Source organism: Mugil cephalus, chromosome 12 (genome assembly GCF_022458985.1).
Source record: "Mugil cephalus isolate CIBA_MC_2020 chromosome 12, CIBA_Mcephalus_1.1, whole genome shotgun sequence".
Lineage (NCBI taxonomy): Eukaryota > Metazoa > Chordata > Actinopteri > Mugiliformes > Mugilidae > Mugil > Mugil cephalus.
In genome coordinates, this window is record NC_061781.1 from 12,118,181 (window position 1) to 12,353,826 (window position 235,646).

Below are 235,646 nucleotides of genomic sequence, written 5' to 3' on the forward strand. Positions count from 1 at the left end.
TTTGCTGAGGCCCATACCTTTAGGGTAAAGGTTACAGTAAGGTTATGGTTAGGGTAAGGGTTAAAGTTTGGCATTAGTTAAAACGGTTAGCATAAGGGTATGGAGCCAAGGATTGCATTGTGTGAACTGAAAGCGTGCGCGTGTTAGCCTGTGCATACTCATTTCTGTGCGATAAAGCAGCCTAATCCTAAAGGAATGGAACATTTGCTCTCTTTCATCCTCCCCTCCCGCTTTTATTTTGCTCAACATTAAAGGACAATGTAACGCTCCTCGAGTCTAGTAAGAGGGAGGGGAGGAGACACGTAAAAAATGCCAGAGATAAAGGGTAACTGAGATGAAGAGATTATGAATGGAAGCAGAGGAGATTTAGCAGGGAGACTCTTACAGATTGTCTCTCCTTTTTTCTGTCTTCTTTCTGGATATTATAAAATGGATTCCCTCTTTTTCTTCCTCCCTCGTGCTCATATTTAAATGTGATTTGCCGATATGACCCTGATTAAGTAACATGTTACAGAAGAATGCTGTGCAAGTGGAATAATTCAGGAAGAAAATAGAAAGAAGAAGAGCAAATTGCAAACATTACACTATATTGTCATGTGTCAATAGAAGAAAGCTGATACAAGTAGATCTACTAAAAAAGGAAATATTAAAGAAGTGTGTTTGCATTGGCTGCTAGGCTTTAATTCAAGCTTTGGGGTTATGAAGTCATTCACAACAGCTATGGTTAGTAAAATCCAATTATATGAATGCAGGTATTCTCTAAAGTGATGTTATAAGCTGACATGATTATTACATTGGTGCCATCCTCTTTTCCTCCTCAGCTGCTCCCTCTGACACTCAAACCGCCTCTTTGTGTAATTATTATTTTTATTATTTCCGTGAATGCAATAAGGTTTAAAGAGAATCCTTATTTATGCTCCTCAAAATCGAATTTTTACGTAGATGATCAACTCCTTGATGCGTTTCTGACTGACATATATTACGTGATATGATGGGACAGTAGTTTAACAGCTGGACGAAATGGGAGGATTCGTGGAAGGAACAAGAGGCAGATTTCATAACAACTCAGCACAGTTTTGTCTCCCCGCGGGCTACTTCTGCAGCAGTGTCATCCTTTGACCTAAATTAAAGTTGAATTTTGTTTTGTCCCAACAGTATGTGAAACCTTTTGGTGTTTGGGTTTTATTTTGCTATGGATGCTGGTTCTTGGTTCATCATATATGCTGCTAAGTACTTTTCTGTGTGAATGCAGTTGTCAAAGCTGACACAGTCGATATCTATATTCTTTTTGAATTTCTGTGTCTGCAAATCATTTCTCAAGTTTACAGCTCGCAATGCTACTTTCTCCTGCTTTTTTTTCTCGTTTCCTATAGAAATCTGCCATAACATGTGTATCCAGTTACTGCATATACATTTTACAATGCGAGAGAAACAGCCAAAGACTAAATGAAAGGCAGAGCAAAACCAGAAACTTCCATAAAATACACACACACACACACACACACACACACACACACACACACACACACACACACACACACAGGCCCTCATATCCACAGGATGCAAACACAGTCACACACATGCACAAACATACAGATAATGAGACGGTGCACATGTAAGACACGGAAACACACACACGCGCGCACATACTATATTATGCACACAGTGGATGTATACAGAGGCTGCTGCTGATGTGTTGGTAGAGCAAAGGAACACCACAAACAGGAAATTCTGCAGGATTTCCCACAGATTTTTCTCTTCATGTGGTGGATCTCTGGTAGCTCAGACTTGACCGCAAACATGGAAATAGAAAGAGAGAAGCTGTTTTGCTCGAGGAACCCAGGATGATGTGTAGATGAGGCTAAAAAAGACAGTTTTACTGACAGGTCCATCGACAAATTAGTTTATTTTGATCCTGCAGTATATGAAGTGAAATTCCTTCATGTTAAAGTTGAATCACTCACTGGATTCAGCTCGACACTTTCTGACCATACACACAGTTTCAGCTCATTCCTTTCCAATTTTCAGCATTTTTATTCTTTCTGTCCCGCACCCTGTCATGTGCTTTTCAAGAGACTCCCAGTTCAGCCTTTTTCAAAATCATATCTACTCAATCACTTTCAGAAATTCAATTATTCCAAGAGGACACAGAAGCACAGTGTAATCTGTATACCTTAATTGTGACCGAGCGAAATTGGCTAATGCTAGAGGGAAAGACCAAAGACAGTTGATGTCATTCAAAACCCTTCGAGGAGGGAAAAAAGAAATACGTTTGTGGGTGTGGAGTCCGATTTGGAACTATATCTTTAGTCATCTGCCCATGCCAAATCTGAGATGTGACCCAAAGAGATGAGTTAAACCTAATACAGCTGAGTAATCTCTGTCCGATTTTGCTCTTGGTTTTATGAGATCATCAAAGCTCTGCGTCCACTGACTCACTGACTCCTGCCCCTCTGATAAAGAGCACACTTTCCTCCAATCTGTTCTCAAAGAGTGACCTTTGAGAAAGCAGCGGAAAACTCCCTGTGGCGAGAGCATGTTTAGATCTCACTAATGCCTCCGATAGGAGCGTCCACTCTGACAAACAAGCAGCAGATTCCCGACTAGACCATCAAAAGCCCTGCGATTACTTTAGGGGGAGGCTTAACAAGCAGATTGTCTTATTTTTCATCTTTAAAACTAAAGTCCATTTAGTATTCATCAAATTCTGCCTTAGATTACAAAAGTGTTGGTTTAACAATCATTAACAAAATATAGAAACAGTGAACACTATCTTATTAATGTGGCTTCTTGAAGACTAAACAGAGAGGAGCAGTGAAGTTGGAAAAGAAAAGAAAATGTGGGCATGCATGAACATTAACGGCCTCTCCTCGATTAAAAAAAAACATTACATACATATGAAACATTCATTAACAAATGAACAGTAGAGATTTCCAGCTGTAAGGTTAAGCTGCTTTCCGCCTGTTGTCTGCAAGAAAACCAGGGGATCGTCAATCCTCCTGACACACACAGACACTTAAATCACAGTCCCATGGTAAAATCACTGAAAATATAAGGGCCCCCTCTATTTCAATCCATGTTTCTATGACGACCGCCGAGGAGAGGATGTGTAAAAACCTTGGACTTTGGGTTGCGTTGCATAACCAACATCAGTCGCTGAACCAGTTATAATTGTGACCCAGCTTTATTTTGCACCATGAAAGAATCCTCTGATATATTTTAGCCTGAATTAACACAAAGAGAAACCGTGACACAGATAAGATTATCTTTTGGCTGTTTAAACCAGAGGAAACCATGTTGTGACTGTTGAAATATCTGGGCTACTAAAGGCCAAAAAACAGTCAAGGGGTTTGTTGTTGTGCCTGAAGCCCTGTTCAGATCTGACATTAAAATACATCCTGAGTGATCGGATCACAAATGGCAAGTACAGGTGTGAATCCACCTGGTGGTTTGGGCCACATCTGGCCACATCCTTTCACCACTGTGAATATGCATGAGTCCTGCCACATTGATGGACCATCTACTCAACTGATGTCTTCTGTGGAAGCAGAGTTTTGTTTCATTCCGTAAGGAAAGAGTCAAATGTGCTATTAGGAATGATCACCAGGAACACACTGGGAGGTTTGTTGATTAGTGGGATGAGTCTTTTAGTATCTTTTACCCCTCTAACCATTAAGTTACTACACTCAATCAATGAATATAAACAAGAAAATATTGAATATGAGTTGGCTATGTGTAATGATGAAAATCTACTGGCATGTGGTTTATTAGCTAATATGATTATGTTGATGCAAACAAATTAGTCATGTGGAGTCAATTTATGGCATTTATTTTGTAATGAGTGGGCTCTTTTTTTTACTCTTTTATTACCTGAAAAATTTCTGTGACTGCTGATTACAATATGTTTGTATGCCTCTATGGTCCAAGTTATAATATGAACTCTGTGCAGGTCTTAGCGAAGATGAATGAATAAATATGTATATGTTCCACATTGTATATCATGTTAGCATGCACACACTGCAAACAGTGCAAACACTATTTGCAGTTCAGTAATGGTGTGTGTCCCAACTGATGTTAGATATGTAAAATCTGCATATATAGCAGGAAACTATGGGGTACCATTTGTAAAGCTGTATATATTTCCTACATTTAGCTCCAAAACACTGAATTACATTTACTAAATGTTAAATCTAAATGTTAAATGTTAAATCTAAATCCTAAATATTAAATCTAAATCATCAATGCTAAATCTAAATGTAAATATTCAATGTAAATTTAAAATCTATATACATCTACATTTAACATTTAAATTTAGATTTAACATTTAGTTAACGTGCTAAAAATGTGACTTCAAAAAATTTAGTGTTTTGGAGTTAAATGTAAGAAAATTGTGTGTTAATTTTAACATGCGCAACTTTACAAACGGTGCCCCATAGGGGAGTGTGATCAGATTTTACAAGTGGCCACTCCAGATATAAGCATTTAAAAGCTACGTGTAAACACATACTATAATCAGAGCAGCCGAGTTGTAAACAGATCACCCAGGACACGAAATGGTTCAGAGATTAAAAGAGCATTTATGTGAAGTATAATTTAAACAGTGCAACAAACAATATTAGAGAGAATAAAATGGGAAAAGTGCCACAGTGCAGAGATAAGCGCATATAACTGATTTGAGGAAAAAGTTTAATTAAAACTACAGCACGTTTTCCAAATCTAAAAGCTTTCAGACAAATATTCTTCACTAATATGGGCTTGCGAGATTTGATTCGACAGATCAGAGGATACTTCTCTCTCAAACTGTTAGATGTCTCCAATGGCCATTAACATATTGGTATTTGCAAGAACACTGCATGTGTTAATATGTGAAGTCACACCTTACCTACGCACACACCTCTTGTTCACTATGAATGAGTCCAGTGTTTAGCTGTTTGTCTGTGGCTGCTGGTAGCAATAACACTGATCATTGATCCCCAGACACCAATAAGACCACTGCCTGGCCAGGAAACACATGCACACGTACACACTGCAACACATGCTAAAGCACACGATATATACTGTAAACTGAAAACACCTGTAATTAATATCCACGTACACACTCAGAAAAGCACATAATTGCAATCAACAAAAGCATGACAAACTAAAGCATGGTAAATGATACAGATGCTATCAAAACCACACACACATGCTTCATCAATGGACCGCACCCCACCTCCTCATCAACACACACTCACACATGAGTGTACAGGTATTGCATATCCCCCCGGCCTCTGTGTGACCACCTACACAAGAATAATTACTGACACAGGGAAACACTTTCAGAATTACTGCCTTATCCTCACACACACACATATGCATGTATACCAACAAGGTAAACACGTAAATGCACACCTGCAAACAATTTTGTGCACAAAGACACTCTCACGCTTGGATCTTGGGGGATTTTGTGCACACAAAATATGCACGTAACATACACACACACGCCAAACCTTGCTGCTTAATCCTGTTTTGTCTCCCCCTGATGTGGGCTGGCTTGGTTTGATTTGATTTGGTTGCATCATTTGTCTTCAAATAATGAGCACACGAAGTCCGCAGAAACATTGTATCTTTGTTTTCTCTTCAAGCTGATATCTTGAATAACCATAAACAATGACTCAATGCCAAGAAACTGTAGCCGTGTAATCTGGACAGATAAGATGACGGAAGGACTGACAAACTGATTTCGACACATAGTCTTAAATTGAGTTTTCATTCAAATATTTATTTTAGAACAAAATGAACAAAGAAAGATAAAATTTCAGCTTTTGCATCATGCATCGAAGAAGGAGGGAAACGCCCTATGATACGGACACTTTTGTTTAAATTGGATTTTGTTAAGCTGGAGTGACACCCAAGACACAGGACAGATGCAGATAAAAGCTCCCATCTTGATTGCACTCTCTGATGACTTTTGCCTTGGATATAATAAATGAAAAGTATCTCATGAGGGATTACTGCCTGAATTCAGGGCCAGCAGAAACTGGACACTTTATTTTTTGATTATCAGAAATATAGAGTTATGGTACCACCCTGGTGATGGAAAATTATATCGCTGGATCTTCCAGTTGCTCCAGCCCACAAAAACAAACATGAACTGCGGTGCAAGTCAAGATACACATCCACGTATTCACATGCCCAGTAGAGATACGCAGATAGACGCTAACAGATTTATTGACAGAAGGTCAGAGATTGAGACAAGATAATCAGGCAGACAGTCTTCCCTTTTGCATCACCTTTCACTCATAGAACCCGACCTTTCACCTTGAGGCAACCCATACGGAGGCACTGACAGGGAGGAAATGTATCACACACTGTGAGAAGCCCGCTTAAAACATAGCACACTAGCAACAATAGTTACCGCACTTTTTGGAAGCTCTTATAGTGTTAGTTTGACTTTGGGTAGCTAATTAATAAAAGAATACGGTGTCTCCTATAACTTATATCAATATCATGTAACTAGTGTTAATGGTCACATCACTAGGCTTCTTTACTTACCACATGCACTTATTTTGCAGGGAAAAATATGGGATTAAATGGGTTAAGTTGTACAATTTTAAATTACTTTGGGATATATATATATAAGTTTGGGATCTACATGCCTTTTGTGAAATATATATGGTGTTTATGTCTGGATTTTTTCCTTTTCATTTTTTAGTCTGATGTTTTAAAAACAACAACAAAAAACAGAATATATCATATTAAACTCGAATGAAACCTATAGATGGAGGGCACCACGACCTTTATAAAGCCTTACACTTACCAGGTGATGTGAAAATCTAACAGTACAGGACACTAAGTAAACTAAGTTCATGCAGCCAAACTGTAAGAATGTTGTTGCCCTTTCATTGTGTGTGATGTTCGGCTTGAGGGAACAAAGAGGGCAGAGATGAAGTGTGTTTCTGACAGCTACTGACATACAGTAAAACAAGGGTCTCTGGTTGATTCATAGTGGCCCTAAATAAACTACATTATCCAGGGGGCACTATCTAATGCTCACCTGTCCCTGTTGGGCCTGCTTGCCTTTTTCTCTCGGTGGCTGGTATAAATAACATTCAGTGTTCATAGTCTTCCAGTAAAGTTGGCCTGAATCTAAAAGGGCACAACAGGAACAGGAACCGAGTCACGTGATGCTTCAGCAATCAAATTCTTCAGCGAGGAGCCGCAAGCTAATCACTGCTAGCAGAAAAGAGCCTGTTGATGGAGCTTTTATGTAAGTAAAAAAAAGTCGCAGGTACCTCCACCCACTACTGCAGCTCAGCTAGACATTAACAGGAATGTCGGCCAAGTTAACTGGTCCCTTGCTGCTCAAAAAGGGCAGGAACTGTAACTTTCAGTTTGGAGTGACAGTTTCATTTCTGCCTTTGGCACAGGCAAGTTGTGAACATCTATAATGTCTCCTCTCATCTTCCATAGTAGAAAGTCAGGATGTCCTACTTTGTCATTTGCTTATATTGACCCATAAACCTATGACGTCAATTAACTAGTTTTACACACATTTGAGGGTTCCTTCAAGTCTCCTTTACGTCAGACCTGTCTTCACATCGGCAGCATTTGTCCCGGGATGCTTCTACTCGTTCCTCTGTACATAACATACATACCAGTTTACATACTTTTCAATCTTGACATCTCAGTGTTTAAAAAGAATATCAGCAACAGAACTTGATGAAAGGAGATGAGATTGGTGATTATACATGCATAATCATTATTATTTAAACTGTGGAAACTGGGACTCAGGGGAAGGAAAACAGCTATGTGAACAGTAAGTTACAGTCATCATTTCCATAAAGAGAATGAGACTAAAAATGATCCCGTTTCTGCGGTGCTATAATTAGTGAAGGTGGTGAAAGATTCTGGGGTATAATGTAAATGTGTAGATGCATTCGATTGTGATTGTAATTAGTTAGAACTGGTGTCAGTAATGTTTACAAGCACAGTTCTACAGTTTGATCGTTGACATCACTGTGGGTTATTGATCCTTTCCGTGATTTATCTCCCTGGCACTGGGAGCACTTTATGGGGGAGGATGAGATGCCTGTCTGCAGAAATGCATGCAATGATATAATTCTGATCTATATCATTGTGTGTGATGCGTGTATGTGTGCGTATCTTCACGAGCAATTTTTATCTCTTTGAGCTAAAATATTGCAGTTTCATTTTTCCTGACAAAGCAAATCGCAGCTCAGGTTTCAATTCTGCAATGCCGAAGGTGAAACTCAGATGAAAGATGGTTATGGTAAGCAGGCTACTGATTTCTGTGAGAGGCAGTGTTACAGCATGGAGTCAAACCACCCGTGAGTCTGAATACAGACTTACATAAAACAACTCTCTGTGTCTCAAAGTAAAATACCAGAGTTGCACGACGCTCTTTGGCTAAAGGAAGAGCTACATTCCCAGACATCTGGCTGCTCCATTTCTTCAGCCACTGTACGGTTGCGCAGACTCAAGCACTGGCATGAAAAGCCACATGCAGAGACACACAAGCTGCATGCACAGGAGCCTAGTTAAGATTTTATGGGGAACATAGGTAGTAGTTTGTACTCTGAGTTGCACTGAGAGACTCGCTAATGCCAGCGCTAAAACTAAATCATAGCCTCTAGACGTACACGCCCCCCTCCCAGAGTGACACACGAGGGCACACATGAAGCGACGTACGCCGCACGCATTCTTGCACTCACACACACACACCTGTTTGATGTCCATGGCCTTGTCTCTGCTGGCCTTGACACACCTGCACTGTACCTGCCCGCGCAGACGGAAGTTTAAGTGAGAAGAGTCTCGGCGTGTGCGCAAGTGAGGAGCAAAAACACACAGGAGCGAAAAGAAAGATGAAAGGAGATAACAGAATAGAGAAGTCGTTTGAAGTCAATCTGAGTTGGTGAATGCGTAACTCAGTTGGCCATGGGGAAGTTAACTCTGCTGTGCAACGGTGAAGCAATCTGCTTCCCAGACAAGTGGATTTGTTTTGGGCAGACGGCAGATATTGAACTCCAGCAGAGTGTTTATACTACGGAGTTCTGATTTCTCGACAAGTTCTACAAAAAGAGCTATTAGGCCCGTTCGATACTCAGATACTCAGAGGGGAGGCAAGAAACAGAGGAGCAGACAGACAGTCTCATCCAGGAAAGTCGGACTATGACAGATGCGGAGACAAAACCGAAAATATTGGTTTCGTGAAACCTTCTGCTTAAAGAGTTAGCAGGGGTAGAATGAAGGGGGAGAGGGAGAAAGCAGGCAATAAAGCAGGCAGGGTCAGGCAGAAAGAGTGGAGAAGAAAGAAGAAGCCACAGGGCCTGGGGAAGGAAGCAAGATGGGCGATGAAAAATTGCTATTCTCCTCATGTGCTGTGGCAGAGGTATTAAGGGGAGGTGGCGGAGGGGCAGGAGAGGAGGAGACTGAGGCTACCTTAACATCAAAGAAGGAGAAGGAAATATGAGTTTGACCTCTGCTGGAGAGGCCCAGAAAGGTTTAACCTCTGACACCTGTAAAGATACAGTTACTCCGAAACGTTTTTAATAAGCGCGCACACACTGCACACAACGCTGAGAAAGTTATCTGCCATCTTTAGTTTTCATGCCTCTAACTTTCCGTTCTGCACAGCCTGCTCCGTATCATTATCTCCCCTCCATCCCATTCAAACACAAATATCCACTCAGACTGCACTTCAAATTAAATAAAGGCCGGCTGAATCCTTCACCCTGAAACACACATTATACAAATTCCCAGATAAGCATGCGCGGGTGTGTTATGAATAAGATGCAAAGACTGCAGAGGTTTATAATGACTCCAAAACACAATAATGCACTTGCCTCATCTGACAAAATCAGAAAGTGGAGAGCTACACTGGAGCCAAGTGTCACCTTCTCTCTAATTGAGAAACTGCGGTTTCACCCTGTTTGTTCAGATTATTAGCATTCTGGTGTGGAGTGTGTTCGCTCGTAGGAAGTCATATCAGCATCAACCATCACAAACTGAGGAGCAGAATACAAAATTGCTCCTGAGTGTCAACAAAGCTGCCTTCGCCAACAACAGCAGAAGCCTCTACGAAAAAGGGCATTTTTTCTCATTTCCTGCAGACATGAAGAGGAAGATATTAAAGTCTCGGAAGCAAACAGCTTAAGGATGTGTCTCTTTACAATTGCTGGATCGCTGTGTCCACCTAATTTCCACTTTTCTGCCTTTTAGAGCGGTCAGACACGCATGATAAAATCAGATAATGCTGACGATATGAGAAACGATGTATATGATATATATATCATATATATCATATAGACACGTAAGTAAAAAATTAAATATGTTCCTATTCAATTTCTAACCACCTTGAGCTTCCTTGAAAACATCAAAACATAAAGGAATTTGTAGGGATGCAGTGAAAAAACACCTCAGCTAAACAAGGTATGAAAGGAATTAAACTTAATATCTTAGGTCCTTCAATTGTCATTGTCATTTTCTGTTCATTATAAATTATTTCAATTAATAATTTTGCCTGTCTGATGACATTAAAGTTAAATACGTCTTGTGTGTTTGCCTGGCTTTATATGGGGTGGACCAGCAGGAGACGGACTAAACAGGTTAATTAGCATTTGGAAAGTTCAATTCTTATCGTGGCTCCAACAGCGTTTTCTAAGGTGAATTCATTCAGTTAATAATCTTTCATGACAAAATCATTTCGACCACAACCTCTGTCTCTACATATATACACCAGAAACATTTTAAGTCTTTAAGTTGTTTCTTTTCATAGTTACTATTGACTCTTCACTCTTGTGCTATATAAAATCGACATGTTCACCTATTGCAGGGCCTGCAGAGCCTGGTCTGACTTTTGCTTTGGCTTTTGGGATCTTTTGGTGAGGCACAAAAAAAGTGTGAACACCGTGTGTTACACTGGAGTCCTCTAGAACAAGCTGCTGAGGTCAGTTTTTCTGAGAAAACGTCGCACTGTCACAAGGTCAAATGAGAACCTTGCTCAGATGTAATCAGCTTAACTAAATACTGTAAGGGCACATTCACAGTGCACAGAGGACAGAGAAAAAAAAAAAAAAAACTACGCACATACACACATATACACGCATTCATGTAGTTATCTGTGTCTCCCAGCTGTCAGCCTACTAACCTAAGTTACATCACGGCTAAGAGATACACCTGGGAGTGCTTTACATAACACGCACACGGAGACGCACAAATGCAGGAGGACACACACGTGTGTACAGGAGGTGAAGATTTACACGCACACGCTGACATACACATACTGCACATGGCACTGCAGATGCCTTTGTGCAGGTCTGGAGCAGGCCAGATAAAATTAGGAATACATCAGTCTCAGCGGGCTGTGGCTGTGCATCTGTCGAGTGAATCAGCACACGGTCGGTACAGTACCTGGCTCTGGCTAAGCGATTCTGTTTGTCTCATCTGTCTCTGCATGACCAGACTGGATAAGCAGGACCATTTGTCTCAGCAAATCCTGTCACTTAAACAGAGGCCAGAGCAGTTCCACATGCATAATGAGTGAGGGTTGCAGGTGAAAAAAAAAAAAAAAAAAGGCGGGAGCGGGAAAGTGTAAAGCAACGGCACAAGATTACATTAAGGGAGTCCAGCTTTTTTTAGCTGGATGTGTGATGGCAATCACAAACCTAATGCAATACTAACTCAACAACAGAGCAACACGAGACCGGCTGAATGAGAGCCATTTGACCTTGTTAATGTTGAGAGGTAATTCATTTACGTGAAAGCAGATCGGATTATGCAGAGCAGAAGAGATTCCGTGGAGGATATAGAATCTGAAGAGCCTCAAATAAAGAATCCAAAGGAATGTGTTGAGTCAGTGTAGGCCATCATGCTTTTTCAATATCTGATTTATGTTTTGCAGGGGCTGATGTGGATTTGTTCAGGACGGGACAGGAACTGGCACAAATTGGCGTCATATAAGCACATGGCTACTGTTTCTAGCTGTAGCTATACCTGATTATAGGTGTAAAAATAATTATCACTATAAGCCTGTAGGTAATTATTTGACTGACACTGTTGCGGTGAAATTTTGACAGCTGCTATATATATATATATATAGAAAACAGGTGGACGCAAAGTTGTGAAAGTTCCGAGTCAGCTTTATATATGTAAATATGATTCACTAAAGGCCACCTAAACCAAATGTCAGACTGTTTCACTGTTTTCTCACTATGCAGGATTTTTCCACTTTATGCTACTGGGATGTCTGTGCAACTCAGAAACGCCTTGAGGGAATTTCTTCAAATTTGGCACAAATGTCCACTTGAACTTAACGATGAAGATTTCGGAATTTGTCAAAAGTCAAAGGCCAAGGTCACTGGAACCTCACAAAAAAAAAAGTACGCATGTATGGCCTGTTCTTAGAACAAGATATCTCAGTAAAACACTGACGGACCTTGTTACGACCCAGCTCCCTGGGGGTAAAAAAAGAGTAGCATAAAAAGAACCAGATGGCAACAGGTTCTAAAAATGGATGATGATTGTTTAATAGGAGTGAATTTAGAACAAATACACAAATCAGGAGGAGCAGAAGCAGCAGCTACTCAAAATAAATACGTTAGAAACAAAAATGAACTTGCAGTTGCAAACTGGGTGTATGAAAAACAGACCTAATACAAAGCAGAAGTTTCACAAATGTGCAGAAAGGCTTTAATCAAAAACAGGCAACTAACGATGAGATTGGAGGACAACCTGATACCGAGGAAATCTGTTCACCACAATACACGGCCCACTCCAACAGCAGTTGTATGAAGCTTTTAAGTTTTATTGCTCATGATGAGGACGGAGGTCTGATTGGTGGACGCTGACACTTGGTCACCGGATGAATGGCTGACAGGGGAATGCGGATGAAGTGAGGTACCAGGAAGTCAGGTCTGATGACTTTAACTGGAAGATTGGACATGCACTGGTAAAAAAAGACCTTCTTCATCTGACTCGTGTTTACTTAAACTCAGCGATGAGCAGAGTTAATCTTAGGGGTCAAAAGTGATGGTCACTGTCACATACAGTGTAATTTTATACGCTTCTATGAGGACAAAAAGCGTGATAACAAAAAAGTGCATAACTTTTGTTAGTCTACGATCATGCTGGATGATGTGAGGTTTTCAAAGCACAGCTGTCGACTTAACAAGTACAGTTTGAAATGCTCTCTAATTTTACTATAATAGTACAAAATATTTATCTGAGTGTAAAAGTCCAGAAGACTAAAAGAAAAAGTGCTCAAATCAGCTGGTACCACCATCCTATGATACCACCCTACCCTACCTGATAAATATATAGGTCTAATGTGGATTGAGAGGTCCTAAATGGGTCATCTGATCATATTTTTATGTGGTATATAAAGGCAAAATTAACAGTATTCACCAACGGGAAAAATAGTCTAAGATCCATTGATAATGTGCTGCTTCACTATTGTCAATAACTAGGCTATGGCCTAGTAGTTAGAGAAGCAGGTCTGGGGTGGTGGAGTCACTGGTCCATGGCTGAGATGCCTTGGTCTCAACAGTAATATATTGATCACGACAAATTTGTTTTACCAATGATAAATGATGACATTTTAGGTCAAACGTCAGAGTAATAATGTACAAAAACACTCCAAACACACTCCACTTCGCTACAGACACCGTGTATGAGTCTGGATGTATGCTGTTTGCTTTTTTCTTGTGTTGATGTCTCTTTACTTGTTAATTCTTAAGTTGGAGTCCGGAGAGCTTTCAAGGACGAGGCAGAAAAGGGCAGGGACCTTGGATGGAGCTAGTCTGAGACCGTATCGCTGAGGCAGCAAAGTGCAGGCAGGAGAAGACAAAACGAGCAATAACATGAGCAATAACAAGGAGATATTTTCTGCATTAATTTGCTACACGCAGTTAGTCAGCTCATTTTAATGTAGCAAACATACTGAAAAATTAATAAATGAGACCCAGTGGGAATACAGAGATGCACTGCATTCTTATTAAGCAAACACAAGCAGCCAGACAAACTTAGGGCACAGCGGGTTGGTGTGTGACACAAAAGGTCACACTGCAATTCCAATTAGGCTGGTTTCTTGGCCATTTCGGGGCACGCTGTGGCATAAACTATGCAAACTTGTAAACAATTTGAAAATAAATAGAAATGACTTAAGTTTTCTGCCTGCAGCCTTGGAGGTTGCAGAGCGTGCAATGACCAGATTTTGTCTTCCCAGAAACACAGTTCACACCCTTTTTATTTGTGTGTGTGTGTGTGTGTTTTCATGTTTTCTCATGTTGTGGGGACATAAATCTGTTCACACTTTGTGCAGACTCAACTTCTCTTTGGGTCCAAAAAGCAAGTTCACATAATGATTATATATAATCGTCTCACCATATATGGTTAAATGTTTATGAATGTGAAACGTGCACAAGATGTGGCGCATCTGCAAGAAAAGAATGTCAGTCAACGTAACGTCCACTGACGTCCAAAGGAATCCTGACCGTGTGTTCATGTGCATGTGTGTTTGGTATGAGAGCTTTTTGCAGAGAGGAAAGTCAACGCTGAAAAGCCAAACTTCCTTCCTGTCTGAGAGACATCACGGGCCAATAATAACACACACACACACACACACACACACACACACACACACACACACACACACACACACACACACACACACACACACACACACACATTCTCTGTATTTTCATCTATCTATCTCTGTACTTGAGGATAGTGCCCACAGATGAGACAGGGTTGGTTCAAGTGAATGGTACACACCCACACAAACATGCATCCTCAGGAAAGAAAAGAATGCCGATGGACAATAAAAAAAAAATATATATTTTCTTGTTCGTATTAAGTCTATATACCCTGGTTAAAACGTACACTTTTCCACAAACAAACTGTTTGTGATTTAGAAATGCGTTAGTGGCATTCATGCGATGTGAAACTGCTGTTCTGCAGAAATAGATGTTTTATATATGACTGCGAGCTGATGACACGCAAAGCAAAAGGGGTCATGTCTCACTAATATGCAAACAGGCCCAACATGCGTTGGATAATATTCCTGCCCTCACGGGTGAACAAGCTGCTTTGTTAAAACAAAGCTCATATACACCAATTAGTCTCCCTTCCCTCATGGGCGCCCGTAATCCCCATAATTATTTTTGCTCCAAAGTAAACAGCACATAAAGGTTTTTTTAAATAGTGAAACTTTGCTCTGGACTCACTGTCCAAGGCATGTCCTCTCTTTAATAGTCAGGAACAATGCTGACCTCAGCTGGATCGAGGGAGCTACTGCTGTTGTTTACGCTCCTTTATGAAAAGCAGCGGGCATCAGAGAACTGAATTATGTAGCAATTCTCCCACAGAGAGAAAATCTAATGGAGCGTACAGGCAGACAGCGAGAGGCAAACAGAAAGGAAAAGGGGAAGGTGAGACGGGAAGAGACTGAGTCATAAAAGCTGATAGACGGATGTCCAAGCAGGTATGAAAGCTGTGCCGTAATGGCTCTGGTGAGGTGAGAGGAAGACAAAAAAACAAGGAAAAAAAAAACAAATCAAGTGAGAGACGGGAGCAAGAAACAGGCGAAAGCATCCCAGGCTTAATTAATTAGAGAGGGGCTTGAAAGACGTTTCACCAACGGGTGACTATTTTCCCCATCGGTGCAACATCCACACTCAAAAACACAGACACGTGCAAAAACAAGCAAGTGCACACACGGCAAAGGAACCTCGAATCACCTTTTTTTTCACCGCATTTCAGATGAGAAGAGAGTGAAGAAAGGAAGAAGGGAAGTTAATGAGTTCGGCAAGGAGAGGAGAGGAGAGGAGGAAAGGAGATGCTGCGAAGATCAGATGAGAGCTGATGAGACCAGATGAGGTAGAGATAGATTGTGGCAGAGGGGGAGAGAAATCGAGTGTGAGAAGAAAAAAAAAAGCAGCAGAATGATGCACGGAGAGAGAGTGGAGGAAGACGACAGATTAGATGGAAGAAGGCAAGGCAAAAAAAAATAAATAAATAAGTGTAGTGAAGTGCAGTGGAGAGGAGAGAGGAGTGGAACAAGAGAGGAGCGGGCAGATGAGAAACGATACTGGAGACGCTGCGACCTCACATGCTCTGCTGCAATGACGCTTTGAAGATCATTTCAAGGTTGTTAGATAAGACGGAACCCATCCAGACGGGGGGGGGGGGGACAAAGGAATGGGTGGGGGTGGATGGCGATGGGGGAGAAGACCAACAAGGGGCAGGAAGGGAGAGACGGGAGAGAGAAAGACAAGGCATGTTAAAACAAAAAAAAGGGAAAGAATGATGAAAGGAAGGCACGAGGGACTGTTAAGAGATAAAAGGAGGATAGTGTTACAGTGAGCGAGAGAGAGATTGATGGAAACGATGGAGAAAATGATTCAGTGTGTCAAGCTGCCACGAGCCGGGCAGCAGTGTGAGAGTGTGTTTGCGTGCAGATAGGCGCATTAAGTGGGTGTGAGGCAGGCATGCGTGAACATGTGCACAGATGTATGCATCAGTATTGGGAGATGTGCAAAAATGTGCAAGGCTGCATGCGGGAGTGCGACCGCTTACGTGTGCGCGTCGGCAGTCGGAGTGATTAAGTGCTGTGTGACTGCCAGCCAATAAACAACCAGGCCGACTGTGTTCCATTCCTTAATGAGTTACCCTTATCTGTTACCCATGCATCCTTTATTTACTCTCCATTACATTATCTCCTTCACTCTTCTCTCCCATATGTCCCATTATCATTCATCTCGCGTCCTCCGCTTATACTCCTCTTTCAAGATTTCCTCGCTCAATTTCTTTTGTTTTGTTTTTGTCTTCCAGCTCCTCCCTCTTCTGCTTACTCCTTCAGTTTTCTGAGAAAGAAAGAAAGAAAAAAGAAAAGGAGACGGCACTGTCACGCTCTTTCAGGCCGCGGGATGTGACACGAGCAGGCACGATCCGCTCAAATCAGAAGCCTGATATGCAAGTGTCTTGAGAACGTGACCAGAGTCAGACGGCATTTCATCACTTTCTGGATTGCAATCAAATCATTTTGTTGGATCGCTGTACAAACAGCACTTGTGGCGTGGCTTCAGGGGGCACTGTCACTCTGTCAGTCCACCATGTTTGTCCATATTGAAATTACTTTTAGATGGACTATCACAGTATTTTGTGCAGACTTATTTCCCTGAGGAGGATTCATGTGTGTGTGTGTGTGTGATAATTTCTTCATGACCAAATAACAAAATCAGCATCATATCCTTCAGCCCTACTTGGCGTTTCAAGCCAATTAGCATGTTATTTTAAGTCATTATGAGAAAGCATTTAATTCAAAGCTGCCAGCGTGGCTGCAGACTCCGAGTTGCCTTTGCCCAGTCTTTGTTAAACAAGTGCTAACACCATTAAGAATGTGTTGCGCTGCTTCTTCCTCAAGCAGATTTCCCAAGCGATGTGTATTCTTCAAAATGAGACAGGTAAGTGGTCTGTAAGAAAAAAGTGATTGACTACGCTCGCAGCATACCACAAGCAGGACAGCGAACACTGAAGATTAGCATTTAGATTAAAAAACAGCATTAAAACACTTCAGCAATGAATTTATATCTCCAAGGTGCTTGTGATGTAGTGGCTTTCAAATGCAAAATAAACCTCCAAAAGTTGGTTACATTCGGCCATATATACCACCTTTAAGTGGTCACCAGATGCTTTGCTTTCAGCTGTTCAAAATCAGTCAGGTGTCTGTGAAAACAATTTAATCTCCACCATCTGCACACATTTACACGCAGAATCTTTGGGTACACTTGTTCAAAACATCCCAATGAATGTGCCAATGCCGAGGCGCTGGAACTGGTCAAGTACAAGCCAAGATATTAATTTCCAAACTGATGGTATAGAAGGATTTTTTTTAGTTCTGAGCAGTTTCCACGGCTGACTTCTCTAGAGCCCGTGTGCACATGTTGACGTCAAACAATAACACCAACAACAATGAAAAAAAAAAAAAAAAACACCTGGTCATGACTTGAACTCATGCTTCCCGATGTGTTGCCCTCTATAAATCAAATCAACTGCAGTTATATCTAGTTAATGGGATTAGAGCAGGGACACAACGTAGGAGACATCAATCTGGTCTGGAAGTCAGCCATGAATTTGGTTCTCTCACATCTCATAGGGTCTCTTTGGCCAGCTGGCAGGGGCTACTGGTCCATGATGATTTAAAGTGACGTCTCCCTGTTTTGCTGCAGTAGTGGCTTCAGTAATTGAACAACATATGCATTACAAAGCTAAAGATAACCCATATAAAATACGTTTGACTGGACTTAAAACCTTAATGGAACACTTTGGCGAAAATTCGTTATTGTTTTGTTTTTTTCTGTAAAGTTTTTGAATGATATATAGCGTAGTTAGCATAACGTAAAGACTAGGAAACACTTCTAAAAATCATGAATATATATTTTATCTTGTAATTTTACAGCATCCAAAAATATGCAAAAAACAAACATAGTTGGCAAATGTGGTTTTCCAGTTTTCTTGACTAGGTGCAATGATTTAATTGAGTTTAATTGAGTCACTGCTCCCAGATAACTTTATTGTCGAGATAATTTTCCAGCACTTTCCATAAAAATGACCCGTTTCTTTATTCATTCGAGAAGATGCAAGGCGGACATTTTAGTCTTTGGAGCTGTCCAGGCTAACTGTCCCAGCTGCTTCAAGTCTTTTTGCTGAGCTAAGCTAATCACGCGTTAGTTGCTCCTTTAAGAGCTAGCTAGCTTTAGCCTGGAAGTCAGACCGAACAATTCCGGCCAACAAAGTTTCTATAGGGTCAGTCTGGTCTGGAGTCACTCCGTTGGAAATTGATTATGCCGCAACAAAGATCAGATCATTTATGTGGTGATGGACAAAAGAACAGAGATGTGGTCATATGTGTAATCTGAGCTTGAGTTTGTTTACAACAGGGACAATCCAATTGCATGCAGAGGTCGTTTTTTTTGTTCTTTTTAAATCTGTATTGCTTGAAACTTGGATGCATTGGTTTTATATTGCACTCTTCCATTTTTAGATGCTCAATGCGCTTACAATTGTATGCATTATTCATTCGCTCACACAGTCACACCCCGGTGGTGGTAAACTACCTCAGTAGTCACAGCTGCCCTGGGGCTGCCAATGTGCGCCTACGGCCTCTCCAACCGCCAACAACATCACTCGCACTCCGGTTCTTACCAGACTCGTATTCCAGACCTTTTTTTGTCAGAATTTCAAACGACAAATTAAGACGATCTGTGAACACTTTGAAATGAATCAATACAAGACATTTAAAATGCTCATAAACTGTAAAATACTGATATTTTTATTTTTTTTTTTCAAAAATGCAGCAGAAATGTTTTATGCTTGACACAATCCAGCCACCCGCTGAGTCAGCAAACCCATATGAAAAAACAAACAAAAAAATTCAGTCAATCAAACTTCTTAAATGTTATTTTTGTATCACTTTGTAAAAGTTCTTTGCGTACCATCCACAAAATTTTCAGCTTTCATATTTCATGTATTCTGTTGACAATTAACTAAAATGTCTCATGAAGAAGCTACTTAGGATGAGCGGAGGTTAAATAGGCCTCACCGTGACAAAGCTGCATGTAGTCGCACAGATGAGGCTTGGAGAGGGGGAAGGGGCTGGGGTGGGGGGAGACACAGATTAGGGTAAAGAAAGGGAGGAACTAGAAATCTGGGTTAGCTGGAAAATATGAAATGGTTTTTCAGCATCATCAGAGAGAGACAGGGTTTGATTATTTTTGTGTTTTCCATAACAGCATCACACCTTAAATACATGACATCAATGTGAATAGTTTTTGAGCTGATTTTCAAAAGCCTGATATCTTAAAATACGGTGGCACAAAGCAGCAACCACTGTAGCCCTCAAGCCCTCGCTGTGAAGTCAGCATGAAAACCTCAGTAGAAGTCTGCCATTCTTTAAAACCAAGTTAAAACCGATTTATTATTTTTAGAAAATACTGCTCCCTTAGAAGAATATTAAGGCTCAAAAAGCAGCATCTTAAGAGGCGTGTGTGCCTTCAGTGTCGAGTCCCATCACACAAAACCACCGTGATCGTCCCTCCTCAGCTCCACCCCAACTCCGTCTCATTAATCAAATGACAACAAACAATTGACGCCACCGTGGCAGGTAGTAAACTCCAGCCTTTAAAAACATGGGAGACACAGCCACAATTTCTCTACTCTGTACGGGGGGGGGTTGAGACACATAATTGAGCTGTCTTAGAAGAGGTGGGATGATATTATAGGTTCAATTCTTTTCACTGGTCGTGTTTAAACTGACAGAGTCACAGTCAGCAATAGGTAGTTCAATCAGGGGTTCTCCTCAAAAGAGACCCCTGGTAAGGTGTGTAACATGAAGGTCAGACAAACAGGACAAGGCATCCTTGAATTTATTGGGATATTCTTTGATTTAGGATCCCCCGAATCATCACCACCTTTGTGCCTGTCTGACGTTAAATCTGCGCTGGACGTGGGGATTAAGAGTGAGGCCTTTACGAAGAAAACTTTTAGGAACGAAGGGGGAAAGGAAAGCAGGAAGAGGTTAGGGTCAAAGGGACAATGGTTTTTGGCTGGTGCTCAATCATCAAACCAATAATGCATTATCTACACAGTACTAGCTCGTCGTCCGATGGTCGAAAATTAGACAAGATGGTGTGGAAAATGTCTTATGCTTCAACTACTTAACATGTACCTAAATGCTCACATAGTTAAGAATTATTGAGATGACTGTGCATAGCAAATATAGCCTTTAAATGAAGGTACTGTGTACATACTACAGTGGGTGAGATAGAAAGACAACCAGCCTTGCTTCAGGACATCTATACAATAATATAGTAATATCTGAAATGAAAGCAATAATGTGGTTAAATAAGTCATGTTTTAATGCAAGAGCAGGTAAATGCTATAAATCATAATATATCATCTGTATCTTTCCATTCTATTTACAAGAGTTTAACACATAGCTGGTTAGAGTGATTCTTCAGTAAGTCTGAGAACTCTACAGAGGCCTTTTCTTCTTCCGAAACCTAATTTCGGACTCTTGGCACGCTTTCAGTTTCTGTGTTTCTCATATCACTCTACCTTCCTTCGTCTTCCCCTCTCTCGCTAAATCGCCTCTCGATGAAATCGTAATCTCTTTCCCACCATCTGACTAACTTTTCCTTCAGCTAATGTTGTCTTTTTAATCTCCCTCCTCCTCCTCCTCAACTGTTTTTACATCCATCTCTTGCTGAAATTTGTTATTTTCTCCTCAGATTAGTTTGATCCTTGGCAGATAGGGCCTTCGATCATTTAATGGAAAAAAAAAAATGCTACATTCACATTTCACAGGTTGTTCAAGTTGACATCAGCAGTCTGTGTGTGGTACTTCTTACTGTAGCTCAGTTTTGCATCTGCACCTGCACTTGTCAGTCCTGGGGCCGGCTGCGCTGTGCAGCTCAGGTACAGTGGGAGGTGTAAAGTAACTGACCCTGTTGCCCCAGCGCATCTTCGTCATCCTCAGGTGTAGAAAAAGCAGGTTTAATATCCAAAGCGGGTTGTGAGACGTTTGACGGACGCCTCGGCTCGTCAGGTTATGAGCGAATGATGCACAGAACTGCATCTCTCCGGGATCCAGTTTGTTTTCAGTTCCCCGACATGCAACACACAGCTGTCTTCATCCTGTTACTGAAAAATGTCTCTCTGCCATTCCATCTGTAACAATCCTGCAGGGTAATTAGTAGAGGTATTCAAGTCTTTTGTTTTGTGTGTGTGTGTGTGTGTGCGCGCGCGTATGTGTGTGTTAGAATGTGTAAAGTGTAACTTTGTCCCTGTACGTCCGAGCGTCTTGCTGCGGTTATACACGTGTGGTGGAGTGTGTGTGAGTGGAGATGTGTGTGTGCGGCAGGTGTGTATTACTATACGGGCTGTGGTGTGTGTATCCCTGGTGAGGGTGTCCCATCCTCATCCCGACCACCGATCCGGGTGTCATTGGGGTCATGGGGGTCGCCGGAGTAACAGGGTGAGACCCAGGGGTCACGGGCAGTGATCCCGGGGTCAGGGAGGTCATGAGGGGGACGTCGTCGGGTGAACGGCGCAAGGTGAGGGTGTAATCAGGTGGGCAGGTGAGGCGCACGGTGTCCAGCGTGCTGTAAATGTCCTGGGTGTCCAAGCCGTCCAGGGCGTCCAGCGTGTCCAGAGTGTGGTGGTGGTGAGTGTTGTTCCTCTCGTCCGCGGACGCGACATCGCACTCCAGCTGCTTCACCTAGAAATTTAAACGGTTTGATGAGATTACAAGAGGAAGTGATAACGCTGATGACTTAAGATTGGTAATCACATTCATCATCATCACATAACCAAATTCAGAGTGGCAGCCTAGTACTAATTCCATTATAAGTGAATCAATCAGTGATTTTATTGAGTAATCAATGATAATTAATGTTCTGTTTAATGTGGCATCGAGGGTTCACACTTAATGCTCTTTCAAGCCAACAGTTCAAAACCCAAATATATTAAATTTAAATAATGTGACGGAGAAAAGCACTTCATCCGGACTGTCTGTCAGTGTTAATCAGTTCCCACGCGGTTATGGAGCTGTTGTCCTTTTTAAAATCAATCAATAAACACAGTAAACAATCATTATAAACAATTCATTTTACCTGTGTTTCAAATACTACTTACCATCATTCATTTAAGGAAATAGTCTTTATTGCAGTGGTTCATGTAATAGAAAAACTGATGAATCTCACTGTAAGACTGTTTTTATCCTCGCTCATTCACAACTCTGTCATCCCTCTCCTCTAATCAGCTGACTATTTCACTACGGGATTCCAGCTTAACCATTCAGATTTTAATACTGCTCCAACCAGCCTGTCTTGTCATAGCCGTGAAACTTTTAATATGTTCCCCTCTGATGGTGTCAGTTGTGATTTCACTTCAAATTTCTGCAACCCTCCCGTACTCTGTTCTCCTCCAGTGTTCAAATACAGGACATCCGCCAAAGGCTTTCACATTTCTCTTATTGGGTAAAGTATTAAAAAGAATTCCTTACTTACTTCAATCGGAAAGCAGTCTCTCCTGACTGAACTCTAATTCATATTGCTCCTGAAAGTCATTTTAAGGACTAACAGGCAAAAAAATGGGAACCGCTCTACCCCAGCTTTAGTATCATTAGCTTAGACGCCTGTCAGTCAAGCAACGTGTCCTCAAATGTTTCATTGCCTTAAACCACCTGCACGACACATTAAAGGTGAATTCGTCTTTAAAGAGCATAGACTCGTGTTTCAGAGCCAGTTTTTAGCAGTCCCATTTGGTCCGACCTTTGACTAAAAACAAAATCCAATTTGAATGCTGCTCCATTTGTCATCTAAATCGGCCCTGACTTAGTTTGAGTGATTTTAAGGTGATGCTCTACAATGATAATACAATGCTAATATGATTATCCTTCCCAGAACCAAGCCTAACTCTAGCATAAATCACTATAATGCGTCCTCACAGAAAAAGGCCATGCTTGTTTTTTTGCGATCAAAATAGAAGAACGACAGCTGAAATGAATAAAACACAATTTACAGCAGCACAACAGCTGTTGTGCTGGGCTACATTACTATTGTTCAATTGCTAATTAACAAGATCTGTCAGCTATAAAAGACATCTAATATTTCGCACACAGTGTGCAGGATTCCAAAGCATCACAGAGAAGCTAAAAGAGCTCAAATGAGGCCAAATAGTCAGTGAATAAATTGGAGGCAATTTGAAGCAATTCAGGCGAATTTACCCCGCTCAGACATGCACATGCATCCCAAACGCTCACAGATCTACACAAATTCTCACACTGATAATGTCTGCTGATGACAGGCTGTGTTTTGCCAAGAGTGCAGCACTCACAGCTGCTCCACCGACAAGACAAAGTTCAGTGATGTCGTCACACTGAGCTTCGGCTGGGCTTACGTTACTACAAATGGCATGTACGGTTGAGAACAATAAGCATGATTTCTGTTCAGATAAACTGAAATTATCTTCCTCATCAGTATAGGCACACATTTCTATGTTTCCCCAGCGCCAACCTGTGCATGACCTTTTGACTCACTTGTAATGACATCAGTCCCTCTCCCTGCAGGTGGGCTGCAACATCTGCAGGTGTGATGTCTCGCCTCGGTGGAGGAAGCGGACGTGGCCTGCGATGCTCCAGGCGCCTTTTGTCCTTCTTATACAGCAGGGCTGCGAACGCAAGTATATTAAGAAACAGCAGCGACGCTCCCACTGCGATTGTCACGGAGAGCTCGGTGGAGTAGTCCTCGTTGGGGACACGGACCCCGTTTTCCCCTCCATCTTGACCCAACGCGGACTCGGGCGGCTGCGGAGTACCTCCAGGGGAACCAGGGTGACGCGTGCTGCTCGGAGGCCAACCTTTGGAGAGACGCTTAGTGTAGGAAAAAGGGGTGTCATCCTGCGAAGAGGGACTATGCGTGAAGGAAGACACCGACTGGAGGAGGTCGTTCACGTGGTGCAAGTGAGGGACTAGCTGGAGCCAGAAGGAGATTTTGGTAGCGCGGTAGTGGTCTCTGACGCGGGGCTTGAGGCCAATGTGGAGGTACAGCTGCTCCTTGGGGGTGTATTTAGACCAGGCCACCTCTTCAAAGCGGTTAGGTTTCGTGTGGATGAACTTGGTGTCTTGAGGAACTGGCTGGTTTGGATCACTGGAAAGAAGTTAGAGAAGCTATTTAGTCATATTCATGCACAAGCTGTTGTTTCAACCACGATGCAGTGAGAATCAATGCAAGGAATTATAGCAATTATAATTGACCCGGCAATTGCAATTTAACAGCATGTCATTCTGTTTCACATTTCATTTTGTCCTCTTCCATCTTTTATCGTAGGAATTTCCTGAAATTTGCCCGCAACCTGAGTCTCACTCCCTGGTTTCCTTAACCATCACCCATCTACGGATTCCAGCCCTCTCGTCCCTCCCCAGTTCCACCAGACCTCCTTCTAATCTTTCATCCAACCCTTAAACCCCTCGCATCCCTCATATCTACCAGTAAACTTCCTTCCATCAAGTGAGGTGTGGTCTTTGTTACTGAAGGGAAAATGGTGTAGCGTTGCTTCTAATATCTGTGGTCTCCTGGCAATCAAAGAGAATTAGCACATTAATCAAATTCCTGATGTTCTACCATGCATGGGTCATATATTCACTGGATGCATAAATACCAATAATTTATCTTTTTCAAATGTCAGGAAGCTCTATAAGAGTTGCTGAGGACTTCTTCTCGTCTGGCAGCCATCCTCCAAGGATGCTGAGTTTCTTTCAAGCTGGCCAACAGGTCCACCAGACACCCTTCTAATCAATACCAAAGTGACATAAGACAAACCAGTGGCAAAAAAAACTATCTGTAGAAAGGAAAACAAGATTTATTTCCCTGTAAACATAGCGCAAAGGAGGTTTATTTGTAGATCATTGATTTTTCCCTCTCACAAAACATTCCAGTTAACGCACAGTTCAAACTCCTGCAGTTTAAGCTCTGTGCAAACATAAAAACCGCCAGATATCTACATTAGAGGGGAATATGCGCGAGGTACAGCGGACGCATCCTGAAGGATCACTTCTTTGACGCGTACAGACAGGCATTTATTTGTCGACTTACCGACTTATTTGTGTCAAGAGCTAAAATGTTAAGAATGAAACAGCGGCACATCTTGCCTGTTCCGCGCCGTCTGCTCGCTCGTCAATCAACACTTTATGAACGGAACAAAAAGGCAGCCGGGGTAAAGACCCACCGACACAGAAAAGCGCACACACAAGCCGAGGATTTACACGCCCCCACACACTGGCTCACAAAATACATACATCAGGGAGCGTCGCATCTCCCCCGTTAAATTGAGCTGTCGCAGAGTTCCATCCCCGTCTCAGGCACTCACAGCCAAGTGAAACCTGTCCTTAGAGCAAGTTCCCCATTGATAATTGAAGTGTGTACTGAAATCTTCACATCCTTCCTTGGCGATTTTGCGCTGCAGCGTGCTGCAGTGGTAATGGCAGTGCAGAGTATGAGCTAAAATCTGCTAACCTAATGCGTTGTGACTGCCTCAATGCATCCACATTAGCGCCAGTTCTTTTTCATGCCACTGTCCAGTACGCGAGAGCACTGTCCTGGTTCTTTATGTTGTGAGATAGTAAGGCTCGGTGGTGATTTAAATCAAGGTCTAGACTGCAGATGTCTCAGTAAATCTGGAGAGGTCTCAGTGGAGTGAGCCTCAATTGGATTAATTACTGGTAATTACTCACTTCGAGCACCGCAGAATGAGAGTTCGTCCTCAACAATTACTTTTATCTTGTATATCATGCCATTTGAGAGATAAAAGGTGCTCTTATCGGGGTGAGTTGTCAGGTTTGTGAAATTTTAATGCAGATTCTTTCTGTAACAACAATATTTTTCTACGCTGCTGGCGGATGATTTCATTTCCAATTTAATAAATTGGGTCTGCCACTGGCAGTACATTTTAATTTGAATTAAACATATTGAAAAAACTATCACGATGCATCGAAGAGAAGAGAAGAGAAGAGAAGAGAAGAGAAGAGAAGAGAAGAGAAGAGAAGAGAAGAGAAGAGAAGAGAAGAGAAGATTTATCAAACAGTGGCCAATCCATCACTTCACCCTTCTTTTAGGACATTACCTTGGCTACCCTCAAGGATTTTTTCCAACAGCGGAGGTCTTTTAACTTTCTCAGCCAAGAGCCGAATGCCTTGTCGAGATTTTGACATGACAGAGAACCTGCGTGCTCCCTTTGCCAAAATTAGTCTGCAGTGCTGCTGTCATGACTGTATTTAAAGTACCATCTTCTCATCAGACATCAGAGACCTTTTGAAGGAAAAGTCATTATTATAACATATCCTTTGCCTGCGGGCTCATTATTTCTGTTGCTTGACTGTTTTTCCTCTAATGCTGCATTAAAACTGAGCCTTGCTCAGCCGAGACATAATATTTCTGAGTTAAGGGATTTTCCACGTTATTAAAATGTTACTTGTCTTAACAGGAAATACAGTTTTTAAAATGATTTGTTTTCTGCACACTTCCTCCAAACTGTATTTAGCTTATGCAAAATAATTGCAAAACAATATATTTTGTGGGAAGCACTTCAATATTCTCCTTATTGTTCTTTTTCTTTGTCTTCTCTCTGTGCAAACATTAACATATCCATGCCTGCGTCCATATCTATGGTTAAATATTTTAGCATATGGAAAACCGATCACGTCCTGCAAAGCGGAGAGACACTTTGCAGTTTATCTAGCACCGTAGTCTTGAATCTTGGCTGTCGTGTTTTCTAGCTGGGAGGAGATTTGTTCCTGTAAAATTAAGAGTGAGCTGTCCACAGTTACAGCAACAACAGTTCACGTTGCCAAAACCTTGTGTCTGCAGAGTGGAACAAAAATACAGAATGAGGAACAACTCATCTGCCATTGACAGTTGCGCATTTTCTTTTACATTAGGACATAAAATGCGATTAAATGCCTTTTCTTTCATTCATTATTTTCAAACATGTGGGTGGGTATTGGATATTAATAGAAAATTAGACATGGGTTTCATCCTCCTAAGAATAACAGAAATATGCCTTTTTCCCAGATTCTTCTTGTACATTATCAAAAATAATTAAATAAAAAAGCTCTTCTTGCTGGCATTTTCCACACCAACAACATCTCACATCAGTGTAAATTTTAATAGCTCACCCAGTCTTGGCGAAGTTGGTCCAATATGTCATAACTACTGCGCTCAGCATCACATCGTTCTTGGAGAAATTGCAGTTGAACAGATCAGTCGGTCCCACCATGGGCACGCCGAACACATAGGGCACCTACACGCACACATAATACTCATGTTGGAATAACCAGCACATTACACGAGTTCCCAGTAACTGTAACCATAACTTAATTACACCAAACCGTGGAAACTGCTTTATATGCACAGCACCTACTATGAACCTGAACTCAGATCACAAAGTCATTCCTGTTCTCCATGTTTCATTAAGCTTAGAACATATTAAGCATATAGTTGTACAGGTACCAAAAGTGCAGCACTTTCCTCTTTTACAAAATAGAAAAAAAAAGAGTGCTGTGATAAACCATAATCATGATTAAACTGTGGAAATAGGCAGCGTGAATGTAGGACCTGCAGGAAAATAGATTTCCAGGCTCTAAATGCTTGTTAATTCCACACATTAAGAACAGATCAATATGAAGCCCAAACTAAAAGCTCCTGGTTCATTTCAGTGTTCTTTGAGACATTACTCATTTGAATTGTCTCATTTTGCTTGAGTTAATTAGCCGAACTAATTACTCTCTTTAGTAAAAATCTTTTCTTCTCTCTTTGAAATCTAATCTCATCTGTTGCTTGGAAGCACCTCTTTCACCACAGACACGTTGTCTAAAAGTGGGGTAAAGGTCCTCTCACCTCATCGCCATGGGCAGAGTCAGCCCAGGGCGGCGTGGCGTCACTCTGGCAGTGGTGGTAAAAGGAGTAGAAGTAGGTGGGAGACCCGTACTGAGCGTGGAGGTCAGCTGTGGCGATGGCTGGCGCCACCCACTGGTGGTCTGTGAAGAGAGCTACCAGTGTCTTGCGGCGCGTTTCTGCGTTGTCTCGATCAGCCCAGTCAGTGTACATGAACCTAAACAAATCCAGTCAATAAATTTATCACATTATAGTCGGTATTATAGCTTGGACAAAATATTTCGCATAAAGCTACTAAACATTAATCCCTTAACTTTCTCGCAAAACATTTGGTAGCACTCACATAATTTATATGTTAAACAGGAAGCTACAGCCAGGGGACGTTATCTTGGTTTAGCAGCTTAGCTCATCTTAGCTTAACGCCGGACGTTAGCAGCTAGCTTTAGACACCTCTAAAATCACTTTATTTTTACTTAGGCGTTGTTCATCTCACACCTCAGTGCATTGCTGCGTGTTACAGATTAAAAACAAACAAACCATGAATGCACAACCATACGATTGCTCATAAGGTTGCACAACACATAACGGTATGTAAACAAATGGATGTGGCAGCCTCTGCGGCAGTCTTTATCCAGACGGCCTCCAGTGATGGGTCCCTCCATATGAGCTGGGTTCTGCTCAAGGTTTCTTCCTGATAAAAGGGAGTTTTTTCTGCCTTTGTGCTGGCTCTGGCGATTTCCGGTCAGATTTTTAAAGTGACAATTTGTATTGTTATTGTCACAACTGGACAGATTGACAAAGGGTAGGTAGATATGAATGGAACAAAAGGCAGCTGCTGCAGAACTAATTTTGTAGATTTTACAAAATGAGATGTCACAGATGCAATAACAGGGTGTATGAGGGGAGTGACACCTGGGCAGTTTAATTAAACCAACAACAACAACAAAAAAAAGTATTTAATGCACACTGGGTGATCAACACATCCACTGTTGTGTGACCAACAGGTGCATGCTGGGTGTGGCTAAATGCCAATTGCTAAACTGCCCAGGGTGGACATTCCAGATGTGACCTCTACCTTCACTTAACTTGCACTCTCGGAGAGGCGTGTGCGTCTGTTGCGACTGCAGCGGGTTCATTGAGCTCCGTATAAAACAAAGCAGACACCGAGGACTGCATGCACTTTGCACAGAGGAGCCGAACGTTGAGCAGAATGACGATCAGACAGGTGACTGATGGATGTTACTGTCCACAGGAGAACTCAGGCCACCTCGTTGCCTGGCAACGTAGAGTTTTTTTTTGTGTGCACTAATGTGTTTGTGGGCTGCAGCCGCTATGTTTATGCATGAGTTTACGTTGTTGGGAGTTCTCTGTGCTGTCTATATATACTGCCCATATTACCCATTTAAAAATGCAACACATTTGAGCTCACTTTATTTTTTCATATCTTTAAAGAAATAGTATTTTATTTGTTTTCCAATATTTCTTTAATCACTGATCAATAGTCAAGCCCACAAAATGGATTAAACAAACAAGATGCACTGTGTGAATTGATAAGCTTTAGAGGTGCTGGTAGGAGTGCTTTGTTATTATCTATAATAATAGTCTCCTGGCTGTAGCTTCATGTTTGAGGGATATCAATCTTCTCATCTAAACCCCTACAAGGAAGCTAATAAATGTATTTCCCAAAATGTCAAAATATCTCTTTAGTATTTTCACTCACCTTATGCTTTCCCTCAGTGTATCCCGGCCCTCTGGGTATCCATACAAACTATCCACAAAGTCCGAGACAGCAAAGTCAAAGTCCTCAGCCGTGACACCGTCCTCTGAGTCCACTATGCCCTCCACAAACTTCACGCCTTCACCCTGATTAACCCCCAGCATCACGTCGTAGTTCAGGAACTCTCCCTGCTCCATCAGAATCTGGGGGTCGTCGGGTATAACGTCGCCATCAATCACCGGGGCAAAGGCTGTATGGTATTTGGCCGGCGTGACGTTCTGCTCTACGAGTTCGCGGTAGCTGCGGCCCTGGAGGCAGGCGACCAGTTGCGTGCTGTCATCGGTGCCACAGCCGACCCTTTCGCCGAGCTGCCGGGCGTATCTGCTTGGCTGGTAGTTGACAGCCCAACTGGCTAAAGCGCTGCCGCTCTGGATGATGGCTCTGTGGAACAGGTCTGGTACAAACAAGCATGGGTGTATAAAGTGCATACAGTGAAGCGCATATATGTGCATATATTTATGAATTCACATGCACCCACACGCTCACGCATGAATGCACAAACATATGATTGCGCATTGTATGGTTGCACAACACATATGCGCACATAAACAGATGCAGAATCATCCACAGCAAGAAAACACTGAACCTGTCGACATGTATTATTCAAATGTATTTTGACATTGTTTTAGTTTTAGCTTCAGGTTGTGGTAGGTACGGGTTAAAAGTTAAAATTATATAGCTTGTAGCTATATGAGTAATACACAGGCTGTATTATTTATAGAAGTCAAAGGCCTTTTCAGGTATCAGGATCAGTAAATGTAAGCTGCATGGGTTCACTGGAGACCCAGAAATGTTCCATAACCCTAAATGTCAGAGCTTGAACAGCACCCAACTACTTAACAACCGCTGCTCATATTATTTATGCATCTCGAAAAGCCTCGCCTTTGACATGAAACATGAACCGAACAAAAACAGGGAAGATGAACCGTGTTTCAGAGCATGATTTTCCCTTACCTTCGGAGTAGTGAGACAAGGTGAGGAGGCTCACGCAGGATGCTCCAGCCCCAGATCCAAACACTGTCACCCTGCTTGGATCTCCCCCGAAGGCTGCAATGTTTTCCTTCACCCAGCGCAGCGCCTGGATTTGATCAAGCAAGCCGTAGTTCCCTTTTGCCGCCTGGTCACCAGTACTGAGAAATCCTATATATTTGAGCAGGCACAGAGAAAAGTCCCATCAGCAAAGATGAAATGGTTTGTATCAGACTGGGCAAAGAAAAAACAAGGATTTGATCAAAAATTAAATCAAATGTCTGACTGACTTTTTAAAGACAGAGAATCTTCATCTTGCAATAATGAAATGCACAAACACACAGAGTTCAGACATGAGATCATAGCATCCCCACTTTTAACATCTAATATTACACGTTTAAAGAGGAAATTCATTTAAAAAAGGACTCTATGTGTCTCTTCTACAGTCTCTTAAATGTGATTAAATCTACAAGGTACATCCAAATTCATGTGAGAGGATATCATCTTACACAGAAAGCCACACAATTACAACGCCAGCTATCCCTTATTCCCTTTACTACCTACGTTATTAAGTAAACACAGAGAATCCCGATGGCTCACTCTGCTACAGTATATCTCATTACAGCAGAAGCTCATTTCTATGAACCCTAAGCACATAAGACTATAATGAGGAAGAAAGGCTGCGTTAAAAAAATTAATTTAATCACTCATGTGCATTTTGTCAGAAATGTCCCTGAAGCAAAAGAGGACATTGCGAGGATTATATTCATTTGGAATAGATCAAGGATGACTTCATACATACTGTATGATGCAGTTGTGGTAAAATTAGAGGCAGTCATTGGATTTTCTGTTACGTTCTTTACATGTTCAAAGGAACAGCCTCCGATCGCAGCAGATTGCAGTAAGACTGTTTTGTATACATGGGCTCACCTCGTGCTTATGAAGACAATGATGGTGAGGAGGATGACGAGGAGGAAGGAGACACTGCTACTCGAGGTGATGGATGATGGATGACGATGAGGATTGCATTGGAAACACGGAGGATGGAACACAAAGAAGCATGTGGGTTTGGTTTACTTCAGAATGATGATTGCAGTTTGGGCAACTTCTTTCACCCAAGGTCAGAATTGAATGGAATTTCGTTTCAACCTCAAACATTCAGATTTATGCCATTTTAAAATAAAAATGGGCATATAATGAAAGCCTGGAAAGTAAAACATTTAAAAACCTTTAGCGTGGATAGCAAGGACATCCTCTGCCTAATAAAAGGACAACCAAGACGTGGCCTTCGTTTTGGAAGAGAAATGTCACTTCTGTCAGTGTTTCATAATGTTAAACAACAAAACATGTTTGTAGAGGTGCATTGTATAGATCTGTTCAGTTGTTGATAGAAAATCTTCTTTTTACAACACTAATTCACATAACCACAAAAGAGTCATCATTCTGAACACTGCTGTATAAGACACAACATACTGTATCCACACATTTTGTTATTCTGGGAGCACATTTTAATTAGTTCCACCATATGAATTAATAAGTAGTGGGTATGTCCTTATAAGAGAGGTGGAGCATGGTTTCCCCCAGCCAGTGGAGTTATGTATATCTTGTGCATGTGACTTAATCAACATGAAGACCATAGTGTGCTGCTCACACGAACCACTCAATGCTACTGAACAGTAAATAATGCTTTATGTTTTTAACCCTCCCATGACCCTGATCGGGGTCGGTCATTTTAATAATTACACCCAGAAAAAGTCTTAAACTGCCGGATTGTGGGATGTTCTGTCTATTCAGTCTGTGGGCTTAACAAAGCTATCTAAAATTAGACAAAAAAAAAATGCAGGGAATCGAATGTACGCTATTCAGGGAGCACTGAGTCAGAGAGTCAAGGAGGTAAAAGGGATCAGAGTTGAGCTGTTGCTAGTAGTGGGGGAAAAATGTCTTCGGGAGGGGTCATTTCCGCAAGGGACACCAGTACTGAACATGTTCCACTCACAACAGAAAACAAAAGGGCCCCTTGAGTAAAAACAACTTGCTCATTGAAGAATTATACAATTCAGATGGTGAATACTAGAAATCTGGTCAAATGAACTTCAGTGAAACATTTCATTTTATATGACGAATTATTATTATGATGATAATGAGTATGAAAATAATAAAATAATGAAAACCGATGAAAACACACACACAAACACATTGTCCAAGTAGAGAACAACCAATGAAGATGGAAAACACTAAACAGCACGTTTGCCCTCTCCATGGGAAATTTGAGTAAAAAAAAAAAACAAGACGTAACAGTCGACTGACATCAAATTTTACGCACCAAAGCACTTCCAGCTTAAAATACCACATTACCGTCAAGCATACGTTAGTGTGCTAGCACTTCAGCTAACACGTCGCCCATTTTGCGACAAACCAAGACAAAGACAAGCTGGTAATGCTGGCTTGCAAATATCTGGCCAGTCCTGCAGCCACACTGTTCCGTGTGAGAGATTGTTCTCGCAACGTTGTAGATAAGAAGCAGTCGGCTTTCCTCTCAGACAATGTCAACAAGTTAGTTTGTCTTAGTCACTGCTGAAGGAGAAGTAACAGGGCCACACTAATGTGGATAAGTTCTTTTTAAGGTTTAAAAAAGAGACATTGTTGAGTTGTTTCAAGTTGGTGAAACTGTTGAAGGTGTTTAATAAACACATTCAGTGTACATATATATATTCCATTCTTTCTTAAGTCTGCAAATGCAAAATGAAACACGGTGGCTCGTACACTATATATATATATATATATATACATACAGTGTGTGATGTTTATCTTCCTCCAGTCTGGTAATTGAAAACTTTCACCACCACTTACAGTATTCATTACCACTTTTTCTTAGCTTTCTCTGTTTCTACAAGGAGTGACAGATTCATCTGTTCTTACACAAAAAAAGCACCACCTACACAAATGCCAGCGAGATGTGAACAATAGCTTTCCAGTAAAACAACAGGCGCATTTAGTTTTCCATGAAAACATTACTACTTATCAATCAAGTGATTGACCATTACGGCAGATTATTTATCCATCCGCTGCCTATGCTTTGCCACCTACTCCGAGCTTCATCTGCCTGTAAAAGGATTAAATGATTCGCTTGCTCCAGCATGCATAAATGCCACTGAGATGAGCACAAAGCATTTCCAATTACTATCCATTCATCACCCTCTAGGCTAGCTGGCCCCCCGCCCTCCCCCTCCCCCCCACCCATTCACATACAGTAGGTGTATGACACTGCAGTGCACCTTGGCAGTAATTACATCGCTATTGTTTCTGCTGAAAGCGTGGAGCATGGATTTGGAGCACAAATTCAGCCATTTTAGATGTGGATTGTTTCACTATAAATTCCTTCCTAGTTATTTGCATGTGTCTCTCATAAAGACAACACAACAACAGCAAAAAAACAACAACACTCCAAACAAAGCCGGCATTTATTTCTAGGTAACAAAATATCCACAGCTACATGCTGACTGATGGTCTGAATGAATGAGCAGGATGTAAAATAAGTCTGTTATAAAATCTTAAAGATCAGAGGGTTTACTTGACAATGAACCCACGTCCACACTAAAAGCATTAACTGATCGTGCTATCAAGCGTAATCAAATTACATACATGCAGGAGGCTCACCGGATATAAAATATGTATGATTTTACCTAGTACTCCGAGGCGGTAGTTGAGGGTTATGACAATGACGTTGCCGTAGCTGGCTAACACGCTGCCATCCATCATGTTACCGGTGCCTTCAGTGTACGAGCCACCGTGGACGTAGACCATGACTGGCCGCTGACCCCCTTCTTCATGTATGTCTGGATGGAGAGAGAGAACAGAGTGGATTAGATAGATAGATAGATAGATAGATAGATAGATAGATAGATAGATAGATAGATAGATAGATAGATAGATAGATAGTGTTGCAGTTTTTTTTTTCTTTTTTTTCGTGCGTGACTGTATGCACAGATCCACCCACTTTCCTTCTGCTTCGGTTCAGCCTCCTGTTTGAATAAATGTCCATGTCAGCTGTATATCAGTGTGTGTGTGTGTGTGTGTGTGTGTGCGTGTGTGTGTCTGAATGTCCACGTCTTTCAGCCCCTGGTCGCTCGGTGGGCTCATACATACAAAAACAGAAACAATTTTGCTTCCCCATGCTTCATATCATTTTTCAGTGGGTGGATATAAATTGAAACTGTGGAAGTGTTTACTGCCAGCATAGTGCGTGTGTGTGTGTGTGTGCGTTTGTGTAGGGTCACATGCATGTGTATGAACCAATATGTATGCATGAGTGAGCCTGTGTCCTTCCCACTTTCCTCCACAAGTAAAGGCGTAAACCCCATGGCGACTGACGCAGGTGTCTGCATATTAAGTGTTGGTTCAACCAGCGGCGTGCCGAGGGGACGGAGGAAGGAAACTTTCCTTATTTATCTAACAAACGCATTCATGCATTAATGTTTGAATTTTTTACAGCGGCCAAAGTATCCCTGGACTTACCCTGAGGTATCAGACTTTTTGTTTGCACCTTAGATCCTAATTCAAGCCCTGCATGCATATCTTTTCTCCCCTGTCCCTGGAAGCTTGTGGACGCCACCAGGTTCACTCACCTTCCTCAGTGGGCACATAAATATTGAGGTAGAGACAATCCTCGCTCTGGTGAGTGAGGTAGGTCGCTGCTATATCCAAATTAGCGGTGAGCCAGGACGGCATCATATCTCCCAGCATGCTCCTCTCATCCAACGACTGCGGGCAGACGGGAGCAAACTGCGTCACGTTTCGTATTCCTGGCCACGGTAAGGGTGGCTCAGGTGCCTGGAAGCGTCGGTCTCCTGTGGGAGGCCTGGCGTATGGCACCCCCAGGTACTGGATGACGGGCCCGAGGAGGTCTGAGGGCAGTGGGGTCAGGATGCCGCGGATGCGGCCTTGCGCCGTAGAAATGACAGGCACGGTCTGCTGCGCCCACGAGGAGGTCGGACACAGGAAAACGGAGAGGCAGAGGGAGAGCAGGAGGGACAGAAACCCACGGAGGGAGGAGGAGGAGGAGGACGAAGGGGGTCGAACTCCGCTGGTCCTCGTCTCAGACATGATGGTGCATTTAGGGGTAGCTGGAAGATGAGGGGTAGGAGGGGGCGAGGGAGGTCGAGGGTTACAGCTGTGTTGTCCCTTCAGAGGTATCCAACAGTCGCACACAGCTGCTGCTCTGCCTGGCCCATAGCACATACGACGCACAGTCCAAGCTCTTTGAAACAACCTTTTCCCCTTGTGTCTGTCTGTGAGTGTGTGTGTGTGTGTGTGTGTTTCTGTGAGTGATTCTCTGCCTCTGAGTGTGTGGTGACTCAGTCAGTGAGTCCCTTGAATACGCGTCCGTGAGTGTGTTCGCGTGTGGAAGTGTTTAAGTGAGTGCGTGCGTCCTGGACTGCTGATTTGGGAATGTGTGCGCGCGTGTACTTAAGTGTATGTGTGCGTGCGTGCGTTATGTAAACAGTAGCATCACTGTTCCTCTGTCACTTTCTCCTTCCGGTCAGCCCCATAACAAGCCCAAACTGCCGCCTGGAAAAGAGAAAAAGGGGAGGCAGAGGAATGGGAGGAGAAAAAAAAAGAAGGGATGAATTTAATTAGTCACAACATTAAAAAAAAAGCGTCTCACACACACACACGCATGTGACACGTGTGACAACGGAGGGATAGGCTGCGCTACCTTGTTCTTCTGTTCGTGTTAAAAATAGATATGAGAGTGATAGATAGGGCAAATGAGATGTTGTCCGCTCAGCTTAACTCGGTGTCAGACTGTCAGGGCTGCTGTGTCACATCCTCACTACACACTGTTTCACAGATCACAGGACCCCTGTTGGGTAGGGGAGCGAGTGGGGGAGGGGGGGAGGGGTGGGGTGTCACGTCACACGCTTAATTAAACCCTGGATACACCGTGGGGCTCCTGACCTGCATGTAGCATAAGGTAGGGAGCCCGTGACACACACACGCACACACACTTTTTTGTCCACACACGCATGCACACACACCTTCACACACTTTCTTTACCACCTTACATGTTCACACACATCCCCCCCCCCCCCCCCCCCCCCCCCCTATCTCTAACACACAGCTGCTCAACAACTGATCCCCCCCCAACCCCCCTCTCTCTATCTCTCCGAGGGCCTGGGGCCAGAAAATTAACAAATACATTCAGAGTAAGAAATAGTCATTTCTGCATTATCACACACACACACACACCACTGAAGGCAGCAAAGATATCAGAGTGTAGAGATGACCCAATACTATCGCTCCTCACAGGTTTGATTGTATTGGTGTCGGCTGTCCAAGGTGCTAGTTAACATTCCAGTGGTGATCACACACACGCTGATGAATAACGCTCCATTTATCAAGGCAAACCCGCCTGCCACCCTCCCCCCCGTGTGTGTATATTTTTTTTCTTTTTTTGTACAGAGAGAACCGATTCTCGTTAAAATGGACAAGAAAGAGGATGAAAAGAAAAAAAACAAGTGTAGGGAGGAAAAATGCTTGCTTGCGAGCTTGAATTTCCTGTCTAAATCTCCATCGGCACTGAAGCTGACTACGGCAAAAACACACTCGCACACACACACACACACACACACACACTCAAATGCAAAGCGTCAACCTGCATCCCCGCTGCAGTAAAAAAGAAAAAAAAAATCCTCAAATGTCTAAATGTAGGATATGCCCTACCGAGCTTGGGTGAGAGGTGTGAATTCCCGCGGACCATGTTCCCCTTCCAGTCCACCGCAATATTCGCCTCGTGCTTTTTGCTGCTGCAGCTCATCCGACGTGCCCGGGATGGGATATCGGGAGATATTCCTGTGCTGCTGCTGCCGCTACTGATGATGATGATGCTGCTGCTGCTGGTGGTGGTGGTGGTGGCACGTCTCCTGGGTGGGAATAACCCAAAAAAGGAAACAATTAAAAAAAAAAAAAAAAGAAAAACAGTCAAGCTTCCAGTCCGAGAAAGGTGGAAATAAGGGAGGCAAAATGGATGTTTTGGATAGAGTAGAAGTGTTTCTCAGAGACGACTACGGGGCCCAGGACGTCCAAATGATCAATCTCCCTCTCTCCCTCTCTTCCTTTCTTTCTCCTCCCCCATCTCCCTCTCGCTGCCTCTCTCTCTCTCCTTCTCTCTATTTTTTCTTCCTAGATGCGATTGGACAGTGTGGCAGGCAGCAGCCACTGATCCAATGATACGCACCTAGCTCTGCGAGGAAGCGCAGGCTGGAGAGAAAGGGGGAAATGGAGGAGAGGAGAGGAGAGGAGAGGAGAGGAGAGGAGAGGAGAGGAGAGGAGAGGAGAGGACTGACCTGTTCATGGGCACACACTCGGAGGCGCGCAGCACCACACAAAGTAGCTACACTGGGGCATAAGCATCCGCGGCTCCACACACACACCTGTAGAAGGTCCTGTCACACCAAAGACAAAAACACTCAAGACGTACCCAGATACACGTGCATACTCTCACACACGTGCACTTTAACAAATTTACCAGCGTCGCAGGAGTACACAGTGACCTCTTCAGGACCAGAACAGGAGAGTCTGTCCCCATTCTATTCAGCTATGCCTGCAAGCAGCTTTCTCCCCCAGGCCCCGTGTGTGTGTGTGCGCGCGTGGTGTGTGTGTGTGTGTGTGTGTGTGTGTGTGTGTGTGTGTGTGTGTGTGTGTAGTATGGTAATGCAGTTGGTCTGCAGTCGCCACTAACTGTGTTTGGGAACACTCCTCACGTCAGCACAGGCTGCTGCAGCAGCATTCAGGACTTTCCATTCCTTCTCCTCAACAATCTTCCATCCAACCATCCATCGCTTTGTCTGCCTTCCTGCCTCTCTGTGTGCCCATGCACTTGTTTGCTCAATCTTCACTGTTGCCCTCTACCCATATCTCCCAACTCCATCCCCCTCTCTCCCTGTCTGTCTCCGTAGCCCCCCCTTTGAAACAGATTTACAAATCCAGAGGGGCCATAACATCAAAAACTCTGTCATTTATTCTTTGTAACTGACTGCCAAAAAAAAAGCATTAACATCTAAATCTGTGCTCAGGCTCAGTTCAGCTTAAAATGTTAGAGCTAGTGGTTAAACACGTACAACCCTAAGAAGTTATCAAGGCTGGAAAAACAATACAAGGAATAACTCTAAAACCTGCCAAGTTATTGAAGTAAGGACATGAAATAAAGCAACAGTAATTTACGGTTAGGCTCAGGAATATATGAACAGTGACACAATCTTCATGATTTGGGCTCTGCGTGCCATCACATTCGATTTGAAATGAAACAACTGAGATGTAATGGAAGAGCAGACTTTTGGGTTTAACTCATGGAGTTAAGCAAAAATATCCAATAAAACATTAAGGAATAGCATCCATTTTTTTCTCCGCATTTCAGGGGCTCAAAGGTAATTGGACAAGTTATCATGACCATGGATAAAATGTTCATTTTAGTATTGTTGAGAATCGTCCTGTTGTTGAGGTGATGACTGCCTGAAGTCTGGAACCCATGGACATCACCCAACACTGGGTTTCCTCATTTGTGATTCTTTTCCAGGTTTTTACTGCAGCTGTTACCAGTTGTTGCGTGGGTTTGTGGGTCTTCCTGTCTTAAATTTTGTCTTAGGCAAGTGAAATGTATGCTCGATTCTCTCGAGATGTGGTGATTGACTCGGACATTACAGAATATTTCAGTTTTTAGCTACTTTTTTACTGCTTTTGCAATATGTTTTGGGTCATTGTCCATCTCTGTTGTGAAGCACTTGGTTAAATGTGAGTAGAAAATATATCCCTACACTATAGTCTGTCACATCATCACTAAGCACTGGTCATCAATAGTGACCAGTACCAATGGAAGCCCTGCATGCCTATACATCGCACTGCCACCACGATGTAGACTTAGATACTGAAACACCTGCCTGGAAAGTGCTCTTCATCTGGTTGGATGTTGTGAAGGGTTTTTCTTCACCTTCAACCACCACTATTGTCTTTAGTAGACGTCCAGGCATTTTTGAGTGTCTTTCTCAGAATGTGTCAAACTGATGATTTGGCCACTCTGGCCTAAAAATAGTTTGTTCACTTTCATTGAGATCTCATTTGACTGCATGTTGTGGGTTCACATGAACAGCTTCTGAATGCAAATGCCACACCCGGAATCAACTCCAGACCTTTTACCTGCTCAAATGATGAAGGATTATCGAGGGAGTAGCCCATGCAGCCCACGAAAGTGACCAATTACTTTTGAAAGAGGCAGCTACATATTAATTAGCTTTAATTCCTAAACCCTTCCTCCAATTTGGATATAAATACCCTTAAAATTACAGCTGAGAGTCTGCACTTTGATTATATAACCGTATCTTTACAACACTTTAACTTAACATTTGATATGGAGGTCAGAAGTGTCTTTTAAAAAGAAGAAGAAGAAACAACTTAAAGTGATCATTTAAACAAACAGACACATAATGTTTCATTATTGAGAAGTCATTAGGATTTTTTGCAGCACCGCTTTAATTTAAATGTAGTATTTGTTTTTCAATTATTCCAGAAATGTCATTATTTGCTAATAGTATTTTCATCACAATGATTCTGTCTGCCAGTCCGTGTCGGTGGATTGGGCCTGTCAGCTGACTGACTCATGCTCTGATATTGATTCGTTTTCCTGAACTGCATGCTCATGGCCCTATCTGTTGACTAATAGCTGTACCTAACACATGCAAGGGTAAAATGTCCTCCTTGGTAATGGCAGATTGGAATAACCACTTAACGGACCATGGACTGCATAAGGGAGACAATTAGTCAGCACTTCCTGCCATGATATAAATGTAAAGTCATTTTTTATTTCCAAATATGGGAGCTGCACATGCTCCCTCAATTTGACTAAAAAGCCGAGTTGCTGCTGAGAGCCAAGCAGCAACCACTGACTCCTGAAAAGAGATAAACAGGAGTAGCTGAGGATAATTTTTCCCCTGTCCAAAGAGACTCTGTTGCTGCTTTTGTTGGGTTGTTCTCAAGATCTTCAGTTGTTTTAGGAAGAAGAAGCTCCCAGGGGTTAGGTTACAGTTGTAACATAGCATAATCCATGCAAACTCTTTATGTTAAATACATTTTTGTTCTATTAAAATCTGCTGTTGTGGTGTGATTGTTTTGTCTGTATTAGACACAAGAACCTAAAGAAAAAAAAAATATAGTTGTAAAGCTGCAGGATGGAGAATATTTGATAATAGACTTTTTTGATTTGGGTTAAACTACATTCATTCGTATTTACTCATTATTTATTTATTTTTAATTTGCCATTTAGTCTTTTCTTTTTGAACATTTCAGACCTCCACACTTGGAGACGTATTATGAGATCTCAGCCAAGAAGGAGACGTAAGTTGTTACTGGATTTGAGCCAAACGGCTCAGGAAGTGCACTTGATTCCATCTTATGAATTACTTACGTCAAGTTTGCCCAGCTGAAGTCAAATTGATGATTTGGGAGAGTTTCTCAGTGGTTGAGTAAAATATGAAAATAAAAAAAAATAAAAAACACTATGATGTGGATAGAGCATTAAAACAGACATTAGAGGTTCTTTTAAATAGATTTTGTGGCAATAACAAGGTGCAGATCATCTGCAGTTCATCTGTAAGACCACTGGAACACCCCCGTGTCTTCTGCAGGACATGGACCACCAACATCATATCATTTAATTTGGAGGACTTGTTGTGCGATGGAGGCTTTATGCACTGGAGCCCTTCCATAAAAGCCCCACATTAACATTCCGAGTTACATAAGAGGGAGTTTATCTCCCATTTTCCTTATTTGCCACACTACTGCACAAGCACTAGGGCGACTGACTATGTGCTTTCAACCACATTTTTAAATGATATCTTCTTTGATGTAGCATTGCTTCCTGTAATGAATCCAGTTTCAAAATGTTCCCTTTCTTTTCATCAATTGTTTACTTATCTGCTCATTAGCTGTTTCGCAATAATCAGGTCATTCCTAATTTGTTCCTAACATTTTTTAATTTCTTTTTACCATGTTACCAAGTGCTGCCAGCATTGTGTACATATCACAGAGCACGAGCACCAGTCGATTAACCAACTTATTAACTGTGTCATGCAGTCATGATTGTAACTTCTCTTCTTCCCCGTGTCTAGACTTTACCCGGTCTGTTGTCTTTGTAGCTAGAGGTCTCACAAGCATCTACTGTCAATTCATAAGAGTCTAGGCAAAGCTCCCTTGTTTATTCTTGCAGCAGAGTAATGCCGCGCTGTAAATCATGACTTACAAACCAGTGTCACCTCCAGTACATCAAAGAGAGCAGTGCACCCCCCACTTCATTCACTGTGCATTAACATGTCACTGTTTTCTCTGTCATCATCATCAACATCACCTCCAGGTGCAGACTACACCCCTTCTAATAGTAATTCTTTTTTTTTTTTTTTTTTTAATCACTGCCAAGGTTGTATGTGAAAAATGTACCAGCTGATTTTTGAGTGCATTCTCAAACGAATTCCAATAACACGTGACGCCTTTAGAATCTGAACGTGTCATTATTATGATTATTATTAAATGGGAGGGAGAGCAGTTAAAGGCTGAAATACACTATGATTGATGAATATGCTGCGGCAGTGAGAGCTGTATCCCTGTATCGGGGCCGGCAGTTTGCTGTTTGGATACATTTTATTAAAAATTTTAAAGTGTTAATGTCAAACATGAATCACTACTCTTTATTTTGAATGCCGCAAAGCCAGCTCCCCTCCCAAATAAAACGGCTGCATGCTTTCATCTAAACAAAACAGGCAAATGCGCAGGTTATATTTCAACACCTATTTAATTTTTTACTGTAGATTGATGTGAAGGCTTCATTCCTATAGAGGGTACCACTTGTATTTTATCTTTAAAAGAACTATTTCCTTTTTGAGTCATTGAGTCGCGACAGCTCTGAGCTGGAGCTGAACAGCGCTGGTCAAACTTATTCTCTTATTAAAAATCACAGCTGGTCTCTACAAGTCTTACATTATCCAGTTATCTAGGAGAAACAAAGCACAGTCGTCAGGATAGCAGAGAGGGTCATTTTCCCCTCTTGCAGGCTTTTTAAGGGATCATTATTTGTCTAGCCGCATTGTAAATGCAGATGTAAATATGTCTTTTGCGCATATTACCGTCTACCGTTGTACCTGAATTGAACTTATTATTCAATTGAGTTCAGCCCCGTTGGGTCAGTTTATGCACTCCTGAAGGCTCCTGAAGGCTCCTGAAGGCTCCTTTGGTCATCTTGCCCTACAAGTGCCCCTCTGGTCAGACCTAGGGTCTTTCTGTTCATCTTGAGTGCCACCTTGTGCCCCTCTGGTGGGTCAAAATACTAATCACTGTAGATAAAGTACTGCTTTAGTCTGACCATAGGGAAAAAAGTAAGACCAGAAATTGAGCTTGTGAGCACTTACTTACTTCACCTCTCCGGACTCGGTATGTCTAATACTTCTCTGAGTCTCCTGTTTTTCAATTCTCGATGTAGAAGTGCTTAAAAAACAAAAAAACAAAAAAAACAACAACATTTACTTTTTTAATTCACACGTATGTCACATTTGTCATGAGGCAGTCCAGGTTTTCCTTTTCATTTTTCATCTATTTTTCATCACATTTCCCTATTCACCCATCTTATTAATGTTGCTTCTTCACCCTTTTGTTCAGTCCATATTAGCCAGCCACCCATTCATCTCCCATCCCTTTTGCTTTTCTGTCTCTCCTCCAACACATTTGCTCCGCTCGACTATTAAATTATCCCCCCCCCCCCTCCCCGTCTCTCAGCAGCCCAGGTCTCTTTCGGTTTGTGCATCCCTCCCACAGCTCCCACTCTCTCTTAAAATATTCAACGATGTCTTAAATGCGTTTTCTGTCTCTGTGACACTCTACCTAGCCTTAAATCTTTCATTGCACTGTGCAATCCCCATAACGTCACATTCATATGAATTCACATACTGTACGTACACATAATTCTTTATTTTACTGGAGCCGCTGCATTGACTGTTATTTAGGAAATGCCTTGTAGTGGGGTGTTTCATTGTAATGTATATAATTATGTAAAATCCTCTGATGTTTATGACAATTTTAATTAGGATTTAATACACGTCCTACGACTGACCTTTCAAATCCACTAATTAAAGTCATGAACACAAGGGGATATTTTTTATACTATCATGCCGCTAGAACGTAACTCAGTTATTAAAATGCTTTTTCCTTGTCACCCAGTTACTTAAACTTGTTGCTTATCTCATAAAATTATTGCTTCTAACGTACATTTGAATTATGCTTTCAGTATAGGTGGCTTAATACTGTTAGTAATGCTCTTGGTCAATGAAGGAGACTTTTATTATTTCTGGCAGTGCACAAAAATGCAAATAGACACACAAATGCAATTGACACACGAAGGGAGATTAGAGTTACTTCCTTTTATTCAGACAGCTCGGCCTGAATAGAAACAAGCGCTCCAGCACTTTACGCTCTGTGCATTTTGCGTGAACCATCTTGACATAAGATCTCATTTAAATCATGAATGTTCCAATTAAGTAGTCAACCTGCATAATGCTGTCTGGGAGCCTCTCCCCTCGTGCCCATCTCCTTGACCATGGTTCCCTCGTGTTGCCGTGCTTTATGAAGTATTTTATCCCCTCCATCGTATTATATGGCCCTGCAGTCAAATCAAGTCAAATTTATTTATAAAGCACTTGTCACAAAGTGCTTTGTCAAAGAAAGTGCTTCAAAGAAAACGAAGGGCACACAAACAGATATCCAAACAGGGGCCAGTAAAAGACAAAACCAAGAGTGCACGCAAATTTCAGAGCTTGTTCGTGCATCATAAGTGGGCCTGCCTGCATTTAAGAACGTATAGAAGCATACTGATTTCTTACAGAGACTGGAAAAAAGCAACCGCAGTCAAAATAAAGGCTGATCGTCATGCAGTATGGTTTTATTACTTCATGTAGTCTGGAGAAAAGTCTGACGTATTGTCTGAAATGATGAAATAGGTGGACTCACATGGAGACCAGGATACCGTGACTAGAAACTAGTGCACGGCATTCGATTATGAAAACATTTCAAAGCTGAAGCAATGGAGATGGAAGAGAACAGGGGGAGAGCAGAGCAGCACAGTTTCAGGAAGACAAATCCATGGAGGTGCGGTGGCCGTTCGTTTCAGGAGATTTACTGTTTCCTGCTAAGGCGCGCTTACAGTATGCATTCACTCTCTGGAACCCTCAAAACAACAAACAGGAAACTGATACATAATCATTTAACAAAATTTAGCCGCAGGTAGCGCAGTAGCAACAAACGGCTGTGAATGATCGCGCATAAAACCAGCGATGCACTGAAAGAGCCACATTTGGCATTTAAAGTCTGTGAACTGGATTATTCTAAATTACCGGTGGCTGCGTTAATGGTAGATCGGTCCAACGTTATGATAACAATAAATCAGCTGTAACTGTGATAGAGAAGTAGTAATGAATGAAAGTTAAAACAAAGGGATCACTAATTTTCTCTTGGCTCTCCTGTTAGGGTCCCTAAAGCATTCATTTAGATTGGTTCAAGACTAATGAGCTCCAGTCTGATGGCTGTGTTGGACCGTCTTACTGAGGGTGGTCTAAACATAGCCTACTTTGGTTTAACATATTTTGCATACAACTGATATTTCATACATAACCCTTAGGGACGTTACTGCGGGAGTTTGGAAGTCCTATGCCTGAAAAACGTTGAAGGTCCCTGCCCTGTCTTACGCATCCAAGTGAAAACAGATATTCATTTCTAATTTGTAGGTATTTATATGATAAATTTTAATTTACCCTGGATCTGATTTAGCCGCACACATGTGTTTTCAGGATTCGCCTACGTGTAATCACAGTGCTCTGCGTCGCTGTGGGCATTTCTCCATTCTTGCAGGTAGAGGTGCATGTAGTGGTGGCTGAGCACACGCTCCTGCAGCCCTTTGTTTCTGGTGCTTCTTAGACAAGGAGAGGGCGAGAGATTGGGCATTAGAGGTTGCCGGATGCCAGATGGAGACATGGGGAAAAGGGGCAAGTAATGAAGAGGTGAATGGGATGAAAATGAGGGGAAAAGGGGGGTAGTCAACAGAACAAAGCCTGAGAAGGAATATTAGACAACAAGGGAGAGATAAGAGGCAGCCGTGGACCGGGAAAACTGCTGCATTTGAAATGAAGGAGGATGGTAGAGGCAAGGGAGAAGAGGGAGGGAAGGAGGGCGAGTCGAGGAGGCTGTGAAAACAAATGTGAGAAGCAATTAGAAGGGGTGACAGCGATACAGAGATAGATAATATGGTGTTACTGAAGGGGGGGGGGGGGGGGGTCAGTCTCTTAAATTAACACTTTTGTGTATCTACTGTGTTCACAATGTCAGCGATATAGATATTACCCAGGAGACGACCAAGTATTGATTGACTCACAGCGCCAAAGTGTACATGTATCCAGAGGATTTGGGGAAATCTGGACACGTGTAGAGCACATTACGCGTGCTGTGAAAATGAAAGCTTTGTAATTGTTTATTCTCTGTGGAATAAACAATAGCCAGAACCCAACGCTTAAATTGGTTGTTCAACATTGTTTGAGATTAATGAATTTCTTGGAGAAGCTGCAGTTTAGCAGTGATTCAGAATCTGAAACCAGATCATCATCAGAGTGTGTTTACAGAATTCTGACTCTGTAATCAGTTTATTGATTGAGTCATTGATAAATTGACTGGCTGACCAGGGTATTTGATTGATGTATTGCTTAGTGGTCTGACGTTGTGGGGCAGTTTGGACAAAAAATCCCCCACAAACAAATCAAATGCGTCACATGAATTTGTTTCCAACACATTAACCAAATTAAGCTTAAACCTAGAGGGTTGTATTGTGTAGAACATAGACGCATTTAGCCTGTAGAATACTTCTGCCCCACATGCAATCGATGTTTATACCAGATAACCCAATCATAATCGTTTGCATTTGTCTCAGCTTGTTACTGCTCATGTAAACTCGTAATGCCTGAAATTGATGTCCATGTATCGCAGCCTGAAGGGGGTTCCTGCTGTCATTTCACATCAAATGGGAGACTCTCTTCGCTCAGGGGCTGCAGCTTCTCTATTTCAAAATATTTGATGATGTGTGTGCGAGGTGAAGCTCTAGTTTATCCAACAAGAGCACTGGATTGAAGCGTTGCGTGCAATGCGAGAGGGTTGCATCCGCGACCGTGCTGCGTGTAGATGTGTCTCCTCTCTTTGTCCGGATCAAGAAGTGTATTGCTGAAGGTGCACCGAGCCACAAATAGCCACTGCACTGGCCTCCGCATTGATACAGCTGCTGTTCAATCAGAAAAACCTATAGGCACTGTGAGGCGACAAATCCTTTTTGGAGAGCTGGTGAAATCCTGTTGCTAAACTCCATTTTTTATCTGCGTGTCTCTGTCATCTCTCTGGCAGCTCGCGTTGGGATTGAGTTTCTGTTCAAAGTCCCTGAGAAGAAAACGGAGCATCAACTCCAATTTGTCAAATCAGTATGAATTTATGCAGCAGCTACACACCTCCCGCCATGTTTACTTTAGCAGTGATCCAACAAAATTACTGTCACGATTTTGATTCTTGTTGAATGAAAGGCTTTTCATAAGAAGCACTATTTTCAGCAGCTCTGTGTTTCTCAACCTGGGGTCTTGTTCATGCTTTTTGAATGCGTGGGATGTCACAAAGATCCAGGATCCACACACGGAGCATCACATCTATTCATAACAGACTAAGTCATAACTATTAACAGGAGAACTAACCGGTACTTGTACACTGGTAATTTGGAGGGAAATATGACAAAATGAAGTGACTAAGACTGTGAAAAGAAAGCAAAAGAAATGGGAAACATCGGATAAACGGTGATGCTGCTGAACATTATGTTTGTGTTCAGGGCTCTTGTAGAGAGAGGAGGCCAAGTGATTGATTCTACTGGCAGTTGACCTCGGTTTAATGTATTCAAGTGTGTGTGTGTGTGTGTGTGTGTGCTGTGACGTGACCAACCTTGGTGCTGTAAGAACTCCGAGCTCTTTCCCGTTCAATAGATGATCATCGGCAGTAGAGCCGACCTGCGCTCCTGTTAGAGGCCCAACACACGCACTCACACCAATACCAATGAGTACATGACTACAAAGGAAATAGATTTAGACACACGCATACAATATGTATTGTATACTTTGTGGCTCGTCACACTGTGCGTGCCTTGTGGAGGAAAAAGCTCATTCGTGTAGCGGCGCAGAAGTTACATATTTTTAGACACAGGAAACAGGTATAACCTATAAATACAAATGCACCACAGTGGTGTCATTTGTAATTTAATAATAGTCTTCTGCCACACAAACGGTAATGAATGAAAAGGACCAAATACACACAAACCTTTTATGCAGTTATTATTGTTTAAAAAAAATAAATATATAAACTTCTGGGATGAGATAAATTTTCCATCTCTCTCTAAATAAATAATGAGTGAAAGATTTATTGTAAAGCTTCCATGTTATGATTTTTTTGTCCATTAAATGCATCATTTGCAGAAAAGAAAAATGGATTCCCACCAGCATGGACCTTTAATTGAGCTTTTACTCTGTCCATTCCCATTTTGTTGGTAAATGAAAGTAGACAGGCAGATAGCTGGAAATATTATATCGGACATGATATTAAAAACAGGAAAAAGTGGATTGAATACTTGTAATTTTTGACGTGAAAACGTTACGGGGGTGGTGGTGTTATATAACTCCTTGAGGACTTAAAGTGAAAGGTGTAATCAAGCGAGTTTCAGGCAGAGTTGCACACTGGCACGACAGCAATGGCTGGATCCACCACAATGAATTCACTCCATCTTCATATACAGTCAGGGGTTATAAACCTCAATATCCAAGCCCTGGTGAAAAATACACTTTGTCACACGCAGCGTCGGGAAGATGAGAGTCATTCAGACTATATGCTTTAGCCCTAACTATGTGTGCTGAGGCAAAAAAAAAAAAAAGTTATGTATCTAGAAGGAATGTTGGGTCTGACCAAGAGCACACATGAGAGCACTCAGAGACAATCTGGCAGAGAATAAATTGGTGTGCGTACTGACCGAGGTAGTGAAAGTGAAGCAGACCGGAGCAGGTGAGCTTATGACGCTATAACAAGCAGGTGAGTGTTGTGGGTTGGAAACCTTGTGGTTTCAAAAACGACCGGAAACGAATGAATGAAACCGTGTCATTCAATAACATAACGTAACCTTGGCAATAATGTATCATCCACATTCATGCCAATAAAGCTTCTTTGAATTGAATTGAAGTAATGGGATTAGCTCAGGGGTTTAAGTGTTGGGCTCTTAGTGAGCCTTTAATCTCTGCAGTAGAACTGTGTTGGAGCTGCACTGTCCTTCTCTGAGCCTGTTGTCAGGCGTTAGTCAGTTTTGTACTGCCTTGTGCTGTTTGCACCGACACAAGCAAAGTGTGCTTATTTTACTCTAAATGAATAAAAAGTTTCAAATAAATGAGAAGTGAATGCTTCCTGCTGGTGCTGTATGTGTTGCAACGATCTGAGGCCCGCAAAGTCCATTTGCCATGGGTTGCTTGACAGCTGACTAATAAGCACAACACTTTAGGGGCGAGGAGAGTCGATAACAGCCTCTAAAGTAAAGTATTATTTCCACAGATACAGATAAGAGCCTTCAAATTTAAAGCCCTGGGACTAAACATCTCTTCTTGTGGAAAACTCCTGATGCAAAGAATCTAGTCCCATTTCAGAGGGACTGACATATTTATGTAAGCAAATCTCCACAATCTCAAATCTGTTCAGACTCCTCCCCCTCTGGGAGGCATTACGGAGCAATGTACGCCAAAACCACCCACCACAAAAACAGTTTCTTCCCCCGGGCTGTTGCTCTGACAAACTCAGAGCTTTTTTCTAATTTCCTTATTCTCAAAGTCTAATTTATGTTGTACAGTTTTCTCTTCTTTTTAAGCTTATTTAACTGCTTTGTTTTTGTACCAGTGAGCAATAGAGTGAAATTCCTTGTATGCGCACACTTAAATAAACGCCAATAAAGCTGATTCTGATTCTGTATTCATTTATTTACCTTTTAACTTAGAAAAGTATTTTTTTTTACTGCATTATGGTTTATTCCCCATGAACCACATGAGTTTGAATGCAAATAAAATGACTGATTAATAAAATACTTGCACACTGATACATAATTACATTGTTAAAAACAGGAAACTATTGTCTGTGAGTAAAACAAATGCAGGTCAGTGTTGTCACACAAGTATTCAAAAACAGCAAACCCTATGAGACAACAGCAGACAAGCTAACAGACAGACCCTTGTTCATTCTCAAAGTCAAACATATCCTGCAGAAATAATACGACATATCACCAAAACAATGACAAATCAGGCTTCCCGTTCCCTTCCCTGTCATACAACACAGTGTTCATGGAACAGTTAGAACAGTGGAGCCAAACTCAATCAGAGAGGGGGCCAAAATTAAGAACTGACTTACGTGCCAACCGGAATGTATATTTATTTAGAATGAGACAAAATTGGTCCTTTCAGGTGTATTATCAGAAATCCTTCATACACAAATATGAATTTCACCTTTTCCATGCCATAATAAAGAATTTAGAATGAAACCAACGTCAATTATTTAAACAAGTAGTAAGAACAAATTTCAAATAAAAGACACATATGTGCTCTTTTTTGTGTGTTACTCTCTATTGGAAGATTTCCACTGACTCATTTCAAATTAATTTCGAAAATTCAACAGATTAAAAGGAGACATACGTGGGATAGGAGATGAAATCACACTTTTTGAGTTTTTTTAAAATTTGGCAGGGCGCCTGGCAACTCAGAAAAAAAAAAAGCCATGCAGCTATGTGTCCTTCAGCGAGCCGTTTCAAATTAGACTCGTTTGTAACGTGACTAGCTCGCTGTGCCCTGTCAGTAAATGGGGCCTACACAGTTTCAAACAAAAAGTCTCCTCCTTCTGTGTTCACGGTGATGACGTTAGCGAAGCGAAGCCACAATTCGTTTCAGCAAGCGTCCACAATGAAGTGTAAACTGCTCTGCTATCTATCTATCTATCTATCTATCTATCTATCTATCTATCTATCTATCTATCTATCTATCTATCTATCTATCTATCTATCTATCTATCTATCTATCTATCTATCTATCTATCTATCTCCTGCACTAAAGTAACTAGAATAAGGGGTATGAAGTCCTAAATTCTAAATTAGCAGATGCTTATTTGCTGTCCATTTAGTTGGAAAAAATGGGAGGCCGAGCCACGTGAGCCATGAATTCCTTAGCCATTCAATGAGGTTGGAGATCTAATCTATTTTGCATGGAAGCCATAATTAATGCATGCTGCAGCGGGCGAAAATATACATTTCTTGGCTGTCTTGCTATGTCAGGGAACAGTGAGTTCACTCTAAAAGAGCTGTCATGTATAAAAATGTGTACAAGTACAAAGGTAAAAGTCCTGGGACAACAGCAGAGTGAAAATGTTTGTTGCTGTTGGTGAACGTGACTCAGCATTTAACACCTTGCATGAATAAAATGTTCCAAGTGCAGTCAATTGAGAAAAGCACAGGGATATTGAATTTGTTATTTCTGCTACACATAAAAAAAACAAGCAAATTTTACAAGAATACATTTGCCACCATCTGTATTCTTGTAACATTTACAAGACCCAAATGTATGCAGTTGGATGTGGAAGTAGAACAAAGCTTGTTGAGCAGGCAGCAGCAAACAAGACAACCACAACAATTACTCAGTGATGGGTGCTTTTTTACAATTACCTAAGAGTTTTCCTACCTACAATTTAAATTCATCCAGTTCGCGCTGAAATGACTGGAAAGGATAGATGAAAAGAAATGGAGACAGTACAATATTTACCGATAAAAATAAGTGAAAAGTAATCAGAAATGGGATTATTTGCAGCATCCTTGTTTTCTTTGCTACTGTGTCTGTTACACTCCAGGTTATCAACACTATTCTAATGAATTATTATTAAACTAGAAGAAGATCATTTGTGTGAGAAACCGGCCTTTTTATATATATATAAATCATAGGACTGTTAGATATTTACACAGAGGACAAAAAATAGACAAAAAGATTCAGCAAACTCAACAGTTCAGTTACGATACGATACGATACGATACGATACGATACGATACGATACGATACGATACGATACGATGTCACAGAAAAAGATATTACAAGGCACAAAATAATAAGATTGGGTTTAATAGAATAGGACAAAAAAGTATACTGTATGTATTTGTATGCTGCAAAGTTCAGATATTAGGCCCATTGAGGTAATCAGCATTTGAAGTCACTATCAACTTATTAGATGGCTCATTACCTCAGTCTTCTTCATCTCTTCTATCCTTTCTCATTTCTCCCAGATGTATAACACCTAATAGAGCCGAGCTACAAAGAAATAACCCTGTGATTTCATTAACGATATTTCAAGAAACCTTTACAAAATTAATGTCATCATTATAGTGGTATCTTTTTTTTTTTTTTTTTTTTTTTTGTTATGTAATAAAAAGTAAGTCGTTTCTCGCCAAATGGATTCAGTTCATCACTGAAGATTAAACTAGTGTACTCAGTAATAAACCTGTCATCGCTTGGTAAGCCGGGGAAACCACTCAAGTACTGTAAGTACTTTACAGTCGTATGGCGAGTATACATATTTGATTAGATGGTTACAGGTTTCAATATTTGATCAGCCTGCTGCAGGTGGACAGGATGTCAGGTCTGGATACTTAAATCATGGAAGGTTCATGTTTAGTTTATTGTAAAGCAGTGGTAGCGGTACTTCGACTTTCATTCACATACTATTTATTCTCTGTGGATCAGGTTTGTTCTAGTGCATCCCACAGATACTTGATCAGTTTGGGATCTAGTGAATGAATTTGGAGGCCAATGAATTTTTTGAGTTGTTACTTAACTGTTTTTGTGTGTGTCTGTGTCAGGCAGCATCCTGCTGGGGATAGCTGCTCCCATCAAGGAGTGTCATTGCTATGAAACATCCATTTGAATGGCAGGTCAAAAGGTTTCTCAGCAAAACACTGAACTGAAATCACAAGATGCTGTCAGTGGTTTTATTATTGTGGCTGATCGGCATATATTCCGTGAGAGAAACACACACACACACACACACACACAGGTAAAGCTCCAACAAACTATGACAGTTTCTTTGTTTGTTTTGCGCACTTGATGCTGTGCAGGTTGTTTCCCCTGAAGCGGATACATGCTGCAGGAACACCGACACCACTCCACCTCGATGCTTCTGCTGTACAGGTCAGCGAGAGCAATGAACTACATCTTGCTTGCTGTATAAACGTCAAACTAACACAAACACACACAACTTGCAGAATGCACCTTCTTGGCTCATGACCTTACACTGTGTTGAGTCTGTGACACACTCTTCCCGCTGCGAGCGCTAATGTGAGCGATGGACCGGAACATCCATGACTCCGTAATGTTCACATTTAAACAGTCGGGTTAGGGGTTTGGGCGTGAGCACTGGACTGAATCCTCCGACGCATACGGCGCGACATTCACATATGCAAACACGTGTAACTGGGGAATTCATTTCCACAAAACCTTTTTTTTCTCTACTCACTGTAAAATGTTGATTTTTTACACTCACCTTTGATTCTCTGACACATGCTATGTTTATCAGTGTAGACGCAGGACAAGGTTTCCTTCCCTGCAGCTAACACACACACACACTCACACACACACACACACACACACACACACACACACACGTACTTACACGCATATTAACCTTGATCTACCTTGATCTGTGTGGACGTCATCATGGGCTCTGCTTCCATTCCTGTGACAATCATCACAGAACACACACACACACACACACACACACACACACACACACACACACACACACACACACACATCTGGACGCAGCACCACATCTGCTCTCACTGTCAGCCAATTTGCTGGAACTACAAATTACATACACGCACACACACACACACACACATTCCTGCGTCCGTCACAAACAGAAAGACAACAAGAGACAAAGGGGAAACATGCACACACACATCAATTTCTGTTGTATGCTTGTTTTACACAGGAACATGTGTGCAGGTTTTGGATTTAAACCAACACACACTTTTGCTGAAATCAATTGCTGAGCCAATACTTAGAAGTCACATTTAAAACATTCAGTTTGTACATCAGTTATGAAATTACATAAACACAGCTAAGAGGACGCTCGAATCGATACATTTCTGTTTCTTTTTTCAAAGGCTTCTACTGAAATTTCAGATTAATAAACTAACATTTAGGTCTGCTGCTAATGGCTTGGAAAAAAAAAAAAAGAAAAGGGCAGATGGGAAAACGGAGAGTCACTGCCACCTGGCATCTTAAAACAGGATGACATCAGATGCCAAAAATGACTCAAGCAAAATCTAATCAAAGTCTGACGATAAATACAGGCTGGCATGTGTGGACAGATTATATCGAAACATGCAGCTAAAATGATCCACGTTATATTTGCAGCTTTTCAAATGTTGCGTCCGATTAATGTAACTGTTGCAGCGGCCCCCGTGAATGCAGGCCACAAACCGCGAGGTGCCTCGGAAGACATTTGGATATTCTTAGCAAGTTTAAACCTGTTTATATTTCCAATCAGGCCTGACAGTTGAACACAAAAAAAACAAAAACAGTGTTTTGGGATTGCATTTTTACTTTCCATCAATATTTTAATTGGCTTAAGTTCACCCATCTATAAATTAGATACTCGCTCCTTTTCAGTGCTCTCATGAAATGTTAATACATGCAACATGTAGCCGTGCAGTGTTAATGCTCGTAACGTTACTGTTGCGTTTGTTTTTGTACAGTGTTGCATGGATGCGGTTCTGCCCTGTTGAGAACACTTGCGTGCACACTTGAACTAAAATGTCTACGCACACACAGTTTTGACAGTTCAGTGAACCGACAAGCGTAGTCAAAGTCACAACCTTTAGTTTGTTCTCCTCTGACCAGTACACGGACCCTCACACTCACAGACGCAGCTCATTTTGCTCAGTAGACACTGCTCCAAAACCTTTCCCGGTAAAATTAGGCATCTTATTTTCTCTTTTGTTCTCCGCTTTTCTCTGCCTCCTCTACCCACTCTCGTCAGCTTTTATCTCGTCGAGCCTCTCATTTCTCCCCAATCCTCTTTTCTTTTTTCTTTTTTTCTGTCTTGGCTGTCTCTGTTGTCTTCGTTAGTCTGCCTCACACTGTGGCAGGACGACTTCCACTCTGATCCGCAACTCCAGCGCTGAATTCATCAGCTTACCCGGTGTGCATGCGGGCATGTCTGTATGGGTGGAGTGTGGAGCAAATCTGTACGTGTTTTGAAAAATGAAAAGCAAAGGGGGGAGTGTACGGAAATGTGGGCACGTGACCTCCTTTCCCGGCCTGCTTGACATAATGGGCAGAGTGCTTGGACTGGGTGGTCGTTGCAAAGCACTCAGCCGTCAATCGACCGGCAGCCATTGATCTGCAAAATCCAATGACTCACTAGCTTCTCAGAATGAGACCCACATGCATGCGTGCGTGTGCGTGCGTGTGTGTGTGTGTGTGTGTGGAAACAAGCACATATGCAGACACTGACTGATTAATGTAATTACAGTCCACAAATTTAATGAGTATAATTGGCCCGGAATATTTAAACAGCATTGGTGTTTTGGAGATTGCAGTTAACAGAGATTACTAACCCTGCCCCAAACATTGTAATTAAGAAAACGAGATTGGATACTAAAGGTGGAATTGAAATACTGGCTGTGCATTTAGCAGTGCAACTTTGATGTTTTCTTTTACTATTATTTTGCGTTTAGGGCCTGTACTGAAATGATCGGGAGGCGGCCTCGGGATCTACGTCATAGTTTTGTGCTATAGCTTGACATGCTGCTCCCCAGAAATGTAACCACACCTGTAAGCGCATTCTTCCGTCTTTTTTGTCTTCTCGTCGTTCATCGTTTATGAACTTCAGACGCCATTGTGTGGAGCGCACAAACAAACAGACGAGCCGCCGACTAGCCGCTCAACTACAGAACGATGTCGACACGAGCAGCGTAGGTCAGAGTAGGCTACGGTGTGGGCCTTGCATTGATCTGTCACGGTAGTATTTCAATTAGCAGAGACCTTGTTCTGAACAATAAAGATTTTATTTGAACGTGCGCAATTGAAGAACGTTGCCAATCTGGGTTTTACGATAGATTCAGCTTTAGTGCGGCATCTATTGGATTTAATGAAAAACATAGTATTGCCAGCCGTGCGATAGGCTGGCGACTCGTCCAGGGTGTGTACCCCGCCTCTCGCCCGATGCCAGCTGGGATATGCTCCAGCAACCCCGGCGACCCTAGTGCAGGATTAAGCAGTACGGAGGATGAGATGAGACATGGTATTGCCAGAAAAACGTAGAGACAGGCGGCTCCAGGGTCTGGGGTCTCTGATAGAGGTTAGGGACGGTGCCTTGGGGAATAAAATGGTTCATATGGACCACAGCACCTACAGTCTGTGTCCGGCTTCGGGACTCTCAGTACGGATGGAGACATGCTGCTCTTGGGGGTCTTACATCCCTCCCTCAGTGGACATGGAAACAGCACGCGACATTATCCATGCCACTGTTGCTATGCAACTGACCAAACAACTGGATCACCTTGGACACTGTGTTGCTACATGTGTTCACTACTTTTGTACATGTGCTCATAATGTTAATTCTGCACATTTTTTGATTACACTGTTTATTTTATTAGATAATATTTGTTTTTATTTTATTTTTTCTTTCTTGTGGTTTTTAAAATCTTCCGTTGATTAGACATTTTTATTTGTATAAATTTAAATCTCTTTAAATACACATTAACATGAATCCAACATATTTTAGTAAAGGGATAAGGGATAGCTTAACATTGAATGCAAACGATAATGATAGTATGTTTATAAATAGCACTAGGCCAAGTTTAATATAGAACACATATAGTAGGTAGGGGGTCCCTATTTAATCTCTCCATCTCAATCTGAGGGTCCTTGGCCTGAAAATCGTTGAAGACCCCTGGACTACAGGTTGGAGGACTAAACAGCAGTTTAGAAATGAAATTATATCCGACACTGGCCCGAGGAGAAACATATTTAAATGTGCAAGGACATGATTGGGATCGTGGCAAAAATCTTAAAGATTAAACCGAAAGCACCCAAAGTCAGAGGATTACAGCTGCAAAGAGCAGAGTTGTGAATCAGTGAGGATGGCCTTCCTGACTGAAGTCACACTAAAGAATAAACCAAGTTTTACACACAGAAATTGCCCTCTAAATAATAATAACAATACTGTAATCCTGCTAGACGACATGTACAGCACATGTCGTAAACGGTATGGAAGTATGCACTCACTATTGTTACATAACATTGTGCATGAGGAAATAAGCTGCATGCATGGACTGCCCTTCGCTGCTCAGAGGCCTGCACTGAAACACAGATTTTAAGGGGAAGTTGAAACTAGTCTACACGTCTTAGAGCTCAACTTCTGAAAGAGAGGGAAAAAAAACATCTGCAAATGGCTCCGTGTCGAATCTTATCCGAGTTTTAGCAGCAGAATAAGCTTAAATGTGTCCATCAGCGGCACAATAGAACAACAAAACAAGACGTCGCCTCGCTCGCGACAGACGGAAGTGATGAAAGGACTAAAGGGAAAGAAAATGAAAGCGATCCACTGTCAGTCCAAAGCCTTTAATCCATGTCTATGGTAATGATGGAAGTAGGAAGCGCTCACTGTGGAGTTTTTAACCTTTTTATCCAATTCACAAAGCAAATCCACAGATTAACGGCTTTCAAACTTTCTTCGTTGAGACCGCGTCGAGTCGCTCAACACCTGAAGGAAACAGAAGATTTTTTTATACGGACATAAAGCATTTAATGAGTTCTATCTGCTCACCTGCTTTACTATTAGTCCTATAAAACCTTTAGGGCCTTACATTTAATGCCCTTCTTGATGATAGAGGGCAGTGGTTTCACAGATTTCATGTTTCTGACCTACACAATAAACCTACAATGCTTATAAATAAATAAATAAATAAGTGCACCACTTGTAGGAGGGATTTGGAAGTACACATTCTCTATCCTAAACCACCGTCTAAAAGGTAATTTTAATTATCCAAAAGCCCAGGATGCGACATTTCAAACACTATCATTATCCCTATCTACCTTTATCTTTCTTCTACGCAGCATACAGAGCTGTGCTTCATCTGGGCTCCATCTCCACTCTGTCAGACGCATCATTGAAATACATTTAATATAAGATTCATGCTCCGTTATAAATGTTAAGCGAACATGCATTTACCTACCAATTCCACTAAGTAATATTTGTACTGGACTTTGTATGAGGTTAGAAATTAGCGAAAAGGTCAGACTTTCCAGAGATCACAGCAGCCACAGCATTTGCATCTCCTCCATGTGTCTTTTCACACATTGCAGTAATTACACTTTTTGAAGTAAGTGTTGTGGTGACCTTTCGGAGCAGGCATCCAGTGTTAGCTGTGTCATTAGTATTGTACAACCTGGTAGGTGTGCCTTCCATATATACAGAGAAAAAGGGTTTTTGCTCACAATTCTTTTACCCAGATGTGTCAACGTGTCACCTGGCTTCACTTCACCTTTGGGAAAAATGACGTGCTAGCTAAAAGAAAGGAGGGAAAAAGAAAAACTGTCCGCCGATTATTTTATTATTTAATTTAAATAGCGCTGCATGAATTTGATGGATGATTTGAGATCTTTTTTGTTTGTTTGTTTGTTTATTTAAACAAACTGCTCCCTTCCCATTTTTCTCCCCCACCGGCAGATTACTCTGAAGCTAATCTTGAGCTCCACTAGGCGGAACCAGAGGACAACTGAAAACTGAGCAGCGCATCATTCATTTTACGATCACGGTTCGGAAAATTGAATTCATTAAAAGATAATAACTCATCTCACAATATAAACAGTCAATTGATCACTCTAACAAAGCAACGTCTTGGACTGATGGCCTTTTGTCCTCCACATAAAAGCAGAGATCTGGTTTGCAAAGATTACTGGCCATCGTAGCTTTAATGTATGATGCGCTGCATATTTCAAATCCAGCGCATTAATTATGAACTGTATGTTCCATTGTGTCCACTGCAAAGTATTGCACACAGCTTTAAATCAAAAACCAAATTCTATTTGATTTATAAAACTGGAGGGAGATGCAGCACACTAAGTAACTTTGAAGCTCACTTACCAGCTTATATTTCTACTTATAATTGTGAAATAAATGTAAATACCTGTGAAATAATGTGGCCGTGTGTGTGTGTGATATGGATACAACTTCCTGAACAAATCTAAACAGATAATTGGTTTTTAATAATCGTCAACACATTTATGTACAAAGCAAGCATGTCAGAAAAACAATAACAACTGATCCTAAAATCCATTTTTCTTCTTCCTTTTCAGTCATTAAAACAGCTAGTTGTTACATCGGGGGAATCAATCCAACACTACAGAGGAAGTAAAGTTAAAGTCTGACAAAGCCTTCACAGGTTATCATCCACAGTTAAACAGCCCTGGGCATTGGGAGGATGATGAAGCAGGATGGATTATTCCTCCCTACATTGAACAGAAATGGGAATTATGAGTCCAAACACTTCCCTGTCAGTTTCCCCGAAAGCACCGAGTTCGTCTTTGTTCTTCAGTTCCAATGAGACAAACGGCATCAGTGAAATATGTTTACCCGGCACATTCTACACAGGCCAGGGCAACGCCATTTACAGGAAAAGCAGATATTGAACTTATTTGGGGGGATCAAATGAAATGGGTTTATGTTTGCTAAGTATTACGCGTTCTCTTCTCAATAGCCATTCTCTCCTGTCTGCCACACGAACCCAAAGTGGGATGAGTACACTTCACGTGGCTACTGTTCTTTCTCCAAAACGAGCATCTTGATACAAAGAACCTGATTGTCCATTTCACAAAAACATTAAACAGTGACACGGCTCAGGACAGACTCAACTTCTTACTTTCCACATTATACAGTACAAGTCAACCGTCACTCTCAGAGCTTATAAAATGAATTATGTTGTCCACATGTGTTAAAAAAACAAAACAAAAAAACAAAAAAAAAAAACACCACTGAAGTGTACATTTAAAAAAGTAAACAATTTGTCGCTCTAAAACTGCTTGTTATGCATTAGAAATGTTCTTCTAAATAAGTAATAATTACCTCCATGTTTTAGGAAATATGCATATCCACCTTATTTCTAATCAGGAAAACTACAATGAATCATATCTTATTTCCCCACTTGTCAAGTATCACCGGGGGTTTTGTGATAACATTGTTTTCAAATACTCCACAGGTCCAAATGATAGAACAGTCCCTTCAACACTTTGCACTCAGCTAAATTCTTCTTCTATTTTTTAAAGTGTTGTCGTCAGCGATTTCCAGAAAAAAGTATCAATATCCTCTACGTGCACCTTAAAATAAAAATAACTCAAAACTCTTTGAAAATGAATGGTCCAATCAAATCTAGAGCAAAACATGCTTCCAGAACGGAAAAATCCACAAGAAAGCTCAAACAAAATACCAAAATATAGTCAAAGATTAGTTTGATGCTTCAAAAACAGAGGGAAACAGCTCCCACCCAGGGCACATCCACCGAATTACTTTGTGTTTTGTGAATTGAGATGCTGTTTGTCATAGCCAGATTTCAAACAACCTTCTGTTACAGCCCGAACACTCAATTGTTCCCTTCCTCCAAAGTAATCGGATCTGGCATCTTGTTACAGTGACGACGCGTGGTCACGCTCTTACTCTGGAGATCCAAGCGTGTGAAATCAAACCACGCGTACGGATCGGCTATCTCTAACTTCATCTGCGTTATTCGCTTATAAAACCAGGGACTAGTGATAACTGAGGGGGAATACAGCAGAACAAGGAAGCGGTCTCCACCTATCACAATCCTTAAGAAAGCATAAAGGTAAAACAAATTTAGAGAAACTTAGAACTTTTACAAAAAAACACTTGCGCCACTATTTTTTTTTTTTTTTTTTCTTCCTCTTCAGTCTTTGCGACTGCTCGAATAAAGCAGCAGCACTGAGGGGTTCGGTGGTGAAAGTCACTATATACACACGCATACTCACACTCACTGTACAGTCACACAACTGTTGACACATCAGCATGTCCAGTCATCAGTGGTATCACAGGTGAGGTCTGCCAGTCACTCGCTCTCACACAAACAGACACAAATTGGGGAGCAGAGTGGGGCCGTGGCTGCTGCAGATTCTCCTACGTTGGAACCGTGACAACTAGGGTTGCTCTTCCTCAAGTCACCTGGCTAACAGAGGGACCTGTGGGAAGATACGTCGTCTCTCCTACGTACTCCTTCAGTCCTTTGACGGGTAGCTCTACGTCAACAGAGACAGAGAAAAAAAAATAAATAAAAAAATCAACGTTTGTGTGAACATCATGTTTCAATCAAGATCTACACAGATCCTTAGATTTAGTTATAACTCCTCGTCAGCGCAAATGAAACGAGCGCCTGAATTGTCAGAACGTCTAAATAGGGATTTACAGTGTAGAGTTTGGCCAATTGTTCAATTAGTCTCGTTAGATGTATTTGTGGGTAGCCGGCTTTAAGCTCGATTTATAGTCGTGTCACTTCTACGTTGCGGTCTAACATCCACATCTCCCCAAATATTCTCCTTTGTGCCGCCTTTGTTCACAGCGTCTACGTGTTGATGTACGCAGAAAACCACACCACGACCGGCCGGCGGTTTGGCAGCATAATTAAACAACAATGTCGACAAGTATAGATGCTTTTACGGGAGAAGCCTGCGACAGCACAGGGTGTTTTTACAGAACAGAATTAACTATGTTTTGAACAAGTTTTACAAAGTAAAGATGTGATAAAATGACAAGCGGCCCAAAAAGTCAGTAACTAAAAGTAAAATAAAGCAACTAATGCGTATTTTCCTGGATAATTTAACATGTTTTAAATGAAAATATAAAAGCATGTTTTTTATTTTTTAAATCTCCACAGAACGTTGTGAAACTAACAAAAACTTTAATAAAGAGAAAAAGTATGATAGAAATCAAAGATGAGATAAAAGATGGAGATCTTTACCGTGAAGGCTTGGCAGCTTTAGCTTTCATCATCTGAGACATGGGGTTTAGCAATGGCCATCTCCTCCTTGCTATTTGCAATCATCTTACACTTCTACAAAAAAAGGATGGAGGAAAAAAAACATTTGTTATGTTTGTAAAGAACTGAATGCACAGATAATGAACAGTTCACACGTTTTTCCCCTCAGGCCCCTTCGCTGTGTAATAAAATAACTGTTATCACCTTAAGATGTTGCATCAAATCTTTGTTTAGTAGGTTTAAGTCAGTGTAGATACAACTGTGTGGTAGATGAACACGTAGAGTCTTTAGTTGATGTGTAATATTTTGTGACAAATTCAGAAAGGGAAAAGAAATGTATTTGTTGTCAAAGCTGTAACACAGCACAGACTTCTGCATAACTTGTCTGATTTTGACCATATGGCCACTGACAAAAAAATGTTTTAAGATTGATTGTGAAAATCTGTCCACTTCTCAAGTTTTTAATGAGCCTGGGCTGCTAAACAGAAAAGCTAGAGTTCCACTGCATCACTTTATTACTCGAAAAAGTATTGTCTGGATATAAAGCTGACATTGGCTAAACTATTTCACATCAACAGTGTGGTAAAGCTGGCAGATGGTTCTCAAATTTGCACCCTATGCAAACTAAAAATGCACAAATGAATTGGAAACTGGATTTTGGTAAGTGAAAACTTACAGAATAAAGTTGCATGCAAGCTATTTTTTTTAACAAAACAAGATAAATATAACTTGAATAATTAAAAGTGCAATGACAGAATCTTCACACAATGGTTTGATTAGTAATTCCCATAATAATGTAAAGTGTAAGTAGGTACATAAACCTACAAAACTATGTCTCTACGAGTTCCTGTAAATATAACGCTCACTGACAGACATTTGAATAGTATGTTTTTAACAGAGCTATGATAAACGGAGTTCTGTAATATGCAAATGTGTGCTGATTTATCTAAGTTTTATCATGAATACATTTGTATGTCATGGTAAAAAAAAAAAAAAAATGATAGTGGCCGTTTTTGTAGCATCTGGCAATAAAGAGTTATTTGAGAACTCCACTTGTTTTGAGGCTTCCATCCTGTTGTGACTCATGTGACATTATAACCATGATGTCTTCTTGTCTCGTTATGTGACTGTCAGATGAAACGAGTACACCTGCAGTCTGGAAAGCATTCATGACTTGCTGTGCAGTCGTGAGGGAGTTTTCTTTGTCCTGAAATGTTTTTCTTCACCATCAAATGAGTTTTCTTTCTAGTTTAGAGTGTGTGAACTGTCATATCAAACCATTTTCTATCTCTTATTGCTTTCTCTACTTTCATGGTGAAGGACGCGCTCCCAACATTGACGGACCCCTCCAACCAAATCAAAACATAATCTCTACTTCTGGGCAATCTCTCGAGTCATATGCGAGTACTTGGTGGTTGAGGCAGTGTTGAAATGACACACAGCTGCCCAAAAAACCTTTAGTAGCCAATTATGTCCAATTATTTGTCAAGTGTTGCAATTAGTGCAAAAAAAAGGACTACATCTCACACAGTCCTTTCAATATTGATGCAAAACTTAGTCAAATTAAAGTTGGATAATCTGAAGCATAGAGCCTGAGGAGCACAAACTTTTCAATATTGTTTTGATCAACATGTACACATACTATAAATGCACTAAACCAGAACAATAACACATTCACACATTTACCTCAGTAAGCTCCTTGATGGTATGTATGTTAGCTTGCTGAGTGACCTTCCTCTTTGCTTCCTCAATGTGGTCCAGATTAAGAGATGGTGTAGGGGGAGCGAGGCATGGGGGCGGCTTGTTAGTAATGGTAGGAAGTGGGGCAAGTGGGGGCATGGCTGCCAGGGCACCCATGTTTGTCAAGGCAGCCGTCATAGTAGCTGCAGTCATACTGGCCATAGCGGCACTCATGGTGATGTTTGACATGCTGGGCATTCCCGGAATATTGGGCATCCCCAGTGGACCCATGTTAGACATATTCGGCATGTTGGGCATCCCCATGCCCATTGGAAGAGGTAAGGGTAAGGGTAGGGAGATGGGAGTTGGAGATGGAGTGGGCAGGGGAAGCTGGAGGATGGCTTTTGGCCGAAGACTCTCAGGAATGGGAACGCCCGCCTTAGCACACATGGCTGCAGCATTAGCCTTGGCTATCTCCAGTAACTGGTCCTTATCTGAGAAAAACAGGGGTGAAAGACAGAGGGATGGGGGATGCAACAGGGCACAACAAGGTTAGATAAAGAGGAAAATAGGGCCAGATTATTAACAGTGTAAAACAAAGCATGAAATAAAGTAATAAAAACAAATAATGTAAAACTGTTGAATGTATAGTGGCAAATTTAACATCTAATGAAGGGGCTGATAGTCTTTCACGTGACTGTCATTAGTTACAATGTATGTTTTACCCAGTTCAGTGAGGCGCGGAGGAGTCTTGCTGGTACTGCGCCGTGTCCGCGACCCTGACCGACGTTGTTTGCGGAGGATGAGAACTGGAGAATGGCTAGGTTCCCTCTTCCACCTGTCCCGTCTATCAAATGAACGGCTGCGAAACACTGGGCGCCTCCCTCGACCCCTTGACCTCGACCTGCGTCTGCGATCGGAGGAACGAGACCTAGACCGCTTGCTTCTGTCTGCTGACCTGGACCTTTTCCTTCGGCCCGTGGAGCGACTCTTGGATCGCTTATTCCTGTCTGTCGACTTGGACCTCCTCCTTCCCCTGGCATTGGGTGAACGCGAACGGGATCGTCTCTTGCGTGCTGGAGAGCGGGACTTAGAGCGGCGGATCCTGGTTCGTGACTTGGACTGTGAGCGCTTGCGTCGCGCGGCTGAACGTGATCGTGACCTCCGTCGTCGGGCAGGCGATTTAGATCGCCGCTTCTTCCTTTCTGATGGAGAGACGGATTCTCTTTTCCTTACTGGGGACTTGGACCTGAGGAAAGACAGATTTTAGGATGATGAATAACTGCGCCTGTTCTTGATGAAGATGTGTAGGTAATTTCAAGAACGCTTTTAAGGATCAGTATAAACATTAATACATGATGTACAACGAATTTGTACACAGCACAAACCTGGACTGCTTTCTTCTGGATGCAGGCTTTGAGGTTGAACGTCGAGGCGATGAAGCTGAACGTAAAAGTTTCGTGTCCTCTGTAGGTGAGCGAGACTTGGACAGCTGTTTCTTCTGTACTGGAGATACAGACCTAGAGGGGCTTCTCGGGACGTTTGGTATCACTTTGACAGGAGATTCTTCTGCTTCTTCTGAGCCTTCTGACTGATCTGACCCATCTGGACCAGTGGCCGGCTCTGGGGAAACTGACCTGGACCTGGAAACCCGTTCATTGGACGAGCTGTTATGCTCCTTCTGGTCTTCTTTGTCAGGGCTGGGAGGAAGCTGATCCTGCAACTTTTCTAAAGAGCTCCCAGCTTCGCAGCTGGAGACAGGTGCTAAGGGCATGGGTTTCCAAGAACCTGCATGAGGCACGTTAAATGACATGGCATTAAGACATGGACATTTCAAGAGAATAAAACACTTAATGTAGATGTAGGAAAAAATGTCTTGCCTGTTGTAGTTGCAAAACCTCCGTTTTCTCCAGCTGCCTTTTCTCCAACTGCCTTTTCTCCAACTGTCTGTTCCACATTAGAAGAGGAAGACTGGTTCTCTTTAACTGGGGAGGAAGATGTGGATCTGGCTGGGGATGAGGTGTCAGACTGCCCATCACTTGATGCAGACCTTGATCTGGACTTAGATCTGTTCACTTCAGCAGACACTGATATAGACTTTGACCTTCTCTTCCTGGGAGATTTGGACTTCCTCTTGCCAGGCTGTGGTGATCGTGTCTTTGATCGATGCCTTCGAGACAATGAGCGAGATTTGGAGCGTTTGGCAGACCTTGGTGGTGAGCGGTTTCTCCTGGCAGGGGACCGCGAGCGCCTTCTCACTGGTGACCGGGATTTCGACCGCCGTCGAGAGGGAGGGGTTCTGGATTTGGTCCGTTTGCGAGGAGTCCTGGATCTGGAGCGACGGTTGCGCTTAAGTACTACAACGGAACGTGAGCGAGTTCGCCTGCTCCTGCGGGTTGACCGGGAGCGTGATCGTCGGGATCTGGGGGGTGGTGACCTCCTGCGCCTAGACAAAGACCGGGTTCTGGAGCGTCTGCCTCCAGCGCGTCTTGCCGGGGATCGTGATCTGGAGCGACGAATAGGACGTCTAGATCTAGAACGAGAGCGACGTGTTCTGTTAATAGAACGTGACTTTGAACGCCTGTTAACTGCACCGCTGCGCCTAGGTGAACGGGTCCTGGAGCGCTTTGTTCCACGGGACCGTGACTCTGACCTACGACTCCTCCTTGGAGACCGAGATAAGGAGGGGGATCTCCGACCTGTACGCCTAGGAGATCTTGACCCCCTTCTTTTAGAAGTAGGAGAACTTCGGCGTGGCTTTGGGGAAATGGACAGGGAACTCTTTCGTCGTTTAGGAGACTTGGACTTCTTTGGAGATTTTGACACCTTCTTTTTTGGACTGAGGGAGCGAGAGGTAGATCGGGAACGACGGCTAACTTTCTTCTGAGACTTGTGGGATGGAGACAGTGACTTTCTCTGTGATTTAGGGGACTGAGAACGGGACTGGGAACGAGAGAGCGGTCGACATTTTTGAGGTGTTGAGGGACGTTTTTCCTTTGAGGTTGACCTGGAATGGCTTCTTGGCCGTCCTTTCACCACATCCATTGTTTGACCACCAGACTGCTGCCTGCTGAGACTAGGTGACGGTGACCGACTCTGACCTGACTCTGTTCTCTTTATGTCAAGGCCTTTAGAAGGGGAAGGAGACCTGGACGATTTGCACTCCTTGACGGAATCCCTCTGAACTGAATTGGTCTGATCTTTCAGGCCTGGGTCATCTCTTGGGGTAGTACCTTCCTGTTTTGGGATGATGTCAGGCAATTCCTGGGCATGGCTGAATGCCCCATTACCATTACTCCCCTCTGACTTAACCTTAACTGTTGCCATCTGTGTTATCTCAGACTGGCTCACAGAAGTTGATGTCATATCCTTTTCCAATTCATTGATGTTACCTCCCTTCCCTCCAGTTGAAGACACATCCAAATCTGATATCTCCTCTTTTTTTGCTCCAAGGAATTCAGGTTTCTGAGTGAGGACGGGTACTACCTTCTCCTCCCCACGTTTGCTTTTTGCAACCTGCCTCGATACCAGGTCTCCTTCACCTTCAGACTCTGAACCTGAAGCTGAGCTGCTTTCAGATGGAGAGCGAGATGGGGATTTCTTCTCCTGTTTTTCATCTTTCTTCCTCTTCTTTTTCTTCTTTTTGGCAGCATGTCGTCTGTGTTTTTTGGATTTTGTGTCTCCTTCCACATCCACACGATCTAAAGCCATCATTAAAAAAAAAAACAAGGGAACAAATCCATTACTTTAAGAACATAGTATAGAATAAGTATGAAGAATAAAGAAAGAATACGATATAAAAATAAATGGTTGTGTATGACTTTCTTCTACCTGTAACTGCATCCTTTTTGGCCTCATCCTTTACCGCAGCATGGTCTACAGTTCCTGCAGCTGCTGCTAGTCTGGCACTAAAAGAAAAAATGTTATTTTTTAGGAAAGCTTGGCAGACTGCACAATTTTACTTATGTGGTAAAGTCGGTTAACTCATAGTAAAGTTAAAGAGCAGTGACATGGAGCTCACACCAAATGAAAGAATGGAATTTGCAAACCCTTATAACTAGTTATAATTCCAGTAAAATAAATTCAAAGAAGCTGCCAACGTTGTGCCAATGTCTACAGATCGCTTGTGTGGAAACTAAAAAACATGCATAGAGATTCATTCATTGCTTAGTTGGTATACATTTTGTAATTAATGTACAAAACCATACATCAAGAATCAGAAAGTGGCCCACTTTGTCCAGACTTTCACTAGTTAACATTTTATTTCGGTTTGCAGTTATCCTGACCTGGCTCTGGTGGTCCTAACTGGTCTTGGTGGAGGTGGTGGCTCCACATCCGACTCGGCACCAGATTCTGAACTGCTCTCCTTCTCGCCTTTCCTCCTCTTCTTCTTCTTCTTGCTCTTGTGTTTTCTGTGCTTCTTGTTTTTCTTATGGGGTGGCTCAGTCCCTTCCTTGGTGTTTATGTCGTCTTTTTCGGGTGCCTCATCCTCACCTGCACAGAGAATCCAGCATTTCTGATTATACAGGTCAAAGGCAAATTCTACGGCACACAATGGATTTGTTTGACACAGAGACAAAAACTAAAGGGATAAACATAAAATCTATGACAAAATAGGTACAGTACACAGTTTAACTTACCTGAGGGAATGTCTACTACAGACTCCATTGAGACAGTAATCTGAGTTTCTACAAGGTCCTTGAAATATCACTGGTACACTGCTTCCTCGCTCAACACTTGGGAGAAAAATAAAAGAATGTTTCTTAGGCAACAGAAAACAGAGTGTCACACTACAACAAACTATAAGTAATAACAACTTGACAGCACTGGGGGCTGAAAACATTTCCCCTAAAATGCAAGGATGAGTGCCAAGAAATTTCTAAAGATGACGACACCTTTGGTTTGGAGCAAAACACAGCAGGCGTGCATTATCAGTATTAGAATGCAATTTGTTTACTCTTGACAGTCTGTCCAGATTGATATAAATGCAGCGGGCCAAACATTAAAATTACCTCTCTGCATGGCTGATAAAGGCAGGGCCACAAAACAGCCCTCAAAGAGTCTGAATAAAAACAGTACATTATAACCTTCTTGATGGCTGAATTGAATGGATGTTTGTTGTATCAGACTCCAATTTTATTTACCTGTATAAATAACCAAAGGAACAAACAGTAGCCATGTCCCAAGAATCAGGTTTGGGCACGATTGTGTTGAAATAAGGCACAAACAAACAATCACTAGATTCCACCTCAAGTCCTTACAAACCAAGTCTGGTCTCTATAGAAAGTCGCTGCATTGAATTCTGAACAACTTCTATCAAGTGTGAGAACATTTTGTAGTCTTACTGCAATAAATCATTCTGGTCAGCCACTTCCCTTTTTTGCTAGGCAACTAAGCCAGGTAGCCTTTCAACACACATCCATATTACAGCTATAAAAATCTACAGTATGGATGTGTGCAATGCTTGAGATTAAAAAATCAGAGTAACTTATTACTCTATTTTCTTTTGATTAACACAGTCTGCACACACAGTTAATATTTAGAATATGTTTTGTTTTTTGAAAGAATGAAATAATCATAATTTATTTTGTTGTCTGCAAAGGATTTTAGTCATTCAGGTCATGGTATGTTACAAAATACATAATAAACTGGACTTTTGGGGTTTTTCTTGGAAGACATTTCAGGTGGGTGAAAAACCAAACTCCCTTCCAGTCATTTAGAACTGAATAAGCTACTTGAATGAGTGATGAAAACTTTTCCAGAAAACTCAACAAGTCTGGTTGCCTTTTATTATTATTATTATTATAATAACAGTCTAGTTAACAATTTGTATGGAAGTAGTAGGAACACTATCTCAGTCAGTCAGGCCAGGATCCTCCTAGTGGCACTGCCAGGTAGTAGCAGTTCCGTGGTAATCTGTGCAAATTTGTGTCTAGGTAATTATGTTTACATAACACAATTATATGAAATATGAGTAAAAAAAAAGGCGCTGGATTTGTATAATTACTGTAGCCGATTGCTGCAATTACTTCAAGATTAATTATTAGTCAAGCAGAATAGACAAAATAATAAAGTCCTTGGCCGAAGTAATTAAATACAAAATATTGGGGGTGGGGGGCGCACTGTGTTGCCCCTGAGCTGAGGTGACATTTTAAGGACACTGGCGTATTTTTCTTGTAATCACCACGGTTGACTTAATAAAGTGCTCGTTCCACAAAAACAAAGCTTTAACAAACCCCATCAGCAGTTGCCCCTGCCACCATGAATACAGAGAAGCACTGCTGTGTCGTAACATTAGCAATCAACCGAAAATCTTAAACTCGCCGGCTTCTCAAATCACGCATGTCTTCACTTGCAAAAGATATTAGGCTACACACGTCATTGTTGAAAATAAGAGTGTTAAAACCACAGAGGTAACGACGAAATATACACTCTACATAATTTAGCTATCACTGGACGTTATCCATTCTATTAATGCTAAAGCTAACATCACAGATAGGGGTGCCAGTGCGTTATTTCACTTTCAAGCACGTTAAGCTAGCTAAGTAATGTTAAGTCTTTTAGTTCCTGGTACAACAAGCCATGTTGGTTGCATCAAATGCAATTCTATACATGCTCGCCAGAAGTTGCATGGGTAAGAGAAACGAAAAGTTTTAAACTATGGTAGTTCGTCAACACGTTACATATGGCTAACCACAGTCGGGCCTGTACAGCCAGGGCTAAAGTTAACATTCATTAATAAATCGCTGCAGCTAGCTAAGGTTGACCCAAGTTATAGTAACAAGAACGTTGCATTTGTTTTTCGGCCCTTATTTCATACAAAGCGAACACTTACTATCCGTAATGGCAAAGTACTCTTGCACGCCGCGGCCTAAACGACAACTCATTACCAGCTCGTTTACCAGCGAGGACATTACCGCTAGCTTCGTTATAGCATGCTTGTAGCAATTGAACTAGATAGCTAACTTGCTAAAAATGTAGCTGCAATGTTTTTCAAAAGAGCATACTTGTTTGTTCACCACAACTATAAATACTGTGACGCATGCTTACCCAGCTTATGTCTGGTGGTTGCAGTCCCCTTTAACAAAATGCCCGATGCCCGCTGGCCTAAATTGTGTGATATCAAAGAATCGTTGAATATGCTAACCGTTGACGTTAGCCGACCAACTGATCCGCCATGATGGAGAAGGTATCCCAGCATGCCATGCTGCGCGGTTTGAATGGCGGCGTCACTGTCTCCTAGGCAACCCCACGCTTCATTTTAGAGAGCCCGCCGTAAATTCTTGGGGTTTATGTTAACGTGACATGTGCCATTTATAGTCTTTGGTCTCGGTGTATATTACTATATTTACGATTCTGTGTAGTTTACATTGCAAAAACATCAAATCGTGACTTGAACACTGGATTGCGTACAAATGCGTATTATAGTGACTGGTGTGTTTTGATGTGTGTATTTGCTTTTAATTGTCGTTGCCACTACCTATAGTACTAGTTTACAACCTTGTCTCGACAACTAACGGCAACATTTTTGCTGTTGGATGCTCTTGTAATATGTGCAGAAGTCATTCGGAAACATCAGGGAAGAACATATGAATCTCGATTTTGATTGAGGACACGGTTTCTAATTGCTATGGACAAAGGACTAATGTCGTGAACATGAGTTTGTGGATCGGTCAGCGATAAATTAAACGGCATAAAGAAATTGGATGACCCTTTCTGTGATGGGGGTGGTCTGTGCTTTTATTCTGGTTGAGTTTGTCCGGAAGTGTCATAGATGCATTTCCGGTTGTCACCGAGTAACGTTAATATACGTTTAGCTAATCAAGTGAAACGCATGTGTTTACTTGAAAAGTCTTTATCACTTGGTAGACATGAAGAAGAGGTTTAACATCAACCTAGACGATTCTGCTTTCACTAAAGAAAGAACCCTGGTCCGTGTTTTTGTACATGCAAGCTAGCTGGCTAGCCACTTAGCCACTTATCACAGTGTTATTTTTTTCAATGGACGTGTAACTTCGTTTACAAATTTAGCAATGCAGCGTGTTGGTCGGGTTAGGATGTTAAAGCCATGAATGAAGGTTTTCCGCAATTTAAATTTTATTTAATTCTCTGATTTGACTGTGTTTGTATTGCAGCCAAAGCCACAGTTTCAGTCTTCATCCAAAGGAGGACAAAACTCAGATGCATCGACTACAAAGCCTGTTCCTGGGTCGGCGGCTCAGCCCTTGTCTTATGCAGAATATGTCGTGCAGAGTAAAAGTAACGTGGCTGCTGCTCCACAGAGAGATGGTTCCTCCAAACCGCTCAGGACTGAAGGCGCTGGAGATGCTGGTCTGAAACAAACTGAGCCAGTGTCCTCTGCTACAGAAAGATGTGAAACATTTAAGGAATCGGCTAAAGGGACAGATGTTCGAGCTGAGGAGGATAAAATGAGCGAGGAGGTGCAGTTGGTTGGCACAGATCAAAAAGAGGGCAGCTGTCAGAAGTCAGATCCCACCCTCAGCTTGGGTCCGAAACCATTGGGGTCAGGGAGCAGCATTATTGTCAGTCCTCGACAGGTATGTATTGTTTGCCGTCATCCTCTACACCTGATTTCTATTCAGGCTCAGTTGTTGGGTACCGCCTGTTCATTAGTGGGCTATTTTTTTATTTTTATTTATTTTTAAAAGTGATTGTGCTTGCACAGTGCACAGCATCACACATTAGTTTTCTCTTATTCAGAGGGGAAATCCTATTCTGAAGTTTGTGAGGAGCGTTCCTTGGGAGTTTGGAGATGTTGTGCCAGACTATGTCTTGGGACAGACAACTTGTGCGCTCTTCCTCAGGTGAGTTGTTGTGCTTCACAAATGTGTGTGTGTGTGTGAGGGAGACACACACACACACTCTTTTTGCATGTGCAAGAGCAGATAATGTAGACCGTGTATATTGCTTTGCATTTTATCTTTTTGTCGTACCAGGATGTTGTCATGCACAATAGATTCTTTCAGATGAGCACAGACTTGTATATTCACATTTGATGTGAACTGCTTTAACATATTTTCATTCTGTGCTGTTTTGTGTTTCTATGTTTTGGGCCTGGCACAAAGTCTGAGGTATCACAACCTAAACCCAAACTATATCCACGACCGTTTGAAGCAGCTTGGACAGACATTCACCCTGCGAGTGCTGCTCGTCCAAGTGGACGTTGTAAGTAAGAATGTGTCACAGACTTTGACACTGACCCCCTAAATGAATTCAGCCTATAGTCTGTGCCACCCAGTCTGGCTTGTCTGACTCTTGTGTTTTAGATCCTATGTCATTTTGTGGTTATTACTATTTATAAAACAAGAAGGAAAGGTCAGATGAAATTATTATAGCATATTTTAAATTAAGTCTGTCCAAAAAGTATGAAAAAACCTGGATGACAGAGAAACTTCACAGATAATAGAATAAATTCTATGTAATCTGAACACACTGGATATTTCATTTATTTAACCGACTGTTCTCTGGTTACTCAAGCTTTTAATGTACATACTATTTATATACTATATTTGTTCTTCTTTTTCCGTTACAAAGTGCTCACAATATTTGAAACTTGCACTAATATATTTCCCAAATGCAACTGCCGTTACAAAACACTAAACTGTAAAAACAAGGGCTGTAATGTAACAGGTCCAACTGAATTCTGCAGCTGGAGGCTATTTTTAGCGAGGTGTTCAGGAAACATTCTGCAGATCTCAGCTGATATTTACGAGATACTGTATGCAAATATGAAGGACATCTCGATTTATAGAAAATTTACAATCCAGAGTAAAGGCTTAATTAATGTAGTTATTCCCTCTAATGTTGTTCTTCCATCTCAGAAAGATCCACATCATGTGTTAAAGGAGCTGGCTCGCATCTGCATCATGGCCGACTGCACTCTCATCTTGGCGTGGAGGTAACACCTGCAGCAACTTAACAAAAACACTGAACAAGCTGCAATAGAACACCAATATAATTAAATAATATCCACCTTACCACCTAAAAGAGTATGTAATGTGAAGAAAGTCTGACTTTTGGGTAGCTTTATTGCCTTATATAATCCATCTCATACATGTGCTTGCAATGGTATTGGAATGTTTTGGGTGACTTTGATAGGACAGCTTTAATAATGTTGTTCTGTCCTGCTGTGCCAACAGATAGAAATTGGCCTCGGAACCTAACCTAAGCTTTTAATTTAGTATTTTCTCCATGTTGTATTGGCAGTCCAGAAGAGGCAGGACGTTACCTGGAAACATACAAGTCATATGAAAAGAAACCAGCTGATCTCCTCAAGGAGCAAGTGGAAAAAGACTACCTATCAAAGGTACATGTGGATTCAACCATTTCTGATTTTAAGTCTTTCAAAAGCATTTTGGCATTTTTGACAATGCACTATTTCAATGTTTGTTTTAAGGTCACAGATTCTCTGACCACCGTGAAGTCTATAAACAAAACTGATGCCATTACCTTGCTCTCCACTTTCTCAGTGAGTATCACTGAACACAGAGCAACATTTTCACTTATCTAACTGCTCTGTGCAGGAAGTAGCAGGTGTACACAGTACATATATTCATAAATGGTGATAGTGTGCTCTAATCCTTTACTGATGTTGTCATAAGGATTATCCGTCAACATACAGAGATGAAGACTTTTGTACTTCTTTACAGTCTGTAGAGGGAATCATCAGTGCCTCTAAGGAAGAACTGGTGCTCTGCCCAGGCCTTGGGCCTCAGAAGGTGAGGGAAATGTACATGTGAGGAATTACACAGGGCTTAGGTGAAGCATTTGTTGAATAATAACGTTGACATTTTGTGCCTGCAGGCGAGACGGCTGTATGACGTGCTGCACAAGCCCTTCCTCAAGTCAAAGACAAAAGACAGCTGACACTCTCACTGTGACTGTGACATGGCTTCTGAAAAGAATTCAGCAAAGCGGGACACCATATTGAACAGCTGGTGACACGCTTTCTAAAGTACTGAATTAATACTGAAAACTCTTGATTTAATAAGAGGATGAAAGAGATCTATAAAATCTCCCTGATAATCAGAAAGGGCAGTTTTAAGGATTTGTGATGTGAATTGTTTGGAGTTGTATATTGAAGTGTTGAGACCACATGTTCAATGTTAATTATGTTTTGTTTGTTTGTTTTTTATACAAAAATAAATATTTTGTTATATTCTATACCATGTAAATCTTCCTGAAACTTCTGTTATGCTAAAAATTAATTCAAAAACAAGGAGACATGTTAAGAAAAACATGTTGTATAAATCCCTCAATGTAGAGCTTTTTGTTGGGAGAAGGGGGGTGTGTGCTTTTTGGCTCATTACTAATCTTACTATACATTGTAAGATCCAGTGACAAATTGGACAAAACCCTAACACTACATTTTCTCCTAATCTAGTGTTTGTCTACAAGGGCAACAACTACCTTCACTATTAACTGCTTCTACTTCAGGTTAACCCAAAAAAGAAAGGGTTACACACACAGACAAGTCAAACTCTTTTATGAGTTAATTATCTTTGGGTCAAATGGCATAAATTATTAATAGGTTTTCAGTACAGCAGTGATAAGTTAAAGGACACCTTAGAAATAAAAAAAACTACTGTGGAAAATCAAGACAAGAGGAAAATAACTCGTATATGCACATGTCTGCTGTGTCACTATAATAGAATATGGCTGAACATGACAAAGAATATTTTCAAATCGATACAAATAAGTGCAACGTATTCTGTCGTTGTTGTACTAGTTTAGAGATTTTCGATGCAACGTGAAGACACGGAAACGCAATCTTACGTCTAAACAGGAAGTGGTTAAGATACGCACAAGCCAGCTGGAGAGAGAGTTTTGCCGCTCGTTTCCCTCCAGTAAGCTCCCCCTTTTTTAAACTCACAGACTCAAGTTATAGTTCTTGAAGTCTCTTCACTTCTTTCTCGGAGGGACACCGACTGCAGACGTGGCGGCAGAACAGTCGTCAGACATGCAGACAGAGCTGGAGGACGAGGATGATGCGTCCCGTGATGGGGAGTACGTTGCCCTGTCAGATTTTACTGGAAGCGGCGGCGACCAGGTTAGAGACATAGTCCAAGGAAGGACGTCTGGGAATCTAATAACTCTAAGCGAGTTTTAATTCTGACGGTGTCTTTATTTCCACAGCTTAGTTTTAAATCTGGAGACAAACTACTCGTACGTGCCAAGCCATCGCCAGAGTGGTGGTGGGCAGAACTGCGGGGGGTTATTGGTTATGTTCCTGCCAGTTATCTGCGCCTGGAGGAGGTGGTGGAGGAGGAGGACACCTCACTGGAAGATCCATGGCAGGATGAAGAATACTACGGCAGTTATGGGACACTGGTTAGAACATTTAAAGAACCTTACATTTTTGCATGTTTATCGTCTTTAAGTTGCGCGTGCTGACATTTTTAACTATTTCAACTGAGTTGATGTATATTGATATATAACAAAGGGCAACTGTAGCCACAATGATCAGGTTGTAGAGACTTCCTGATTGAATGGACACAATTGTTTTAGAGTTATACTTAACCCACAGGGTAATGTAGGTGGGTCCTTTGAGATGGTCAGCTGGTCCAGTCTAGACACAGTCTAGACATGTTGGGAAGTCAAGGCCACAACATATACATGAAATCAGCATAAAAACGCTGATGCTCTATCACTGGCTTTCAGAAATGTGCAAAGTCAGCATCTAATTGAATGCACAACCATAAAAACGGTCGTTGCTCTGCTGTGGACGTGGTTGACTTGAATTGCATTGAGTTTTAGTCTCGACAACAACTGTTCTTCCTACATTGGGACTAACACCTGAAAGATTTTGTATGGAAAGATGAAGGAGACCAAAAGTGATAAATAGTATGTAAATAAGTAGGAGCGCTTTATTTTTTTTTCTTCAAATGCTGTTCCTGAGTCCATCAGACATGATTTCTGACCATTTCAATTTCCTGTTGTCATTTCTTGTAATTGACCCTGCGTGTCCACATGTGTCACCCTCTACATTTCAGCCGGTTACAGATGGTGGATGGAAGGATTTCTCACAATTACCATTTCATTTCATGTCTCTTTTCTTCAGTCAGTGTTTGTCAATCAATTCTGTGCCAAAGCAGACACTGCACGATCTTGACGTGTCATCACCAAGCGTCACCAAACCGCATCACTGATTGTGCTTCGTTGTGTCCCGTGATGCAGAGGCTTCACCTGGAGATGCTGTCAGACGCGAGTCGCACTGAGACGTACCGGCAGGTTATTCTCAGCAACAGTGCTGCCCTGAGGAATAAAGTGGTGATGGACCTCGGCTGTGGGACCGGCATCATCAGCCTTTTCTGTGCTCAGCTGGCACAGCCCTCAGTGGTAATGTTAACAGCGGCCAATTAGGAAGTCATTAAAACACATGCGGTCTTTATCACACACATACACACATAGAAACACACAAAGTTTGTTACAAAGGCTGCGCTGTATTGTATTGTGTTACATCTTAAAACATAAAAAACAAAGACCCAAGTAAACTTTGTAGGAAATACAGAGAAATATGGTTGTTCACATTAATGTAATATATGTATAACAGCCAATACATTTACATGGATTATAGTATTTTACAAATCATCAATAATAACCCAGTCGGAACAAAACTGCCCCGTGTAACTTCCTCCGTTCTGGCAGACTGGCCCAGTTGGAAGGATTTGTAATCGGATTGATACTTTTAAATCACCTGAATATTAGTCTCTGATAACCATGTGAACGCTTAATCCCATAACTTCCTTCTGAATGAATACATTCTTTCTTCATGTTTGGGGTAAACATCAGCTGACGTGAAGAGGTTCCAGGAGGGACAGAAAGAAGGATGTAGCAAAACAACAAGCTGTTCAAACAAGTGTTTGAAAATAGGAACAAAGCCAGAATCGATGAAGTACTCCTTTTCTATTCACTCTGTTCAGTGTTGTCAATGGAGGTATGGAAAATACTTTTTATTTTCTTCTTATGTTTACGACAGACTCTGCACCCCGCACTGGGCAACACCACTTTGCACAAGTTTAAAAAAAAAAAAAAAAAGTTATATTCTGTTTAATGTTTTGGAGCATCTAATCAAATCACTCTTATTTAGCGTTCATGTCAACAGTTGGAATCTCTCTGCAGAGTGATTTCAAGACTTTGTCTCTTTTGAACATTAGCGTGCTCACACCCCCACCTGCTGGCCGAGGAGTATGCCGCATGGTGCAAACAGCAGGATGCATACAACGTGCGATTGTGTCTTTGGTGCTGTAGGTGTATGCTGTGGAGGCCAGCTCTATGGCAGAGTACACCAGACAGCTGGTGAAGCAGAACAGCTATGAGGAGGTGGTCACTGTGGTCCAGGGCCGAGCTGAGGAGGTCGAGCTGCCGGAGCAGGTGGACGTCCTGGTGTCTGAGTGGATGGGGAACTGCCTCCTGGTAACAATGACACTTCGATTTTATCATTTCTAATATAAATGATAGTGTTTCTGCTGTTTTTCATGAATGGAAATGAATGTGTTCTAATATAACAGCACTATAAACCTTCGCTTCATACAGCTGAATTGCCACTGTACCACTGCAGGATTTAGCGCAGACCTGGTTTGTTAGATCACATTCCTTTTCACTAGTGGTCATGATGTTTTCGTATCATACATTCTCCCCTCCTCCCTCTGGTCTAGTTTGAGTTCATGGTAGAGTCCGTCCTGCTGGCCAGGGACCGCTGGCTCAGAGATGGCGGCGTGATGTGGCCCTCCTCCGCAGCCCTCACCCTGGTGCCTTGTCAGGCAGACAGCTATTACTCAGAGAAGATGGCCTTCTGGGAGCGGCCCTATGGCCTAGACTTCACCCCTCTTCAGTAAGACCATTACTCAGCGTATGACAATGAACAATGTCCTGTCTCACTTATATACAGTGTGTGTATATATATATATATATATATATATATATATACTGTTCCTGCCAGTTTTTTTTTTTTACTTAATCCTTTCTCAGCACCATCTTGGACTTGGATGTGCAAGTAGATGCCAGGTAGCGATGTGCACTTTTGACACTTTTGACACTCTGTGATGGCAGCAGCCACCCCCAGCAGGGTGCAGCCCGGTACAGGCACACACACAAAAAAAATGGTTTAGGACTAACTCAAAAAACGTGAGCAACAGCACCAGGTGCTGACCTCGCCTCCTAATTCACAAGATCCCAAACTGATCAACTATCTGTGCGATGCTCTGGAAGAAGCCTGGTCCACGGAGGCCCCTCTCCTCAACCCATAGCAGTCAAAGACCCCCCACCAATAACATTCTGTTGTCACACACCATGGCTGGCAAGAAGGCCTGTGTCCATTCTCAGATGAGATCACAACTTTTTTGGAGACACAATATTAGGAAGGGGGCAGCACGGCGGCTCAGTGGTTAGCACTGATGCCTCCCAGCTAGAAGGTCCGGGTTTGAGTTCAGCTCAGGCCTTTCTTTGTGGAGTTTGCATGTTCTATGACTTACCATATATGTAAATCTAAGTACCTCTATTTGCTCACTTCCTTATTTCTAACATGCATTGTGCACCTAGTAATAGTTTTGCCCAGCAACAACTTCAGATATTATCTAACCGTTGTGTTTGTATTTCTGATACCTAATGTTACCCTGGAACATAAAAATTGTGACTCTCTATATTAAGTTGATCTGTACTCTTAATAATAGTAATAATAACAATAATAATAATAATAAAATGTAATTGTGGGCATTGGAAAAGAGATGGAATACATAGAGAATGACAGGGAAGGTTTCACATGTGAGAAACCTGAGTACCGTTTAGGCAAAGTCAGCAGATTCTTTTCTGTCTGCCTGGAACTTCTCAGCCACAGTTGAACTCAGAGCTCCATTTACCAGTCTGTGGGAGTTGTCATCTGATCACGGCTAATGGAAAAACAAGTGCAGTTCATGATCCACATTACCATCCGATCTTCCCTTTAACTAACTCCAATGCAGTTTTAGTTCAGCATGCAATTTCACAAAGAATGAAAAAAAACAGGATGTTGTAAACACTTTTAACAGGTCTTATGCTTATATTCAGAGACTGTCACACCTTGTGGCGTTAAAACTACTTATGCGTGTTTAAGTCCATAATTGTTTGTAACGTATACATTCTTATTTCATGTTGGGTCATGTTGTACTCTCTCGTAAGTCGTTAAACTGATTCTTCCATGGTGCTGTGTCATGTTTCATCCTTGCAGGCCTTTGGCACAGCAGGAGTTCTTCACCAAACCCAAGTTCAGTCACCTCATTGAGCCGGACGACTGCCTGACTTCTCCCTGTGACGTCATCTACCTGGACATGTACACTTTGCAAGTCACAGACCTGGAGGTACCGTGTGAGATTTCATGATCACGAAATGCTGCGATTGCAACACAGGCTGATCTTGTAACAAACTGGTATCCGTTTCATTTCTCAGGAAATGAAGGGCGAGTTTCGCTTTTGCGTGGACAAGTCTGGTGTTTTTCATGGATTCACCGCCTGGTTCACTGTTCACTTTGAGAGCCTGGAGGCAGGAGGTGCAGCCGTGGAGCTAAACACAGGACCCAACTCTGAGTAAAAAGACATAAAAAGAATCTTCAGCAGTTCACTTTTCATTAAAGACACATTAGATTAATGTTAACTAGAGGCCTTTCTCTTTAGTCCAACACACTGGAAGCAGACTCTGTTCATGCTAGACAGGCCGGTCAGTGTCTATGCCGGAGACTCCATCAGTGGAACCATCGTCCTGCACAGGAACCCCGTCTGGAGACGCCACATGACCGTTACCCTGCACTGGAATATTAACAGCAGCACGGAAGATACAGACAACTGCCAGGCAAAGATCTCAAGCTTTATCCAATTGATGCACTGTACATCCATTAGGCGGTGGTAGTTTATTATCTTTTAGACCACTGTGGTTACATTTATCTATGAACAATGATTTAGTTATACAATTTAACCTCCCAAAAATAGATATAGAAACGTTAACTTGTTTTCTTTCTGTGTCTCTAGGTTGGGACAAAGAGTTTCCCCATGTGGAGGTGACAGTCTCCCAATCATTAGATCCACAGGAAACCAGTCTAATGCTTCCTCTGTGCAGCAGTGAGCTTTTGTTGACCGGGAATGAAACATGAATATGACGGTCGAAGGAGAGTCGCCTAGTATGGACGTGTGGGAGTCTCTTGGTACACCTGATGGCTACGGGCCCAGGTGATGCACCGTAACATGCTACAAGAGCATGTTCACAGAGGAGAACCCACCTACTCTGACTTAACTTTACTCACAGGGATCATTTGTTTAAGCCAGTGTTGAAGATGACTGACAATGCTAACATCAAACTATTGTTCACTGATGTGTTTTCACTCCTGGGGTCCAACTGAAGCGACGATGAGAACGCCAGAACATGTTTTTAGCTTTATTTTAATGTGCATATTGTTCAACAATAAGCATTTTAAGTACATCCTTATTTGTACATACATGCCAACAGGCTTGTATCCATTTAGGAAAACAACAGCTTAATCATGATTTAAAATGGTTTCAGATATTAAACTTTTTTTTTTAACACTGATTTAAGATTAGAGTGAACATTTTATTCCACAGATAGATCACAAATGTTAATTAGCCTTCGGGCTAAAATATGCATTAAAACAACATTTTTACAAAGACAATTTCTTATTCACAGTGAAATTCATTATTCCAAATAAAATATGTTGCTTTAAATTAAATAATATGTTGGTATTATAAACTCTTTGTAAACATATTTGATGTTTCAGTACGAGGTGAGTTTCTTTAAAATGACTTAGTCCGGTTACTGTGCGCTGGGGGTGAACTGCTGTGACACATTCCTCGGTCAAAGATGGACGTCGTCTCAGTGAACTGTCCTCTCTTGGTCATGGCTCTGTTTTACATTTTGCTTTAGATCTGGAGCGTGTGTTGACATCAGACGACAAAGCCTGAGTGGACTCAGGAGAAGGAGGCCTGGAAAGTGGAACAAACAGAGGAGGTTTAACCACTTTGTCTTCAACCTCCTTGTTTTTATCTTTTTTCTGCCTCAAGTGTTTGTCACAGTGGTTCACAAAAGTGTCCAGCTTGACAAAGGTCTTGTTGCACACTTTGCAGTGATAAGGCCTCTGTCCCTTGTTGAGGCGTATGTGCAGCCTGATGTATGAAGATCGTACGAAGGTGCGGCAGCAGACCCCACATTTCAGATCCTCCATGCTGCTTTGGGTCTTCTGGGGTGGGCTCAGCGGGGGTGCAGGCACTGGTTTGGCCTCTCCGGACGCCTCCTGAGCCTTGTGCGAGAGCAAGAGTGGCAAAGAGCTAAAACCCTTGCCACATGTCTCGCATTTGTATGGCCTCTCCCCAGTGTGTAGACGAACGTGTGCCAGGAGCCCGGCCTTTTGGGTGAACGACTTGTCGCAGTAGGTGCACTTGAAAGGCTTCTCACCTGTGTGGAGGCGACGGTGGGTCTTCAGATGCGAGGCGCGGCCGAAGGTCTTCCCACACTCTGGGCATTTAAATGGCCTATCTCCGCTATGAATTATTTTGTGTGCCATCAGGTGGGAGGACTGATGGAAGTACTTGCCACAGGTGCTACATCTAAATTTCCTCTCCTTGTTGTGCGAGGCCAGGTGAAGAGTCAGGTGGGCGGAGGAGATGAAGGTTTTGGTGCACAGGCTGCAGCTGTGAGGCTCCAGGCGCATGCGCCGGTGTGGCCTTCGACCATTACTATGGGGGCTGCTGCCTTCCTGGCAGGAGGGGCATTTGGAAGGACTGTCATGCCCCTGTTTAGGAGCGACAGAGTGGTTGGAGGAATCAGGGTCAGAGTCGGGCTCTGGCAGGCTGAAGCTGCATCCACAGTCTGAGCAGTGCCCTGACTGCTGCACTTTGTCACCAGCTTTCTCCAGCATGGTCCCCTGTAGGGCCAGAGCAGGGGAGGAGTTTTCATTCAGGACAGCAACATCTGGGAGGGAAAACAAATGATTATGAAATAGAGGCTAACGCTTTCAGACGTGCATTACGCAAAACACATCGCTCCTGCAGCGGCTGTGGCTCAGTAGAACCAGAGGGTTCGCGGTTTAAACCCCGGAAAACAAGACTAGTGTTGTTACTTTTCCCTTTCTCATTAGCCAGCCAGCTTTGACACTTGACATCGTTGCCAGGCGTCATCGTGTCATTGTATCGTTTCCTGTTTACCGGCACAGTATTTTATCAGCCACGATCATGATAAATCTCAGGCGATCACGCGCTTTGTGGCACCAACAGTCGGAGCAATCGCCGACACACAAATGTGAACGCCAGAGCTACACTAGCTTCCTTAGCATCGACATCAGCCGCCCCTGCAGGCCCCGCTTCGCCCCACACAGTAACGCGTAAAGCATTTGAGGATGCGAGTCGTGAACAAAGATTTCACATACCGTCTTCTTCCTTCCTAACAAGCGCATGTGCTCATCACAATGAAGCAAGTTTAAACGCACACAAAAACACAACAAAGGGGTAGTTGTGTTCCGCCTGTGTCTCCCTGCAAGACGCTGGGCCGGTGGTGGTGTGATTTAAACCGGGGCTGCAGCATCATCTAGCGAGCGGCGGAAAAACTGTCCTCTATGGAGAGGAAGAACCGAGTTTAACAGTGGGAAACTTATAAAAACCCGGTCTCTGGTTAGTTAAGGCTGCTCAGAAAGCTTAATTTTTTATTGAGAACTACTATCAGAAACATATCTCCGCTGTACGTTGAGTTTCGTTTTGTCAGAGGTGATACTCGAGAAACGAAACTAACATCACAAATACTAAGTCACAGGAACAGGCGTGTGCTGTTGGGATTGGACGTCAGCTGCCTTTATAAGCAGACTGAGCATCACTAGTTACAGTTGGACCGCTTCAACACTTCAGTTCATCATGACTTAGGTACTGTGATTTCACTTTTTTATATATATATACATATACTCTTTTATTCTGCAATTATCAGTGAGTAAATGAACTTTCAGACTTTAACTTTAAGGGCCATTAATGGGGAAATGGCAGGTGAGTTTCTAGTTTTTAAAAAATCAGGGTCAAGTTTTTTTTTCCTTTCAAGGATGATCAGAGATGAAGGGGGCTATGAGCCTTTATAGTAAATATTATAAATTGGACACAATGGTTAATATACAGCTTGTCTACCTAAATATAACAGTGTAGTATGAACATAATACACAAACATAACATTACAATGTCTAAAATCGCAGATGATCATATCTATCTATATGATAATTTAGATCTCTTTTTCTTAATATGACATGTCAGTAAAGTGAGACTAGACCTGAACTAAACTGAGGTAAAAAGAAATTCTTCCATTCACTGAAGGCTAATGACTGGTGGAAGTGTTAATCTAGCCTGGGTTGTTATTGGCATCAACGTAATCCGATCATTGTGATGTGACCTTAGGGTTTCTTATTGAAATAGCCAAGAAACTGTAGCTTTTCATCTTTGTTTTTCCACACTGAACAATGCTTACCTATTCCTTGCTTATCATTCATCGTATTTATTTGTGTTTCCTGCTTCCAGAGAACTGATGCAGCAGTGTAGTTGTTTTGCTATGGTCTAAGAGGAAGTTTGTCAGTATGCCGAAACTCTTGTTGCTGCAATACTGTGGTTGCTTGTTCAATATGAAAAGCCTCAGGTGGGGCACAGAAATCTCGTTAAGATCACACTATTGTGAAAGTCTGAATATGAATCGAAATCTGAAAGAATAAAGAACACATGATATCCTTTAAATCTATTTAAAGAGGATATAAAATTTAATTGACAAGCAGTCTGGTCTATACCTTTTTATATACACTAGTGATTGGGACATAAACTGTTATAACTGATTTATGTTTGTGTATTGCACAATTTAATTGGTTAGTCTGTGACAGTTAGTGATGTAGACAAACTGCATGTAAACCCTGTCAAACCAGTCATACTGATGCATCAGTTGTCTGTACGTAACAGCAAACCAGAAAACATCAGTTAAGAAAAGATGACTAATATATTTTCCTTTAAGCATTATTATTAAACTTTTAACATGTTCACTCTCATCTTTAAAGTTCCAGCAAAGTAATTCAAACAAGACATATCTCTTTCTAAATTTGTTGCAGTGATAAATCATAATTTTCCATCAATTGTTCAGTTTATTAGATATGTAAATCTTTTGACCTTATGTTGAAGACTAGCTAGTCAACAGGGATGTTCAGACAACATCAGGTGCCTGTCAGTTCAGTGCTCCTTTATTAGTCTCACTTTATCTGCCATTGCATCCTGCCAAGACTTTCTGTGACTGCATGTGATGTGATGGCTTTGTTGAGGCCTTGCCTCCACACAATTCAACAAAAGGTTCATTACTTGAAGCTTTAAAAGAATAAAATAAATAACAGCCTCAGCGTGTATCAAACTCTTACTCCATCAACGTAAGACCATCACTTTTACGATGTACCATGAGCCCCACATACCGTACCACCTTGTCGTTGAAGCTTTTTGATTTACATCGACACTACACAACTCTTTGCAAATTTATACACTTACATCCACTGTTTTCATTTGCTCTCAGTATCGGTTTAGTTGTGTAATAGAATATTTGTAGTGAATGCGTTAAAGTTAACGGACCAAAAAGAATATCAAACAGCACAAATCATGTTCAAAGCAAAAGATAATCAACAAGGGCATGTTTATTCAGAGGGAGGGAAGATATAGTTTAAGGGGATTGTTTTATTTTAAGAATGTGAGAGTGTGAACAACAAGTAAAAGTTTTTGTGTATCTGTTTATGGTGTAAAACTTTGGAACGAGGTATGAGTGATGAACTGAAATAATATTCAAACATAGAGCAGATCAAGAAAAAGTATAAAAATATGATTTTAAAAAAGTACAAGGATGAGACTGGTTGTTCCTTTATTTATTTATTCTTCTCTTACCGATTATTGGTTTTATTATAGCATTAGTAGTTTTTTCATCGTGGGATTATTATTTGCAAGTGGGTTAATTATTGATTACTTGTGTAAGGTGAAGGGGTGGGACTAGTTTCATCTTCCTCCAACTCCTTTTTGAACATGCAAAGGGCAAACTAGTTTGGCTCTTTGGTTGTTGTTGCTTTTTTACGTTTACTTTTGTCTTTATTTTGTTATATGTTTAATTATTTGTTCATGTTCAAAATGTAATAATAAATAAAAATGAAGTCTTTAAATTTTTGTGTGTGTGTGGGGGGGTAATTAAAAAAATAAAATGAAAAATAAAAATAGTGAAAAACAAGTATACAAGTATATACATCACATAAAGTCTTATTAACTTCCATTTCAATTTATTTATTCTCTTATTATCTTTAAAAATATATATATATATACAGCAACCAGCCCAGGAAGGATGAGTCTGAAGACGAAGAAAAAAGCTCGGTGAGTTGTGTACTCCAGACTGTTTGTATCTTGTTCATCTTTTCCATTTGACTGTAATGACGGAAGGAATAGCTCCACCCTGATTTCTTCATAAATCTCTGCAATTGGCTTTTTTGCATTTTGTATGATACTTGAAACTGGTACTCAAACACATCTTCATCAAAGATCCACTTATCTGGATCTTTGTTGTCGTTGTTGACATGGAAATGATGTGTGTGCTGTCTGAAGTCTGAACAACAAATCATAAACCTTAATTGTATTTACTGTAGTTTAGATTTGAAGAATTGCCATTTCAGACCAATTACATGTGAAAATATATAAAGTTATAAAACAAAAAGCCTGAGCTTGTATCAGTATTAGCATATACAGTAAGTGCTGTGTAGGGTTATCTAGTAGTTCATTTTTATTTAAGGCAGTGTTTGACCTTATGAGCTTATACTGTGCATCATCCCTTATGAGACCTTGTACTAAACATTTGTATTAACCTCAAGTACACATCTGTACAAACATCTGCACATGAATTTAACCATTTGTAGCCTGTTGATAATAATTAGCCAACTTTGTAAGATTCAAAGTTCATACCAAACATTTTATTGACCAGCATGATATTAACTATTTTCATACCAGGTATTATCTAATTTTACATTCCAATAAATGTGCTTAGTGGCTCTTTGTGCCTCTTTGGTAGCTTCATGTTAATTTGAATTTCATCCTCTCTAATCCTTCTGCTTTGTTTAGGACTTCCTTCGGGGCCACAGCACCACCCTTCATTGACTACCTGAAAGATATTCTACGTCGATATCCAGATGGAGGACAGATTTTAAAGGTTGGTATTATTTGCATCAAAAACAGCTTATATAATATCTTCCTCTTTTTTAATGACCCACATGTCTAACAGTATTATTCTTTTTGTATGACCTGCGTTGTCAATAAACATGATGATTTATTCTTCCATATTCTGTCCTAAAAACAGGGAATTGACTTACATAATTATTTTATTGTTAAAAGTGTATTATTTCTGCTGCTGAAGGCATAAAACAAAACATTAATGATGTGTTACATTTAACAAACACAACAATACTGTATGGACCTATCCATGGAGTAAAGGTGGACAACGTCTGGTGCAATGAATTCTTTGTACGTAGGTACTATTAACACAAAACCAAACAAGTGAATTATGTGTGTGTTTGTTGTTGCTTCAGTGGCCACAACCTTTACGAGAGAAATATCATTGGTGTTGAAGGGTTAGGAATGTACAGTCAGTAGTCCTTATTCAACTGGGGGCCTGTTAAAGTCTAACTGCTTGTGTGTTCTTTTGCTGTTTGTGTGACAGTATTGTCCATGCTCAACAATCTTTTTAGCTTTGTTTGATTTTATCTTGTATCCAAAATGCATTTAAAAAAGGGAACTTGACTTGAAGATTTTTTAGAAGACAGTTTTTTAAGTGTGTTTTGGATGTACCATTACCTGGATGATGAACAATCTAACCACTCTGGCACAGTATATAAAATAGTGTAACAGTATATAAAATATAATGCAGTTCAATTTAAAACTATAAACTACATTAAGAAATAGACATGACAGATGAATAAATGGTTTAGCGTGGGTTAGTTGAGTGAGTCAGTTGCATGCTAAGGTTGGGTGGCTGCCCCTTATCTGTAGGGTGTGATAAACACTGTGTTTTATTTTTGTATAGATGTCTCACTAACCTACCCCATATATTGCTCCATTGCTGGACTTTCATCAAAGCTGTCCAAACGATTATGTTGCAAGTATAGATAGAGAAATCTAGTGCCACTCCCTGCCAGTTTGTGACCTGAGGCCCATTTCACAAAGCAGGTTTAGTGAAAACTCTGAGTTTATTAACCCTGAAATTAGGGAAACCTTGAGTTTTCCATTTCACAAAGGGAGGTAACTCAAACCAGAGAAAGCGGGGAAACTCTAGCCTGTTTCACAGAGAGAGGTAACTTAAGCTTTAGTCAGTTACCCGAGTAACAGACTCCATAAACCTAACCCAGTCAGGACCAGGTTTAAGTCAATGAGTCTCTCTGTCTCCACCCTCTTTCAGCCACACATGCCATTTGATTTCCTCTTTTATTCAGTCAGTCAGCAGGCGAGTTTGGCGTAGTCTTGTTCTGCTGTGAGAAATCATTAAAAAAATCAGTCAGTAGCTATATCAGAAGTCCATTAGACACAGTAGGAGGAGACTTTTTTCACGAACATGGCATGTCCTTTTGACAACGACCCTGTGGATGAAGGTGCAGCATTACTGCACAGAGAACTAAATATTCGTCGGGAGATGATTATCAGACTGCGCATAGATGTTTAGACTATCTTTTTGAGCGGTACCATCAGAATCTGTTGGGACAAAAGAAAAAAAAGACATAAAAGACAAATAAATATTTGTATGAATGGGCTTAAAAAGGATATCTATAGGCCTATTACATTTTATAAAGGCACTTGGACTCAGAGGATGAGCTCCCTCCAGGGATTCCCACAGCCACTGGCCTTCAATATTCTGGCTAAGGACCAGCTCCTCTGCCTCCGTTAGAGGTGGCGGTGCTGGGCCACCACCTGTTTTACAGGCATCTGCCTTCTTTTTTTTGGCTGAGTAGAAGTCTGTGTTAGTTTAAACAGGCGTAATTATTTAACAGAACATGATATAGATGAGAAAACATTTATGTGTGTGAAAACAGCATTATGTTGGGGATAAAACAACTGCACAGTCCAGTAGCCACTTAATATTTACTTTAAAGTGTAAAACTTGATCAAAGTGAGGTACCTCCATGCCAAGGTCTTACCTGTTTGAACAATGTTTTTATATTTCATCTTAAGCTGCTGCCAAGTGGGCTTCTCCCCCGCGGGATTGCACCTATGAAATAAATGATAAATAAAGAGGTTACTATTCAAGCAGTTTTCCCCATTAATATTATTTAGATATATACATTTATACATTTAAACTTATGCACTGACCCGAGCAGCGATGTTCTCCCACGTCGTCTCCCTCTCTTCTTTTTAAAAATGTGTTGAAACTCGCCGTATTAGCGCATTAGGATTTCCACTTCATAGCCCTCTTCCTCCCCGTTGCCACGGTGAATCGTCGAATCGGGGCTCCATTGATGCTGGCTTTTTATAATTGTGGCGCATGCGCTTAACTCTGGATGAAACTACTCCAAGTTGATTAAACCAACTCAAATCCGCTGTTCTGGAACTGGAAACTCAGTTTTCTAACTCAGAGAAGATCAACTCAGAGTTTAGGATCAGACTCAGAGTTTGTTGAACCTGCTTTGTGAAACGAACCCCTGGAATAACCTAGAGAAGAATCTAAATCCTGACGGATCTCTGTCCCTATGCTAAAAGTGTAATTGTCCTTGGTCACGTTTATTGGTTTTGTTCTTCTGGCTGATTCTTTTATTATTGTGCACATGTACTTTTGTGTTGTTTATATTGTCAATTTCTTGGTGCTTAGTAGAGGTTTCTTAGTGCAGTATAAAGTTGTTGTTATTGCTACAATATATACAGAGCAAAATCAAGGCCATAATGTAATAAATGTGTTAAAAGGTTTGGTGTGTGTGTGTGTGTGCGTGCGCGCATGTTTGTGCTGATGGAGGCAACAGCTCAGTAAGGGAAAGAGCTGCTCTTCAGTCCGTAATGTTTATTCCACCCAGTCCCAGTATATCTGGTTCTCAGCAGTTAAGCTGGATCACAGTACCAGTGGCAGGAAGATGGCTATGACGTGTCATAACTGCTTGTCTGTTAACGGCTATTGTCTCCATTTGTCAACAGGAACTGATTCAAAATGCAGACGATGCTCTAGCCACAGACGTGGTTTTCATACATGATGAAAGAAGCTATGGGACTGAGAGTCTTTGGACTGAGGAACTGGGAAAATACCAAGGTAATGATAATGTTTAGTGGATAACAACGTTATTTTTTTCAACTATTGTTATTCATGTCTTTGTTTTCCAAAAATGATAAACTGAGCAAATAGAATGTATCTCATGTTCATAGTAAAAAAAGTTGTCAAAATACCAATTCAACATTTTATATGGAGAGATTCTGGGAGAAATTCCCATATGTCTATTGATTCTGTATCCAGCCTAATTTTTATCTTCAAAATACTTTATTTTGTTTTTTCAAAGGTCCAGCTCTCTATGCCTACAACAACGCAGCGTTCACTGATGACGACTGGAAAGGGATTCAGAGTGCAGGAAGGAGCATCAAACGCAATGACCCAAACAAAGTTGGGAGATTTGGAATCGGCTTCAACTCTGTTTACCACACAACAGGTGAAACCATGTATACCTACCACATACACATCTACTGTATAATAGTGTTAAATTATCATTCTTTGGTAACATGTAAAATAAAATTAATCAGACAGTACTTGATTTTCATCCACAGATGTGCCAAGTATATTCAGTTCAGGACACCTTGGGTTTCTGGACCCCCAAGAAAAGACATTTGGAGAAGGAAAAGGAGGGTTCCTGTGGTCTTTGGATGATGACGAACACCAAGAAGTTCTAATGAACATGCATGATCAGTTCCAACCCTTTCGAGATATCGTTTCACTTGTAAGCGAACAAGAATGGTCAAAGGTTGTCATGGAGGATCAAAAATTTGACGGGACCATTTTCAGATTCCCATTACGCAAAGAAACATCAGAAATTTCAGATAATCTTTATGACTCAGATAGGGTGGTTGAACTTTTTGACAGCTTCATTGCAGATGCAGACTTAAGCCTCCTCTTCTTGAAAAATGTGACATCTGTGTCCTTATTACATGTTAATGTAGATGGCATTGTCACCACCAGACTTGAAGTGAAATCCTCAGTCTGCACAGAAGTGGTTCTGGAGTCAGAAGAAGAGTCAGTTATCGAGAGTGAGACACGATTCAAAGTGATAACTCTCAATTCAGAAAACCACAAAGAAACAAAATGGCTTGTGACAACGTGTACCATGAAAGAGGGCAAAGTGGAGGAGCTTGATTCTCTTGCAGAAAAGTTGAGCTTTTTACCTCGAGTTGACTTGGCATTTGCTTGTGGTGAGAAGAGAGACTGTAGTGAGAGTAGACTGAGCTGCTTCCTCCCACTCCCAAACAATGACTCCAACAAGACAGGTCTGCCAGTTTATGTCAATGCATGCTTTGGCCTCACAGACAATAGAAGACAAATCAAGTGGCAAGAGGAGGATCAGAAACACGATGACCACGCTCTGTGGAATGAATTGTTGATGAAGGAAGTGCTCCCTCGCACATACATCATGATCATTAAAGATGCCATCCAACTTGCCAAAGAATCTATCTTCCCAGTCTCTTTCGTGTACAATCTGTGGCCAGACATTGCCCAGGTACAACACAAGGACAAATGGTATGATGTTGCTCTGGATGTTTTTCGTCATGTATTCACAAAGAATGTGGCCATCCTGTCCCTTGCCAAAAACGAAAGACAATTTATCACTGCAGCAGAAGCTGTGTTCCCTTGTAATGATCCAACAAACATTGACATACTGTCTGCCATTGAAAGGACTTTGGTTTCCTGTGGAGAAAATCTTGTGACTCTACCAGCCAGTGCTACAAGGGCTATAAATGAAGCCTATCCATATCCAGATACGTTAACATATGTGACGCCAACCTTCTTCAGGGACATTCTCCACAGCACTGGAGTACATAACTTGAGCAAAGATGACAAACTCTGTCTTTTAGAGTACATTTTGAGTGATGGAAAATACGAAGAACTCGAGGGCCTTCAGCTGCTTCCACTCAGCGATGGTTCTTTCATATCTTTCACAAACAGAGAGGAGGACACTGCTTTAATTGACAGCATGGAATTTCCAAGGTAGGGTTTAATTTATCTGTTGTGTGACTATTACCTGATCATGAGAATTAAAGAAAATTATTTATATAGGTGCCAAGTTGTCAGTGGTTGTCTTTTGTGAAATGTATTAATGAACAAACTTATCTTTGCTGCAGAATATTGCTGCCAAACTGTAAACACCTCTTCATCCCACATGATCTCAGTCCAGCCTGCAGTACCCATCTGAAACAACTGGCCAGAAAAAGTAGGTCATGGTCAATTTCAAGGTTATTTGCATGTGCCATATGCAAGTGTAGACACTATGAACACATATTTATTTTATTTATTTATTTAAATCCCAAATATCTGTTCTTTTAGATTTATTCATGGTCATCAACATTGACGCAGACCACGTGGCTGAATACACAAGAAGGCATATGCCCCAGGACTGGAAGCAGACGGTGACAGCATTTGTTACATGGGACATCAGCAACAGTCAGCATCCACCATTAGACTGGATTCAAGAGTTCTGGAAGTTTCTCAACACTCACTTCAGTGAGTTAAGTCGTTTCACTGAATTACCTATAATACCAGTCAGTCCTCTGTCTGTCAGTCAGCCTGTAATTCTAGCAAAGCTACAACACAACACAACCATGATTTTTCAGAAAATCAAGCAGGTTAGTTTACCAGACCAAATAGCCCAGCTGGTGACCAGAGTTGGTGGCACAGTAGTGAGAGGAAACCAGTGGCTCAAGCACCAAGACCTTGACTCCTATGTACTGTGTCCATCTCCGAGGAGTGTCATGGTGGTCTTGATGAATTTAGATACCCAGCATCTCATCAGAGAACTCAAAACTGTGTCTGACAGAGCAAGAAAGGAATTGAAAGATTACCTCTCTCACCTGGATTCTCTCTCAGGCCAAGAGAAAGATTTGCTCTCAAAGTTGCCTCTGTTTCAAACCATGAAAGGATTCTGTGTTGCAGCTGAATCCAAAAAAGCTGTGCTTCTAACATCTGCCCCGACAATACCAAAAGAGCTCCCTATGCCTGATTCAGTCATCCAGTGTGCAACTGAGGCAGATCGCAGGTTGTTACAGCTGCTAAAAGTTAATCTCTTGGACACAGCAGCAGCTGCCAATGTTCTCATTGACTGTATTGAGATGAGGGCTTGCAGCACTGAAGACACTCAGAAAATAATGACTTGGGTTTTACAGCATGGTAATATCCTTTTCTCTCAAAATCGGTCTGTGAAGCACAGATGCAAGGACTTGAGTTTCATCGAAATGAACGGAGAGCTGAAAAAGACCTCAAGCTTTTTTGATCCAAGAATTCAAAGTTTTAAAGTCATATTTGAGTCAGACTTCTTCCCCCCATCTTTATACACTCAGACACAGCAGATGCTAGAAAGCCTAACTGAACTTGGATTAATAAATAAAGAAGTGGATGTGTCACCTGAACACTTGTTGCATGCTGCCACACTTATTGAGAAACTGCATGGGGACTCTGAAACCGAGGCTCTCAAAAGAGCTCAGGTTCTCTTGGAGATGCTGGATGGTAATGATCTGCTGTCTAGATTTTCTCGTAAGCAGCTTCAACATCTTAAAATGCTAAAATGGCTACCATGTGATCAACCCGATAAGGACAAAAGTCAATTCAGTAATGAATCTCAGAAAAGGCGTTTCTTCCGCCCAGACGAAGTAAGACATTCTGTGTATGAGGACATTGTTGGACATGTAATGCCTCTGGTTGGAAAGCTCACTGACAGAGTTAGCATCAAACTTGACTTCAAACGTCTACCTCCGCCTGAAAAAGTGATTGAGAATTTGACATTCTTGACATCAAAATCAGAAGAAATGACTGAACCTGATTCAAATGTGGATTTCAAAAGAAAGTTGCACAGCATTTACAAACACATGCAAGAAAACATCTCTGCATTTGAAGCAGTGATGAACAATAAGACACGCTGGCTGTGGGCACACAACCATTTCGTTTCACCACAGGATCTGGTTCTTGACTATCCATGTGATCTGGATCTGAGTTCTTATATTGGGAAAGTGCCAAAAGAATTTTTGCCATACAAGAAGTTGCTCCAGAAGTTTGGCCTGAGATCATTTCTTTCAAATGAAGAAATTGTTGGTATTCTTCACACTATCCAGCAATCAATTGAAGCAAGGCAAGAGCCATTTGCTAGTTCCTCTGAGGTAAAAGTGTCAATAGAAATTCTCAACTGGTTGTGGAGAGAGAAGAAGACCATTCAAGATGACATCCCAGTGCCTGTCATCATAGAGGGAGAAAGATTTACTCTTAAACCATGTTCAACAGCAGTCTTCTGTGATGTAAGCAAAAATGGGCTGAAAGAACTCGAATATAGCCCAGAAGAAATTTATGTAACTCATGACGAAATCCTAAAAGCAACTGCTGAATGGCTGAATATTCAATTTCTCAGCACCTACATTCTCAATCCAGAGCTAGTGGGGATTGAACAGTGTGGACAATCTGAACCAATAACAATGAGGATTAAAAATATTCTGAAAGAGTATGATGAAGAAAGTGACATCTTCAAAGAGCTCATTCAAAATGCAGAGGATGCTGGGGCAGAGGTCTGTAAATTCTTGGTGGATTTACGAGTACACAAAGATGCCCCTGAAAGTCTCATTGACCCTGACATGGCTCTTTGTCAGGGTCCTTGTCTTTGGGCTTTTAATAATGAGCAGTTCAAAGCTGAGGATTGGGCAAATATTGTCAGAGTTGGCGCTGCCTCAAAAGAAACCAAAGTAGAGAAAATTGGAAAGTTTGGACTTGGATTTAATACTGTGTATCATTTAACGGATGCCCCCTCCATCCTCAGTGGCAACCATCTTCTCATACTGGATCCAAATGTTACTCATCTTAAAAAGCACATCAAAAACAAAACTAATCCTGGAATCAAGCTGGATCTTTCCCAGCAGCGACTGTTTAATTGTTTTTCAGGCCAGTTTGGACCATATGAAGGAATTTTTGACTGCAATTTCACTAGTCAAAGTCATGAATCTTATCGGGGCACTCTGATCAAGCTACCTTTCCGAACTGAAGAAGAGGCTCTCAAGTCAGAAATAAGCCAAAGGGTGCATCACACACGTGATATCATTGCTTTTCAACAGCACTTTACTGAGAATTCACAAACTCACCTCCTTTTTCTGAAGAAAATGAAAGCATTATCCCTTCAAAATATTTCAAAGGGTGCATCAACACCACCAAAAGGTGATGAAATAGAAAATGTCTTCACTGTCTCTAAAACCGTTATGAGCACAATGATGGTTACTGATGAAACCAGTGTGTCAAAGCAGTGTCAAGCTGAAAAATCACTGATGACAGCTGATGGTAAATGCCACGAGATAATAAACTGCTGCACAATCAACATTGTCCAAATAACCAGTGAGCAGTCTGGAGTAACAGAAGTCCAGTCCTGGCTCCTGTACAACTGCTTTGGGACAGATCAGTCGTTGAAAATGGCCCTTGAAGAAAACAGCCATGCCAAGTTTTCTTTACCGATTGGCGGGATTGCTGTGCCCTTGCAAAATAATCCAGAGACTGGAAAACTGGCCTCATTAGAAACACATCTCGTTGGACAAGCATTTTGCTTCCTCCCTCTTCCTATTCACACAGGTCTTCCAGTCAATGTAAATGGAACATTTGCTGTGACAAGCAACCGAAAAGGTCTATGGGAAAGTGGAGTGAAAAATGACTGGAACAAAGCACTCCTCCAGGATCCTGTAGTGACCGCATATATTACTGCACTCTTGGCACTAAAAGAAATGTCTGAAGACAAACAGCTGGAGACCTACTGTTATCACACATTTTGGCCTGACAGGGAGAAAGTGAGTGAAACTTTCAAGCCACTGGTGGATGCATTTTATATTGCCATTGCTCAACAGTCCACTGGCCCAGAACTCTTTAGTGATGGAGAAAGCTGGTGCTCAATGAATAATGCCATATTTTTACATGAGACCATTGACGAGAATGAAGACATCAGTGCCCTTGCAGCACAGGTATGCAAGAAATATGCAGAAGAATCCAATCATGTTGTCCCACTTCCACGGTGGGTGAGAAACAACTTCAAGCTGGCAGGCCTAGGTAAGGTTTTACAAAACAGGACCTGGAACTGGGAGAAGTTTTACACAGAAGCAGTGTTCAATAATCTTAGTACCATGGACTCCCAGAGTAGAAATACTCTTGTGCTGCATGCTATTGACCTTCACATCACAGAAATTGACAATCTGTTGGTCCGCTATCCATGCATACCGACACAAGATGGACAGCTGCAATACATCCGGAAACTAGTGAATCCATCAGGGAAGGTGGCTTGTCTTTTCGAACCAGGCGAGGGACGCTTGCTTGGTGGGACAGAGAATGACTTTTGTGCTCCCAGAAGGATTCAACGCTTATTGGAACTTGGAATGACAAATGATCATCTCCCACTGGATGACATCACAGAGAAAGCAAGAACAATAACTAAAACCTGGAATACCGACAAAGAGAAAGCATATGTGCATTTGAAGTGCCTACTTGAGCTTATGAGGTATCACATGCTTGAGACAGATTCTTGTCACTGGGAAACACTGAGGATGACTGCATTTCTCCCAGCATTTCCCCTGGTGATACAAATAAGGACAGAAATGTAACACTTAAAATGCCCACTGAAGTTTTTAGTGACAAATGCTCCCTACTTGTTAACATGACACGACCTGTGCTGGATCACCTCAGTCTGAAAATACACTACACTGATCCACTCCTGCAAGTTTTGGGAGTTAAGAGCAGTCCAGAGCCGAGGACGGTGATTCGCCAGCTGCAAGAAGCATCTAAGCAATCTCAATCCACTGATATATCCATGCTTCACAACATAGCAAATGAATGCTATAAGTTTCTAGATCAGTGGGTCAGTGATTCTGGGAATTCCACTTTCATTTCACAGTGTGCACGTTCATTCCCATTCATCTTTGTTGGTAATACATTTGTAAATGTCAACCGCGTAGCTGAAAGTGAGCAACTCAAAGCAAAGCCCTATCTCCATGTACTTCCGCCTGCCTTTACTATTTACAGAAGTCTTTGGAAAAGTGCAGGTGTTACAAAGAAATTTACAGTCCTTCAGTTTCGAAGTGTGCTCCAAGAACTGCATACTCAACATGGAAGCAAGCCACTGCCACAAACAGATCTATCAATTTGCCTCACAATTTTAAACAATGGGATTTATGAGGCCAAAGAGGAAACAACGGGTGACTGGCTGATACCCAATGAGCAAGGGGTCTTACAACCTGCAACTGAGCTGTTTTACAATGACAGCCCATGGATACCAGTCACTAAAGATATCACACTGTGTCACAAAAATATCCCACGTCCAATGGCTCACCACTTTGGAATCAAAACAACCAGACATCATACTCTGGACAACTGTGTATCTGACAACATTTCACCATTTAGTTTTGAGTTTGAACAGAAGGAACAACTCAGTGTTAGAATAAAAAACATAATTTCAGCTTATCCATCAAAGAAAGATATCCTTAAAGAGTTAATCCAAAATGCAGATGATGCAGAGGCAACAGAAATTCACTTTGTTTGGGACAAACGAGAGCATGGAAAAGAAAAAACATTTGGGGAGAAATGGAACCCCCTTCAAGGTCCAGCACTGTGTGTGTTCAACAATAAAGTGTTTTCTGATGCCGACTTGAACGGCATTCAACAGCTTGGGGAAGGAGGAAAACACAACTCTCCAGGGAAGATAGGAAAATATGGAGTTGGATTCAACTCTGTTTACCATCTGACTGATTGCCCTTCAATCCTCACTGGTGATCAAATCCTTTGCATTTCTGACCCCAATCAAAAATACATTGAAAGTCATTCAGACAAACCACCAGCTGGAATTGGCTATAACCTAGATGACAGATTTAAGGCAACGTACATAGATGTCTACAAATCCTTCCTTCCAGACATCTTTTCTCTTAAAGAGGGCACCATGTTTAGATTACCCCTGAGGATGGGCACCAGTGCAAACTGTTCCAAAATATCAAAAGAAGGAGTGACTGACCGTGACATGAAAGAGCTGTGCTCTGCCCTGTCTGAAGATCCTGAAGGACTAATTTTGTTTCTGAAAAACATCTGTAAAATAAAAGTCCATGAAATTGATGAACAATCAGGAAAACTTAAAATCATCTATGAGGTCGAAAAAAGTCTTCCACAAGAGAGCAAGGAAGAAAAAGATGGTTTTATAAAATGTCTACAAAATGCCGTACAATCTGGCATGACGGTGACCCCCAAAAAGACTTTTTATGAAGTCATGATTTCCACCTCAGATGAAACACAAAGTAAATGGATTGTTGCAGAACAGTTTGGCTCAGATGATGATGTACAAAAACTCTCAAACAAACTTCGCAAGCAGCACTAGCAGCACGTGTTAGCATTAAGAAATCCAGCAACTTGCGTTTTAAGGGTGAAGCCTTTTGTACTCTTCCTTTGCCAGGACATACTGGACTGCCAGTACACATCAATGGAAACTTTGAGGTGGATTCTGCAAGGAGAAACCTTTGGAAGGAAGATGGTCAAAGTCTGAAATCAAACTGGAATGAATCTTTGAAACAGAACATCATTGCTCCACTCTACGCAGATCTGCTTCATTACATCAGTCATGACACTGGAGTCAACAAAGTTCCTTTAACAAGTATTGAATCATGTTTCAGTCACTACTTGAATTATTGGCCAATTATTTCCCAAGATGTTGGTCAGGAATGGCATGAAATGATACATGAGGTGTACAAAGTAATTAAAGCAAAATGCCTCGATGTGATCCCAGTGATGAGGAGCTCTACACGTACAACGGCAGGTCTGGAGTTTAAAGAGAACTCATTTGACTGGTGCAACATCAGTGAATCAGAAACAACTGAGGCACTGTATTTGACAGATGAAGCTAGTATTGAAATAAATCCAATTTTGGAAGACCTTGGAATGAAACTGGTTCCTGTTTCTTCAAAAATGCGCAGGATTTGGACTAGTTTCAAATCTGCTGGCATTGAACTAAAAACTGTCAACCCCACTGCAGTACAGTGCTTCCTAAGAGCAAAACCTCTCAATGATCCAAACCAAACACATGAAGATCTACCCTTGCCTGTAACTAAAACTCTGATCAGAGATGAAACTAGATGTTTGCAGCTCTTGAGTTTTTGCTTAAAAGAAAACAAAATCAAAGACATCGAAGACAGTTCTGGGTTACTTGATGGGCTTCCACTTCTTTTAACAAGAGAAAAAGTTTTGACAGTATTTAACTCTCAATCTCCCTCGCTAATAACGAGATATGACAATCTGTTCTCTGGCTACGAAGACCGTTTTGCAGATTTTCAGACAAACTCCAGTCACATCACACTTCTACAAACATGTAACGCTGTCAAAAACTTGACACTTCCTTGTGCAGTGGAGTTTTTGAAGCCATTAATTCAGAGTCGCCTTCAGAACTGTGAAGTTGATCCACAAAATGGTCTTCATGTCCCAAATGAGGCAATGTTGAAGTGGTTGGAATTACTTTGGATGTTCTTAATAAGTCAAATCAAACCTACAACACTAAATGATGACGATAAACAAACTCTCACATTAAGTGATGTGAGGAAGCTCCTCAGTGACTGCTGCATTGTTCCTGTTGTGTGTCCAAGATTAAAAAACAAGCATTTCCTGCAACCAATGAAAAACATGCCAAGTGTGATTCAGGTTGAATCAGAAAAATACATTTCAAGCATCCTCTTTAAACTTGGTTTTATGAAGCTTGATACTGTATTCTTCTCTAAGATAGACCAACAGACAAGATTCCTTCTACATGGCGAACTTATGGATGTGAAAGATGAAAGCTCAGTGTTGGACCAGGTCTACAACATTAAGCACTCTGAGTTTTCCCAACTTTCAAGTGATGAGATGAAACGTTTTCAGACCTTTCTGCAGTCTGGCGTATCAAAATCCAATGACAATAATCAAGATCATAAGAAGCTTAAATCCTTACCAATATTTGAAACCATAGACGGAGGCCGAGTAAGGATTGATGGACCTAAAGAAGTATTTCTCCTCAACTGTGCTTATACACAGAGATTTCCAGATTTGTTCATGTTGCCACAGACTGGCAGCGTTTTTCTCAGAAACCACCCAGAGAATCTAATTCTGGCAGAAAAACTGGACATTAAAATTCTAAATGATTTGGAGTATTTCATGAAGTTCATTTTGCCTACTGTGCACAGACTCACAGAGACACAAACTCTTCACTGTCTCAAGATGTTGCTGACACTGCAACATGTTGATGACTTCGCTCAACACAAGGAAGAAATCCTCTCCTCAATGAAGACAGTGAAACTGATTCGCAATGATCAAGGTAGCTTGGAGACTGCATCATACTACTTTGATGACACTGTTGAGCTTTACAAGATCATGTTGCCCCAAGACCGATTTGTCCCTCAGACATTTTGGACTGAGTTGACTGAAGGAAGTAAGCATACAGTCAAACAAGCAAAGGAGCTGGTCAAAAAACTTGGAATGAAGCATCATGTGTCGAAAGATGAGATAAAACAATTTGCCCATCAGTTGGAATCAGATGCAAAGAGAAGCGGTAATCCTACAGAGCTGAAGAAGAAATCATCATCACTTTTCGGGGTGGTATTGTCTGAAGTAAACAAAGACATAAACAAGGGGAACAAAGAGAAGCATTTCCTCGAAAGCATAGCTGACATCAAGTTCATTTTTCCAGTGACGATTCGAAAGGAACTATGTGACTATCACCAACCATTTGCTTCAGAAATAACTACTGTAACAATCAGAGGATCTCTGATTGAAAGGGATCCTCATCATCAAGACTTGATTTGGTCCTCAATGCCAATTATACAGCTTCCAAATATGTCTGTAAAGGTCCTGGAGAGGATGAAGCAGCAGGAGCTCTCGATCAACCACCTCCACACTGTGTAACCAGTAACATCAAAAACATCTGTCAATCATTGTGTGAAACTGACCAGCTGATAGAAACACGTGCTAATGTATTTCGAAAATTGTATGCCTACCTGCAGGCACATCGTTTTGAAGAAAAACAACTTGCTGGTCTTCCTGTTGTACTGGTTGAAAAAGACACACAAATTGTGAAGGCTGAAGTTGTGACTCTCATACTCCCCAGTGATCTTGACTTCAGACCGTATTTATACAAACTTTCTCCAAAACATGTCCTGTTTGAAGATTTTTTCAAGAATATTGGTGTGAAAAATGAAGCCACTGCAGTGCAGTACAGTAACGTTCTGGCAGCAGTTTATGCTGATTCCTGTGATAAAGTAGGGTTAAACCCAAACCAGCTGAAAACTGTAAAACGAGCTGTTGAGCAGCTGTTTAAGTTAATCAAAGCTGAAAGGAACCAGATCATTGCTGACGATATTGAGACCTTGTATCTTCCTGCAGTAGATGGTAAATTACACCCATCTCACACACTCTATTACAATGACACAGTGTTTGAGATCAAAAGGTTAGAAGATGCACTGCTGGAGAAAAACATCCTGGTGCTTGAGAAACTTAGTGAATGTCATTTGGGCATCGATGTCTATGAGCATCATCGGCTGCTGCAATTACTACCTCAGAAATTTCAGCCTAAAATGTTGTCTCAGTTCACTGAGGAAAAACTAATGGATTCAGAGATGCAGCTTTGTGAGAGTGGATGTGATTTTAGTGGATGGTTTGAAAAACATCTTTCTTCACAAGCATTTAGACATGGACTGATCTGTCTTATCAGGGAACAGTCCCAGGGCAAAATAACAGAAGAAGAAGCTACTAACCTGTGTGAGGAAACTTTTGGCAATATTCAGATTGTCTGCTGTGAAACACTGAAAACCATACTGTGGCTAGATAAACAGCCACTACACAATACTGCCAGTGAAACTGATGTCTTTGTAAAACGAGGTAAACCCGGGTGCATCTTTTATTTAAAGCACAATGATGACCAGGACCCCAAAGTGATAACACAAGTAAATGGAAGGTTGACAAAGGAGATACATGCTCTTTTAGGAAACAGAATTTCATCTCACCTCGAAGTGGTTATGGTCCTTCTTATGTGCAATAACACTGAAGACGTTCAGAAAACTCTGGCTAACACAGGAATCCGTGATAGTGATAAAACTGATATCTTCAATCTCGATCCACCTGCCCTGGGAAGGATGTTCCAGAGGACTGGTATGATTCCTTAGACATGAGCATTCTCAACAACTTTGAAGAGGGGGAATATGTTGGCTACAGCACTAACAACAAGTACGTCTACGCAATTATTGTTGAAGAACTTACTGGGCATGCTCAACAATGTTCACGTCGTTACAAAATAGAAATTGGAGAAGATGAGCCGATTGAAGTCAGTAGTCTGGACCTGTATCAGTTTAAACGAGAAAAGAAGCTAAAACCAGAAGGGGGAACTTTCACATCTGCTGAAGCATCTTGCATGGAGGTGGAGCTATTAGCAGGACCTGTGCCACATTCTTCCCAACCATCTACAAGTTCCTTACCAGCATCTGTTGATGAAGCTAAAAGGGAAATTGACAGATGTTTGGCAGAGGTATGGACTCTTCCAGTGGAGGAGAGGAACAAAGCCATCAAGCGACTCTACCTTAGATGGCATCCTGACAGAAATCCTGATTGTGAATTTCTTGCCACGGAGGCATTCAAATATTTGCAGAATAAAATTGATGAGCTCAAGGCCAAAACTTCAGGCACATCCTATTCAAGCGAATACTCAGATTTCAGAGACTTCTACCAGCAATGGAATCAGGAGGCCAGGCATCACAGAACAGGTCGGGAGAGATTCTTCAGAGGCAACCACTCTTACAACTTTTGGACCCATAATGCAAATGTCCCGAGGCCCAACAGAGAGGAGGCCAAGCGCTGGTGTAGACAGGCTCGCTGTGATCTCAATGCAGCTTACAAAGACAATGATGGGGAGAGCACAGAGTGGTGTCTGTTTAAAGTCCATCAAGCAGTAGAAAAGTCTCTTTTGCTGCAGAATACAAGCGAAATGGAAAACACCCTTCCAGCAGCTCAATTTCTGCCGCTGCTGCACGAGTTTCCGGCTACAACCCCAAACTGAGAGATCTGCCTCAAATTATGGAAAAACTGAGGAGTCTGGGAGTGGACGCCAAAAAGACTCAATATCCCAACTGCCATCCATTTCCTCACATTCCCAACGGCCAGTTCGAATCGGAGAATGAAATGTTGGCTGTGAACCTGGCGTCTGAGCTGCTCAGTAAAGTGGATGCCTATGTGAATTAGAGATTCAAGGCAGTCAGACATGTCATGACTTTGTTATTTTTACTATACTTTTTACTATTTTACTACAATATAATCACCATTTTAAGCAGCGTAATTACTGTTTTCTCCATTTTTTTTTTTTAAGTTAGATTTTTATTATTATTTCATTTTTATTTTCAGTTTGGTTGTTGCAGTTTTTATTGTTTAAAAATGTTTTGTTGTATTAGTTTCACTGACATTTATAACTCTTTTCATTATTTTTATAAAAGGGCTGGTATTAGTCTGTAGAAAGACGTTTTTTAAGTCTATTTTCAGTTAACTAAACATTTTTTTTCCACTATTTTTTAGATCTTAGTACTGTGTTGTATTATCATATGTTATTGATTATAAAGCCTCTTATAGCCTCTTATAGTCACTGCATGAATATATTCTGAAAGTGTGTGTATTATTTTAAACCTTCATCAATCTATAACCCATCATTGTTTATAAATGAAGGAATAAAGCCACTGTATGAAAATGTTCTTAAAATACTAGGATCTATTTTTTTATTTTGCTGTAAACATTTGCGACTACTCACTGAGAGGAGTTTGGCTATTGTGGCTATTACAGTTTTGGATTTTTAATTACATTATTATTATTTTCAGTTTAGTTTCAGTACGTTTTCAGACAGGCTTTCCTTGGTTTGATTTTTTAATGTTATTTCATTTAACTAAAATGTTTTTTTCATTTCTTTATCATTCTTTATTCAAGTATAATTAAGTATATTCATGTGACACTGTGCTATGTTTGTTATTGTTTAATATGTATCTTTGAGGGGAAACTAGTCACTGCAAGATGTTCTGAAAACACAAGTATTGTTTTAAACCTTATGTGCCTTACCAATATGATAATGGTTGAATTTGAACAGAGATTAAAGAAACTTCTCTTTGACCGCTGTCTGAATTCCTGAAAATATCAGAGTTGTTTTCTTTTTTGTATGTTTTGCAACACCGTCAACATTTACTACCATTCAAGGAAATACCAATATAGTCACTGTACGACATTGTCACAGTGTGTTATACCTTGAAACTACATATCAGTATAATCACAATTTTTTATTAGCTGTATTACTCTTACAAAATAAAGATATGTAAAATTAAAATAAACCATTCCTGTCATATTTCCCAAAAATAACATAAGATGTGCCTTGGTGTCGTTCATGCAGCGTTCCCAGATTTTTGGCTTTTTATTAAGATTTATAATTCTGTTTTAATTCATATTATATCGTTTATATTTTTAGTCATATTAACCAGGCAACCTATCACTTTCTATGACTTTCTATGAGACAATCTTCATAATTATTATTATCTTAAGGTTTGATGAAGACTGCCACGGTCGCAGCTGTTATTAATATCGTATGATACTGAAAAGGTTTGGCACTTGGGTGATTATAGTTATTTTTGAACACAGTGGCCCCTCCCCTCAACCCATGGGACCCAAAGACCCCCACTAACAACTTTCTGTTGTCAGACACCACGGGACACCCTCAGGAGGACCATGTCCATTCTCTGATGAGGCTCGGCTGTTTTGGAGACACAACAGAGGCCTTGGCCTAGGAAAGAATATGTCCAGTATTCTTATGTTCGTTCAAGGCCTGTGCATGGGAGACAGGAGTGAACAATGTGACCTCCATTATAACACAGATCTTTACTGTGTGTTCTTTGTCTGTGCAGTAAGCCCATCTGCAGATGTTGAATTAAACACAGAAAGACCAGAGTGCTCTGTTTTCTTAATTTCTCGCTCTTATGCAACGCTCTTATGGAGAGACAAAACCTAAAAGGCATTTGAACTTACTAATTATATCTACTTACTTACTTACTATTTACAGTCTTTGTTGTTGTGTTACTGTATTTAGTAACACTTTTGAAGAAGAAAATGAATAATTTTGAAGTAGACTCGCAGGTTAGTTAGCTAACATTGTTGGAGAGTTAATACTTTCAATATACAGCTACCTAGCTTCCCGTTATTCTTCTGGCTCATGGTTCTGTGGGGCTCAATGAGGGCTCAACCTTTTTTTGACGATAGCAAGCTAACACAGCAAGATAGCGAGCTAACACATATAAATAACGTGTGGGTTAATAACATTATTAAAGTCAGAATAAATAGGGAAGCTCTTTGCTCTGAATGTTTATAAACTCATATTGTTTTTATGTCATGACGAGGGAGTCTCACAATGCTCTTACTTCAGTTTCAACACCACAGATAGCAAATGGTATAGCAGCTCCTTCGGACTCCACAGCTCTTGGACTGGAAGAAACAAACAAACAAACCAGTTTTCTAAATTCCACCATTAAATGCTTTTTATCTGTCTCTGTCTTTGCTGTCATGTGGCTCTTCTCGTGGAGAATGCTGACTTTTTAATGTTTATTTTATTTCATGTTTATTCCATTCAACACAACAGGAACAGAAATATTCATGGAGTGAATGTTTGTAATGGCTGATATTAGGATCAAGTATATTTATTTTAGCCAAAAAAAAAAAAAAACGTGCAATAAAAGCAGCTGATCACTAAATTAAGTTAAACAATGGCTGGGATGGGACCAGGCGTCTCAAATAAACACTTAAGGCTCAATTGCTATCATTTAGCGAGTTGCTAATAGTAAGCAACGACTGTATTCCTCCCGGTGTTGTGACTTCAACTGATTGGCACTTACTGTATGCAGTCATTCGAAGCAACATCTTTCACATCACTCATATTGCATTTTGTTAAGATAAAACAATATTACATGTTTTAGATTAAAAAAAAGAAGAAGAAGAAAAAGACAGAGCCACCATGTCATCATTTTGAAGCCAATGGTGCTACAAACTAAAACACAACTGCAGGAATGAGCAAAGAGTAACACACAACTGCTGTGTACTTCCTTGTTAAACATATAATGTGAACACGAAAATCTAAGTTCAAGAGAGTGTAGCTGTAATGTAAGGACCCACAATGACCGTGAGACAGGCTCTTTCTACGAGGAACATAGGACATGTAATGACACAGGAGGATTTGGATACTGGCATCAATTCTGAGCTATGGCACAAGTGTATGGCAAACACAACTGACATTCACCAATTTTGAGATTGATCAAATAAATTATGTCAATGGCACGCTGTAGTGCCCGCTGCACTGCTCTCAGGTGTCCTGGGTTCATGGAGTTTTGTCGTATAAACAAAACTCACCTCAATAAAACAACAATGCCCTTTGAAACATTATTTGCCCAGGCAGGAAAGGAGAAAACTGACAGGAGGTTTTGCATCCATGTTTCTTTCTTACTTCTCCTTTCAGCGGAAGCCATTTTGACCCTGGGCCTTCAATACCACCATTTACTGTCCTGCTGTCTTCTGTAGCGTGTTAATGTTTCACATGTTGTAAGCCACATATATGGGGTCCAGCTGGTCTGCAAGGAATCCATCTCTGAGGTGCATACATTGTTTCTCCCCTCTGGAGTTGATGGGGATGATGCCGGGGTCCACCACCACCACCACCCCAACGATGAGGTGGTGCTCCTCCAGGACAACGTTGGTCACCAGCTGAACCTGAAAAAGACAAACACTGTGGCTGCATCGAAGAGATGCCAAATATCACGGCAAAGGATTGCAGATTGCATAAATGCGTAAATTACACATCAGTGGTTTTATTAGTTTACATTTAACAAAGCCATGAATCCCAATCACTGTACTGCATAGATGAACCATGGGTATGACAATTAGCCTCATTCCCCCAGATGTAACCCCTCTGGAGTAAAAAGAACATGGGAGCAGATAAAAACCAAGCACAAAAACATCATTTCATCTGGTGAGTTGGATTTCTTAATTCCATAATGTTACAAGGGCTACAATACAGCTGGAAGCTGATGCCACAATTACATCATGTCAATACATGAAGTTGTTAGTTGTTCGGCTTAGCAGAGACAAATGGCAAAAATATACTCTTCTGTGTGTGGTTATCTTCTGAAAGATGCGTTCACCCCTTAATGCTCTTCTCCCGATTTGGTCTCCAAAGATTGATTGGCTGCTGGGTGGAGCCTTTTATGGGATTCAGATCAATCCTGAAGGTTACCCTGACTCGAAGCAGGTTAGCCGTTCAGAATAAGTTACCATGGTAACGTAGCCCGATAAGAAGGAATCCAGCTTTGTGATACCAGAAACCCAGGGTTAACCCTGAAGTTACCTTGCTAAATCCGCAATCCTGCTTCGTGATACAGGGCTCAGGTCCAGGTCCTCCTGCTCTGATCCCTCCACAACCACCACGAAGAGGAATTTATTTTAGATTAGGCCAAAAGTCTGCATACTGTAAATGTAATCTGATTTTTCTCTACATTATGGCAGTGAAATATAACTAATAACATATAATACAACATATAAAATATAACTACTACAACTTGACTCATCTTTGAGGTGATGTTCTCCACATTTCTCCAGTAAAAGCACGTAGGTTTTATGCATCTTTTAGGACCTTCACTTTGCTCAAGGACCACGCCTACCGTATTTACTCTAGTTCGGGCGCAACGAAAATCAAACAACGGCTCACTTTACCGCGGTAACAAACGGCCTAATGTTGTCTAATATGATAACGTTGACAAGTGCCTGAATCAGCTCTTATGTGTTTTTTGTTTACCACTTAAAAACAGGCAACTATAAATGTTAATTTCATTCATCTAGATTTCCTCCATGAAAATTAAAATAAATAAATAAAATAAAATGTCCCCAACAGTCCTACAATAACACTCCAGGGCTGGAATTTAAAACTTCCAAGGGTTAAAGTGTAATGGTTTCAAATGTAATTGTGTTGTTCAGGCTAAAATTGAATTTTGTTTACAATTGTGGCACTAAAAAACATCTGTCTGCGTCCCTGGCTACATTAAATAAAACTACACAGTAAAATCAACATACCCAAATTAACACTGTAACAGTTGATTTTAACACTTTTAAAGTGTCTATATGGGTCCACACCTCAGAGTGTTAATTTAACACATTTTTGAGTGTTTCTACCTTGACACTAAGTTAATGTAAATTTGACTCTTCTTGTAGTTAAATTTAACACTGTCTAACACCAACCAGTTTTTTAACACTTTTAAGTAGTATTAGCAATTAACTCTCAGAGGACTATTTCTTAACTACACAAGTGTTACCCCCATAACACTTAAAAGGTGTCAATATAATTCTTATATAATCCTACAAAAAATATTTGGAAAATAAACTTTACCAAAATAAAAAGGTAGTCATGTTTGGCAGTTAAAAAACATTTATTTTCACTGTAAGGCACAGTTTAGCGTTAGCACCACTTTAGCATGCTAGCTAGCAACTCCGAATCATCAGCATCATCTTATCACGTTTTATGAAAACATTTATTTTTAAACTTGCACCACAAATATTAGAACATGAAACAGTAAGGCACAATGTATGTATGTATGTAGTGTTAGCACCACTTTAGCACGCTAGCTAGCAACTTTGAACCATTAGCATCATCTTATCACGTTTTATATCTATGGTTACAAAGTGCATGACTCGTCTCACTCAACCAAAACGTCAAGCCAAACGTACCGTTTACTGCCGTTTCTCACTTTCTATGTTACAGTTTTGGTTTTGGTGCACAGGCTGCAGCTGTGAGGCTCCAGGCGCATGCCCGGTGTGGCCTTCGACCATTACTATGGGGGCTGCTGCCTTCCTGGCAGGAGGGGCATTTGGAAGGACTGTCATGCCCCTGTTTAGGAGCGACAGAGTGGTTGGAGGAATCAGGGTCAGAGTCGGGCTCTGGTAGGCTGAAGCTGCATCCACAGTCTGAGCAGTGCCCTTACTGCTGCACTTTGTCACCAGCTTTCTCCAGCATGGTCCCCTGTAGGGCCAGAGCAGGGGAGGAGTTTTCATTCAGGACAGCAACATCTGGGAGGGGAAAACAAATGATTATGAAATAGAGGCTAACGCTTTCAGACGTGCATTACGCAAAACACATCGCTCCTGCAGCGGCTGTGGCTCAGTAGAACCAGAGGGTTCGCGGTTTAAACCCCGGAAAACAAGACTAGTGTTGTTACTTTTCCCTTTCTCATTAGCCAGCCAGCTTTGACACTTGACATCGTTGCCAGGCGTCATCGTGTCATTGTATCGTTTCCTGTTTACCGGCATAGTATTTTATCAGCCACGATCATGATAAATCTCAGGCGATCACGCGCTTTGTGGCACCAACAGCCGGAGCAATCGCTGACACACAAATGTGAACGCCAGAGCTACACTAACTCCCTCAGCATCGACCGGCTGATGCTTTGAGGATGCGAGTCATGAACAAAGATTTCACATACTGTCTTCTTCCTTCCTAACAAGCGCATGTGCTCATCACAACGAAGCAAGTTTAAACGCACACAAAAACACAACAAAGGGGTAGTTGTGTTCCGCCTGTGTCTCCCTGCAAGACGCTGGGCCGGTGGTGGTGTGATTTAAAACGTGGCTGCAGCATCATCTAGCGAGCGGCGGAAAAACTGTCCTCTATGGAGAGGAAGAACCGAGTTTAACATTGGGAAACTTATAAAAACCCGGTCCCTGGTTAGTTAAGGCTGCTCAGAAAGCTTAATTTTAATGAGGACAGTCACTAACTGAAACATATCTCCGCTGTCTGTTCAGTTTCGTTTTGTCAGAGGTGATACTCGGGAAACAAAACAATCATCACAAATACTGAGTCATGGGAACAAGCGTGTGCTGTTGTGATTGGACGTCAGCTGCCTTTATAAACAGACTGAGCATCACTAGTTACAGTTGGACCGCTTCAACACTTCAGTTCATCATGACTTAGGTACTGTGACTTTTTTATTCTGCAATTATCAGTGAGTAAACGAACTTCTTTCAGACTTTAAGGGCCATTAATGGGGAAATGGCAGGTGAGTTTCTAGTTTTTAAAAAGATCAGGGTCAAGATATTTTCCCCTTTCAAGGATGATCAGAGATGAAGGGGGCTATGAGCCTTTATAGTAAATATTATAAAATAGACACAATGGTTAATATACAGCTTGTCATTGCTATTGTTTTTGTGTTCCCCTACTTAAATTTAACAGTATAGTACGTAAATAATACACAAACTACAAATGTTAAGCTGCATTATAACATTACAATGTCTAAAATGATCATTTATATCTCTTTTTCTTAATATGACATGTCAGTAAAGTGAGACTAGAACTGAACTAAACTGATCTTTCCACACCGAACAATCTTTACCTACGTCTAGATAATCACTTATATTATTTAACAGGAAGTCTGTCAATATGCCGAAACTTGCTGCTACAATACTGTAGTTGCTTGTTCAATCTAAAAAGCCACAGGTTTTCATTTTGAGAAAGTCTGAATTGAAATCTGCCTGAATAAAAAACACATGGTAGCCTTTGAACTCTGTCTATCTAAAGAGGAATTCATGGTTCTTTATTATGTGTTTATTGCACATACCTGGAGCCAGGAACATACATACATAAAGACTATAAAAATATAATAAACATAACAAATAGTGCAATAAAATAAATCTCATGGCTTCTGGAAAGAAACTGTGCTGGAGCCTTGACATTTTGGCCCTGATTGACAAGAGGTGCGGCCTATATTCCCTTTTATATAAACTAGTGATTGGAACAACTTGGCCAGTCACGTCCGCGAGGGTGTCCTAAGGATTATGTGAAATTTCCACAGAGTCCACAGATAGTTTCCTAATTCGTTTTTATTGCAAGAAAGATGAACTTCTAATTTCTTTAAGTTCCGACTCAGGGATACGAGGCTGGTGGAAGCTGGTGTCTTTCCCACTCTTCCTGTAGCGCTTCAGCATCGCCTTGAAAACAGCATTACTTGTCTTGAACACCGTGTTGCTAATGACGTTTACGCCTCTTAAGTGGCGATTACCTCTCGGGTAATATTGCTTAATTAATGCACAATTTAATTCATAAGTCAACAAAAAAATAACAGGCACCAATGTGTTCTTCTTTATGTGGCTGCCTCCCTGGAGTCATTCTTGTTGGGAATAGTGACGGGTGATATACATAGTAACTTAGTCTTAATATATAATTTCACAACTGAGTGGTCCTAATCTAACGTTGTGCCTCACCTAAGGCTCTCTAACAGACACTACATATTATACTATACTACAAAACAGCTGGTAACAGTTGGTGATGTTGACAAACTTGATGTACAGTAAACCCTGTGAAACTGGTTCTCTACACGTAACATTAAACTAGAAAACATCAGTTAAACTTAACGCCGTATTAAAAGATGTTAAGAGCAAGGAGAAAATCTCATGTTAAAAGTTCCATTAAAATTTTAGAATTATTTTTTTTCATTTTGACAACTTGTATCAACACATTGGACCTAAAACCTCACTTTAACCATAAATTCCAAGTAGGAAAAAGTTCGATATTTCACTGTGAAAACCAACCACTGTTGCAAACAACAAAGGTATTTATAAGTACTCCATTAAAATGAAGGTAATACATCACACATTTTTGTACAGCTATTTACATCCATTGACCAAACTATCAGATGTAACGATAAGTAATAATATCTAAAGCTCCTTTCTCTATCCCTTAGTAACCACTGTCACATCATTTCCTGATTGAGTCAATGGGCTGCATTTTTCCACCAACAGGACAGAGGGTTTCAAGGGGTGACTTATAAGTCTAATTTTACTTGGCCTATCAACACAGTTTAAAAAACGGTATATAGTTTGAAGTTAGCGCTTTTTTACAAAAGTTGAAATGGAGATTCAGTGAGATTGCGTCTAGCTGCTACATCGTCTTAAATTGGCCATGTGGTTTGACACGTCCGTCCGTCAACTCCAAAAGGGCTAAAGCTCTTAATGTCCTCGCCCGATCTTATTTATCTATGCCCAGGTCAAAACTTAAACACTGGGGGCATCAAGCCTTCTCAGCTGCTGCACCCAGGCTCTGGAATAAGCTCCTTACTGACATGTGTCTTATTATTATTTTAGTGTCCAGTAGTGTGGTGACATTATTTATTATTAATTTTATTATTTATTTTTTAAATCTTGTTTTATTCACTTGTTTCACCTGTGGGTTGTTGTAAAGTGCTTTATATAAAAAATGTACATTTACATTTACTTCTGGTTATCGTTTGCTTCAGTTAGATTATCATGGGCCTGCATAGGAAATGTAATGCTTCTTCCTCTTCAAACAAAAAAAAAACAAAAAAGCACAATAGTAGGAAGTATATGGTTTAAACATACTATTTTAAGGAGGATATGCAAATCACTTCACATTCTGTATGGTTCTCTAGTTTCAGCATATTTAACCTACTGTACTGAGGTATGAGGTAACACTTTCTCTATGGTACAATATAAATTCTTCAAAAAAGAGCAGTTAGGGTCAATAACAGAGTAGGTTATAGGATCACACACACCTGTTTTTTATTTCTTTAGTCAAAACAGTCAAAAAGTTCAAGGACCAAATAGACTATCAAACAGCACAAATCACGTTCAAAGCAAAAAATAATCAACTACCAGGAAATATTCAGGGCATGTTTATTCAGAGGGAGGGAAGATATAGTTTAAGGGGATTGTTTTATTTTAAGAATGTGAAAGTGGGAACAACAAGGAAAAGATATTGTGTGTCTGTTTATTTGCAAGTGGGTTAATTATTGATTACTTGTGTAAGTTGAAGGGGTGGGACTAGTTTCTACTTCCTCCTACTCCTTTTTGAACATGCAAAGGGCAAACTAATTTGCCTCTTTGGTAGTTGATGTATTTTTTAATGTTGTCTTTATTTTGTTATATGTTTAATTATTTGTTCAGGTTGAACATAAAAAAAAATATAATAGTAAATAAAAATGAAGTCTTAAATAAAAAATAAAAAAATAAATAAAAATAAAAATAGTGAACAAATGTATATATACATCACATAAAATTGTATTAATTTCCATTTCAATGTTTTTATTCTCTTTATTCTGACTCTCATACAGTAACCAGCCCAGGAAGGATGAGTCTGAAGACGAAGAAAAAAGCTCGGTGAGTTGTGTACTCCAGACTGTTTGTGTCTTGTTCATCTTTTCCATTTGACTGTAATGACGGAAGGAATAGCTCCACCCTGATTTCTTCATAAATCTCTGCAATTGGCTTTTTTGCATTTTATATGCTACTTGAAACTGGTACTCAAACACATCTTCATCAAAAATCCACTTATCTGGATCTTTGTTGTCGTTGTTGACATGGAAATGATGTGTGTGCTGTCTGAAGTCTGAACAACAAATCATAAACCTTAATTGTATTTACTGTAGTTTAGATTTGAGAATTGCCATTTCAGACCAATTACATGTGAAAATATATAAAGTTATAAAACAAAAAGCCTGAGCTTGTATCAGTATTAGCATATACAGTAAGTGCTGTGTAGGGTTATCTAGTAGTTCATTTTAATTTAAGGCAGTGTTTGACCTTATGAGCTTATACTGTGCATCATCCCTTATGAGACCTTGTACTAAACATTTGTATTAACCTCAAGTACACATCTGTTCAAATATCTGCACATGAATTTAACCATTTGTAGCCTGTAAAAAATAATTAGCCAACTTTGTAAGATTCACAATTCATACCATTTTATTGACCAGCATGATGTTATCTATTATCATAACAGGTATTATCTAATTTTACAGTCCAATATATGTGCTTAGTGGCTCTTTGTGCCTCTTTGGTAGCTCTCTAATCCTTCTGCTTTGTTTAGGACTTCCTTCGGGGCCACAGCACCACCCTTCATTGACTACCTGAAAGATATTCTACGTCGATATCCAGATGGAGGACAGATTTTAAAGGTTGGTATTATTTGCATCAAAAACAGCTTATATAATATCTTCTTCTTTTTTTTTAATGACACAAATGTCTAACAGTATTATTCTTTTTGTATGAACTGCGTTGTCAATAAACATGATGATTTATTCTTCCATATTCTGTCCTAAAAACAGGGAATTGACTTACATAATTATTTTATTGTTAAAAGTGTATTATTTCTGCTGCTGAAGGCATAAAACAAAACATTAAGGATGTGTTACATTTAACAAACACAACAATACTGTATGGACCTATCCATGGAGTAAAGGTGGACAACGTCTGGTGCAATGAATTCTTTGTACGTAGGTACTATTAACACAAAACCAAACAAGTGAATTATGTGTGTGTTTGTCGTTGCTTCAGTGACCACAACCTTTACGAGAGAAATATCATTGGTGTTGAAGGGTTAGGAATGCACAGTCAGTAGTCCTTATTCAACTGGGGGCCTGTTAAAGTCTAACTGCTTGTGGACTTTCATCAAAGCTGTCCGAATGAGCAGATTGTGTTGCAGGTATAGATAGAGAAATCTAGTGCCACTCCCTGCCACTTTGTGACCTGAGGCCCGTTTCACAAAGCAGGTTTAGTGAAAACTCTGAGTTAATTAACCCTGAAATGAGGGAAACTCTGAGTTTTCCATTTCACAAAGGGAGGTAACTCAAACCAGAGAAAGCGGGGAAACTCTAGCCTGTTTCATAGAGAGAGGTAACTTAAGCTCTAGTCAGTTACCCGAGTAACAGACTCCATAAACCTAACCCAGTCAGGACCAGGTTTTAGTCAATGAACCTCGGATTTCTCTCTGTCTCCACCCTCTTTCAGCCACACATGCCATTTGATTTCCTCTTTTATTCAGTCAGTCAGCAGGCGAGTTTGGCGTAGTCTTGTTCTGCTGTGAGAAATCATTAAAAAAATCAGTCAGTAGCTATTTCAGAAGTCCATTAGACACAGTAGGAGGAGACTTTTTTCACGAACATGGCATGTCCTTTTGACAACGACCCCGTGGATGAAGGTGCAGCATTACTGCACAGAGAACTAAATATTCGTCGGGAGATGGTTATCAGACTGCGCATAGATGTTTTAACATTTAACAACTATCTTTTTGAGCAGTACCATCAGAATCTGTTTGGACAAAAGAAAAAAAAGACATAAAAGACAAATAAATATTTGTATGAATGGGCTCAGAGGATGAGCTCCCTCCAGGGATTTCCACTTCATAGCCCTCTTCCTCCCCGTTGCCACGGTGAAAATCGAATCGGGCTACATTAATGCTGGCTTCTTATAGTTGTGGCGCATGCGCTTAACTCTGGATGAAACTACTCCGAGTTGATTAAACCAACTCAAATCCGCTGTTCTGGAACCGGAAACTCAGAGTTTTCTAACTCAGAGAAGATCAACTCAGAGTTTAGGATCAGACTCAGAGTTTGTTGAACCTGCTTTGTGAAACGAACCCCTGGAATAACCTAGAGAAGAATCTAAATCCTGACGGATCTCTGTCCCTATGCTAAAATTGTAATTGTCCTTGGGCACGTTTATTGTTTTTTTTTTTCAGGTTAATTCTTTTATTATTGTACACATGTACTTTTGTGTTGTTTTTATTGTCAATTTCTTGGTGCTTAGTAGCAGTTTCAGAGTACAGAGCAAAATCAAAGCCATAATGTAATAAATGTGTTAAAAGGTTTGGTGTGTGTGTGTGTGTGTGTGTGTATGTGTGTGTGTGTGCGTGTGCGCACATGTTTGTGCTGATGGAGGCAACAGCTCAGTAAAGGAAAGAGCTGCTCTTCAGTCCGTTATGTTTATTCCACCCAGTCCCAGTATATCTGGTTCTCAGCAGTTAAGCTGGATCACAGTGGCAGGAAGCTTGCTATGACGTGTCATAACTGCTTGTCTGTTAATGGCTGTCATCTCCATTTGTCAACAGGAACTGATTCAAAATGCAGATGATGCTCAAGCCACGGACGTGGTTTTCATACATGATGAAAGAAGCTACGGGACTGAGAGTCTTTGGACTGAGGAACTGGGAAAATACCAAGGTAATGATAATGTTTAGTGGATAACGACATTATTTTTTTCAAGTAATGTTATTCATGTCTTTGTTTTCCAAAAATGATAAACTGAGCAACTAGAATGTATCTCATGTTCATAGTAAAAAAAGTTGTTGTCAAAATACCAATTTAACATTTTATATAGAGAGCTTCTGGGAGAAATTCCCATATGTCTATTGATTCTGTTTCCAGTCTCATTTTTATCTTACAACATACCTGATACCGGAGTCACTTATCTTCAAAATACTTTATTTTGTTTTTTCAAAGGTCCAGCTCTCTATGCCTACAACAACGCAGCGTTCACTGATGACGACTGGAAAGGGATTCAGAGTGCAGGAAGGAGCATCAAACGCAATGACCCAAACAAAGTTGGGAGATTTGGAATCGGCTTCAACTCTGTTTATCACACAACAGGTGAAACCATGTATACCAACCACATACACATCTACTGTATAATAGTGTTAAATTATCATTCTTTAGTAACATGTACAATAAAATTAATCAGACAGTACTTGATGTTCATCCACAGATGTGCCAAGTATATTCAGTTCAGGACACCTTGGGTTTCTGGACCCCCAAGAAAAGACATTTGGAGAAGGAAAAGGAGGGTTCCTGTGGTCTTTGGATGATGACGAACACCAAGAAGTTCTAATGAACATGCATGACCAGTTCCAACCCTTTCGAGATATCGTTTCGCTTGTAAGTGAACAAGAATGGTCAAAGGTTGTCATGGAGGATCAGAAATTTGACGGGACCATTTTCAGATTCCCATTACGCAAAGAAACATCAGAAATTTCAGATAATCTTTATGACTCAGATAGGGTGGTTGAACTTTTTGATAGCTTCATTGCAGATGCAGACTTAAGCCTCCTCTTCTTGAAAAACGTGACCTCTGTGTCCTTATTACATGTTAATGTAGATGGCATTGTCACCACCAGACTTGAAGTGAAATCCTCAGTCTGCACAAAAGAGGTTCTGGAGTCAGAAGAAGAGTCAGTTATCGAGAGTGAGACACGATTCAAAGTGATAGCTCTCAATTCAGAAAACCACAAAGAAACAAAATGGCTTGTGACAACGTGTACCATGAAAGAGGGAAAAGTGGAGGAGCTTGATTCCCTTGCAGAAAAGTTGAGCTTTTTACCTCGAGTTGACTTGGCATTTGCTTGTGGTGAGAAGAGAGACTGTAGCGAGAGTAGACTGAGCTGCTTCCTCCCCCTCCCAAACAATGACTCCAACAAGACAGGTCTGCCAGTTTATGTCAATGCATGCTTTGGCCTCACAGACAATAGAAGACAAATCAAGTGGCAAGAGGAGGATCAGAAACATGATGACCACGCTCTGTGGAATGAATTGTTGATGAAGGAAGTGCTCCCTCGCGCATACATCATGATCATTAAAGATGCCATCCAACTTGCCAAAGAATCTATCTTCCCAGTCTCTTCTGTGTACAATCTGTGGCCGGACATCGCCCAGGTACAACACAAGGACAAATGGTATGATGTTGCTCTGGATGTTTTTCGTCATGTATTCACACAGAATGTGGCCATCCTGTCCCTTGCCAAAAATGAAAGACAATTCATCACTCCAGCAGAAGCCGTGTTCCCTTGTAATGATCCAACAAGCATTGACATACTGTCTGTCATTGAAAGGACTTTGATTTCCTGTGGAGAAAATCTTGTGACTCTACCAGCCAGTGCTACAAGGGCTATAAATGAAGCCTATCCATATCCAGATACGTTAACATATGTGACGCCAACCTTCTTCAGGGACATTCTCCGCAGCACTGGAGTACATACCTTGAGCAAAGATGACAAACTCTGTCTTTTAGAGTACATTTTGAGTGATGGAAAATCAACCAATCAACCAATTTAACATTTTATATAGAGAGCTTCTGGGAGAAATTCCCATATGTCTATTGATTCTGTTTCCAGTCTCATTTTTATCTTACAACATACCTGATACCGGAGTCACTTATCTTCAAAATACTTTATTTTGTTTTTTCAAAGGTCCAGCTCTCTATGCCTACAACAACGCAGCGTTCACTGATGACGACTGGAAAGGGATTCAGAGTGCAGGAAGGAGCATCAAACGCAATGACCCAAACAAAGTTGGGAGATTTGGAATCGGCTTCAACTCTGTTTATCACACAACAGGTGAAACCATGTATACCAACCACATACACATCTACTGTATAATAGTGTTAAATTATCATTCTTTAGTAACATGTACAATAAAATTAATCAGACAGTACTTGATGTTCATCCACAGATGTGCCAAGTATATTCAGTTCAGGACACCTTGGGTTTCTGGACCCCCAAGAAAAGACATTTGGAGAAGGAAAAGGAGGGTTCCTGTGGTCTTTGGATGATGACGAACACCAAGAAGTTCTAATGAACATGCATGACCAGTTCCAACTCTGTCTTTTAGAGTACATTTTGAGTGATGGAAAATCAACCAATCAACCAATGAGTGATGGAAAATACGAAGAACTCGAGGGCCTTCAGCTGCTTCCACTCAGCGATGGTTCTTTCATATCTTTCACAAACAGAGAGGAGGACACTGCTTTAATTGACAGCATCGAATTTCCAAGGTAGGTTTTAATTTATCTGTTGTGTGACTATTACCTGATCATGAGAATTAAAGAAAATTACTTATATAGGTGCCAAATTGTCAGTGGTTGTCTTTTGTGAAATGTATTAATGAACAAACTTATCTTTGCTGCAGAATATTGCTGCCAAACTGTAAACACCTCTTCATCCCACGTGATCTCAGTTCAGCCTGTAGTGCCCATCTGAAACAAGTGGCCAGAAAAAGTAGGTCATGGTCAATTTCAAGGTTATTTTCATGTGCCATATGCAAGTGTAGACACTATGAACACATATTTATTTTATTTATTTATTTAAATCCCAAATATCTGTTCTTTTAGATTTATTCATGGTCATCAACGTTGACGCAGACCACGTGGCTGAATACACAAGAAGGCATATGCCCCAGGACTGGAAGCAGACGGGGACAGCATTTGTTACATGGGACATCAGCAACAGTCAGCATCCACCATTAGACTGGATTCAAGAGCTCTGGAAGTTTCTCAACACACACTTCAGTGAGTTAAGTCATTTCACTGAACTACCTATAATACCAGTCAGTCCTCTGTCTGTCAGTCAGCCTGTAATTCTAGCAAAGCTACAACACAACACAACCATGATTTTTCAGAAAAACAAGCAGGGTAGTTTACCAGACCAAATAGCCCAACTGGTGACCAGAGTTGGAGGCACAGTAGTGAGAGGAAACCAGTGGCTCAAGCACCAAGACCTTGACTCCTATGTACTGTGTCCATCTCCGAGGAGTGTCATGGTGGTCTTGATGAATTTAGATACCCAGCATCTCATCAGAGAACTCAAAACTGTGTCTGACAGAGCAAGAAAGGAACTGAAAGATTACCTCTCTTACCTGGATTCTCTCTCAGGCCAAGAGAAAGATTTGCTCTCAAAGTTGCCTCTGTTTCAAACCATGAAAGGATTCTGTGTTGCAGCTGAATACAAAAAAGCTGTGCTTGTAACATCTGCCCCGACAATACCAAAAGAGCTCCCTATGCCTGATTCAGTCATCCAGTGTGCAACTGAGGCAGATCGCAGGTTGTTACAGCTGCTAAAAGTTAATCTCTTGGACACAGCAGCAGCTGCCAATGTTCTCATTGACTGTATTGAGATGGGGGCTTGCAGCACTGAAGACACTCAGAAAATAATGACCTGGATTTTACAGCATGGTAATATCCTTTTCTCTCAAAATCAGTCGGTGAAGCACAGATGCAAGGACTTGAGCTTCATCGAAATAAACGGAGAGCTGAAAAAGACCTCAAGCTTTTTTGATCCAAGAATTCAAAGTTTTAAAGTCATATTTGAGTCAGACTTCTTCCCCCCATCTTTATACACTCGGACACAGCAGATGCTAGAAAGCCTAACTGATCTTGGATTAATAAATAAAGAAGTGGATGTGTCACCTGAACACTTGTTGCATGCTGCCACACTTATTGAGAAACTGCATGGGGACTCTGAAACCGAGGCTCTCAAAAGAGCTGAGGTTCTCTTGGAGATGCTGGATGGTAATGATCTGCTGTCTAGATTTTCTCGTAAGCAGCTTCAACATCTTAAAATGCTAAAATGGCTACCATGTGATCAACCCGATAAGGACAAAAGTCAATTCAGTAATGAATCTCGGAAAAGGTGTTTCTTCTGCCCAGACGAAGTAAGACATTCTGTGTATGAGGACATTGTTGGACATGTAATGCCTCTAGTTGGAAAGCTCACTGACAGAGTTAGCATCAAACTTGACTTCAAACGTCTACCTCCGCCTGAAAAAGTGATTGAGAATTTGACATTCTTGACATCAAAAGCAGAAGAAATGGTTGATCCTGATACAAATGTGGATTTCAAAAGAAAGTTGCACAGCATTTACAAACACATGGAAGAAAACATCTCTGCATTTGAAACCGTGATGAACAATAAGACACGCTGGCTGTGGGCACAAAACCATTTCGTTTCACCACAGGATCTGGTTCTTGACTATCCACGTGATCTGGATCTGAGTTCTTACATTGGGATAGTGCCAAAAGAATTTTTGCCATACAAGAAGTTGCTCCAGAAGTTTGGCCTGAGATCATTTCTTTCAAATGAAGAAATTGTTGGTATTCTTCACACTATCCAGCAATCAATTGAAGCAAGGCAAGAGCCATTTGCTAGTTCCTCTGAGGTAAAAGTGTCAATAGAAATTCTCAACTGGTTGTGGAGAGAGAAGAAGACCGTAGAGGATGACATCCCAGTGCCTGTCATCATAGAGGGAGAAAGATTTACTCTTAAACCATGTTCAACAGCAGTCTTCTGTGATGTAAGCAAAAATGGGCTGAAAGAACTCGAATATAGCCCAGAAGAAATTTATGTAACTCATGACGAAATCCTAAAAGCAACAGCTGAATGGTTGAATATTCAATTTCTCAGCACCTACATCCTCGATCCAGAGCTAGTGGGGATTGAACAGTGTGGACAATCTGAACCAATAACAATGAGGATTAAAAATATTCTGAAAGAGTATGATGAAGAAAGTGACATCTTCAAAGAGCTCGTTCAAAACGCAGAGGATGCTGGGGCAGATGTCTGTAAATTCTTGGTGGATTTACGAGTACACAAATATGCCCCTGAAAGTCTCATTGACCCTGACATGGCTCTTTGTCAGGGTCCTTGTCTTTGGGCTTTTAATAATGAGCAGTTCAAAGCTGAGGATTGGGCAAATATTGTCAGAGTTGGCGCTGCTTCAAAAGAAACCAAAGTAGAGAAAATTGGAAAGTTTGGACTTGGATTTAATACTGTGTATCATTTAACAGATGTCCCCTCCATCCTCAGTGGCAACCATCTTCTCATACTGGATCCAAATGTTACTCACCTTAAAAAGCACATCAAAATCAAAACTAATCCTGGAATCAAGCTGAATCTTTCCCAGCAGCAACTGTTTAATTGTTTTCCAGGCCAGTTTGGACCATATGAAGGAATTTTTGACTGCAATTTCACTAGTCAAAGTCATGAATCTTATCGAGGCACTCTGATCAAGCTACCTTTCCGAACTGAAGAAGAGGCTCTCAAGTCAGAAATAAGCCAAAGGGTGCATCACACACGTGATATCATTGCTCTTCAACAGCATTTTACTGAGAATTCACAAACTCACCTCCTTTTTCTGAAGAAAATGAAAGCATTATCCCTTCTAAATATTTCAAAGGGTGCATCAACTCCACCAAAAGGTGATGAAACAGAAAATGTCCTCACTGTCTCTAAAACCGTTATGAGCACAATGATGGTTACTGATGAAACCAGTGTGTCAAAGCAGTGTCAAGCTGAAAAATCACTGATGACAGCTGATGGTAAATGCAAGGAGATAATAAACTGCTGCACAATCAACATTGTCCAAATAACCAGTGAGCAGTCTGGAGTAACAGAAGTCCAGTCCTGGCTCCTGTACAACTGCTTTGGGACAGATCAGTCATTGAAAATGGCCCTTGAAGAAAACAGCCATGCCAAGTTTTCTTTGCCGATTGGTGGGATTGCTGTGCCCTTGCAAAATAATCCAGACACTGGAAAACTGGCCTCATTACAAACACATCTTGTTGGACAAGTGTTTTGCTTCCTCCCTCTTCCTATTCACACAGGTCTTCCAGTCAATGTAAATGGAACATTTGCTGTGACAAGCAACCGAAAAGGTCTATGGGAAAGTGGAGTGAAAAATGACTGGAACAAAGCACTCCTCCAGGATCCTGTAGTGACCGCATATATTACTGCACTCTTGGCACTAAAAGAAATGTCTGAAGACAAACAGCTGGAGACCTACTGTTATCACACATTTTGGCCTGACAGGGAGAAAGTGAGTGAAACTTTCAAGCCACTGGTGGATGCATTTTATATTGCCATTGCTCAACAGTCCACTGGCCCAGAACTCTTTAGTGATGGAGAAAGCTGGTGCTCAATGAATAATGCCATATTTTTACATGAGACCATTGACGAGAATGAAGACATCAGTGCCCTTGCAGCACAGGTATGCAAGAAATATGCAGAAGAATCCAATCATGTTGTCCCACTTCCACGGTGGGTGAGAAACAACTTCAAGCTGGCAGGCCTGGGTGAGGTTTTACAAAACAGGACCTGGAACTGGGAGAAGTTTTACAGAGAAGCAGTGTTCAATAATCTTAGTACCATGGACCCCCAGAGTAGAAATACTCTTGTGCTGCATGCTATTGACCTTCACATCACAGAAATTGACAATCTGTTGGTCCGCTATCCATGCATACCGACACAAGATGGACAGCTGCAATACATCCGGAAACTAGTGAATCCATCAGGGAAGGTGGCTTGTCTTTTCGAACCAGGCGAGGGACGCTTGCTTGGTGGGACAGAGAATGACTTTTGTGCTCCCAGAAGGATTCAACGCTTATTGGAACTTGGAATGACAAATGATCATCTCCCACTGGATGACATCACAGAGAAAGCAAGAACAATAACTAAAACCTGGAATACCAACAAAGAGAAAGCATATGTGCATTTGAAGTGCCTACTTGAGCTTATGAGGTATCACATGCTTGAGACAGATTCTTGTCACTGGGAAACACTGAGGATGACTGCATTTCTCCCAGCATTTCCCCCTGGTGATACAAATAAGGACGGAAATGTAACACTTAAAATGCCCACTGAAGTTTTTAGTGACAAATGCTCCCTACTTGTTAACATGACACGACCTGTGCTGGATCACCTCAGTCTGAAAATACACTACACTGATCCACTCCTGCAAGTTTTGGGAGTTAAGAGCAGTCCAGAGCCGAGGACGGTGATTCGCCAGCTGCAAGAAGCATCTAAGCAATCTCAATCCACTGATATATCCATGCTTCACAACATAGCAAATGAATGCTATAAGTTTCTAGATCAGTGGGTCAGTGATTCTGGGAATTCCACTTTCATTTCACAGTGTGCACGTTCATTCCCATTCATCTTTGTTGGTAATACATTTGTAAATGTCAACCGCGTAGCTGAAAGTGAGCAACTCAAAGCAAAGCCCTATCTCCATGTACTTCCGCCTGCCTTTACTATTTACAGAAGTCTTTGGAAAAGTGCAGGTGTTACAAAGAAATTTACAGTCCTTCAGTTTCGAAGTGTGCTCCAAGAACTGCATACTCAACATGGAAGCAAGCCACTGCCACAAACAGATCTATCAATTTGCCTCACAATTTTAAACAATGGGATTTATGAGGCCAAAGAGGAAACAACGGGTGACTGGCTGATACCCAATGAGCAAGGGGTCTTACAACCTGCAACTGAGCTGTTTTACAATGACAGCCCATGGATACCAGTCACTAAAGATATCACACTGTGTCACAAAAATATCCCACGTCCAATGGCTCACCACTTTGGAATCAAAACAACCAGACATCATACTCTGGACAACTGTGTAGCTGACAACATTTCACCATTTAGTTTTGAGTTTGAACAGAAGGAACAACTCAGTGTTAGAATAAAAAACATAATTTCAGCTTATCCATCAAAGAAAGATATCCTTAAAGAGTTAATCCAAAATGCAGATGATGCAGAGGCAACAGAAATTCACTTTGTTTGGGACAAACGAGAGCATGGAAAAGAAAAAACATTTGGGGAGAAATGGAACCCCCTTCAAGGTCCAGCACTGTGTGTGTTCAACAATAAAGTGTTTTCTGATGCCGACTTGAACGGCATTCAACAGCTAGGAGAAGGAGGAAAACACAACTCTCCAGGGAAGATAGGAAAATATGGAGTTGGATTCAACTCTGTTTACCATCTGACTGATTGCCCTTCAATCCTCACTGGTGATCAAATCCTTTGCATTTCTGACCCCAATCAAAAATACATTGAAAGTCATTCAGACAAACCACCAGCTGGAATTGGCTATAACCTAGATGACAGATTTAAGGCAACGTACATAGATGTCTACAAATCCTTCCTTCCAGACATCTTTTCTCTTAAAGAGGGCACCATGTTTAGATTACCCCTGAGGATGGGCACCAGTGCAAACTGTTCCAAAATATCAAAAGAAGGAGTGACTGACCGTGACATGAAAGAGCTGTGCTCTGCCCTGTCTGAAGATCCTGAAGGACTAATTTGTTTCTGAAAAACATCTGTAAAATAAAAGTCCATGAAATTGATGAACAATCAGGAAAACTTAAAATCATCTATGAGGTCGAAAAAAGTCTTCCACAAGAGAGCAAGGAAGAAAAAGATGGTTTTATAAAATGTCTACAAAATGCCGTACAATCTGGCATGACGGTGACCCCCAAAAAGACTTTTTATGAAGTCATGATTTCCACCTCAGATGAAACACAAAGTAAATGGATTGTTGCAGAACAGTTTGGCTCAGATGATGATGTACAAAAACTCTCAAACAAACTTCCCCAAGCAGCACTAGCAGCACGTGTTAGCATTAAGAAATCCAGCAACTTGCGTTTTAAGGGTGAAGCCTTTTGTACTCTTCCTTTGCCAGGACATACTGGACTGCCAGTACACATCAATGGAAACTTTGAGGTGGATTCTGCAAGGAGAAACCTTTGGAAGGAAGATGGTCAAAGTCTGAAATCAAACTGGAATGAATCTTTGAAACAGAACATCATTGCTCCACTCTACGCAGATCTGCTTCATTACATCAGTCATGACACTGGAGTCAACAAAGTTCCTTTAACAAGTATTGAATCATGTTTCAGTCACTACTTGAATTATTGGCCAATTATTTCCCAAGATGTTGGTCAGGAATGGCATGAAATGATACATGAGGTGTACAAAGTAATTAAAGCAAAATGCCTCGATGTGATCCCAGTGATGAGGAGCTCTACACGTACAACGGCAGGTCTGGAGTTTAAAGAGAACTCATTTGACTGGTGCAACATCAGTGAATCAGAAACAACTGAGGCACTGTATTTGACAGATGAAGCTAGTATTGAAATAAATCCAATTTTGGAAGACCTTGGAATGAAACTGGTTCCTGTTTCTTCAAAAATGCGCAGGATTTGGACTAGTTTCAAATCTGCTGGCATTGAACTAAAAAACTGTCAACCCCACTGCAGTACAGTGCTTCCTAAGAGCAAAACCTCTCAATGATCCAAACCAAAACACATGAAGATCTACCCTTGCCTGTAACTAAAACTCTGATCAGAGATGAAACTAGATGTTTGCAGCTCTTGAGTTTTTGCTTAAAAGAAAACAAAATCAAAGACATCGAAGACAGTTCTGGGTTACTTGATGGGCTTCCACTTCTTTTAACAAGAGATAAAGTTTTGACAGTATTTAACTCTCAATCTCCCTCGCTAATAACGAGATATGACAATCTGTTCTCTGGCTACGAAGACCGTTTTGCAGATTTTCAGACAAACTCCAGTCACATCACACTTCTACAAACATGTAACGCTGTCAAAAAACTTGACACTTCCTTGTGCAGTGGAGTTTTTGAAGCCATTAATTCAGAGTCGCCTTCAGAACTGTGAAGTTGATCCACAAAATGGTCTTCATGTCCCAAATGAGGCAATGTTGAAGTGGTTGGAATTACTTTGGATGTTCTTAATAAGTCAAATCAAACCTACAACACTAAATGATGACGATAAACAAACTCTCACATTAAGTGATGTGAGGAAGCTCCTCAGTGACTGCTGCATTGTTCCTGTTGTGTGTCCAAGATTAAAAAACAAGCATTTCCTGCAACCAATGAAAAACATGCCAAGTGTGATTCAGGTTGAATCAGAAAAATACATTTCAAGCATCCTCTTTAAACTTGGTTTTATGAAGCTTGATACTGTATTCTTCTCTAAGATAGACCAACAGACAAGATTCCTTCTACATGGCGAACTTATGGATGTGAAAGATGAAAGCTCAGTGTTGGACCAGGTCTACAACATTAAGCACTCTGAGTTTTCCCAACTTTCAAGTGATGAGATGAAACGTTTTCAGACCTTTCTGCAGTCTGGCGTATCAAAATCCAATGACAATAATCAAGATCATAAGAAGCTTAAATCCTTACCAATATTTGAAACCATAGACGGAGGCCGAGTAAGGATTGATGGACCTAAAGAAGTATTTCTCCTCAACTGTGCTTATACACAGAGATTTCCAGATTTGTTCATGTTGCCACAGACTGGCAGCGTTTTTCTCAGAAACCACCCAGAGAATCTAATTCTGGCAGAAAAACTGGACATTAAAATTCTAAATGATTTGGAGTATTTCATGAAGTTCATTTTGCCTACTGTGCACAGACTCACAGAGACACAAACTCTTCACTGTCTCAAGATGTTGCTGACACTGCAACATGTTGATGACTTCGCTCAACACAAGGAAGAAATCCTCTCCTCAATGAAGACAGTGAAAACTGATTCGCAATGATCAAGGTAGCTTGGAGACTGCATCATACTACTTTGATGACACTGTTGAGCTTTACAAGATCATGTTGCCCCAAGACCGATTTGTCCCCAGACATTTTGGACTGAGTTGACTGAAGGAAGTAAGCATACAGTCAAACAAGCAAAGGAGCTGGTCAAAAAACTTGGAATGAAGCATCATGTGTCGAAAGATGAGATAAAACAATTTGCCCATCAGTTGGAATCAGATGCAAAGAGAAGCGGTAATCCTACAGAGCTGAAGAAGAAATCATCATCACTTTTCGGGGTGGTATTGTCTGAAGTAAACAAAGACATAAACAAGGGGAACAAAGAGAAGCATTTCCTCGAAAGCATAGCTGACATCAAGTTCATTTTTCCAGTGACGATTCGAAAGGAACTATGTGACTATCACCAACCATTTGCTTCAGAAATAACTACTGTAACAATCAGAGGATCTCTGATTGAAAGGGATCCTCATCATCAAGACTTGATTTGGTCCTCAATGCCAATTATACAGCTTCCAAATATGTCTGTAAAGGTCCTGGAGAGGATGAAAGCAGCAGGAGCTCTCGATCAACCACCTCCACACTGTGTAACCAGTAACATCAAAAACATCTGTCAATCATTGTGTGAAACTGACCAGCTGATAGAAACACGTGCTAATGTATTTCGAAAATCGTATGCCTACCTGCAGGCACATCGTTTTGAAGAAAAACAACTTGCTGGTCTTCCTGTTGTACTGGTTGAAAAAGACACACAACTTGTGAAGGCTGAAGTTGTGACTCTCATACTCCCCAGTGATCTTGACTTCAGACTGTATTTATACAAACTTTCTCCAAAACATGTCCTGTTTGAAGATTTTTTCAAGAATATTGGTGTGAAAAATGAAGCCACTGCAGTGCAGTACAGTAACGTTCTGGCAGCAGTTTATGCTGATTCCTGTGATAAAGTGCAGTTAAACCCAAACCAGCTGAAAACTGTAAAACGAGCTGTTGAGCAGCTGTTTAAGTTAATCAAAGCTGAAAGGAACCAGATCATTGCTGACGATATTGAGACCTTGTATCTTCCTGCAGTAGATGGTAAATTACACCCATCTCACACACTCTATTACAATGACACAGTGTTTGAGATCAAAAGGTTAGAAGATGCACTGCTGGAGAAAAACATCCTGGTGCTTGAGAAACTTAGTGAATGTCATTTGGGCATCGATGTCTATGAGCATCATCGGCTGCTGCAATTACTACCTCAAAAATTTCAGCCTAAAATGTTGTCTCAGTTCACTGAGGAAAAACTAATGGATTCAGAGATGCAGCTTTGTGAGAGTGGATGTGATTTTAGTGGATGGTTTGAAAAAACATCTTTCTTCACAAGCATTTAGACATGGACTGATCTGTCTTATCAGGGAACAGTCCCAGGGCAAAATAACAGAAGAAGAAGCTACTAACCTGTGTGAGGAAACTTTTGGCAATATTCAGATTGTCTGCTGTGAAACACTGAAAACCATACTGTGGCTAGATAAACAGCCACTACACAATACTGCCAGTGAAACTGATGTCTTTGTAAAACGAGGTAAACCCGGGTGCATCTTTTATTTAAAGCACAATGATGACCAGGACCCCAAAGTGATAACACAAGTAAATGGAAGGTTGACAAAGGAGATACATGCTCTTTTAGGAAACAGAATTTCATCTCACCTCGAAGTGGTTATGGTCCTTCTTATGTGCAATAACACTGAAGACGTTCAGAAAACTCTGGCTAACCACGGAATCCGTGATAGTGATAAAACTGATATCTTCAATCTCGATCCACCTGCCCCTGGGAAGGATGTTCCAGAGGACTGGTATGATTCCTTAGACATGAGCATTCTCAACAACTTTGAAGAGGGGGAATATGTTGGCTACAGCACTAACAACAAGTACGTCTACGCAATTATTGTTGAAGAACTTACTGGACATGCTCAACAATGTTCACGTCGTTACAAAATAGAAATTGGAGAAGATGAGCCGATTGAAGTCAGTAGTCTGGACCTGTATCAGTTTAAACGAGAAAAGAAGCTAAAACCAGAAGGGGGAACTTTCACATCTGCTGAAGCATCTTGCATGGAGGTGGAGCTATTAGCAGGACCTGTGCCACATTCTTCCCAACCATCTACAAGTTCCTTACCAGCATCTGTTGATGAAGCTAAAAGGGAAATTGACAGATGTTTGGCAGAGGTATGGACTCTTCCAGTGGAGGAGAGGGAAAAAGCCATCAAGCGACTCTACCTTAGATGGCATCCTGACAGAAATCCTGATTGTGAATTTCTTGCCACGGAGGCATTCAAATATTTGCAGAATAAAATTGATGAGCTCAAGGCCAAAACTTCAGGCACATCCTATTCAAGCGAATACTCAGATTTCAGAGACTTCTACCAGCAATGGAATCAGGAGGCCAGGCATCACAGAACAGGTCGGGAGAGATTCTTCAGAGGCAACCACTCTTACAACTTTTGGACCCATAATGCAAATGTCCCGAGGCCCAACAGAGAGGAGGCCAAGCGCTGGTGTAGACAGGCTCGCTGTGATCTCAATGCAGCTTACAAAGACAATGATGGGGAGAGCACAGAGTGGTGTCTGTTTAAAGTCCATCAAGCAGTAGAAAAGTCTCTTATTGCTGCAGAATACAAGCGAAATGGAAAACACCCTTCCAGCAGCTCAATTTCTGCCGCTGCTGCACGAGTTTCCGGCTACAACCCCAAACTGAGAGATCTGCCTCAAATTATGGAAAAACTGAGGAGTCTGGGAGTGGACGCCAAAAAGACTCAATATCCCAACTGCCATCCATTTCCTCACATTCCCAACGGCCAGTTCGAATCGGAGAATGAAATGTTGGCCGTGAACCTGGCGTCTGAGCTGCTCAGTAAAGTGGAAGCCTATGTGAATTAGAGATTCATGGCAGTCAGACATGTCATGACTTTGTTATTTTTACTATACTCTTTACTATTTTACTACAATATAATCACCATTTTAAGCAGCGTAATAACTGTTTTCTCCAGTTTTTTTTAAAAATACAGTTTTATTACTATTTCATTTTTATTTTTTATTTTCAGTTTGGTTGTTGCAGTTTTTATTGTTTAAAAATGTTTTGTTGTATTAGTTTCACTGACATTTATAACTCTTTTCATTATTTTTATAAAATGGCTGGTATTAGTCTGTAGAAAGATGTTTTTTAAGTCTATTTTCAGTTAACTAAACATTTTTTTTCCACTATTTTTTAGATCTTAGTACTGTGTTGTATTATCATATGTTATTGATTATAAAGCCTCTTATAGCCTCTTATAGTCACTGCATGAATATATTCTGAAAGTGTGTGTATTATTTTAAACCTTCATCAATCTATAACCCATCATTGTTTATAAATGAAGGAATAAAGCCACTGTATGAAAATGTTCTTAAAATACTAGGATCTATTTTTTTATTTTGCTGTAAACATTTGCGACTACTCACTGAGAGGAGTTTGGCTATTGTGGCTATTACAGTTTTGGATTTTTAATTACATTATTATTATTTTCAGTTTAGTTTCAGTACGTTTTCAGACAGGCTTTCCTTGGTTTGATTTTTTAATGTTATTTCATTTAACTAAAATGTTTTTTTCATTTCTTTATCATTCTTTATTCAAGTATAATTAAGTATATTCATGTGACACTGTGCTATGTTTGTTATTGTTTAATATGTATCTTTGAGGGGAAACTAGTCACTGCAAGATGTTCTGAAAACACAAGTATTGTTTTAAACCTTATGTGCCTTACCAATATGATAATGGTTGAATTTGAACAGAGATTAAAGAAACTTCTCTTTGACCGCTGTCTGAATTCCTGAAAATATCAGAGTTGTTTTCTTTTTTGTATGTTTTGCAACACCGTCAACATTTACTACCATTCAAGGAAATACCAATATAGTCACTGTACGACATTGTCACAGTGTGTTATACCTTGAAACTACATATCAGTATAATCACAATTTTTTATTAGCTGTATTACTCTTACAAAATAAAGATATGTAAAATTAAAATAAACCATTCCTGTCATATTTCCCAAAAATAACATAAGATGTGCCTTGGTGTCGTTCATGCAGCGTTCCCAGATTTTTGGCTTTTTATTAAGATTTATAATTCTGTTTTAATTCATATTATATCGTTTATATTTTTAGTCATATTAACCAGGCAACCTATCACTTTCTATGACTTTCTATGAGACAATCTTCATAATTATTATTATCTTAAGGTTTGATGAAGACCGTCACAGTTACAGCTGTTATTAATACTGTATAATACTGAAAAGGTTTGGCACTTGGGTGATTATAGTTATTTTTGAACACAGTGGCTCCTCCCCTCAACCCATGGGACCCAAAGACCCCCACTAACAACTTTCTGTTGTCAGACACCACGGGACACCCTCAGGAGGACCATGTCCATTCTCTGATGAGGCTCGGCTGTTTTGGAGACACAACAGAGGCCTTGGCCTAGGAAAGAATATGTCCAGTATTCTTATGTTCGTTCAAGGCCTGTGCATGGGAGACAGGAGTGAACAATGTGACCTCCAGTATAACACAGATCTTTACTGTGTGTTCTTTGTCTGTGCAGTAAGCCCATCTGCAGATGTTGAATTAAACACAGAAAGACCAGAGTGCTCTGTTTTCTTAATTTCTCGCTCTTATGCAACGCTCTTATGGAGAGACAACACCTAAAAGGCATTTGAACTTACTAATTATATCTACTTACTTACTAATTATTTACAGTCTTTGTTGTTGTGTTACTGTATTTAGTAACACTTTTGAAGAAGGAAATGAATAATTTTGAAGTAGACTCGCAGGTTAGTTGGCTAACATTGTTGGAAAGTTAATACTTTCAATATACAGCTACCTAGCCTCCCGTTATTCGTCTGGCTCATGGTTCTGTGCGGCTCAATGTGGGCTCAACCTTTTTTTGACAATAGCAAGCTAACACAGCAAGATAGCGAGCTAACACATATAAATAACGTGTGAGTTTATAACAATATTAAAGCCAGAATAAATAGGGAAGCTCTTAATGCTCTCAATGTTTATAAACTCATATTGTTTTTATTTTATGTGGCACTAAAAAACATCTGTCTGCGTCCCTGGCTACATTAAATAAAACTACACAGTAAAATCAACATACCCAAATTAACACTGTAACAGTTGATTTTAACACTTTTAAAATGTCTATATGGGTCCACACCTCAGAGTGTTAATTTAACACTTTTTCGAGTGTTTCTACCTTTACACTAAGTTAATGTAAATTTGACTCTTCTTGTAGTTAAATTTAACACTGTCTAACACCAACCAGTTTTTTTAACACTTTCAAGTAGTATTAGCAATTAACTCTCAGAGGACTATTTCTTAACTACACAAGTGTTACCCCCATAACACAATATAATTATAACAATTACAATATAATACATAATGTCGATATAATTGTAATATAATCCTACAAAAAATACTTGGAAAATAAACTTTACCAAAATAAAAAGGTAGTCATGTTTGGCAGTTAAAAAACATTTATTTTCACTGTAAGGCACAGTTTAGCGTTAGCACCACTTTAGCATGCTAGCTAGCAACTCCGAACCATCAGCATCATCTTATCACGTTTTATGAAAACATTTATTTTTAAACTTGCACCACAAATATTAGAACATGAAACAGTAAGGCACAATGTATGTATGTATGTAGTGTTAGCACCACTTTAGCACGCTAGCTAGCAACTTTGAACCATTAGCATCACCTTATCACGTTTTATATCTATGGTTACAAAGTGCATGACTCGTCTCACTCAACCAAAACGTCAAGCCAAACGTACCGTTTACTGCCGTTTCTCACTTTCTATGTTACAGTTTTGGTTTTGGTGCACAGGCTGCAGCTGTGAGGCTCCAGGCGCATGCCCCGGTGTGGCCTTCGACCATTACTATGGGGGCTGCTGCCTTCCTGGCAGGAGGGGCATTTGGAAGGACTGTCATGCCCCTGTTTAGGAGCGACAGAGTGGTTGGAGGAATCAGGGTCAGAGTCGGGCTCTGGTAGGCTGAAGCTAAATCCACAGTCTGAGCAGTGCCCTGACTGCTGCACTTTGTCACCAGCTTTCTCCAGCATGGTCCCCTGTAGGGCCAGAGCAGGGGAGGAGTTTTCATTCAGGACAGCAACATCTGGGAGGGGAAAACAAATGATTATGAAATAGAGGCTAACGCTTTCAGACGTGCATTACGCAAAACACATCGCTCCTGCAGCGGCTGTGGCTCAGTAGAACCAGAGGGTTCGCGGTTTAAACCCCGTAAAACAAGACTAGTGTTGTTACTTTTCCCTTTCTCATTAGCCAGCCAGCTTTGACACTTGACATCGTTGCCAGGCGTCATCGTGTCATTGTATCGTTTCCTGTTTACCGGCACAGTATTTTATCAGCCACGATCATGATAAATCTCAGGCGATCACGCGCTTTGTGGCACCAACAGTCGGAACAATCGCCGACATACAAATGTGAACGCCAGAGCTACACTAGCTTCCTTAGCATCGACCGGCTGATGCTTTGAGGATGCGAGTCATGAACAAAGATTTCACATACCGTCTTCTTCCTTCCTAACAAGCGCATGTGTGCAGTGCTTATCACAACGAAGCAAGTTTAAACGCACACAAAAACACAACAAAGGGGTAGTTGTGTTCCGCCTGTGTCTCCCTGCAAGACGCTGGGCCGGTGGTGGTGTGATTCAAAACGGGGCTGCAGCATCATCTAGCGAGCGGCGGAAAAACTGTCCTCTATGGAGAGGAAGAACCGAGTTTAACAGTGGGAAATTTATAAAAACCCGGTCTCTGGTCAGTTAAGGCTGCTCAGAAAGCTTAATTTTTTATTGAGAGCTACTATCAGAAACATATCTCCGCTGTACGTTGAGTTTCGTTTTGTCAGAGGTGATACTCGAGAAACGAAACTAACATCACAAATACTAAGTCACAGGAACAAGCGTGTGCTGTTGTGATTGGACCTCAGCTGCCTTTATAAGCAGACTGAGCATCACTAGTTACAGTTGGACCGCTTCAACACTTCAGTTCATCATGACTTGGGTACTGTGACTTTTTTATTCTGCAATTATCAGTGAGTAAATGAACTTCTTTCAGACTTTAAGGGCCATTACTGGGGAAGTGGCAGGTGAGTTTCTAGTTTTTAAAAAGATCAGGGTCAAGTTTTTTTCCCCTTTCAAGGATGATCAGAGATGAAGGGGGCTATGAGCCTTTATAGTAAATATTATAAAATAGACACAATGGTTAATATACAGCTTGTCATTGCTATTGTTTTTGTGCTCCCCTACTTAAATTTAACAGTATAGTACGTAAATAATACACAAACTACAAATGTTAAGCTGCATTATAACATTACAATGTCTAAAATGATAATTTATATCTCTTTTTCTTAATATGACAAGTCAGTAAAGTGAGACTAGAACTGAACTAAACTGATCTTTCCACACCGAACAATCTTTACCTACGTCTAGATAATCACTTATCTTATTTAACAAGAAGTCTGTCAATAGGCCAAAACTTGCTGCTACAATACTGTAGTTGCTTGTTCAATCTAAAAAGCCACAGGTTTTCATTTTGAGAAAGTCTGAATTGAAATCTGCCTGAATAAAAAACACATGGTACCCTTTGAACTCTGTCTATCTAAAGAGGAATTAAAATTAAATTCATGGTTCTTTATTATCTTTTAGATTTCATTTTAATGATTTTATTGCACATACAGACAAATTTTGCTTCTCGGGGCCAGGAGCATACAAACATAAAGACTATAAAAATATAATAAACATAACAAATAGTGCAATAAAATAAGTCTCACGGCTTCTGGAAAGAAACTGCGCTGGAGCCTTGACATTTTGGCCCTGATTGACAAGAGGTGCGGCCTATATGCTCTTTATATAAACTAGTGATTGGAACAATTTGGCCAGTCACATCCGCGAGGGTGTCCTAAGGATTATGTGAAATTTCTACAGACATATTTTTTTCTGAATTTTTACCTTCTTTAGTTTTCTAGATACTTCTTTGCATTGCAAATGATTTGCAAATGTATCTGCCTCTGAAGCCAACCAATGCTTGATTGTATCGCTGAAATTAAGCAGTGGTTTGCTCAAAATTTTCTACCTTTGAATGGGGACCAAAAAGACTGCATTGTGTTTGGGGACTCTGGGTCAGTTGGATTTGCGGCGTTGCCTTCAGCACCCAGTCAAACTGTACAAAATTTAGGAGTGATTTATAACGGAGCCATGGACACTAACAGAAGGGAGCACATCACTCCTGTCCTTTATTCATTCCATTTTATGACTTCAATGTATGGAGTATATTTGGTCGTTTTTGACTGCTTTTGGTTTTACCTTTATATTTCATCTTAAAAATGGTATACGTTGCTTTGTTTGGTATCATTCTTTTCAGCACAACCGCACCTATGTCATTTTAGAATTATTTTTTTCATTTTGACAACTTGTATTAACACATTGGACCTAAAACCACACTTTAACCATATAATCCAAGTAGGAAAAAGTTTGATATTTCACTGTGAAAACCAACCACTGTTGCAAACAACTAAGGTATTTATAAGTACTCCATTAAAATGAAGGTAATACATCACACATTTTTGTACAGCTATTTACATCCATTGACCAAACTATCAGATGTAACGATAAGTAATAATATCTAAAGCTCCTTTCTCTATCCCTTAGCAACCACTGTCACATCATTTCCTGATTGAGTCAATGGGCTGCATTTTTCCACCAACAGGACAGAGGGTTTCAAGGGGTGGCTTATAAGTCTAATTTTACTTGGCCTATCAACACAGTTTAAAAACCGGTATATAGTTTGAAGTTAGCGCTTTTTTACAAAAGTTGAAATGGAGATTCAGTGAGATTGCGTCTTGCTGCTACGTCGTCTTAAATTGGCCATGTGGTTTGGCACGTCCGTCCGTCAACTCCAAAAGGGCTAAAGCTCTTAATGTCCTCGCCCGATCTTATTTATCTATGCCCAGGTCAAAACTTAAACACTGGGGGCATCAAGCCTTCTCAGCTGCTGCACCCAGGCTCTGGAATAACCTCCTTACTGACATGCGTCTTATTATTATTTTAGTGCCCAGTAGTGTGGTGACATTATTTATTATTTATTTTATTATTTATTTTTAAAATCTTGTTTTATTCACTTGTTTCACCTGTGGGTTGTTGTAAAGTGCTTTATATAAAAAAATTACATTTACATTTACTTCTGGTTATCGTTTGCTTCAGTTAGATTATCATGGGCCTGCATAGGAAATTTAATGCTTCTTCCACTTCAAACAAAACAAAAAACATCACAGGGGGTTGTTCCTTTATTTATTCTTCTCTTGATGACTACTGGTTTTATTGTAGCATTAGTAGTTTTTTTATGTTGGTATTATTATTATTTGAAAGTGGGTTAATTATTGATTACTTGTCTAAGTTGAAGGGGTGGGACTAGTTTCTACTTCCTCCTACTCCTTTTTGAACATGCAAAGGACAAACTAGTTTGCCTCTTTGGTAGTTGATGTTTTTTTTAATGTTGTCTTTATTTTGTTATATGTTTAATTATTTGTTCATGTTCAAAATAAAAAATATATAACAGTAAATAAAAATGAAATCTTTAAATATGGGGGGGAGGGGTCAATTATTTTAATTAAAAAACAACAAAAAGAAAACTAAAAATAGTGAACAAGTATACATATACATATACATTTCCATTTCAATGTATTTATTCTCTTTATTCTGACTTTCATACAGTAACCAGCCCAGGAAGGATGAGTCTGAAGACGAAGAAAAAAGCTCGGTGAGTTGTGTACTCCAGACTGTTTGTATCTTGTTCATCTTTTCCATTTGACTGTAATGACGGAAGGAATAGCTCCACCCTGATTTCTTCACAAATCTCTGCAATTGGCTTTTTTGCATTTTGTATGATACTTGAAACTGGTACTCAAACACATCTTCATCAAAGATCCACTTATCTGGATCTTTGTTGTCGTTGTTGACATGGAAATGATGTGTGTGCTGTCTGAAGTCTGAACAACAAATCATAAACCTTAATTGTATTTACTGTAGTTTAGATTTGAAGAATTGCCATTTCAGACCAATTACATGTGAAAATATATAAAGTTATAAAACAAAAAAGCCTGAGCTTGTATCAGTATTAGCATATACAGTAAGTGCTGTGTAGGGTTATCTAGTAGTTCATTTTTATTTAAGGCAGTGTTTGACCTTATGAGCTTATACTGTGCATCATCCCTTATGAGACCTTGTACTAAACATTTGTATTACCCTCAAGTACACATCTGTACAAATATCTGCACATGAATTTAACCATTTGCAGCCTGTTGATAATAATTAGCCAACTTTGTAAGATTCAAAGTTCATACCATTTTATTGACCAGCATGATATTATCTATTTTCATAACAGGTATTATCTAATTTTACAGTCCAATATATGTGCTTAGTGGCTCTTTGTGCCTCTTTGGTAGCTTCATGTTGATTTGAATTTCATCCTCTCTAATCCTTCTGCTTTGTTTAGGACTTCCTTCGGGGCCACAGCACCACCCTTCATTGACTACCTGAAAGATATTCTACGTCGATATCCAGATGGAGGACAGATTTTAAAGGTTGGTATTATTTGCATCGAAAGCAGGTTATATAATATCTTCTTCTTTTTTTTTAATGACACACATGTCTAACAGTATTATTCTTTTTGTATGACTTGCGTTGTCAATAAACATGATGATTTATTCTTCCATATTCTGTCCTAAAAACAGGGAATTGACTAAGATAATTATTTTACTGTTAAAAGTGTATTATTTCTGCTGCTGAAGGCATAAAACAAAACATTAAGGATGTGTTACATTTAACAAACACAACAATACTGTATGGACCTATCCATGGAGTAAAGGTGGACAACGTCTGGTGCAATGAATTCTTTTTACGTAGGTACTATTAACACAAAACCAAACAAGTGAATTATGTGTGTGTTTGTTGTTGCTTCAGTGGCCACAACCTTTACGAGAGAAATATCATTGGTGTTGAAGGGTTAGGAATGTACAGTCAGTAGTCCTTATTCAACTGGGGGCCTGTTAAAGTCTAACTGCTTGTGTGTTCTTTTGCTGTTTGTGTGACAGTATTGTCCATGCTCAACATTTGATTTTATCTGGTATTCAAAAATCGTTTAAAAAAGGGAACTTGACTTGAAGACTGTGTGTGTTTTGGATGAACCATTACCTGGATGACGAACAACCACTCTGGCACAGTATATAAAATAGTGTAACAGTATATAAAATATAATGCAGTTCAATTTAAAACTATAAACTACATTAAGAAATAGACATGACAAATGGTTTAGCGTGGGTTAGCTGAGTGAGTCAGTTGTACAGTATGCTAAGGTTGGGTGCCTGCCCCTTATCTGTAGGGTGTGATAAACACTGGGTTTTATTTTTGTATAGATGTCTCACTAACCTACCCCCTTTATTGCTCCATTGCTGGACTTTCATCAAAGCTGTCCAAACGATTATGTTGCAGGTATAGATAGAGAAATCTAGTGCCACTCCCTGCCAGTTTGTGACCTGAAGCCCGTTTCACAAAGCAGGTTTAGTGAAAACTCTGAGTTTATTAACCCTGAAATTAGGGAAACCTTGAGTTTTCCGTTTCACAAAGGGAGGTAACTCAAACCAGAGAAAGCGGGGAAACTCTAGCCTGTTTCACAGAGAGAGGTAACTTAAGCTCTAGTCAGTTACCCGAGTAACAGACTCCATAAACCTAACCCAGTCAGGACCAGGTTTTAGTCAATGAACCTCGGGTTTCTCTCTGTCTCCACCCTCTTTCAGCCACACATAACATTTGATTTCCTCTTTTATTGTGGATCGTGGATGAAGGTGCAGCATTACTGCACAGAGAACTAAATATTAGTCAGGAGATGGTTATCAGACCGCGCATAGATGTTTTAGCATTTCCAGACAATTATTTTTTTTTGAGCAGTACCATCAGAATCTGGGGGGTGGACTCAGAGGATGAGCTCCCTCCAGGGATTCCCACAGCCACTGGCCTTCAATATTCTGACTAAGGACCAGCTCCTCTGCCTCCGTTAGAGGTGGCGGTGCTGGGCCACCACCTGTTTTACAGGCATCTGCCTTCTTTTTTTTGGCTGAGTAGAAGTCTGTGTTAGTTTAAACAGGCGTAATTATTTAACAGAACATGATATAGATGAGAAAACATTTATGTGTGTGAAAACAGCATTATGTTGGGGATAAAACAACTGCACAGTCCAGTTGCCGCTTAATATTTACTTTAAAGTGTAAAACTTGATCAAAATGAGGTACCTCCATGCCGAGGTCTTACCTGTTTGAACAATGTTTTTATATTTTATCTTAAGCTGCTGCCAAGTGCGCTTCTCCCCCGCGGGATTGCACCTATGAAATAAATGAAGAGGTTACCATTCAAGCAGTTTTCCCCACTAATATTATTTAGATATATACATTTATACATTTAAACTTACGCACTGACCCGAGCAGCGATGTTCTCCCACGTCGTTTCCCTCTCTTTTGCAGTCACAGCGGTGTTGCACTTCTTTTTAAAAATGTGTTGAAACTCGCCGTATTAGCGCATTAGGATTTCCACTTCATAGCCCTCTGCCTCCCCGTTGCCACGGTGAATCGTCAAATCGGGGCTCCATTGATGCTGGCGTTTTATAGTTGTGGCGCATGCGCTTAACTCCGGATGAAACTACTCCGAGTTGATTAAACCACCTCAAATCAGCTGTTCTGGAACTGGAAACTCAGTTTTCTAACTCAGAGAAGATCAACTCAGAGTTTAGGATCAGACTCAGAGTTTGTTGAACCTGCTTTGTGAAACGAACCCCTGGAATAACCTAGAGAAGAATCAAAATGCTGACGGATCTCTGTCCCTATGCTAAAATTGTAATTGTCCTTGGGCACATTTATTGGTTTTGTTCTTCAGGTTAATTCTTTTATTATTGTACACATGTACTTTTGTGTTGTTTTTATTGTCAGTTTCTTGGTGCTTAGTAGAGGTTTCTTAGTGCAGTATAAAGTTGTTGTTATTGCTACAATAGATATACAACCAAAACAAAATATATACAGAGCAAAATCAAAGCCATAATGTAATAAATGTGTTGAAAGGTTTGGTGTGTGTGTGTGTGTGTGTGTGTGTGTGTGTGTGTGTGTGTGTGTGTGTGTGTGTATGTGTGTATGTGTGTGTGTGTGTGTGTGTGAGTGTGTGTGTGCTGATGGAGGCAACAGCTCAGTAAGGGAAAGAGCTGCTCTTCAGTCCGTAATGTTTAATCCACCCAGTCCCAGTATATCTGGTTCTCAGCAGTGAAGCTGGATCACAGTGGCAGGAAGCTTGCTATGACGTGTCATAACTGCTTGTGTCAGTGGATGCACACGTTCTGCTAGTCTCTGTTAATGGCTGTCATCTCCATTTGTCAACAGGAATTGATTCAAAATGCAGATGATGCTCAAGCCACGGACGTGGTTTTCATACATGATGAAAGAAGCTACGGGACTGAGAGTCTTTGGACTGAGGAACTGGGAAAATACCAAGGTAATGATAATGTTTAGTGGATAACGACGTTATTTTTTTCAACTAATGTTATTCATGTCTTTGTTTTCCAAAAATGATAAACTGAGCAAATAGAATGTATCTCATGTTCATAGTAAAAAAAGTTGTCAAAATACCAATTCAACATTTTATATGGAGAGATTCTGGGAGAAATTCCCATATGTCTATTGATTCTGTTTCCAGCCTCATTTTTATCTTACAACATACCTGATACCTGAGTCACTTATCTTCAAAATACTTTATTTTGTTTTTTCAAAGGTCCGGCTCTCTATGCCTACAACAACGCAGCGTTCACTGATGACGACTGGAAAGGGATTCAGAGTGCAGGAAGGAGCATCAAACGCAATGACCCAAACAAAGTTGGGAGATTTGGAATCGGCTTCAACTCTGTTTACCACACAACAGGTGAAACCATGTATACCAACCACATACACATCTACTGTATAATAGTGTTAAATTATCATTCTTTGGTAACATGTACAATAAAAATTAATCAGACAGTACTTGATTTTCATCCACAGATGTGCCAAGTATATTCAGTTCAGGACACCTTGGGTTTCTGGACCCCCAAGAAAAGACATTTGGAGAAGGAAAAGGAGGGTTCCTGTGGTCTTTGGATGATGACGAACACCAAGAAGTTCTAATGAACATGCTTGACCAGTTCCAACCCTTTCGAGATATTGTTTCGCTTGTAAGCGAACAAGAATGGTCAAAGGTTGTCATGGAGGATCAGAAATTTGACGGGACCATTTTCAGATTCCCATTACGCAAAGAAACATCAGAAATTTCAGATAATCTTTATGACTCAGATAGGGTGGTTGAACTTTTTGACAGCTTCATTGCAGATGCAGACTTAAGCCTCCTCTTCTTGAAAAACGTGATATCTGTGTCCTTATTACATGTTAATGTAGATGGCATTGTCACCACCAGACTTGAAGTGAAATCCTCAGTCTGCACAGAAGTGGTTCTGGAGTCAGAAGATGAGTCAGTTATCGAGAGTGAGACACGATTCAAAGTGATAACTCTCAATTCAGAAAACCACAAAGAAACAAAATGGCTTGTGACAACGTGTACCATGAAAGAGGGCAAAGTGGAGGAGCTTGATTCTCTTGCAGAAAAGTTGAGCTTTTTACCTCGAGTTGACTTGGCATTTGCTTGTGGTGAGAAGAGAGACTGTAGTGAGAGTAGACTGAGCTGCTTCCTTCCCCTCCCAAACAATGACTCCAACAAGACAGGTCTGCCAGTTTATGTCAATGCATGCTTTGGCCTCACAGACAATAGAAGACAAATCAAGTGGCAAGAGGAGGATCAGAAACATGATGACCACGCTCTGTGGAATGAATTGTTGATGAAGGAAGTGCTCCCTCACGCATACATCATGATCATTAAAGATGCCATCCAACTTGCCAAAGAATCTATCTTCCCAGTATCTTCCGTGTACAATCTGTGGCCAGACATCGCCCAGGTACAACACAAGGACAAATGGTATGATGTTGCTCTGGATGTTTTTCGTCATGTATTCACACAGAATGTGGCCATCCTGTCCCTTGCCAAAAATGAAAGACAATTCATCACTCCAGCAGAAGCCGTGTTCCCCTGTAATGATCCAACAAGCATTGACATACTGTCTGTCATTGAAAGGACTTTGGTTTCCTGTGGAGAAAATCTTGTGACTCTACCAGCCAGTGCTACAAGGGCTATAAATGAAGCCTATCCATATCCAGATACGTTAACATATGTGACGCCAACATTCTTCAGGAACATTCTCCACAGCACTGGAGTACATGACTTGAGCAAAGATGACAAACTCTGTCTTTTAGAGTACATTTTGAGTGATAGAAAATATGAAGAACTCAAGGGCCTTCAGCTGCTTCCGCTCAGTGATGGTTCTTTCATATCTTTCACAAACAGAGAGGAGGACACTGCTTTAATTGACAGCATGGAATTTCCAAGGTAGGGTTTAATTTATCTGTTGTGTGACTATTACCTGATCACGAGAATTAAAGAAAACGACTTATATAGGTGCCAAATTGTCAGTGGTTGTCTTTTGTGGAATGTGTTAATGAATGAACTTATCTTTGCTGCAGAATATTGCTGCCAAACTGTAAACACCTCTTCATCCCACATGATCTCAGTTCAGCCTGTAGTACCCATCTGAAACAACTGGCCAGCAAAAGTAGGTCATGGTCAATTTCAAGGTTATTTGCATGTGCCATATGCAAGTGTAGACACTATGAACACATATTTTATTTTTTTAAATCCCAAATATCTGTTCTTTTAGATTTATTCATGGTCATGAACATTGACGCAGACCACGTGGCTGAATACACAAGAAGGCATATGCCCCAGGACTGGAAGCAGATGGGGACGGCGTTTGTTACATGGGACATCGGCAACAGTCAGCATCCACCATTGGACTGGATTCAAGAGTTCTGGAAGTTTCTCAACACTCACTTCAGTGAGTTAAGTCGTTTCACTGAATTACCTTTAATACCAGTCAGACCTCTGTCCGTCAGTCAGCCTGTAATTCTAGCAAAGCTACAACACAACACAACCATGATTTTTCAGAAAAACAAGCAGGTTAGTTTACCAGACCAAATAGCCCAGCTGGTGACCAGAGTTGGTGGCACAGTAGTGAGAGGAAACCAGTGGCTCAAGCACCAAGACCTTGACTCCTATGTACTGTGTCCATCTCCAAGGAGTGTCATGGTGGTCTTGATGAATTTAGATACTCAGCATCTCATCAGAGAACTCAAAACTGTGTCTGAGAGAGCAAGAGAGGAACTGAAAGATTACCTCTCTTACTTGGATTCACTCTCAGGCCGAGAGAAAGATTTGCTCTCAAAGTTGCCTCTGTTTCAAACCATGAAAGGATTCTGTGTTGCAGCTGAATCCAAAAAAGCTGTGCTTCTGACATCTGCCCTGACAATACCAAAAGATCTCCCTATGCCTGATTCAGTCATCCAGTGTGCAACTGAGGCAGATCGCAGGTTGTTACAGCTGCTAAAAGTTAGTCTCTTGGACACAGCAGCAGCTGCCAATGTTCTCATTGACTGTATTGAGATGGGGGCTTGCAGCACTGAAGACACTCAGAAAATAATGATTTGGATTTTACAGCATGGTAATATCCTTTTCTCTCAAAATCAGACTGTGAAATGCAGATGCAAGGACTTGAGTTTCATCGAAATGAACGGAGAGCTGAAAAAGACCTCAAGCTTTTTTGATCCAAGAATTCAAAGTTTTCAAGTCATATTTGAGTCAGACTTCTTCCCCCCATCTTTATACACTCAGACACAGCGGATGCTAGAAAGCCTAACTGAACTTGGATTAATAAATAAAGAAGCGGATATGTCACCTGAGTACTTGTTGCATGCTGCCACACTTATTGAGAAACTGCATGGGGACTCTGAAACCGAGGCTCTCAAAAGAGCTCAGGTTCTCTTGGAGATGTTGGATGATAATAATCTACTGTCTAAGTTTTCTCGTAAGCAGCTTCAACACCTTAAAATGCTAAAATGGCTACCATGTGATCAACCCGATAAGGACAAAAGTCAATTCAGTAATGAATCTCAGAAAAGGCGTTTCTTCTGCCCAGACGAAGTAAGACATTCTGTGTATGAGGACATTGTTGGACATGTAATGCCTCTGGTTGGAAAGCTCACTGACAGAGTAAGCATCAAACTTGACTTCAAACGTCTACCTCCGCCTGAAAAAGTGATTGAGAATTTGACATTCTTGACATCAAAAGCAGAAGAAATGACTGATCCTGATACAAATGTGGATTTCAAAAGAAAGTTGCACAGCATTTACAAACACATGCAAGAAAACATCTCTGCATTTGAAGCAGTGATGAACAATGAGGCACGCTGGCTGTGGGCACACAACCAATTCGTTTCACCACAGGATCTGCTTCTTCACTATCCACGTGATCTGGATCTGAGTTCTTACGTTGGGAAAGTGCCAAAAGAATTTTTGCCATACAAGACGTTGCTCCAAAGGTTTGGCCTGAGATCATTTCTTTCAAATGAAGAAATTGTTGGCATTCTTCACACTATCCAACTATCAATTGAAGCAAGGCAAGAGCCATTTGCTAGTTCCTCTGAGGTAAAAGTGTCAATAGAAATTCTCAACTGGTTGTGGAGAGAGAAGGAGACCGTTGAGGATGACATCCCAGTGCCTGTCATCATAGAGGGAGAAAGATTTACCCTTAAACCATGTTCAACAGCAGTCTTCTGTGATGTAAGCAAAAATGGGCTGAAAGAATTCCAATATAGGCCAGAAGAAATTTATGTAACTCATGACGAAATCCTAAAAGCAACTGCTGAATGGCTGAATATTCGATTTCTCAGCACCTACATCCTCGATCCAGAGCTAGTGGGGATTGAACAGTGTGGACAATCTGAACCAATAACAATAAGGATAAAAAACATTCTGAAAGAGTATGATGAAGAAAGTGACATCTTCAAAGAGCTCATTCAAAACGCAGAGGATGCTGGGGCAGATGTCTGTAAATTCTTGGTGGATTTAAGAGTACACAGAGATGCCCCTGAAAGTCTCATTGACCCTGACATGGCTCTTTGTCAGGGTCCTTGTCTTTGGGCTTTTAATAATGAGCAGTTCACAGCTGAGGATTGGGCAGATATTGTCAGAGTCGGCGCTGCCTCAAAAGAAACCAAAGTAGAGAAAATTGGAAAGTTTGGACTTGGATTTAATACTGTGTATCATTTAACAGATGTCCCCTCCATCCTCAGTGGCAACCATCTTCTCATACTGGATCCGAATGTTACTCACCTTAAAAAGCACATCAAAAACAAAACTAATCCTGGAATCAAGCTGGACCTCTCCCAACAGCGACTCTTTCTTTGGTTTCCTGGCCAGTTTGGACCATATGAAGGAATTTTTGACTGCAATTTCACTAGTCAAAGTCATGAATCTTATCGGGGCACTCTGATCAAGCTACCTTTCCGAACTGAAGAAGAGGCTCTCAAGTCAGAAATAAGCCAAAGGGTGCATCACACACGTGATACCATTGCTTTTCAACACCATTTTACTGAGAATTCACAAACTCACCTCCTTTTTCTGAAGAAAATAAACACATTATCCCTTCAAAATATCTCAAATGGTGCATCAACTCCACCAAGAAATGATGAAATAGAAACTGTCCTCACTGTCTCTAAAACTATTGTGAGCACAATGATGGTTACTGATGAAACCAATGTGTCAAAGCAGTGTCAAGCTGAAAAATCACTGATGACACTTGATGGTAAATGCAAGAAGATAATCAATTGCTGCACAATCAACATTGTCCAAATAACCAGTGAGCAGTCTGGAGTAACAGAAGTCCAATCTTGGCTCCTGTACAACTGCTTTGGGACAGATCAGTCGTTGAAAATGGCCCTTGAAGAAAACAGCCATGCCAAGTTTTCTTTACCGATTGGTGGGATTGCTGTGCCCTTGCAAAATAATCCAGAGACTGGAAAACTGGCCTCATTACAAACACATCTTGTTGGACAAGTGTTTTGCTTCCTCCCTCTTCCTATTCACACAGGTCTTCCAGTCAATGTAAATGGAACATTTGCTGTGACAAGCAACCGAAAAGGTCTGTGGGAAAGTGGAGTGAAAAATAACTGGAACAAAGCACTCCTCCAGGATCCTGTAGTGACCGCATATGTTACTGCACTCTTGGCACTAAAAGAAATGTCTGAAGACAAACAGCTGGAGACCTACAGTTATCATACATTTTGGCCTGACAGGGAGAAAGTGAGTGAAACTTTCAAGCCACTGGTGGATGCATTTTACGTTGCCATTGCTCAACAGTCCACTGGCCCAGAACTCTTTAGTAATGGAGAAAGCTGGTGCTCAATGAACAATGCCATATTTTTACATGAGACCATTGACGAGAATGAAGACATCAGTGCCCTTGCAGCACAGGTATGCAAGAAATATGCAGAAGAATCCAAACATGTTGTTCCACTTCCACTGTGGGTGAGAAACAACTTCAAGCTGGCAGGCCTGGGTGAGGTTTTACAAAACAGGACCTGGAACTGGGAGACGTTTTACAGAGAAGCAGTGTTCAATAATCTTAGTACCATGGACCCCCAGAGTAGAAATACTCTTGTGCTGCATGCTATTGACCTTCACATCACAGAAATTGACAATCTGTTGGTCCGCTATCCATGCATACCAACAAAAGATGGACAGCTGCAATACATCCGGAAACTAGTGAATCCATCAGGGAAGGTGGCTTGTCTTTTCGAACCAGGCGAGGGACGCTTGCTTGGTGGGACAGAGAATGACTTTTGTGCTCCCAGAAAAATTCAACGCTTATTGGAACTTGGAATGACAAATGATCATCTCCCACTGGATGACATCACAGAGAAAGCAAGAACAATAACTAAAACCTGGAATACCAACAAAGAGAAAGCATATGTGCATTTGAAGTGCCTACTTGAGCTTATGATGTATCACATGCTTGAGACAGATTCTTGTCACTGGGAAACACTGAGGATGACTGCATTTCTCCCAGCATTTCCCCCTGGTAATACAAATAAGGACGGAAATGTAACACTTAAAATGCCCACTGAAGTTTTTAGTGACAAATGCTCCCTACTCGTTAACATGACACAACCTGTGCTGGATCACCTCAGTCTGAAAATACACAACACTGATCCACTCCTGCAAGTTTTGGGGGTTCAGAGCAGTCCAGAGCCGAGGACGGTGATTTGCCAGCTGCAAGAAGCATCTAAGCAATCTCAATCCACTGACAGATCCATGCTTCACAACATAGCAAATGAATGCTATAAGTTTCTAGATGAGTGGGTCAGTGATTCTGGGAATGCCACTTTGATTTCACGGTGGGCGCGTTCTTACCCATTTATCTTTGTTGGCAATACATTTGTAAATGTCAACCATGTAGCTGAAAATGAGCAGTATGAAGCAAAGCCCTATCTCCATGTACTTCCACCTGCCTTTACTGGGTACAGGAATCTCTGGAAATGTGCAGGTGTTACAAAGAAATTTACAGTCCTTCAGTTTCAAAGAGTGCTTCAAGAACTGCACACTAAACATGGAAGCAAGCCTCTGCCACAAACAGATCTATCAATTTGCCTCACAATTTTAAACAATGGGATTTATGAAGCCAAAGAGGAAACAACTGGTGACTGGCTGATACCCAATGAGCAAGGGGTCTTACAACCTGCAACTGAGCTGTTTTACAATGACAGCCCATGGATGCCGGTCACTAAAGGAATCACACTGTGTCACAAAAATATCCCACGTCCAATGGCTCGCCACTTTGGAATCAAAACAACCAGACATCATAGTCTGGAAAACTGTGTAGCTGAAAACATTTCACCGTTTGCTTTTCAGTTTGAACAGAAGGAACAACTCAGTGGTAGAATAAAAAACATAATTTCAGCTTATCCATCAAAGAAAGATATCCTGAAAGAGTTAATCCAAAATGCAGATGATGCAGAGGCAACAGAAATTCACTTTGTTTGGGACAAACGAGAGCATGGAAAAGAAAAAACATTTGGGACGAGATGGAACCCCCTGCAAGGTCCAGCACTATGTGTGTTCAACAATAAAGTATTTTCTGATGCCGACTTGAACGGCATTCAACAGCTTGGAGAAGGAGGAAAACACAAGTCTCCAGGGAAGATAGGAAAATATGGAGTTGGATTCAACTCTGTTTACCATCTGACTGATTGCCCTTCAATACTCACTGGTGATCAAATCCTGTGCATTTCTGACCCCAATCAAAGATACATTGATTGTCATTCAGACAAACCACCACCTGGGATTGGCTATAACCTAGATGATCAACTTAAGACAATGTACATAGATGTCTACAATTCCTTTCTTCCAGACATTTTTTCTCTTAAAGAGGGCACCATGTTCAGATTACCCCTGAGGACGGGCACCAATGCAAACAGCTCCAAAATATCAAAACAAGGAGTGACTGACCGTGACATGAAAGAGCTGTGCTCTGCCCTGTCTGAAGATCCAGAAGGACTGATTCTGTTTCTAAAAAACATTTGCAAAATAAAAGTCCATGAAATCGATGAACGATCAGGAAAACTTAAAACCATCTATGAGGTGGAAAAAAGTCTTCCACGGGAGAGCAAGGAAGAAAAAGATGGTTTTATACGATGTCTACAAAATGCACTACAATGTGGCATGCTGGTAACCCCAAAAAAGATTTTTTATGAAACCACGACTTCCACTTCAGATAAAACAAAAAGTGAATGGATTGTTGCAGAACAGTTCGGCTCAGATGATGATGTACAAAAACTCTCAAACAAACTTCCCCAAGCAGCACTAGCAGCACGTGTTAGCATTAAGAAATCCAGCAACTTGGATATGGATTTTAACGGAGAAGCCTTTTGTTCTCTTCCTTTGCCAGGACATACTGGACTGCCAGTACACGTCAATGGAAACTTTGAGGTGGATTCTGCAAGGAGAAGCCTTTGGAAGGAAGATGGCCAAAGTCTGAAATCAAACTGGAATGAATCTTTGAAAAAGAACATCATTGCTCCACTCTACGCAGATCTGCTTCATTACATCAGTCGTAACACTGCAGTCAAGAAAGTTCCTTTAACAAGTATTGAATCATGTTTCAGTCACTACTTGTATTTTTGGCCAACTGTTTCCCAAGATGTTGGTCAGGAATGGCATGAAATGATACATGAGGTGTACAAAGCAATTAAAGCAAAATGGCTTGATGTGATCCCAGTGATGAGGAGCTCTACACGTACAACAGCAGGTCGAGAGTTTAAAGAGTACTCAGTTGACTGGTGCAACATCAGTGAAACAGAAACAACCGAGGCACTGTATTTGACAGATGAAGCTAGTTTTAAAATAAATCCAATTTTGGAAGACCTTGGAATGAAACTGGTTCCTGTTTCTTCAAAAATGCGCAGAATTTGGACTAGTTTCAAATCTGCTGGCATTGAACTAAAAACTGTCAACCCCACTGCAGTACAGTGCTTCCTAAGAGCAAAACCTCTCAATGATCCAAACCAAACACATGAAGATCTACCCTTGCCTGTAACTGAAACTCTGATCAGAGATGAAACTAGATGTTCAACGCTCTTGAGTTTTTGCTTAAAAGGAAACGCAATTAAACACAGTTCTGGATTACTGGATGGGCTTCCACTTCTTCTAACAAGAAATAAAGTTTTGACAGTATTTAACTCCCAATCTCCCAAGCTAATATCGAGATATGACAATCTGTTCCTTGGCTATGAAGACCATTTTGCAGATTATCAGACAAACTACAGTCACATTGCACTTCTACTAACATGTAACGTTGTCCAAAACTTGACACTTCCTTGTGCAGTGAAGTTTTTGAAGCCATTAGTTCACAGTCTTCTTAAGAACTGTGAAGTTGATCCACAAAATGGTCTTCATGTCCCAAATGAGACAATGTTGAAGTGGTTGAAATTACTTTGGATGTTCTTAACAAGTCAAATCACATCTCAAACACCAGATAAAGAAATGCTGACATTAAGTGATGTGAGGAAGCTCCTCAGTGACTGCTGCATTGTTCCTGTTGTGTGTCCAAGATTAAACAACAAGAATTTCCTGCAACCAATGAAAAACATGCCAAGTGTGATTCAGTTTGCCTCAGAAAAAGACATTTCAAGCATCCTCTTTAAACTTGGTTTTATGAAGCTTGATACTGTATTCTTCTCTAAGATAGACCAACAGACAAGTTTCCTTCTACATGGCGAACTTATGGATGTGAATGATAAAAGCTCAGTGTTGGACCAGGTCTACAACATTAAGCACTCAGAGTTTTCCCAGCTCACAAGTGATGAGATGAAATGTTTTCAGACCTTTGTCCAGTCTGGCATATCAAAATTCAATGACAATAATCAAGATTATAAGAAGAAGCTTAAATCCTTACCAATATTTGAAACCATACATGGAGACCGAGTAAGGATTGATGGACCTAAAGAAGTATTTGTCCTCAACCTTGCTTATACACTGAGATTTCCAGATTTGTTTACGTTGCCACAGAGTGGCAGCATTTTTCTCAGAAACCACCCAGAGAATCTAACTCTGGCAGAAAAACTGGACATTAAAATTCTAAATGATTTGGAGCACTTCATGATGTTCATTTTGCCTACTGTGCACAGACTCACAGAGAGACAAACTCTTGACTGTCTCAAGATGTTGCTGACACTGCAACATGTTGATGACTTCGCTCAACACAAGGAAGAAATCCTCTCCTCAATGAAGACAGTGAAACTGATTTGCAATGATCAAGGTAGTTTGGAGCCTGCATCATACTACTTTGATGACAGTGTTGAGCTTTACAAGATCATGTTGCCCCAAGAAAGATTTGTCCCTCAGACATTTTGGACTGAGTTGTCTGAGGGAAGTGAACATACAGCCAGACAAGCAAAGGTGCTGGTCAAAAAACTTGGAATGAAGCATGTTGTGTCAAAAGATGAAATAAAACAATTTGCCCATCAGCTGGAATCGGACGCAAAGAGAAGCAGTAATCCTAAAGAGCTGAAGAAGAAATCATCATTACTTTTCAAGGTGGCATTGTCTAAAGTAAACGAAGACATAAACAAGGGGAACAAAGAGAAGCATTTCCTGGAAAGCATAGCTGACATCAAGTTCATTTTTCCAGTGACGATTCGAAAAGAACTATGTGACTATCACCAACCATTTGCTTCAGAAATAACTACTGTAACAGTCAGAGGATCTTTGATCGAAAGGGATCCTCATCATCAAGACTTGATTTGGTCTTCAATGCCAATTATACAGCTACCAAATGTGTCTATAAAGGTCCTGGAGAGGATGAAAGCAGCAGGAGCTCTTGAACAACCACCTCCACACTGTGTAACCAGTAACCTCAAAAACATCTGTCAATCACTGTGTAAAACTGAGCAGATGAAAGAAACCCGTGCTAATGTGTTTCGAAGATCGTATGCCTACCTGCAGGCACATGGTTTCCAAAGAAAACAACTCGCTGGTCTTCCTGTTGTATTGGTTGAAAAAGACACACAACTTGTGAAGGCTGAAGTTGTGACTCTCATACTCTCAAATGATCTTGACTTCAGACCGTATTTGTACAAACTTTCTCCAAAACATGTCCTGTTTGCAGATTTCTTCAGGAAAATTGGAGTGAAGAATGAAGCCACTGCAGTGCAGTACAGTAACGTTCTGGCAGCAGTTTATGCTGATTCCTGTGATAAAGTGCAGTTAAACCCAAACCAGCTGAAAACTGTAAAACGAGCTGTTGAGCAGCTGTTTCAATTAATCACAGCTGAAGGAAACCTGACACTTGCTCACGATGTTGAGACTTTGTATCTTCCTGCAGTAGATGGTAAATTACACCCATCTCACACACTCTATTACAATGACACAGTGTTTGAGATCAAAAGGTTAGAAGATGCACTGCTGGAGAAAAACATCTTGTTGCTTGAGAAACTCAGTGAATGTTATTTGGGCAGAAACATATATGAGCATCATCGGCTGCTGCAATTGTTACCTCAGAAATTTCAGCCTAAAATGTTGTCTCAGTTCACTGAGGAAAAACTAATGGATTCAGAGATGCAGCTTTGTGAGACTGGATGTGATTTTAGTGGATGGTTTGAAAGACATCTTTCTTCACCAGCATTTAGACATGGACTGATCTGTCTTATCAAGGAACAGTCTCAGGGCGAAATAACAGAAGAAGAAGCTACTAACATGTGTGAGGAGACTTTTGGCAGTATTCAGATTGTCTGCTGTGAAACACTGGAAACCATGCTGTGGCTAGATAAACAGCCACTACACAACACTGCCAGTGAAACTAGTGTCTTTGTAAAACCAGGGCATCAAGGATGCATCTTTTACCTAAAGCACAATGATGGCCAGGACCCCAAAGTGATAACAGAAGTAAATGTAGTGTTGACAAAGGAGATAAATGCTCTGTTAGGAAACAGAATCGCATCTCACCTCCAAGTGGTTGGGGTACTTCTTATGTGCAATAACTTGCAAGAGATTCAGAAAGCTCTGGCTAACCACGGAATCCGTGACAGTGCTAAAACTGAAATCTTCAATCTTGATCCACCTGCCCCTGGGATGGATGTTCCAGAGGACTGGTATGATTCCTTAGACATGAGCATTCTCAACAACTTTGAAGAGGGGGAATATGTTGGCTACAGCACTAACAACAAGTACATCTACGCAATTATTGTTGAACTTACTGGGCATGCTCAACAATGTTCACGTCGTTACAAAATAGAAATCGGAGAAGATGAGCCGATTGAAGTCAGTAGTCTGGACCTGTATCAGTTTAAACGAGAAAAGAAGCTAAAACCAGAAGGGAGGACTTGTACATCTGTTGAAGCATCTTGCATGGAGGTGGAGCTATTAGCAGGACCTGTGCCACATTCTTCCCAACCATCTACAAGTTCCTTACCAGCATCTGTTGATGAAGCTAAAAGGGAAATTGACAGATGTTTGGCAGAGGCATGGACTCTTCCAGTGGAGGAGAGGAACAAAGCCATCAGGCGACTCTACCTTAGATGGCATCCTGACAAAAATCCTGACTGCCAATTTCTTGCCGCTGAGGCATTCAAATATTTGCAGAATAAAATTGATGAGCTCAGTCAGGGAAAAATCAAGGCCAAAACTTCAGGCACATCCTATTCAAGCGAATACTCAGATTTCAGAGACTTCTACCAGCAATGGAATCAGGAGGCCAGGCATCACAGAACAGGTCGGGAGAGATTCTTCAGAGGCAACCACTCTTACAACTTTTGGACCCATAATGCAAATGTCCCGAGGCCCAACAGAGAGGAGGCCCAGCGCTGGTGTAGACAGGCTCGCTGTGATCTCAATGCAGCTTACAAAGACAATGATGGGGAGAGCACAGAGTGGTGTCTGTTTAAAGTCCATCAAGCAGTAGAAAAGTCTCTCGTTGCTGCAGAATACAAGCGAAATGGAAAACACCCTTCCAGCAGCTCAATTTCTGCCGCTGCTGCACAGGTTTCCGGCTACAACCCCAAACTGAGAGATCTGCCTCAAATTGTGGAAAAACTGAGGAGTCTGGGAGTGGACGCCAAAAAGACTCAATATCCCAACTGCCATCCATTTCCTCACATTCCCAACGGCCAGTTCAAATCGGAGAATGAAATGTTGGCCATGAACCTGGCGTCTGAGCTGCTCAGTAAAGTGGAAGCCTATGTGAATTAGAGATTCAAGGCAGTCAGACATGTCATGACTTTGTTATTTTTACTATACTTTTTACTATTTTACTACAATATAATCACCATTTTAAGCAGCGTAATAACTGTTTTCTCCATTTTTTTTTTTTTAAATACAGCTTTATTACTATTTCATTTTTATTTTTTACTTTCAGTTTGGTTGTTGCAGTTTTTATTGTTTAAAAATGTTTTTTGTTGGATTAGTTTCATTAATATTTTAAACTCTTTTCATTATTCTTATAATATTTCTCTGTGGAAAGATGTTTAAGATGAATACAAATACATGACAATAGAGTCACAATCTCACATCCTCCTGCGTTGTATTGACAATATTTTTAAGTCTATTAATGTCTACTGTTTTATTGTTTTTTCAGTTAACTAAACAATTTTTTTCCACTATTTTTTAGATCTTAGTTTAATAAGTACTGTGTTGTATTATCATTTGTTATTGATTATAAAGCCTCTCTCTTCTTATAGTCACTGCATGAATATATTCTGAAAGTGTGTGTATCATTTTAAACCTTCATCAATCTATTCATCATTGCTTATAAATGAAGGAATAAAGCCACTGTATGAAAATGTTAAAATGCAAGGGTCTATGTTTTTTATTATTATTATTATTTTGCTGTAAACATTTATTACTGATTATTTTCAGTTTTGTTTCAGTAAGTTTTCAAAGAGGCTTTTCTTGGTTTAATTTTTTAATGTTATTTCATTTAACTAAAATGTTTTTTTCTTTCCTTCCTTTCTATTTTTTAATACGTATATTGATGTGACACTGTGCTATGTATGTTATTGTTTAATATGTATCTTTGAGGGGAAACTAGTCACTGCAAGAATATGTTCTGAAAACACAAGTATTGTTTTAAACCTTATGTGCCTTACCAATATGATGATGGATGAATTTGAACAGAGAGTGAAAAAATTCCTCTTTGAACACTGTCTGAATTTATGAAAATATCAGAGTTGTTTTCTTTTTTGTATGTTTTGCAACACTGTTAACATTTACTACCATTCACGGAAAACCAATATAGTCACTGTACGATATTGTCACAGTGTGTTATACCTTGAAATTACATATCAATATAATCACATTTTTTTATTAGTTGTATTACTCTTACAAAATAAAGATATGTAAAATTAAAATAAACCATTGATATTTCCCAAAAATAACATAAGATGTGCCTTGGTGTCGTTCATGCAGCGTTCCCAGATTTTTGGCTTTTTATTAAGTTTTATTATTCTGTTTTAATTCATATTATATAGATTATATTTTTAGTCATATTAACCAGGCAACCTATCACTTTCTATGACTTTCTATGAGACAATCTTCATAATTATTATTATCTAAAGGTTTGATGAAAACCGTCACAGTTACAGCTGTTATTAATATCGTATAATACTGAAAAGGTTTGGCACTTGGGTGATTATAGTTATTTTTGAACACAGTGGCCCCTCCCCTCAAACCCAAAGACCCCCACTAACAACTTTCTGTTGTCAGACACCACGGGACACCCTCAGGAGGACCATGTCCATCCTCTGATGAGTCTCGGCTGTTTTGGAGACACAACAGAGGCCTACACAACATTAGAAAAGAATATGCCCAGTATTCTTATGTTCGTTCAACGCCTGTGCATGGGAGACAGGAGTGAACAATGTGACCTCCAGTATAACACAGATCTTTACTGTGTGTTCTTTCTGTGCGGTAAGCCCATCTGCAGATGTTGAATTAAACACAGAAAGACCAGAGTGCTCTGTTTTCTTAATTTCTACCACGGTACTTTTCACAGTCTCAGTCATCATCACACCAAAAGCAGGCAAATTATTTGTTATGCAACGCTCTTATGGAGAGACAACACCTAAAAGGCATTTGAACTTACTAATTATATCTACTTACTTACTAATTATTTACAGTCTTTGTTGTTGTGTTACTGTATTTAGTAACACTTTTGAAGAAGGAAATGAATAATTTTGAAGTAGACTCGCAGGTTAGTTAGCTAACATTGTTGGAGAGTTAATACTTTCAATATACAGCTACCTAGCTTCCCGTTATTCGTCTGGCTCATGGTTCTGTGCGGCTCAATGTGGGCTCAACCTTTTTTTGACGATAGCAAGCTAACACAGCAAGATAGCGAGCTAACACATATAAATAACGCGTGGGTTAATAACATTATTAAAGTCAGAATAAATAGGGAAGCTCTTAATGCTCTGAATGTTTATAAACTCATATTGTTTTTATGTCATGACGAGGGAGTTTAAATTCATACCTCACAATGCTCTTACTTCAGTTTCAACACCACAGATAGCAAATGGTTTAGCAGCTCCTTCGGACTCCACAGCTCTTGGACTGGAAGAAACAAACAAACCAGTTTTCTAAATTCCACCATTAAACGCTTTACATAACAACACAATTTTATGGTGAAAAAAAAACAAACAAACAAACAAATGTTTAATTTTTAGTTACAACTATTAATTTTTTCTTACTTTCGATTCCACTTCCGTTGCTTGGCAACATGGAGCTAACGAGCTGGCTGGATTGAACCGTCGCCTACGAGTCAGCCAATCAGAATTGAGTACCAAAATGCTCCACTTTGATTGGCTGCATTTGAAACCACAGTTCTAACCTGTAAATAAACGATGTTCAAAATCTAATAACGAAGCCATAAAAAATATAATTATGTGCCACAAACTATAACAGTGAGTAACAAAGTGAAATTCACTTTTTATCTGTCTCCGTCTTTGCTGTCATGTGGCTCTTCTCGTGGGGAATGTTTACTTTTTAATGTTTATTTTATTGATGCATTCACTATTTAAGAATCAACATTTGTTGTTATTAATGTTATTGTGGTGCACAGAGGTATGTCTGGCCTTTACAGAAAGGTTACTATAGTCATGTTTGCCTCAGGGCGCTTTTTTCCTGCAGTGTGTCACTTGAAGTAAGACTGTCATTGGCATCTACATTTAAAACAGCGCTTTTGACTTACTTTGTTTCAAGAGTACATTTTTTCCTGCTATGCTTTATGAACCAGGCCTAAACTATTATTACTACTGCTAGTACAAACAATATTTGTAGCTACAAAAATCATTTAATCCTTAAACTACTACTACTAAAAATCTTAATGGTAGTAGTAGCAGTAAAAAGCTCCTTCACATGAAGCCATTGCTGCAATGGGGGTAATAAAATGTGTCAAATTAATTGATTAAACCTGGTATAAGGTATAAATCTGCATCTTCTAGTTGCAGTTTAGCCCCGCCCACCGTTGAATCTGGCTAAAACAGACATCAGATTAGAGAGGAAATGACAAATAAAGCATGTGACATTAATAAATTACAAACACAACACTTCAAGTTAAAAGCACTTTTTATTCATTACGAAATCATGTTATGAAAATAATGACAACTAACCAAATATCAGACAAATGTATTTTTCCATATGTTAACAACAAAAGCCTGCTCTGGGGGACGTGGCATTTCAGCAGTCACCAGAGCATAACTGTCTTCGTTTTGTGCTCGGAGTGTGCTTCGTCTCATCCCGGAAGCATCCACTTCCCACCATTCTTTCATACTACAAAAAATGTTTACAAGGCTTTTAAAGTCTCTGTTTACACACAAGAATCCATTGTAAATCATTTTTTGTTTGTGAAGGAGAAGTACACACATATACACCCCGGATTAATCTTTGTGTTATGCTTCCCGTCGCCTCCTCCATCTGTTAATAATTTACACAAAACCTGTACATACTTACAGCAGGCCGCAGCCTGTTTCTGAAGGGATGTGCACATTGAGAAAAAGAAGCAACAAACGGAGAAAAGAGAAATCTTTACAAAGAGATCAAATGTTATAAGCCTCAGACACTTGCCTCGTATGGCACATGCAACATTTCTCAGCTCTCATTCATCCTTATGGCACTCAAACTGAGGCTATGACGTTCTGCAAGAAATGCCACACCTAAAATTTCTTCCAGACGTTTTCTATAAAACACACATTCAACACAACAGGAACAGAAATATTCATGGAGTGAGTGTTTGTAATGGCTGATATTAGGATCAAGTATATTTATTTTAATCAAAAAAACTTTACGTGCAATAAAAGCAGGATTTACCATTCCTAACCTCCATCTGCATATTTTCTCCCCATCCAACAGCTGATTAAACTTCACTAAATTAAGTTAAACAATAGCTGGGATGGGACCGGGTGTCTCAAATAAACACTTAAGGCTCAATTGCTATCATTTAGCAAGTTGCTAATAGTAAGCAACGACTGTATTCCTCCCGGTGTTGTGACTTCAACTGATTGGCACTTACTGTATGCAGTCATTCGAAGCAACATCTTTCACATCACTCATATTGCATTTTGTTAAGATAAAACAATATTACATGTTTTAGATTAAAAAAAAAAAGAAGAAGAACGAGACGGAGCCACCATGTCATCATTTTGAAGCCAATGGTGCTACAAACTAAAACACAACTGCAGGAATGAGCAAAGAGTAACACACAACTGCTGCGTACTTCCTTGTTAAACATAACATGATGTGAACACGAAAATCTAAGTTCAAGAGAGTGTAGCTGTAATGTAAGGACCCACAATGACCGTGAGACAGGCTCTTTCTACGAGGAACATAGGACATGTAATGACACAGGAGGATTTGGATACTGGCATCAATTCTGAGCTATGGCACAAGTGTATGGCAAACACAACTGACATTCACCAATTTTGAGATTGATCAAATAAATTATGTCAATGGCACGCTGTAGTGCCCGCTGCACTGCTCTCAGGTGTCCTGGGTTCATGGAGTTTTGTCTATAAACAAACTCACCTCAATAAAACAACAATGCCCTTTGAAACATTATTTGCCCAGGCAGGAAAGGAGAAAACGACAGGAGGTTTTGCATCCATGTTTCTTTCTTACTTCTCCTTTCAGCGGAAGCCATTTTGACCCTGGGCCTTCAATACCACCATTTACTGTCCTGCTGTCTTCTGTAGCGTGTTAATGTTTCACATGTTGTAAGCCACATATATGGGGTCCAGCTGGTCTGCAAGGAATCCATCTCTGAGGTGCATACGTTGTTTCTCCCCTCTGGAGTTGATGGGGATGACGCCGGGGTCCACCACCACCACCACCCCAACGATGAGGTAGTGCTCCTCCAGGACAACGTTGGTCACCAGGGCCACCAGGTCCAGGGCCTCCTGCTCTGATCCCTCCAGCTCCACAACCACCACGAGGAGGTTTGTCCACGTGAACACCGCACTGGGGGAAGGAGGAGGTGGCAGTTAAAAAGGAAGGAAAGACGAATAATAATAGTAATTACAGTTGAGGCAGGTTTCTCACCATTCAGCTATGCTCTTGTGAGAACGGATGACAGAGGTCTCAATATCAATTGGATGGTACCTCATTCCCCGCAGCTCGAGAGTCTCGTCAAGAGAGCCTACCACGTAGAGGGCGTCGTGGCGCTCTGAGACATAAAAAACACAGTCAGACTTATATTTCTCAACTTAATGATATTTATTAAGCTTTCTGAGGAGGTAAAAGAAGTCAAACTAAGTCCAGCTGACACTAAAAGCCATACACCGACTGTAAGCACAGGTTATCACCTCCGCTGGCATCAGTCAGGTCGGTGCGCCGCAGGAAGCCCAGGTAGCCGGTCCTTGCCCAGACCGTCTGGGTGTCCCCGAAGCTGAGCTTGGTGTTGAAGTGGTCAGCATGCAGCGCCTCCTCCCCATAGACCGTGTAGTAGCCCGTGGCATTGTGAGGACTGCTAACCCAGATCTGCAGCAGAACACAGACAAGAAGTGAATGACGAAATGATCACGGACATCAGGTGGACTTCCCCTAAAGGTTTAAGAGCTACTACATGACATAAATATTTCACAGTCATTCTCATTTGTGTGTCAGTACTTACACTCAGTAGCCATGTTAATTTAGATTAGATTTAGACCTTCTTAACATGAGATAATGGCTTTAGATTATGGATATTTTTGTATTTTTTTCCTTAGGATCGGAGGATGTAGGATGAAGAAAAGCCAAATTGGACTAGATTACTCTTCCTCTTAAGAGCAGTAACTGAGCGATGGTCAGAACATATATATGGTTAAAGTGTAAATGAATGCGCTTTATTGCATGCATTTACATACTGTTTGTAACACATTTACAGAAAACAGCTTAATTACACATTAAACAAGTTTTCTCTATAGATAAACTAGTGATTAGTACATGTCACATGACCTTACCTCTCCTAGATGGGAGTCTCCCAAGGGTCCTTTAGTTTCTGTGTTGGCGATGATCACTTTTACTCCAGGAAGGATCTAAACCAATAAAAAGTCACAAGCCAAATTCTTAAACAGGTTAAGAAAAACGCCGTGATTTGGACTCAGTGTTTTAAATCTTTAAATGACTGTACCTTCCCAGACTCCATGAGCGGCAGGCTGTGTGGTGACCCTCTCTCAACCAGGCGAACCCTAAAGAGGATGGAAGACAAAAGAAGCAGATTCATATCTCCTCTAAACACACTAAAACACTCTGTGCTAAGTTCAGGAAAATATTTTAAAGGAAAATATAGATAGGCCAAAGCCATTCACTCACCGGTCATGTCGCAGCGCTCTCATGTCCACATAAACAGTGGTGGGGTCTGGTCCAGCTGTACCCTGGCAAGGAAGGAAAAACAAAGAAACAAGCAGAACCAAATGTGAGTCATTGATCGACCTGTTACAGCTTTTATATTAACGCTGTATGTTGCCGAAGTGGAGGAAGCTGATTATGAAACAACTGCTGACAAAGCAAGGGGCAGCCAGAAGCCAACCAGCCAGGCTACAATGGTTAGGCACAGCTCAACCACATAAACACAGCAAATACCTCCATCCCCTGCTCTGATGCTGTCAAGTGTAGGAAGAGTGGTAAAAATGACATTACCAACTAATCAATCGTTGGCCTTGTGATTGGTCTGCTGACCGCCAACCAGACCTCACCTCCTTTGTGTGAAACTAAGCTACTGTCACCAAGCTATTTGGATGATTAAAGTCTAAGTGTTCAGACTTTGCATTAACATCCAACGTGGGCAATCGTAAGGCCAGTTATAAGCAGTCAGACCTGAAAATGCATAACCATCCAATCACAGTTTTGTGCTCTCAGTGCAAATAAACAACAGCATCATTTGAGGTTGAGAGAAATATTTTTAACAGCTGCTTTTTCTTTTTTAATGGATCCCAATCTACAGCTGTATCAGGACACTACCTGAAAGCAAACGTGTTATTATTTATTTATCTCTTTCCCTGATGTTAGTTATTTTAGACACCTGCACGAAATCAGATTATAACTCAAACTCCGAAAACTTCCATTACCTACTGTAATGTCACTGCTGTGCTGTTTGAAGCAGAGATGGAAAAAGCTCTAGTTAAGGATAAAGACACCAGAGATTACTGAGCACTACTGATTATTATTATCCTAACTAAGCAGGCTTCTTATACACTAGGGTGATCTCAGCAGTTATTAAACACACTTTTTTCTGTCTCTAGGTCCCCCACATATGAGCTGGGTTCTGCTCAAGGTGCAGTTAAAAGGGAGTTTTAATTTGCCACCCTCACCTTATTGTTCGCTCTGGGGGTTGCAGGCTCTGGGTTCTGTAAAGTCTCTTGAGCCAATCTGTATTGTTATTGGCACTATATTAATGAGACTAAATTTAATTTAACGGAATAACACAAAGTGAATGCATTTGTATGTTTGTGTCCATGCCTGTATTTAAAGTTGGCCACTTGTGATCAGATTGTCCAGGACTGATGCTAATATAAGATCTGAACAGGGAAAAGGATCACTTACCTGGAACCATTCAACAAATTATCAATGAACTACATTTTTTTTAATCAAATGTTTCCGAACCATTTCTCAAGTTCAGATTATGGGTGTCAAATGTCGATTCCTTCTGCTGTGGGATTTGTCATCATTACTGCTGCTTGATCAGTCACAACAAATTATATTTTCTATCACTTTTTTCGCCAGTGTATAGCCAGAGCACAAGCGAGCAATGAGTCGCTGCGTTGGCGTCGTAGCCAGACACAGAGAAGGCTGGTTCGGTTTAATGAGCAGAGGGACGCCAGTGCGTCAAGCCAAGCAGAGGTTTCAATGACGAGCATGTTTGGAAAAACCCGATCCCGTTAGTCTGATAATCTCTGATAAAAACAACGAAGCTGTCAGTCTGGTGTAAAGGAAAAGGCCACCATGAGAACATTCATTGCATACATAACAAAATAATTGTATAAAATACAATACGGTTTATAGGGTTTGACATACACTCGTCTGATTAGAAATCCTCCCAAATTATCTGCATCACACTAGATACCATGCGGCCAGCTCAAGGTATAATGTTATAGTGCATCAAATACAGAAAAACCCGTCATAAAGCGATGGTCAGGAGCCAGCCGACAAAAGTAAGACTGCTAAAATAAACAGCAGCAAAGTGAAGCCGAAGCTAGTCAGAGATAAAGAAAAGCAAGGGAAAAAAATCTGAACTGAGGTTAAGCATGTTCAAACGTCATGCAACAAACACACACGCGACGCAAACATACTATACATATATACACAAGACGCAGCGGCAGAGCAAACAGCCACTCTTATACCACAGTACCTGCTCAGCCAGTTTCCCTAGCCTGTTGGGCTGACAGGACAGGGCAGGACAGATAAATAAAGATATATATATACATATATATATATGTAGATGTGTTCATATAGGTAGACACAAACAGTCATACTGAACAAAAGAATTCACTACAGACCGGGGGAAAAAAATAACAGAAACATAAGAACATTTCTCAATGGTTTTTCAGTTGTTTATAATGAATGAAAGCATAGATTCACAGCCAGTTTTGAACCTGGAGTATTAATTCTCACACAGCCTGGACCTTTTCTAACCCTTCAGCTCTCTCCTCTTCCTCCTGCTTGGCTCTTAACCAGGGCTTACCTGCAAACAGATGGCCACATTCACCCTGCAGCCGAAGGTGGTGCTAACGGCTCGCGGTGAAAGCCCCAAGTCTTTGAAGATCTTTGAGAAGGACTGGGTGAGGGATATTCGCGGCCTTTCCTCCGCCACCACCATGCATGTACGCACACAAGACAGGTTCACATTTCGCAGCTGAGTATAGGGGAAAAAAAAAAGAGCGGAATCAGCAAAAACTATTACAAAAACACAATAACATGAAAACGTTTTCTTTTAGTATTAGCAAAACAGTTGTGGGAGCGGCATGTGAACTACCACCTGACAAGAGAAGTTGAATTATTCATTTTATTTTCAGGCAGACTCCTTAAAACGCAGACGTGATTTACAAAAAATCCCAACGTGAAGAGCTGCAGACAGTAATCAGTGGACAGACACAGAGCGGTGAAGTGTTTCAATCTGACTTTGTCTCAATAATTACGCTGCGGTGGCAACAGCACCACAGGGAAAAGAAGTAACTGGAGTAGAGCTGCAGTTTATTGCTTCCACCGTGATTCGCCTCAACATCTGAGGAGGTAAACTGACCCGTAGTGCTTCCGTCTGTGCTCCCAGGCCCTTGGTGCACATCTCCATGACTGAATATGAGCAGAAGGTGACGCGAACTTTGTACTGGCTGACTGCAGCAAGCCAGAGAGATGCGTTGCTCTCCAACTCCAGAGGGGGAACCAGGATTGACTGGTGGCCGGAGTACACACTAATAAAACAACACACAAGCAAACAGAGGGACTGAATGGTAATACACACACACACTAGGAGACGGTTTTTGTTTCAGGCTGTTTTTACCCAGCTGGTAGCTTACCTGCACAGGCACCAGAGGGCGAAGCCCAGGCCGCAGTAGGGGTCTAGACAGATGGCGATCTGCCGCGACGGATAGAGCTCACACTGCAGTTTAATGGAGCGACACAAGGCACTGGTGGCAGCATGAGACATCTAGAAGAGATGACATGACACGATACAAATTAACCTCCTGAGACCTTTATTTTGGTACGCATCTTTAATTTCTCCGTGTCTCTTTGTTTGGGATTAGTAGGACCTAAAAACTATAAAAAAGTAGTCATCTTTGAACAGGAAGTCGTTCTGGAAAAATTTGTCCTCATGTGTGGACACGGGGATTATTGCACTCAATATTATAATAAAGTCACAAATATGTAACAAAATATAAACCTGTTAATTCTCATGTCTAAACATGGCTGTGCAAAAGCAGAATTGCATATAATGACGTCCCAACGTCATCAATAGAGTTTTTGCTAATTAGCTAAAACTCTTGTTACTATCGATAGAATTTGCGTGTCAGGTTAAACTAGAAAAGTTAATAATAAGCATAAATACACAAGTTTCAACAGTAAAATTTGATAAGGTTTTGTACCTTGTCCACTTTTGTTACATGACAGAATGAATACATTGAAATACTCACTATCATATTTTTACACCAACTAGTGTCTAGTTGAGAGGAAGTTTGAATGGAGCAGAACAAGAAGTTGTCCCAACCTAAAACTTAATGTCCCCATATGAGGACGCTGGGTCTCACGAGCTTAAGCATGGAAATTTGAACCTGGTGTAAAATTCAACTATACCCACTGTAGTGTAAACTTCCATGGATCCACTATATCACATACACCGTGTGGAAGGTTGTTAAACGACTCAACTTTCTCCATGCTAAATCTGAATAACACAAAGTAAACTGACCACTGATAACTCCAACTGGAGACCTAAAACTGTTAAGGTCTACTTTTCACCTAGTGGTTATTACAACATCATTGTCATTATGGTTTCTGACAATCTAATACTGACAACAGACTGTGACATATCAGATTTATTCACACTGTGCAGAAAGGAATAAAGAGTCTGGTGACTGCTGAACAATACATCTCCTTCAACGTACTTTAACGCCTGCTAGGATGCCTGTTGTGGACACACTGAAGTCCAGGTAAGCCAACATCTCTGGGGTCGGGGGCTTGTACATCTGGGGACTCTTCTTCCTCGGAAGATCATCTGCAGGACAAAGAGTTCTTACTCTTAATTAATCACTTTAACGCCTCTTTGATGCGAATGCGATAATATTAACTGAAGAACCGTAGTGTGCGTTTAATTTACCTGTGTCTAGCACCTGGGGCCAACTCTTTACGTCCACAGCAGCAGCAGCCTCTTTGGATTTCAGCAGCTTCATTATTGCTTGGGTTGTCAGGATACACACTGACTTACTGACCTTAAACACACAAACAATACGGCATTACTACACGCATAAACCGTTGGCACAATCTTCATTTAGACTGAGGAGAAGTACCCCGTCACAAAGCAACACCGAGCACTGAACAGTTTAAATAAGTGTGTTACCTCAACGATCATTTTGACGGTGGGCAGGGTGGTAGCCAGGTTCTGTGGATGTGGGGGTCTGACAGTGACAGGCACACAGCCAGCGTAGAGGCAGCCATAGAAAGTGGCAATCAGGTCAGTCCCTGCACATAAACACAAATGTCAATATTTAGTGTTCTCTATTTGGACGACAGAGATAAAATACCTGTTGTACTTCAACTTGAAGGACTGAACTTCAAGGACGGGTAGCACAGACACAATAGACCTTTTTACCTGGTGGGTAGACGAGTGCTACATGGTCCCCAGTATTGAGGCGTCCCATCAGTGCTGCGGCCACGCGCTCTGCTCGCTTGTGCAGCTGCAAACAGGAAGCTGTGCTCGCCACCGTTCCCTGCAGAGCAAGTTAAGTCGCGTTAATCTATGCAGCAGTCATCACCATCATTAATGTTTATCAATCTGCAGCTTTCACTGTAATACAAGTAAGATAACTATGTTTCCAGATAGTGCACTATAACCCTTCTATAGTCAGCCCATATTAAACACAATACCTTAGCATTGAGAACAAGGAACAGAGGATGGTCTGGAGTGGCCTGAGCTCTCCACTGTAGCACATCCTGTATGTAGAGGAACTATAGGGGAGAAAAAAAAGTTAAACTACAAAGGAATCACACAGCAAAGTCTGAAACTGACACAATGACAAGAGTGTGTTAGAACACAAAGCATTTTTACAAAGGAAAGATTAATATCAAACTGATGTATGAAAAACGGGTGTAATGAAGGACGGAAGAGGAATCTGAATTACATAATGACTTTTTTTTGGTGTTGTTGTTTTTCAGGTAGCGGTTGCTATAAAGGAAGTGTGAGCCTCTCCAACAGCCGTTTGTACTTCAGATTTCCCTCCTGGGGTATGGATCCTTACCTGTGTCTGCTGTGTGCGTGGAGGTGTAGTGTGGGTGAAATGGGGATGACTACTACCTTACGTGCCTGGTCATTGTCCTCCAGTTGTGCCACGTCTCTCCCGCAGGCTTGTGCTATCCTCTTTCCTGCCACCAAGTTGCCCACTATCATAGAAGCAGGACCAACCTCTGTGCAGCACAACCAAACCGTTAGCGTCATCAATGATATGCACGCAGGCATTTACATTTTTATAAAATTAGCACAGGAACACACAGGAATGCTACACTTGATATTTGTCTACCTGGCTGTTTTTGTCTTGGTTTCGGCAGGTTGGTAACACATGTGTGAGGACACATGAGGACGTTGCACGGGTGCAAGGCGCCCTCCAGGAAACGCTGTTTGGTCTCAGATATATGGATTCCACCCAGAGGAGCCTTAGGAAGAGTGTTGGCAGGCACAAGAGCCAGGCAGTAGACCCCGACCTGGTGGATGCTGTCTATGGCCTGCAAAATACGTACACACACAGGAGAAATAAATCAGAGGGATCAGTTTAAGATTTTCTGTTTTCTGTTTGCAGCCGTAAAAAGAAAAATAACAATAAAGGCCCTGGTCACTACTGCTACTTTGCATACATCAACAAGGACACATGGCTCATTAACCATCAGCAATGATTATTGTATATTTAAAAAGTTCAAGATGTGTGACTGATGACTGTTTATTTTTCAATCCTTAATTAATATAAAACATGCAAAGGCGTAGCCTAAATTAAATGTCATTACCTGAAGGACACGACTCATCCACTGAAAGCTGTCTTCCTCTGAAGCGTCTGGCCTCTGCTCTGCCACTACAACGATCCTCTCGTCGTGCAGCACCGACACAGAAAACACTGCTATCCTGTAGCGCACAAGTCACAACAACACACAACGTTACATTTGAACTATCAATATGAAATATTTTAGGTTTTTCAGGTTGCTTCCTCTCTTACCTTCCCCTGTACACAAACTTCATGGGCTCCACAGCCAGTGCAGTAGCGACCACGTCATCAGCGTTATGTCTCCGCCCACTGACCACCATCAGTCCGTCCATCTTCCCCACAATAAACACAAGACTGTCCTGGAAGAAAGACACAAAGCACACATGGTTAGATTGATAGGTATTAACAAGTTCAACCATAAAACCCAAAGAGTGAGCTAATGCTACGTGGTAATCAAAGACTTGCAAATTATTATTATAATTTTTAATACCGGATGCTCTGGATGAATTAGCTTTGAACAGATGTCATCTCCGGTCGGCTTTATTACATCTGATTCTCTACTTGAGTGATTGAAAAGTGTATAAACATGAAAGATGCCCGTCCAACAAGTAAAAATAGTTTCTAAATAAGCAGATGTCTGTTTCTTTCTATTGAAACGCTCTGCTGTATATTACAGTACATATTTGTGAATATATTATTAAAGACATGCAGACAGAGAGGTTAGTTAATTATCCTGAATTAAGTCCATTAATTGGAATTTAAAATGTTTTAAAATATTGCTCTCTTTGCTCTCTTCCTCTCAACTAAAAACAGTACTACACAGTAACAAAATGTCACTAGTTCACAACTTATCTGAGAAAATCTAAATTTTACTTTAACAAGAAGCTTAAATAAACCCTCCAGGTGAATGAGAATGAACTTACTGGTCCCACAAAGCCCAGTAGAGAGGTTCTGGTGAAAGGTCTGTCAGTGATGGGAACCCCAGACGACATTAGTGGGACAGTCTGCAACAAGATACAACGCTGTTAACACCACACTTTCAAGAATTAACTTAAAAAAAAAAATCACTTCTTGAAATAACTCCATCCATAATGAATTAATTTGATATGAAACGTCTTAACTTTTAAGGTTAATGTAATAAAATGCATTTTTTTCTCATTTCCTGTTGGAAGACCTCAGCAGTATCAGAAATAATAAAACACTAACCTCAAAGATGTTCTTCGTCATGCCTGGAAGGCCGTAGTAAGCGACACCGGTGCTACCTGAGCTCACGCAAATCTCTCCAACCTCGTCCGTCTGACACAGATAAGGCGTCCCTTCCACCCGCACCACGCAAACCAGGGCTGGAGATGCAAAACAGGTGGGCACAATGACTCGCTGGGATTAAACAAATTCCCGTTTGGACTACATCTTTCATAGCTTATTAGGCAAAGGTCACCTGAGCAAAAGTTAATTTCATTTGGATGCTGTGTTTTGGAAGAGGTGAATTCTGTATTCTGTCATAAAAAAACCTGATACCTTGATATTAACAAATATTCTAACGAACTCACTGAATGAAATCAACACGTAGACGTAAGAACAGTTTTGTTTTTCTCCTCTGTAGTGGTGACACACGGTGGTGTCAGTATGAAAATATCTATCATTCCTCTTAATCTTAAACGTTGAGGTCAGCAAAATATTAATCAGCAGTATCAGCAGAGGGTACTGTACCTCCAGGCATGACCTGTCCCACATCCTGCACTGTAAGGACAGAGAGTTTCTCCTCTGTGTCCACACGGATCACACTGTGACTCAGCCCACCCATGGACAGCACGGCCTTCCCTGGAGGAGGAACACCCATTTCTGGAGGTCTGTGGGTCACACACATTACAACACGTGTTACAGAACATAATGACACACGTGAAAGAATCGAGGTTAAAGAGTCACTTATTTGTTGCCTTAATATAAATACATTATCACAGCACTAATATCTACAAGGAGAGGACATAGTTCTAGAAGCGTTTGACAGCAGTGTGAATTAAGGACACTCCGTCTTAAAAAAAAAAGTTAAAAATAGAGCCAGCTTCTCGTCTTGAACCATGTTTTTTTTTGAGTTTGACAGTCATCCTAATCCTCATCCAAAGCTGAGAGCTCCACAATCAGCAGAAAGCTGTAAAATCCCACAGTCTGTCGCTGCGTTAAATAAAAATCCCCTTCCCTCTATGCAGGATCCAGTGGATGCTGCAAGCACAGTGTGATATAACAGCGCACTAATGCAAAGCGGTGGCAGGTTGCTTTTGTTCTAAATGGGTGCAGTAACAGACGCTCACCTGCGGATGGCGACAGTCATGGCCTCTGAGGAGCCGGCACATGGACAGATCACCTCAGGTCGAAGCCCACGTGCCTGAAACACGTTGAGGAAGGCATCACAGGAAGATATCGACCCTGTGGCGACACGCACACGCACAGTCAGTCAAATACATGCACAGGCAAACACAAACACATCAATACAATGCCTCGTGACCCCAGGGGGGGCGATTTTATTCGGTGAGCCTCTGCAGATGGACTCACATGGGTTAGCTCCGTCAGCTACGATCAGCATGCGCAGTGAGCTCAGGCTTATGTCTCTCTGATCTCTCTGGGCCAGCAGGGACCAGTGCATGTCCCTCGACTTCACCACTGCTACTCGCGCTGCACAGGGAGACACAGAGACAAGGAGACAGGCTGACAACGGAATCACCCCAAACGAGACCCGTGTCATTCAGCTTGACAGCCAGTCACAGACGACAAACTGTGACAGCAAATAGCGGCTCAGTCTGACTCAGCTGCCAACAGGTGACTCAGCAGAGCTCGAACCAAACAGCGGGCGAATTTTATCCGGCGCTTCAGGCCTCCCGTCCCGTCCCGCCCCGTCCTTCACCTCCACTGGGTCAACACAACTTAACTACAAATCAATGGGTCCAACACCCCCACTGTCAAATTAAACCGTAAAGTTCAGATCCAACAAACAGCTGTTCTCAGGTATAGAATAAGGCAACGCACTGTACTACATTCATCTTAATTTCACAAAAGAGGAAAGTTAAAAGAAAATTGACCCTCACCCTTGTATGTGTGAACCTTCTGTATCCAGGACAGCGGGTTGACTTTCATCAGGGAGTAGGGAATGCTGATCACGTGCATCCGATTCATGACACTCTGAGAGCAGGAAAGCATCAGATAAGCTCCGAAAATACGCAGCATCACAACACTACATGATGTCACTATAAACAAAGCTGCGGGTCACGGCAAGATTTTATCACCTGAGTACAAAATCTGGCTGTTTGCACCACTGCTGCTGTGAGCGTAGGAATTTAAACGTGTATCAGCAAGTCATGCATGGGCTGTATATAAATACCGACTCGAGTTTCAAGCCTGCTAATCACAACTGTGGGTTTGAAACTGTTTGATTATGAGGAAAATTATACTTTTTCCCATCTTAATTAGTTTGGGTGCATTTACATAATGATTATTCTCTCATGGGGAAGACAGCGGGATGAATCAGACTTTTTCATCTGCAAACTGAGCGCAGATCTCCTCTATGACTAATCACACAACGATCCTTCGTGTTAACACTTACAGTGAGAACTCCGTGCCATAATCCTGCCTCTCGCTTGAAGTCCAGGACATTCGTTATGGTCTCAGCTAGGAAAAAAAAAAGGAGATTTTGCCAACGTTAGTGGAGGCAAAAAGAAGACAACGTTTTACAGTTCAATTTTTCACCGAAGCACATATAAACCCATAGTTATTTAGTGAAATATGAATATGAACTTAGTCAAACTAAGTTTTGGAAACAGATCTGCAGAGTCTCCAGAGGCTGTTGGTGCAGTTATTTAGAGCAAAACTGGGGCACTGGAGGAGAAAGATGTGCCTCATGCTCTCTTTCTTTTAAAGCAGACGTGACCCAGGTTTGACAGCATGAAACACAACCGACTGAGCTGCTGCATATTTCAAACTGTAATTACGCCTGATCTGTACGCAAAGGGAAGGCAGATCGTGGATTTAAAAAACGGGTTTATTCGACGAGCATGACCCATTTTATCTAACATGCTGGATCAATACGAAAGCAGAATAACATTACACCAATTCCAAAACGTTAACCCTTATAAAGGAGGTTTCCGTTCACACAATCCTTTATTATGATTAGTAGATTAGGTTTGATATCTTTTCTAAACCTTTCTACTACAACCAGATGGATGTTTTTTTATATGTCTGATAAATGAATGAATGGTGGAGAAAACGCAGGGCACAACTAAGTCTGAGTTACTGAGGAGTAAACACAGAGTCCTCCTCACCTTCAGTGTAGCCACAGGCCTGTGTGAGGGCATGACAGTGAGCCAGCATAGCTGAATTGGACACTGTGATCCCCATGGTGCTTCCTTCTTTGCTGGTTTTATACTGGAAAACAACATCATACGTAACAGTTTCATTTCAAAAGAACGAGTTAAATAAATGAAATGAAAACACACTACAATCCATCTTCATTTTATTAACATTGCACATTCTTGAGTCAGGCAAGGACTTACTTCTATATAAGCTATGTCATTACTGGCTTCCCGTATTGGAGGATGCCAGTCTTTCGGAGGCTTCACGACATGTTTTCCATCTGTCACGAACCACAGCAACCGCGGCCAGCCTGCAGAGACGGAGCCATGAAACCAGTTCAAACCGAAACGATAAAACAATACGCCCAGTCAAAATGAAAATTAAAACCGGCCCATACCTTTGAAAGTGGCCACCTCCCCCGTTTGTGCTTTGGGCAGGCCTTTCTGACAAGCGTCCGTGGTCAGCGCCAACGTGACGCCACAGCTGCCCAACAGGAAACCAATCTGTTGACTTCCTGCGTCCTGGGAGACAAAAAAAGAGGATGAAAAGTTCATACCGGCAAACTTTGGAAAACACTGTCTATAGCATGACAATCAACTATTAAGAATAATCAAACTCAGGAGGAGAAAAGAGATGCACTGAGGGAATATGGGAATTGTTAATGGGGAGAAAGGAGGCCAGTGACTGAAGTAGAAGAAACCTCAGAGCAAGGTACATCAAAGCAGCAGCAGGTAAGAAAGCAGAGTGACGGCCAATCGCCATTAAAAATCCTACTACTGCGCATCAAAGGCCGATTGTAGCAGAAACGAAACCAAAGATCTGACAAACACTAACTCATATTTGATTGGATGCGCAAATCAGTTTAAAGCTGGACCCATGCTGAGCGTAGCGTACTTCTCATAAAAGAGGCATGGAGTGGGAGGGAAGAGAGACAGAGGGGGGAGACGCGGAAATAGTCTGGAGATGGAGAGGAGAACGGAGGGATAACAATGGAAAAGAAAGACGAATACAAAGAGAGCGGGACTAACACGAGGAGCTGACGGACAGAGCATACGAGTTTCTGACTCCTGAGAGCGGTTGGCCTGTGATCTAATATTTTGACGAGAATTACACATCATTTCACCTCAGTCAAATCTCATTAATTACGGCGCAGCGTCTGCCAACAGCGCGCTTTCAAAGGGCAATCAAGAACAGGCATAAATATTCAGCCCGTGTGACTAATGTGGATGAATGTGGTTTAGAGGGAGATGATGGATGTGTTGGAAACTGCGACACATTCTAGTACTCTGCAATTAAACATTTAAGAGATAATGCTGCTGTTGTCAGGTGAATTTGCACATACAATGTGTTCTTGTGGAGCAAGAATAAATATTTAGATATTTAAATGAACTTTCTATATATATGTATATATACACATACACATACACACACACACACACACACACATATATATATATATATATATATATATATATAAAAAATCCAGTCTGAGGTCTGTATCTGTTTGGTTTGCCCTCATACGCTCTGGGTTAAAATGTCCAGCAGGGGTCAGAGCTGCTCTGATTGGTGCACATCACCACAAAAAAAAAAATTGTCAACACACATTTCCAGGAGGTTTAATTTGCTTTTACCTTTCTGGTCAGCGGCACTTCAATAGGCACTGGTACCAGCTCTGCTAGGAGGCAGCCGTAGAAAGCCACCATGAACATCACTGGGTCATTGTTGGGGAAAACTAGTGCAACCTACACGTGTGTGTGTGAAAACAAACCAAAGATTAGTCGCTTAAATATAATTTTTCTCTCAAGTACGATGTGAAAGGACACTGTGTGCAACAAAAGCTATGAATGGCATTTGAAGCAAAATTTGCAAATAGTGAGGTAGTGATAATATATTTGTAAAGAAAAAACACATAAAAATCAGGAAAAGGCGAATGGTAGAAAATGAATTACACACACAGCCTTCTGTAGGGCTCAACATTATGATCAAAGCTAAAATATTTGACCAGAAGCCTGTTACATTAGGAGAAAGAATAGAGACGACGTGGCAGATTAACAAATAGAAAATCAATTGTGGTTTTTCAAATTTAGATTTTCAATTCAATCAAATGTTTCACCATTAGTGGTGCTGATAGATGGATTGTGTTACCTTCAGACTGGGCCATGCTAGCTGGTTCCAAGATTAATGCAAAGTTAAGCAAACCATCTATCACACTAATATGAGAGGGGCGGCTATATTTACCACTGAACAACCCAAAATACTGAACTATTGCTTTTTATGAGGACTTTTCGTCTTTGATGTTTTTTTCCATGATCTTTGTTGCCTGTTGGTTATTTCTAATACTCTATAATATTTCTCCGTAATATAATAAATCACTCAATAAAATTTCCTGATGACTTACTCTGTCTCCAGGCACGAGCAAAGGCTCATTTCTGGTGCTCAGCTTGTTAAGAAGAGTGTAGGCCAGTTTCTGACTGCGGGTCCAAAGTTTACCTACAGAAGTTAATACACAGTGTCAAGCATTTCCTTCGACTTATCCCACCCCCGACCTACAAATCAGCAATTACAAAACCCATCAGAGAAGATTACAAAATAACATACACAGGGACGGGGACAGAAACTTCCTTGTACATTTTATACAAAAAAACATAAATACTGGATGACAAGAGGCGATAGTGGATTCTAGTTTACAGCATTTCGACACCTACCGTAGGTGAGTGTGTAGACGGGCTTGCCAGCATTGTCGAGTGCTGTCAGACAGGGGCTCTTGGGCTGAGTGGTGCCCCATCTTTGTAAGGCTGCTGGCAAAGAGGGAGGCCAGTTGGTGACCACGCCGAGAGGCTCTCCTTCCAGAGGGATCATCTGCTGGCCTTCTGGCTTTGGCTGGTTGGGATCAGGCTGCTGGACTGGATTCATGGAGAGAGAATAGGACGACTTTGTAACAATAAAACAGAAATGGTAGAAACGGCTCCCGAGCTGAGAAAGAAGATTTGTGTGTCTGTTGAGACGAGTGAAATTTGTGAATTTAACAACACTCCCAATGACGTTAAAGGCAGTTGATAAGAGGAGAGAAGCTGGGTTTGCGCGGAGACTTTTTTCTCATTCTAAATGAAGGTTTTATGTCACATGTATATCTACTTTTAATCAGAACGTCTGTTACAGACGTGTGACATGCGCAGGTTTAATCAGTATAGTAGTTGCTATTGTTTTTACACTTTGATTACAAAAGCAACAGCTTGATTCGGAAAGTTTGTGGGGTCACATCCTCTTTTCTGTTGTGTTGTTTAGCTTTACAGTAGCCAGTTCCATTTGTTTCATTTGTTCCACGCTTCGGCCTATTCCGGCCTCAATGAATTTTTGATGGACCTTTTTTAAAACAGCTCAATATTTCTATTTTTTCTGCCGTCTAAGCGTGCGATAATATCTAGTTCTTTCAGAGTTGTTATTAAAAGCAAGCTCTCCGCGGCACCGCAGTCCAGCTGAGGAAACGTCACTCAAACGTCACTGCACATTTACATCAAGACAGAGCATGCTCAGACAGAACGGAGCCTGACTTCATCCTGATTCCCCATTTACACGACTTTCAATTGGTTTGGGAAAAGTAATATTCAACAACTGTGACACCAAATGAAATTTCATTCGGTTTGGACTTCTAAACCGATTGTAATCAGAATGTTTGGTTCCACGTAAACCCAGCTCGTGATGGAGGACGAAAAACCTGAGGATTAAAGGTGCGCTCTGTCCTACGATACCTGTTCCCGTGTAAACTCTGAACCACTGCTTACTGAAAAGCTAAGCACCCTACATGCTTTTTTGATTCAGCGTCCTCGCCTCCATCACAATTCTTATTTCACACACGCCGAACTCTCTCCCTCTCCCTGATAAGTGGAATTCAGAGCCGTTTAACTGAGCTGCCAAGCTGCATACCCGCCAAATGCAACATGAACAGATTGCATTTGGCCAGCTGTCATTTCACCTTTGAGTGTGTTTTTCTGCTCACACCAAGCGGACCATCAACGGCTGCCACACCGCAGCCTCCGCGCGGAAATCGGGGATGTTTTAAAACGACCTGCTGATGTATGACTATTTCTGCCGCATTTACGTTTGGGTGGTGTTTTTTCAGAGTGGCAGAGTACCACCCAAAACCCACGATGGGCTGGTTGGAGTACAGGAAATGGCTGGACAGGGCTGGTGCTCTGTGTGTGTGTGTGTGTGTGTACTCAGCTTTCCTTAACACCTGGTGGTCTCTGCTCCACAGAGAGAAATTACCACCGCTGATCTAAAAGTGTGTCTTTTAACTGTTCATGTGTGAGGTTTGGCCACAGTTTTATCTTGGCCGGAACAAAAATTAGACAAATAAGCAACACTGGAGTTAGAAACCTCGTCCAAAAACTACAGAAATGTTAAAAGTGATGGAGCAGGGGCATTTAACCGCTAAATGCTGAAAACGGTTTACTGACTCAGTGGAAGTTATGCGAGTATTTCAAGGCCAGCTTACCGTCCATAAGCTCCTCAAAGTCGTCGACGAAGAACTCGCGCAACGGCGGACGCTTCGGTCTCTTCAGCGTGTTGAGCAGCTGCTGGATTTTGTTGGAGACCCGACTGTTGACCGGAACGCCTACAAAAATGAGTTTGAAAGGGGTGAAAATAAAAAAATAATAAAAAATAAACATGGCGAGACAAAAATGGGAATACAGACGTGATAAAGAAGGATATCAGAGTGGAAGATGGATGCGATGGAGCAGGTGGGAGAAAGGCGTGTGTAGGCAGATTGATTGAGAGATTGATGAGTTAAAGTGGAGGCGGATGGATGAGAGGAGGACAGATAAGAAAAGAGGAGAGGTCAGTGTGGTGTTTTAATGAGACACAGAGGACAACCAGCTGTCACTCATGCTGCGGCAAGACAACGAAACAGTGGACGACGAGGTCCTCTACAGTCAACCGGAGGTCACAGTCTTCCGGTCTCGAATCACTGACAAGCCTCACAGGATAAATAAATCAGGAAACCGAGCTGCCTCGCCTGCTGCCTAGCAACAAAGATGTCCCCTCTGCAGCAAGTGATTCGTGAGGCGTCTTAAAATGTGTATGTTTCACAAACACTCTGCAAAATTCAGATGAGAGGCTAACGTCGGCTCGTTATCGCTCAGGTCGAAGCACGTCTACACCGTCTGATCCTCAAAAAGCATAATCTCAGAGACGTGGACCATCGCCAAGACAACGAGAGTTAAACAGCAAAGCTGGGAAGGAGACTGAATGAGAGAAACAACAGACTGCGAGAGTCAAATTTCAGATGCAGACTAAAATAATCATCAGACATAATTACCACCGATGACTTGATATTTGTTTTGAAGAGACGTGTGTGTGTGTTGCTTTAATAAGGAGACTCTGCCTCCTCATGTAGGGACAGATGTACTGGGATTAGACACATGGGGGTCAGAGCAGCACCTGATGGGCCAATTAGAAAGTCGACACACACGCTCTGAACCCCACTCATTCACCAGTTTCACATCCAAGTAGGCTAACCTATTAAAATGACAACAATTAACGGGTTCCCGACTGGTTAATTTATACACCTACAGCATTCAATTATTGGAGCAAACCCTGGCTGTGGCTTCATCATTTCAGCAAAATGCAGAGTATATTAAACAGAACAGCATTTACTAATAAACTAAGACCACAACAGAGATGGAGTTAAAGAATAAAGCTAGTGTTGTTCTGTATTTTATTCACTTAAGACAATAAAAAAATGGGTCATGAATATGAAAACTTCAGCAGACCTAGATTTAAATAGGACGAGATGGATTTGCATTAGGTGTACTTGTTTGGGACTATTTGCAGCCGCGGATTAACGTATATTAATCAAGCAGGCGAGCCGGGACTGAAATAAATTACAGTGTGCCTCTGATCGTGATCGTAATGAGGGAGTTTGACAAACGTCTGTGGACAACAGTGGAAATCAATGTCACAGGAACAGGTTTGGTAGCTTCACATACACAGAATACTTAGTCAGTAGGATTAATTCACGCTTCATTTTGGTCTTTACATGCCAAATATTTAAAAAAATAATAGGATCTGTGCTTATGAGAGTGATTAAGACAAACAAACACAGTGTCAGTTCATGTGTTGATATCAAAATGCCAACAGTGCCAGGCGTCTGCAACCGAAGAAGCTGCTGCGTGGCTGCAGGCTAACGTCTGGTGTCACACAATGTAGTGAGGAACACAAACTGACAGGTTTTCCAGACCGAGATAAGAATACATGCTAATTATTCACAAGACCCACACAATCACACACACTGACTCGACACGGACCAACCTGGTCAGACGTAGCGTGAAGTTGCTACATGTGGTAAAGCCTCTGCGACACACTCAGCTTCACAAACGCACACACACACACACACACACACACACACACACACACACAACACCGCGTGACTGAATTCAGTGCAGCTTTGCTTTCATCTTTTGTAAAACGCACATTCTGGACAAGTGCTAGACCCGACAGTGGAGGCGGAGGCAGAAAACACAAACACACACTGACACAAATGCACACGTAGCAGAGTGCACATACAGCAGACTGCCATAGAGTTGGAGGAACAGTTATAAATACCATCAATTAAAGTGAGGGATCCTTCACCTCTCCACTCACAGCCTAGAGGAGAGACACATCAGGATGTCAATGAAACAAGCCTCCGAACTTTCTGTGCGTGCGAACGTGTGAGAAGTCTACCAGCTGCCACATGTAGGTGAGAGGCAACTCGCGAAGAGCTCCGACTGCTGCTGCACCGCAAAGGCTTGTTCTTTTTTGTTTTGTTTTTTCGTCACTCTTTAATTAACCACGTAGAATAACTTGCATGAGTCGTGTATTTGAAGCATCTTGTTAAAAACTGGGACAAAACTGACATCTTTTAAAAAATGTATTTAACGACATCCTTCACATTTGCGTGTCAGCCAGGTCGGCTGGTTTAGAGTTTATGAATTATGTTGAATGAATGAGGATGAATGGATGACGGTGGAACTGCTTTCATGTGTTGGTCAACCTGATTTTCATCTTTCACAAATTCCTGCAGGCAATAATTAAAAGGTTTCAAAAATACTTAATTTTAGGAGAAAACCGATACACTGATTCCATGTAGTGTGTTGACACCATCCTCGTTTTACCTCACATGGCTAAAAGTACACAAGACTAGGCGCTGTTTAAACGATGAATTGCGTCCCTAATAACATGAAATCAGGTAGAAATGGAGCAGATTTTCCAGGGGGGACTGGAGAAGTGTGCTGTGACCGTGCGAGTAGCTCGTGCCAGTCAGACAGGCCGACTGACTGAGGGGAAGACAGAGGGACAGACAGCAGGGGAGAAAGGGAGAGGGGAGGTGACTTCCTGTGTGTCTGTGTGGAAATGTGTGCGCGAGTAGGAAAACTCACCATCTGCGGTCTCCATGACGCTGGTGTGGTGGTTGTAGCCGCGGGACACGCCTCGCATCGAGGCCACCTGGGGCCGCTCCGCGTGAAGCGAGGAGCGCTCCGACAGCCCCGTCACGTCTGGGGGCGCTGAGTGGTTATCTGTGATGAGTGGGGTGTCGGGGGGTTAAAATGTCAAACTGCCAGCTTTGTTTGGGCTGTTGCAGCTAAATTATTTGAAACTATACTTAAATAAATAAATAAATAAATAAAATAATAAAAAATGCTCAACAGCTTGGGGATTTGACTGAGAGCCCAGGAGCTTTAACGTCATCTGGAAATCTTTAACTGCAGAAGAGACTAATTTCACATTTCGCCTCCATCCTAACTCCCTGTCATGATGGTGAATGAATAGTACTTCAGCAGATATACTCCCCTCAGTGACTAACAAAACCACATAGAACAAAATGCCTGTAAAACATGTTTAATAGTCTGAGAAGACGGTGATAGATTTTATTTGTCCTGAATTTTTAGATTTAGTTGAGAAAATGATGCCAAGACTAAATCTTTGTTAGGGCCTCCTGTTCACAATCCAGTGCAACAGATTTATATTTAAGGTTAGTTTTTGGTGAAGGTGTAAGAGGGGTGTTAATTAATTAAAATTATGTAGCCCCATTCATTCTCTGCGACAGGATCTATAAAACTGAACCATATAATTTTTAGAAACTCAGATTTTATGCCTGAGCTGTTGTACTCCATAGCACATCGCTCTTTAGAAGTGGCAGCATGGTGCGGTGGGAAGTCTGAACCGGTAAATGCTAAAGTGGAAAGTAACTCTTTTATTAGAACCGACGCAATCACGGACAGCTCGCTCCGAGAACCGAGCGTTCTCCAACTACCACTTACTCACATTAGCTTGAAATGTTTGTGCGCCGTGCTGGTGGTCAGTGTCTAGCTTTTTGCGGGGAACGAGCTAATGTGTGAGATTTATTTATAGCTTCGTTCAGGACCAGTCACTACTCCGACTTTATGACAGCAACCTTGAGGAGAGACGAGCTGGGATAGCAACACACACGACCGCACACACACAGACACACATACATAAGCAACATCACCATCTCACGTTGCTGCTGCGGAGAGACCGACGGTGATAAATCCACTGAATCTTATTAACTAGCTTGTGACACTCACATGGCTACATGGAGCGAGCGAATTTGACAGAGATGAGGCTGCGAGCTTTTTCACATGAATGAATGACAGTGAGATGGCAGACGGCGACAACTAATTAGAAAGACATGAATTAAAACTCCTTAGCTGGCTGCCTTTGTCTTGTCGACACTTCAAGCGCTTTAGTGTGTCTGGGTGGAGATAAGGCCTCCGAATGTGAAGGACAATGCTGTCTGTCTGCGATTACGCTATAGTATCAGGCAAACAGTCAGTACGACATAATACAGGTTAAGATGTTCCCTTTGATATGACAGAATATATGAATGGCTAGCAGTTATGGTGTTCGCAAAACGTTTGCTGAAATCAGCAAAAGGAAGACAATGGAATAAGTCTAAAAATCGGCCTTTAGATTTTTACACTAGATGCAAAAATGAATATCTGTGCAGCTAATAAAAAAGGGTTCTGCAAGCATGGTCAGCTACTGTGTTTGAAGTTAATGGTTTTGTGAAGATTATAACCTGAACTTCAGGAGGCACTATTCAAATGAAATAATTTTAAATATCCAACATTTTTTTTTTTTTTTAATTCCAGTATGGGGTAGGTAACTCGTTAAAAGAAAGAAAACGTAACATCGGCCAAACTATCTGTGAAGCCGTGTGAGGCTGTGTGTGTCACTGACCGAGCTGGGTGTGTGCCATGAGGTCGGCAAGTGCGGTAGCTGCGGCGTTGGCGTTGAGGGCTGCGTGGGCAGTGGTGTTGGTGACGGACCTCCCTCCCGGGTGGGATGAAGTGGATGACGCGGAGGATGAGGTGGACGAACCCTGGATGACGCGGTTAAACCAGTGCTCGACGGCGGGGTGGCCGTGGCCCTGGTAGGGCGTGGAGGTGGCCAGACGTCCCTGCCGGCGTAGCGAGCCCTCGTCTTCCGACGCTGAGGAGGTGTCTGCGTTTGACAGGTCAAGACAGGGCAGCGTCATAACAGTGACCCCAAGACAAAAACAGGATGGGAGAATGAGCAGTGAAACACTTCTGCAAGGGTTAGATGATATGCAGATGACACATTATTTTACTTATACATACTGGACAAAGTACATATAAGTCAGTGGAATGACGACACGATTTTGATGGAAATGGAAGTTAACAGACTGATGGATGTTGGTTTTTGACTGATATTAGACTGTCTGGAAAAACAGCAGTCACACTATGGCACTGTAGCTATACAGGTTTTATATATGACAGTGTTTGTAGATGTCAAGAGAAGGGAAGATAATTAGGCATCTTGTATGTAGAGCTGCTGCCATCAAACAAAATCATATTCAAAGATAAATTGAAAGCATTTATGCTTTAAGAACATTACCTAACTGATGATGGTAATTTTGTTTCAAGAAAATCAGACACATATTGTACTTGCACATAATATATAGACACAAACAGCAGCAGCCTAAAAGAGAATTGTGTAAAAAAATAAAAAAAGTGCAGTGCTCTATTATAACTCCAGCTCACTAATGAGTTCAACACCACTTGGGGCAACAGGAAGCAAAATGAACACAATCCACTTCATCAGCCGACATCCCAGAAGAGAAAAGACGTGTTGTCACTTAAGTTACACACCAGCAAACGAGTTTTACATCAGTATGCTTCATAGAACTGAGTGCAAGGGCTAAGCCATCTCCCGTTCCAGAGAATGAAATGCTCGAGTTGAGAACAAAGGTTTTCAAAATCACCAACAAAGGTCACATCTTTTTCCCATTATTTATCAATGACCACGTAAACAGCGGCGCCCGGACGGCGGCTTCCAAAACAAGCACAAATTCATTCACACAACTCAAGCTATTTCACTAAAGCCTTTGAGCAGACTGCACCAAACAAAGGTTTAATAAAGTGAACAACCTTGAGAGGATGAGAGTGAGAGATACAGAAAATGGAGATTGAGAAAAAAAGAGAACAAGACTGTGTGTGCGCGTGTGTGTGTGTGAACTGCACATTTCTGATGGATGTTCTTTAAGCTAATGAGCCTTTGTGTAATTAATCCTACTAATCACACACAGTATGCAGTTAAGTAAAGTCCAGCAATTGAGACACTATTAAAATCACTGTTCCTTCCCTAAAGCTTCTCTTGGCCTTGCAAAGGCAGTCAGATTATAACAAACCAATTTAATGTCTCTACAGCCCATGAACACGTGGGGGTTATCTCACATTTATGATTCTGTTTGTTATTCCTGCGCCTCTCTTCAATCCTTCTCCCTATCTCTGTAGCCTTGACACGGTTGGAAGAAGGAAAGGGAGGGTCAGAGAACAAATGTAAAGCAGAAACTGAGAAGTGAAAGGGAAGAGAAAAGATACTGGAGCAGAAAAACAGAGGTATCTGTTGTAGAAAAGATGGACACAAAACAAGAACAGATAGTGAAGGGTGAGCCAGAGAAAGGCAGATAGTTGTAGTGGCAGATATACTGAGATCTCATGCACCAGTAAAATGAAAGCAGATACATTAATCAAGCTTCGGTTGAGCACTTCAAAGCCTGACCTGGTTTTCAATGGCTTATATCAGTAAAAAATAGATTCAATCCTATTGACTGATGCAACAACACAATGGTGACAGCCTAAATGAAAACTGTGGCTTTGATTTATATCAGAGAAACCAGGTCCATCTAATACATGTTCCATCACTTTCACTGATTAAAGCTGTCGACTGGCACCAGTGCGAAGAAGGATTTGAGCTAAATGCTAATATCAGCGGAATAACGTGTCTACAATGGTGTTAACACGGTTACAATTAGCAGGTATGATGTTTATTATGTTCACCTCATTGGTTTAGAGTTGTTAACAGGATGTTAACATTTAGTAATTAGCACTAAAAAGGATGCGCAGCAGAGGCTGAGAGGCAGAGATGGCTTTAGTTTTGCATATAACAATGTAATAGAAACACTGAAGTTTCAACATGACGATGGTGCAAGATGTAAAATCAAGGGGACGCCAGAGTCATTGCGATTTATTTTGAGCCGGACATGTATGTGCGTACCAACTGACATGGGATTTCAGTTGGACTAGGTTTCTAAATGTGTTTTGCAGAGAGGAGAAGTGTTGGTTGACATATAGTCGCATATCCCATCACTTCTTACCTACTGCTGTTGGCTAGGCTAGTTAGCTGGTGTCTTCTTGTTGGTTGCTAGCTGGTAGCTGACTGCTAACCTGCTGGTCAGTTTTTCAGTTGTACTGGGCGTCAAAAAGTGCTTTGTCTCGGATCTTGGCACAAGGAATTGTAACATCTGTAATAATGAACACAGTAGGTGTGGTGATATTTCGGTGTAGTACCTGGTTCCTGGTTGACTCTTCATTGCTTAGTGTCTGATAATGCAAGAACAAAAGGTTCCTATCAAACACACATTGTATGACAGATATGGATGTACCGTATTTTTGCAGGGATTACTATTGATTCTTCTTGTGCAGACATTTAGAGTTTACACAACAGAAAGCTCCTAAAGAGAATGACAACAACCGCTGCCATTAACTTTTAAAAAGCAGCAGAGCAACAGACCATCTAGCTTGTACTGTATGATGTTTGCGGCCCGTCAGACATACCTATACAACTCATCCAAGTAGATTACAGTAGATCGCTCAGAGAAACCCTAAACAACCACGAAGAGTCCCTCTCTTTGTCCTATTCAAACCCCAGTGTCTGAGCTCTTAATCCGGTTACTTGCTCCACCGCTGTGTCCTCTCTCTTCATCCAAGGCTCGAGGCTTTAAGGCCCCCCACCTTATACACCAATGATAAAGTCACAGCACTGCGTGAAAGACTGTTATCAAATCCTACACAGTTTACGCACGACTGAAAGAAATACAAAAAGGCTTTCGGGCCTTGAAACTCTCGAAAGAAAAAGCTGCAGAATGTAGTAAAATGACAAACATTTAAAAAGAGCTGGCCCACACAGCACAAACTGTTATAAATTCAGGCAAAATGTCGACATTTTGAGACAACGTTAAAAATCTGATTACGCATCCATTATGCAATTCATGTGGGAAGGTCTGCCTGGGAACACAACGGTGAGAACGGAGCCCTTTATGGTCACAAAGAATGGATACATTCATCACATTCGTCTCCACATTTTCTTTCCAGTAGCAAATGCTTGGCAACATCATTTTTGATCACTGGACACAACACCCTACACACCAGTGCTCATGGGAACATGTGAAACAACCGAGTGAACACATAAACCAACACTGCGTGCACACAGCACACACTCTGATACCAGCAGGCAGTTCGATTTAAAGGAGCCGAGGTCTCACCTGGCGGGGTGCATGCCTCGACAGAAGACTGAACTAGCACTGATCGTCTCTTGGAGGGCATGGGCATCTTCCTCTCTTTGTACTTGGCCAGAGCTGCTTGGACGGCTTCTGTGTGCAGATCTAAAAAAAAAAAAAAAAACACAAACACAGTTTAGCATAAAAGAAGAACACCAGACATTTAAAAGCTTTTGGCGGTATGGACATGTCATTACCAGATCTGAAGCGCTCATCCCGGGTATTGGCAGCCCGAGACTTGTTGTGTTTTGAACCTGGAAGAACAGCCTGGGAGGAGGCTTGGATCCTGTTATCAATTTGCAGAGATGGATCTACACCTGCATAGAAGCAAGACCAAGGCAGGGATGTGTCATTTTATAACAGGAACAGCAAGTATATCCTTCTCTAGTGCTCAAATGCAACAATATCAATATCAGAACCATTTTGCAGATTGTGACTTGGACATAAAGCAACGGTGCTGGATATTGCTCAACCAAATATCCACAAGCTTATTGGTAATCCCTACTTAGGCTGCTTTCTTTGAGTACAGTAGCTTGGAGTTGAGAAAGTATTCACTAATTAATCCAGCCTCTCTCACAGCTTTCCTGCCGCCTCCAAACGTTCCAAGAGAAGCAAATGCAAATTACACAGGCGGGAACTGAAAGGAGGTGATTAAGCACCATGAATGTCAGAAAGACAACATCTTCTAACTGGAGCACTCTAAAATTATCCAACTCTCAAACTTGTCAACCTCCTTGTGTACTGCATGACGCATCATTCGGCTTATGCAATACTCATTTGAGCTTCATTGACTAACTAGTGGTGAGGAACAGAGGGGAAACCCAAGGTCTCAATATAAGCTCCGTTAAACGAAAATCCTCCAATCACTGACTTTGTTTCTTCTGGACAAGCTCAAATTGTGATGTATTTGAATTACACTGAAAGGATAAACACTCAGTAGGTATGAGTAACTCAAGAATGAATTCTGGTGGACATTTATCTCACAGCACAGTGGATGTTGACATTGAGGAACAGGCCAATTCAACAGACCATTAATTAAAATGATCTTGCCATAGCATGTTGTTAAAACCTTAAATACATGCAAAGATTATGTATTTTCTTAGTAGTTACTTCGAGCTGAAGGACATAAAACACGGAAGGACAGAATTTTTCAGAGCAACAGAGCTGTCTAGTTTTTACCAAAGACAAACTAAATACAATACAATTTTCTACCAGTAAAGGCTGCATGGGTGAAAAAGCAAGATTAGAAATTACAACAAAGACACACATCACAGGTTAAGTAGAATAAAGCTAAACCACAGAATGCAAAGGGAAAATCATAACTTTTTTTCAAGTCCGCTGTCTTTGACAAAACAAGGAGTCGTTGAGCATCCTGGCGTAGCGAGACTAAGAGTCGAGCAATTTCATTATTGTGTGTTTCAATAATGCAAGAGGAAAAAAAATACCTCTGCATGTAACTCAATGGTCCTACAACTAATCACAGCAAACAAAATCAACTAGACACATCAGATCTTATCTGGAGCATAATCTGTCTACAATGGAGAGACCCCTGATCAACATTTCCCTACAAATATTTTGTCTACGGAGGTAGTTTGGTCTGGCTGCCAGGATACTGATGAACTGTTGTATAAATATAGAACAAATTACACATAAAATGACTATAACTTACTACTATAACTATAACTATAGTAGTTATAGCAGATTTGATGGCATTAACACATACATAATCCAAGCAAGCAGAAATTTGTAGTGGTAAATGTGTTTGGAAGTGCAGTCATTTAGTGGTATAATAGCACTAGTATCCTGGGTTGATTCTGGTGTTATGGTCTCTACAGAGTGGGTGTCCTCGTTTGTTGGGAACAGAGTCCCGGCCACAACAAACAGCCGGCGAGATGCTGGATCTAGCTGGCTGGCCCGTCAGACACCCAGCCAGCCAGCCAGCCAGCCAGCCAACTCCCGGGGCCGTCCGGTTTTTCAGCGGCAGCTTAGCGAGGATCAGTGAGCTCCACGCAGTCAGCAAATCTCAGACAGAAGCAGCTAACACGCTGCAACGCTTCAACTAAATCAACAGCACGAGTTTCAAATACTGCACAAGGTAAAATAAGGCCTGAGGACATTTGAGGACGCACAGCAGTCTGACGCACACCCGTACACACACACACACACACACACACACACACGCCGCATCCCCCGAGCGTGGAGAGACGCACTAATATATGCTGGTTCCTTCCATCGCTCTGACAACCCAGTCACACAACGGTGGCCAATCCTCAGCTCCCGGAGGAAACGGGTCTATAGAACAAGCCAGGACACCAGACCAGGTTGCCGGGCAGAACACGCTTCAGAGACACACACCGCACGGAGCCAATCGGAGGCGTGCCCTGTCACAGAACACTTGGTTATTGGCCCACAGCGAGCCCTAATGAATTTTTACCACCTGTCTGATGCCAGCGTTCAGCGGCGTGGTGGTTGATTACACGTTTGTTATCACTTCCTAGAAAGCAAACACACTAGGCTACTGAAAAGCATCAAGTTAACAGATGTACACAAGGATAAATATTGGCTCTTGTGAAATTTCACACCTGTCAAGAGCTGAGATTTCAGATGTATAAATTATATTTATGTGTTGTCACTAAAGATGTACAAAAAGAAAAACTTGAATAGGCTCAAAGTGATGCAATCAATTAAAGCATGAGATTGATTTAGTCTCTCATGTTGGCTCTAAAGGTCATGTGAAGTGAAGGCCGAACATGGACATATAAACAAAGGACGACAACTGTGAAATATGAGGCAGTAAAACGGCTTATGAATTATTGGATTGGAGGTCAGGAAAGGGCAACAATCTATTGGACTATTTTAACCTTCAGCTGTTAAACCCTAACCCACTGATTCATCGCGCCGGACAGATGTGTCATTAAATCTCAACGCATCCATTCATTCTACTGGAAGCGTGCGTTGCATAGGAGGAATCTCATCCCCTAAAAAAAGACTTTCCATTACTGCTCTCTGTCTGAGACTTCCCTTTATTTAGGCCTAAGGATCCAGTCTCAGTGGATCAAACAATGCGTGGCACAAGAGAATGAATTAAACGATCCGTCCAAGCTAAATAACAGCCCTGCTAACTCCAGTGGAAAGCCTTGAGCCAGCGGCCCGCACTAGACTCTTGCTTTCCATTTGGTGTTCTGAGAGCAGGCCAAACCAAAGACCGCTATGGACGTCGGCCCACCAGATAGAGGACGGAGAGGCACGAAGCATTCGCTCACCGCAAACCGAATTCAATTTATAGGCCAGGAGAGGCTAGGTCAGACGGACTGCACAGCTGGGGTTAAAAATACACGCAGATATCCAATACTGTAGATATAGAAATATACAGTATCCACCCAATACAGTGAAATAACATAGACAAACTCTCCTGTTTTTCAGAATGAATCTCTTTGCAAACACCCACAGCCCAACCCAGGATCGCAGGGATAAAAAAGCAACCTGGGACCAAGCAGAGTCCTCTAAATAATTAGCATTCTGTAAGCTGGGGTAAAAAGTATAATCATGAGCTTAGCATTATGAAAGCAGCATACGAAGTGATTGAAAATATATTAAGATCCCCCTGGGAGCCAAATGTAGACCAATTATCATTCAAGCACAGATAAACATTCGTAATCTCCGTCATGTCTTTGTTCCCTCGGTTTCTTATTTTAATTTTCAGTACATGAGGTACGACGGGGGACTGTGGCGTTACAAACAGACACAATAACCAGGGTTAACGTCATGTGCGATAATCACGGGAAACTTTTCGACCTTTCGATCTTAAAAACATTTATTCAACTCAAAATGCCCATCTCCAGAAACATTTTTGATACTGTTTGATAATCTGTTTTCGAATATGTCTTCTGTATGTGTCTTTAAATACTTTAACGAGGGTTGTTTTATTACTAGTAAATTATCACACACAGCTACTCTCCTGATCGTCATTATCACATTTACAAGAAGTTCTTCTCATTTCATCTGCTCCTCTGATGATGCTATGCTAACCGCTAAGCTAACAAGCCCGTCAGAGCTCATAAGGACCTGATGTGGGCAGCGAATTCCCTCCGGGCCTCCGTGCCTTACCTTGAATCTGTGGGATGTACGGTGCCAACAGCTTGCCTCTTTTCTTCTCATAGCCCTTCTGAGTGATGTCCCCTGAACAGACAGAGACAGAGAAATAGAGGATCAGACAGTGAGAGAGAGAGAAAGAGATGGGGGGAGGCAGAGAGATGAGTCATTAGCTCGGCCGTGCCTCTGTGTTATGTGTGCGTGTGTGTGTGTCTGTATGCGCACAACTGCCCCAGCCGGGCTGGTTACACTGGCACCGCGGGGCACCAAACGCAGGTTGAGTTAGCAGATGACCCGCTCCTACCAACTACATGCCTCTATTAGTCACACACACACACACACACACACACACACACACAGGAAGCGACACTCCAATTGTACACGTACACCGCGCCAGAATAAAAGAAAAAAGATATGATTGTGCGCAGAATTTCCTCCGAATACTTGAACGATGGCATCAGCTGAGCAAGAGGCATTTAAAAGACCATTTGTCTGGTGCGCCTGGAATATTTTCCCCCCTCCGTATTTTTACCAAAAAGTAAAAAAACACCGCCGTCAGCACAAATTGAATCCGCCTCCGTCTTCCCGCACATAATTAAAAAGCAGTATGTTAAATGAGATCGGGCCGCATGCGATTTTAATAGCTGCAACACTTTTCCATGCCGGTCATTTAAGTACAATAAATGAAGACCGAAAAAAAAACAAAAAAAAAATTTAAGGGAAGGGCCAGACGGTGAGATAAGGATGCAGACGGATGGAGACAGAGAGGATGAAATTCAAAGGCGAGGTAATGTTTTGGTTCTCTTAATGGAGCGTGCGGAACAAATCGGAAGGTTTTAGGTACAGAAAGCACAGCGAGTATATGCTTTAAAAATACCACAGATAGTTTTTACGTCTTAACAGGTTAACGTGACCGCGGCGAACCGGTGTCCTTCAAACATCAGCTGATCCAGGTACAAACAGTTCTGCAGCAGTGCTCGTCAGGGAAGTTGTTCCAAGCCTCCTGGGAAGCTTGCCATTCAGGCTGGTAATGACTTCTGTCTCTTGATTTAATCCCAGACTGAGCCTTTATTCTTCGTGTGGATGAACACAGACGTCGCAAGGACACTGGCTAATATGAAGAATCATTCAGAAGCAGAATCTGCTGGTTATATTTCCAGCAGATTGGACACTACGCTGTGTTATTAGTGTCGATGTAAACTGTTAGATTGGAGAAATGTTGTCCATGAAAGTGTAAATGTTGTCAGAATAGATTATATGCCTCCTTGATGATACTGTGAGGGGGATCTTAACACCTAGAGCACCTAAAACCACACAAAACCGTCTCACTCATGCTGTCACTGCACTAGACAAGGTGTATTTTAGATTATTTATATATTATCTTAAATATAAACTAACCAAGTAACTATTAATCCAATATATATATATGTATATATATCTATATATATATATATATATATATATATATATATATATATAAGCCACAGGCAACAAATTCCAATAACTTGTTGGTTATAGTATTATGCAAAAAAAAAAAAAAAAAGAAAAAACGTTCATCTTTATCACTGTTACCACAGAGTAAAACACATTATCTCTGCAGCTGATAGGGAAGAAACTCATCACAGCATCAACACGTCACAAAATACGCTGCACTATGCACTCTAGGTCTGTTCAGGAGATGGAGAAGTAGGTCAGGGAGCGTCTCGGCTGCTCCTGGATGATCCTCGGGGTTGTGAGATGTCAACGGGTTCCCGCGTCGAAGACTTCGCCGCGGGGCCGGCTGAGGCCGACGGGGCGGAGGCTGCTTTGTCGGCAAAAGACGTATTGATTCACGCCGTAAGCACACAGCTACGCCCCCGACGTAACCTCTCGAACAACACCTCTAAACGTGAGTGTAAACAAACAGAAGCCGCGACGGGCGAGGGGCCGCGTGGAAACTAGGGGAGGCAGACGAAGGGGTTGTCGGGAGCCGAACAGCCGCTTCGCGTTAACGTGCGGTAAGCGCGGCGCATTGTTGTCGAGGGAGGCAAGAAACGCTGAGAAAAGTCAGCGCGAGATCTGTTGTCAGTTTCCACGGGACGCTGACACTTGAATAGAGATCACGGTGCGCTCGCTACACTGTCTCTTGGCGGGGGTCGTGAGGATGGAGGTCAAGTGAGAAAGCAATAGCGTTCAATACGGCTCTCTGAGCACAAGTTGATTAAATGTCTCCCCGTGTGATTTCATTCCTCAACGCTGCCTTGGGGAATACTTGATTTTCTTGCTTCTTGGTGTGTGCTGTTAATTTCTCAAAGGTACACAACACACATGTAATCTTTAACTGAGCGTTACCTAGTCACACAGTTTACAAGTTCTACTTTTACACAATTCTCTATTGTATATGTATATATATTTTTACATGTAACTGTCTTTGCCTGTTCTCTGCTCTCCGAGCCTCTTGAACACAACAGTGTTGTAGTGTGAAGGCAGGTGTTGTTGCCGCGCTGCCCGCTGGTCCTGAGTCACCACTAACAAATGAATGCCTTCACTGTTAAATATCCAGGAGAGATGGAGGCTAGCAACAATACATCGCTGTCCGCGGTCCGAGCCGGCTGACCCGACACTGACTCTTTCTGGTCCCGTTTGTGCGAGCGCGTTCGCGTGCACATCAGTGCGCGTCTGCGTGCGGGCCGGCGCGTCTGTGTTCGCACACCACGGCGGCCGACCGGCTTGACAGCGACACAATAGAGGGCCATTCTCCGCGGCGGCTCCGAAATCCTGGCCAGCGGCCTCGGCGGCCCGGCAGACCCCGGCACACACTGATCCATCAAGTTATGTCTCGGTGAAGCTAATCTTTTGATCTGAGAACAAACAGCTCAGTCATTAAATATGGAGGAATGGACTCAACCATCCAACGGTACGCGATGACCCTTTACCCCGAATCTAAGACGACGAAAACAATAAAGTCTGAGGCAGCAGAAGATCACAATATTTCCTGTGCAAGCGCGTTTGAATATGCATATGTTTGCACGTACTGTGTGCATTGTTCACAGACTGAGACCCCGTTTCCCCTCCGTGTTTGATCTTTGAGTGGCTCCATAAGAGAAAAATAGCAGGATTCAAAGGTCAATACGTGGCCTGCTGCCAGGGGAATAACAGAGGTGGGGGAGAGGATAAAGGCATGGAGGGGAGGAGACAGATGGAAAGATGGATAGAGGGGGGGGGCTTAGAACCTATGCTAAACTGCACCGTCACAATGGATAGGATGTAGCGTGCAGCGTGTTTACATCAGAGCGGGAGACGCTTCATTTGATCCCATTCGACCTCCTACGCCGGCTACAGTTTGGGGAACGAATGAGCTGTAAAGAAACCAGAACTTCTCCAAACACACCTGGGAGGAGACCTGAGAATTAACGTGTCAAAAATGGAAAGCGAACCCACACGAGGGAGGTGTTAAAGAGAGACAGAGGCGGGTTCTCATAACAGGGGCTCAGCTGGTTCTCAGCCAGCATCCAGCTTCATCAAAAGCCTGCTCTTTTGTTCGCTCCATCCCTCCACCCTCCTAACCTCTCCACCTTCAGCCACCGAGGGCTCACTGTCCTCGCACAGTAGGCATTCCTGTCATGTTCTGACCTCAAGGTACTCTTCAATTACCTTCGGCCGAGGAGAAAAATAAAAACCGACGGAGGGATATCATGTCTACTGGGCACATTTTTACCACTGGTCTCGTGATTCTAGCCTCCATCCATCCGAAGTGAGAAAATGTTATTTACCGGAGACTCTTTTTCTTTTTTTTTCCCTTTTTGCTGGCACATTATCCAATCTTGTTACCGTAAACATTCCTTTCACCCTGCCCTCAATCCAATTTAAAGAAAAAAAAAAAAAAAAAGACATGGTCAATCTTGTGACACTCTAAACAGTGACAGCTAGAAAGCCGGCTGTCCTCTGCTTTGTCTTATTGACTATAATTGACTGATGGCTATTGAGCGTAATTGACTGCTGGCTACTGACTGCAGCTTTTCTTCCGATGAGGCCCGTTAGAGAATTACCTTGCATCTCCTCAGAGGGAGCTCTTCAATCAGAAGGGGGGGGTTACTGAAACACAGCACATTCCTCAACAAGGCAGCGCAAACACATTAAGAACAGATAATGAAAGTCTGAATGGAACCAGTGACTCGCAGCGTTACTTCTAGTGAACTTAAAATACGCAGTCATATGCTCACATACTGTATTTTCCCCAACTCTGTCTCATGGCATCACATGCACGTAACCAGAAATGCACACACACGTTTGAGATCTCATGGTCTGAAGTGTGACGTGTGAGGGTGATCCTCCAAAACCAGAGTCTTTGTGTGTTGTACACAGCAAATTGTCTGTGTCAACATTATGTTTTTGTTTCAAGTGCTCATGTTCACATCTATGTGTTGCATTTTAAAAATAAAAAGATATGCAACTGATTATTTAAATATTAGTTAATGTGATCTCGTTCATCAATAAATCATTTGGTTTATAAATGTTAGAAAATGGTGAAAAAAACGTCAAAGAAAATCAATACGCACATGCTATGATGATGACTGCAAAACTAATTTGTTCATATTTCCAGACCAACAGACCATTTTTTCCCCCTGAAATAAAACCCCTTGTGTCTGCACCACATGGCCAACCCTCTCTCTCTTCATAAGTGACCAGAGAGGTGGCCCCACCCATCCATAATGTCAGCTCATGTGCCAGTCTGACCCACAAAGTGCCAACCGCTCCTGCCAAGCCAACAATCAAGCCGTCTGCCCTTCAGCCACCGAAAACCTCAGCTAAATATTTAGGCACGCCAGCGTTGGCTCAGAAGTGGACGTGGCCAGCTGTCGTTTAGCATTAGCTCCCCGGAAAAACAAATGTCAGTTTTACATATTTGGATTAGGCTTCACTGTAAACAGACGTTTAAATCTTGTAATATTTCCACTGCGTGTTGAGGATGAGATTCCTCTCATCGTCAGACTTGAGCCCAAAAAAAATAAAAATAAAAAAAGGGGGCACAAACTACCAGGGCTTTATACGTCTCTTAAACACACAACTTTTGCTCCAGAGAGACACGAGCACAGATATGAACGAGGATCAAAAAGAAGCGCAGATGGAGAAAAAGCACCTCTCCACAGACTCAACCACAATCTGTCACAAAAAAAAAAAAAAACACAGAGCGAGCTGCAGTATGGTAAAATGATGGTGTGCGGTGGGAATAGCAGACCATTAATGAATCATTTCAACACACACACACACACACACAGACAGGAAGAGTCACTCACACGCAGAGCATCGATGACACGTCTTCAGCGCAGAGCGAGAGCGCAGACGGAGGGATGGAGGAAGAGCAGAGGAAGAGGCCGGCGGCAGAAGACGGGACGGCGCAGGCTGACCGGCTCATTCAGGCCGACGGGAAAACTCCAAGAAGTGCCGCTGTCATAACTCAGAGCCGTCACCGTCCTTTGTTTCTTTTCACAGTGAGAACGGGAGAGCGAACAAACCGCATCTCCCTCATTCCGCCTTCCCATCGCACCCCTCCCCTCAAACCCCGCGCTCCCGACGCCCCCACCCTCTTCAATCGACAACCCCTGAAGACCCCCCCCTTCTTTTTCCCCTCTCACTCATTCCATCCCTCCCTTCCTCTCTCTCTCCTCCCAGCTAAGGTCTCTACAAAGCCAGGCCAGGCTGCAGGATTAGGGTGTCAAAGCAGACCCCTGCCCCCAACCTTTCCCCGCATACCGATCCCACACGCTGCGCACACTGTACCGTGAAGCGGGTCCCTTGCCCTGTCACAACACGTTCGCGCAGGTCAAGTCGCGGAACATGTAAATCTTGTTACACCGTGCAGGAAAAAGACTTAACACAACCACAGCTGATGGATGCGAGCAGACAACCACACAGGTAGATAACACCTACCAGCTGACATGCTGACTCCGAAGCCCAGATGTTTGTAAGTCTACTGTAATTTCTATCACAATGTCTCTTTGGGAAAAATGTAGACTTTATGTTAAAGAGAAGAAGCAGCGTCACTGGCGTAGGATTGGTCTGACCTTTGATGTAAAGAAAAACACTGCCTCGCATTAAGAGTACGACACAAGTCCCACTGGGCTCATCACAGAAATTAGTGACCCAGTCGTCCGACGGCTTCCACAAATACCTGCATATAATTAAGATAATACTTGCTAGGGAGGACACACACTGATGAACCTTAGCAAACACCGAGGAACAACAGATCGGCTCGTCTGCTTTTACAGATTGAGATAAACTACGTGTCACTAGTGGGTCAGTCACCTTTTATATTTATATTTGGGTTAACACACACATGAAGAAATGAACGAGTGGAGAAAGGAAATAAAAACAAATACAACACGTCTTAAATAAATTTATGCATAAGTTCAACTACAAAAAAAATGAATCTGCATTTATTATATAAAACTGATTAATCGTTTCAGTTGTTTCTCCAAGTTAAAATGTGTTGGTTCAGCTTCTTAAGAGGTTAAAAGTACAACTGTTAATAATTTGAACACCGCCGCACATTTTTCACTATTTAATTGAAGACGTTTAACATTTTTCAGGCCAAGGACCCAAAACTGATGAAGAGATTAAGTAGGGAACCTCTACCTATTATATGTGTTCTATATTAAGCTCAGCCTTGTTATTTATCAATATACATTATTATTATCACTTTGTATTCATTATTAAGCTAAACCCTTATCACTTTACTAAAATAAGTTGGATTCATGTTGTATGTGCATTTACAGAGATTTAAATTTATGTGGGGGAAATCAAAAAAATATATAAATGACGTCTAATCAACCAAAGCACCCCCTGCAGTGCCTCCGCGGACCCCCTGTTAAAGACCAATGATTTAAGACACTAAATGTAATAATTGGTTAAAATGATTTGGCAGATACTACTGCGTCTGGCTAGTAGAAAGACATAAATACTATGTGCTACCTAATGGTAATATGTCAAATATCTGTTCAGAAATTGTCTTTCATAACCAAGCGTAAGTGTTTTAAAACTGAAATACATCTAAATGAATCAATGCTGAATGGAAACGCTGCACACGTCGATAACACAAAGTGTAAATGTCAGGGTTCGATACCACAGCATCTCTGAACCGACACGCGAGTGGAATCGTCTCTCGTCGCACACTGGATGCGACTGTTCAACGGCAGAACCGTTCAATAAAAGAATACGTTCTTGTGACCGCGGGGCTGTATGAAATAAATGTATGATGAAGACTCCATCCTCTCCTGCTGCTCAAGTCGTCGCGAACGACGTGAACGCATGGCACAGGGCCGTTTACGTGACACTCATCCCACTGGAAGGTTAAAGGCAGCCAGGGTCGGAAGGAAGAGGGGTAAGTGTTGCAGAAAAGAGGGGTTGATTGAAGATGACAAGGAGCTTGGAACTGAAAGCCAGCTGGAGAAACGTAGAGGGGAGGGGGGAAGGGGGGGCGGGGGGAGGCTTTAGGGAGAATTTAGAGACAGAAAGAGAGTGTGGGGGGGGAGAGGAAAGAGGAAAAAAGGAATAACAGAGGATATGATTAAAAGGTAATCACTTCCTCTTCCTTTCACTAGACACACATGCTCTCTCTCTCTCTCCCCACACACACACACACACACACACACACACACACACACACACGGATAAACCTGATCCTAAAGCGCCCGGGCGTCTCTTAGTCTCCATCCATCAACGGTTCAAATCACACTGTCGTATCGCTTCTAATTAAGTAGCGCCAACGAATTAGGAGACCGAGCGAACCCTCCATTACCACTTTGTTAATACATAACCTCCACATTCCACACACACACACACCCTCCATCCCCCAGGCTCTGTATGGCTGGTGAGCAGACAGACAGCGTGAATAATAAGACATTAGATGCAGCGCTGCCTTACACGGGGGGGCCCTGCAGCTGTGCGCTGATTTGGGGAGCAGACACGAGGGGGGCCGTAATTAACAGTCGCAAATAAACACCGAGACTGAGACTGTAGGCGCACACATCAAAGGAACGCACACACACACACACGCACACACACACATGCACGACGCTTGCACAAGTTCACACAAAGACACAGATGCAGAACGACTGAGGAGCAAACACTGAAGCAGGCCGGGCAACATACTGCGTCAATGTGCAAGTATTTAAATGTGTGTTTGTGGGAGCGGGACCCAGGAACTGACCTGGCTACGGTCCAGACGCATTCAGCTCGGCTTCGCTCACACACATGATTCACAGGGCGGAGATGCACGCCGACAGCGATGCGATGCGATTCTGGCTCGGAGCCAGGGTTTCATGACGTGCACGCCAGGGATGCCACGAATCTCAATATAAGATTAAATTTATATACTTTTTGCATGTAATTAGTTTCCATGACTTTTATGCATCTACACAATGTCTCTGAAAGATCGTGAGTCTGAGCGCAGGGATGTGAGTGCCTCTCGCCGTCAATAAATATTCTATTACTACGCACTAAAGCTTATTTATATTTGAAATCTACAATTTCTGTGTTGGGTATTATAGTGAGGAAGATAAAATCGTAAACGAAAAGACCGACTGTCTTCAAGCATCATAAAAAACACGTTTAAAACGAGCGCATATCTGCATCAGCGCCGCCTGCAAGTGGGATAGTGGAGCAGGTAACACCAGCATCCAAAAATCAACAGGCTCTCGCAAATGCTTTCCATCCTGGATACCTCCAATGGCTCCGAGAGACACGGAAAAATAATAAGGCCAGTGGGGATGTGTGTGTGTGTGTGTGTGTGTGTGTGTGTGCATGTGTTTGTATATGGGCTACTGGCAGCTCTGAGCAGTCAGGGCTGAGATGCAGTTATTTCTATACTGCTCTATAACAGAAGCCATGCTTCACCTACAAACTCTCTTATCAACATCACATCTGTACATACAGATCAGTGCAACCACCAAAACCAAATACGGACCCAGTGCTACAGTATCTGCAAGAAAACCGTCAGTCTAATCTGTAATCCTGTTAAAATACACAGATTTTTATGATTAAACGAGGGTGATGCCATCAAAACAAAAAGATAAGACCGTCTCATTGTCTATGCGCTTCAGTGTCGCCCGCGCGTTTGTGTGTGTGGTGACTCGAATGTGTGCGATTTGCAGAGCGAGATATCAGTGTGACAAGCGTGACCGGTGTGGGAGCCTCCGAGTTAAGACCCCGAAAGAATAAGTTCGCAGCCAAACAAGCGCCGCTCTCTGATGGACTAACTGTACATGTAACTTTACATGTGTAGCCCAGAAGTGCCAACCCCGCTGAACTCCAGTAAATCAGCTCCGCAAGTGGCGACAGCTGCCAGATCCCTCTCCAGCTGCAGAAGAAACCGTGCGCGCCGCCGTCATCTGGCCAACGCATCCGAGCTCGTGGAGCGGAGCCCGAACTATCTCGAGGGTCGACCGACTGTAACCGTGAGCGTTTATTACAGTTCTCGTAGAAAATGACTGAAATATCCAGCGGGAGCAGCCTTAATGCACCAGATAACCCCCACTGTTAAATGAGCTGGGTGGAAGGTTGAAAATGCAGCATGTAGAGTACAAGGTTGTTAAGTTCTTCACTGTGAGAAATTTTGTAGAGGGAAAAAAAAAATGAAGCTCATTTAAACCAACGTCCTCCATTCAGGTGATCACCACCGTGCTACCGCTACTGATGCAGCGTGATCACAGTCTGACAGACATTCCTCCAGGGACAATTTAAATAACCAGAGGAAAAAAGTATTTTTAACCCGAGACTATGATTAAAATAGAATAAAAGCGTTATTTTTTTCAATCAATGTTGTGTGATATGCAGCTTACAGCGATTCCAGCATCCACCTTCGTGCAGAGGAACCTCCGGTGTCGGAGATACGAGTCAGACCGCGTCCCATCTCAAGACGCCAGCTCTGTCGGTTCTGTTCGCTTTCTCTGCGCGGCCTCAGAGGATGTGAGATTTATTGTCTTCTTCTTCGCCTGGTTATTACCATATGAATGGCCATGTTTCACTGGCCTGACACAGGCTTAGCCATTAAGCTCCTTGCATACACACACACACACACACACACACACACACACGTAAACACTTTTGCTACGGCGAGGGGTTAGCGGGGTGGGAGAGCGCCGGGTGTCGTTGCACGAACGCACAAAACAACTCTCCGCAGCTACGCACGGGCACCGTGGCAATCCAATTAAAGGGTGCACACACAGACGCACTCGGCGGTGTTGGATGTGGACGCACAAATGCGTGTTTGCGCGTCCGTATCTGCGCGTCAGGGGCCAGAGCTAACTAGCCCCGGCCCAAGTCTAACGAGTCCTTTGTTAGTGGCCCCGTGATTCATGACGGGGTCTTGGTGGGAAGCCCAGCATCGGAGTGTAATTACGCGGAAGTGAGTGTGTACCTGTGTTTACTCTGTTTAACAAAGAAATGCACCATGAGTGTGTTGTGTTTTTGTAAAAGAGTATGTGTCCATACAAATATCTCTAAAGAGGACGGATCAGGGCTGTCCAGGTGAGAGGTTTCAGTGCAGGTCAAGCAGATGGACACGTGATGTTGGACTAAGATGCGCAAACACAACTATGTGGCTCACAACAGCAGAGGAGGTTCAGATACAGAGTCTAGAAATTAAACACAAACACTGCACACAAAAAAAAAATACACTGTCAAGGCTGAAGACAGTACATTATGTCTGACTCCTGAAATAGCACCACGTTACCTTCATGCAGTTTCACTATATCGCTATTAATCACATCCTCATTCCGTCACACAAAGTAAATGGAAACCCAGTTACAATCACACACAAATCCTCACAATTCATAAACCAGCAAGTTTTTTTTTTTGCTCAATAAATTATTTTACGCTGCGAGGGTTCGAGTCATAATCTGAGCTTCGTAGCGGGCTAAAGATAACAGGCTTTACTGAGATAGGGATAAATAAACATGCGTAGTTTTGGTGAGAGAGATGTCGCTGCTCATTATGTCTCACGATTTGTATCACATCCCTGCGTCTGGACCCACATGCAACATCGCGCATCGTTTTGATGTCTGAAAAGAAGTTGGTGTTTATTTTTGTACAGAGCACAAAACTGAGATTAGATATCAAGCGGTGGCTCCAGATGTGCGTGGAGACGCTTCTCGACGGCAGATGTGAACGCGCTGTACTTGAGGCTGACCAGTCGCACTCTGATCACTCATCAGATCACGTTTAGGCAGCGGAGTGAATGTTTCTGCTCACAGATGCACTCTCTCTTTCCAACAGAAACAAACAGGTCCATCTCTCCAGCCGCTCCACAGGATCACCACGAGCCTCACCTCCTGTCAAACACCATCTGTTCCTCTCCTTCCATTTCCTGCCCACTCTATATCACAAACTCACTGTTCCAGCAGCTAAAAATATACAGTCGAGGTGTCGGTAGCGCTCCTCCTCCCTGCTCTGCGGACGTCATCTTTATGTTCACACTTCACGCCGCGCCGCGTTTGCCGTCCAGCGGTGATTTTCCTTCGCCCAAGGAGATGATCGGAATCAACCTGGTTCCCGACGTTTCAGACTAGCACCTACACAGGTACGACGTAAAAGCTGAAACATCGTAGCATAATCCTGAAATAGAGATGCGGACTTTTGCTGCACTCGAGAATCAAGCTACAGAGCTTAATAACTTTTATCCCAACATGTGCATCCTGTAGGGTGATGTCACATAGTTACACACTCGACAGCTCTTGTACGCGATGTGATTGCTCCTCTATAATTCAGCAGCGCGGCGCTTTCGCTTTCTCCGACCGAACCGCGCTCCTCCTGTCACATACAGGCAATTAAGCGGAGCGGTGATGGTGCTCTCAAGGCCAGACTCGAGCCTTTTAAATTTTAACACCGCGGCTCGACGCTGTCCCAGCCCCTGTTAACAAGGCCGGGCGCTGCCTGGAACATCTGGTTGCCCTCAGACAAGATATTTATTACTGGAGGAGAAGAGGAGAAATCGCCGTCCATAAAGCGAGAGTCAGCCGAGTTTAGTATAAACAGCAGCGTGTGTAGGTTTGTGTTTAGCGCTGCCGTACATGCGTCCTCAGACGGTCGGACATGGCTTACTAGGTCTTTAGATCTTGGTTCAGACAAGAACGGCCCACGTATATACAGCATCTATACAGTACATACAGACACCCAGTCACCTACACACACACACACACAGACTGAGCAGTAAACTAATGAGAGCAGGGAGGAGGGGGAGGACTAAGAAGAGACGGTCCAGCTGGAGCACATGTGCACAGCTCCCGTTCTAATGAGTTCATTAGTCAGTGGCACAGCGGCCACAACTGCTACCACGCACACAGGCAGACGTAACCACCCACAAATACACTGTGACCAAACACATTTAAACGTACCTAACGTCTTCTTCTCACCACCACTGCCCCTGAGCTACTATCGGACCGACATCAACATCCATTTAGCTGGGAACAACTGGACAGCAAAGTGTCCAACTAGCTTTACATGTCACCTAATAGCATCTCCACCAGAGTGCACACTGATAGTTAAACCGTAGCGGGCTTCTGTCTCATCTGTCCAACAGAGGGTGCCAGAGCGATGTGCAGCTCGTAGCTCATCTCTTCCCTCAGTCTCTTCACCTCACTTAGCCTCGTATCCTCATCCTCCTCTCGCTCCCTTTTCTCCTCTTCTCTTTTCTAGTCCATCGACACGCCGCACATGAATATGCATCGGCTCATCCGGGCGCGTTTTCTCTACGGCTTATGTTTATCTTCACGTGTTCATTACTTCAATTTTTGTCATCGTAGGGAACAGGGTGGTTCAGCCGAACGCGACTTAAAAATAGCACTCATTTTTCACTTACTGGAGTATAACGGTGACGATCTCAGGAAAAGCATCCCATTATACCAATATTCCTGACTATTAACGGGATAATTCCAGTACGGCCTGGGGCGACTCTCGGCTCTGTAATGAGTGCGTGTGAGATATCTGGAGGCAGGCAGCGTGCAGGCCAGCACCCAACGCTGTTATATAAAGAATGAGAGACTTGTTCATAGTGTATAAGCAAACCTGGGTTCAGAATGTGTGTTGACTGCAGTTTGGCAGCCGGTGCTCATCTATCACTGTGTGTGTGTGTGTGTGTGTGTGTGTGTGTGTCTCTTAATGAGTGTGCCCTTAATGAAGCTGGGTTTCTGTGTGATCAGACTCTCTTCAACAAAGGCCAAGCTATAAAAAAAAGCAATCACTTTAACTCTGCAACACAAGCAAAGAGCTACTCTTAAACAGCAGGCTCTTGACCCAGCAAGCACGAGCAGTCATCATCATCATCATCATCATCATCGTCGCGTGTTTACAGCTGCACTTTCAGTCCTAGAATAATAATCTCGATAACGCCATATTGAGAGCTAAAATCTATTAATGTATGGGTAATCTGCAGCGGGCGGAGGGCAGATACCTTTGTGAAGTCTCGTAATGTGCGGCTAATGCTCACTGAAACGCCAGATAATGCTCAGGAAAAGTAACGACTGTATCTGGACGTACTTAAAATCAGCCCTTCGACTTTAAACCACGGTTTGTTTTTCCACCGACGTTTTATATCGTGCCAACTAAATGACACACGAATGATCAGAACTAATAAACAAGTGTATTAAATGTGACAGTATTGGAAACATGCCAGTAATCTATTACATTTGTCAGTTACATGCACAGCTTGTACCAGTGTTTTCAGAATGAGAGCGAGAGCACAACGTTCGTTATAACACAGGACGCCTTTGAACAAAGGAGCAGCCACTGATAGCGGTTAAGCGCTTGCCCAGAAATGAGCCATGTCTCGTTATGCGCGGCTAGAGTGCTGAGAATGCAGATATGGTCCAGAGCAGACGGGGGGAAGGAGGGAGGTGAGAGGGTTGGAGAGTTTGCAACAAGGAGGAAGGGAAAGATGCAAGGGAAGGGTGAGTGACAGATGTCTGCTCTTTCCTGCACCTTCGTACGAGCGATGCCATCCAGGACATCGGGCGCTTCCTGTTCCACCTTGTGACTGAAGGTCACCGCTGACACTGAGCAGGGACGAAAATCTTTTTCTCCTCCTTACGTGCTTCTGTGCGTCCAGACAAACGCACAAAAGTTCAAAGGTTGGCATCTACCTTGACGCAACACGTCGAACCTTGGACAAGATGCAGAAGACCACACCTGGTGCCGCTAACGTCAGCTAAGAACAGGAAACTGAGGCTACAGCTCACACAGGCTCAACAAAATTGGACAGTAGATAGATCGGAAAAACGTTGTCTGGTCTGACGAGTCTCGATTTCAGCTGCGACGTTCTGGTTTCTTGAACACGAGAGATTTCCATCTTAGATGTGCAGCCGGCAAATCTGCAGCAACTGCATGATGCTATCATGTCAATACGGACCAAAATCTCTGAGGAATGTTTCCGACACCTTTTACTAGCAACGTGTACCTAATAAAGTGGCCAGCGAGTGTATAGTCTGCTCTCTATTTTAATCATTACTTCAAACAAAATGGAATCCACAATCATTGTAAATACCCACGGCTTAGCTTGCTACACCATCCCAAGTGAAGGAAGATATTACGTGAGACAAAGTTCAGCGTCTCTCAGTAGACGACAGAGCGCCTCTATTGTATATATTTTGTGCTTTGACAACTGCCTTTTAGAGCATTTCCTGGAAGATAGGAAGTCCCTCTAAAAATAGTTGCGAAGATGGAAACAGAAAATAGAAAGGTTCGTCATTCTAAATTACAGCCTTGCCCTTAGTGCTCGGGCAGAGATTTTCTTTGCCTTCTCATTCTCATGTTAACAATACCTTGTCCGCATTTCACCACCACTTATCCATACCTCCCTCCGAGTATGACATAATTCCTTATATGGGCCTTCACTTTTTCCACACCCTCTCTGCCAGAAATAGCGCGGCGTGTTTCCACGCTGCTCTGGGTCCTCCCCCTGAGGGTACCTGGCCTTGGCATGAAACCGTCTGCCCGCCTGGGTGGATGACTGCTACAGGAGGTGGTGGTGGGGGGGAGACGTGCCTTTGAAGTCTCTGGACTGGTGGGATTCGCTCAAAGAGAGTTGGGGGGGTGAAAAAAAAAGCAAAGGATAAGGTGGTGAAAGATCGTGGAAGACGGAGAGGAAACGAGCAGAAAGAGGGAAAGATATTGATTGGACAATGGAAAGAAGAGAGAGGGAGAGAGAGAAGACAAATAAAGGAAGAGAGGGATTTACGAGGTAGACAGGAAAAAGAGGAGGGGGCATGTACTTTGAAGTTGAGAGCCCAGCGAAGGCCGTCGTCCCCAGAGTGACGCCAGGGGAGGTTTGCAGCCTGTAGCCGCAAAGAGCGGATTGAAAGGGAAAGATGATGAATCACAACGTTGGATAAGAGCTCGTCCACCTCTCTTATTCTATGTCTTTTTGTTTGTTTCTGTCAAATGACACAAAACAGACGGATGGGGGAAGACGAGAGTTGAACGTATTTTTCTCTTTAATGTGTTTTCTGTCATTCAGCTGCTTGACCATCTGCATTAATAGCGCGTTCCTTTGTTATTTGGCAGCATCTCTGGGTCTGATTCAGCCAGGCCAGCAGCGGTGATCTAAAAGCAAGGCTTCCAGCATCTGCAGCAACAGTCCAACATTGTCTGCCCTGAGTAAAGGTCACCATGGTGACAGTGCCGGTGCTCTCTTGGGTCGTCAGATGAAAAATGATCGACTGTCCGATTTTCACCGACAAATAAGACCGAAAAAAGAGTGAATTTACAGTAGAAACTCAAACCTTATAAATCTGTAAATACGGGACAAGGAGAATGTGCTTTATCGTCTTGGAGGATGACACGAAGAGCAAATAAACAGACACGGGTCGAGCCCCGGGTGATAGGGGCGACGGAAAATGACACGGGACGAGGAGCAGGGAAAGAAAGAGCAGCTAATAGGAAAGAGAGACCACTTTATCTTCCCTTCACACTCCGTGGCCTCCTTTACAGTTGCCAGGCACTTCCTGCTCCATTGTGTAGAATGCTGGCTGTACGTACAGGAAGTGGGCTCTTTGTTTCCTCTCTCCTTCCTGTTGGTGTCGAGCGCAGCGAGGAGAGGAAAGTGTGCGCCGAGCTGGGAGGGAAGGACAACACAGGCTGTGTTTGCAAGTAACCAGGAAGGCGCTTTAAAAACACACACACACAGCCCAGCATCAGAGTGCGTGGCCGTACTTTAAAATGAAATGAGGACGCGATGCCAACGAACAGGAGGAGGTTGGAGTATCTAGACGCGCAGATGGAGCGAAACCAGATTCCTAATACGCAGACGTCATTTAACGCGCACGCCAAATTTTAAATCTCATCTGATTAGACACCTGATCCTCGCCAGTTAAACCGATCAGTTTCATGACTCATCTGGGAACGGGACAAATCACCAATGGCAGCCTCTCAGCCTGAACGTATGTCATGTCAGCCGACTCTATTTACTTCTCTTTATTGATTCACGCCCCCACAATGGCCTGTGGAAATGCGGAGCCCGTTTTTGGCTCGAAATACCTCATCCATCGTCTGCTTAATCTGCCGTGCGTGACTGACTCCGGAGAGAAGAGGGAGTTTATCGCAGGCGTCCATGGAAAAGATTAAATGTGAAGTTTATGGCTTCGGATGCTTTATTGTGTTATTACAACAAGGTACACGGTTAAATTTGGGCTCAAAAAAGAAGAAAGTCAATCTTTCCTTCATTCAGTATATACAAGGTCACCATCACTCAAATGTCTGTCACAAATCGAGTTTTAAACGCTCATGGTCTAAAACGTTAATCACAGTAAAGCCAACTCTATTGTGCCTTTATTTTACTGTTCCATTTGTACCTATGGATTCATGTATTTATAGTATTTTGCCACTGATACACGTTCATTATAATTATTAAGGAGCTGTTATATTACTGTGGGACCTAGATGCCGTGATCTACGCCAGTGTGAGACATTTATACTTGTGTGGTCGTCAGTCTTGTTCGCCCTATGCTGCGACTTTTTGACAGTCGGATTAATTTTTGTTTCATTTTCATGATTCACCTGATTCACAATTGAAACTTTTGCCAAAATTTTGCCGAAAAGTCAAACCTCCTCAGTTACTTTTATCAGTTCATTAACCCTTTAAGGCCTAAACATCCACGGATTAAAAAAAACGCTTGCGGTATTTGACTCACTGATGGAAAAAATTCAAAGTGTGGCACTGGGATGTTGTGCCTTCTGGAAAAAAAAGCTGCCATTACTCAGGATTTGCATCGATAATCGGTTCTTTTAAAGAATCGGTTCCAACCGGTTCAATTCATCGACGTCATTAGCCTTCATGCTTATCGATTCCCCTCATTGACTCTTTTTGTGGCGAATCTTTACATCCCAGTCCAGATGGTGGCGGTAATGCACCCAAAAGTTATTTGCCAACCGCCATAAAACAAAAGAATCACTTACATCACATCATTCACATCACGTGACGACAAGGAAGACGGTCCAAAGTGGCTTCACTTCACCAGAAGGGACTGTAACAGTGAAACGTGCAAGTTATGCAGCACCGTAATTTCAAGCAAGGGCGACAACAACACCACCAACAACATCTTGTAGCTACCGCTAAGTCTCTGCAGAGCTAGTGAGGATCCAGTGACCAATTTCCCATTTGCTTTCGTACACAAGCTCTTATCTCTTGTTTAGAAACTCAATACAATTTCTGTTGTTTACACAAAACCACAAACGCCTACTTTTTTCTAAATCGAAAAATTCACAGGAGGAATTGATAAGGGAACTGATAAAGAATCAGATCGACAGGCAGAACTGAGAACTTAAGGGTTAATGATCCGAAACTCCAAATCAATTCTGAATTTGCAGGGATGGAGAAGCAGCCGAGAATACTAAAGAGGAAACATGCTACTACCAAGCGGACCAACCACAGCTCGTGCGCTGCTCTGCGTCGCCACGGTGCATGGCGACATTTCTGAGGAAGCCCGTGTCAGCCGCGTGCGCAGGCTCTGCGTCAACTTAACGCAGAAGTATAAACCACCTATTAGCTAAACGCTCCCGACTGCCGCCCGTCTCTCACCGGTTTTGCATCGACAAACCACATTCAAATTTGCACCTTTCTCTCCCACAGCTTCCACCACCATTTCTGAAATGTCACACAATAGAGCACAGAGAAAGAGAAAGAACAAGAGAAAGAGGCCAATGTGCTGCCACTAACACCCAGAGAAACTAGTTCCACTGGTCGGACACGTCAGAGAGGAAAGAAATGGAACGAGGGTGAAGGAGCCGGGAGGCGAGTGAGAGAGAGCAGCTGCTGGAAAGATTGATTTAAGGAGAGCAGAGTAACGACAGCATGGCATCATCCAATCAGACCCTTGTTTCACAAGGCTGGCGGAGCACGGCGGGAGCGTGTCTGTCTCCATAGCAAGTTCTCCGAGGGTAAAAATGAAAAGAAAGAGAGGAGGCGCGAGGTGGCGAGAGGAAACCAGCACTGGTGTGCGGTGCCGTCAGATGTCACCACGGGTTCGACAATCTGTCGCGTCTCAGAGCAGCGATTAGAATAATGCAGGACGCGCAGAGAGAAGCAAGAAGAGGTAAATAGATTTCTAGACGAGAGGGTGTGTCTCCATCAGTTCTCTCAGGCTAAAACTGTAGCGATGAAAGGTGTCGCACAAATATGTGTAACATTTAGTGAGTCTTCAGCAAGAATAAAAGCCTACGGCCATGTGGGCAAATGGGGATTTTTTTGCAAAAGTTGATCAAGTTAAACCAGATAACATAGATAACATTGTAATGTATGAACAATGAGAAACTCGTCCTGTAAAAGAGGCTACAGGTTTGAAATAATAAACAAAAAGAGAGATTTTAAATGCCAAAGTACAAAGTATTTAACTCCTTTTCAATTCCCTCGGTCCTAAAAATAGCAACCAGAGTGATGTTTGCAGAAAAAAACCTGTAAAACCCACAGACTTAGTTAGCATTGAAGTGCGTAGTTGTGATTATTTAAAAGCAGTCAACAAGAATAGGTACAAAGGAGAAAATAACCATAAACAACATCTTACCGTTTTCCCTTTTTCTCAGACGCGGATTTCTCAGACAATAGGAAGATGTTACCCGTACCTTGACATGTTTCGGCAGAAACTTCCAACTTCCTCAGAAGTGTCAGCGATGGCAGGGTGACGTGGTCTTATCAGCTGATATCAACGAGGCATGACCGTCCTGTCAGCTTTGACAACTGTCGGTGTGACAGGGCGGACACACCCCCCGCCGTCCGTCCGCCTCTCCAGGAGGCTGCTCCAGGTGAGGCTGACGGACGGTTTATCGTCCTCGGGCCCCGATTCCCAATCTCAGTTGCTTCTCTGACCCTACGGTGGTGGATGGACGGACAGCGGGAGAAGTGACCCTGCCATCGGTGACACTTCTGAGGAAGGTGGAAGTTTACATCGAAAAAAGTCAAGGACCATGTAACATCTTCCTATTATCTAAGAAATCTGTGTCTGGAAAAAAAGGGAAAACAGTAACATATCATTACCTGTGCACACAATGAATACCACTGAGATATTAATCATAAACATTAGCTGTCGCACCCCCTACGTTACCTGCATTTCTGGAACAATACTGTATTATGTTGTTACAGGAAAGAATATGCGCTATCCTGATCCTTCCTCTTAGAAGATATTGTTTTGATTTCCGAATTCTTGGAATGGTACTTAAGTGCTAGTTATGTAAACACGGCTCAATTTATTTTCAGGGAAAGGAATAAAAACCGCTCGAGGATTGTGTTGTGGATATCGTTAGCCACCGTTACTCGACTGTTTAAATTTCCACGTTTTAGCTCTAAGTTTCACTCTGCTTTGACAAAAACGTTGACTCACTCCATTTTTTTTTTTGTGTAACTAGAGGTTACCGCGACAGCAACCAATCAGAAAGGTCAAAAACAAAAGGGTCACTTCCTACTGGTTTTAATAAAAGTTGACTCAACACAACACACTTGGACTAGTCTGTATGTCTTTAAATGCTAACGACATGCTAATGTGCTACAAACTGACCTTGCCACTACTCTGACACGTGGCAGGAAAAATCAAAGATACACAAAATCCAAAGTCAAGCTGACGCTGAGTGAAATGTTTTGATGTGAACTTTTCATTCAGCCACTAAATGTTGTTATTAGAGCTTGTGTTATTGATCATTGGTGTGTTTTCAGATTCATTCACTGATGCAGTGATACTCAAGGCTCAAACACACCCAACACTCACTGTGCATTCATGTGTGCGGCTACAGGCCTGATGTGTTACTTTCAAGAACAAACATGAAGCTGGAGGCAGGATGACCTTGCGCACGTTCGTATGTGCATATATATTATGTGTGTGTGTGTGTGTGTGTGTGTATATATATCACTGCATGTGTCTGCATTGTGACCTGAGGCAGAACACGAGGATTACGAGGAGCTGGAGATTAGACGACGGAGGAGGCAGCTGGGCCCTTGACTTCTTGGCCATCTCCACTGTTCATGGCAGTTTAATGGAGTGTGATAATAAGAGCAACTAATCTGAGGGGGTGTTGGGAGGTCAAGTGACCCTGATTGACTCTGGGTCAACACAACAAGAGAAGAAAGGGAGAGTGTGTGTGTGCTTGGGCATAAAAGGAAAGACGAAGAGGAATAATGGAAAGCTTTTTTTTGTACAAACAATATCACAGCATGAGGCGAAACTGACCTAAAGCAATAAGACGTGATCAGAAAGTGGAATCTAACCCACACAGCAGCGTACCATCAATTATGACAGAAACAGTCAAAATAAGTTTACGATAAAATTGTGTTAGCCGTAGAGTATCTGTCTGCTCTTTGATGATACGAGAGTCTTTTCCTACAGGGCAATCCCCTCCTCCAGGACTGACGTAGATAACAAGCCTTTGTGCCGCCTTTGCTCCCTCCCTCTGCCCGTAAGCTTAATTTAACCATTCACTACACCTTTTCCTTCTTTGCCTGTCTTTGAATTTCATCAAAACAAAATTTAGTTTCTCATTATATGTTGTAGTTTTTTTAATACATTTTTTTAAAATGTAAATTTATGTACTTTTCTTTAATTTTCAAAACTTCCACATACTATATATGTTACATAATGTATATTATGTTATATGTTACCACTTTTGGAAACTAGTAACCCTAACACTAATCTTAACGATATGTCGAGTGGCCATTTGTTTTTATAGAAAATCAGTTCTCAGATTTATGGAAATTATTAAATGTTTATTTTCACTCTTTAACGCTATAATTGTATCTGTAAATGTGATATACTGTAGATGTGATTGACTGTTTTGTACTTTTGTTGTCTTTCCTTAAACTCCAGGAACTTAGACTAGCTGGTAACTACGGTAACAGCTACTGGGAATGCTCCATAAACAAATAGCCCTCTTTAAGACTTGCTTGAAATACGTTGCTGAAATTATTGACTTCAGAAAGTACGTAAATCTCAGAGTAGCAGGGTTAATTGTGCACCCTCAGTTGAAATCTATCGCCTGTGTGAACTGGACATTGGAGTTAATCAGCCGTTGCTAAAAGGAGGAAATACACCGATTTCCCAGCTGCCACCTGCCAGTCCAACTGACACCTGCCCCAATGGCTATCTCTCTCTTTCTCTCTCTCTTTCTCTCTCTCTTTCTCTCTCTTTCTCTCTCTCTCACACACTTAACAGTTGAAAATGCCTTCGCAAACGTCCTCCCCTTCGACAGCCTGCTCGCTTGCACACTAAACACACGGTGGGAGAGGTAAACAAACCAGTTCATACACATCTACACGCAGGTAAGCCCACTTGCCTGTTTGCACATGCTATTTACCCGGCGACAGGGAGACAAAGCTGCAGAATATGAAATGAACACTGCAGAACAGGGGCGGCAGTCGCGTCTCATGGACAGCAGGACCACACACGTGGCGCGCAGACACACAAGCAACAATAATTATACAGATCCATGGATTTACCCAGAACTTAAAAATACCACATAAAATAACCTAGAACCAGAACTGCTCTACGTAATGAGTATATTTGGTTACACACGCAACACTAAGGTGGAATGTAGGTGTTCGGTGATCGTTTGGAAAAAGCACAAAACGTAGTCTATTTAGTACAATAATATGTAGTTCAATCAATGATTCGTGAGGTCTTTCCACTAATGGACAATCCTCCGATTCACCCTCTGGCCACATCTGCACGTACCTCCACACTAATGACAGGCTGTGTTAAAACGCACACATCCATTCTCTCTCCTTCTCTAAAACACACAAATAAGAGGCTTTAATCCTTTGTTTCACGCTTGGATTCCCCTGAGAAACACATCCTGCACTGATCCTAATGTAGCCCTGTGACTCATAAACCATTTCCCTTTTTTTTTTTTTTTTTGTTGTACAGTACTGGAGCGCTGTGTGCCAATTTCAAAAGCCCCCACCTAACAGCCATCCATTGACTCAACGCGAGGCCGCGTTTGTTTTGCGAACCTGCAAAAGCCCCGTGTTTGTCCTGGAATCCGCACATGTCCGCTCCTGGCTGAGAGTGAAACCAGCTAAGCTGGTTTAGAGCCACCTGCTACAGAACAGCAGCTCCTTTTCGAGGCTTTCAACGTGTACATGTGTGATCGCTGTATGTGCCTGTGGGCATGAGAGATAAATCCAATAAAACACATACATGCAAACATTTGCACGGATCCATGCAGTCACACCGCCGCGCACTCAATAAATACCATAACACAGACACGACCCACACAATAAAGACAAGTTATATACATACAGAGAACATATAATCCTGGTTCCTAATCCACCCAGATTTGATTCTTATGATATGCAGATATAACCTAAATACCCGCAGCTTATCTTGCAAAGTTCCCCTTTAAAAACGAGGTTTGTTGGCACTCAGCTGGTATTATCTCATCTCCACCGCACTGATCACATCTAATGAGTAACATGAATGACACAGATCCACTGCACTGAAAGGATTACTAATGTAAACACGCGCTCTAAGACTCAGGTCACGGACCGAACAGCTTCACTGACGGACTTGATTACTTCATCCGTGGACCCCACACTCGTCCTGTCAGAGCTGTTAAATAAAGTGCGATTTAACGGCACGGGAGAAGCTACACTTCCAAGAGATCCACAAAAGTTTTTTTTTTGTTTGACAGCCACTGCCCAATAAATCCGGCCCAAGATCTTCATGCGTAACTCCACAAACGCTGACTCAGGTCGTGAAGGTGTGCTGCGTGCGGGCTTAATGAATCCCAGGGATGAGATAGCCGAAAGGGCATTACAATAAATCATCGACTAAAAATCTCTCCGGGGCAGTCGGAGCTGTTTGTATCATTCCCTTATAAGGACCAACGGGCTGGTGATGCAGCGATACAGTCGGTGTGCTGTAGGTGAAGAAAAACTCTGCCTCCTTTCAACAAGTACAATGGAAAATTCGACTTGAATAGGAACTGGAGAAAGAGGAGGAGGGAGGACGGGAAGCATGTGTGGTGAGCGCAGGGGCGCGAGAAAGAGAGGCAGAGGAGACGTCGGAGTGGAAAGAACAAAGGAGGAAGGAAAAATAAAAGGTTGAGAGACAATTTCTGGAAGGGGGGTGGAGGGGGGGGGTATGGTAAAAGACAATAATATAAAGAATGAGAACACGTGAAGATAAAAACACACGGACAGAAGACGCAACAAAAGAGGCTGAAGCGTGTCAACTTCCACCGGGAAACGAGGTACATAAGTCACGGCCTGTGCACCACTATGAGCACAGACGACACACTCCTGACTGCACGTGCATGTCAGACACACACACACACACACAGACACTGACAATACTCTTGTTTACAACACATAACAAACACTTGGATTTAGGAGTAAAAGCACCTGCATCTTCAGAAACAGAAACTCCAGATGCAACCGTTTATTCCGAGTTCAACCTTGACCTTGGAACAGTTTTAAAATTTCCCTTTTTGCCGGTGCTCGATCAGGAGATCTCAGTCATGTGATCTTAATCTTCAGATGGAGTTTATTTAAATCTATGTTTTAAATGTGTGATTGTGTATTTGTTTTTGTACATAAATAACTTACAAACAAACCAACCAACCAATCAAAACTAATGAGAAGTCCTAAAACGGCTCAGAAAATGTACATTAAATCACGTCTACAGTGTAAACCACAAGTTCCTTTGTTTCAGATTTTTGTTTCAACTCATTTGTGGTCCGAGGCTGCTGAACTAAGTACTAAGTACTTGTGGGAAACTTGTTAAGACTATAACACTGTCCACATTTGCACATAAGGCGCTCCAGTGAGTAAGCTGGCCCTGGAAATTGGAAATCCCTCGGGATGAGAAATGGAATCATATCTTTTTTTTGGGGGGTCCGATATAAACTACGCGCACAAAAGTTCCCGTTCCTCCCTTATTATCTGTAGGCAACACATAATTCTCTGTGACCATGTATGGTGAGAAAGTTTCAACACACTAAAAACAGCAGATAGTTTTGCACATCAGTCATCTGGTTGCCATACTGCTCTGCTCTGCGCTGTGCTGCTCGGCGAGATGCGAGCTGAGGTCAGAGATATGTACGATGACATCAGTGTAAAAGCAGGCTGGAGATCTGCCACGTATAACTTCACACAAAAGAGGGGGAACGCGAAGGCTTTACAGGTCTTGTGTTTCTACCCATTTCTCTCTGCCTCTTTTCTTTCTGCTCGTCTTCTTGTGTTTCTTTTGTCTGCCTATTGCTTCTTTCTCAGATGAGCTCTAATATATGAGGCTCTGTGCAAATGTTGTCCTCGAGGGATTTTTGTATTTTTGTCTCATGTTCCATCTCCTCCTCAAGCAAGAAGTGCGAAAATGGAAACTGTCTTTTGTTTGGGCTATGAGGCTATACGGCTCGTGAAAAAGCTGCAGGAAATATATAGGGGATTCAAGACAATCGCTGCATTCGTTTGCCGCTAAGTGGAAGATATAGGTTTATGCTCTCGAACTTAATGAAACCACTGCTGCATTAATTCCTCCCACCGCAATTAAATAACATTAATCCGGGGGGAAGTTTCTCTCCTTGTCTCGCCTTCAGCCTTCGCTCATAACCCCGACACACCACATGCTGCACAACTGATGTCATGAAGCCAGACTGCCAGGTGTGACCTCAGTGACCTTTGGTTAATTTGCTGGAGCGGCGAAGGAGCGACGGCTCTTCTGCGGCCATGACGGCCTTCGGCTTACCAGCTAGGAATGGACGGAGCAACGCGGCTTCCAGCTCGGAGATATAACCGCGTAGGTGAGGCATAAAAGGTCGGCCACGGGCCACGGGGCTCTTTTGAAGCTGATGGCCCCCGACTGAGGCTAAAAAAGCCCCCCAGCTCCGCGCGTGTCACATGTGACCTTAGCATGTGGGCAGAGCCGGCCAGAAACAAAGTGAACGTGTAAATCCAAACTGTCTGGGTACCTCAAGAGGTTAAAGGTGAGATAACAAGTAGCTTCAAGAGCTTAGAGGGGCCTGGAAGTATCAGGATTCACAAATTTAATTTGAGCATTATTTGATGGATTTCTTCGGCACCATCATGGGATAAATTCTCCACAGAAAAATGAGAAAAACATAATCTAAACGCCTTCTTAAATGGATTTTCTCCAGTTTCATTTAAGTGAAAACTCTGAAAGTAAACCCTAACAGTAAGCTCTAGACTGGACACAATTAAATTATTTGGCTGCATGCGTAGAAAGACGCACGCCCATCAGTGCGTGGCCTTTTTAATATCCGACATTCACATGGAGGACCAGGGTCCGGTGTCCAGCCTTCGGAAATACCAGCGTGCCGGATCGCTCAGCTGTTGATGGACACTTCCTCCTGCAGTCTGCCTGATAACACTGTTTACACTGGTTACCCCTCAGCAAACTCCTCATCCAAGAATATTTTACTGCTCTACCAACCCGAACAGGCAAAATCCAAATGTGTCCAAGAGAAAGAATTCAGTCTGAATCACCTCAATACCTTCAAGGAGACAGACAGTGAATTTCAGAGTGCAAAGGGTTTAAAAACGTGGTTTACTTTCATGCCCGCAGACAGCGAGCATTTCAAGGAGGAGGGATTTAATTGGCACATAAAACTTGTGTGTTTTGTTTAGGCCTCGGGTCTGTTCTTTTGGTCGACTGAACACTATATGACGAGCAGAGTGTTGAGCTGTAACTGATGATACACTTGCATCATAACTGTAGAGGAGCTGAGCCGCTTTAGCAACAAAATAAATCTACTTTTATTAGCGGTATACCACCGAGTTCGCAAAGAACGTGCATATGTGTGAATAAATCCTTTCATGAAGACACTTTTGTGTACTGTAAGCAGAGAGAAGGAGACAGAAGGTAGGTGTATCCTTGGCAATCGGAATTTCATCGACCAACTTCTTACATGTGCCGTATTGAGCTCTGAGCCCACTCTTAGCCTTTAAGCTGTAGACACAACACACCAACATCAAAGAACCTCACGTAGCCTGGGTCCGGACCAAAAAGTTGCACTTAAACGCAGCACGAAGACTGCAGCCGATGGCCAGCTGGCTCATATGTTCTACCACGGGGTGAGAAGGAATAAGTCTTCAAAGCAGCAGGGGGCGGTAGTCTGCATTAATAATTCAAAAAGGGAAATCGGAGGCGCTGCTATTGGCCTAGAGTGTAGGTCCTCAACAGGGGGTCTGAGGTACTGCAGGGGGGCTGCAAAATCTTTGGTTGATTAGACATTTTTTTTATATTTTTTTAAATTGTTACCCATAATTTTCCCCTACAAATGAAATTAATTTCTTTAAATACACATTAACAAGAATCCAACATATTTTATAAATGGAGGCAGAAGACATTATCTTTCAGGTGGAGCTTCACTCATTCAGCGATACAGGAGCTGTCTGAACAACACACCGTTTCACACACAGTGACACACTAGACCTGTCAATCAAAGCCTCCTGTACACAGGAGGCCACGCCCCTATTGCTGCCGAGCCAATCACAACACCCCATATTACATGCAAACTGTCAGGTTTCCCGCCACTGGCAGAGAGCCTATGAAGTCCACAGGTGAAATCCCAGACGTGCGCTGCAATGTTAGCAGAAGAGAAGCTAACGGTGCATGATATATATAGGTACATTTATGTCAGGTGTGTTTATGTTTACAGCTGTTGCACGGCCACCATACTGTTGCACATGCTTGAAATTAAAAAAAAAATAAAATATTTGGACCCATATTATTGTAGTAGCTTAATACTGAAAGCAAAATTATAATAATGTATATTTATAAATAGCACTGGGCCAAGTTTAATATAGAACACATATAGTAGGTAGGGGGTCCCTACTTAATCTCTCCTTATAGACCCCTGGCCTACAGGCTAGGAAGGGCAACAAACTGCTGTAGGCGTCTGTTCTCTCCTGAATCTTGCGGATCGGTTCATCCTCATTTTATTCATTCTAGATGATGGTGCTGGTGTAAAGACATTTATTCTTAGCTTTTTGTGTGAGTCCTTAAGGTCACTGACCCTCCCCAGTGGCCTAATACTAGCAAGCATCTTTTTGTCCAATTTCACACAGAGCTTATCAAATGGGCTGTGTCCTTAGCTTTAAATCACATCTACCATATGTATATATTCTAACAGGGATTCTAACATTTAACCCTCATGTAGGTTTGAAGGATCCAGAGAAACCCAGATGATGGAAATGTCCATTATAGCCTCAACATTTGCGTGATTGTGCAATAATACACATGTAGAAGCACCACCCAATGAAAGTAACATCTATAAACGGCCTCATCAGTTAATCATACAGGCCTCGCTACATATTGAAGGAGGATGTGGACAGGAGTGCAGTGATTCTTTGGAGGATGTTTTCAACCTCACCACTACTCTCTGCAGGCAGGCTGCCCAGTTCCTGGAGAGATGGAAGGTGGGGAGGGGGGGGGGCAGCGTGTGACTCACTGAGACGGGTGCTGACCCATGACTGTGCTTTGTAAATGCTTACAAACACAACACACATTCCAATCTGCAATCGCTCACCCTCACATTCACGGGAACGGGCACATACACTATATAATAAACTCCATTTAAAACAAGATCCAGACTTCTGTAAAGCAGCACGAGGTAATTGGGATTGTAATAGACGTTATATGAATAAAACTGAGTTCATTTAAGCTGGTAGCATGGCTGATGTACACACGGGGAAGAAGTCTAGCTTTTTACAACAAAATGCTGCTTCCACAAAGGGAATTCTCGGAGGCTCAGTCACACGTCCCTGCACTGGGACAAAGCCACGTCTGACAGGAAGCACACAAATTGCAGAGAATAAGAGTGAAAGTGGACAGCTTCAGTGGTCCCCTGTGACCTGGGGGCTCATTACATTTAGCGCTCAGCAAGATCTGAGGAACTAAAAGGGCCGTGCAATCAGGCCTTACAAAATCTGGCTTTAAATTTTTTTGCCTCACTTTTCCATGATGTCTGATCCACGGTTTCCAAAAAGACATTGTTATAAATCACTACTTAAATATGAGTCATTGAACGCAGGAGGCTTCATTCTTTCCAACTTTGTAACGTACAACTCTGACCAACGTAACTACTACGTCGGGCTTCACCAAACCGTCTAATGTAAGACACATCAAAGCCCGTCTCAACATGTTGACACAGAAACTAGATGAAGGAGAAACTCAAACATGAAACGCTGGAGGAAATAAAAACAACAAAAAAAAAAAACAGTGTTTGAGATTAGCGTTTTGCCTAACTAGCATTTAATATAATGACACAATAAAGTATTAGTCTAACATCTGAAGTTTCTAATGATAGCTGTGTCACAGTCGCCTACTGGATAATCATCTGTGACTTTGTGCAAATCATCTCTATCGCAAACACCTGCTGGCTGAGGTAGTTCAGTCGGCTGAGGGATTCCTGGCAGCCGGATCATTTTACAGTGAGATGCTTCCCAAATTCTCAGCTTTGCTTTGAGGAAACATCAGCACATGCAGCACCTGAGCTAAAAGTGAGACACTGACGGGACTGTCGCGTAGATGGCGTGTTGCTTGGAGGTCTGGTCTGTAACATTATACATCTATCATACGATAATATACACTGCACAATCACTGCTGCAGTACAAAGCACTGACACGGTGGATTTAGCCCTTTTTTCTCACAGGTATTCCAGTCGAGGAGACAGAAATAGGACGTTACTGCTGTGCAGTCAAATTTGTTCCACACCTCAACTAGAAGCCAGAGACATGTGACCTTTCAGTCACATTTTTTTGCTCCATGAGTCGTCACTGTATCCCAAATGTAATTTCAGACACTAATCATGTCACATATCTTGACATAAACATTTCTGGCAAACAAAAAGAAAGAAAGAAAGAAAAAGCAATCATGGAAAAAAAAAAAGAAAAAGGCCATGACTTCTACCGGATAATTCTGTAAATCAATGTGCTTCATCACACTGATGCAAGGAGCCAGTATTACCACGGAGCACTCCTGTTCATTGATTGACTCCAATGGTCAAAAACAAATAGGTCCCCGATTCCCAAAAGCATTTTCTTCTGGGAAATGGCTAAGATGATCATAACATCCATCTAAAAAGCCTTTTTCGGTTTAAAATGTGCTTCTCAAAAGCATCGTTAACTGGACAAGCTCTTGGAAATCATGATAGACTAATGAGCACCTTCTATCGATATCTAGGCAGCAAAGAGCATCTGAAGATGCTGCAGGTGTGAGGAATCCATGTGGATTTTATTCACATTCAGTATTGTTTTGGTTCATTTTGAAGAATAGTTTTATCATGAACAATGGTATTATTTTGGAGCAACATCTAAAATGTATATTAAAAAATAAATTTAACTTTATTACTGAACACTCAAACATACTCAGCCAGTAACAGTATTTAAACATGGACAAAACCTGCTTACAACACCCATATGTTTCTTGAAGTGTCCTGTAGTTTTGAAGCTCTGGCCATCGCCATCACAGCAGTGATCTATCTAACTCCCACTAATCCAAAAAATGGACAAAGAGAGGACGGATGAGTGGCGCTGTGAGGCGGACAGGTGGCACCTGGACTGACAGATAGTGACCGGAGACTCTAGAAACCTGTCACTCAAAGCAACCGAGCCTTTATTCATGGTTAAATTTAAGCCCGAATACTTTTCATCTAGCCATCACATTAGAAAAAAAAATATATATATAAAATAATCAAGATATTTTTTTAGTAATGGTTCTGTACCGTGAAAGTGGTGTTTAGTCATAAATGCTATGGGCTGTAATGGGACTCAAATTAATGTTTTACCTCTGCACTCCAATTGTAAATGTCTCGGAGCGAGTATTTTTTTTTTTACAAAGCAAAGAAGCATCCTTTTGTTATTCCAGCCTTCACACTCTCATCCTCTGCTCTCTCTGTACTTTTTTTTCCCCACTGTCACTCAGCAGCACTGAGTTTTCTTCCCTCTGGCCCTGACTTCCACCTATCTTCTCCCCCCCCACACACCCTCAACTGTCTGCCATTACTCCCCTTTTCACCCCCTCCCTCCCTCGCTCAGTCTTTCGCTTCCATCCTCCAGCTCCCCCAATCAATACAGTCCCTTCGGGAAACCTCAAACCTTATTGTCAGTGGTCAGACCCCTGAGTGAGCCTCACCGTCAGGAATCCGACAGGCAGACGGAGAGAAACAGATCCGGGGAGAAAAAAAAAATAAAAATATGGCAGATTCCAGCCTGAGGTGAGCCGAGGATAGTCTCACGCTCGCATGAGGGAGAGAGGACGGAGAGGGATGGGCGGCAGGCAGCTCCCCGACATGCGTGCAGCATAAACCCACACGACGTACGCCTCACAGAAACCTACAGGTCCTAAACTGTCAAAAAACCAACACGGTAATAACTCAGCATCTGTGTGGGGGGGAAGACAACCCCACAGATGTGAGATAGATATTGTTGGTTATACCATGCAAACAAATAGAACCAACCACAGGGGCATGTTTGCTCACGTCTGGCAGCCCGGAGTTGAACCCGCCGATTTCCCGGCACATTCTGCCAGCTCCTACTACAACACGGGGGAAAACAACTGAATGATACGCCTGTTCCAGAATGCCCCCAAGAACCTCCATCGCCTTTTTCCAAGCCTCGCATTCCACAGACGCCCACAGTTCAAAGGAAGGCAGGCCCTCGGACCAGGCGAGAGTTTGCTCTCTGTTCATCCGGGACATGTAGAAGATAACGCAAAGAGGTTCGGCCGCGGCGTCACCGTACGCGGGACTTTTGCTCCTCAACGCCAGCCAGCTGATGTCGTCTGCCAACAGCGACGCCGGCTCATCGGCCTCTATTAGTTAATGTGGTGAAGCCTCTGCCTCGCAAGGGAAATTAAACGTCGAAGCCACGAGAATTCATCAGATATTTGCAAACACTCCTTGGCTTCGGTTTCAACCCGCTCCGAGGAAGATACGGTCAACGATTATCGGGCACAAGTAGCACAATAAGCGAAAGAAAAATGGATCAAAGTCAGTGAACTAAAATATTTGCCATCAGTGTGGCTGACACTCTGAGGCTGTGTCAACAATGTAATGCTAGTGGTGCACTAAAAACTTCATTTTAAACCTCAGGAATTGTTGGCCCATTCATGAAGGTCTAGCGAACGGATTTTCAAGCTCACCACAGGAATGCGTGAACTTTTGTAACGTGCCGTTTTAAAATAAACATCTGCAAAAATGCAATTAATAAATACCAGTCCCTTGCACCAGACAAAATATCCCCTTTATTTATGGAACCAGCGCTGGATCGCTGAGGGCGGGGTTCAACTTGTGAGCTGATACTTCAAAAACAAGTGGAGGCGATTCCAAGACAAAAGCAAACCCTCGCTCTGGCTAAGCCTTGTCATAGCATTTTTCGCTCCCTTTGCTCTCAAACCCTCCGCCACCCCTTACAGGAAAAAAAAAAAAAGAGACAGGGAACAAGAATAAACGGTCAGTTCCAGAGAGACGCAGACGGACCGGCCAGCACGGGGTCTGCTTTTGTACTTATCCTCACACACACATGTTAAGCCAGGGGCCAAACACGGAGCCTAAATCAACCGCCAGACTACGTGATACAAGGGAAGGGGTTTCTGTGTGTGTTTACGCGCACACGCCTACATGTGCAGAGGCTTGTAGACAGGACGAAAAGAGCAGAAAGGGCTCCCAGACGACCGTGTCCTCCAACGGGGGCCGCGGCACATGTTCTCCAGAAAGCTGCCGATTCCTTTCGCCCTAAAGAGAAAGCGCAGATTGATGGCGGCTATGAATCTTTTCCTTCGGCTTCTCATTTGTCTTCTGTAGCCTGCAGGGGCTGCAGCTCTCATCCTGATGCAGCGTCAGTAACAGCGGGTCAGGGGTCAGGGCCTTGAGGAGGACCCTTCTGGGGCCTGCAGACGATTCATCAAGAGGACTATAGTGACAATCCGTGGAATGGATTCAGATGTTGCAATGAGCTCATTTACTTTACTAAAAAAAAAAAGATCCAGCCAACAAACGTATTTGTTGCGAGTATGCACCACTCTACGACAAAAAGGCATTAAACGGCAAGTGCTACTACTACAGTTGCACATAAGGTGTGTCTGGTGTCTGCTGTTGCTGTGGCAACCTCCAGTGAGTGCATGGGCACATTTCTTGCTGCAGACACTGTGACTGTTTCACCCCAGAGAAGATACAGTAACATCGTGAGTGAGTATAAAGCTGAAATATTTATTCATTGTATCGGGAAAACTAGAATATTAATCCTGAAAAGCGTTTCTGAACGAATTCAATGTACACAAACCTGTGTACAAACAGGTCATATACAAGAAATATCTGCAAACGTTGATTTCCACAAGGTTTGACGTCCTCCAGCTGTTTCTGTGGAAGGGAACATTTAAATCTCACGATTCCTCCCACTCCTATTTTCTTCCTCCCTTTTTCGTTCTCCTTCGGCTGACCCTTTGGACACGGACACGTAAATAGAAGTCTCTTTATAGATTCGACGAGGAAAGGCCGGATTTAACCTCAGAAGACCAGACTAAACGGCGAGTCTGGAGAAGACTTGCAGAGCATCTTTAAAAACAATCAGTTTTCCCCTCGCTGATTTTTTTTTTTTTCTTCAGTTTCTCAATTTGACGCTCACTGAGTCGCTGAGTTTCAACGACGGCAAAGTCAACCGCTAATTGGACATTGCGTAAAGGGTGAAAGCTACAAAGCCAAACGCTCACAATACAATTCAAGGTGAAGCATCACGTCACCCGATACGCCAGAGTGCTGTGATTTAATGTCCTGCCTCTAAATATAGGCCCGGCCCGAGCAAGACAACGGTAAAATCAAATTCAGTTCGTCTCATCAAATTAGATAACGAGGAGTGGACGAGGAGGCGGCGTACTCCGTCATGGGTTAGCTTTCTGATTCTCCAGTCATACGGCTCACTTACTCATGCACGCCACACAACCGGCAGCTAAGCTACGAGTCAGAGGCCGTGGAGGTCAGACCCAGGAGAAAGTTTACACTCATCAGGGGCATGACACACGAGAGGAGAGCGCACCAGCGGCTATCTGCCACTTGTTAGCTCTCAAGACTGTTTTTCTTCCCTAAGAAGACAGACAGGGCGGGGTTGGCATTTGGGGTCACCGTAATTGTACTCAAGGTGGTTTATGAAACACAGTATAATTGCTTTGCAAGAGACAGCTGTTCCGGGAAAGAGAGCGTCTTGACAGGACCGTAAAACGGGAGGATTGCATGTTGTTATTATTATTCCACGTTAGTATTGATGTAATAATGTAAAAAAATGACCCCCGGATTTGCGGCAACATCTGCGCAGCATCTGAGCGCATACACACTTCGATATATAGCGTACAAGACAATGAAAGCAAAGCTGTAACTGTGAAGGGGATGAAAGTATTTGAGGAGTGGTCCTTCTATTCCCGGTGGAATTAAAGCACTTGAATGTACACAGTCGGACTCGAACACTGACAGATGCAGAAACACACCCACAAAAAGCACAGACCTTTACCCACACGTAACTCAAATGTTTGCTTGATTCCACAAAACGCTTCACGCGACAAAGAAAACGACAAGCTCGTGTAACAAGGAGGGGTCTTATTCTTCGGTATCTTGGCCAGAAGTCAGAGCGGTCAATGAAGAGGGAGTGTGATAAACGGAGAACGGACTCCCGAGATTCAACAGCTGAGCTTCAAGTATCGTCACGGGGCCAGTTACACACATGTTATGGGACCGCGGCCACGCACATCACCCACAGGCCTGTGACCCCTATGTCAAGAATGTTGTGAGTAAGAGCACGGAGACGTGACGTGTGTGCGTGTGTGTTTTATATTAGATTACAGGTCAGCTTAAAGTTGTATCCGTGTCATTGTTCGACCCAGAGTGCCTGGGATTCCTAGAGTAACAGTGTTTAAAAAGGTTATTCAAGCTCCAGGGCGTGTTGACACGCAGCGAAACGACTCCTAATGCAGTGACATAAAGTTGGATTTCTTATAGGATTGTATAGAACACGGTTCAGAGCATATTTTATTTATATTTAGTTTGCCATTTCAAGGTCTATAACACAAGCTCAACGTGAACAAATGAGAGAGAAACTGTCTGGGTTAGTTGGAAGTTCAGTATAAACCATTATTGACTCAGAAATGTTCCTCAGCTGCAGGTCAGAGTAGAAATTCCTCAACGCGACTCTCTGCTTTGAGCTCCTTATCAGCAACACATCTCTGTGTTAGCGGCAGTGCCAGAGAAAACATCACAGTGATTGCTTTACACTTTGAACTCACGCAGTGTGAGCGACCGCATTCATACATCATTACTTAAGAATGAAGGCTGGATGCAGCCTCCTTAGATAGTAAGTCCTAACGGACTAAAAAAAAAAAAAAAAAACATTCGGACATTCAAGGCATGGCCGATTTACAGAGAAGATTATCTGTAGCTACAGAGGAATGCTGTTAACATACGGAGAGGTCTGGCTGATCAGAGGCAGGTGGAGTAAGAACCTGCAACCAAGAGCTTTGATCGAGAAGCCGCCTCCCATCAGATAACTAGACACTTTCTGCTTCATCTTCACAGGGAAAATAAATGGTCGAGACAGGCGGCACGTTCATTTCTCTCCTGGCCAACACGACGTTTTAGGGTGCAGTTATTTCAAAGCTGAGGTGTGTGCGGTGCTCAACTGTGAGGTTAAGAAATTAATCTCATATTTAGTGGTGTTCAATCAAAGTAAATCGTAAGCAGATTTTAAAAAGGACTTCAACTAAAACTCCCTCTGCTTTATGTTTGTTTATGATAGGAAACACGAGCTCACCTTGCGCACCACAACAGTAAGGTTACAACAGCGAATCAGCTCCACTGAAAAACCAACAAACACTGGACACATAAGCCTGACAACGTTTCCTCCCAGTTCAGAGCAAACTAAGAAAACACCACAATCCTCCTTCAAATCCAGACCTGCGTCCATACCATCGCCGTGGAAACGAGGGCTTTTGTTACAGGCGCACAACACGGAGGCCCGGGTGAGCGACTCATTTTTTCACGGTTTAAAAGTAAGAAAAGTTTTGCCAACACAATCAGTTAAGCTGCAACACAAACAGTTCGGCGCGTTACGTAACGTGCAACTTTTACGAGAGGTTTTTATGACACCGTCAGCTCGCCGGTCTGCGTGACAATCACCGCCGGCACCGATAAAAAAATGAAACGAGACTCTAACGGACTTTACCTCATTTGATTAACAAAAAAACTGTCAAGCAAGTTTTCCTCCAAAAGCTTGCAGCATTGCAGAAAAGCTGACAAATCACAATATAAAGCAGTATTTGTTATTGCACTGGTTTATAATGACTTATGTATCACAATAATATCACATCTCGGGGCCTCTGGTAATTCCCGCCCTGCTCTCAGATGTGTTCGGTCCACAGCAGGAAGGATGTCTCCATTGTTTTGAACTGATCGAATCAGATCATCATTTCCTCATCACAGCGTTACAAACTGAGTCCTGTGTTAGTAGCTGTGGCCATTCACTGCTCTGGCCACAAGCAGACAGGTTGTAACCCAGCAGGTAAGACAGATCAGCAAAGATCGCAGCAACTTTCTCTTGCTCACAACAAAATCCGACTGGCCCAGTTTGATATGGTATCTTTGGTTTATTAGCTTTATTGGTAATTACTAGTAATTACAGATAATTACTCAATGCTTCAGTTGTTCTAAAGGATTATATTTTTCAGCCTAAGCAGTTTTCCTCCCCGAAGGTGCTTTAATGTATTTCTCAAACTTTAAATACAGAACCAAGAAGATTTGGAAAATAAAAACAATTCGAGTGTTTATCAAGATGATTTACAACTTGCGTTTACCCGCGTGAATTATTCAATACAGAAAGAGCCTCCAACGTATGCCAGTGTTGCCTCGGGAGATATAAATGCAGTCCTGACTTGCCCTTGATTTGCATCCCACCCTTTCGCTGTGGCCACAGGTACATATTGAATAACGCGGTCGGAAAAAATCTCTGGAGAGGAGCAGCGGCAGAGCTCACCTAAAGCTGTCTGCCTGCTTCGAGCGCACAGGCTGAAAACACATTTTCAGGCATGTGAGCTCCGTCTGCCAGGTCGAGTTTTTACATTGTCTTGAAAAACACGCACGCACGATAAAAATTTGAAACAAACTCGGTTCATCCCCTCAGACGCTGGGACGTCTGAAGGAGAGAGGTGGGAAAAAAATGAATAAATAAAAAAATTAAAAAAAAAGGCGAGAGGCAACTTGGCCTTGCTCTTTTAAAAGGCAGGGACGACCCGCTACGCTATCCGCCTCTCTGTTGTATGTAGGTGTGCCCTCCAGCAGTGGTGGGGATTTGGAAAGCCCTCTCCTCACGGTTAAGTTGATAGGTCACGGCACATTCCAGACATATTCTGTGTGTTTGTTTTCCACCGGGAAGGCTCACGATGCAGCCTGCTGCTGCTGCTGCTGCTGCTGCTGCTACAAAGGGCTTCATCTGTCTTTGATCTCGCACATCACATCTGAATAAGGCTAGACGTCGACCGAACGAGGAAATAAATTTTACTTATCGTCTTTTCTGAGATCTCTTTGGTCTCTCCCCATCCATCATTAAAGTCTACGCTTTATCAAGCGATGTTACTAGAGTCAGAGCAACACAACTGGGCTCTTAGCAACAAAGAGACTCAAAGAATCGAATCCTGACATTTTCTGGAACACCTTATCTGCTGCGGGGATGAAGCAGGGCTTCTAAATAAGTTTAAATACTGTCACTGAGGGCTGCTGGTTGGTTGGGCTCAGAGGCCGTCATGACATGCAGGCTGACCACTGCTAGCGCAAGACCACAAAGGGGTCAAGAGAAGCTAGAAGGTGTTGATGGCACCGATCAGGACAAGATCACTGCTCCAACTCTGGAACGAATTATCAACACACATTTTAAATTATACGAAAATCCCAACACTCTCAGACAAGAGCCATCATATGATCTCTCAGTGTCTCAGTGTGACGCCAGCAGGAGCCGAGGCTGTGATCTTACTACAAAGGTTTCCCTCCTCACGACTTCCATCAGCTGACATCATCACACTCATTTGCTTACGCGTTCGTCAAATTCAGAAGATGACGGTGAGTGTCTGTCAGTGACACGGATCAGATGCAGATGTCTTTACTGCAACGCTCACAGCCATGCAGTCCTGTTAATGCTGCAAGTGGCTGCATGAAAGAGCAGTGAAGCCGCAATAAATAAAAGCAATAAATGTATAAGTCAGATTTTAAGCAATTGGAGTTATGATGAAATGAGCCAGGAAAATGAATAGCAACATGGGGATTTAATGATGATTTTACCTTGGGCTTAACACAACTTTATTCAGTGTGAAGGCTTCACTGCACAGCTCAGTGACCCTGGGTCCCTCTGTATCCTCTGCAAGCAATTTACTCCGAACCTTGAAATCGCTGCAGTACAAGTGTACTCGATACCTGATGCAGGGAAATATTTAACTTCAGCAAGTGTAATCTACACCGAGAGATGTGACTTTCACTGCTCCCGTGATTGGCCGAGGGGGGTGTTTGTAAGGTGCCGAGCACCCCTCACGCGGAGCCCCCGTCTCCGCTAGGTGAGAGATCGAAACACACCTGCACACAGGCAGGTGAACAGTAAGGAATTTACACCTGAACGGGGCAGAACAAAGGCCACGCTGGGCAGAAGAATCCAGAGTGAAAATTGCTTTGTGTCCTTGATGTGGGACACGCAGCTTGTTTGGTCAGCAGATCTCCTTGGCACCGACGCCTGCTGCACCGCTCTGCTCTGCCCTGCTCTCTTTATGCCATCTCTCTTGCAGCAAGGACACGCGGTCATCAACAGCACCACATCACGTACGCTTTGACACACGCAAAATGTTCTGAAGCAAAAAGCCCCTTTGAATCATTTCAAAATGGTCCAATGAGAAGCGCAGAAACTATTTCCATTACAGTTTTTCGTAAAATAAAAGCCATTTTTCGATAAAGTACTTTCTACGTGTTTCCACTAAAAGGTAAAGTCTCATCCTACAATATCCCACAACAATAATAATTAAATTCTCATCACATGAGACTTCACTTTGAGGAAATGGACTTCAAATGAACGGGTCACATGACACCACTGCGTCATCTCTGGTGACGGTGGTGACGGGGAATTGTGAACAAAAGCGTTTCCATTGCACTTTTGTGATAAACTTTCATGTCGATATGTCTGAAAAACCACCTCATGAGAGTGTTTTAGCGATATTTGAGAGGTTTTTCAAATGTATGTGTTTCCAGTACCATTTTTTTATTGCGATATTTAAGTTTTGCACATTTCTAGGGGTAACGGAAATGCAGCAAGTGTGGCAGGATGGAGCGGACGGTGGCCTGGCTGGAAGCTGGCACCATCTTTCTACGGTCATCTTAGCAGACCGTCGGGTGGACTTGGAGAACAAAAAAAAAAGCCCTTTTATTTTTTGTTATAGGTTAAAGGAACTCTACCACAGAACAATTAGGGCTAAAAGATAAAGAGAAACTTGTAGCATAGGCAGCGGACGGTTCTCCGTGTAAAGATACTGAACACAAAGTCTTTCATTTAAGATCCCATTTTGCTTGAATTCCAGCAGAAAAAGAGACGATACAATGAGTGCGTATGAGCCAGTGCAGAGGTGAAGTCCATTATCCGGAGTTTTAATGTCTTCATTAGCCTCATTAAGTGTGAAAAGCTTTGGTATTAACTAACTAACAAGTAGAGCTGCCCTTACAAATTACAGCCTTGGATTTCTCTAAAATTACACCGTTGCATGGCATTGATTTAGATTTGTTGCACAATGAAAGCCTGGTTATTCTCTCTTACGCTGCATATTGGAAAGCAGTGCTGCCTGTCAGGGGCTGTGGAGTGTAGGAGCGTGGCAATGTAATCAAAACGCAACGATTTCTGCCATCAGCTGTAACCGCATCCAATAAAACACGGCTGAAGCAGAACCAGTACGTCAGCCTCACTGTATACTCCGACTGAGAATGAAGTGTTTTGCTGTCATGTATTTGGCCTGCATGCAGAAGAGATTTTATTTTTTTTTTTGTGAGTGTGTGCGTGTGTATATCTCAAGTTTCATAACAGACTTCAGAGAAAAGCTCTCGCAATATTTCCACTGGAATTAGCGGAAAAATCACTGATCAGTCGATTGCAGTTGCCGCACGAACGTCTGGGTCGGTTTTTCCGCTAAAAACAATAGATCAGCTGTTAATGTAATAAGCGTCGGCTGCACACGCGACGACAGTTAAAACCGAGGGGAATTTTAAAGACTCATCCGCACTCGAACAAACAAACAAACGGAGAGGGCATATTTTAGACATTGCATTCACACACAGCGAGCCATAAAATATTCATGGGCGCTGTAAAAGCGGAGACAGGACGTTGAGGAGCACCATAAACGAACACCGACGAGGCGGACGTACAGTAAGTGAGCGTCAAAGTGAAATGTCACTACCACGGCCGCTCGTGTGTTCCCCGATAAAGCACCCACACAGACGCAGACATCAAGAAAATGAACTGACAACCGGTACAGGAGCACGATCCAGCGTATACATTACAACCGAGTCTGTGTACGAGGGCAGAGCGAGAATCTGAATCTCTGCTCCGAGGCACACCCATGAAATATTTACAACCCTTCACGTCCTGTCCTCCGCTATGGGAGGGACGCGGCACGGCCGCCTCTTTATCTCCCGACTGGACTTTTACAGTAGCTGCAGCAGCCAGCTAGCTCGCCTCCGAGGCTCAACATTCTTCTCCTCTTGGATCCTATTACAGAGCTAACCAGCAGCCATGTACAAGGCCCCCCCCCCCCCCAGTAATCGCCCCTAAACCCTACACGTTCCCAAAGCTTTCGGCGAAGCAGAATGCGATCCCGCATTCGTCAAATGTTTGGTTTTGCCCAACAATAGGCCCGAAAGAACTGAGCGAGCCCAAGGGGGAAGCCCACGAGCCGGCGGTGGAGACCGCAGAGGATGACTCAGGACCAGCGAGTGGTCTCTCCTCAACAATGTCTGCAAGCCAACTCGCAGAGTTTTCCGGCACACTCATACTTTCCGAAAAGAAGTTTTCACAAAAGTGCTGGCCACCAAGGCAATCCGCCAACCACACCCAGCATGAAGGCCTTTGGCCATGACTCAAGCTTATTTGAAATAGTAGGCCAATAAAAGCCGTTACTCCACGGTGCTACCGATGACTGGAAAGACGTAGCTTGCAAAAAGAATATATAGGGAGCTGCGGCTTTAGCTCGCAGGCTAATAAACTGGGTGGTCGTGATAGTAGAAATGAGGGATTTATTTTTGACGTGTTTGTTTCACTTTTTAGCAACAAGCTGCGGCCGCTTCGCGCGGCTGTACGAGTACCGCCGCGCACGCGTCTCTCCTGTAAATCACAACTCCGTACTAGGCTATGTCGACAAATTCCAAGTAGTAGCAGATAAAACTGACATGAAAAGCCCGCAGAGCTCCCTCAAAATTGTATTTTTCTCTCGCCGATCTGAGGGAAACATTGTTTTTGTAACGACCTTGTGACTGAGCTCGACAGATATGCTGATGTATACGGAACGAGGGCCGCGATGTGGATGTCACCGCGGTCACAATTCAGGGGTTTCCTCACGCGGCCGATAACGTCTTTCGTCAGCGTTTAAGGTTTAAGGTGTGTCATCATCACCTTATGGGAAACTGGAAACGTCAGAGTCGACAGAACGTTGCTCTGACTCACGTTGTTTTGGTTTTCTCTTCACAGATACATGCAGCGTTGTGTGTCTCTACCCTCTGTGGCTTGTTGACACTTGCGGTGTTGCGGTTTTTGTCTTTACAGTTTAGGGAAAATATACTGGTGTTTACTCTGATGCAACACGTTTCCCTGCTGAAGCAGAAGTGCCAGAACCATCGGGTGTAGAGCCAAATTGAAGGGGACTAATTGTGCAGCACTACTTTCGGGCCCGTGTGGAACTGTGGGTGCGGAGTGGAGTTCCATCCATTAACAGCAATAAGACACACACCACTGACCATTACACCATCATGCGTCTCTCTCTCTGCGCCAGAGGTTGAAAAGCGAGTGTAAGTTTAATCATCACCACCTCATTACTACCGCTACCACTTGACGGGCGCTACGCCAGGCCACCTCTTTACCGACGGGCATGCGGTGAATAAAGTTTCAATTTTATCTACAGGGCTAGATAAGTGGTGAAACTTTAATGATCAGTACGTGAAAACTGGGTCAGCGCAACAGCAGATTGTAGGATACAGATAAGGATGAATGAAAACCGTGTCTCTAAATGGTACTTCGACTCATGATAATAAACATTTGCTTATGATTTTGCAGAACTTTTTCGTGAGGCGTATTTATGCTGCTGGATGATCTTCCACCGTGTTCTCAGTGAATCCGGACAACGTAAACAAGCCAGACGGCGGTTAAACTACCAACAACCGGCAGAGCCGCTCTGTAAATGTTTGCTGAATGGGAGCAGGAAAAATGAGCGCAGTGACCAACCAGGAGTTTGGCAGCTTCCCAGCAAACACCGGCAGCACTGGACTAAAAATGACTTTGTAATCAGAGGGTTTAGGGAGCAAACAGAGGAGGAGGGAGGGCAGAAAGGAAGGGAATGATAGAGCGAGCCTATGAATTACTCAGCAGACACGTCTCGCTCCCTTCTTTCCTCGCTGCAGGAGATAATGGGGATCATCAGTCTTCGTGACCTCCTTTACGCCCCGTCTTCTGGCCACTCATCTGCATCCAGGTCAGCTGAGAAACAACCCAGGCTCTTTCTAATGATTTTGATGAGGAGAATTTGGTAGGAGGAGAATTCAGTCTACCAGCACCTCAGGAGCAAACAAGCAACACGTGTAACAAAGCAGAATTATTAATAACAAGTCTCTCAACCTTCAGATAAACTGAAAAAGAAAAATCAGCATTTTAAGAAACTTGGTTTGACCGCTTGTTTATGCAGAATCTTAAACGTGAAGATTGATACTACTGGGAAACTGGTTAGCTTAGCTTAACAAGACTTTAAATTGTGGGAAAAACTAGTTATTTAAAAACAAACAAAACCTGGCTATTAGCACCTTTGAAGCTCATTAGTTAACACGTTATATTTTTAACAGTATGTCCAAAGAAACCAGATGTTCTTTGGACAATGCAAAACTCACTTTTTTAATAAATAATGTCCACAGACATTTTTTTTTCTGCTCGAGTGTCAGCTTTGGAGCCATAAATATTTAATGCGGTGGAGGAATGCTAAAAATGTAACACCAAATTTCCGGACGCTTTGCACAGTTTTATTTAATTTAATTCCATTTTCCACACTTAAAGCTATCTGAAGTTTACAAAAGTGAAAGTATTTAGACCACACTGGGGTCTTGATTTAGAAGATAGCACTTTTAGATGGGGCTGAGATGTCGACACACTTTGATTTCATTTCCCATGAAAAGCAGAGTGAGAGCTGAGTGAAACTCTCAGAGCATTTTTTTTTTTTTGGATGCATGCTCACCACCATGATGCAAAAACAAGAGAGTTTGAAAATGAACACATCACTAGAGGAAACGCCATTTATTATAACCACAATAAGACTGCACAGATTGTTTATTTCACACATCAGCAGGCGGAAGCTGCTGACTCTGGAGTACTATCAGGCTGAGCTGATGGGTAGTCTCAAACCCCATGCTAGCCCAATGTCTGCCGCTGATATGCTGCTTAAGAAAACACACATGACACGTCAGTTGGTCTTCATGAATAATACAACGCTCCTGCACACACACACACACACACACTCATAGCTTTTTTGGCTTGCACGGTAAAAACCAAGATGTAGCACGGTGGGACACGGATGCGGCTGACGTTAAATCTCTGAGCTCAGTGAGAAGGATAAAACAAAAAAAAAACCTGCAGGATCCTTGATTCACATCTACTTCTATAAAAAAAATAAGTCATATATTCTCTCCTGAGAGAGGCAGCAAAGAGGAGTGAAAACGAAGAGCATCATCGCAGGGTGAAAAGTTCACAGCGGCGTAGCATGCAGGAACAGGCGGTTCCTGCATGCTAGGGGAAAGAACGATGCCTCTCCTTGACCTGAAGAAAATGACATTGCTTTTCTTTGATCGGAGAGGAAATATAGGATACGAGCAGGCCTGGAGAGAGGCAGAGTGGAAAAGAGACAACAGAGTACGGCGGTGGAAGAGATAGTGCTATCGGAGCTCCGACACGGCAGGATGTGACATGCGGAGAGCAGGAAGGGGAAACTGGACAGATATAGATTAGTTCGGTAGCCGCTCCTGAAAACATGTCTATCCCATTAGGGGCCTCGGTGGCAGTTAATGTGCTTATCAAAGCGTGCACCTTGGGTCTGTTCCTAACCCCACTGTGATGCAACTGCACCCAGCGAACATGCAGGAAGCAAGGACTCGCTCCAGAATTTAACAGCGGGTCTTTCATTTCAGGCTCTGCGGCCGCACTTGTCGGCTGGCGGAGTAATCATCTCCTCCAGAGGAGGAAATAGGGAAATAGGAAATAGGGTTCCACCCTGGGGTCAAATCCTAATCTAATCAGGCTCGATGTAGGTCATCAATTACTAAATCTTTAACACGGCTAATTTTACCACGTGAGGTGCTCAGAAATTAAACAGGGTTCAGCAACGATTTGCACAGAATTAACAGAAAACAAGAGAAAGGGAGCTTTGTGAAAAACAAGCACCTAGTTTCTTATTCAGAGCGGAGGAATATTTGAGGATTTGTAATCGACAGGAGAATGAATCCATTGTTTCCGCTCCGTAAAGTCCTAGGGTCCGCACTTTAAAGTTGCTCGAGCACCATATATGGAGAAATTTAAGACTGATTCATGGGTTAATGAAGCACGAGGGCTGTACTGACTAGTGACACAAATACGAGGCAATACAGCGATATAAAGACCTCTGTTTTGTAGCAAACTTCAATCAAATGTATCTGTAGAAGAGTGCAAATTGCTGGTCATTCTTTCATCAAGACAAATCTAAATAAACACACAAAGCTTTGTCACTGTAGAGGTGTTTGTACAGGTGCATGCTGGGATTACCTCTGGGTTTCTGTCAGATGGGTCAGTGTGATAGTCAGGGCAGTTTCTCCACACGACACAGACCCTACATTTTTTTCAGAGTGCAGCAAGTTCAGAGATAAACACGTGCCTCTTGCATTTTTTTTTTTTAGCTGGTATTCAGCATTTGTTTAAAATAACTGAGAAAGTTGTTGATTCAACTGTTGGAGTTTCTGTTGACTCAATCCAGTCTGACAACATCACAAACTGCATCCTGCAAAATGATTTAAGATTAAGCGCAGGACAGCTACATCATAACGCATCCATTTTCACTACAGTCAGCTTTAAAAATTTAAGCTTTGACCGTTAAAATACTCACACAAATTCAGTTTTTTTTGTTCTAATCTACTATCGTAGATACTAGGGACCCCTCTGCTCTCTTGGTGCTATTATCACGAACAAATACTGGGTCAAACAGAGGACACGCAGACAAGTGTACTGGCTCGAAAACGATGAAAAACAAACAAGTGACGTCGGCCAAATCCTTGAAAGAGGGAACCCCCCCTCCACCCCCCCCGTCCTCAAACAGTTGTGGATTTAAATACTCCTAAGAGGCCATAAGTTAAAGCTGTTTTATCAACAGTTTGACAGGATCCATTAGAGTTTGGCGAGGCGGGAATGTGTAAATGTGGAAGCTTATGTGAAATATGTGTTAGCTTTACACTTTATGCTTCTTAACTTCAGAGAGACTGGACCCTGTGGCTGTGGAGGCCTGAGTCACACACCACACGACAGCCTCAGGGGCGTGTCGGTCAGTCCCGCAGTTAGGACAGACCCATCGAATCCAAACAAATGAAGTGGACTCTGCGTAAACACTCGAGGAGCAGCTTATTATTAGTGAAACGCAGCCCCGCTGAGCTGTATAGTTTCGTGCAGTGAGTCCCTGTAAAGCGCAGCTGTCAAACATGTGGCCCGCGGGCCAAAAGCGGGTCAAATCTGGCCAGCAGCATGGATTTGCAAAGTGTGAAAATCAAACAGGAGGTGACAGTATCTCTAAAATTAAACAACTGATTAATTTCACAAGGATAGTTCATTAAATGTAAACATTCTCCTAATTCGCTGGTTCGTCTTTGCACTAAAAAAAAATGGAATTGTTGTTACTGGAAGGTTATTATTCTGTTAGGTTACTGGTCCGGCCCCCTTCAAATTAAATTTGGCTGTTATGTGGCCCCTGAACTAAAATGAGTTTGCCACCCCTGCTGCAAAGAGTCATGAGGAGAAAACTAAGGCAGAATAAGTTCCGTCAGTCTCCAGCACGGGGGGGGGGGGGGCTCAGAGCCGAGATAAAGGGCGGTGGTTCTGGTAGTTGTCACACACATTAATAATGCTTAAAGCACCGGCGGGGACGAACAGCATGCTCTGGCTACATGGTTGTTGACAACTTACCTTCAGACAGCTCCAGCTCCAGCTCCGCCAGCTTCTCCCGGACCTCCGCCGGCAGGGTCATAGCGACAGCCGGCGTGGGCTCCAACATCATCGTTAGCAACCCGGTGGAGGTTCTCTCAGCCATGGTGGTCCAGCACGAAGGACGAATGGTTACACTTTGTCTCCGGCGAGGAGGACAATGCGGCCAGACGTGAAAAATAAATAAAAAAAAAAGAAAAAGAAAAAAAAAAAAACTACACCACCTCCTGACTTGGTTTCGGCTCAGAGCTAATAGGGTGTTGGTGCTTCTCCCGTGTCGCTGCAACGTCGTACAGATGTGTGAGAAGCCCCTCCAAACGTCATGACGCGGCTAGCAGACACACCTGGCTCCGTGTTTCCATGTAGGGCTTTTTAAAACGGGGGCCCTCCGGTGTCCTCCTGGCTGCTGTCTGTGCCTCAGCACCGGCGGTGTCCCGACTGTCGGCGGCGGCTGCTGCTGCTGCTGCTGCTGCTGCTCCTCAACTGAGCGGCGAACTCATTCAACAACTCCCCGCTCGCTTCCCACGGCGCAGTCGCCATTGACATCACAGCAACACCACCAGCCCCTGGCGTGCGCGTTCACGGCAACCCGGCTCGCGTGTTTGTGCGCGTGCTTGGACGCCGCCTGCCTTGCCCGTGCTCCAGGTACAGCTTGCCTGCCCCCTACTGTCGCAACCAGTGTTTGGAGGCGCCGCACGCAGTGATTTGAACCAATTCAATTCAATTCGATTCATTATTATTTTAATTATTATTATTAGTTTATTGAATTGGGACAGTGCGCATTAATCAACACTGATGCGTTAGTCATCAGTGTAAATACGCCGGACTGAACACAAATGCTAATTTTCTTCTTTTCTTCATATATACATATATATGCGTGTGTGCATAGATAGATAGATAGATAGATAGATAGATAGATAGATAGATAGATAGATAGATAGATAGATAGATAGATAGATAGATAGATAGATAGATAGATAGATAGATAGACATTAAAAAAGATAAACATTGATGGACATTAATTGACCAACAACCACAACCAAAGAGTATGTATCAGATTAAGAAAGTTATTTAGGCTATGTTAGTACATGTCTGATTTTTATTTATTTATTTTTTTTAATAACAATAATCAAAAAAGTAAGTAGTTGTCAAATGCTTGGCGTGAGGTGGTAACTTGTTCCAGGAATGTGTTCCTCTTACAGATAAGACCATTTGGGAGAATTTGCCTCGGTACATTACAGTCACCTCTAGTTAGAGCTCTCGTTCTTCGTCCTTCAGTGTTTTTTCTCTGAATGA

At 41.9% G+C, this 235,646-nt stretch overlaps 10 protein-coding genes and 2 long non-coding RNA genes across 19 annotated transcripts; 6 read left to right on the forward strand and 6 right to left on the reverse strand.

The window, feature by feature from the left end:
* Positions 1 to 19,309: 19,309 nt before the first annotated feature.
* Positions 19,310 to 38,375, reverse strand: LOC125018121 (neuroligin-4, X-linked-like). Its single transcript, XM_047601790.1, has 9 exons — positions 37,918 to 38,375; positions 35,820 to 36,762; positions 34,878 to 35,030; positions 31,180 to 31,365; positions 30,169 to 30,619; positions 28,452 to 28,665; positions 27,731 to 27,855; positions 24,098 to 24,707; positions 19,310 to 22,276 (listed from the first exon to the last, which is right to left on the reverse strand). Exons 2-9 carry the CDS (start codon positions 36,430 to 36,432, stop codon positions 21,869 to 21,871), a joined length of 2,760 nt encoding a protein of 919 aa, XP_047457746.1. The 5' UTR covers positions 36,433 to 36,762; positions 37,918 to 38,375; the 3' UTR covers positions 19,310 to 21,868.
* A 21,234-nt stretch (positions 38,376 to 59,609) lies between these two features.
* On the reverse strand, positions 59,610 to 71,284 carry sona (SON DNA and RNA binding protein a). The gene is made up of 10 exons (XM_047600886.1): positions 71,135 to 71,284; positions 68,725 to 68,820; positions 68,371 to 68,578; positions 67,916 to 67,992; positions 65,965 to 67,785; positions 65,473 to 65,872; positions 64,810 to 65,333; positions 64,091 to 64,578; positions 62,387 to 62,479; positions 59,610 to 61,667 (listed from the first exon to the last, which is right to left on the reverse strand). The coding sequence occupies exons 2-9, from the start codon at positions 68,750 to 68,752 to the stop codon at positions 62,405 to 62,407; spliced, it is 3,621 nt and encodes a 1,206-aa protein (XP_047456842.1). The 5' UTR covers positions 68,753 to 68,820; positions 71,135 to 71,284; the 3' UTR covers positions 59,610 to 61,667; positions 62,387 to 62,404.
* A 555-nt stretch (positions 71,285 to 71,839) lies between these two features.
* On the forward strand, positions 71,840 to 75,268 carry ercc1 (excision repair cross-complementation group 1). The gene is made up of 9 exons (XM_047601070.1): positions 71,840 to 72,015; positions 72,220 to 72,642; positions 72,806 to 72,909; positions 73,171 to 73,270; positions 73,927 to 74,003; positions 74,312 to 74,411; positions 74,502 to 74,573; positions 74,755 to 74,823; positions 74,909 to 75,268. The coding sequence occupies exons 1-9, from the start codon at positions 71,956 to 71,958 to the stop codon at positions 74,969 to 74,971; spliced, it is 1,068 nt and encodes a 355-aa protein (XP_047457026.1). The 5' UTR covers positions 71,840 to 71,955; the 3' UTR covers positions 74,972 to 75,268.
* Positions 75,269 to 75,907: 639 nt separating this feature from the next.
* Positions 75,908 to 81,658, forward strand: prmt2 (protein arginine methyltransferase 2). Its single transcript, XM_047601156.1, has 9 exons — positions 75,908 to 76,154; positions 76,241 to 76,435; positions 77,282 to 77,443; positions 78,356 to 78,520; positions 78,763 to 78,938; positions 80,310 to 80,439; positions 80,528 to 80,664; positions 80,752 to 80,926; positions 81,103 to 81,658. Exons 1-9 carry the CDS (start codon positions 76,065 to 76,067, stop codon positions 81,133 to 81,135), a joined length of 1,263 nt encoding a protein of 420 aa, XP_047457112.1. The 5' UTR covers positions 75,908 to 76,064; the 3' UTR covers positions 81,136 to 81,658.
* On the reverse strand, positions 81,494 to 83,806 carry LOC125017710 (zinc finger protein 239). The gene is made up of 2 exons (XM_047601157.1): positions 83,508 to 83,806; positions 81,494 to 83,053 (listed from the first exon to the last, which is right to left on the reverse strand). Exon 2 carries the CDS (start codon positions 82,998 to 83,000, stop codon positions 81,981 to 81,983), a length of 1,020 nt encoding a protein of 339 aa, XP_047457113.1. The 5' UTR covers positions 83,001 to 83,053; positions 83,508 to 83,806; the 3' UTR covers positions 81,494 to 81,980.
* Positions 83,807 to 96,912: 13,106 nt separating this feature from the next.
* LOC125018269 (sacsin-like) lies at positions 96,913 to 98,699 on the forward strand. The gene has a single exon (XM_047602062.1). It carries the CDS (start codon positions 96,951 to 96,953, stop codon positions 98,697 to 98,699), a length of 1,749 nt encoding a protein of 582 aa, XP_047458018.1. The 5' UTR covers positions 96,913 to 96,950.
* A 3,767-nt stretch (positions 98,700 to 102,466) lies between these two features.
* Positions 102,467 to 103,392, forward strand: LOC125017711 (sacsin-like). Its single transcript, XM_047601159.1, has one exon. It carries the CDS (start codon positions 102,504 to 102,506, stop codon positions 103,386 to 103,388), a length of 885 nt encoding a protein of 294 aa, XP_047457115.1. The 5' UTR covers positions 102,467 to 102,503; the 3' UTR covers positions 103,389 to 103,392.
* Positions 103,393 to 106,058: 2,666 nt separating this feature from the next.
* Positions 106,059 to 110,095, reverse strand: LOC125017714. Of its 2 annotated transcripts, none has more exons than XR_007113875.1 (3): positions 109,870 to 110,095; positions 109,118 to 109,456; positions 106,059 to 107,110 (listed from the first exon to the last, which is right to left on the reverse strand). It is a non-coding gene; the product is annotated as an uncharacterized LOC125017714 (long non-coding RNA). The 2 variants fall into 2 exon arrangements; XR_007113874.1 differs by having other exon boundaries at positions 109,138 to 109,456; positions 109,870 to 110,091.
* A 204-nt stretch (positions 110,096 to 110,299) lies between these two features.
* On the forward strand, positions 110,300 to 118,927 carry LOC125017712 (sacsin-like). The gene is made up of 8 exons (XM_047601160.1): positions 110,300 to 110,357; positions 113,509 to 113,554; positions 114,264 to 114,351; positions 116,283 to 116,394; positions 116,674 to 116,820; positions 116,936 to 117,105; positions 118,413 to 118,559; positions 118,675 to 118,927. The coding sequence occupies exons 2-8, from the start codon at positions 113,526 to 113,528 to the stop codon at positions 118,795 to 118,797; spliced, it is 816 nt and encodes a 271-aa protein (XP_047457116.1). The 5' UTR covers positions 110,300 to 110,357; positions 113,509 to 113,525; the 3' UTR covers positions 118,798 to 118,927.
* A 138-nt stretch (positions 118,928 to 119,065) lies between these two features.
* On the reverse strand, positions 119,066 to 156,757 carry LOC125017715. The gene is made up of 3 exons (XR_007113876.1): positions 156,665 to 156,757; positions 156,448 to 156,527; positions 119,066 to 119,197 (listed from the first exon to the last, which is right to left on the reverse strand). It is a non-coding gene; the product is annotated as an uncharacterized LOC125017715 (long non-coding RNA).
* si:dkeyp-118h9.7 (sacsin) lies at positions 137,147 to 155,143 on the forward strand. Its single transcript, XM_047601161.1, has 7 exons — positions 137,147 to 137,181; positions 137,917 to 138,004; positions 140,840 to 140,951; positions 141,228 to 141,374; positions 141,491 to 142,922; positions 143,057 to 143,145; positions 143,251 to 155,143. Exons 1-7 carry the CDS (start codon positions 137,153 to 137,155, stop codon positions 154,167 to 154,169), a joined length of 12,816 nt encoding a protein of 4,271 aa, XP_047457117.1. The 5' UTR covers positions 137,147 to 137,152; the 3' UTR covers positions 154,170 to 155,143.
* A 2,304-nt stretch (positions 156,758 to 159,061) lies between the features above and the next one.
* On the reverse strand, positions 159,062 to 234,962 carry dip2a (disco-interacting protein 2 homolog A). Of its 7 annotated transcripts, none has more exons than XM_047600855.1 (40): positions 234,333 to 234,962; positions 188,439 to 188,510; positions 184,529 to 184,648; positions 184,317 to 184,436; positions 180,710 to 180,973; positions 178,888 to 179,025; positions 178,073 to 178,114; positions 175,962 to 176,081; positions 174,172 to 174,369; positions 173,865 to 173,956; positions 173,098 to 173,208; positions 171,864 to 171,987; positions 171,667 to 171,776; positions 171,436 to 171,538; positions 170,721 to 170,785; positions 170,206 to 170,299; positions 169,676 to 169,795; positions 169,435 to 169,549; positions 168,836 to 168,975; positions 168,332 to 168,468; positions 168,049 to 168,129; positions 167,357 to 167,484; positions 167,151 to 167,265; positions 166,673 to 166,874; positions 166,459 to 166,559; positions 166,023 to 166,103; positions 165,748 to 165,865; positions 165,496 to 165,617; positions 165,256 to 165,367; positions 165,044 to 165,153; positions 163,961 to 164,091; positions 163,687 to 163,855; positions 163,129 to 163,299; positions 162,796 to 162,825; positions 160,761 to 160,822; positions 160,579 to 160,636; positions 160,409 to 160,483; positions 159,773 to 159,947; positions 159,510 to 159,633; positions 159,062 to 159,428 (listed from the first exon to the last, which is right to left on the reverse strand). In XM_047600855.1, the coding sequence occupies exons 1-40, from the start codon at positions 234,454 to 234,456 to the stop codon at positions 159,176 to 159,178; spliced, it is 4,827 nt and encodes a 1,608-aa protein (XP_047456811.1). In that variant the 5' UTR covers positions 234,457 to 234,962; the 3' UTR covers positions 159,062 to 159,175. The 7 variants fall into 7 exon arrangements, with proteins under 7 accessions (XP_047456811.1, XP_047456810.1, XP_047456814.1 ...); XM_047600854.1 differs by having other exon boundaries at positions 166,450 to 166,559; XM_047600858.1 differs by lacking the exon at positions 178,073 to 178,114 and having other exon boundaries at positions 166,450 to 166,559; positions 234,333 to 234,961.
* Positions 234,963 to 235,646: the final 684 nt, after the last annotated feature.

Bases quoted from the DNA above. Each gene is read 5' to 3' on its own strand.
- sona (XM_047600886.1), bottom strand. From the start codon at position 68,752: ATGGAGTCTGTAGTAGACATTCCCTCAG. The intron at 67,993-68,370 runs GTCAGGATAACT...TTTTTCTTTTAG, and splicing joins GTTAGGACCACCAGAGCCAG to TGCCAGACTAGCAGCAGCTG. The intron at 65,873-65,964 runs GCAAGACATTTT...TGCCTCATGCAG, and splicing joins AGGTTTTGCAACTACAACAG to GTTCTTGGAAACCCATGCCC.
- ercc1 (XM_047601070.1), top strand. From the start codon at position 71,956: ATGAAGAAGAGGTTTAACATCAACCTAGACGATTCTGCTTTCACTAAA. The intron at 72,016-72,219 runs GTCCGTGTTTTT...TTTGTATTGCAG, and splicing joins TCACTAAAGAAAGAACCCTG to CCAAAGCCACAGTTTCAGTC. The intron at 72,910-73,170 runs GTGAGTTGTTGT...CCTGGCACAAAG, and splicing joins ACTTGTGCGCTCTTCCTCAG to TCTGAGGTATCACAACCTAA.
- LOC125018121 (XM_047601790.1), bottom strand. From the start codon at position 36,432: ATGTGCTATGGGCCAGGCAGAGCAGCAGCTGTGTGCGACTGTTGGATA. The intron at 30,620-31,179 runs GTAAGGGAAAAT...TGTTTGTACCAG, and splicing joins CTTGTCTCACTACTCCGAAG to ACCTGTTCCACAGAGCCATC. The intron at 24,708-27,730 runs GTGAGCTATTAA...ACTTCTTTCCAG, and splicing joins ACCAACTTCGCCAAGACTGG to TGATCCAAACCAGCCAGTTC.
- prmt2 (XM_047601156.1), top strand. From the start codon at position 76,065: ATGCAGACAGAGCTGGAGGACGAGGATGATGCGTCCCGTGATGGGGAG. The intron at 76,155-76,240 runs GTTAGAGACATA...TTATTTCCACAG, and splicing joins CTGGAAGCGGCGGCGACCAG to CTTAGTTTTAAATCTGGAGA. The intron at 76,436-77,281 runs GTTAGAACATTT...CCCGTGATGCAG, and splicing joins ACGGCAGTTATGGGACACTG to AGGCTTCACCTGGAGATGCT.
- LOC125017712 (XM_047601160.1), top strand. From the start codon at position 113,526: ATGAGTCTGAAGACGAAGAAAAAAGCTCG. The intron at 116,821-116,935 runs GTGAAACCATGT...GTTCATCCACAG, and splicing joins CTCTGTTTATCACACAACAG to ATGTGCCAAGTATATTCAGT. The intron at 118,560-118,674 runs GTGAAACCATGT...GTTCATCCACAG, and splicing joins CTCTGTTTATCACACAACAG to ATGTGCCAAGTATATTCAGT.
- dip2a (XM_047600854.1), bottom strand. From the start codon at position 234,456: ATGGCTGAGAGAACCTCCACCGGGTTGCTAACGATGATGTTGGAGCCC. The intron at 169,796-170,205 runs GTGAGGGTCAAT...CTCCCTGTGCAG, and splicing joins GAAGGTTCACACATACAAGG to CGCGAGTAGCAGTGGTGAAG. The intron at 168,469-168,835 runs GTACAGTACCCT...TTGCATCTCCAG, and splicing joins GGGACAGGTCATGCCTGGAG to CCCTGGTTTGCGTGGTGCGG.
- LOC125018269 (XM_047602062.1), top strand. From the start codon at position 96,951: ATGCCCACTGAAGTTTTTAGTGACAAATGCTCCCTACTTGTTAACATG.
- LOC125017710 (XM_047601157.1), bottom strand. From the start codon at position 83,000: ATGCTGGAGAAAGCTGGTGACAAAGTGCAGCAGTCAGGGCACTGCTCA.
- LOC125017711 (XM_047601159.1), top strand. From the start codon at position 102,504: ATGAGCATTCTCAACAACTTTGAAGAGGGGGAATATGTTGGCTACAGC.
- si:dkeyp-118h9.7 (XM_047601161.1), top strand. From the start codon at position 137,153: ATGAGTCTGAAGACGAAGAAAAAAGCTCG. The intron at 138,005-140,839 runs GTTGGTATTATT...ATTTGTCAACAG, and splicing joins ATGGAGGACAGATTTTAAAG to GAATTGATTCAAAATGCAGA. The intron at 143,146-143,250 runs GTAGGTCATGGT...CTGTTCTTTTAG, and splicing joins GAAACAACTGGCCAGCAAAA to ATTTATTCATGGTCATGAAC.